This window comes from Oncorhynchus kisutch, linkage group LG14, assembly GCF_002021735.2.
Source record: "Oncorhynchus kisutch isolate 150728-3 linkage group LG14, Okis_V2, whole genome shotgun sequence".
Lineage (NCBI taxonomy): Eukaryota > Metazoa > Chordata > Actinopteri > Salmoniformes > Salmonidae > Oncorhynchus > Oncorhynchus kisutch.
Window position 1 is genome coordinate 26,747,827 of NC_034187.2, and position 288,358 is coordinate 27,036,184.

Sequence of the window (288,358 nt, forward strand, 5' to 3'; positions counted from 1 at the left end):
CTCTCTCTCTCTCTCTCTCTCTCTCTCTCTCTCTCTCTCTCTCTAGCTATCTTTTTCTTTCTTGTTGTCACGCCCTGACCATAGAGAGCTGTTTATTCTTTATGTTGGTTGGGTCGGGGTGTGATTTAGGGTGGGTTATCTAGGGGAATTGTATTTCTATGGTGGCCTGATTTGGTTCCCAATCAGAGGCAGCTGTTTATCGTTGTCTCTGATTGGGGATCATATTTAGGTAGCCATTTTCCCATTGTGATTTGTGGGATCTTGACTATGTTTGTGTGTAGTTGCTTTCTGCACTGCATGTAGCGGCACGGTTCATTTATACGCTTTATTGTTTTTGTGCTTTAAGTTTCTCTTCTAAATAAAAGGATGGAAACATCCCACGCTGCATCTTGGTCCACTCATTTCAATGAGCGTGACACTTGTACACACACATCCACACTCATCTCTGCTCAAAGAGCGGGATGCTCAACCATGAAATGAGCAGTAACATGAACTTTGACTGGCATTTTCACACAGAGTAGATATTTACGGAGCACCGTATATCCGGGTAAACTCCCAACAATACAGAATATGCCAGCGTATACCAAAGAAGCAGTTGGAGACAAACTAACACTGCTGCTCATCCCCCATCACACACACACACGCACACAGGCACTCACAATTGGTAAACACTGTCAAACAGGGCTGTCTTGTATTGGCAGGTGAGCCAGAGACAAAGCAGCTTTCCATAAACAGATGTCCAGTTGAGACTGAGGGGGGAAAGCAAACACGACAATGTCAAGTCTAGATTACCCACAATGCCCATAGTGATCCAATCTGTTTGTTCTGAAGAGGGGAGGCTCACCTGCCACACCCCGAGAGGCTGGACTTAGAGTTTGCCGAATGCAGATTCATCTTGGCAAGGATACACAGCGCTGGCGTTCTCTTTCTGCACATTGCTCTAAGGCTGGTGATTTGTCTTCTACCAATTTATTGCCAGGGGAAGAATACTTCAAACTCAGCCCACTTCTCTGATAATCACACTGGAAATTTATCTGAACAATTATGTTTTCTCCGATACTCTGAATCAATTCCAGAGATGTGCTCCTGACAGCCAGGCTATGGTACATCTCAGTTCATTATGATGCATCAGGGCAGCCTGACAGCACACGACAATCTATGTCCACACACAAACACAAACACACTGGCTGTCAGGAGCACACACACATACTTCTTCCTCGTGAGCTAGTCATGCTGATTTGTGACTCATTTCAGGAGACTAGGCATATGTCGAGCATCACTACTTCACAGAAGAGGCATTTCGTAACGTAAACAAAAAAAGAAATATCAAAAATATTCTGGAACATATTAACTTTTATGTGCCTCAATAACAAACTTGCATGCCATCTGTAATTATGAATAAAAATGTTAAATTACGAGCCACAGAAAAAGACAGGGACATTGGCTTAGCCACAGAAAAAGACAGGGACATTCCCGCTAGCCATGTTAGGCTGAGATAATGAATGGGCTGGATATGCCGAGAGATGAGTTCGGATTGATCTGCCATGTAGTATGCTTCTGTTTATAACATAAACTGCTCAGTATGTGTAGGTAATCCTTTCTAACGCAGCTTTTTATAAAGATATCAGGAAGAACTGTGATAATGTTGCTAATGCTCTCCACTCTCCACTTTCTGGAGGACCAAGTTTTGAAATCAGTGGAATTCCCGGTGGAAGCAAAGTATGATCGCTCAGGAGATGGAGGAAATGCAGGCGTTTGTTTATGCGGAGGGCGTGGAAAAGAGAATACACAAAGGCTGTTATATAGATCGCCTGTCTCTGATTTACATCTTCAAACTAAGGGCAACCATGGCATCTGTGAAAGAGAGGGAAAAGCATTCATTCATGTATATGGGTAAGAGTGTCTCATTAGCTACATTTTCAGATATGATATATTTCTAATTCTGTCAGAAAGTAATTTTCATTGTAAGTTAAGGCATACTATTGGCTAGTTAGCTAACTTTAGCTGGCTGACTAGCTCGCTGTATGATTTTTGTAGTAATATTATTCGTATCTCAGAGCCATTTGTATTGCTATTCATAGCCTAATGTTACTAGCTAGCTAATACTGAACCTAGTTGGTTAGCTTTAGCTGCCTGTAGATTCATGCAGGGTAGTAATGTTATGAGTTCATTGTTTAGCTAGCTACATGTCTAAACAAAAGACTCCACTTTGCAACTAACCAATTCACTGTACTGTTTACACATTCTGTATCCTGTGCATGTGACAAATAAACGTAGATTATATTTGATAGATTGTGTGTTTACCAAAGACAGTAATGTAAAGAACAGCATGACCTGAACCAAAGTAAAATCAGGATATAAAGTTAGGTCAACGAGACAGTGTCCAAGTTCTAAAATTCCCCTGTAGAATGCATTGCTGTCACACCCTGACCATAGTTTGCTTTGTATGTTTCTATGTTTTGTTTGGTCAGGGTGTGATCTGAGTGGGCATTCTATGTTGTGTGTCTAGTTTGTCTGTTTCTGTTTTTAGCCTGATATGGTTCTCAATCAGAGGCAGGTGTTAGTCATTGTCTCTGATTGGGAACCATATTTAGGTAGCCTATTTGATGTTGGGTTTTGTGGGTGATTGTTCCTTTCTCTGTGTTAGTTTGCACCAGAATAGGCTGTTTCGGTTTTCCACGTTTGTTGTTTTGTATTATGTTCATGTTTAGTTGCCTTATTAAAAAACATGAATAGTAGCCACGCTGCATTTTGGTCCTCCTCTCCTTCAACTCAAGAAAACCGTTACAGTTGCTTTTAATCCGTCACACTCACAACAGCAAGCCGTTTTCTGTAATTAGCTTGCCATTAACTTGTTAATAATGATCTTGTTGTGAGTTTATTTTCCTGTAATAATGAATACAAATTGCTTAAAGTTAAGACGTTGCCAGCTATATGATATGGTTATTATTTGAACTGGCTAGCCAGTTAACTAAACAAGCTAGGAACAAACCAATACATTGTTACGAAAGTTGCTTTAAGTTGCCTGGTTTGCTTGATTGCCGTATACTAAATTCATTTTTAAAGGGATGGGTTTATTGGTGTTAAAATACACCAGTTATGCTATTTTGGACCACCAGGCTGCTGATGTCATGCAGCCTGTCGTATTTGTGTCACTGGGGACATGTCCCCCCCCCACATTCCGAAATGCCCCCCCCCCTCAGTTTTATCATTGGAATGTGATACAAAATGAGGAAATTGTGTGCTTTAGGACCATGTGGACGCACGCCTCCGAGCAGTCGGGTAGGCTGTTTGGAGTGTTATCTGACTGTATTTTTTAAAATATAGAATTTACAAAAATATATGTCCCCCCAGTTGCGCCCCTGACTAAAACATTCAAGGGTCATTTTTTCAAATTTGGGGTTTCAAGCTTATCAACTTTCAAAGCAGAATTACTTTCCCATTGTTCCTCAACTGTAGTGAATGATATACCACTTTGTAGCTCTGAGTCGCTACTTTTATCCAATGTAAAAAACACCATTTCAAATTCTTCTACATAAGACCAAATAGAGGCTGTCGGTCATATTTATGCATCCCAGTCACACCTCTTTGTTCAGTCTGTTGTTGACTCATTGATATTTCTTCTCATGTCTCATGTCACATTGTTTTCATGCCACTGGACTGCCATCATATAACATATTGCCCAATAAAGCAGGAGTGCACATCAATTGTTTTACTTTGGTCTGGGGTATTTCCCCAAACAATCCTTAACCCAACAGGAGCCATCTCATTGAATTACATACAGAGTTGGGCATACTATTACGTTTGATGTTGACCATTCAATCAAACTGACCTTGAGCAACACAAAAGCGAGATGTTTCTTCCAATACTGATCCTTCCTTTTATTGGGGGATTCCTCACTTCAATGAATTCTGTAAAATCATCTCTCAACCCTCTAGATAATTATAGAGGAGTAATGGGACTACTTCATAAACTGAACATTCTCTCTTCTCAAAGAGACAACAACAGGGGGAATGTTTGTCATTGCTGGTCTCCTTCATGTTAAAAAAAAAATTCTGCTCTTAGTACAAAACTCCAAACCGGTCACACTTGTAACGCAGTCAGTTTTTCATTCAAAACCTGTCATTGTGCATTCATTTGGATTGTAAACATCTCTCACAACACAACTATTGATCAAAATACATGTTTATTGTTAAATGTAATGAGAACATTGGTTTAATCCCCAAAACACAACATAATGATCTCCTTTCAATTTAGTTGTTTTAACTACCAGTTAATCCAATAGCAAATAATGCAAGATACGGCCCTTTAGAAGTGATGAAAGTAACATGCTACAGTACTGTAAATTACAGTACATTACACGGTTTTCACATTAGGCAATACACTTACATTACTCATCAAAATTAAAGAAAAGCTATATGGTAACAAACCAATTTAAAATCTATAGGTTTACCAAACGTCAAGTAATTAATCATTAAGCGCACTTGGATAATGTGATGGCAAAATGTATTTAATTAAATTGAAAGAGAATCATGAAAAGTATTGTGAGTAATGTATTGTGAGTAATGTATTGTGAAAGGCAATTACCTTGTATGAAAAGTATTTCTAGATAAAACACTGGTGAAAAAGTTACTGTGTGATTTTGTGTGTTGTACTTAGTCTATTGAAAATGTGCCTAAAGTTTAGAAAAAACATCCTTTTTGATGATCTGCTTTCAGTTTTGTACTAAGAATTGTACAATTTTACCCTATACTTTCAAAGGCTTGAGCGCTCTGAATCGTTTGAAGGTCATCATGTTGAATGATTATGGGAAAGCACAGGTGGAGCTTGGTTGTTTCACGGTAGGTACGACAACAATTCAAAGCTTTCACTACCATTAAAGACTAGAATTATGAAGCTAAACCCCCAGCACTAAGCTGCTCTCCCCTTCACCAGGTAAATGGGAGAACATCTGGACTGCCCCTTTTGCATCCAGTGCCAGCCAGCAGCAGTAGAGCCAGATGGTCTGAGCGGAGCACGTCTGTGTTTGTGGCTTGTCTAATCTTGTCCAGAGTCCGTCTGCTGTAGACTATCTCAGCACAGTGAGGAGTGCTGCAGAGAGGGGAGGAATGGCAGCTATTCGAGTACCTAAACAGATTCCTCTACCCTGCCCTGATGACCAGTGATGAGCATCAGCCTCTGTGCTGTATGTATAAGCCTAGGTATGCCACACAGGCCAACCAACCAAAGTCCCCCTCGAAAGCTGTTTCCTGTGGCCCCGCCCTGAAGTGGACGGCCGTTTCCTCTTGTTGTTGCCAGACTGGAATAGAATCCGGAGGGGCACGGGGTGTAGGTGGGGGGGAGGGGAAGACCAACACATTATTGCTTTCTCTCAGCCACACGTTGTCCTGTTTACAGACACTTGTCTCTTAGACACCACAAATGTGGTCATATGTGCAGACAATCATCCAGCAGAAGAAACAATCAAATGGCACAGTCCGGGAATGATGTATTAATGAGGTGACCAGGTAATGAAAACAGCAAATCAAAAGGAGAACAAAAGAGTCACTGAGTGCAGAAGCAGAGTGTGATGAGATTGTCCTCTGCTCCAACTCTGTACTGTTGACTGAGCCACGCAGATACCGCAGGGCTTGGCTGTGATTGATGCCTGTGTTATCTCTGCTGGTTGACATCAGATTATTGCTCTGCAGTTTAATACTGCGCACATGCCATAAAGCACAGCAGCACAGCCTAGCTGGCCTCACCAGAAAGGACATGGAGAAGGAGGCAGCCCACCTCACAATGCACTCCTCTCCCCAGGCAAGGCTCTCTCTCAGCAGGTTCTGCAGGGTGGGACCTCACCCCTTCACCTCTACCCCCATCCCCGCCCAACCAATTACAACCAAACCATCCATAGCTCATATGATTACTAGTGAACAAAATAATGTATGATCCTACTTTTTTTCTTCAATGTGGTCATACTCTGTATCTACCTTAGGTTTAATGACTTGCCACAATCCTCCCACAACCCCTTCCTTCCCCTGTCCTCATCAGTCTTGTCCACAACCCCCCTGCGGTGGACCTGGCAGCGTACACCTGTTCCAGCCCAGCCCGGCTACCTGAAACCCTATCCCACCCTATCCCACAGCAGAGGCTGGGTGAGCTGACAGACGGGTCAGAGGTCAATCAACAAAGGTAGAGATAACCCCCCCAGGCAAGCCTGAGAAACAGCAGCTAGCCAGGTGGACAGGCTCACTCAGTCTGACCCCTCCATCTCTCTTTCACTCTCTCTCTCACTCTCTCTCTCCCTATCTCTCTCTCCCACACATACATAAACACATTAATTTATGCAAAGTTCAGTAGAAATGTGTTCCCTAAAGTTTGGACACTAATGATACCTCTTTAGAAACTTAAATCTCTTGATTTGGATGCCTGGTGATCCCTGGCACTTACCCTGTCAACTCAACTCTGAATAGGCAGATGAGAAATTAACACGGTGATTGTGTAAGCTCTGAAACGTCACCCAGGGCTACAAAGGTGGTGATGCATACATACTGAAATGGTCCAGATGGGTTGTTGTTCATGGCAACAAAAACGTTCTTGAAATATCCTCTACAAAACACTTACATAAGCCCATAGTGGGATTTAGGAAAGTGTACCTAGCCTGGACAGACAGGCGCACACACACACACACACACACATACACACACACACACACACACACACTCTAAATACATCGTCAACTAACTAGGAGTACCTGTTCATCGTCCACTCTAACACATCAATAGAATTATTCATTATCAGCTTGTGAGGAAATAGCAGGCCTGTTCAGTCAGACTGCAAACACCAATAAGGCCAGCTCTCCACTGACCTCTACCTCCAACTGCTCGGATTAATCCAAGTCTTCAAGCCCATAAACCCCTGCAAGGCTTTCTCTGTTAGTCATTCTGTGTATCATGAAGTCCACTTAATTGCAGTTGATGAAGTCCATACTGTATTCATATTCCTAGGTGTTAGTATATAAGTAGCTACGTGGGGGTGTTGGTTATGGTTATTGTTTCACTGACCTGTACCCCTTGGTTTAGTACTAACACAATATCTACTTATCTCTTCCAGCCATCACAACAACTCTGCATAATCTCACACTGGCCCTGGAACTGGCCCTGGAACTGGCTCTGACTGTACTATGAACAAAGACATACACACAAAGACTAATTCATAGACATACACAATGTAAGTGACAGGAATAAAAAAAAAACATTCCAACCTATGAATATATTGAATATATATATTATAACTTACAATGTTCATACATCAAATGCAATGAGAATACAAACTCACCTGAAGGAAAACACGAAAGAAAGTTTGTAAGGGAAATGTTTTCTTTGTACAGTGCATTTCATGAACTATAAACGTTGCTTCACAAGAAGCTTCAAGGATACAGTGACGTGACAATATATGACGATTGACAATGTACCAGCTTGTATACAGTACCTAACAAACAATAGCCTGGCTGCTTTTCTTTCACTGAGCCCTTTCTTTTATTTCAAGGTTTGGGTGATAGTCAGAGATAGGGAGGGAGGATACTTATTTCAACCACCATATCAAGTAACTGTCAGCCTGTCTAGAATAGGACCAGTGGCTTTAGAAGCTGCTGCCTGGCCATGGCTGAGGAATTAAAGCCCTTGTGGGTCACAATACCGCCAGGCTTTAGGGCCTGTAGAAACCCAACAGACCATTGTTGTCACTGACAGCCCCCTCACCTTTTCATGAGACAGCTGACAGTGCAGACGAAAAAAAACGTCCTCCTCCCAATTCATCAAACGGCATGGCCAAAATATTGACTAACCCTTTCAGGGCAGAAACCATCGGAAGGGGTGGATGAATGGGGTATCGTTCATTAAATGCAGGTGGATCTGAGCCAGGTGTACAGGTCTGGTCTTTCTATAGGCATGTTGAATGTTGACAGATCCTCTGATTACGGTTGAGGGGTAATTAGTGCTTTGAACTTGAGGTTAGCCTTCACGTGATCATCTTTCCCCCGATTATACCTCACCTTGCCTTCATGTCCAGCCACCTGAAATACAGTGTGTGATTTCTGCTGCAGCCATCCAGAATGTCTGATGTTTACTATTCAAATTGTTGGTTTTTAGTTATATTAATCAAATACTGTACATTAACCGGGTGAACGCCTTTGATTAAGGGAGAAAATCAAGTCTGCAGAACCTGTGTCTCCATTTAATCTGCCTCTTCGGTATCTGTCCTTTAAGCTAAACCCATTCTACCAGGGCTTCTTTCAATGCGCTGCTGTCTAACAATGTCTGGTTAATGTGTGTCCAAGTCACTGTATTTTACTGTAGAGCATTAAGTGAGGTGAAGTGGTATGGGTGATGTCAGACAAAGCACATGCCAGCTATAAATATGAAAACAAAAGATGTGGGGGACACAGGAACTGCTCCTCTGTGAACGAGACAGGCACTTAATGGCAGAGAGCGTGGAAAAAGACTAATTGCTGCCACTGGCTGTTCAGGCTGCAGCAGACCATAAAGAAAATCATGTGTCACATTCATTGTTCTAATGCTGACCCTGCGTTTCCCTCGACAACACCTCACAGCAATGCAGCAATCGTCTCCCTCCCAGCCCAGCTGTAGTGTATGCTGGCTGCTACTGCTCTGAGCTCCTTCAGGTTGACACTGAGCCAGTGGCCCAGAGCAGAGAGACACTAGGAAGAACAGGAGTTCTTCAAGTTCCTAACAACATTAGACTGATCTGAGAGGGTTCTTTGAAGGACAAACAGGATAACACGAAAGCCACCTCTGAGGCATTTCACTGTCTGTGCATTTCCCAGTAAACCCAGGCTTCAGCATAGTACACTCTTTCAACCCAAATTGTTTTCCTTGAATGTATCTGCTGGCTGCTACTGATACTGTACTCAAACAATAAGTATTCTGGAACTGGAGGAGGGGTTGTTTGGGGAGGCAGGCTGACTTCCTCATCACAAAAAAATGGGACGGCAGGAGGATAGAGGGAAACCCTCACATAAACAGCTCCCTCTCTCACTTTCCCAGGGTAAACTCAGATGGCCCCCATCCACTATGACAGGTACAGCAGAACTCTGTTGCTCTGGTGCCAGGAGCTCAAACATCCCACAACAGTCATCTTTCCACCACACATCACATGGCCCAATTCCACCAAAGAAAATCTGTGAAAGCCATCCATCTACGACCACATCCAGCTAGACCTTCCAGGTGGGCAGCACAGGCCCAATGGGACAATGGAGCCCTTTCTCCTGCAGATGGAGAAATCGATACTATGAGGGGAGCACTATAAGAGCACCCTGCCTTGGCTGTTTACCACCTTAGAATTAGGGCCCAATTTAGCCATCAACATGTGCATAATGGGAGAAGGAAGGGGCAGCCCCCATCCCACCCCTCAACCGCTCCACACCTGGAGAGGACCACACAGGTAACTGAGAGGGGAGGGTTCAGTTCTCATGGAGAAGGACTGGCAGGTGGGATAGTGTACATCTGTTGGGGGGGGGGGTTGCCCGGATCTGATATGATTTAGACCACCCCCACAGAGGAACTCGACCACATACAGATGAACACTTGAGTGATGAAGTTAAATTCCTCCCAAAAGTTTTCCCCAATCGCTTATCTCATCTCCCTTTTCCCATAAGAAACGAGGTGCTGAGGGGGTTCAGAGGAGGCTGGAGGGCTTGTAATCCCAGCTAAGCATGAGACAGTCCCTCCAACACGACAACAAAGGAGTACAAACCCTGGGGCAAACTCACGCAGCAGTGACATCAACAAAAAGGGCCTAAATTTAACAGCGGTGGGAATTGTGGGGCGAGCCATACAGGAACACTTTCAATGCATTGCGAAGGTCAACTGGGATTTGACTTCCTCCTCAGACTCCGCCACTAGCAGCTTGCTTATTCCCTCCTCCCCCCTTACTCTCCCCGACAGCAAAATAAAGACATAAGCATTGTTTAGCAAGACAATGGGCCACTTCCAGAGACCTTTCAGTCTCAGACGCTGAGTTGTCACGTCCATAAACAGCGTGTGGCTGTGAGCAGCGAAATAAAATAGTTCACAGGAAGACTGGGACATTATAATCAGTGTCATTACCCTACAGCTTCTCATGACTCCGGTATTCACAGAGGAGAAGGACTTGATATGTATTACCTCTGCACCCAGCCAGAGGACAACCGCAGCTCTATAATAAGGTGTGTTTGTATGGGGAGTTATAGCCACAGCTACTACATGCTGGGAATACAGAGCTCACAAGGAGTTTCACAGCCATGTCTCACCCTGCCTTTGTGTACCCATCATAATAGAGTCTAGACTATGGCAGAAGCACGTGGGCAGTGGGCTCAAACCTATTAGCAACTAGCCTGTACCCCTGCACACTGACTCGGTACCGGTGCCGCCTGTATATAACCTTGTTATTCTTATTGTGTTACTTTTTGTTATTACTTTTTATTTTAGTCTACTTGGTAAATATTTTCTTCTTGAACTGCACTGTTGGTTTAAGGGCTTGTAAGTAAGCATTTTACTGTAAAGTCTACCCTTGTTGTATTCGGCGCATGTGGCAAATAAAGTTTGATTTGATTTGAGGTGCCTGTCAGTGATGAGGGCCACAGAGCAAAGCTGGGGAACGGGTCATGACCCTGACTTAGTCAGAATCACACTGTATGCCTTCACTGCTAGCTACACTGGGAGGAGGATGGCAAAAATAATTATTCTTAGCATGCCATCTGTGTGCCCCTCTATGACCTGCTGTATGGAACCCAGGCAGCCTGTCCCTGTTACGCCAGCAGAGCATGAGGTTAACAAACACATCTCCCATTACTACCTGCCTCATAATGAAAGAGCCACCTCACTGGAATCCTTTCAAGTGAGTGGGGGAAGGAGGTCATTACCATGCCATTGCAATATTATCCAAAAATCAACCAACAACATTATCAACTATGTAACCTTGGTGTAACGTTTATGAAAATTATTATTTTGCATTATTGGTACTTAAAAGGCAATCAGCACTTGAGACTCATATTAAAGTAAAAAATTGCTTCACAAACCTTTAGTGAACTTGGGTCTGTCAAGGCCAGCGCTTGCCTCTTCAGCTCTGTCACATTCATTTGACATTGTTGGCAAAAGCTTCCTTTTCCATCCCTTCTCTCTGACTCCGAGACGGTCACGGACCCTGCGCCCTCCGGGGGTGGCCGGCTGCTGCACCGCGCGTCCTTTGCCAAGTGAAGTAGTTTCCTGGGACTCAGATCAACAGGGAACGGCGACTCTCCGCTAGGACAACCTTCCACCTTCGCCATTAGAGAAAAGCAACTCGGTTAAAATAAATTCACAGGTAGGACAATACGCTGGCGAGACGCACAAGCCCAGGTGTGGAAGTCTACTTGTCTGGATTTGTTGGTTGACTGACAACCTGCATGAATGTCATAGGTAGACATGAGCACTACCAATTTGAAGAGGCAGGCTAAATGGGTTCCAAGACAAAAGGGTTGCGCTGCTGCGACAGGTTCTATTGAAAATCGGAACTGGTCATTTTAACTTTATGCATATAACACTTACAGTAAACATGCGGTTGTCAGGGTCCAGTCCATGAGTTGCATTTCCCCAAAATGAGTTCATTCTCCCGGGTCTGGGTATCCCTAGTAGACGTGGTTCTCACATACACTCAATTATTAAGAATCATTTGTACAATGAAGAGTAGTCGTAGTTGTAAATTGAAGTGTCACTTCTAAATCTGCCAGCGAGTAAACATATTATAGGCTAACCATGGTTGTGTCCTGCACTTGATCCGTGCTATCACTTGACAATCCGAGAGAAGTTTTGACACACACTCTTTTAAATGGGTGGGGGAAACTTTTGAAAAACTTTTTGGCGCATGATTGGACACCGCAATAGTAAATCACTTAAAATCATAACCGTAGGTGCATGGATCAGACAGGGTAATTCAACGTGTGAGTTGTATTAGGTTTATAGGTTATTAGGCTAGCTATTTATAAATCTGAAATTGGCCATTGTATTGGCTTCTATTATCAATGCATTACACTAGTAAAATGACTAAGTTATTCATATAGCTTAATTTCGTAATATTATTTGAAATATAGTGATTTTTATTTTAGATTATTGTAATCAATGGTTTTATCCATTCTTGTTGTCAGTTACGCGAGCAGACACAGTTGCAGACATTGCTTCACTGACAAGATAATGGGTGCAGTACAGAGCCTACTTAGCTGTAAAGCCAATGCGTCCCGTTCTTGCTACTTTGGCGCCATCATCTGGTAAATAGAAAGATTGCAGGATGGTTTTCGCAAAATAAGGGCTACAAGTTAAATATTTAATTAACACACTTTAAATATTTGATGTTGATGATGTAAGCCTCGTACTTCGTTGTGAGAATCCTTTCTACCCTCACATGACCCAATTGCAGCCTTTTGTCTGTCTGTCTGTCTGTCTGTCTGTCTGTCTGTCTGTCTGTCTGTCTGTCTGGCTGGCTGGCTGTCTGGCTGGCTGGCTGGCTGGCTGGCTGTGTCGTCGACTGGGTTGAGTGGCTTTACGCTTGGCAGCGCAACTGGTTGCAAATTATAGGCGTCCTTATGGGGTTAACAGAATGAGGCCAATTTAATACTGCCAAACGTTTATTTTGTAATTACACATGCAGCATAACATAAGCTATTCACCACAAAAGGCAAATACAAAATTCTCTGAATAATTTATCATAGATAAGAAAAGTATGTTTTTCTCTGGTTATCATTCCACAGACACAATAGACAAATGAGCCGGAGTCACAATTCAAAAAATAGGTAGCCTAATATTATTGATAGTTACACAGTCTCAGGAATCAGGATAGGCTATTCCATTTCTTCCCCACTTCAGTTTTGTGTGACTCTCATTGCATTTAGAAATGAATCATTCTATCACATCATCAAATTAAATGTTGGACAGTGATAGGGAAATCAAGTCTGTCATTGTGGCCTTTACTGACCCTTGCGTGCGCTTGTACTGATTACGAGTGTTCATTTTTGGTTATAACTGCTCGGCGCCTTTAACAGCGAATGAGCGCAGAGATTACAGTAGCCTTATTGTCTATTAAATCATTGAATGTTCGGGACCACAAAGCCCCATCCACCCTGCTACTCTATACTTGGTTCAAACTTTTTAAAATTATTTTAAAGAAGAGAAATCCAAGTCAGTGATCACGCTACGAAGTTGGCAACGTAGATAAGGCGCAGCTGACACTCAAGGGAGCTGTTCACGGTCCTGAAATGTACTGGAAATCCAGGTCTGTGGCTTTACTGGTCACCTTGTGTATCAGCTTACTTACTTATTAACGTTCTATTTTTCAAGGTAGTTGGGCGAGTGGATTAGGCTACATTTGATGTTTGAGCAGCCTATGTTTCAGCTATTTAGTGTAGCGTGCACTCACTCACCTTTGCTTTTCTCCTTAGAAGATGACTGGTAAATCCAAATATGATATCGGAGTCCACGAAGAATGTACCCAGATCTATGAGACTGGGGTTGGGCTTGTCAGCTCCAGAGGAGCCCGAGGAGTTTGGTAAAGCCATGAGGGAAATGTGCGTAATATTCCACGCCGTGGGTTACCGAATTGACATCTATATTTGTATATTCGTTTCCATTTCAGGATATATTTTCATAGATCCCAAACAATTGCATGGTTTGAATCCAAAAGGTATTCCGGACATCCAACAATGACTCGGAGAGAGCTTACTGTCTCTCCATGACCGCTCCACTCAATGCCCAACAATTGCGGCGTGTGCGCAAAAATATATCTCCTGTGCATGGCCAGCAGTCCAGCAAGACAATAAACCGATACAATCCATCCGTAATCCAAACCTTTATATCCACAGGTAGAGTATTTGTTTTTTAACTCCTCACGCCTGGTCTTTCAGCTCGCAGGTCTCGGAACGCAATCACATGCGCCTAAGGAGGATCACCTTTTGCAGTCCCCCCCCCCCCCCCCCCCCCCGCCCCCTTCTCTCTCTCCTGCTCGCTCGCTCACTCACTCACCCAGTTGTGTAATTCATCCTTGCTGCGCTTCCTGCCGACTTGCTGGAGGCTCCAACATGTATTTATCAAAGCAAACACGCACTAGATAACAGCGGAATCCAACAGCTTCCCAATGACCCGGTTTGAGATCTTTGGTGGAACTTGTGCCATGACCCATTTAACTTAGTTGGATCGTCTTGTTTTTTACATTTTTATTAAACGATTTTGTAGAGAAAACCCTGTATTTGTTAGTGCACTGTACGTAGTCAGCTCTTGCGCTTACGTCTGTGTGTAGCTTAGTGGAGTTTGGGCTATTAATTACGAGGCTAATAGATGGCTTGGTGGAGTTTGGGCTATTAATTACGAGGCTAATAGATGGCTTAGCTGCCTTCCAGTTCCAGATACAATTGGGACTTTTAAAGACATATTAATGTCTTATTTTCAAAGCATTTTCAAATACAGAGCTGTTTGAGTTGCAATTTTAATAAAGTAGATAATATCTATTTTGTGTGCTTTGAAAGCTGAACAGGGATGTTCTTTTAATAAAAATATTATCTGCTGTACACAGACCGAGGACTTTGCCATAATGAACTCATTGGTACCTGGCACCCTTTGAAAATGTCATCTCTTTAAAGCACTTAGAAAGTTTGGTGGGTGTGAATGTTTTCAAGTCTGATTTTAAATTATATTTCATTTCATCATTATGCGAGAGCAGAATACAATTCGATACACAATGCTGTGTGCTCATGGGTTTAATCAAAATGTAGCTATATTATTCAACCTTTATTTATTTAGATTTGGGCTATTTAAATAAAAAACATCTTTAAAAGCAAGATTAACCTGAGGGATATCAAAGGTGGCTTAAATGATGGTTGGCTTATTAGTGTTGTGGGGATACCCATAATAACCTCTATATGTGACCCTTTCTAAGGCCCAGTTATGTCCCTTGCCTACCCACAACAAACAGACACTCACTCAAACACACACTATTACGCACGGACACAACCACAGCTCATTCTTTTTTGAACGGATTCACTGGATTTCCAGGAGACCAATAATTGGCCTATTCTCTGCAGTAAAGATGATTTACCATGTCTGACCGAAACTCAGTTCCCACCTGGAGGAGGTTCGGGTCACCCCGACCGCCGATGAACTTCCGGATCGCATCCCGTGGAACTACTACCCCTACATCTGCTGCCTTTGCGCATGTAAGAAAATCGCTATGGGCATCTCATTATACTGCTCAATATCTTACCCAACTTGCAAACCTTCGCAGTGCACGGGGCTTCATGAGAACCGTTTAGCAAATAACCGTAATGTTGTTGGCACACTGCTGAGATCAGAGGAAATAAAGCGGCGTCTGGGATGGAGACTGGAGAGAATAATCTGTGGATGGCTCTTTAATAAATTATTCATACGTCAATACAACAAAGCAAATGTTATTCCCTTAGAACTATCAAGATCATCATCATTATTCCTAGCGGTGTAAGATTTTATTCTCTTATATTTGTCCATCAATAAATGAAAAACAGTTATTGAAAACAAAACAACAACAAAAAATACATTTAGTTGTATTCATTGTACTATCCTTCTGAAACAAAAAAATATATTTATCCACCGGAAAAAAAAGTAAAACTGTCTGGAATCCAATTGGCCCTTTCCTTCAGCACCTCGGACAGCGACCATGCCCAATGCGCTGTTTGGACTTCAGGAACAGTCGGACACCACGAGGCTATATTGACATTATAACACAAGGTGGCACACGAGAGAGAGATAGAGAGAGAGAGGAGACGGAGAGAGAGCAGGGGTGGGGAAGAGAGATATAGAGAGCGAGAAATGCTTACAAATCAAACAAGGTTAGGCTGAACATTAGTGTAAACATGTAGGTCAATCTTGTAAAAAATAAAACAATGAATGTAACCAACTGCTTTCAGATTTTAAAAATTGTCTTGACATCTTATATTAGACTATGCTAAAGACATGACATCAAATGAGTCTAATCCACACAATTGAATTAAGAATCTCATCACTTTACTATAGCATATCAGCCTAAACTACTCAATGATTCAAGATCTTCAAAGCAGTGCAGGCTACTCCATGTATTGCCTTGGAAGTATTTGTCCGCCTGATCAAGTGGTCCTAAACATTTCACAATTTTGGCAAAGAACTGTTGAACTGTTAAGAACCACTCCACCAGAGAGACCAAACTACGAGTCATCACTTCTTCAGGTGACCACACACAGTCCAAAACTGGCATAAAGAGCAGTGTCTGCAACCATCGCTGTCTGCCCACATCACACCAGCAGAAACAGTAGCCTACTTCATATTTTACAGCAGTTTGAAATACTTTTCTTGTCGCCTGAACTGACAAAGTTCATTCATAGGCCTACTATAGTAAGCTAAATACTAGGCATACATTTTCAAAGGTTATCTCACCGTGAGTTGCGGTTTCATCTGAGCAGTCCATGCCTATGCTGTGTCTGTGTGGCTTTGGTGAGCCGCGGCTCTTTATATATAGTGTTTTGGGGTAGGTTCATACAAGCCTTTCATTCAGCGAGGAATGAAGGCCAGGCAGGTCTGACCGGCTGAGCTGGGTTCCACCAGCAACTTGTGTTGCCTGTCAGACAGCCGCCTTCATGACGAAGCCAAGCCAAGTGTAGTCACTAATACTCTCTGCACATTGCTTTAAGCTTTTTATCTAAAGTATCAAATCTGTACCAAACGATGAATAATAGTCCTTGCTAAATATTGATCAGATTTATACCACACAAGTGTAGCCTACATTAGGCTAATGACTTAAATATACAGTTCTAGAATGAGAAATACTGCACGGATTCCATTTAACATTGTTCTATAGCCAAACAATAGGCAGCATACTTTTGGGTGTCCTGGGTTGCTTAACTTTGAGGTACTATGGAACAGTGGGGTAGTCTTGAATTATGATTCTTTATCCATTCATAGAGTATATTATCGTCACCTGCACAGACACATACAGTATTCTCCCCCATGCTGTTCCACCAGGGGGAATGGTTTTATAATTAACGTGAGTACTGCGCAGCCCTAACCCCTTATTATATACGTTGATCTCCTTAGGAGAATGCAGGGAGGGATTTCAGGTAGCTAATGCAAATGATCCCCAACAACAGAATTCAAATACTTCAATATTTCATATGGAAAGCATTACCACAGGAAAATAAACTCGAGGAAGCAGGCAACCGGCCCTGAAAACTTGTCTTCTGGCATATTTCAGAAAGGCAGGTATTGAAAGATGTTTGTGTCAGGCTTGTGTATGAGACTTCCTCTGAGAATGCATTGTGTGAGAGCCTGACTTCCCCCATGATTCATTCACAATGACAATACAGATTCCAATGCTGGCTACAATAGTATTTAATTGAAGTGCATGTGCTGTAACGGAACTGCATTATATTCAACATCTCTCCTGGCAACTTCTCAACCTCTCCTCTCTTACAGCAGTAAACCACTGGTCACAGAAACTAGAAACCACTGGTGACTAAGACTAAGACTAAAATGGTCATTTATATCATAACACATTGAATATATATTTGAATATATATTGTAAATGGACCAATGCATTTAATTAAACTTAACAACAGCATGTGAGATTTCCAGTGATTCTCTCTGAATTAATGAAGGCAGCTGATGATCCTGAGCTGATTAACATGTAACAGTGGGGGAAAACAGAACATAGAAACGTCCTGTTGTCCAAAAACCTGCATGCTTCAGTTACATCATACATGCATTCCTTTTATCACAGAACAGTATAAAGTTAAATGATACCTCTTCTACTAGTTACACAATAGTACAGATATATGCATGACAACAACCATGGATGTGGACTGACACAGACACATTATAATGTTATTCACATTTAGTTAACCCTTGTTTGGTCTTCATGTTTTTGTTATTCACATTTAGTTAACCCTTGTTTGGTCTTCATGTTTTTGTTATTCACATTTAGTTAACCCTTGTTTGGTCTTCATGTTTTTGTTATTCACCAATGTTCGAGGGTCTGATGGGCCCACAACATTATTGGGTTTTTAAAACAATACAACCATCATTTATGTAAAAATACTTAATACTTAGATGTTGACTTATATCACTTTACAAGAAAAATAGACAGCATACATGGTTGATATTTGCCATTTAGCCCTGCTAGATCACATTGATCAATTAAAGCTCTATTCTTGTCAAATAAAATGTATTTAAAAAATCAATTATAATCAAGATATGGGTAGAATAAATCATGTTTATCTTGAACAAATATATATTAAACAAGGTTTTCATCACTATTGATGTTTATTGCTTTGAACTGAACAAATTGGAAGGACACATTTTACAAACAGTATTTTACACACCACATGGGGGACAGAGTTTTACTGCGAGTGTGTTGCAAATGTATTTCTTGCACTTGATGCATGTGTACTGTCTTCCTGTCCTTCTTGGGTCCACACACATCGCAGCGCTTCTTCTTGTTGTTACCGGCTGTAATCTAGAATGATGAAAACACTTAGTTCAGGAATTTTACTAACATCTCACTCACATATATAGTTACAGCAGGCCAAGGCAGGTGAGTCAGACACACACAAATGCAACATCACTCACACTTACTTCCAGTATTTGAGCACCAGCATCCTCCTCCTGAATCCTCCTCACGATGGCTGCAGAAGCTGGGGTCCTTGAGATATGTTGCCTCCTCTGGATTTGAGGTCTTACTAATGCTTTGACCAGCTCCTTGAGAAATAGCCATCTCCTCTGGAGCTGCCCTCTGTTCCAATCTGGGTTCAACACCATCCAGATAACAAACGCGTTGTACGAGACAAACGAGATGTCCAAGATGTTGAAGAATATCAGAAGTGGCCAGCATAGGGTTCTTCTTTTGCAGCTGTAGCCAGTCACCAGCGTGTCTAAATTGTCCACCCCTCATTTTGTGGCATTATAATCCATTATGATTTCTGGTTTTTGATGTTCCTGGCCACAGATTCTCCCTTCCCTATGCAGCGTACTCATGAGTACCACATTTTTGTCTTTCTTTGTTACGTAGGACACTAGGGACGTGTCGGCGGTGAACACAAACTTAGAGGAATTAATAGGCCTATTCCATGTATTCAACAGCTGAGGTGGGAGCTCTGGCTTGTTTTTTCGTACTGTTAATGCCATCATCAGCTTCCTCTTGAGGAGCTTCTGTCCCAGCTTGTGCGAAGTAAAAAAGTTATTGCATGTGATGTTGTGGCCACGGAGTCCCTGTCACGTCCAGGACAACCCGCATCCCTTGGTTCTTCTCAGGGGCTCCTCCATCTGGCTTCCCCATATACACTTGCAAGTTCCACGCATTTGATGAAGCAGCATCACAGGCAGCCCAGATCCTGATTCCATATTTTGCAAGTTTAGACGGTATGTACTGCCTGAAGGGGCAGCGGCCCCTAAATGGCATTAGCTGCTCATCAACAGTAACATTGGGCCCAGGGTTGTAAAACAGGGGAAGGCGGTCCGACCACTTGTCGCACACTGTTCTGATTGCAGCTAGCTTGTCTCTCTGCCACCGAGCTGGTTGCAGCTAGCTGGTCTCTCTGCCGCCGAGCTTGTCTCTCTGCCGCCGAGCTTGTCTCTCTGCCGCCGAGCTGGTCTGGTGTCTTTCTGCCGCCGAGCTGATCTGGTGTCTCTCTGCCACCGGGCTGGTCTGGTGTCTCTCTGCCACCGGGCTGGTCTGGTGTCTCTGCCACCGAGCTGGTCTGGTGTCTCTGCCGCTGAGCTGGTCTGGTGTCTCTGCCACCGGGCTGGTCTGGTGTCTCTGCCACCGAGCTGGTCTGGTGTCTCTGCCGCTGAGCTGGTCTGGTGTCTCTGCCGCCGAGCTGGTCTGGTGTCTCGGTTATCGAAGCAGATAATCCTGGAAATAATGTGGGAGTTTTCCAGAGACGTTGTTGCACAGAAAAGTTCTCTGCCAGTTTCTGCATCCCACATGGATTCTGTGGATTCCCCATTGAATCTGAAAACACCAGCAAGGATAAGAACCCCAAAGTATGCATGTAAATGAGTTTAGTCCATCTCCTTCCATCTCTCTCCAAAAACACACATTCCCTCCAAATGAGTGCAGTCCAGAATGATTTGATCTGGATGGTGTCTGGGATGAACAGTCCAAAAGAAGACTTTATGTTCTGCACATGAGGAACCGCCATCCTCGTTGACCCTGGTTGCATCCTTATCACATTGGCAGCCAGACGGGGAGGCCAATTCCTTGGGCAAGAAGACCATTCAATTTCACACATTTTTTACATCCCCATTTCTTCTCCTGCAGGTTGCTGATGAGCTGGTTGCTGACGGGTTGGTCCTGGGGCTGGCTGCTGATGTGCTGGTTGCTGACGGGCTGGTCCTGGGGCTGGCTGCTGATGTGCTGGTTGCTGGCGGGCTGGTCCTGGGGCTGGCTGCTGATGAGCTGGTTGCTGACGGGCTGGTCCTGGTGCTGGCTGCTGATGTGCTGGTTGCTGACGGGCTGGTCCTGGGGCTGGCTGCTGATGTGCTGGTTGCTGGCGGGCTGGTCCTGGGGCTGGCTGCTGATGAGCTGGTTGCTGACTGGCTGGTCCTGGGGCTGGCTGCTGATGTGCTGGTTGCTGACGGGCTGGTCCTGGGGCCGGCTGCTGATGAGCTGGTTGCTGACGGGCTGGTCCTGGGGCTGGCTGCTGATGAGCTGGTTGCTGACGGGCTGGTCCTGGGGCTTGCTGCTGATGTGCTGGTTGCTGACGGGCTGGTCCTGGGGCTGGCTGCTGATGAGCTGGTTGCTGACGGGCTGGTCCTGGGGCTGGCTGCTGATGTGCTGGTTGCTGACGGGCTGGTCCTGGGGCTGGCTGCTGATGTGCTGGTTGCTGACGGGCTGGTCCTGGGGCTGGCTGCTGATGAGCTGGTTGCTGACGGGCTGGTCCTGGGGCTGGCTGCTGATGAGCTGGTTGCTGACGGGCTGGTCCTGGGGCTTGCTGCTGATGTGCTGGTTGCTGACGGGCTGGTCCTGGGGCTGGCTGCTGATGAGCTGGTTGCTGACGGGCTGGTCCTGGGGCTGGCTGCTGATGTGCTGGTTGCTGACGGGCTGGTGTGGTGGTTCATTTATTTACTATCAAATGAGGAGAGACAAACGTATCACACAAGTCAGAGTTATACTTAAACTACATCTTTATTCACTTATTAAGAAGGGAGCAGGTCAACACAACACACACATAAAAAGTGAATCGATTGAGTGCTCTACGATAATGATGGCTGGTCGACAAATCACCCCCAGATGATTTGTTGAGAGCCCCGAGACAAAAGTACAAAGGTCTTTTATAGCCAAGATACACCCCCTTCGACCTACATGACGAACAACAGATGTATAGAATGGGTCACAAGGTTAAGATTTGTATGAAAGATACTTATAATTCACAGCAGAGAGTATCTCATTATGTAGAGACCAGGGTCTGGCTCTGGAGTCGTCTCTCCCTGGTACCTTATAAAACAGAAACATTCACTCATGTTCTGGAATGCGGTATCCCCAAAGACATCGTATATCGCCTGTCAGTGTTATCTCCCAGAGGCCCATCCTCAGTAGAACACACACAGATGAGCGTTCTGACAACCCCTTATTCTGTTGCAAAAAACAACCATTTGATGCAATAAAAGTATTATAACAATCTTGTAGTTTCCACCATACTGGTCTTGGGGCTGGCTGAGGGTCAATCTCATCCTCTTCTTCCAACTCACTGTCAGACTCCGAATTGACAGAGACACGATGCTCATATTTGGAAAATTCTTCATCTTCCAGAGTGGAAGACGCTCCTTCCACACTAGCTTCTCTCTCTGCAAAAATGATTTCCAAAGCCTTATGAGCAGAGATGATTTTTGCCATATTAATTGCAAAGCTATTTATTTGTTTGTGTCCCTCCCCCAATGTGCACCTGGCTGGGGTAGAGTTTGGGAAAATACAGACCTTTTTACAATGTATCGAAATAATGATTTGTAAAAACATTGTACAGGTTCCCGCAAGACATTGTGTAGTTTCACACACTACAAAGGGTAAAGAGTGTGAGAAAAGCGGGAGAGAGGCAGGCAGACAGACAGGTTCTTGGTGCTATGTTGAAATAACAGGCCCAAGGAGGACGACAGAGTGAATGCACACAGTAAATTTTTTTGTTACATTTTTACTTGTTTTCACCTACACACACACAATTTTCCACACTTTTATTGCGTTTTGGGGGTCAACAGCTTGTTTGATATCCAGCTATATCCTTCCTCTCAGCCTGGGCTGTCAGAGAGAAGAAACAAGTAAGCAGGAGGCAACAAAAACAGAAGAGGAAGTACAAAACTATGGAAGACGATGTGGGTTGGAATTTCACATTGATGGAATTTTGAGTAACTGTATGTCTCTGCAAGTTGCTTTAGATAAAAGCATCTGCTGAATGACATTTTTATCGACTACAGAGGGAGCTGGGTTTATATGCTAGGATAGCTGTGTGTTAGCAGGATAGAGGAACGAATTGCACTGTTTTACAAACAGGAAACCCCTCAGTTATCTGTACTTTCAGAAGGAGGTAGAGCTAAAATATGGACTGCATGAATGATACATCATTGGGAAAATAAACACCTAGGCAAATTTCACAATGATTTCAGCTTAGAATAAATGGCACTTTGGATGTGCTTTATGAAGTGCTTAGTATAAGGTACAGCATTGTACTCTGTGCTTCCAATGAACACTGATTATACTCTAATAATACAAACAGAGTGAATTGCTTCCACATACAACATAGTATACGGTGGTACATACAAAACATACATGTAGATATAGTGCTGCCCGTTCTAGACACAGTGTATCAATATTACTTGACATGTTGTTGTTCTACCAGTAGTTTTACAGCGTACAGTTCTCTAACTGTACTTGGGATGGACGCAAATATATAAACTATAAATGGCTTGAATGAATCTCTATATAAAATTGTCCATTGTAAGAGTGAAATGGAAAGTCAGAGAGAGAGTGATGGGCATGGACGGAGAGATAAAAGAGAAAGGCAAAAGTGTTGAGGATCCTTGTCTTCAGGGTCCTTTTGGACAGGCTGAGAACTCGATGTACTCTTCATTCTGAAACAGAAGGAGAAAGAGTTCAAAGTTGAATCTGGAGCAATGCTGTTCAATACAAAGACCAGCTGCGATAACGTCAAAGGAATGCTGGTTTTGCAATCTCTGCTACTAATCCACATACTGCATACAGGAAAGGTATGCAGGCACCAGGCTGTGATCACACCAGACATCACAGACATTTACAAAAGCCAGGCAGACTACCACACAGCAAGGTTTTGTGTCACAGTCTAATCGAACTCACCCAGGCAGCCATTTTGTAAAAACACCTGTTCAAGCCAGGCTACAATGAGTGATACTCATGTAGATCACACAGCGATGCAACACATCACCATACATTGAAATGACAGACACAGGTGAGTCACAGCACAGAGTGAGGCATGACCACCAAGCAGAGGAGAACCCAAAGCACTAGCTGTGGCTATTCCAGTGTTACCTCAGCATTAGCTCATAATCAACATGGGGAAAACACAAAATCACAACATTTACCTCATCATTTTCATCAAACAAAGGCTGTAGGTAAGCAAAAAAACACATCATTGGAACATATGGTGAAGTTTAATGAAACTACGTCCCTATTCTGTAGCCTACATGGTTTTACTTTAAATATAGCCCATATTGAATCTAATATGGAGCCATCGGAAAGTGCTCAGACCCCTTGACGTTTTCCACATTTTGTTAGGTTACAGCCTTACTGCTCATCAATCTATACACAATACCCCATAACAACAAAGCAAAAACCATTTGAAATGCTTGCTAATATATATTTAAAAAATGAAATATCACATTTACATAAGTATTCAGACCCTTTACTCAGTACTTTGTTGAAGTATCTTTGGCAGCAATTACAGCCTTGAGTCTTCTTGGGTATGACGCTACAAGCTTGGCACACCTGTATTTGGGGAGTTTCTCCTATTATTCTCTGCAGATCCTCTTAAGCTCTGTCAGGTTGGATGGGGAGCGTCACTGCACAGCTATTTTCAGGTCTCTCCAGAGATGTTTCATGGTGTTCAAATCTGGTCTTTGGCTGGGCCACTCAAGGACATTCAGAGACTTGTCCCGATGCCACTCCTGCGTTGTCTTGGCTGTGTGCTTAAGGTCGTTGTCCTGTTGGAAGGTGAACCTTCACCCCAGTCTGAGGTCCTGAGCGTTCTGGAGCAGGTTTTCATCAAGGATCTCTCTGTACTTTGCTCAGTTCAGCTTTGCCTTGTTCCTGAATAGTCTCCCAGTCCCTGAAAAACATGCTGCCACCACCATGCTTCACTGTAGGGATGGTGTCAGATTTCAACCTGACAGACCTGAGAGGATCTGCAGAGAATAATGGGAAACTCCCGAAATACAGGTGTGCCAAGCTTGAAGCTTCATACCCAAGAAGACTCGAGGCTGTAATCGCTGCCAAAGGTGCTTCAACAACGTACTTAGTAAAGGGTCTGAATACTTATGTAAATGTCATATTTCCATTTTTAAAAACTGTTTTTGCTTTGTCATGTTAGGGTCATGTCATTTTAAGGTATTGTGTGTAAAAAAATATGTATTTTTTATCCATTTTAGAATAAGGCTGTAACGTAACAAAATGTGGGAAACATCAAGAGGTCTGAATACTTTCTGAATGCACTATCCATGTTACATAACTAGTCTGGTTCACCTTTACCGTACACATCCTTTACTATCCATGTTACATAACTAGTCTGGTTTACCTTTACCATACACATCCTTTACTATCCATGTTACATAACTAGTCTGGTTCACCTTTACCGTACACATCCTTAACTATCCATGTTACATAACTAGTCTGGTTCACCTTTACAGTACACATCCTTTACTATCCATGTTACATAACTAGTCTGGTTCATCTTTACCATACACATCCTTTACTATCCATGTTACATAACTAGTCTGGTTCACCTTTACAGTACACATCCTTTACTATCCATGTTACATAACTAGTCTGGTTCACCTTTACCGTACACATCCTTTACTATCCATGTTACATAACTAGTCTGGTTCACCTTTACCATACACATCCTTAACTATCCATGTTACATAACTAGTCTGGTTCACCTTTACAGTACACATCCTTTACTATCCATGTTACATAACTAGTCTGGTTTACCTTTACCATACACATCCTTTACTATCCATGTTACATAACTAGTCTGGTTCACCTTTACAGTACACATCCTTTACTATCCATGTTACATAACTAGTCTGGTTTACCTTTACCGTCCACATCCTTAACTATCCATGTTACATAACTAGTCTGGTTCACCTTTACCATACACATCCTTTACTATCCATGTTACATAACTAGTCTGGTTCACCTTTACCGTACACATCCTTTACTATCCATGTTACATAACTAGTCTGGTTCACCTTTACCGTACACATCCTTTACTATCCATGTTACATAACTAGTCTGGTTCACCTTTACAGTACACATCTTTACTATCCATGTTACATAACTAGTCTGGTTCACCTTTACAGTACACATCCTTTACTATCCATGTTACATAACTAGCCTGGTTCACCTTTACCGTACACATCCTTTACTATCCATGTTACATAACTAGTCTGGTTTACCTTTACCATACACATCCTTTACTATCCATGTTACATAACTAGTCTGGTTCACCTTTACCGTACACATCCTTTACTATCCATGTTACATAACTAGTCTGGTTCACCTTTACCATACACATCCTTTACTATCCATGTTACATAACTAGTCTGGTTCACCATTACCATACACATCCTTTACTATCCATGTTACATAACTAGTCTGGTTCACCTTTACCATACACATCCTTTACTATCCATGTTACATAACTAGTCTGGTTCACCTTTACCATACACATCCTTTACTATCCATGTTACATAACTAGTCTCGTTCACCTTTACAGTACACATCCTTTACTATCCATGTTACATAACTAGTCTGGTTCACCTTTACTATACACATCCTTTACTATCCATGTTACATAACTAGTCTGGTTCACCTTTACCATACACATCCTTTACTATCCATGTTACATAACTAGTCTGGTTCACCTTTACCGTACACATCCTTTACTATCCATGTCACATAACTAGTCTGGTTCACCTTTACAGTACACATCCTTTACTATTCATGTTACATTACTAGTCTGGTTCACCTTTACCGTACACATCCTTTACTATCCATGTTACATAACTAGTCTGGTTCACCTTTACCGTACACATCCTTTACTATCCATGTTACATAACTAGTCTGGTTCACCTTTACCGTACACATCCTTTACTATCCATGTTACATAACTAGTCTGGTTTACCTTTACCGTACACATCCTTTACTATCCATGTTACATAACTAGTCTGGTTCACCTTTACCGTACACATCCTTTACTATCCATGTTACATAACTAGTCTGGTTCACCTTTACAGTACACATCCTTTACTATCCATGTTACATAACTAGTCTGGTTCACCATTACCATACACATCCTTTACTATCCATGTTACATAACTAGTCTGGTTCACCTTTACCATACACATCCTTTACTATCCATGTTACATAACTAGTCTGGTTCACCTTTACCATACACATCCTTTACTATCCATGTTACATAACTAGTCTGGTTCACCTTTACAGTACACATCCTTTACTATCCATGTTACATAACTAGTCTGGTTCACCTTTACTATACACATCCTTTACTATCCATGTTACATAACTAGTCTGGTTTACCTTTACCATACACATCCTTTACTATCCATGTTACATAACTAGTCTGGTTCACCTTTACCATACACATCCTTTACTATCCATGTTACATAACTAGTCTGGTTCACCTTTACAGTACACATCCTTTACTATCCATGTTACATAACTAGTCTGGTTCACCTTTACCGTACACATCCTTTACTATCCATGTTACATAACTAGTCTGGTTCACCTTTACCGTACACATCCTTTACTATCCATGTTACATAACTAGTCTGGTTCACCTTTACCATACACATCCTTTACTACCCATGTTACATAACTAGTCTGGTTCACCTTTACAGTACACATCTTTAACTATCCATGTTACATAACTAGTCTGGTTCACCTTTACAGTACACATCCTTTACTATCCATGTTACATAACTAGTCTGGTTCACCTTTACCGTACACATCCTTTACTATCCATGTCACATAACTAGTCTGGTTCACCTTTACAGTACACATCCTTTACTATTCATGTTACATAACTAGTCTGGTTCACCTTTACCGTACACATCCTTTACTATCCATGTTACATAACTAGTCTGGTTCACCTTTACCGTACACATCCTTTACTATCCATGTTACATAACTAGTCTGGTTCACCTTTACCGTACACATCCTTAACTATCCATGTTACATAACTAGTCTGGTTCACCTTTACCGTACACATCCTTAACTATCCATGTTACATAACTAGTCTGGTTTACCTTTACCATACACATCCTTTACTATCCATGTTACATAACTAGTCTGGTTCACCTTTACAGTACACATCCTTTACTATCCATGTTACATAACTAGTCTGGTTTACCTTTACCGTCCACATCCTTAACTATCCATGTTACATAACTAGTCTGGTTCACCTTTACCATACACATCCTTTACTATCCATGTTACATAACTAGTCTGGTTCACCTTTACCATACACATCCTTTACTATCCATGTTACATAACTAGTCTGGTTCACCTTTACCGTACACATCCTTTACTATCCATGTTACATAACTAGTCTGGTTCACCTTTACAGTACACATCCTTTACTATCCATGTTACATAACTAGTCTGGTTCACCTTTACAGTACACATCCTTTACTATCCATGTTACATAACTAGTCTGGTTCACCTTTACCGTACACATCCTTTACTATCCATGTTACATAACTAGTCTGGTTTACCTTTACCGTACACATCCTTTACTATCCATGTTACATAACTAGTCTGGTTCACCTTTACCGTACACATCCTTTACTATCCATGTTACATAACTAGTCTGGTTCACCTTTACCATACACATCCTTTACTATCCATGTTACATAACTAGTCTGGTTCACCTTTACTATACACATCCTTTACTATCCATGTTACATAACTAGTCTGGTTCACCTTTACCATACACATCCTTTACTATCCATGTTACATAACTAGTCTGGTTCACCTTTACCATACACATCCTTTACTATCCATGTTACATAACTAGTCTGGTTCACCTTTACAGTACACATCCTTTACTATCCATGTTACATAACTAGTCTGGTTCACCTTTACCGTACACATCCTTTACTATCCATGTTACATAACTAGTCTGGTTCACCTTTACCGTACACATCCTTTACTATCCATGTTACATAACTAGTCTGGTTCACCTTTACCATACACATCCTTTACTACCCATGTTACATAACTAGTCTGGTTCACCTTTACAGTACACATCTTTAACTATCCATGTTACATAACTAGTCTGGTTCACCTTTACAGTACACATCCTTTACTATCCATGTTACATAACTAGTCTGGTTCACCTTTACCGTACACATCCTTTAATATCCATGTTACATAACTAGTCTGGTTCACCTTTACAGTACACATCCTTTACTATCCATGTTACATAACTAGTCTGGTTCACCTTTACCGTACACATCCTTTACTATCCATGTTACATAACTAGTCTGGTTCACCTTTACCGTACACATCCTTTACTATCCATGTTACATAACTAGTCTGGTTCACCTTTACCGTACACATCCTTTACTATCCATGTTACATAACTAGTCTGGTTCACCTTTACCGTACACATCCTTTACTATCCATGTTACATAACTAGTCTGGTTCACCTTTACCATACACATCCTTTACTATCCATGTTACATAACTAGTCTGGTTCACCTTTACCGTACACATCTTTAACTATCCATGTTACATAACTAGTCTGGTTCACCTTTACCGTACACATCCTTTACTATCCATGTTACATAACTAGTCTGGTTCACCTTTACCGTACACATCCTTTACTATCCATGTTACATAACTAGTCTGGTTCACCTTTACCATACACATCCTTTACTATCCATGTTACATAACTAGTCTGGTTCACCTTTACCGTACACATCTTTAACTATCCATGTTACATAACTAGTCTGGTTCACCTTTACAGTACACATCCTTTACTATCCATGTTACATAACTAGTCTGGTTCACCTTTACCGTACACATCCTTTACTATCCATGTTACATAACTAGTCTGGTTCACCTTTACAGTACACATCCTTTACTATCCATGTTACATAACTAGTCTGGTTCACCTTTACCGTACACATCCTTTACTATCCATGTTACATAACTAGTCTGGTTCACCTTTACCGTACACATCCTTTACTATCCATGTTACATAACTAGTCTGGTTCACCTTTACCGTACACATCCTTTACTATCCATGTTACATAACTAGTCTGGTTCACCTTTACCATACACATCCTTAACTATCCATGTTACATAACTAGTCTGGTTCACCTTTACCGTACACATCCTTAACTATCCATGTTACATAACTAGTCTGGTTCACCTTTACCATACACATCCTTTACTATCCATGTTACATAACTAGTCTGGTTCACTTTTACCGTACACATCCTTTACTATCCATGTTACATAACTAGTCTGGTTCACCTTTACCATACACATCCTTAACTATCCATGTTACATAACTAGTCTGGTTCACCTTTACCGTACACATCCTTAACTATCCATGTTACATAACTAGTCTGGTTCACCTTTACCATACACATCCTTTACTATCCATGTTACATAACTAGTCTGGTTCACTTTTACCGTACACATCCTTAACTATCCATGTTACATAACTAGTCTGGTTCACCTTTACCGTACACATCCTTAACTATCCATGTTACATAACTAGTCTGGTTCACCTTTACCGTACACATCCTTAACTATCCATGTTACATAACTGTTCTGGCTTAACCTCCTGAAAAACTACTATAGTATAAACATTATAGTATTCACTGTAGTGTTTTTGCAGGCTAAAGTCAGCAAAAACACTAGTATTTACAGTTCAATATAGCATAAATACTGTAGTAAAAAACTGTAGTATATACTATAGTAATTACTGTAGTATTTTTGCGGACTGTAGTATACTGTCGTATTTACTGTAGTGTTCTGCAGACTTGCTGACATTACTATTATAGTGTTTTTATTTTATCATCTTAAACATTGAAGTGTGGGCTTTCTCCTTGAGAAAACCTACTAGAGAAATAATAAAAAATAACATTTTCATTAACCTGTAAGTAAGTAGGACTGGGATCTGAACAGATAGAAAGAGCAGAATTTCTGAACCTATAACCCTAAACCCACTCCAATTCACATACCGCCCTAACAGATGACACAATCTCAATTGCACTTCACACTGCCCTCTCCCACCTGGACAAGAGGGGATATAACTATGTGAGAATGCTATTCATAGACTACAGCTCAGCGTTCAACACCATAGTCCCCTTCAAGTTCATCACAAAGCTAGGGACCTTGCTGTCTCTGCCTGGCCGGTTCCCCTCTCTCCACTGGGATTCTCTGCCTCTGACCCTATTACAGGGGCTGAGTCACTGGCTTACTTGTGCTCTTTCATACCGTCCCTAGGAGGGGTGCGTCACTTGAGTGGGTTAAGTCACTGATGTGATCTTCCTGTCCGGGTTGGCGCCCCCTCTGGTTTGTGCCGTGGGGGAGATCTTCATGGGCTATACTCAGCCTTGTCTCAGGATAGTAAGTTGGTGGTTGGCTCCTGTCTAAGCCTCCAGTATCTATGCAGCAATAGTTTGTGTCGGGGGGGTAGTGTCAGTCTTTTATCTGGTGTAATTCTCCTGTCTTAGCCAGTGTCCTGTGTGAATTTAAGTATACTCCCTCTAATTCTCTCTCTCTCCCTCTCCCTCTCCCTCCTCTCCCAGAGTACCTGAGCCCTGGAACTTTGCCTCAGGACTACCTGGCCTGATGACTCCTTGCTGTCCCCAGTCCATCTGGTCGTACTGTTGCACCCGTTTCAACTGTTCTGCCTGCGGCTATGGAACCCTGACCTGTTCACCAGACATGCTACCTTGTCCCAGACCTGCTGTTTTCGACTCTCTCACTCTACCATACCTGCGTCTCGAACCCTGAATGCTCGGTTATGAAAGCCAAATGACATTTACTCCTGGGGTGCTGACCTGTTGCACCCTCTACAACCACTGTGATTATTATTATTTGACACTGCTGGTCATCTATGAATGTTTGAACATCTTGTCCATGTTCTGTTATAATCTCCACCCGGCACAGCCAGAAGAGGACTGGCCACCCCTAAGAGCCTGGTGCCTCTCTAGGTTTCTTCCTAGGTTCCTTCCTTTCTAGGGAGTTTTTCCCAGCCACAGTGCTTCTACACCTGCATTGCTTGCTGTTTGGGGTTTTAGGCTGTGTTTCTGTACAGCACTTTGTGACATCTGCTGATGTAAAAAGGGCTTTATAAATACATTTGATTGATTTGATTTACTGAACCCCTCCCTCTGTAACTGGATCCTGGACTTCCTGACTGGCCTGCCCCAGGTGGTGAGGGTAGGCAAATACACCTCTGCCACACTGACCCTCAACACGGGGGCCCCTCAGTGGTGTGTGATTAGTGCGTGGCTATGCATGACTCCAACATCATCATCAAGTTTGCTGACAACATGAGGGTGGTAGGCCTGATCACCGACGGCGATGAGACAGCCTACAGGGAGGAGGTCAGAGACTTGGTTGTGTGGTGCCAGGACAACAACCTTTCCTTCAACATCAGTAAGACCAAAGAGTTGGTCGTGGACTATAAGAGAATGAGGGGAGAGCACGTCACCATCCACATCGACTAGGCTGTTGTTGAGAGGGTTGAGAGCTTCAAGTTCCTTGGCTTCCACATCACTAAGGACTTAACATGGTCCACACACACCCGCATAGTCGTGAAGAGGGCACGGCAGTGACTCTTCTCCCTCGGGAGGCTGAAAAGATTTGGCATGGGTCCTTGGATCCTCAAAAAGTCATAAAGCTGCACCACCGAGAGCATCTTGACTGGCTGCATCACCGCTTGGATTGGCAAATGGAACACCCTTCACCGCAAAGCGCTACAGAGGGTGGTGCGGACAGCCCAGTACATCACTCAGGCCAAGCTCCCTGCCATCCAGGACCTCTATATCAGACAGTGTCAGAGAAAGGCCCGAAAAAATGCTGAAGCCATAGACTGTGACAAAAAATATTTGCAGGGAACACAATATATGGTCTAAACTTGGCATATAAGTTTCTCACTTTTTGGAATTTGGAGGGGGGGTGAGCAGGGTATATGCAAATGAAATACTGTAGTATTTTATGTGGGATCTTAACCGTACCCATCCTTTACAACCCATGTTTGTAAATGGAAGAGAGGCTCCCAGTCCCGAACACTCACCACATCCATGGGCATCTTCTCGTCGTAGCCTCGTATGTTCAGGTCTCCCCTGGCCAGGTGCCACATTTCCAGGCCCTCGATGTCAGCATTGGATGCCAGACTAACACCAGTGAATTCACTTGAAGGGTTCCTATTCAAGTGGTTTCACAATAAAGGGACTAAAACAACCAGATATCTACAGTAATAACATCAGGGAAGGTTGCAAGTTCAAATCCCCGAACTGACAAGGTACAAATCTGTCGTTCTGCCCCTGAACAGGCAGTTAACCCACTGTTCCTCGGCCGTCATTGAAAATAAGAATTTGTTCTTAACTGACATGCCTAGTTAAATAAAGGTAAAAAAAATAAAAAATGTGTGCGAAAGTGCTGTGTGTGTGTGTGTCTCACCTGCACAGCTCTGTGCCTGCATCCTTCAGCTCATCGCTGGAGAAACGGACTCCTGTCTCTCTCAGCAACTTCACCACCTCTTTGTGTCTGGATGGACAGAGAGACGGACAGACAGACATAGAGATATGAGAAACAGTTTTCAAGTACAGATGCTATATACAGTGTACTACAATCAAGGAAAAGATGACACGTGCAAAGCAGAATCAAGCTCACAGTGCGAGTCAGAGATCAGTTGAAACTGAAACGATTAGGTGGAACACTAGTGATCCATCATTGTTTGAGCTATGCTTTATTATGACTGCAATGTGCATTAGTCATTTTTCTGGCAAGTTCTCATAGTCTCTGTTGACAGTGACAAGTTGTGGCACTGTGACTGGGTGCTAAACGAGTAGGGACAAGTTCCGGATGCCCCCAGAGTTAACCACCCACACATGGAGCCTGAGCAGAATGTCTCAGCAGCTCCAAGGATGCACTACACAATGGTGGAGACAAAAGGCACAGCTCCATGGCCAGAACCAGGGACTTTCATAGAATTTAAACTTAGAACATCCATCAAATGTTTAAAAGGTTAAATGCACACACTACGGTATGTGTTGGTCATGCACGTTTAAATCTACTTTGAGATAGGTTTTGGCCTTAGAGACAGTGGCAAGCCAAGGCTAATGTATTTCAGTCCTTTTCCTAGAGACAAGGGACCGTTTCTGTCATCCATGAAGCTGTGGACAGGCAGGTAAGACTGGTTCAAGACACTACCCTTCGCTGTACTGTGTTTCAATCCTTATATGGTCATCGGGAAGGAACAATAGTTGGCTTTTGAAATGTGGTTTAAACTTAGGAGGAAATGGCACAAAGCCTAAAAACGGGAAAAAATATGTCTGAAATAAAATGGATATTTATTTCAAGTAACTCTTACAAAATGGAACATATTGCATTATCACAAAGAGCTGTAACAAAACAGAGATTTTGACAGTGTAAGAGAGACAGAATGGGATATGGCTATTTCCCCAACCAAGCGTCGGAGGTTAATTATGCTACCAGGTCCCACTCAGCAACCCTCAGCCCTTCAGTACCAAGACAACATGGGCTTGTCTGTGCCTGCCCTGCCAACGGTTTACAGCCACCTCTCTCAATGCTAGTTCACACACACACACACACACACACACACACACACACACACACACACACACACACACACACACACACACACACACACACACACACACACACACACACACACACACACACACACACACACACACACACACACACACACACACACACACACATTTCTCCTTGAGGCACCCACAGCGTGATACTAAACACTGCAGCCTTGAATGTCTTACATTCCCCAAATAAATGATATGAGCACACAGCAATGTCAATGAATGATTAAAAAAACATGAAAATAATAACAATTTGGGGTAAAAATGAATACTGGAGGTATTAGAAGATTACAATTAGCCCAATTGGCAGCTAATTATTGTGGTGGCCTTTAAACTCCATTAGGACTCTTCCTCTGGTTTCAACCCCCATCTGAGAGCCCCAGTAGCAGTCATTCCCTCCTGGACATGATAGTCATTTAGCAGGCCCAGACTCCCTGCCTCAGACACTGTAATGAGCTGCCGTGTAACTGCCTGCTGTTTGTACACCATTCGCTCTAAAGACTGCCATGGAAATATAAGGAGGTTGTTAATGGCCAACGGGGGATTTCAAATGTCCCACTTAATTCTGTGTGAATGATATCATTACTGTGTGATGCACACACCACTCCCTGGGCAGATAGAAGAAGTCAGTTAGAATTGGCTACTGGGGGCTTGAATCATAAGGGATGGGTGAACATCTATTGTAGAGGCAAAGCTGTTAAGGACGTATCATACTCCATTCACCCATCCTCCCAATCCCCCCCCTGCCCCCTCCCCCCACACACACACACACAAAGAAATGTAAAGCTATTGTCTTGGCCCACATGTTAGCTTATTCCTACCTGAAATGCATAGCATTGCGCAGGGGTGTGCGATCTTTGGCATGGACGGTGGCTCCCTGGTCCTGTAGATACTGCACCACTTTGAGGTGGCCCTCACTGGCAGCGATGTGCAGAGGGGTGCGTCCATCATAGTCCCCCAGACTCAGGTTACTGCCCCGATGACAAGAAACGCATCACATACTGTAGATTACGTTGTGATGGCACCACGGTGTATATAAAACAGTGTATTGAGGTATCCAACCCATGTAGTGTACGGTGTGCTACACATGTACCTGGAGCATACCTTGCTGAATGGTGACAGTGGCTGTGTCTGAATACCTGTGATTGTGTTCTAAATAGTAGGCCTTTTGGGTATGCAAATATAGAACGTTTGATAGTATGTCAAATTTCACATTTGAGAATGCTTAAATGCCAGGACATACTAATTTTGGCATTTCGTCTAGTAGAATTGAGGAAGATAATCGTCTTTCCAGACGCACGTGTGTTTGACAGCAAGCAGCTACTAATCATATAAGTGGGTTCGCTGTTCCAAAAGGAACGAATGGCGGAAATCAACGTAATTGCACATTAGATGACGCATTCTAAGTATGAATGAGCATAGTGTGTTGATATTTGTTGCTTACTGCATTCGTTTTCACTAAACAGTATTGCTAAATAGTATGCAGTACGATTAGTACACAGCATGGCGTTTTAGTAAGTAGTAGGGAAGACAGATTTCTGACACAGCCAAGTTTCATCTTGAATTGATAGACATTTTTAAAAGAGTAGCCAACCCATTCCTCTATTCATACTGAAATATAACCCCAATAAAACAAGCTCCAAAGACCAAAATAAGTGGGTTATTTCAAATGAAATTGACTGGAAACACTAGGCAATCATCCTCATGTCTAAAGTTAACTGCAAAGGAGACCGTATCAAAATCAATCTTTACATCTAACACATTATGACTACTGAGGTTCCAGTCGGCTATCTCATGAAACTCAGCAGGAATCTTTGGTACGCACTGCACTGACAGGTTCAACCAGATGTACCGTGGGACTAAGGGAGTAATAAAATCACACACATTTGACAGTGCATTGTCTGTGTTATCAGTCTGGAAACATGCGTGTCCAAGAACACTAACAACATATGGACTGAACTCTCCCCTCCTTATAAAATATGAGCTTGTTGCAGTGATTATTTTTACTAACAGACTTTGGGGTGGCAGGGTAGCCTAGTGGTTAGAGCGTTGGACTGGTAACTGAAAGGTTGCAAGTTTGAATCCCCGAGCTGACAAGGTACAAATCTGTTCTGCCACTGAACAGGCAGTTAACCCACTGTTCCTAGGCCGTCATTGAAAATAAGAAACTTGTTCTTAACTGACTTGCCTAGTAAAATAAAATTGTGATAGGTTGTATTTAAATAACTGTTCCTCATCATCTCCTTTAAGGCATCTAAGGCCCCCACGTCTCCAATCTTAGAAGCAGCACAAGCTACGGTGGGGGTCAGGGCATCTCTTATGGCTTCTATAGAGAAACAGTAGAGAAACATCATGCCAATACAAAGGCTGACAATCAGTAAATTAATGTGTTATGAGTGATGTAAAAAATACACTATAAAATTGGATTCAGCACATTTTTTTCAAATCTACTTTAGACTACTTGTGACATTGTTCCCCTAGCGCTAGGCAGTGCAACGACTGGAGAAGTTGTTTTTTGTACTACAATGGGAACTCTGTCCTCTCAGATAAGCCAGAGCCTCATAAAAACCTGTTAGGTGGAAGGTAACCCTGCAGTCTCAGTGGTGGTGACAGTGTGACGTGGCCTCACCTTCTTACTATTGATGCTCAGACACTGGGAGATGACCTGAATGAAGCGACTGTCGCTCAGAGTGAGCTTGGCCCCCTGCAGGTCACCGATCATCTCCCCCCGCAGGTTCTGACTCAGCACCTGGACACATAACACACAGACAGCACAACACAGACACAGTCAGGGCAACACAGACAGCACAACACACCGACACAGTCAGGGCAACACAGACAGCACAACACACAGACACAGTCAGGGCAACACAGACAGCACAACACACAGATACAGTCAAGCATGATCAAAGATGTCATCAGCTTGTCACTTCTATGATCCCTTTATCGCCATGTGAATCAACTCTGATATCTACTTCTCTTTACACTCTAATGTGATATTTGTTTCATACATAGGACTCAGACATGTCTGAGGGTTGGGCTTCAGAATTCTCTCTACAAAGGGCCAACATTGTGTAGGGATTGAAGGACTGTGCATTTAGACTATGAATCCTAATGTCCTCCTGGCCTCTATGTTTAGCTCCTTCCTGGCCAGCATGTAGGACAGCTTGCAGAGTGCAGCCTCAGAAGTCATGTCACTGCCTGCCACCAGCCCTGCATCACTCAGGACCTGAGGAGACCAGGAAGAAATGTTAAGGACACACATCCATCCACATCTTACTCTCCCATTAAACATACATGGTCTTCTGGTCTACCATTCCGGTGGCGTATGATGTGGTGACAGAACCCCTCAGACACTGGGTGCAGTTAACAATGATCACACCGCTCTCTGTGGTATTCCGGGACTCCTTCAGCAGGTCAGCTTGGTCTCCAGGACGACGCCCTCCATGGGTGACTGCAGGAAGGACTCTGGTAGGAAAAGAGGGAGAGAAGTGTACAGCGCAAGCTAGGATAGGGTTTAACAATAGGCCCAGACTTTACCAGCCCCACTGCCTCCCCCCAGTCCATCTGGTGCCCATGCCACCCAGGCTGTCTCTCAGTCTCAGGGTGATTCACTGGCTCTAGGAAAGCTCTTTACCACACCAGCCCTGGCATTTGGAGAGGAGACGGCTCAAATAGCCAGGCATGGGGAACCATTAACATTGAGGTGCTAAGAGACAGCGTCATTTCACCTGGCAACCCTTGGACCTTAGACCTAACTTGTGCAGGCAGGGAAATATAGCAAGAGCTGGGCATAGCCCCAAATCCTCCATTGGATTCGGATCAAGCCTCTAGCTAGCCAAAAATGTGTGCAACACAGATTCCTAAATAACCCCCATGATGGCAAAGACCGTGGAAGGCAGAGGAGAGCCTGATGCATAATCAAAAAAGAAGCAAGTGATTCAAATAGATAAAAAAGCAACATGGCAGAGGGACCAGATTGAGACAGTAAAGTCATCCACCCCTCAGTCTGTAGTTAGGGAGGTGTATCTAAGTGTTTAAATGTTGGTGCCAAGACCCTCGTCTTTAGTGGGTAATTGGATATGCCCCATAACCCTGTCTCATTTTGTCACTGGGCTTAGTGCTGCTGGCAACCCCAGAGCAGATCCTGGCTGTATGCAGACCACTTGGAACACCCATATGATGGTGGCTTGTCAGAAAACACAGTAGGGCCTTCATGAGAGGATTCACTACAACACAGCTGCAATGAAGACTTTTAGATGAAGGTGGCTCCAAATGGGGATATCTTGATTTAGTCTTTCTACAACAGGATATTACTATACTGAACAAGAATATAAACGCAACATGTAAAGTGTTGGTCCAAGTGTTGATAGGGGGCAGTATTTTCACTTTTGGATGAATAGCGTGCCCAGAGTGAACTGCCTCCTACTCTGTCCCAGATGCTAATATATGCATATTATTATTAGTATTGGATAGAAAACACTCTTAAGTTTCTAAAACTGTTTGAATGATGTCTGTGAGTATAACAGAACTCATATGGCAGGCGAAAACCTGAGAAAAATCCAACCAGGAAGTGGGACATCTGAGGTTTGTAGTTTTTCAAAGCTTAGCCTACCGAATACACATTGAGATATGGATAAAATTGCACTTCCTACGGCTTCCACTAGATGTCAACCATATTTAGAAACTTGAATGAGGATTCTACTATAAAGGAGGGGCTCATGAGACCTCTTTGCGTCAGTGGTCTGGCAGAGTGCCTCGGTCTCATGACGCGCGCTCCCGACAGAGTTACCTCTCGTTCCAGTGCAATTCTCCAGTTGGAACATTATTGATGTTTTATGTTAAAAATATCCTAACGATTGATTCCATACATCGTTTGACATGTTTCTAAAAGACTGTAAAGGAACTTTTTGAGTTTTTGTCTGGACGAAGTGCCTGTGCCTCATGAAGATGGATTACTGGACTGAACACGCTAACAACTATTTGGCTATTTGGACATAAATGATGGACTTTACAGAACGTTATGGAACAAATCAGTCATTTATTGTCGAACTGGGATTCCTGGGAGTGCCTTCTGATGAAGATCATCAAAGGTAAGTGAATATTTATGGTGTTATTTTTAACTTCTGTTGACTCCAAAATGGCGGATATTCCTATGGCTGTTTTGGGGTCTGAGCTCCATTCTCAGATGATGCTTTTTCCGTACAGTTTTTAAAAAATCTGACACAGCGGTTGCATTAAGGAGAAGACTATCTTTAATTCTGTGAAAAACACTTGTATCTTTTATCAATGTTTATTATGAGTATCTCTGCAAAATCACCGGATGTTTTGGAATCAAAACATTACTGCACGTAAGGCGCCAATGTAAACTCGAACAAAACATACATGTATTGTGTAACATGATGTCCTATGAGTGTCATCTGATGAAGATCAGATGGAAAAATGGCTGTGTTGTTTTGACTTGGCTATGACCTAACATAATCATATGTTGTGCTTTTGCTGTAAAGCATTTTTGAAATCGGACACGATGGGTAGATTAACAAGATGTTTATCTTTCATTTGCAGTATTGGACTTGTTCATGTGTGAAAGTTACATATTTCTAAAAATATTTTGGAATTTCGCGTGCTGCCTTTTCAGCAGAATGTTGTCAAGGGGTTCCGCTAGCGAAACGCCTGCCATAGAAAGGTTTTAACAGAGCATATGACAGAGCCATTGATAAAACACAATTACAACTACATTTTCCTCATATCTTCATTTAAAATGTATCAATCCGTCTTTATTGATAGCAGCACATTCTCTAGATACAGCATCCGTTAAAGGCCCCAGAGAGTGTGTACGTTTGTTATTCCGCGACTCTTAAAGACAAACACCCTTTGACACAACTCTGAAGTCTCGTCTGGCAGTTTCAGGTCAGGTCCTGTATTGCGACACTCGCACATTCTCATGCTTTACTGAACAGTCTTGTTAGACAAGAGGTTTAAGGCTTTTGTTGCCTATTGTCTGACAACATATCTCATCCTCTCACCTACAACATAGCCTCTACTATCTCAGTGGATTTGATTTATGTTGAAATTCGAAATAAGTTATATCACAAAAGCTCAAATCCACAGCAGCTTAAAAAGCTAGACAGACACACTTCAGCAAGATGAAAAATCATTTTAGTACAAAAGATATGCAATTAGTCTGATATAAATAATAGCAACTGGGAATTGAAGATTTCATTCATCAACACTTGATGATTGTGTGGCGCAGCGGTCTAAGGCACTTTGTTCTTATTTGACTTTCCTAGTTAAATAAAGGTTCAAATAAAATAAATTATTCAAGTTCACATTCAAAAACAGGTACCGGTGACTTGTAGGCAACTGAGCTGCCAAGAAGCCTCCCTCCACTTGTCACGACTTCCATCAAAGGTGGCTCCTCTCCCTATTCGGTGCTCGGCGGTCGTCGTCGCCGGCCTATTAGCTGCCACCGATCCATTTTTCCTTTTCGTTTGTGTCTGTCTGTATTGTTTACACCTGTGTCCTATTAGAGGATTTCGGGGGGTTTATTTACCTCCGCTGCCTGCTAGTCTTTGTGAGGAATTGTTTGCTGTGGTATCTTTGTTAGGGGTGTGTGTTTGCACCACAGGGTTTTCTTTCACACGGCAGTTTGTACCGTTTGGTGTTTATGAGTAGAGGTTTCTCCTCCATGTGTAACGTTTATATCCCTGTGGGTGGCGACCTCGTTTGGGCATATTCTCCCCCATGTTGTTGCAGAGTTGGGACGTCTTTAATAAACGATTGTGCCACTGGGGCTTCCTTGTTCTCCTGCTCCTGATTCCTGCACCTCCCTCCTTTAAGGAGGCCCCTAACACCACTCTTCACCTCAGGAATTGAAAACTGACCGGCGATCAGCAGTGTCTCCAAGAGATTGTTTCTTCCATCGTTCCTCGTCTCATAGATCGGCACCTGCAAGAGGTCATATAAACAACATATCACGCTTCTGTTATCTTATCTTCATCAGGCAGTTCAGCCATAAGGATGGCAGGTGTATCTGGGAGCCGGTGAGGATGGCAGGCTTCCCCAGGTGCTCACACATGAAGGACAGAGCAGATGCTGTGCCATGGAGGATGACAAAACCATCATATTTCTCGTAGTGTTTCTGGAAGCAAGAGACAATAAAGAGAACAGGATCAGACTTGAAGTTCCAAGGTCAAAATGTGTAGTCTACATCTTGCTACATGCTTTTTTAAATGACTACTGTATGTATTACAAAAGCAACAGTACAGTACCACAAACAGCATGGTTAAATAAAAAATTGTGATAACTGACTTTTACTTCAGGGAATGATTTGAGACTATTGTATTATTGTAATACATTATGTAATACATAATGCATCTGCTTATGCATATGGTTAAAGTCAAGGTTATGGTTAGTGTTAGAGTGAGAAATGACAACACCAAGTACCTCAATGTCCTTCCTAATTGTAGCCCAGTCATCTATGGTCATATTGCAAGAGTCCAGCAAAGGGCTGTACTCTAAAAAAGTGTACACTATCCTCTTATTCAGTTGACAGCCTGTGAAAAGACACACGTTTACTTTGAGTCACAATCATCCAATAATAAACAAATCACAGAAAACACCCTGAAAGAAACGCAGTGCATTTACAACCGAGCAGACTGTTTACACGGACACACATAAACAATCAAGGTTAAGCAAATGAGGCGATCATGTTTTTAAAAATGGAAATCACTTTAGGGGGTCTTTGTCTTGGATGTTTTGTTTACTTTACAAAGGCAGTGAGACTTGGTTCTGTTTACATTAGAGAGGAACAGGCCGAGGTTAAAGAAAGGAAAAGACTGAGACAAGCCTAGTCTACTTTATGAAGACAGTCTATTTGGCCTTCTGGTTCAGCAGCAGGGTGCCCAAACCAGTTCCAAAGCGTGAGGTGTGAATTATGGACGTGTGGTGGAGGGGGATGGATTAGCTCATTTTAGAGGGGAAGGGGGAGACGCCCTGGGAAGTTTTGTTGTTTCTTCTGCTCAGTGTGACACTGTATGGGGAGTTACTAATTTGAGGATGTTCTGAAGGGTGGTTGTTAGATGTGTGGAGGGGGGATGACTAGTTAGATCTCTGCGACGCTTTAAAAAAGGGATGGGTTCATGTCTTAGCGAGACCCCATGTTCTAATTATAGGGTCAGTTGCTCCTGGCCTCCCATGAATATTAATGACTCCTCTAACCATGTTGTCCTAGCACCCTAATAAGATAGTGTGCCTCTGCTAAGCAGCTGTGAAAAGATTTTCAATTTAATCTCCCTTTTTAAGACACGGGACGGGACACGGTCACCCCCCCCCCACATTACCATAAGACAGCTAGAAACACGGATGGGGGGTGCACATCATCCCCTAGTTGGGGGTTCAATAGAACAGCAGGGGAATAGCAAGTTCACCCCTCAGCACCTAACCAGGGGCCTAAAGACACCACCCTAATTAGCCCTGGCTCCACACACAATACTCAAACATATGTTGTTGATAATCTTAAAGCGATTGTGCCGCTGGAAACAATATTAAAATCACCAATTATTCATTTATCTCCTGGTGTAGCCAACAGTGTGGCAGGGAAACAGGTATTAGCATACCGAGGGTAGGTTGCTGCCCAGTGGCCTAACCTGCTGATGAGGAGCAGAGTATTGGGAAGGGAGAGGAGCAAACAGGAGTCTGAGGTAAAGGCTTCCCACAGAGAATTTCACTACCACTTTTCACTCGCAGCTTTTCAATAAATCAATAAACCAATTTCCTACTGCACACACTTCAAAATTCAAGTAATGTTAGGATATAATGATATCAGCTTCGCCAATTTTATTTCAAGTCCACTGCACATGCTCACTGCAAAGTGCAAACAAAGTATTTCAGGCATTAGGGACATTTATTAGCAATGTTTAGTGACAGCTAGTTTGTGTTAATCAAACTGTGCTGCCACACAAAGGAACATGATGATGGTAATAATGAAAAAGAACCTCACAGAAGCAAGGAGGAAAGAGGATGATTGAATCAACTACTGAACTTAATGAGACTGATTTTTAGGGACGGAAGGTGATGTCCTATGAATCCCCTGTGAGGCTGTTGAAGTGATCAGGGGGTGAGGAACAAAGGGCTAGGGAGGTGACACATGGCAGTTCTCCAAACAGACACTACCATGATCCAAGCAGGCACAGTGCCAGCAGCCCCTCCACACACATGCACATGCACATGCGCACACACAAACAGCCTCGCTCAGACTAGCTTGAAAAATACTGTGCTTGTGTAGTCCTCTTATCAGTCCCCTATAACCCAGCCCCATCCTGCCAGCCTTTATCTGTGGTCCAGAGCTGCTCTGAGTGGGTTTGAGGTTGAGGGGCTGAGCCCTGCATGTGTATCTGTATGGATTAGCGTGCAGGCAGACAGGGGCGCCCCCAATGGCCCCAACACTGCAGGCCAAGAGAGAAGAGGGGGCTGCTGGGAGGGATTTGACCCAAGGCTCCTTGGTCTGGACTCAGCCTCCATCTGGAGGGGCGATAGTGGGCACCCCTTGGACCCGACCTGCCAGGACCCCATTCAGCAGAGGGCCCTCTCGCTGCTCCTGAACACACAGACCCAGACTACAAGGATGAAACACACTTAACACAGATTAGTCTCACTCCCTGCAAGCGTGACACAAGCAACCCCTCGCAGGCCTATTCGCTCCCCGACAGCAGAAAGCTCCTGGGGTTGCTTGGGGTATTACAGAAACATTGTGATAACTCCACTGTGCTGCACTGTTTTTAGTTAGACATGAACCAATGAGATTACCTCTCTCTCTAGAGGGAGCGAAACAAATTATCTGAAGAGATGGAATAAGGGCATAAGGTCAGGCAGCCGTGAAAACCACTACAGACATGCTGCTTCACAATTCCCTGCAGGTGTGTGCTCGTAGGATCACTCCCTGATAGATTCAAACACAGACACGACTGAGCAGCAAACTGTTCCTGCCAGGCACGTTTTGACACCAGGTGGGACGAATACAGAGGAATCAAACCACTCTCAGACACACAGCATAGCGTAGCGCAGGCATACAGTATGCTACCAGTACTACAGGACCCTTTTGATAGTTCATCAGCGTGGTGTGTCAGCACCCTGTCAAAACAACACAGAGTTTTAGAGCGACATGTTCCCAGGCATGCAGGGAATAGAAACGTGTGATATTATAGCCTGTAGATCTACTGCTATGGAGGAGCCATACTGAACTGATTTTGGGGGAGGATCTCAACCTTTATCCTGACATGATATGCTGTACACGACAATGTGTTTTTTCAAGGAACCTTTTAGAAAGCCTTGTAGATTGAAAAAGCCTTGAAATCTGGCAATGTCTTATCTTTGAATTTGACTGTCAAAATAAGCAGCTCAAATTAAGCAACAGTTGACACCCTGTTGTAAATCAGGGGTAAGAACTTTCAGCTATCTCCCTCTCCAAATTCACACAGGAATGTGCCTTTGTTTCACAGCCATTTCCCACCGAAACTCTAACACATTCTAAAAGGTTATAAAGGAAATACTGTAACTAGAAAAGTATATACACTACATGTACAAAGTGTCAATCCTTGACGTTGTGTATGAAATATGAAAAAATATGAAAGCGTTTTTGTTAAGAGAGGGATGTGATCTTAGAAACTATAAGAGGAAATTGTTTCTATAACTTTGTACAACTGAGTAGTCACCGCACCTTGAGTGAAGTCAGAGAGCGTGTCAGCGTCACAAACTGACCCTTTTGAATGAACTGCATAAAATGGTGGGTTAAGAATTAACATATCAGACCAGAGAGGCGTGTAGCTGCAGCTCACGTCCAAAGTGGTTTGAACTCTGAAATCTCAACACGAGGTAGAGAATAACGTCACCTCCCGGAAAATCACTGGTACGGCTGATTAGCTGTCCTAAGTAGAATATCTAGAAAAGTGAATTTAAGTGGGATGTACAAAGTGTCAATCCTTGACGTTGTGTATGAAATATGAAAAAATATGAAAGCGTTTTTGTTAAGAGAGGGATGTGATCTTAGAAACTATAAGAGGAAATTGTTTCTATAACTTTGTACAACTGAGTAGTCACCGCACCTTGAGTGAAGTCAGAGAGCGTGTCAGCGTCACAAACTGACCCTTTTGAATGAACTGCATAAAATGGTGGGTTAAGAATTAACATATCAGACCAGAGAGGCGTGTAGCTGCAGCTCACGTCCAAAGTGGTTTGAACTCTGAAATCTCAACACGAGGTAGAGAATAACGTCACCTCCCGGAAAATCACTGGTACGGCTGATTAGCTGTCCTAAGTAGAATATCTAGAAAAGTGAATTTAAGTGGGACCATTCTACTACTCTTCTCAAAACATCGTATTACGGAACTCTCATCACCCAATGGGAACCATCGACACGGCTGGCTAGCCTATCTTCAAAGAGGCAGCTTCAGGAGTGAATGGAAAGTAGAATAAACTGTCGTTTTGTTCAGGACTACACGACAAATCACCGGATACCGGACGACGGAAGAGAACAACAGTAGAAGAGACGGGTGATGACCCCTTTTGGACAATCAGAGCCTTACAAGCGTGCCGCGGAAAGGCCTAACACCCTTTCTAAGAAGATCTAGTTCCGACAGCGATACACAGCAATTTCTTACTCCAAATGGGTGGCGGTTTGTGTGAAAAGTATATGATTACTGTGAGAGTAGTTTCTAAAAATGTACCAACGATAAGTGTCTCTTTCTTTCTCTTTCTCCCTCCCTCTCCATCTCTATTGTGTCAGTCCGCTAGGGACCTGTTTCTAATGTATTAAGTCTGTATGCTTATCCTGTGTTATCATTTAGTTAGCTAGTAAACCAATTTGTGTAGTACTGAATCATAAGTAAGGCTGGATTGTTTTGCAGATGCAGGAGGTTACAACTGTTCAGAATGATGATATGATACAAGGTTATGATTAATACGTTGACTGTTTTATGGATGTGATAGGCAAAGACCTTTAGAGTTTAATTCGGGAGATGGCAATTCTTTTAAACAACCGCTCTCATGGTGCCCCAAATCCTAATGAGTTAATTGTTACATGATTCATTTAATCAGGTAACAATTAAATATATTTAGTTGATTAGATAAATATCAGTCATCAGATGAATGAAAATAAAGTCACAACAATAAAAGAGACTCCTGTGTAAAGAAATGATAAGGGCGTAAACATTTATGTATCGGTAGTAGAGGTAGGTAGAGGTTCAGATATTTCTATAAGAGTAGATAGAACTACTATTAGCCTAGTCTGTTCCACTTTTATTATCTGTATCGAACTCAGTCAAATAGCACAAGGCTACATTAGTCTAAATCTACAATGATGAGCTGTTGCATGGAGGTCAAACATTTCTCTTTTCACAGTTTGAATGATTGTACACTGTACGAAGATTGTAAAATAAAGTAAAACATCTCGACATTTAACTAGCCAATATATTAATAACAGCAAAGGCAAAGTAAAAAGAATAAACAGAAATAGGGATAGAAGGCTGCGGAGGAGCCCTGGAGAGGAGTGAGGTGAAGGGAGAGGTGGAGCCAGGAGAGAGGTGGAGTGCATGGGTGACTTACGGCAGGACCAGGGTGTTCTCCTGTGGGCCACTCGTGCTGTAGTATTCGTACATATGGGACTGCAGAGCATACTCCTGATCATGGAGGATGGGAAGCTTTCGCAGGGCCTTCACAAGCGCATTAGGCTCTGGGGACAGCACTGTGTATGAGAGACAGAGAGAGACTTGAGTTGAGAAGGTGACGTTACCATTAGAGTATGGAGCAACAAATCAGTCAGTGTTCAGGAAGGGTGAGCTCAACAACAGCCTATATAGATCTGAGTCTGATGTTTATTTTGTAAAGAGGGGGCTCTGACATAGCCTAGGGACCTTGGGTTGGAGAGTGTAGCAATATGGTAGAGTCTATGGCCGGGAAGATACCAGTATCGCGATATTCGTTAGTATCGTGGCAAGGAAACAAAACACGAAGTAGATGTAACTTCTTTAGGAAAACAGCCCTAATGTTGGAAACAAACATCATGTCACCCAGTGTCACATTTATTTATCTTCCGAGCTATAGCACTAAATATTTTACATACAGCAGGTTTTTAAAAGGACCAAATCATGAAGACTACTTCGTGTTTGCATTTTTGCCATAGGAAGAAAATATGGCAATACTGGTATCGTCCCATTCTGTTATTGTCCAGGCCCTAGTAGAGTTTACTTTCTTGTTAATTAGGCAAGTCAAACAGAAAGACTACCTCAAGAGCATTTTTGCAATAACGCAAATAAAGAAATAAAATGTGTAAGTAATCAAGTCTTTTCAGGGGGCATTATCAGGTTTACCATTCTCAGTTTATCATGCCTTGTGTTATACTCAACCCTAGTGGCAAACCTGAGAATCATCTCGATATGAAAAGTAGGCTGTGTTAGAAAATGACTTTTTTTAAATACTTTTTTTATTTCACCTTTATTTAACCAGGTAGGCTAGTTGAGAACGAGTTCTCATTTGCAACTGCGACCTGGCCAAGATAAAGCATAGCAATTCGACACATACAACAACACAGAGTTACACATGGAATAAACAAAACATACAGTCAATAATACAGTAGAACAAAAGAAAACAAAAAGTCTATATACAGTGAGTGCAAATGAGGTAATATAAGGGAGTTAAGGCAATAAATAGGCCATGGTGGCGAAGTATATACAATATAGCAATTAAACACAGGAATGGTAGATGTGCAGAAGATGAATGTGCATGTAGAGATACTGGGGTGCAAAGGAGCAAGATAAATAAATAAATACAGTATGGGTATGAGGTAGGTAGATAGATGGGCTGTTTACAGGTGGGCTATGTACAGGTGCAGTGATCTGTGAGCTACATTAGTCTAATCATTCATGTATTGTGAAATAACTTATATAACTCATCATAGGACAACAGCCCACCAGAATATGCTAATGTAATAAACCAGGGACAGACCCCGGGTCTTCAATGGTAAATTAGTTAGTGCCTTTCCCAATAAATGTGGGAGAAGGATGCGTGCAGCGTGGTATGCTGGCACGTGACTGCTAATGCATTTCAATGGGAGAGGTGAGGCAGGGCAGCTGAGAGGCGTGAAACCTGAGTCAAGCCACTGGAATGAGACGGCTGACTAAAAGTGGACCGCCAGCCACTGTGGACCACTAGCCACTGGTTAGATGTAAAGATTGCATAAAGACAAAACCTTAGACTTCCAAACTGAGCCTTTGGAATAGTGTTTTTATACAGTAGGCCCTATACCTAGAAACTATGGTCACATGAATTATGGTGTAGTGTTTACTGTTTACTCCAAGTACCACCAACATCAGTGGATGCTGAATGAAATGAGAAGGGCTGGTCAGCCTAGAGCAGGGCTCCCCAACTGGTGGCCTGCAGGAGATTTATTTGGCCCCCCAAGTTTTCTTAGAAAATAGAGGGATATACAGTATGTGATCACATACAAATGTAAGGAGGGTTAGAAATGTTTTAGTCAAATATATCATTTTGGGCATCTTGCGGCCAATTTGCAGTCTTCAAATTCTTTGTAATTATGTTTCGGCCCCCTCACCATCCGCTCAAGAATAAAATCATCCTGAGGCTGAATCTAGTTGATGATCCCTGGCGTAGACATACCCTTCATCAGACATTTTATCCAAAGTGCTTAACAGTAAAATTGTGTACATGCCCCAAAAACAATGCTTAACAGGTGTGCCTTGTTAAAGAAAATTTGGGGAAATTATGTGGATAAATTGAAGCGACATTTCAAGACATCAGGAAGTTAAAGCTTGGTCACAAATGGGTCTTCCAAATGGACAATGACCCCAAGCATACTTCCAAAGTTGTGGCAAAATGACTTAAGGACAACAAAGTCAAGGTATTGGAGTGGCCATCACAAAGCCCTGACCTCAATCCCATTGATTTGTGGGCAGACCTGAAAAGGCGTGTGCGAGTAAGGAGGCCTACAAACCTGACTCAGTTACCCCAGCTCTGTCAGGAGAAATAGGCCAAAATTCACCCAACTTATTGTGGAAAGCTTGTGGAAGGCTACCCAAAACGTTTGACCTGAGTTAAACAATTTAAAGGCAATGCTACCAAATACTAATTGATTGTATGTAAACTTCTAACCCACTGGGAATGTGATGAAAGAAATAACAGCTGAAAGAAATAATTCTCTCTACTATTATTCTGACATTTCACATTCTTAAAATAAAGTGGTGATCCTAACTGACCTAATACAGGGAATTTTTATTAGGATTAAATGTCAGGAATTGTGAAAAACAAAGTTTAAATGTAATTGGTTAAAGTGTATGTAAACTTCTGACTATATATATATAGAGAGAGAGAGAGAGACTCCCTATAAAGAAGAGAAGACACAATTCAATTCAGAGGGCTTTATTGGCGTGGGAAACATGTTTACATTGCAAAAGCAAATTAAACAGATCATAAATAAAAGTGAAATAAGCTATATAAATGAACAGTAAACATTACACTCATATTTTGGCTATATAGTTTTGTAGTGATGTGCAAATAGTTAAAGTACAAAAGGGAAAATAAATAGACATAAATATGAGTTGCATTTACAATGGTGTTTGTTCATTACTGGTTTCCCTTTTCTTGAGGCAACAGGTCACAAATCTTGCTGCTGTGAGGCACTGTAACGCGGTGAGTGACTGGTTGCCGGGAAGTCAGGCAGAGGAGAGCAGAGATCGGTGATAACAGGAGAACTTTAATATACACCCTGACCCAAAGGCACAGGCGAGGCAGCACAAAGCACAACCACGGCAACATGAACCGGATTAAACAAAACAAACAAACCTAGGTTTGAAACAAACCTAGCGCAAGCCAGCCAGTAGCGTAACACCCTACACAAAGAACAATTCCACACACAGACATGGGGGAAACAGAGGGTAATATACATTTAGTCTGGTGAGGGAATGTGAACCAGGTGTGCGGGAAAACAAGACAAAACAAATGGAAAATGAAAGGTGGATCAGCGATGGCTAGAAGAACGGTGACGTCGACCGCCGAACGCCGCCCGAACAAGGAGAGGGACCGACTTCAGTGGAAGTCGTGACAGTACCCCCCTTGACGCACGGCTCCAGCAGTGCGCTGACACCGGCCTCGGGGACGACCCAGAGGGCGAGGTGCAGGGCGATCCGGATGAAGATGGTGGAACTCCCGCAGCATAGAAGGGTCCAAAACATCCTCCACTGGGACCCAGCATCTCTCCTCCGGACCGTACCCCTCCCAGGCCCTCGCCCGATGCCTCGATTCCAGTATGGAGTACGCCGGGGCCCCCTCGATGTCCAAAAGGACCGAACCGCACCTCAAACTCCTGGAGCGGGCAAGCCATCACTGGCCTGAGGAGAGACACATGGGAATGAGGGGTTAATACGGTAATCGGGAGGAAGCTGTAACCGGTAACTAACCTCGTTCAGTCTCCTCTGGACTTTAATTGGCCCCCGAAACCGTGGCCCCAGCTTCCGGTAGGGCAGGCGGAGGGACAGATTTCGAGAGCCAGAACACCGGGGCCTCACTGCGGTGATGGTCTGCGCTGGCCTTCTGGAGCAGCACGGCCCGCTGGAGATGAACATGGGTGGCGTCCCAGGTCTCCTCCACGCGCCTGAACCAATCGTCCACCGCAGGAGCCTCGGTCTGACTCTGATGCCAATACTGGTATCCCAGTATGCACTGGAAGGGCGAGAGGTTAGTGGAGGAGTGGCGGAGCGAGTTCTAAGCCATCTCGGCCCAGGGCACGAACGCCGCCCACTCCCCGGCCGGTCCTGGCAATAAGACCGCAGAAACCTACCCACATCCTGGTTCACTCTCTCCACCTGCCCATTACTCTCGGGGTGAAAATCCGAGGTAAGGCTGATCGAGACCCCCCAGACGTTCCATGAACGCCCTCCAGACCCTCGAAGTGAACTGGGGACCCCGATCAGACACTAGTGCCGGAAGACGTGTGTAAACAAGGCCTCCGCAGTCTGTAGGGCCGTAGGGACACCGGGCAGAGGGAGGAGACGGCAGGACTTGTAAAAACGGTCCACAACAACCAGGATTGTGGTGTTACCCTGTGAGGGAGGAAGATCGGTGAGGAAATCGACCGACAGATGCGACCAAGGCCGTTGTGGAACGAGTAAGGGGTGTAGCTTACCTCTGGGCAGGTGCCTAGGAGCTTTACACTGGGTGCACACCGAGCAGGAGGAAACATAAACCCTCACGTCCTTAGCCAAGGCGGACCACCAGTACTTCCCTCTCAGACAGCGTACTGCCCGATGCCTGGACGACCAGAGGAGGGTGATGTGTGGGCCCGATAGATCAACCGTTCACGGACAGCAGACGGAACGTACAGATGCCCAGCGGGACACTGGAGTGGAGAAGGCTCTGCACGTAACGCCCGCTCAATGTCCACGTCCAGCTCCCAAACTACCAGCGCCACCAGACAGGAGTCCGGGAGTGTGGGGGTAGGATCCATGGGCCGCTCCTCTGTGTCATACAGCCGGGACAATGAGTCTGCCTTAACATTCTGGGAACCTGGTCTGAAAGAAAAGGTGAAAACAAAACGGGAATAAAACATGGCCCACATTACCTGACGAGGATTCAGTCTCCTCGCTGCCTGAATGTACTCCAGGTTGAGGTAGTCAGTCCAAATGAGAAAAGGGTGTTGAGCCCACTCAAGCCAATGTCTCCAAGCCTTCAACACCTTCACCACAGCCGACAGCTCCCGGTCCCTCACATCATAGTTTCGCTCCCCCGGGCTGAGCTTCTTTGAAAAGAAGGCACAGGGGCGGAGCTTCGGTGGCATACCCGAGCGCTGAGAGAGCACGGCTCCTATCCCATCCTCAGACGCGTCCACCTCCACCGTGAACGCCAAAGGGGGATCCGGTTGCGCCAGCACGGGAGCCGAGGTAAACAGAGCCCTTAGGTGACCAAAAGCCTGTTCGCCTCAACCGACCACTGCAAACGCACCAGGCCCCCCTTCAGCAGTGAGGTAATGGGATAACCCCCGGATAAACCTCCGGTAGTAATTGGCAAACCCTAAAAAACACTGCACCTCCTTTACCGTGGTGGGAGTCGGCCAATTACGCATGGCTGAAATGCGGTCACTCTCTATCTCCACCCCTGAGGTGGAAATGTGGTATCCTAGGAAGGAGACGGACTGCTGGAAGAACAGGCATTTCTCAGCCTTGACATACAGGTCATGCTCCAACAGTCGACCAAGCACCCTGCACACCAAGGACACATGCTCGGCGCATGCAACGGAGCATATCAGCATGTCATCGATATACACCACTACATGCTGCCCGTGCAGGTCCCTGAAAATCTAGTCCACAAAGGCTTGGAAGACTGACGGAGCATTCATCAACCCGTACGGCATGACGAGGTACTCATAATGCCCTGAGGTGGTACTGAACACGGTCTTCCACTCGTCTCCCTCCCGGATACGCACCAGGTTGTAAGCGCTCCTGAGATCTAATTTAGTAAAGAAGCGCGCCCTGTGCATTGACTCAATCGCTGTGGCTATGAGCGGTAGCGGGTAACTATACCTCACAGTGATCTGGTTAAGGGCTCGATAGTCAATGCACGGGCGCAGACCTCCCTCCTTCTTCTTCACAAAAAATAAACTTGAAGAGGCGAAGTGGAGGACCGTATGTACCCCTGAAGCAGAGATTCAGAGACATATGTCTCCATAGCTGCCGTTTCCGCCTGTGCCATGGGATACACGTGACTCCTGGGAAGTGTGGCATCTACCTGAAGGTTTATCGCACAATCCCCCCGACGATTGTGCAAAAAAAAAATCTGAATATTCAGGGGAAATGCGCACGGTGGAGACCTGGTCTGGACTTTCCACCGTAGTAGCACCAATGGAAACCATCAAACACCTCCCCGTGCACTCTTGCGACCACCCCGTGAGAGCCCTCCGTTGCCATGAAACAGTGGGGTCATGACAGGCTAACCAGGGAAGGCCTAGCACCACGGGAAACGCAGGAGAGTCAGTGAGGAAGAGACTGATTCTCTCCCTGTTACCCCCCTGTTTCACCATGACCAAAGGAGTGGTGGCCTCCCTGATAAAGCCGGACCCTAATGGTCGACTGTCCAACACATGAACTGGAAAGGGCCTAACCACCGGAACAATGGGGATCCATAAACTATGGGCGAATGCTCTGTCGATAAAATTCCCTGCCGCGCCTGAATCGACGAGCGCCTTATGGGAATATGGGCAAAACTCAGGGAAGTTGGCTTGCAAAAACAGGTGGGCAACAGAGGGCTCTGGGTGAGAATGGTGCAAGCTCACCTGGGATGACGCCAGAACACTCTTCCTTCTGCCTCAACCCCCAGTGGACCAACCCGACACCAACCGGCAGTGTGCCCTCTGCGGCCACAGATGGTGCACGTGAAGGCCCCCCCTCCGGCCTCCCTGAGCGCAGCACCCCTCAGCTCCATAGGCACCGGAGCGGTGGTGCTGGGAGATGGAACCGACAGTGCCGAGTCTGAACGTCCGCAGGTGACCAGCAGGTTATCCAGCCGGATGGACAGGTCCACCAGCTGGTCAAAGGTGAGGGTGGTGTCCCTGCAGGCCAACTCCCGATGGACATCCTCGCGCAAGCTGCAGCGATAGTGGTTGATCAGGGCCCTGTCATTCCATCCCGCTCCGGTGGCCAGGTCCCGGAAGTCCAGGGTGAACTCCTGTGCGCTCCTCGTCCCCTGCCTCAAGACGTAGAATAGCCATTTAATTAATTTTGGGTCAGTCACAGTGGTCAGGTATTCTGCCACTGTGTACTCTGTTTAGAGCATTCTAGTTTGTTCTGTTTTTTTTTGTTAATTCTTTTCAATATTTTAAGTAATGATTTTTTTGTTTTCAAATGATTTGGGTCTAATTGTGTTGCTGTCTTGGGGCTCTATGTTTGTGTTTTTGAACAGAGCCCCAGGTCCACCATACTTAGAAGCCTCAACTCCAGGTTCATCTCTCTGTAGGTGATAGCATTGATTCCCAAAATGGATTCCCAAGGTTTGGGAATCACTTCCTTTTAGGTGGTTGTAGAATTTAACACAACCAACTTTCCACTCTGGAGAATCCCTGTGAGATTAGGGGACATGACACAGTATCAGAGATATGTGGCTCATTAAATGAATCAAATGGATGCTGATTTAATTCTCAAGCGAGTGCCATTTATTTGACTTACTGTGAAATAACCTTTGATGAATCAAAAGGATAATTTTATGAGGTCTATATATTGTATCTATTCATAGTATGATTTTACATTCCTTTAAATGAGAAAGATGTATTGATGAAGATCTTTGTTATTACACAACTGTCCTTTCTCAACTTATGTAATAATATAAAAAAGAAATGCTCAACTCCATTGCTATGCAAATACAATGCAATTGTCACATGTTAATACAATGGTTCTACCACAGGAAATACACAGTTACTATACTGGTATAGCTAATTATTGAACTTCCATTGTTGTGCTATTCCTTCCTCCATAAGGTGATACACAGAAGCCACCGACAACTAAATGCAGAAGCCACTGACTGCCACGAAGCATGGACTACACAGGTACCAAGTCCAGCAGCATAAGGGCCTGCTCCGTAGCCTGGAGTTGGCACATAGATACTGTATGAGGGGGATCGAGCAGCAGCAGAGACAGTACTAAAGGGCATTGGGGAAACAGAGGCCTGGCTGCTGTCCTTCGTCCCAGAGTTCCAGAGCAAAGACTCCCTGCAGCTCCATTCTTCCTGCCCTCAGGGAGCACCAGGGCCCAGATGACCACATCTGTGGATGGGAGGAGTAACACAAAGGAACCTCAACTCGGCATGAGATTGGCCTTGGACCACTGTGCCGGTACTGAGACTAACATGGTATGCTACTTGGGAAACCTTGAAGTTTGCAGATATAAGACACAGACACATGGCCATCATCCAGACGATGGAACCCTTCAGGAAATGGCAACACATGATCTTTGTCATCTACAAGTCATCCAGACACCAACGGCCTCAACCAACGGCCTTAACTGCACGGCAAGCGGGACAGAAGAGCCAAGTCTAGGACTAAAAGGCCCCTTAACAGTTTCCACCCCCAAGTAATAAGACTGCTGAAAAATTAAGCAAATGGCCACCTGGACTATTTTCATTACCTCGACTAACCTGTACCCCCGCACATTGACTTGGTACTGGTACCCCATGTATATAGCCTCGTTATTGTTATGATATTTTCTTGTGTTACTTTATAAAAAAATACAAATAAAATTAACTTTAGTTAATTTAGTAAATATTTTCTTAACTCTATTTCTTGAACTGCAATGTTGGTTAAGGGCTTAAGGGCTTGTAATTAAGCATTTCACCGTAAGGTATTAGGCGCATGTGACAAACACAATTTCATTTTAACCAGCCCACAGGTCATAACTCCAGCAAGCATCAGAACAGAGAGTATCCCTCTCACATGCGTCCACACAGAGGTTCAAATTAGCCGAACAAAACTGATAGATATTAGTCCACCTACCACCACTACGAACTTGAGTGGGGCATCTGGCTACCGATCTCCTGCATCGTTGGTAACTTATTTCAGTAAAATGAAAGACAACGCTGATGTATGCCACAAGGTGGTGATATTACACTTTGCATCGAGGACAGTATTCATACAGTAACCTAGTCTACATAAAAAAAATGTTAAGGAAAGACATAGGAAGCCTACATTTCAATATATATGTTTGTTAAGCATACCACGTGTAGTATTTTAATTTTCAAATACATATTGTTACTGATGCAATTTCGTTATTTAATTAATGGCCATGATTTTTAGTACATTCGCACCATGCCTTTACTTTTAATCAATGGACCGCATTTTTGACAATGCTTGTGATGTCAGAGTAATCCGGGGAGCAGAAATGGCTCCTCTGAACACAGCGTGCGCAAACCAACTGAATGAGCCAGAGGAAGTGGCGGGTGATGTAGTCCACACCTTTCCGGTAGATCAGAGTTGTAAAGCACAGACAGAACAATGAGACAGATATTTCACCAGACGTATAAATGTGAAGCCCGGTTCCACTTACTACCAAATATGGTGATGAACGGAAGTCCAGTAGCCCGAAAGTCGGAGAAGATGGAGCGAGAAAGATTTTGGCCGACAGAGGTCATTAAGGTAATTTTCTCATCAATGAAACATTTGATCTTGATACCGTTTCCCAAACTATAATCTGTAACAAACAGAGTGGACTGCGTTTTATAGACTTTACCCTTTGCCAAAGTTTTAAAAAATTGCGTTGTTTAGAAGGAGTGCAAGGGCGAATTGAGTTATTGCACAAGCGCACTTCAGAGTAGGCGTTCCTTAACTGAAATATGCAAATAAATGATAGAATGCACCAATAATATCTAACTAGCTTGTGCTTGGCTCTGCCCACCTCTTGCTTGTCCTGCCCACTATTAATTTGCTCCCATTGGAAACGACAGGCTCTGGTCTATCTTGGGTTTGCTATAATAATCTTTGGTAGTAGCACTTCAACTCGACTGAAAAGGAGAGAAACGAAAGCAGGTTGGAAATTACTGAGAGGAGGGGGGAAACAGAAGGTAATATATTTTTTCTTTATTTTGAGATTTGTGTAAAATATTATAAAGGGTACATACTAACGTCTGCATTTTCAATTTCGTTGACCTATCCACAATGCAGCGTGAAGTAGCTAGCAAGCTAGAAGTTAGCATTTAGCTGACGTTAGCTAGCAGCCGTCACCTTGCTAAATTGAGCTTTCTGACACTCATCCCAAACCTGTTCTGTTTCAGGGGGAGACGAGGGGGTATTTTTGGATTAAATCAATGACCGTAGTCACCGGGACTTTAGGATCACGGGCTCCTACGAACGAGTGGGTAGCCCAGTGCGACGTTTGATGGAATAGTTGCAGACAATTGCCTTTCTCCTCAGGTGGTGCTGATCGAAACAAGGGCGAGGAGGGGGACCTCGAAACACACTCACCAAGAGGAAGTCCAGAGTACCGCAGTGTTTTTGGAGGGCCTATTCGATTTCCTTGGTCTATCAACAGTCCCCGCCCCTCTGACCCGGAATTTAATAGAAATCGATAGGAATAAGAAATCGATCATATTAACATTTTGTGACAGCTACAATTAAGAAGTATACGGCTTGTCATACAATTTACTTTCCAAACCTTTGGGTACAAATTTGAACTTGGATGCCTCAAACTCTGAGCAGTAAGTTATTAGCAGCAATCCTCATAGTTACTGATTTGTCACCAGGAATAAGCTTATTTTTGCCAGTTTATTTGACAGACCGACACATTCGTTAAGCATTGATTTGATCCTGACTGCTCAGGGTGAGCTTCATATTTCACACCATGTCCATTGATAGTTAGTTGCAGGGTTACGCCTGATTAAGCAAATAAATCAAGTTGAAAGCTGCATGGTTTTGACATTAAGGAAGTAATACGGGACGTACTGAAGAACCCAACCAGTTTTTTTTAATTTGACAAGGAATATTTATGCACTGTTTTCATGATGGGGAAAATGCTTTCGAAAATCTTTGGCAACAAGGAGATGAGAATATTGATGCTTGGACTTGATGCTGCTGGAAAGACCACCATCCTTTACAAACTGAAACTTGGACAGTCAGTCACCACAATTCCCACTGTTGGTTTCAATGTCGAGACTGTCACCTACAAAAACGTAAAATTCAATGTATGGGATGTTGGAGGCCAAGATAAGATCCGTCCCCTGTGGCGACACTACTATACGGGCACTCAAGGGTTAATCTTTGTTGTGGATTGTGCAGACAGAGATCGCATCGATGAGGCGAGGCAGGAACTCCATCGCATCATTAATGACCGTGAAATGAGGGACGCCATCATCTTGATTTTTGCCAATAAGCAGGACCTGCCAGATGCCATGAAGCCGCATGAAATCCAAGAGAAACTAGGATTGACCCGCATCAGAGATAGGAATTGGTATGTTCAGCCCTCCTGTGCGACCACAGGAGACGGACTATATGAGGGGTTGACATGGCTAACATCAAATTACAAATCTTAATGATTGAGTGATGACTATTTTTAGAATACATTTTTTTTTACTTTGAAGTTAAATAACTTAACTTCTAAAATGAATACAATAAATAAGTTTTGATTCATCCATTTATTTGATTACTATGATCCTATAGCTAATTTATCTTTATAAACTGGGTTTGCTGGTTTATAGGTTGCCTCTACTCTGTAGCAAGCTTATGTCACATTATTTTTTGTGGCTTGATGAATACACAATTAAATGGGTTCACAATTCAAAACTAGAGTTTACTGCCTTTGCCTATTCTTTACCCCATTTTTAATAGATTTTCTAATGGAGCTGGATTTTAATATTTTCATTTGGGCTAAGGCTTGGTTATGCTTTTAAGACACACTTGGATTGATTGAGTAACAAGTGTCTGTTTCCTAGTTTTTCCTTTCAGAACTAAAGTCTGTTTAGTCAAGCTTGTTCTGGACAACTAGCTACAACACCTTTTTATATTAAACATGTTTTAATACAGAAACCCAGTAGCAAATTGAGGTATCCCATGTCTTACATTTCATTTTCAGTATTCTGGACATTGTGACAATTATGTCTGAAAACACATTGTGTAGTGCTTGGACTAACCATCTGGAACACATTTGCACAAGTGATTCCCTTCAGTGGGCTATATTGTGATTTATCCCAAATTGTGCTCAAGCATAAAACTGAAACAGGCTTCTGGTAACTCAAACATGCTTTTTAGAATGCAGGTTTTGTTAATGGGTAGCCTAACATTGATGGTTATGTAGCCAATTGACTCAATATTCCAAAGGAATATCATTCAGCTCTGAGATCTCAACCTACTACCATTAATATGTCTCAGGATACGAGACTTATCACTTGACTAAATCTGCAGCATGAGTACAGAAGTACAGTAACCCTGGAGCAACGTGGACCTTGTCATTCAATGGGAGAGAACAGCTCCCTGGTGAAATAAGTCATCTTTTGGTTAAGCTTTCTTAATCATGTTGACTTGGAGAACCATGTACAGAACAATGTCATTGTAATGTCTAATAAATAATAAAGTAATTTTAAATGCCTAATTTTCTTGTTTTGATCATAACCTGAACTTTCTCAAAAGTGGTTAAAGGATCACAGTTCTCATATTACACATCTTCCTTAGGACTCAAAATCCATCATAAAGAATGCTAGAGACAAGATTGTAATTGGTCTTTGCTAATAGTTGACCACCTTTGCACTGCGAAAATTATCTGCTTGATGTGAACACAACCCTCCCCCTTTGAGGAATGTTTTGCAGAGCTTGCACTTGATGTGCTGCAGAATGCAGATGTTCAATATCCAACACAAACTTTTACAGCATTTCATTCAAATAAGTAGGCCTAATGAGTCATTATTCTGTTATGTGAAGAACACAATGTCTTGGTGAAGTGTTGCATTGAAACTTTCCTGGGCAGTTTATATATCTGTCCACCAAAATAAAAAAGCCTGTATTGTCACTCTGTCACCATTGGGAAATATGTTTTTCCTTTTACCCCATGTAAAAAAACAAAAACAGGAAGTCCAACTGGTCTCAGCGGAATAACTACAGAGCCACATGACTAGCCTCCATTGAGGTTTGGGTGACTGGTTGCACAAATTGTTGGAGCAATACAGCTGTTTGTGAATTCTGTGCTCACTTGTTTGTGCTTGATATTGAGCCAATGCTGGGTTGTTAGCTGTTACTTCCTCTGCTTGTGGTTCAAAACAGGCTACAAATTCTGCCCTCCCCTCAATCTTTGTTTAGAAAGAACCTACATAATTCATGTATGCCCAGTACAAAAAAAGTGAAATGTTAAATCTAGTTTATTGGGGTACTTTACGGCATCATTCAGGGAAACAACATCCTGTTTTTTGTACAGTTTTGTCAAGGGTTTTGGGCTGAATCAGACTTACCGAAAGAGGTCAACATCTGTTACCAAGTTCTTGTGTCCTCAGCAGTTAGAATCAGTAAGCAATCCAGCTGCATGCTGGTTTGTATCTTGTCTGGGGTCCTGTGAATATTATAAAATGTCCACCAGATTGGTAAACTCTGAAAACTTGTTTTTGTTTGTAAAAATTGTCCTGCTAAATGTGCTTTTTTTATTGGGTGTTTTATCTTTGCCTCAAGGTAAAATATACGTTAAGGATTCAAATAAAAGGTCACAATGGGACAAGGTCTCTAGTTACTCATTCATCTGTGTACTATCTCACACCAGGCAGTAATGGTGCCTTGGCCTTGTAAGACCCAGAAATACATTTTCTGGTCATTTAATTACCCCTCAGTGTTTTTCAAGTCTTGACTTAATCAGTCTTATTGAGTAGTCATTAAAACAGTCGAAAGAATAGGACCAGAGACTCAGGCCTTTATAATCACAGACACACTGACTCGATCAGCCGAAGAACCAGCTGGAGCTTGTCTGGTTGTCACATACTGAACAGGGGTGCCAAGGCCATCATCTGTAGTCAGCCTACTGGTTTAGGAGGAGAGAAGTTCACTGAACCTGGGGTCAAAAGCCCAGAGAGAGACAGGCTTGACTTTTAAACCTGAGAAAGTCATAGAAGGACAGATGTAAAAAAGGAGGACCGAGCACGCCCCCATTCTCATCGACGGGGCTGTAGTGGAGCAGGTTGAGAGCTTCAAGTTCCTTGGTGTCCACATCAACAACAAACTAGAATGGTCCAAACACACCAAGACAGTCGTGAAGAGGGCACAACAAAGCCTATTCCCCCTCAGGAAACTAAAAAGATTTGGCATGGGTCCTCAGATCCTCAAAAGGTTCTACAGCTGCAACATCGAGAACACTGGTTGCATCACTGCCTGGTATGGCAATTGCTCGGCCTCTGACCGCAAGGCACTACAGAGGGTAGTGCATACGGCCCAGTACATCACTGGGGCTAAGCTGCCTGCCATCCAGGACCTCTACACCAGGCGGTGTCAGAGGAAGGCCCTAAAAATTGTCAAAGATCCCAGCCACCCAAGTCATAGACTGTTCTCTCTGCTACCACATGGCAAGCGGTACCGGAGTGCCAAGTCTAGGACAAAAAGGCTTCTCAACAGTTTTTACCCCCAAGCCATAAGGCTCCTGAACAGGTAATCAAATGGCTACCCAGACTATTTGCATTGTGTGCCCCCTCCCCAACCCCTCTTTTTACGCTGCTGCTGCTACTCTCTGTTTGTCTTCTACGCATAGTCACTTTAACTATACATTCATTTACATACTACCTCAATTCGGCCGACCAACCAGTGGCTAACCGGGCTATCTGCATTGTCCCACCACCTGCCAACCCCTCTTTTACGCTACTGCTACTCTCTGTTCATCATATATGCAGTCACTTTAACCATATCTACATGTACATACCACCTCATATCAGCCTGACTAACCGGTGTCTGTACGTAGCCTCGCTACTGTTTATAGCCTGTCTTTTTACTGTTGTTTTATTTCTTTACCTACCTATTGTTCACCGAATACCTTTTTTGCACTATTGGTTAGAGCCTGTAAGTAAGCATTTCATTTGATGTCTACACCTGTTGTATTCGGCGCACGTGACAAATAAAGGTATTAGGTATTATTTTATTTGATGTACAACCTGAATGACTCTCATAGCCCATGCAACGGGAGGTTGTATCAGTAAAATATGGCTTTTGTTTGACTGGTGTTCACAAGTAAAGATAGACCAAGACTAGTGGCTATGGGATGTGTCTCCTCTTCCGGGACAGAGGATGGATGGTATGGATAGAACCTCATCAGCCTGGGGTGTGTGACTGGCATCCCTCAACAGTAAGAGGGGAGTCTGATCCCCTCCAATCGATGTTGAAGGACGGAGGACACATCTTTCAGCGTCCCACAAAATCAATACCTGGCGGTGCCACAGAGAGAGATATTCAATAGGATATTTATTGATCTCCATTGAAAATTGCAGTGAAGAGGCAAGGTCTGATGAATAAATTCAATAGAATTGTCAGAATCACGCATTAATGCTTGTTATAGGAGAGGACAAGACCCAGACCAAGCCCCTCCAAGTCATACATTTCTGCGGCCAACTGTCATTTTTCAAACATTGTCAATCATTTTCATATTGTTTTTATGTTTTTAATAATCTGACTGATTGGATTGAATTTGTATTGTCATTTATGTTCTTTTTAAAATTTAACCTTCTTTTTTAAAACTATTAAACATACTGATTAAGTCTTTGTATATTAAATGGTTGCCTAAAATAGCATTGTGAATGTAAATACAAATGGTGCATGCACCATTATATATTGTACATATATTGCTATATTGTGTTGGTGTTACGGTTTTCTAGTGGTGATGAAGGAGAGTCGGACCAAACTGCAGCGTGTCGATTGCGATCCATATTTATTTAAACAAAAACACGACTAAACACTACAAAACAATAAACGTAATGAAAACCGAAAACAGCCTACCTAGTGCAAACTAACAGAGAGTACAAGTAAGACACTAAGGACAATCACCCACGACAAACTCAAAGAATATGGCTGCCTAAATATGGTTCCCAATCAGAGACAACGATAAGCACCTGCCTCTGATTGAGAACCACTCCAGACAGCCATAGACTTTGCTAGACAACCCACTAAGCTACAATCCCAATACCACCACCAAAACCCCAAGACAAACACACCACAATTACAAAAACCCCATGCCACACCCTGGCCTGACCAAATACATAAAGATAAACACAAAATACTTTGACCAGGGCGTGACAATTGGAGCCTTATTTCTTGAGGTCACAGGCTCTATGAATATGATTAACTGCTTGGTCTGTGTAGTCCTGTATGCCCCATGTATAAAGTCCAAGTGCAGTTAAAAACGTGATTTTCCTCCGTTTTATATATATTTCCACACTATGAGGTTGGAATAATACTGTGAAATTGTGAAAATGGTGATAATGTCCTTTTGGTATAAGAGCTGTTTGAAAAGACCGCCTGAAATTTCAGCCCATTTTGGTGAGATGGCGGTTTGTCCTGCCCGGTGACATCACCGGGTGTTAAGTTCCAAACCTCTCTAACAATAACAGCTAGTTTTCAGTTTTCCCCTCCCCACTCAGACCACTTCCAGTCTAGTAAAATTATTTATTGTAAAATTGCTCTTTAGCTATTTTCCTTTCTTTTTGAACATTTTAATTGAAAATCACAGTAAGGTACTTAATTGTTTCCCAGAAATGATTTGATATTGAGATAAAAATGGCTGCATTGTACCTTTAATTAACAAGATTAGCAATAGTACTCCATTAGAGACAGACAGAGAGACACCGAGGAGGCATGATAGAAGGAATACTTTAGTTCTCCCCTTAAAGCTGATTAACAACAATAAAGGGAGTGTTTACAATCATGACAAAGACGGGATTGATGGTGTTAGATGCGGGTAGGCCCTGGTGTTTTGGGCAACAGAATATTAGTTTGTTTTATTCAACAGATAGCAACGGGTATTTCCTTTCTCAGCAGCACAGAAGGGGACAGTGTCCTTTCTAGGTTTGATACAGTCATGAAGTGGTAAGAAATAGGTGGGTAAACTCTGATTGCCGGTCACATTGAATAAAATAAAGTTTCCCTATACTCTCAATGCATTTTCCCACAAAAGGTGGGTAAACTGCATTTACTTGCATTTACCCTCCACTACACCACTGGTTTGATATTAAGCAATAAGTGATACTCTAAGTCAAAGGGACAAGTGGAGGCATGCAGGAGGCGGAGCTAAGGACAAACAGAGGTAATTATCCGCATACAGTCAGTTGGCTATGGACTGATTCTGGCCTCATTCAGTGTGTGGAAAAGCTGCTGCAGAGCTAGCCTATTGCAGAGGCTAGGGTATTTGTTTTAGCACTGGTTTCCGTCAAACAGGTCAGGTGACGTCGACAAACCACATGCCACAAGCAAAAGTGATTTATAGCGCTGGTAAAACACACACATAAAAACATTGAAACATGCTTACTTGCATTTTCTCAGATCAAGGAGCTGGTGTGCTTGTGTGTTGGTGTCAACACATGCACTCTGTCGCCCTCCTCCCAGTAGGAGCTCGGTCAAGGGCCTTCATTAGGACACTAACTTCAGTTTAATTGGGCAGTAATGGCTACTGTGGTTCTCCATGCTTCATTACTACCACATGTTCTCCACAACCTTTGATAGCCACATGTCCCTGAGGGGGAGGACAGAGACAGTCAGACAGGTTTTATGACCATTCATCTCTTTATGACCATTCATCTCTGGGGTTGGCTGGAATCCCAGAGACTTTCTGAAAGGACAAGATGTCGAGGAATGGGTTTTCATGCCAATGTGATGCACTTGATAGATGCACCAATGTCTGACGGATGTGTCAACAGTTGGGATTGGTCTTAGATACGCTGCCAAGGTGGAATGATCATAGATGTGGTCATGGAGCATGTGCAGTGTCAGTGTTCCAGGACCCAAGTAAACCACAGCATATGACAGTGATATGGAAAAGGATCAGGAAGCATGTGTTCACTGAACTTCAGTGTTACCAGTGGTGTACGGCCACGTGTTCTTGGAACCCTACCAATGAAGCCTCAATCATAAGTATCTCCCCATTGAATCTGGCAAAGTGTTAAGCACTTGACTTCTGTATGGTAAACTGACATAGCAAGAGGGTGAGGGCGTAACTATATGCAAAGGGCACAGCTCGACGTGCACACCCTTTCACAGGTTTCTCCAAGAATGTGCAAGACAAATTCATCAGCAGGCCAGAATGCGCTGTTTGCTGGGCCGGTGACTATGGTTACTACATAATGTGGCCAGTGGAGTGGTTTTGGTATCACTGAGGTAAGACAGTTTCAACTGTTTCCCGTATTGGAGTTACTCTACGCTACATAGAAAGGGGAAGTAGGCAAAGAAAACAAAAGAGACAGTAAACGTGAACAATTTCACATTGCACTCTTGGCCAGATTGAAGTCTTTGCCCGGTCTAGGCGAATATTTAACATGACCTGTGATAAACCTGTTGAGTGGTACAGCATTGTAGAAATGATCTCCGCCTGATCCCTGTCTATGGTGTTTAGGCTTACTCAAGTATCAGGCCTTGTGAGTAACTCACCTCTGTCCCGCTCTCCTCTGCTCTTAGTTTGGGCTGTGAGTGTAGTCAACTGATGGTCCAATGCTGTAGCTTATGTTCAACCACCACACCCAGGGGGATAATCAGTTTGTGGTTCGTGAGTCATGCACACACACAGTGATTCAGGCAGATTATTTTACATCTGCCAAGGGAGCCCCACTCTAAACCACATTCCACAAAACTCTGTTGGGTAACTGCTTATCCTCAAGAACAGTAAAACATCCATTATTCAACCCAGTGAGGGAACCTCTCTCCTCTGGTAATCACATGTGCCGAATACAACAGGTGTAGACCTTGCCATGAAATGCTTACTGAAAAGCCCTTAACCAAAAATGCAGTTCAAGAAATAGAGTTAAGAAAATATTTACCAAATAAACTGAAGTAAAAAATGTTATCATAAAAGTAACACAAGAAAACGACATAACAATAACGAGGCTATATACAGGGGGGTACCGGTACCGAGTCAATGTGCGTTGGGTAATCCCAACCCACAGCGAGTTAGCTACCTCTAATGCTACGTTGTCAATAATCTACACACACACACAGAGAGGTGCTCAGTTTAAAGCTGGGACAGGAAGTGGTTTGAAGTTAGCTCTGGGTTTCCTGCTGGGACTCAGAGGCTTGAATGAAGTCATACGTGCAGACCAGGGTGAAAATACATACAGCTGCTGTCTGTGAGTAAAATAGAGACTTGAGGTTGAGGATTGGTTATCACTAATGAATGTATGTTGGTGTAAATACCAGTGCTGGAAAAAGTACCCTGTTGTCATACTTGAGTAAAAGTAAAGATACCTTAGTAGAAAACAACTAAAGTAATAGGGAAAACACTACTTTGGTAAAAGTCTAAAAGTATTTGGTTATAAATATACTTAAGTATCAAAAGTAAAAGAAAAAGTAAATCATAAAAATCAAAAATAGTAAATCATTTCAAATTGCTTATATCAAGCAAACCAGACAGCACAATTTATTATTTATTTACAGATAGCCAGGTACACACTCCAACACAAACAAAGCATTTGTGTTAAGTTGAGTCGGCCAGATCAAAGGCAGTAGGAAAGTGTTTAGTCCCAGGGTCCTTAGCTTAGTGATAAGCTTTGTGGGCACTATGGTGTTGAACGCTGAGCTATAGACAATGAACAGCATTCTCACGTAGGTGTTCCTTTTGTCCAGGTGGGAAATGGCAGGGTGGAGTGCGATTGAGATTGAGTTATCTGTGGATCTGTGGGGCAGTATGCGAATTGGAGTGGGTCTAGGGTTTCTGGCATGTTGGTGTTGATGTGAGCCATGACCAGCCTTTCAAAGCACCTCATGGCTACCGACGTGAGTGCTACAGGGCGGTAATCATTTAGGCACATTACCTTCGCTTTCTTGGGCACAGCGACAATGGTGGTCTGCTTGAAACGTGTAGGTATTACAGACTCGGTCAGGTGAATGTATGGAGTAAAAAGTACATTATTTTCTTTAGGAATGTAGTGAAGTAAAAGTAAAAGTTGTAAAAAATTGAAATGGTAAAGTAAAGTACAGATACCCCCAAAAAACTACTTAAGTAGAGACAGAGAGGGGGAGAGACAGTGACAGAGGGAGAGACAGAGAGGGGTAGAGACCGGGATAGAAATAGCAAACAGTAGGGAGGCAGGGGTTGAATGGAGTCCTCTTATAAATAAATAGCGACTGGTGGTCAGTGCTCTTTGGTGGACTGAGGCGGTGACATGAGCCTGTTAACCACCATAGCAATTTAATAAATTAAACTAAAAAAGAGCTCAGTCTAGTTGGCAGGTTGTGTATTGACCCATAATCATGATCGTTACTTTTAAACAGCAATGCATTATGACTCACATAACACTCTTTTGTGAGGAACTCAGTAGGGGGCTTCTATTTATATCATATTATATGAAAGCCTGAAGTTTGTCTGTATAGGCCACCTGGGGTATTGTAGCATGCCTATCACAGCTGTGTAAGGGTGTGAATACACAGAAAAGCTGATTTACAGTACTGTATATTTGTCCCAGAAAGCCTGGCCTCATATGGAGAGAGCACTGTGTTTGATCACCTGTACAGGATAAGGAGTAGAGAGAAGTGATGGATCCAATGCTGGTTTCACTCCTTGATGTGTGCTGTACAGTAGGAAGAACAGCACTTCAGACTACATCTGTTGTTGAGGGGAAAATAAGTCATTTCTAAATCTAGTTTATTACACATGTATAACTTCCTCATTGGATCTTTTACCCTCCACCTTCTGTGTGTGGGTATGTGTGCTTGTATGTGATTACAGTATGTGTGTGTTTTCTCTCTGTATCAGGTATTGTGAGTTAAAGGGACCATATTTGTTTCGCACCTTTGTTCAAGACTTAAGAGTAGAGGTGCAGCACTGACCTCTGTTATAATGGAATCAATTAGATTTACATATAGAACACAGACACTTCTCATACTCAGTTGAGGTTAACTTGACACTCGCAGGGGCTTTGAAGAGGGGGGAGGCGGGTGCTCAGGAGTATTTCTGTCTGTAATAAAGACCTTTTGTAGGGAAAAACTCATTCTGATTGGTTGGGCCAGACTATGCCCTCTCAGGCTCACCGATGGCTGTGCCCCTGCCCAGTCATGTGACATCCATAGATTATGGTCTAATGAGTTTATTTCTATGGACTGATTCCTTATATGAACTGTAACTCAGCAAAATCTTTGAAATTGTTGCATTTATATTTTTGTTCATTATATCTCTCATTATCTATGTCATATACATATCAGTGGTGTTTGCAGCGACTGGTGGTTGCTGGTGATATTCACTGAGTGGCACTTGTGGCAATGTTCAGGGACTAACCTACTCCACCAGTGACAGGGTGATGGAGATACAGCATTCACTGCTCAGAGACTTCTCATTACACTCCATCGACAGAGGAGCTCACCACCACAGTGTCACACTCAATGACTAACTACGTCTGTGTGACTGACAGGATCCCATCTAATTGCAGTAGTGTCAGGGTTCAGAGTGACAGCGTGGCCCGTTATACAGCAGCCTCTGACTGCCTGAAGGAACTCCAGAGAGCCACAGCCCCTACAACCAGCCCGGCACTGCTTTGCTCACAGCCTCACACTACAGAGACTCAGACTGGTGAGAGGTAATGACTCAGGGAAACACTGGGGCTGGCCCCCCTCCATCTTCCTGCCTGCAGGGAGGGGTGGAGTCAACACTGTGGCTGCATCAGCTAGTTTTAATGTTGTTGCTCCCTCCGTTTATTCTCTAGAAATGGGCTTTGCTCCATTGGCACTATACACTCATTTTTAAATCAAATCACATTTTATTCATCACATGTATCATAACATAAACAACAGGTGTAGACTAACAGTGAAATGCTTACTTACGGGCCCTTCCCAACAAAGCAGAGAGAAAAATAGAAAAACAATAGAAAGGATATAACACAAGGAATAAATCCACAATAAGGAACGATAACTAGGCTACATACACAGGGTATCAGTACTGAGTTGTTTTCTAGGGCTACGAGGTAATTGCGGTAGATACAGTGCCTTCACAAAGTATTCACAGAGTTTGAATTTTTCCACATTTTGTTGTTACAGCCTGAATTTAAAATGGATTACATTTAGATGTTGTGTCACTGGCCTACACACAATACCCCATCATGTCAAAGCAATCTTAGGGAGGAGGTCTTTGGGGAGGGATTTTGTCATATCAGAGGAGCCCCACCACAGTCTATTTTTAATCATCTCAATCTGATACCTATTCTTCAACTTCTATCTTAAGTAGAGCCCCACTTTAACCTTCCCGGTCTATTTTTAATCATCTCAATATGATTTCTATTCAGTTTCTTTCTTAAGTAGACAAGAAAATAAGTGTTCTTTTGTGACACAGAGACAGCATCTCCTGGCTGGGCTGAGCTGGAGGCAGCAGTGTGATGACGATGGCACAAAGGCTCCTCTGTGTCACTGGGCTGTGATGCAGCAGTCTCTCTCTCTCTCGCCTCGCTCGCCACTCTCTCTTTCTCGCCACTGTTGTAGTTAGGGTGAGGCTGCTTCCTCATGTTATTTTGAGTACCCTTCCATAGGGACCCAGAAGAGGTATGCATTTCGTGGAATTTATGCAAAGGTTTGGGAATGTGCTCCATAAGGGTGCAATACGTCTCGACACCGATAGTGTGTTACTAAGAAAATATGTTTTAGTCTAGCGAGAATGCTAAACACATTTCCAGAGCACTTCCTAACCTGCGGATTAGGATCTGCATGCAAGACTGACACACAAAGAGGGAAACAGTAGTCCCATCACATGGTCATCGTCATAATGACCTCATGTTTTCGCTTTTCACAGAATTGTGAACAAGGATGATGTGGTACTTGGAAATTACAATGTGTAGGCAGGCTTACAGAAGTATGCTCCACATGTTGAGGTTTTTGCAGTTATAGCGCCATCTGTTGGAAAAATTGCCTCTGAATACAGTATTTCCCAAACATTGGCCCCCAGCAGTCCTTCTTGTTTTGCTGATTAGTATCTTTCAAAAAGAGTTATACCATTCACACATACAGCATAACTATAAAACTACAGAATTACATTTCCTGAAGAAAATGTGTGTGCTTGCGAGTCTTGGAGTATTTATGGTTGTAAAATAAGTAGTGGTAGTGGTAGTGACTGCAGAGGTAATGGTAGTAGTACTAATGGTAGTAATATGGTTGTCATAGGCCTATCAAGGTACAAGGCGAGACCCAAATGCAGACACAGGAGGCAGATGGTTGGAGTCTTACAATGTTTAATGATCCAAAGGGGTAGGCAAGAGAATGGTCGTGGACAGGCAAAAAGGTCAAAACCAGATCAGAGTCCAGGAGGTACAGAGAGCAGACAGGCTCATGGTCAAGGCAGGCAGAAAGGTCAGGCAGGTGGGTACAAAGTCCAGAAACAGGCAAGGGTCAAAACCGGGAGGACTAGAAAAATGAGAATGCGAAAAGCAGGAGAACAGGAAAACGCTGGTTGACTTGGAAACATACAAGACGAACTGGCACAGAGAGACAGGAAACACAGGGATAAATACACTGGGGAAAATCAGCGACACCTGGAGGGGGTGGAGACAATCACCAGGACAGGTGAAACAGATCAGGGTGTGACAAAGCCATGGTTTAGTTAAAGTGAGACATTTTGGGGTGTTTTGTAGGTTATTATAGTGGGTTATAGCAGGATAGTATAGTAGGCTAGAGTGGTTACTATATTAACCTATGCCATACAATGTGTATTTAAACTCTGAAAATGTTTTAGTTTTAACATTCTGAAAGGTCTGTGGCAGTGATTTCAGTTTGGCGAAGCCTGCATTCCGCCATTGAAATGAATGGGGATACAACAAGCAGTATAGTTTATAAAGAATAAATGATAGAGAAAAGCTGTGTTGAAGCAATCTATGTTGAGTCAGTCTGCACGCGTCAGCGTTGGGTTGGTGTTTGTAGCTGAAGCGGATCAAGTGCAGTGGTGAATCCAAATATTTCCCACTCAAGCCTATGGAGCTTTTATGGAGATATAAAATGGTTCTAGTTCAAAAAGTATAAATGGTATCAAAAAGCTGTATACAAGCACACTGTTACAGACCAGTCTGCACGTTTAAAAGTTTGAATGGAGTTTCTTGTAAAAACAAATTGTAGACTAGTTATGACCCGAATTTATACCATTCAAGTCTAGGCCCATTGAAATGCCCAGTCTAGGCCCATTGAAATGCCCAGTCTAGGCCCATTGAAATGCCCAGTCTAGGCCCATTGAAATGCCCAGTCTAGGCCCATTGAAATGCCCAGTCTAGGCTCATTGATTTATGGAAATATGGTTGTAGTGTTAAAAGTATAATTAGGATCAAAACGTTTAGGTTTTTTCAAGCACACAGAGGACAGTCAGACTGCACGTTTTAAAGTTGTTATGGTGTTGGTAGCTTTAACCATTTTAGTGCTAATAATAAGAATGAACTATTTCTAAAGTTGTGCTTTGCTTTTTTAGAAAAGGACATTTCCTGAAGTAAATGTGTGTGCTTGCTAGTCTTGAAGTATTTATGGTTGTGGAATAGTAGTAGCAGTGGTAGTGATGGCAGTAGTGATGGTGTTAGTACTAATGGTAGTAATAGGGTTGTCATAGGCTATGGGTTAGTTATAGTGACCTATTTTGGGGTGCGTTGTAGGTGTGTAGTTATTATAGTGGGTTATAGTGGGCTATTATAGTAGGCTAGAGTGAGTACATGAAAGTTCTGTGGTAGTGATTTCAGTCTAGAATTTTGAAGCCGGCATTCCGCCATTGAAATGAATGGGGATACAACAACATTTATAGTTTATGAAGTATACTGTAGATGGTAGAGAAAAGCTGTGTTGAAGCAATCCAGTGATGACCCGTCATTCAGGGCAGAGATTATTTGCGCCCCCCCTGTTTAGTTTATTTAGCTTTGTGATGCAATTCCCTTCTTCATTATAAGGTTACTGATAAGAAATAGTACATTATTTTCTGCTATGAGTGTGCCCATATGTCACGACTTCTACCGAAGGTAGTTCATCTCTCTGTTCGGGCGGCGGCACTTGGCGTCGTCGGTCTACTAGCCATCACCGATCCCTTTTTCTTTTTCTGTTTGTTTTGTCTTTGGTTCTTTTTCACACCTGGTTTCATTTGCTTTCATTTCTGTGTGTATATATTTACCCTGTTGCCTGCCGAGGTTTGTGCGGGATTATTCTTTCATTGTGATGTGCTCGGTGAGGTTATGCCATTCTTTGTTTTCAATGTTTCATAAGAGTGTTATTGTCGGAACTTTGTTTGTTCCTCCGTGCGTTTGTACGGGTTCTCTGTTGTCGAGGGCATTGTACTTTTTGGATTGTGCTTGCCAATTAAAGTACGCTTTCCAGACATCTCTGCTCTCCTTCACCTACCTCCTAAATGCAACATTATCAAAGAATCCCGCACCCTGTCGATGGAGTCAGCAGGAGCGGACACCCTCACAATATCTATGGAGAAGCGTGTTCAACACCACACGGCAGTGCTACACCGGCTGGGGACCACGATGGATCAGGTCATGGCGACCATGGAAAGATGGGAGAGAGGTGGCCTTCCCACACCGCCATCTGCCACACCCCAACCAGTACTACAACCCTCTCCTTCATTGCCTGGGTCCAGTGGTATTCGACTAGCACTCCAGAGGGAGTACGATGGAACGGCGGCCGGGTGCCAGGGGTTCTTACTCCAGATGGAATTATACCTGGCAACCGTTCACCCGACTCCGTCGGGAGGTGAGAGCGTAAACGCCCTCGTCTCCTGCCTCTCAGGCAAAGCCCTGGAGTGGGCCAACGCGGTATGGAACGATCCTGACTCGGTGAGGGACCACTACCCAGAGTTCACCCGCCGCTTTCGGGCCGTGTTCGACCACCCACCTGAGGGCCAAGCGGTGGGTGAACGGCTGTTCCATCTAAGGCAGGAGAAGAGGAGTGCTCAGGACTTCACGCTAGAGATCCGGACCTTGGCCGCTGGCGCGGGATGGAATGACAGGGCCCTGATCGATCACTATAGGTGCAGTTTGCGCGAGGACTTCCGTAGGGAGCTAGCCTGTAGAGACACCACCCTCTCCTTGGACCAGCTGATAGACATGCATTCGGTTGAACAACTTCGGGTCCTGTCAGTTTCATCCCCCAGCCCCTCCACTCCAACGCCCATGGAGCTAGGAGGTGCTGCAGGGAGGGCGACCGGAGGAGGGGGCTTTTCCTGTACCAGCTGTGGTCATAGAGGGCACACTGCTGACCGGTGCTGGAGGTATCCTTCAGGGAGTCGAGACGCCAGGCCGAGCACCACTCGGACACCTCAGGTGAGTCGGCACCAGGCTCATCCAGAGCCCCCTGTTGGTCACATGTAAGTGTTGATTTTTTTCCTGAATTTTCCCCTCATAAGGCGCTAGTAGATTCAGGCGCAGCTTGGAATTTTATTGACCGCGGTTTAGCGCATAGGTTAGGGATCCCCCTTGTTCAGCTTGACAAACCCTTCCCAGTGCACGCCATAGATAGCCGACCATTAGGGTCTGGGTTAGTTAGGGAGGCCACGGCTCCACTGGGCATGGTTATGCAGGAGGGTCATGAGGAGAGAATTAGTCTCTTCCTCATTGATTCTCCTGCGTTTCCGGTGGGGATACCCTGGTTGGCCCGTCACAACCCCAGGATTTCGTGGCAACAGAGGGCTCTAATGGGGTGGTCGGCTGAGGCGGACAGGGCTTTTGGTCGCCTGAAGGCTCTTTTCGCCTCGGCTCCCGTGCTGGCGCATCCGAATCCCTCTTTGGCATTCATAGTGGAGGTGGACGCTTCCGAGGCTGGGATTGGAGCCGTGCTCTCACAGCGCTTGGGTACGAAGCGTCGCCCCTGTGCTTTCTTTTCGCGGAATCTCAGCCCGGCGGAGCGAAACTATGATGTGGGGGATCGGGAGTTGCTGGCTGTTGTCAGGGCCCTGAATGTGTGGCGATATTGGCTTGAGGGGGCTCAACACCTTTTCTCATCTGGACTGACCACCGTAATCTAGAGTACATTCGGGCAGCGAGGAGACTGAGCCTTCGTCAGGCAAGGTGGGCTATATTTTTCACACAATTTAGGTTCACCATCTCCTATAGACCAGGCTCCCAGAACACTAAGGCAGACGCCCTGTTCCGGCTGTATGATAAGGAGGAGCGGGCCATCGATCCTACTCCCATCCTCCCGGCCTTGTCTGGTGGCACCGGTGAGGTGGGAGGTGGACTTGCGTGTAGAGCCTACTCCACCACAGTGTCTGGACGGGTGTACGTTCCGCTGGTGGTTTGGGACAGGCTGATTTGGTGGGCTCACACGTCTCCCTGCTCTGGTCATCCGGGGATCGGTAGGACGGTGCAATGTCTTAGTGGGAAGTACTGGTGGTCCACTTTAGCCAAGGACGTGAGAGTTTATGTGTCCTCCTGCTCGGTGTGCGCTCAGGGTGTGGAAGGTGTTCATGGAACGTTTGGGGGTCTCGGTCAGCCTTACCTCGGGTTTTCACCCTGAGAGTAATGGGCTGGTGGAAAGACTGAACCAGGATGTGGGTACGTTTCTGCGGGACCGGCCAGGGGAGTGGGCGAAGTATATCCCATGGGCAGAGAGGGCCCAGAACTCACTCCGCCACTCCTCTACGAACCGATCGCCCTTCCAGTGCGTGTTGGGCTATCAGCCGGTTCTGGTACCATGGCATCAGAGCCAGTCTGAGGCTCCTGTGGTGGATGTTTGGGTGAGGCGCTCAAGGGAGACCTGGGAGGCCGCCCACGGGTACCTTAAACGGGCCGAAGGGCGGCAGAAGGCAAGTGCTGACCGCCACCGCAGCGAGGCCCCGGTGTTCGCAGTTTGTGGGGCCGTTTAAAGTCCTGAGGAGAATAAACGAGGTGTTATAGGTTATAGCTCCCCCTTATTACCGTATTAACCCCTTGTTTCATGTGTCTCTCCTCAGGCCGGTGATGAAGCTGAGGTGCTGGAGGTTCCTCCGCCCCCCATGGACATCGAGGGGGTGCCGGCGTATGCAGTTCGGTCCATACTGGACTCGAGGTGTCGGGTGAGGGGCCTTCAGTACCTCGTGGATTGGGAGGGGTACAGTCCGGAGGAAAGATGCTGGGTTCCGGTGGAGGACGTATTGGACCCATCTATGCTGAGAGAGTTTCACCGCCTCCATCCGGATTTTTATGCCATTCTTTGTTTTCGCGGTTTCATAAGAGTGTTATTGTCGGAACTTTGTTTGATCCTCCGTGTGTTTGTACGGGTTCTCTGTTGTCGAGGGTGTTGTACTTTTTTGATTGTGCCATACCTGTGTTGGTGGACTTGCCAATTAAAGTATGCTTCTCAGACATCTCTGCTCTCTCACAACATTATCACACCATAGGAGCAAAGCAGTAAGTAAAAGCATAAAATAAAAGCAGGAAGTCTGTGCTGTAATTTGGTGAATCAACTCAACTGACATCACAAAAAATACATTCCATTGCATGAGGTCCTGTGGCTTTCTCATCCAATGAGTTTTGAGAGAGGACGCAAGAGTATGCAATTGGGATCTTCCCTGTGTTTTGCACAACTCCACTGTTCTCAAACCTTGTACCCAGAGAGCTACCGTCCTATTGGTTTTCAATCCAACCCAACCCTAATCAAGCTCACCTGTTGGAGTAGAAACCTAAAAGACGGTTAATCTCCAAGAATATGTTTGTAAATCTCTGGTCTAACTAATGCTGAATGACAGTGTGAATGGCATAGTAACTGAGTAATTGTTGTTTTATGTTTTATAATAACATTACATTGGTTATTACATTTTTTTTTACTACAATTGTATTTCTGAAAATATTATTAGTATAAGAAGTAATGAGCCTCCAACTTCCTGGAATCCATTGTAGCTGCTGTTGGGGTCAGGGTAGTTAGATGGAATTGCTGCCACCACAGAGGCTGGGAGAACCCATTGTTGGCCTTGACCTAGATGTTCTCCCTTCAGCATCCACTCCAGGGTGATCTGATAAGAGACCAGTATATTGTCTGGAGAGACAATAGGCCTAGGCCTATACAACATAAAATATAACAGGCCCAGGGAAATTGCATATTCATTTATCAGCCATATTGATGATGGCACAACACATTTACATTTAGGTAATTTAGCAGATGAGCAACTAACAGGAGCAGTAAGGATTTATACTTCTTACACTGTTCGGTAATATACATTATTTTATGTAGACCCAGATTACGGAGTGTGCATCCCATACAGTCTATTTCTATGGCGCGCATCCACTCGTTCTATACACTGTTCACCTAGCCATCATTGTCAAACAAATTTGAAAGGGCCGACAGTAGCCAGTTACATTATGGGGTATAGGCAGGACACTCGAAAACACAGTTGGAAGGATGTCATTAGGTAGGCAATTTATTTTAATCTTGGAAAGTAATATAAATAACCTGTGAGTAATATTAGCCAAAACACTTACGCTTCAGAGAGCTTCCCATTGGCCCGTCGTGTGGCACTTCATTTCCAGTTGATCCTGGGCATTCTGAAGAAAGTCTCCAACACATATTACCTGGTCCCATTCTCGACAGCCGACCTCTGCCAATGTCTGTTGGTATAGGTAAGGCATCTCCCACAACTGCACCACCACCCAGATAGCACAAACATCTGGCTCATATCTTGCCTGGTTCCTGCATGCCAGATTTAAAACTGCTAGCCGGCAGCCGGGTTCCGGCCCGGTCGGCCCAGCAATGGCCCAAATCCACTCTATTCTACCCCCCCCCCCCCCCACCCCCCCCACTAAAACAATATTTATATAGGTAGTACTATTATATTAAAACAGGGATGCAACTGGTGAGGATCCAAAAAGGTGACAATATTTTCAGAGAATAACAAGTACAGTAGCAAGAAAAAGTATGTGAACTCTTTGGAATTACCTAGATTTCTGCATAAATTGGTCATACAATTTGATCTGATCTTCATCTAAGTCACAACAATAGACAAACACAGGGTGCTTAAACTAATTACACACATATTATTGTATTTTTCTTGTCTTTAATGAATACATCGTTTAAAAATGTACAGTGTAGGTCAGAAAAGTACGTGAACCCCTAGACTAATGACTTCTCCAAAAGCTAATTGGAGTCAGGAGTCAGCTAACCTGGAGTCTAATCAATGAGTTGATGTTCATCAGTCCATGGTAAGATAAATTGTCTATAAATGGAGAAGGTTCAGCACTGTTGCTACTCTCCCTAGGACTGGCCATCCTGCAAAAATAACTGCAAGAGCACAGCGCAGAATGCTCAATGAGGTTAAGAAGAATCCTAGTGTCAGTTAAAGACTTACAGAAATCTCTGGAACATGCTAACATCTCTGTTGACGAGTCTACGACACGTAAAATACTAAAGCGATGTTCCACAGCGCTACTGGCAAAATATTCTGTGGACAGATTAAACTAAAGTTGAGTTGTTTGGAAAGAACACACAACACTATGTGTGGAGAAAAAAATGGCACAGCACACTAACATCAAAACCTCATCCCAAATGTAAAGTATGGTGGAGGGAGCATCTTGGTTTGGGTCTGCTTTGCTGCCTCAGGGCCTGGACAGCTTGCTATTGTCTACAGAAAAATGAATTCCCAAGTTTATCAATACTTTTGCAGCGGAATATTAGGCTATCTGTCAACCAATTGAAGGTCAATAGAAGTTGGGTGATGCAACAGGACAGCGACCCAAAAGACAGAAGTAATTCAATAACAGAATGGCTTCAACAGAAGAAAATACGCTGACCTCAACCTGACCTCAACCCGATTGAGATGCAGTGGAAAGGTCTCAAGAGAGCGGTTCACACCAGACATCCCAAGAATATTGCTGAACTGAAACAGCTTTGTAAAAAGGAATGGTCCAAAATTCCTCCTGACCGTTGTGCAGGTCTGATCCGCAACTACAGAAAACGCTTGGTTGAGGTTATTGCTTCCAAAGGAGGGTCAACCAGTTATTAAATCCACGGGATCACATACTTTTTCCACCCTGTACTGTGAATATTTACACAGTGTGTTCAATAAAGACATGAAAACGTATAATTGTTTGTGTGTTATTAGTTTAAGCAGACTGCGTTTGTCTATTGTTGTGACTTAGATGAAGATCAGATCAAATTGTATGACCAATTTAAGCAGAAATCCAGGTAATTCCAGGGTTCACATAGTTTTTCTTGCCACTGTACATAATACATGTAATCTCAATACTCTGGAAACATGTTTGTGGTAGGCTGACATTGCTTAATTGATTACGTGGGTCAAGTTTTATCCGCAGGAGTGTAGTGTGCCATATCACAACGTGTTGCTGTTCTCATGAGCTGCATGATTTTCTGAAACCGGCCTATAGGCCTATTTGTTTGGCAAGAGAGCTGTGCATTCTGCATCTCACTGTAGTAGGCTATGTTTTGATTATTTGGATCTCCATTCACCTTTTGTTTAATGCGTTTGTTTACTGTTAATGTAACTAGCCTAAATATAGATTGTGTCATGCCTTTATCGATCTGATATTTTGTTTCCTAGGCCTACCACCTGGTATCGCTGTTTTGTTCTGTTTGCATTCACAGTTGTGTCGGAGCTGCAAAATCTGGACCCCTACAAATCAGCCGGGCTAGACAATCTGAACCCTTTCTTTCTAAAATTATCTGCCGAAATTGTTGCCACCCCTATTACTAGCCTGTTCAACCTCTCTTTCGTGTCGTCTGAGATTCCCAAAGATTGGAAAGCAGCTGCGGTCATCCCCCTCTTCAAAGGGGGGGACACTCTTGACCCAAACTGCTACAGACCTATATCTATCCTACCATGCCTTTCTAAGGTCTTCGAAAGCCAAGTCAACAAACAGATTACCGACCATTTCGAATCTCACCATACCTTCTCTGCTATGCAATCTGGTTTCAGAGCTGGTCATGGGTGCACCTCAGCCACGCTCAAGGTCCTAAACGATATCTTAACCGCCATCGATAAGAAACATTACTGTGCAGCCGTATTCATTGATCTGACCAAGGCTTTCGACTCTGTCAATCACCACATCCTCATCGGCAGACTCGACAGCCTTGGTTTCTCAAATGATTGCCTCGCCTGGTTCACCAACTACTTCTCTGATAGAGTTCAGTGTGTCAAATCGGAGGGTCTGCTGTCCGGACCTCTGGCAGTCTCTATGGGGGTGCCACAGGGTTCAATTCTTGGACCGACTCTCTTCTCTGTATACATCAATGAGGTCGCTCTTGCTGCTGGTGAGTCTCTGATCCACCTCTACGCAGACGACACCATTCTGTATACTTCCGGCCCTTCTTTGGACACCGTGTTAACAACCCTCCAGGCAAGCTTCAATGCCATACAACTCTCCTTCCGTGGCCTCTACACCTGCATTGCTTGCTGTTTGGGATTTTAGGCTGGGTTTCTGTACAGCACTTTGAGATATCAGCTGATGTACGAAGGGCTATATAAATAAATTTGATTTGATTCCAATTGCTCTTAAATACAAGTAAAACTAAATGCATGCTCTTCAACCGATCGCTACCTGCACCTACCCGCCTGTCCAACATCACTACTCTGGACGGCTCTGACTTAGAATACGTGGACAACTACAAATACTTAGGTGTCTGGTTAGACTGCAAACTCTCCTTCCAGACCCATATCAAACATCTCCAATCCAAAGTTAAATCTAGAATTGGCTTCCTATTTCACAACAAAGCATCCTTCACTCATGCTGCCAAACATACCCTTGTAAAACTGACCATCCTACCAATCCTCGACTTTGGCGATGTCATTTACAAAATAGCCTCCAATACCCTACTCAACAAACTGGATGCAGTCTATCACAGTGCAATCCGTTTTGTCACCAAAGCCCCATATACTACCCACCATTGCGACCTGTACGCTCTCGTTGGCTGGCCCTCGCTTCATACTCGTCGCCAAACCCACTGGCTCCATGTCATCTACAAGACCCTGCTAGGTAAAGTCCCCCCTTATCTCAGCTCGCTGGTCACCATAGCATCTCCCACCTGTAGCACACGCTCCAGCAGGTATATCTCTCTAGTCACCCCCAAAACCAATTCTTTCTTTGGCCGCCTCTCCTTCCAGTTCTCTGCTGCCAATGACTGGAACGAACTACAAAAATCTCTGAAACTGGAAACACTTATCTCCCTCACTAGCTTTAAGCACCAACTGTCAGAGCAGCTCACAGATTACTGCACCTGTACATAGCCCACCTATAATTTAGCCCAAACAACTACGTCTTTCCCAACTGTATTTCATTTATTTATTTATTTTGCTCCTTTGCACCCCATTATTTTTATTTCTACTTTGCACATTCTTCCATTGCAAAACTACCATTCCAGTGTTTTACTTGCTATATTGTATTTACTTTGCCACCATGGCCTTTTTTGCCTTTACCTCCCTTCTCACCTCCCTTCTCACCTCATTTGCTCACATTGTATATAGACTTGTTTATACTGTATTATTGACTGTATGTTTGTTTTACTCCATGTGTAACTCTGTGTCGTTGTATCTGTCGAACTGCTTTGCTTTATCTTGGCCATTGTAAATGAGAACTTGTTCTCAACTTGCCTACCTGGTTAAATAAAGGTGAAATAAATAAATAAAATAAAAATTCTAAGCCAAACTGCTATTCAGTATTATTGTTTGCATGCATGAATAACTAGACTACTACTTTCAGATTTAGTTTGCATTATTTTGTGAAGACAGCTGTGTGTACGGCTGCATTCACATAGGGTAATTCACCTATTACAAAGAGCCTATCTTGTAGCCTACTGTACATTCTTGACCAAAACGGCCTTGCTTTAGTGTTTAGGGCGCTGTCCATTCTGCTGATACAGCGCATAGGAGATAGGTTGACGTGAAATCTGTAGCCTGTCACTTCAAAAGCACTCAATCAATGGTCTCAAAGTCTCAGCATTTGAACTTTGTTCATTGTGGTATAGCGTGATATAAGAACCCACCCAAATGTTGCCCCATCACCGATTTCAACTGCCCCCTTAGTCACTTTATTTTGGCGCCGGGTCTGGAGAGCAGCTGAGTAGACTAATGGCTGGTTAGGCCGTTAGGGGATGTGGCTGGCTGCTCACAGCTGTCACACGTGATATTATTGGATGAATTACTCATTCTGATATGACATATTACGCTCTGAACTCTGATATTCTATTTGTAGGATACGTAGAGATGCATTCTATGTTCAGTCATTAATTTTGATATGAGAAACAAACACCATTATTCATTGGCGGGTGGTAATGTTAGCTAGCCAGTTTAGATGCTAGCTAGCTGACGTTAATAAGTCACTCTGCACTCCCATGCAAATCTATTTTACAGTAAAAAAAAATACTAAATAAATAAACATTTTAAGAGAGCTTAAGTTTTAACATTGTATAGCAGGAGGAACAGGCGGAAGAGTTGAGAGACCATCTGAAATGCTGCTCAATGATACCATGTACTGAACCTCTCCTCCATCCCTCTCATGTCGTGTCCTCACCACCCGGGGAAGCGGGAGACTCAATACCAGCTCTGTGTCAAAGTAATTAGGCTAAACATATGCTGGCCAAGGAGAAGAGGGGACGAATAAGAAGCCCTACAGTCCAGTGGCACTTGGAAAGCATACAGAGGGAGAAGACGGAGAAAAGAGAGCCACTGGGAGTAATTATCTCAAATGATCTGTTCTGGTTATTTATAGCACAAGCAACAAATGGCAATTAATCTCTCAGTGAAATTGCTACATCCCTCCTGCCTTTTCCTGTATTATCCACCAAGAAGGCCTTGAGGGATTTGAGGGTGGGGGTGGTGGTCTGTGATTCATTCAACTAACACGTACCCTTTCATCCCTGTACGTGTGTGTGTGTGTGTGTGTGTGTGTGTGTGGCTGGGGGGATGACAACAAAAGCTGTTTTTTTGCTGAGCGTGTGAGAGCCATTTAAGTGGTTAACCCAGTACAGCAATTAAAGAACACATAATAATCCATGCCAAAAGCCTTGATTATCTAACTAAGTCCACTGTTTAATCATCCAAAATTGGATTATGTGGAGCTAATTATTCTTGTCTGACCCTTTTGTCCGACTTCCTTTAGATTAAAACAAATCTGTTTGAATTCACATTCCAATGAATTTGAAATGAGAAGTTTTTGTAAATAAATACAAAGGTCAAACTTGAACAAACACTCAATGGAACACAATGTATACCTGTAGGAGTTTGGAGCGTGCTTCATGGTTTATGCTTGAAAAAGAGCTATAATCTTCCTACTAATCTGTGGCTTGGTGAGGAATTCCAAGCCACAGGAGGTCATTTAGGAAAGATGGCTATATGCTGGATGTACTTGGTGATGCATGATCACTGAAATATAGTATAGAATAACAAAGACATAGAACAGGCCACTTGTATAATTGCTCAAAAGCTAAATTAAATGGTAAATTATATGGTGGCTCATTTGTATTAATTGTGGTGAATGTCTACTTTAGCTTCTTATATGTAACCTCTGAACAAACATTAACACTAAATTTAGAATTAGGTAATGATACCATTGCATGTTCATATCTAGCAGCACCTCTTGTCACCCTTTTCCATTGTGAGCAACTATTGCCCCCTAGTGCTCAGGAATGGAGGTGGCTGTGGTCATTTCTATAAAAATCATCCCAGGTCTCATCATCAAATCATCAAATCAAATTTATTTATATAGCCCTTCGTACATCAGCTGATATCTCAAAGTGCTGTACAGAAACCCAGCCTAAAACCCCAAACAGCAAGCAATGCAGGTGTAGAAGCACGGTGGCTAGGAAAAACTCCCTAGAAAGGCCAATACCTAGGAAGAAACCTAGAGAGGAACCAGGCTATGTGGGGTGGCCAGTCCTCTTCTGGCTGTGCCGGGTGGAGATTATAACAGAACATGGCCAAGATGTTCAAATGTTCATAAATGACCAGCATGGTCGAATAATAATAAGGCAGAACAGTTGAAACTGGAGCAGCAGCACAGTCAGGTGGAAGTTGAAACTGGAGCAGCAGCATGGCCAGGTGGACTGGGGACAGCAAGGAGTCATCATGTCAGGTAGTCCTGGGGCATGGTCCTAGGGCTCAGGTCCTCCGAGAGAGAGAAAGAAAGAGAGAAGGAGAGAATTAGAGAACGCACACTTAGATTCACACAGGACACCGAATAGGACAGGAGAAGTACTCCAGATATAACAAACTGACCCCAGCCCCCCGACACAAACTACTGCAGCATAAATACTGGAGGCTGAGACAGGAGGGGTCAGGAGACACTGTGGCCCCATCCGAGGACACCCCCGGACAGGGCCAAACAGGAAGGATATAACCCCACCCACTTTGCCAAAGCACAGCCCCCACACCACTAGAGGGATATCTTCAACCACCAACTTACCATCCTGAGACAAGGCTGAGTATAGCCCACAAAGATCTCCGCCACGGCACAACCCAAGGGGGGGGGCGCCAACCCAGACAGGATGACCACAACAGTGAATCAACCCACTCAGGTGACGCACCCCCTCCAGGGACGGCATGAGAGAGCCCCAGCAAGCCAGTGACTCAGCCCCTGTAATAGGGTTAGAGGCAGAGAATCCCAGTGGAAAGAGGGGAACCGGCCAGGCAGAGACAGCAAGGGCGGTTCGTTGCTCCAGAGCCTTTCCGTTCACCTTCCCACTCCTGGGCCAGACTACACTCAATCATATGACCCACTGAAGAGATGAGTCTTCAGTAAAGACTTAAAGGTTGAGACCGAGTTTGCGTCTCTGACATGGGTAGGCAGACCGTTCCATAAAAATGGAGCTCTATAGGAGAAAGCCCTGCCTCCAGCTGTTTGCTTAGAAATTCTAGGGACAATTAGGAGGCCTGCGTCTTGTGACCATAGCGTACGTGTAGGTATGTACGGCAGGACCAAATCAGAGAGATAGGTAGGAGCAAGCCCATGTAATGCTTTGTAGGTTAGCAGTAAAACCTTGAAATCAGCCCTTGCTTTGACAGGAAGCCAGTGTAGAGAGGCTAGCACTGGAGTAATATGATAAAAAAATTTGGTTCTAGTCAGGATTCTAGCAGCCGTATTTAGCACTAACTGAAGTTTATTTAGTGCTTTATCCGGGTAGCCGGAAAATAGAGCATTGCAGTAGTCTAACCTAGAAGTGACAAAAGCATGGATTAATTTTTCTGCATCATTTTTGGACAGAAAGTTTCTGATTTTTGCAATGTTACGTAGATGGAAAAAAGCTGTCCTCGAAATGGTCTTGATATGTTCTTCAAAAGAGAGATCAGGGTCCAGAGTAACGCCGAGGTCCTTCACAGTTTTATTTGAGACGACTGTACAACCATTAAGATTAATTGTCAGATTCAACAGAAGATCTCTTTGTTTCTTGGGACCTAGAACAAGCATCTCTGTTTTGTCCGAGTTTAATAGTAGAAAGTTTGCAGCCATCCACTTCCTTATGTCTGAAACACATGCTTCTAGCGAGGGCAATTTTGGGGCTTCACCATGTTTCATTGAAATGTACAGCTGTGTGTCATCCGCATAGCAGTGAAAGTTTACATTATGTTTTCGAATAACATCCCCAAGAGGTAAAATATATAGTGAAAACAATAGTGGTCCTAAAACGGAACCTTGAGGAACACCGAAATTTACAGTTGATTTGTCAGAGGACAAACCATTCACAGAGACAAACTGATATCTTTCCGACAGATAAGATCTAAACCAGGCCAGAACATGTCCGTGTAGACCAATTTGGGTTTCCAATCTCTCCAAAAGAATGTGGTGATCGATGGTATCAAAAGCAGCACTAAGGTCTAGGAGCACGAGGACAGATGCAGAGCCTCGGTCCGATGCCATTAAAATGTCATTTACCACCTTCACAAGTGCCGTCTCAGTGCTATGATGGGGTCTAAAACCAGACTGAAGCATTTCGTATACATTGTTTGTCTTCAGGAAGGCAGTGAGTTGCTGAGTTGCTGCAACAGCCTTCTCAAAATTTTTTGAGAGGAATGGAAGATTCGATATAGGCCGATAGTTTTTTATATTTTCTGGGTCAAGGTTTGGCTTTTTCAAGAGAGGCTTTATTACTGCCACTTTTAGTGAGTTTGGTACACATCCAGTGGATAGAGAGCCGTTTATTATGTTCAACATAGGAGGGCCAAGCACAGGAAGCAGCTCTTTCAGTAGTTTAGTTGGAATAGGGTCCAGTATGCAGCTTGAAGGTTTAGAGGCCATGATTATTTTCATCATTGTGTCAAGAGATATAGTACTAAAACACTTGAGCGTCTCTCTTGATCCTAGGTCCTGGCAGAGTTGTGCAGACTCAGGACAACTGAGGTTTGGAGGAATACGCAGGTTTAAAGAGGAGTCCGTAATTAGTTTTCTAATAATCATAATCTTTTCCTCAAAGAAGTTCATGAATTTATCACTGCTAAAGTGAAAGTCATCCTCTCTTGGGGAATGCTGCTTTTTAGTTAGCTTTGCGACAGTATTAAAAAGGAATTTCGGATTGTTCTTATTTTCCTCAATTAAGTTAGAAAAATAGGATGATCGAGCAGCAGTAAGGGCTCTACGGTACTGCACGGTACCGTCCTTCCAAGCTAGTCGGAAGACTTCCAGTTTGGTGTGGCGCCATTTCCGTTCCAATTTTCTGGAAGCTTGCTTCAGAGCTCGGGTATTTTCTGTGTACCAGGGAGCTAGTTTCTTATGAGACATTTTTTTTGTTTTTAGGGGTGCAACTGCATCTAGGGTATTGCGCAAGGTTAGATTGAGATCCTCAGTTAGGTGGTTAACTGATTTTTGTCCTCTGGCGTCCTTGGGTAGGCAGAGGGAGTCTGGAAGGGCATCAAGGAATCTTTGTGTTGTCTGTGAATTTATAGCACGACTTTTGATGTTCCTTGGTTGGGGTCTAAGCAGATTATTTGTTGCAATTGCAAACGTAATAAAATGGTGGTCCGATAGTCCAGGATTATGAGGAAAAACATTAAGATCCACCACATTTATTCCATGGGACAAAACTAGGTCCAGCGTATGACTGTGACAGTGAGTGGGTCCAGAGACATGTTGGACAAAACCCACTGAGTCGATGATGGCTCCGAAAGCCTTTTGGAGTGGGTCTGTGGACTTTTCCATGTGAATATTAAAGTCACCAAAGATTAGAATATTATCTGCTATGACTACAAGGTCCGATAGGAATTCAGGGAACTCAGTGAGAAATGCTGTATATGGCCCAGGAGGCCTGTAAACAGTAGCTATAAAAAGTGATTGAGTAGGCTGCATAGATTACATGACTAGAAGCTCAAAAGACGAAAATGTCATTTAAAAAAAAAAAAATTTAAATTTAAATTTGCTATCGTAAATGTTAGCAACACCTCCGCCTTTGCGGGATGCACGGGGGATATGGTCACTAGTGTAGCCAGGAGGTGAGGCCTCATTTAAAACAGTAAATTCATCAGGCTTAAGCCATGTTTCAGTCAGGCCAATCACATCAAGATTATGATCAGTGATTAGTTCATTGACTAAAATTGCCATTGAATTAAGGGATCTAACATTAAGTAGCCCTATTTTGAGATGTGAGGTATCATGATCTCTTTCAGTAATGACAGGAATGGAGGTGGTCTTTATCCTAGTGAGATTGCTAAGGCGAACACCGCCATGTTTAGTTTTGCCCAACCTAGGTCGAGGCACAGACACGGTCTCAATGGTGATAGCTGAGCTGACTACACTGACTGTGCTAATGGCAGACTCCACTATGCTGGCAGGCTGGCTAACAGCCTGCTGCCTGGCCTGCACCCTATTTCATTGTGGAGCTAGAGGAGTTAGAGCCCTGTCTATGTTGGTAGATAAGATGAGAGCACCCCTCCAGCTAGGAGGGGTTATGTGTTAGTTTAGTGGACCCATCTGTTTGTGACATACGACAGGCAATGGGTGCTAATTATAGAAGAAGGTCACAGGAGAGGACATGGGTAGAACCATTCCCATCCACCGGGTCTGTTCCCCAGGTATCTGTTTGCATGGAATCTAGTAATCAGCAAATGTACATTATTTGTGAATTTATAGGGAAAATGCCAACTCCTATGGCTGGACGCCGTTTGGGCTTGATGGATGTATCTGTCATCTGTCACCTTGTCATCTGGCCTTATCCGAATGGCCTGTGTTCCCTGGAACCTGCCTGCCAAGGAAGTCATCTCAATCTGCTTCTCCTCCTCCATCTTGTAGTGGAGTAGACAAAGAACAGCAAGAGGATTCTTCCAATCAGTGCTGGTCACAAGTCGTGGAAACCGAAGGCAGTGGCATTCTGCTAAGCAGACTGGAGTGTCTGCGAGAGGTCCAGAGCAGACTGACATGAGGAACAGCTTTGCCGCCCTGGTGCCTGATCTACCTGTCCCTTCATCGCTGGTACTGCCTGTGTCTGTCATGACTCCAAATACGCTGACTCCTGCAGCGGCTTCATAGTCGAGTCGGACTCCTTTCCCTCTCTCTGGATCTGACGGGGCACTGCCTGCTGTGGGAGGTCTGGACCTCTCGCCGGGAGCTGCGGGCATACGCTATCCTGCTTCTTGTGGGCCCGAGAAAGCTTCCACAAATTGTGTGAAGTAGGAATGGGCGGATCTTTCCATCTCCTTTTCCAGCAAATGTATTGGGTAGTTTAATGGTGAGAAATGTCTCAGTCTCTAGAGCAAAAACTTACAGGACATCAATAAGCTGCTCCCAAACATTTTAAATCTGCATAATCTAATTGAGTCTATCATAGTTAATGTTGGATTCAATGACATTATGAAGGGTAGCTCAGAAAAGCTGAATATGGATTTTAAAGAACTGATTGGGTCTTTGCTTGACACCAACAAACGCCCCATAATTTCTGGCCCTGTACCCTCCCTAAATCATAGCACTGAACGTTTCAGCAGACTTTTAGACCTCCATAACTGGCTACGTGACTATTGCAGCTCTGTGGGTGTAACATCTATTGACAATTCTGATAGCTTTTGGAAACAAAAGTTTTGTTTTATAAGGAGAATGGGATCCACCCAAATCATTTGGGTTCCAGGATCCTTCCACAGCATTAATTGGCTGTGTTGAGACAATGACACAAGCCCAGCTCAGTTAATCCCTACCATAATGTTGCTGAGTTGTAATAATGCTTCAGCAAATGTACATTACTCCAGGTGTGTTGGAAGACACAACTTAAGTAACCGAATTTATGTCCCTCTAACTGTTCTAAATGCCTCTGCTAATCCTACAGCTATTGAACACAACAATCATGTGCCTATGAACCAGAGATACTGTTTGCACTGAGGCGGTGTGCCCTAGTAGGAAGTCCACTGTGTGCAGGTCACCATGCACTAACATAAATAAAATGAGCATGTCTACTGCTAAGCTTCCCAGTAAAGCAATGAAAACAATCAAGCATTGCAGAAAAGTGCTAAAAATAGCCCACATTAACATATGTAGCTTAAGAAACAAGGTCAATAAAATCAACAATTGCTAGTTAGACATGACATTCATATTCTGACCATCTCTGAAACTCACTGTAACGGCGTTCTTCGTTTGTTGAAAGAGAGTCGGACCGAAATGCAGCGTGGTGGTTACTCATGTTCTTGAATGAAGAAAAGTGACGATACATGAAATAACTTAATAAATACAAAACAACAAACGGAACGTGAAACCTAATACAGCCTATCTGGTGAAACTACACAGAGACAGGAACAATCACCCACGAAATACAAAGCGAACTCAGGCTACCTAAATACGGTTCCCAATCAGAGGCAACGAGAAGCACCTGACCCTGATCGAGAACCGCCTCAGGCAGCCAAGCCTACACTCGACACACCCCTAATCAACCACAATCCCAATGCCTACAAAAAAAACCAATACGACAACACAATAACCCATGTCACACCCTGGCCTGAACAAATAATTAAAGAAAACACAAAATACTAAGACCAAGGCGTGACAGAACCCCCCCCCCCCCCCAAGGTGCGGACTCCCGGACGCACCTCAAAACCATAGGGAGGGTCCGGGTGGGCGTCTGTCCATGGTGGCGGCTCCGGCTCGGGACGTGGACTCCACTCCATAAATGTCATAGTTCCTCCCCTTCGCGTCCTGGGATAATCCACCCTCGCCGCCGACCATAGCCTAATAGTCCTCACCCAGAACCCCACAGAACTGAGGAGCAGCTCGTGACTGAGGGGCATCTCGGGACTGAGGGACAGCTCGGGACTGAGGGGCAGCTCGGGACTGAGGGGCAGCTCGGGACTGAGGGGCAGCCCGGAACTGAGGGGCAGCCCGGAACTGAGGGGCAGCCCGGAACTGAGGGGAAGCCCAGTACTGAGAGGAAGCCCAGTACTGAGAGGAAGCCCAGTACTGAGATGAAGCTCAGGTAGGTAGTAGGCTCTGGTAGATCCTGGCTGGCTGGCGGATCTGGAAGATTCAGGTTGACTAGCAGATCTGGAAGATTCTGGTTGACTGGCGGATCTAGCTGCTCTATGCAGACTGACAGCTCTGACTGCTCCATGCAGGCTGACAGCTCCTTGCAGACTGGCAGCTCTTTGCAGACTGACAGCTCTGACTGCTCCATGCAGGCTGACAGCTCCTTGCAGACTGACAGCTCCTTGCAGACTGACAGCTCCCTGCAGACTGGCAGCTCCTTGCAGACTAACAGCTCTGACTGCTCCATGCAGGCTGACAGCTCCTTGCAGACTGACAGCTCCTTGCAGACTGGCAGCTCCTTGCAGACTAGCAGCTCCTTGCAGACTAGCAGCTCCTTGCAGACTGGCAGCTCCTTGCAGACTGGCAGCTCCTTGCAGACTGGCAGCTCCTTGCAGACTGGCATCTCTGGCAGCTCCTTGCAGACTGACAGCTCCCTGCAGACTGACAGCTCCTTGCAGACTGACAGCTCTGACTGCTCCATGCAGGCTGACAGCTCCTTGCAGACTGACAGCTCCTTGCAGACTGACAGCTCCTTGCAGACTGGCAGCTCCTTGCAGACTGACAGCTCTGGCTGCTTCAAACAGGCAGGAGGCTCCGGCAGCGCTGTAGAGAAGAAAGGCTCTGATAGCGCTGAACAGGCGGGAGACTCCGAAAGCGCAGGAGAGGAGCAAAACGCTGGCTGCGCTGAACAGACAGGAGACTCCGACAGCGCAGGAGAGGAGGAAAACGCTGGCTGCGCTGAACAGGCGGGAGACTCCGACAGCGCAGGAGGGAAGGAAGGCTCTGGCTGTGCTGAACAGGCGGGAGACTCCGACAGAGCAGGAGAGGCGAGGCGCACTGTAGGCCTGATGCGTGGTGCGGGCACTGGTGATACTGGAGCGAGGACACGCACAGGAAGCCTGGTGCGGGGAGCTGCTACCGGAGGACTGGTGTGTGGAGGTGGCACAGGATGTGCAAGGCTAGGGATGTGCACAGGAGGCCTGGTGCGTGAGGCTGGCACCAACTTCACCAGCCGACTAACACGCACCTCAGGACGAGTGTGGTGGGTGATTCTGTAACGGCGTTCTTCGTTTGTTGAGAGAGAGTCGGACCGAAATGCAGCGTGGTGGTTAATCATGATCTTTAATAAAGATAACGGCGATACATGAAATAACTAAATAAATACGAAAACAACAAACGGAACGTGAAACCTAATACAGCCTATCTGGTGAACACTACACAGAGACAGGAACAATCACCCACACCATACAAAGCGAACTCAGGCTACCTAAATACGGTTCCCAATCAGAGGCAACGAGAAGCACCTGACCCTGATCGAGAACCGCCTCAGGCAGCCAAGCCTACACTCGACACACCCCTAATCAACCACAATCCCAATGCCTACAAAAAAAAACAATACGACAACACAATAACCCATGTCACACCCTGGCCTGAACAAATAATTAAAGAAAACACAAAATACTAAGACCAAGGCGTGACACTCACTTAGATATTACCTTTGATGATATAGTGGTAGCAATACATGGTTAGAACATCAACAGAAAAGCCAATGGTGGAGGTGTTGCTGTTTGTATTTAGAACCACATTCCTGTAAAGCTTAGAGAGGATTGCATGTTAAACACTGTTGACGTAATATAGGTTCATCTGCCATACTTAAAGCCCATTATTGTGGAAAGCTGCTATAAACCATTGTGTTTGACCAGATACAATGCTATTTTACTGTAAACAAATTGACAACAGACTTTCAGCACACTTATACGTAAGGACATTCAACAAGCACAGCACTTACAGAAAAGACTGATGATTAAAAATATTGTGGGAGCTGTTTTGTTAGACTTCAGTGTGGCTTTTGACATTATCAATCATAGTCTGCTGATGGAAAACATATTTGTTATGGCTTTACACCCCCTGCTATGTTGTGGCTAAAGAGTATCCTGTCTAACAGAACACAGAGGGTGTTCTTTAATGGAAGCCTCTCCAACATAATCCAGGTATAATCAGGAATTCCCCAAGGCAGCTGTCTAGGCCACTTACTTTTTTCAATATTTTCTAATGACATGCCACTAGCTATGAGTAAAGCCAGTGTGTCTATGTATATGGATGACTCAACACCATACATTTCAGCAAGTGAAATCGCTGCAACACTTAAACAAAGAGCTGCAGTTAGTTTCAGAACGGGTGGCAAGGAATAAGTTAGTCCTAAATATTTCAAAAATGAAAAGCACTGTTTTTGTGATAAATCATTCACTAAACCCCTAAATCTTGAAATAAATAATGTGGAAATTGAGCAAGTTGAGGGAAGTAAACTGGTTGGAGTAACTCAGGATTGTAAACTGTCAATGTAAAAACACAGTAGCTAAGATGGAGACAAGACTGTCCATAAAAAAAGCACTTCTCTTTTAACAACACTATCAACAAGGCAGGTCCTGCAGGCCCTAGTTTTGTCACACCTGGACTATTGTTCAGTCTTGTGGTCAGGTGCCACAAAGAGGGCCCTCGGAAAATGACAAAAGGCTCAGAACAGGGCAGCACGGCTAGCCCTTAAGTGTACACAGAGCTAACATTATGTTTTATTATTTAGCTAGACAAGTCAGCTAAGAACAAATTCTTATTTTACAATGTTGGCCTACCCTGGGCCAAACCCTCCCCTAACCTGGACGACGCTGGGCCAATTGTGCACCGTCCTATGGGACTCCCGATCACAGCCGGTTGTGATACAGCCAGGGATCAAACCAGGGATTGTAGTGACACCTCTAGCACTGAGATGCAGTGCCTTAGACCACTGCACCACTCAGGAGCCCTTTAATAACATGAATAATATGCATGTACATCTCAAATGGTTCAAAGTGGAGGCAAGATTGACTTCATCACTACTTGTTTTTGTAAGAAGTGTTGACATGCTGAATGCACCGAGGTGTAGGTTTAAACTACTAACACGCATGCATACCCCACAAGATATGCCACCAAAGCTCTCTTCACAATCCCCAAGTCCAGAACAGACTATGGTAGGTGCCCAATACGACATAGAGCCATGGCTACATGGAACTCTATTCCACATCAGGTAATTGATGCAAGCAGTAGAATCAGATATAATAAAAATAAATACACCTTACGGAACAGTGGGGACTGTGAGGGAACTCACAGAAAGTGAAGAAACACTGTTTACTCAGTCCTTTGTTGAAGCACCTTTGGCAGCGATTACAGCCTTGAGTCTTCTAGGGTATGATGCTACAAGCTTGGCATTCTTCTCTGCAGATCCTCTTAAGCTCTGTCAGGTTGGATGGGGAGCGTTGCTGCACAGCTACGAGCACTCTGGACCTCAGTCTGGAGCAAAGGTTCACATTCCAACAGGACAACGACCCTAAGGATACAGCCAAGACAATGCAGGAGTGGCTTCAGGACAAGTCTTGAATATCCTTGAGTGGCCCAGCCAAAGCCTGGACTTTAACCTGATAAAACATCTCTGGAGAGACCTGAAAATACCTGTGCAGCAACGCTCCCCATCCAACCTGACAGAGCTTGAGGGGATCTGCAGAGAATAGTGGGAGAAACTCCCCAAATACAGGTGTGCCTAGCTTGTAGTGGTTAAAATGGTGCCAGAAGAAATGGCAGCAGTTTTACGGGTGCCCAACCAATTGTGCTATTATGTGGGGGTTTTTCATGTTATTTGTAACTTATTTTGTACATAATGTTTCTGCAACTGTATCTCACGGCAAAGAAGAGCTTCTGGACATCAGGACAGCAATCATTCACCTCGAATGAGACAAAGATTTTTTCTTCAACAAGCAGGACGCACAGGACATTCTCCGAACACCCGACAAGGCCAACATCCCAGTTATTGGCAAGAGGAAGAGATGCAGGTACAGAGGACACAGAGGGGGTGCCTCATAAGGATTCGCAGAAGGCGAGTGGAAAGCTGCCGTTAACGTCAATATTACTCACCAACATGCAATCATTGGACTATAAATTAGACAGGGTACAATCACGAATATCCTACCAACGGGACATCAAAAACTGTAATATCTTATGTTTCACAGAATCATGGCTGAATGATGACATGGATATTCAGCTAGCGGGATATACGCTGCATCGGCAAGATAGAACAGCACACTCCGGTAAGACAAGGTCTGTGCATATTTGTAAACAACAGCTGGTGCACGAAATCTAAGGTTTTGCTCGCCTGAAGTAGAGTATCTTGTGATAAAATTCAGACCACACTATTTGCCTAGAGAGTTTTCAGCTATACTTTTTGTGGCTGGTTATTTACCATCACAGATGGATGCTGGCACGCACTCAGTCAGCTGTACAAAGCTCTCCCTCGCCCTCCATTTGGTAAATCCGACCACAATTCTATCCTCCTGATTCCTGCATACAAGTAAAAATTAAAGCAGGATGCACCAGTGACTCGTTCTATAAAAAAAGAGGTCAGGTGAAGCAGATGCTAAACTACAGGACTGTTTTGCTATCACAGACTGAAACATGTTCCGGGATTCTTCCGATGGCATTTAGGAGTACAACACATCAGTCACTGGCTTTGTTTTCTGTTTAGTGTCTGCACCTGACAGGACTGTTTTGGTTATCCCTCTTTGTTATTTTGTTTGAGTGTTTTGAGTATTAAATTGATCATGAACACTTACCACGCTGCGTTTTGGTCCACTCCTTCATATGACGATCGTTACACATAATCTAATAATTAAGTTTCAGGGTGGAATTGTTTAGTCATTACCTTAAACATATAAATTCCCCTGACTGAGTCTGTAATACCAACATGTTTCAAGCAGACCACCATAGTCCTTGTGCCCAAGAACACGAAGGCAACCTGCCTAAATGACTACAGACCCGTAGCACTCACATCCATAGCCATGAAGTGCTTTGAAAGGCTGGTAATGGCTCACATCAACACCATTATCACAGAAACCCTAGACACACTCCAATTTGCATACTGCCCAAACAGATCCACAGTTGATGCAATCTCTATTGCTCTCAACACTGCCCTTTCCCACCTGGACAAAAGGAACACCTACGTGAGAATGCTATTCATTGACTACAGCTCAGCGTTCAACACCAGAGTATCCTCAAAGCTCATCACTAAGCTAAGGATCCTGGGACTAAACACCTCCCTCTGCAACTGGATCCTGGATTTCCTGACGTGCCGCCCCCAGATGGTGAGGGTAGGTAGCAACACATCTGCCATGCTGATCCTCAACATTGGAGCCCCTCGGGGGTGCGTGCTCAGTCCCCTCCTGTACTCCCTGTTCACCCACGACTGCATGGCCAGGCATGACCCCAACTAAGTTTGCATACAACACAACAGTGGCCTGATCACCGACAATGATGAGACAGCCTATAGGGAGGAGGTCAGAGACCTGACTGGGTGGTGCCAGAATAACAACCTATCCCTCAAAGTAACCAACACTAAGGAGATGATTGTGTAGTACAGGAAAAGGAGGACCGAGCACACCCCCATTCTCATCGACGGGGCTGTAGTGGAGCAGGTTGGGAGCTTCAAGTTCCTTGGTGTCCACATCACCAACAAACTAGAATGGTCCAAACACACCAAGACAGTCGTGTAGAGGGTACGACAAAGCCTATTCCCCCTCAGGAAACTAAAAGGATTTGGCATGTGTCCTCAGATCCTCAAAAGGTTCTACAGCTGCAACATCGAGAGCATGTTGCATCACTGCCTGGTATGGCAATTGCTCGGCCTCCAAAGACCCCAGCCACCGACTGTTCTCTCTACTATCGCATGGCAAGTGATACTGGAGTGTCAAGTCTAGGACTAAAAGGCTTCTCAACAGTTTTTACCCCCAAGCCATAAGACTCCTGAACAGGTAACCAAATGGCTACAACCCGTCTTTTACGCTGCTGCTACTCTCTGTTTATCATATATGCATGGTCACTTTAACTATACATTCATGTACATACTACCTCAATTGGCCTGACCAACCAGTGCCCCTGCACATTGGCTAACTGGGCTATCTGCACTGTGTCCCGCCACCCGCCACCCGCCAACCCCTCTTTTACGCTACTGCTACTCTCTGTTCATCATATATGCATAGTCACTTTAACCATATCTACATGTACATACTACCTCAATCAGCCCGACTAACCAGTGCCTGTATATAGCCTAGCTACTGTTATTTTCCACTGTCTTTTTTCCAATGTTGGTTAGAGCCCGTAAGTAAGCATTCGGCGCACGTGACAAATTAACTTTGATTTGATTTGTAGCATCATACCCTAGAAGACTCTAGGCTGTAATCGCCGCCAAAGGTGCTTCAACAAAGTACTGAGTAAGGGGTCTGAATACTTTTGTAAATATGTAATCCGTTTATATTTTATAAAACAAAATACAAAAAAATAGTTTTGCTTTTTCATTATGGATTATTTTGTGTAGATTATGAGAGGAGAAAAAATATTTTAGAATAAGGCTCTAACTGAACAATATGTGGAAAAAGACAAGGGATCTGAATACTTTCTGAATGTACTGTATATAATAGGAAGAAATTTTAGATGAGGTCTTCCAATATTAGTGCTCTACCCTCTAAACGCAATCACATAATGTTGGGGTCCATCCTTTAAAACACTGCTTTATATCCGTCGTTTTCTCAACATCTCTTACAAAATATGTATATTGTTCTGTTTGTTCCGATATCTTGTTCTCTGGTGTTGTGAACTCTTCGCCACTTAATCCACGCCCACCTAGACGTGTAGCACAACCCACCTGGCGAAATGCTACCAAAGATGGTGGATAAATGAAGATAGGTAACTCAGGCCGTTTACCATTAGGAAAAAATAGTCTGTTCCGGTCTATTTAAGGGGGTGGCTCTCCCATAAATACAAATGTGATATAGCAGCCGGGGCTGGTCTACTGCTGCGTTCATATCAACTGGGAACTCGGTCTTCTCCGACTTCAGTGCGTTCAATACAGCTGGAAACTCGGAAATAAACTAGTTCCGACTGGGGGAAATATTTTGAACAGGCATGAACGGGGAACTCCCGACTTTCCGACCTGAGTATCAATGGCAAGATGATTTGACCTAGGTTTTTTCCCCAAGATCCCAGTTGTTGTGGAAGCACCATTAATGTTTGCTTTACAATTACAAATGCAGCTTAGTGTGTGTGTGAACTGTGCCTGGTATTACGCTCGTGCGCTGAATAAGTTAGCTGACTCGTGCCCATTCACCTGACGTGGCGGGAAAGTTATACACGAGCGCTTCCTTGAGGTTAACAAACTGTGACGTGTCCTACATTTATTATAATTTCTCAAAATTTCTGTGCCGAATCACCATCAAAACTCTTTAAATGCTTCGAAGTAGCACAGAGGAGTTGACACCTGGCAACACCACGGACTCCGGAAGAAGCTCGGTGCTGTCACCTTTGGATCATCGAGGCGGACAAAGTGGGCCTGTGTCACTCGGTCGTGGATCAACATCTGCAGGGCTGCTCACAAGAGGTAGGTCTGCAGAAATTATTTAACGTTAGCTATGTAAACAAGCATGCTCGATAGCAAAGCTAACGATTCTGATGAAATGGAAATCATGTTGGCAAAGTTAAGGACTGCCAAATTCTCTAAATAAGGCTTATACACATGTTCATATGTTTTATTATCTAGGCTACAAAGCACTTAGCCAGGCAGGCTTATTTAGATTGAGTTGTAGTCTAAGATTTGATGGCCTCTTTCTTTGACTCTGGTCAAGTGATTCACAGCTTCAGAGGGGGACGGACAAGTTCATCTGTCCCACCATCCAGTGGCTCCTCATTCTGTGGGACCCCCAGACTCATGGGGGGGACCCCCAGACTTGGGAGGACCCCAGGCTTAGCTGGGGCTCTAGGCATACACCCTGCATGGACGCCACAGACTGAACCCTCTGGTAAAAGCCATAAAGACACACGCAACTGAGTTGTTTTTCACTGGGCTGTCTCAGTTTGAGAGTTGAATTATTCCGCTCTCTCCATCCCTGCAGTGACCACTAGCTGCTCCTCTGTGACATCGACCACTGCTGCCTCTGTGATTGTGGCGGTGGTAGAAGGGCGTGGGTTGGCCAGGGGGGAGATTGGCATGGCCAGTATCAACCTGAAATGCCCAGAGCTGGTCCTCTATCAGTTTGCAGACACTGGGACCTATGCCAAGGTAGACCATAATAAACAAACAGGCTGAATTGGTTTACTGTCTTCAGTATCTCAGAACAGGGAGAGACAGGCAAATCCATCTCCATGCAGCCTAGCTAAGTGCATGGTTATCTCAGTGTACTAAATGAGCGTTAAACTTGTCTCTGATCCACTACCAGGTTATCACCAAGCTTCACATCCTGGTGCCACTCGAGATACTGATGCCAGACACTGCCAGTGAGAAAGGCAAAGGGACCAAGCTATACTGCCTAATCACAGAAAACTTTCAGGTGCTGAGTCAAGGTGGTCTGTCTATACTGCTGAAGTGAGACTTTTGTCTTATGTGTTATTTGTTGCCTAACCTTCTTTATGTTTCAGTCAGTAGCTTTCACTGCAATCCAGAGAAAGTACTTCAATGAGAGAAAAGGGCTGGAATACATCCAGCAACTGTCTGCACCAGAGTACAGCACTGTTATTATGGAGGTGCAAGCTAAGTATGTCACTGGGCTCAGAGAGCACAACAATAATAGTCTGTCACTTCATAATAATCAATCAGGCAGAATAACCCGTCCAGTAAACTGCAGTGTTCATCCCCAGATACTATTGCCTGGCAGCTGCGGCTGCTTTACTGAAATACTTTGAGTTCATTCAGAACTCCATTTATGCACCAAAGTCACTGAAAGTAAGCTTCAAAGGGAGTGAGCATACTGCCATGATCGACTCAGCGTCTGCCACTAACCTGGAGCTGGTTGTCAACAACAGGGACCACAGGTATGGTGGCGTGGCAGAAGGATGTGAAACTGTCTCACTTATCAGTATTTCAAACATGGTCAATACATCAAGAGAGTATGTGACGTCTAGTGTGTGTGTGTGCAGGAGTGAACATACCCTGATAGGGGTTCTGAACTACACCAAAACCCCTGGTGGGGGAAGGAGGCTGCGCTCTAACATTCTAGAGCCCTTGCTGGATGTCGATACCATAAACATACGTCTAGACACCATTCAAGAGCTGTTACAGGATGAGGAGCTCTTCTTTGGCTTAAAGAATGGTTAGTAACAGCTACTAACTGCATTACCTTATATTACAGTGATAGGTTTTCAATATTGATTGACAGTTCTGTACAGATTAGTGTGAACTTGTGTATTTCCTTTGCTCATTTCTACTGTGACTGCAGCCATTGGACATTTTCTGGATATAGACCAACTGCTCTCTGTTCTTGTCCAGATCCCCAAGCAGGAAACGGTACATATAGATTTTAAAAAAATGGTTTCCTGAAGATAAGAGTTGTCAGAGCCATAATGATGGAACAGTGAGAGGAATGTTAGAATCTATCCATTTTCTTCTCAATGAAGGTTCAAGTTGCAGAGTCAAAGATTACACATGTGATTCAGCTGAAGCATACTCTGGAGTTGGTACCACCACTGAGGGTAAGTGCTCGGTGTCCTTATAATATATTCAAAATCATTACTGTTGTACCATGTGCCTTTTTATTACAAGTATTGTGTAAACAGATGGTGCTGAAGAACTGTAACACTGCTCTGCTGAAGGCTTACAGCAGCTCACTGGAGGACAACAGGTACATAATCACTAAAGGGATTGGGTTTTCCATTAACAAGCCTCTCGATAGAACACCTCTCAGGCACATTGCCTCCATTGATCCTGTTATGTTCTCAGGTTTGACATGATCCTGGAGCAGATCAAGTCAGTGATTAATGATGACACCAGCTACATGAAGGGGAGCCTGAACATGCGCACACAGAAGTGCTACGCTGTGCGCCCCAACATCAACGAGTTCCTGGACATTGCCCGGCGAGCCTACACTGAGATTGTGGATGACATTGCAGGTGTTCACTAGATGGTTATGATGTCTTAAAGGGATATGCAAATGTATAATCTCTTATCGGATTATGCCTAATTGATTTCAAACACTTTGATGTGTTATGTGTAGCCTACAGTCAATCTTTCCTGGTGGGAATTACATAATGACCCATGTTGATGCACAGGGCTGGTTGACCAGGTGGGGGAGAAGTATGGCTTGCCGATACGCACCAGCTTCAGCACAGCTCGAGGCTTCTTCATCCAGATGAAACTGGAGGGTGTAGCTTTACCTGATGGAGAACTCCCAGCTGACTTCATCAAGGTAATAACTTATTTGATGAACACCTCTGTACCTGACAATGCTGGACTGTGGCAATGGGGTATACAGAGCTTTAAGTGAGAACCCATTACAAAGTGTCATATAGCTTCATGTTCATGGTTTAAAATTGTTGTACCTGTCAATTGCTTTGGCTCTATATTTACACTAAAACTTGTTCAGGAATTCTCCATAGTAATATATTTTCATATTCTTGCTGTGTTTTTATTCACACTTTCCTCAGGTGACGAAGCACAAGAACAACTACAGCTTCACCACAGCAGACCTGATGAAGATGAATGATCGCTGTGATGAGGCCCTGAGGGAAATATTTCACATGTCCTATGTGTGAGTAAAGAGCAGCTTCAGTCTCACAATTATCAGGCTACATTTTCAGTGTATAATGTGTACAGAAAAATATGTATTCTTTGCTTTGATCTGTCTGTCAAACCTACCCTTTATTTCTGTTATGATCACGTGTCATAAAATGTATTTGAGGGAAGTTGGAGTGACTTAATATTGTTTACCCAGTAGATGGGGCTATTGCGTTTGGCATTGTAGATAATTTTGTCCTGTTTCCACCTATCTCTTTCCAGGGTGGTGTGTCAGCTGCTGAATACAGTTCATGAGCATATCCACTGTCTTTACAAACTGTCCGATGCTGTGTCCATGCTAGACATGCTGCTGTCACTAGCCAATGCATGCACCATCTCAGACTATGGTAAATCAAGTAGGAAAGTTAAATGTAATCAATTATTAATTTCCTGCCTACATATCTGCAAAAAGTATGTGTTGCTCAAATTCAGTCAGATTCAAGCCATCCCTGGAGTGGTTTGACCTCGCTCTGAGTCTAGACAGTATCTGAAGAAACCCACCCACTCATCCATCTCTCATGGCAGCATGAGTAAATAGTGTGTCAGCAGCAGCACCCTCTGTTCTCCTCTATAAGTGACGAAGAGGCTGCTGTGATCTGCTCTCTATTTAACATTGGTTGCCCTGCTAGCTTAAGTTGTCTGGGCAGCAGCTCCCATAACCATGTGGGTGGTGACCAATGGCCCACAGCTGTCTGAAACAGGATCTCTGGAGGGACACGTGCTGACTGTCGGCCTTCTCTGTCTGTCATCTCACTCTCAGATTACCCTGGTCAAGAAACCATTACTGTATTTGACCAGACCAATCTTTCTGCATGACACGACTACTGTAGATGTCTGTTTCGACTGCATGCTAGAAGTGTTTTGAATTTTCTCATAAAATGTGTGATAAAATAACAAACCCAACTGAATGTCATCTACAGCAATTCAACACTGAGTAAAACATTTATTTACTAACCATGTAATTATGAATTTGTATTGTGTTCTTCCTAAAGTTGTTTTCCTTCTCTGTGCCTGCAGTGCGTCCTGAGTTCACAGACACACTGGCCATCAAGCAGGGTCGTCACCCCATTCTGGAGCGCATCGTTGGCCAGCAGCCCGTGTCCAACAACAGCTACATCTCTGAGGGCAGCAACTTTGTCATCATCACTGGGCCCAACATGAGCGGCAAGTCCACCTACCTCAAACAGGTGGCGCTGTGCCAGATCATGGCTCAGATAGGTGGGAAACTACTAAATTAATTTAAAATGGAATGTAGTTATATAATTAACTTAATTTTCAGTGTTGTAACCATTCAACAGGCTTACTCACAGGCTACTTATATAATGAATCTGATCTAGGCTCCTTTGTCCCTGCTGAGTATGCCTCCTTCCGCATTGCTGACCAGATTTTCACCAGAATCGGGGTGGATGATGACTTTGAGACCAACTCCTCAACCTTTATGGTGGAAATGAAGGAGGTACATTTCCCATAGATATTTGCCACTCAGTGGTTTTGTATGTATTTTCGAAATACCGCAAAGTAATTCTGATTCCAATCTTTGTACTCCCAAGGTCTCATATTTAATCCATAATGTGAGTGATAGGTCTCTCATTATCATAGACGAGCTTGGGCGTGGTACTAGTGCTGAGGAGGGTGTCGGCATCTGTCACTCTGTCTGCGAATTCCTCCTTAGCCTCAGGGTAGGTACAGTGTGGCCAACCAGCACAGTGCCTCCTGTCTGAAACAATATGTGATTAATTGTATTTTTGTGTATGAATCATGGAGGCCTTTCTTTTCTTTGACTTCCTGCTCAGTTCACAATCTATCATAAGATAAATGTGTGCTCAGCTGTTTACCTGCTGGTCCCAGGCGTTCACGCTGTTCGCCACACACTTCCTGGAACTATGTGAGTTGGAGACATTGTACCCCAATGTGGAAAACCAGCACATGGAGGTTCAGCACACCCGCACTGGTGACACTGGTACAGAGCGTGTCATCTATACCTTCCTGCTGAGCCGTGGAAGCTCTGAGGAAAGAAACTACGGTAAGGAAATACAATCAGACACTTAACATTGTCCAATCTCAATCATTCACCTTAATTGTATAAGGTGTACTGTAATGTTCAGGTCTGAGGGCTGCGGAGATGACTGCACTGCCTTCAACCATAATCCAAGAAGCAAAGGCGATTAGCTCTAAAGTCAGCCAACAGCTCTTGGTATGCTTTTCCAGTAGGCCATGCTTTTGGTATGCTTTACAGTATCATTATTTAGATCTAACTTACTATCCATCATCTTATTCTCTGTAGTCCCTGATGGTCCGTCAACCTGTCGTCTTCCTCCAACCCTAACTCAGGCCAAGCACCACAGTGATCCGGAAACGCAACGGCAGAGAGCAGTGTACCACCTGGCCACTCGGCTCCTGCAGACAGCCAGGAACTCCAGGCTGGACCCTGACAGCCTACGCATCTATCTGAAGGGCCTGAAGAGACACTATGAAGCAGAGCTGCAGGTCATAGGAGAGCCTGTGTCCATGGAGACAGAGAAAGAATGAGTCGGATGGGGAAAGGGATGTCAATGGGTGGGGAGGTGAGGAGAGAGGAATTTTAAGGAAGCTTGTGGACTTATGAGTGATGCTGTTTGAATATATCTTCTATAATGATATTCAATGACGTTGTTAGATATGTAGTATTTGTTTTCTCAATGTTAATCTGTAATATTTAAATAAAACATTTCTATATTTTCCAAGTGTCTATTATTAACATCGAGCGGGGCAAGGGAGGGGCCCACATTTTAAACACCCACGTTGCTTCAAAACCCCTATCAGAGAAGAAGGCCCTGCCTTTCCTATATCCTCATCTCCAGTCCTCTCTTAGTTGAATTTTACGCTGTGTGCTGAGACATATCGACCCGCCCCCGCGAAACAAGATACACAGGCAGCGTTGAGTTGTGCTGCTCTGGGGAACTCTCCATTTAATTTCAACATTTAGGAAACTGCGGCACTAAAACACCTCAGGGTATGTACACTGCATTTTCTCATACATGATTATTATTATTTTAAAACGAGCTAGTCACGCAAGGCTGTGCTTAGATGAAACAGTAATCTGGGCCTGGCACTAGCCCCAACGCACTGCCGGAAAATCGGGACGCAAGAGCGGGTCAGATTTCAGGACAGGGCTGGGTGGCTAGGCGAGGCCTTTTTGTTGGGATTGGCTTCTCAGGTGCTGTACTCCTGGGTTAGTAGCAGTTTTGGGAACGTTATTTGTAAACTACAAATGATTTTGTTTCCAGCATTTCACCTGTTTTATTATATAAAAACTATGTCCGTGCGTATCGAGACGTCACTCACTGACCAGACAAGTTTTCCCGCAAGTGTCATGATTTGTAGCACGTTGACACAGATGGAACTGGCTAACTTAACGTTATTCACTTCATTTATTGCTGGCTGGTTGGCTAGCTTACCTTGGACAGCAAACTACCTAGCTAGCTGAACGCCCTGACCCAAAAAGATGGCGTACTTCGTTTGTGGCTAAAGTAAGGTAGGCTTCATTGGAAAAGCCGGAGTGGTTAACTATTCATTATTAACGTTACCCACAAACATGTGCGCCCCTAGTCAAATAATGACAGTACGGCTTTGTAACTAACCAGTTGGTATCCAAAGCAAGGCCTTACCAAAGCCCTCCCGTCAGTATCGTGTCCACCATTGATGTACGTTGCTAGCAAGTTACACTGAACAAATATCTAAACGCAACATGCAAAGTTTTGGTTCTTTGTTTCATGAGTTGAAACAAAAGAACCCAGAAATGTTCCAAACGCACAAAAAGCTTCTTTCTCTCAAATGTGCTAAAATTAATTTGCATTTATTCTTTGCCAAGATGTGATCCACCAGACAGGTGTGGCATATCAAGGTGATTAAATGGCATGCTCACTACAAATTAAGTTGTATTTGTCACACATAGTTAGCAGATGTCTGCGAGTGTAGCGAAATGCTTGTGCTTCTAGTTCCGACAATGCAGTAGTAACCAACGAGTAATCTAACAATTCCACAACTGCTACCTTATACACACAAGTGTAAAGGGATAAAGAATATGTACATAAAGATATGAATGAGTGATGGTACAGAACGGCATAGGCAAGATGCAGTAGATGGTATCGAGTACAGTATATACATATGAGATGAGTAATGTGTAGGGTATGTAAACATAAAAGTGGCATAGTTTAAAGTGGCTAGTGATACATGTATTACATAAAGATGCACCTTGTGTTGGGGACAAAAGGCCACTCTAAAATATGCAGTTTTTTTCACATGTTTTGAGGGCGTGGGCAACTGGCATTCTGACTGCAGGAATGTCCACCAGAGCTGTTGCCTGGGAACTTAATGTTAATTTTTCTACCATAAGCTCTCCAACCAGCCTCATAAACACAGACCACATGTATGGCATCGTGTGGGCGAGCGGTTTGCTAATGTCAATGCTGTGAACCGAGTGTCCCATGGTGGGGGTATGGGCAGACAAAAGCTACAGACAAACACAATTGCATTTTATCAATGGCAATTTGAATGCACAGCGATACCGTGAAGTGATCCTGAGGCCCATTCATGCCATTCATCGCTGCCACCACATGTTTCAGCATGATAATGCACGGCCCCACGTCACATGGAAGCTGAAAATGTCCCAGTTCTTCCATGACCTGCATATTCACCAGACATGTCACCCATTGAGCATGTTTGGGAGGCTCCGGATCAACGTGTGCGACAGCATGTTCCTGCCAATATCCAGCAACTTCGCACAGCTATTGAAGAGGAGTGGGACAACACTCCACAGGTCACAATCAACCGGCTGATCAACTCTATGCGAAGATGCCGCGCTGCATGAGGCAAATGGTGGTCACACCAGATACTAACTGGTTTAATCATCCATGCTCCTACCTTTTTTGCATGTCTGTATTCCCAGTCAAATGAAATCCATAGATTTAGGCCTAATTCATTTATTTAAGCTGACTTATTTCCTTATGAACTGTTTTTCAGTAAAATATTTAATTGTTGCATTTGTTTTTGTTCAGTATAGATAATACATTATGGTTAGTAAGATAATAGCAGAACAATATCTAACCACAAGTGCTGCTTGCAAACTTACGTGCAAGGACATGGAAGGCATGCTAGCAGAGACTGAACATTTCATCACCTTGAAACAGAACTGATTAACCTAGGGGCTAGGCCTTATGCAATACCAGCTAGGGGAGTTTTGCTTAGAACAGAGCCTGTTCTCATATTAAGCATGGCCCAAAACACCCATTGTAGGCAGTTTTGTGGGTAAAGGAAATTACTACTATACCTGTAGAATAGTTTTATTAGCTGGCTGGTTACATTCACATCATTACACTGTTTTAATGGGTGGAGGGGTGACTGTTTTGAATTGTCCCAGTCATCTGCACCTAAATGTTTAGTAGGCTTATCATGTGATCTCTAATTGTCTAATACAATGATTGTTGTGAGCCTCACATCAGTGTGCATTTCTCTCCCACCATCTGTAGCTGTTGTGAAGAATGAGTGATCCTTGAGGTTTGTGTTTAACTAGCTAGGCTACTCCAGTATTTTGAAGATGATCTCTGCTTGTCATGTCTAACATTTTAACTGGATAAAATCCCACAAGTGAATCTTATTCATTACCCAGCGACTTGTGTTGACAGGGGCCATCTACAAAATCTGTATTGCATGACATTTGGTAAATGCTGTCCTTATGTTGCAGCCATATGAGGTATTTTTGCAGTAGGCGATATACGTCCAGACCCCTGGTCCTTTTCCTTACTTTAGGGCTGTAATTATTAGTCCAAAGAAGTTTTGCAACTAAAACAAGCGTTTCTATTGGACAAATTTAGTTAGGTTCTTCCCTGTTTGCCACCATTTAAGAAACAGATTCGGCGTAATTAATACACCCCAGTAGTGACTGGTCAGTTAAGACTGTGTGTGTGAATGGCAGCCTTCTCTTGTGAATCTTATTCCAGATATGGCTTGAAGGGGTGGTGGTTCTATTTGTTGGCACCCACAGGGCTGACTGCTGAGATACCTTATCAGCCTCTGGCTTCAGAGAGGCGCTGCAGTAAGCCTCATGGCGTAACCTGGATACTGAGGGATGTAATGGCTGGTTCTTATCAATGTCTTCCTCTCAGTATCTCTGTTGGGTTTATTTGCAAGATTTAAATTGTGCATGTTTTGGCCTGTTCAAGAATATATCCTACTGAAACATTAGCAGACTAAAAACAAGTTTACTGCTGTTATTTCTGAACACGTATTACTGACACATATTACAGATACAGGTCAGGTGTAGTGTGCCCTTAAAGGCTGGTTTGTCATGTTCTGTTTTCTCTCCTTGAGGACTGATAGTTTATAAAGGGTTCCTGACACAGAGGCTGCCATGTCTGCCCATGCTAAAACAGGAGCTCCAGCTAGCCAGTGGCTGGATTCCGGAGAGCCAATGGCCCGAGAGGGCTTTGTCTTCCGGGCTCATTTCCATGCTGGGACATGGCTCCTGTTGTAATGGGAAACTTTTTCACCCTCCAGTCTAAAGCATAGCTAGGGCTGAAAGCAAGCAGGCAAGCATGATGCGATTTACCCCACCCATCCTGTCCACACTGCCTTAGTGTTCTTTTCTGCTTAAGAGGTGTTTACTTTCACAGCTCCAGTTGTCCCGCCTAGGGTGTTTCCTGGTGAAATAAATGTTACGTTGGCTGCTCCGGTTTGGCCCTGAAAGGGTTTGTGGCCCAGCCCATTGCTAATCAGTGTTGGCTTTTGCACCTATATATATTATGGTTTCTTTGTGTGTCTGTGACCTTGTTCTCAATGGAAGAATTCACATTTTGAATACATTGGGCATAGGACAATCATGCCCTTTTACTCCCATCTCTTGTTATTGAGCAACTTTGGTTCATATTGTTAGCCTTGAAAGCCTCTAGTTGCTTTTACTGCTGGTATCATGTCCAATATGGATTAAGTACTTTCAAATGAGGTATCCAATAAGCTCATTTTACTCAACAGATAAGCAAATCTTATTCAACAAAGAGATGTGGCAAAAAACCTTGGGCCAATATTTGCTCTTCTGATCAACTAGAAACTGGTACATTAACCATTATGGGGTTTGAATATGGGCAAATTCATGGAATTTAGACTGAACATTTTCCAAAAACACATTTACTTGGAACAATGCTGATGTGGAGTTTGGTAACAGAATGATACAATCTGACTGTTTGTGACCAAGTTTTCCAAAAGCTCTGTTAAATATCTACTCCAAATGTGACTTTGGGGTAGAAAATAAATCTATTTTGGTTATTCAACTACAGTAAGTTGAGTGGATCAACACCCTGTAACAATGACAATGGGTCCCTTATCTGTACTACACAGAAATGCGTAATTATGGATATGAATGTCGTTCTCTTTATGATGATGTGTCCTGAATAGGTACAATATGCAATATCCTCCTTTGCATATTTGGGTATTATTTGACACCCAGGCTATTTTAACAAAAACACAATTTATTCAATCATATATGCCTGTTTGGACAGCTCAATAGAGTACAGTGCAGTAGAGTATAGTCAAGACAGTATATTACACTGTACATTACTTTAGTGTGCTCTACTGCAATGGTTCTCAACCTTTTTCAGTTACTGTTACCACCAACTGAATTGTTCTCTGCCCAGAAAGCCCACTCGTGTGCATTTTACCAGTAAGCTTATGGTCTCTCAAGTCTTCTCAAGTACCCCTTGTGGATAGGCCAAGTACCCCCAGATGTCCTAGAACCACTGCTCTTCTGGACACAGTACTATGCTGTCCGAACTTGTGAAACATGAACTATTATTGGTTCAGACCAAAAATCTACATCTGTGGACATTGAAATAAAGGCCAGGGCGTACTTAACAAATTTCAACTACTTTTCAACATCCATGAATGTCCGGTGTTCAGTGGGTGAGGATGCTGGTTGAAAGAAAGAGAATTTCAGGGCCTCCCGGGTGGCGCAGTGGTTAAGGGTGCTGTACTGCAGCCTCAGCTGTGCCACCAGAGACCCTTTGTTCGCGCCCAGGCTCTGCCGCGACCGGGAGGTCTGTGGGTTGACGCACAATTGGCCTATCGTCGTCTGGTTTAGGGAGGGCTTGGCCGGCAGGGATATCCTTGTCTCATCGCGTACCAGCGACTCCTGTGGCGGGCCGGGCGCAGTGCACGCTAACCAAGGTTGCCAGGTGCACAGTGTTTCCTTCGACACATTGGTGCGGCTGGCTTCCGGATTGGATGCGCGCTGTGTTAAGAAGTAGTGGGCTTGGTTGGGTTGTGTATCGGAGGACGCATGACTTTCAACCTTCGTCTCTCCCGAGCCCGTACGGGAGTTGTAGCGATGAGACAAGATGGTAGCTACTAAAAAACTATTGGATACCATGAAATTGGGGAGAAAAAGGGGTAAAATAAAATTAAAATAAATAGAAAGAGAATTTTCACACTCTTGCGTTGACCACCAGACAGAAAAAAAAGGAGTTTAGCTAAACATGCCAGTGGAAGGGAGGACAGTAGCAGGGGACCCAACTGTGGCTTGTGACTACTATGATTTCTTCAATTGCAGTCATTCTGTTACAGATTTTTCGGATTGAGACTGGCAGAAAAAATGCATTTAAATGTAAATGGCATGGTATAGAAGGGTCCGGACACCTTTTTTTCTTTTTTTGTGGTTTCACTTGTTTTGGAGAAACTTGCCCCAAACAGCAAATCACTTCCTCATTCTTGTTGTGTAGTATTAAGGCTGGGCTACATGGCCTAAAAAGCTGATTTTTAATTATTATTCTTTTTAAATCCTATGGGCGATTCATGATAGTTCTCTCTCGCTCAACGTCTTTTCTGTAAATCTGCATTATTGCACAATTTAAAGGTCAAGACACTGCATTTCAAACAGTCGTGAATGATCTAATGAATTCGGAGCTTGCTAAATTTATACCTAAGCTGAATATAAGCCTTCAACCCACATTTATTTGATAAACCATTTTTTTTGTGTGCAAATTGCTGATCTGGCTTCCAAGTCCGTCTATGAAAATTCCCTTTTTTTCTTACAAATTCAACCAGAACCATGCGTAATGCACATTCACGAATAATGACTAAATTTATTATAGCAGGCGTTAAAGAAAATAATATAAACAGGTCTCATAAACCATCTCAAGCACACCTGCTAGTGAGTAGCCAGCTAATCTTTTTTATATTTCAAGTCTAGCCAACTTGGATCTATACGCTTGCTAACAAGGTAGAACTATGAATTATTATGAATACACCCTCCTGTCCATCTCCAACTGTTTGAGCACCATAACTTGTTTAGATGTTAAAATCAACTGGCCTTATTTCTCAGAATGAAAACGAGATGCCAATTCCTTATATAAATGTATTTTTATGCTCAATGTTGCACATTTATAAAACAGACTAGACAGCTAGCACAAAAGTATATGGCTAAAATGCTGCCCGCACTATGTGGTACCTCAATGCCGTGCACGACAAACAGGGTTGGATTTTGTCACTGGGAAGCATCTGCATGTTTGGAAGAGTTTGTGCATATATTATGTAGTTTTGGACTTCCGTAATTTTTATTTTATTTTTTATTATTATTATTATTTTTTTTGACTGTTCGGGCAACACATTTTTTTTTCTAGAAGCAAGCTGAAGTCTGTAGCCAGAGTATACTTGTCGGTGATTGGTCAACAGTAGGGATTCTTCAATAAAGTGTTTGTCATTCAATGAGACTACTCATTTTCATGCACATTTTGAGAAACAAAGTACCAAACATCTGAGTTGGATGTAAAATTATATGACGTTTTTTTTTTTTTTTTTTGTTCTCCGATTAATTCGGACTGGCTACGGCGTCTCTAAATGGACAAACGGCTGTTCTCATTTTCCAAGCTACAGTCTTTTTTTAAGGGAGTGTGCAAGCACACTCTTTCGGTTCTCGGCTAGGCGCCAGCTGAATAGAGACATTCTTCACTTCTTCGGGCTAGGGAGCAGTATTCAGAAATTTGGATGAATGAGGTGCCCAAAGTAAATTGCCTGTTACTTAGGCCCAGAAGCTAGGATATGCATGTAATTGGTAGTATTGGATAGAAAACACTCTAAAGTTTTCGAAAACTGTTAAAATAATGTTTGAGTATAATAGAACTAAAACCAGAGGACAATCCATCCAGATTTAGTTTTTATTTCAGCTCACCCTTGATTACTATGGCTGTCAATGGGAGCATAAAAGGAAGACTTCCCAGATTGCAGTTCCTAGGGCTTCCACTAGATGTCAACAGTTTTTAGAAAGAGTTTCAGGCTCGTTTTTTGAAGAATGAGCTAGAATTTGTAGTTTTAGTAAGTGGCTCCCATTTTTTTCTGTAGTGTTTGTTGCGTGTTCCGGTGAGTGCGCGTACTTCGGTTATTTATCTCCGGTAATGGTCTCCGGTATTCTCCGTCTTAAATTTGATCGTTTATTTACATATTAGGTTACCTGAGGATTGATTAGGAACGTTGTTTGATATGTTTGGAAGAAGTTTATTGGTAACTTAGGTATTCATTTTTATGCATTTTGAACGAGGGAAACCGGTGGATTACAAAGTCTAGCGCGCCAATGAAACTGATTTCTTGGGGATATAAAGAAGGACTTTATCGAACAAAAGGACCATTTGTTATGTAGCTGGGACCCTTGTGATTGCAACCAGATGACTTTCAAAGGTAAGTGATTTATTTTTTCGCTATTTCTGTCTTTCGCGACGCCTCTGCTTGGTTGGAAAACTTGTAATGCTTTTGTGTGCGGGCGCTGTCCTCGGATAATCGCATGGTGTGCTTTCGCCATAAAACCTTTTTGAAATCTGACACCGCGGCTGGATTAACAAGAAGTTAAGCTTTTAAATGATGTATGACAATTGTATTTTCATGAATGTTTAATATTACGATTTCTGTCATTTGAATTTCGTGCTCTGCAATTTCACCGGATGTTGTCGAGGTGAGACACTAGCGTTCCAATGATCTGTAAGAAGTTAAGGCATCATCATGCTTAATTCACTTGCCACATTTGGGAACTGTTATTTAAAATATATCTTATATATATATATATATATACACACACACACACTACTGTTCAAAGTTTGGGGTCACATAGAAATGACCTTGTTTTTGAAAGAAATGTGATTTTAAAATAAATAAAAAATGCATCAAATTGATCAGAAATGCAGTGCAGACATTGTTAATGTTGTAAAGGACTATTGTAGTTGGAAACAGCAGTTTTTTTATTGAATATCTACATAGGTGTACAGAGGCCAATTATCAGCAACCATCACTGCTATGTTCCAATGGAATGTTGTTAGCTAATCCAAGTTTATCATCTTAAAAGGCTAACTGATCATTAGAAAACCCTTTTGAAATTTATGTAAGCACAGCTGAAAACTGTTCTGATTAAAGAAGCAATAAAACTGGCCTTCTTTAGACTAGTTGAGTATTTGGAGCGTCAGCATTTGTGGGTTCGATTACAGGCTCAAAATGGCCTGAAACAAAACTTACTTTTGAAACTCATCAGTCTATTCTTGTTCTGAGAAATGAGAAAGTCTAGTTTGAGAAACCGATGCCTCACAAGTCCTCAAATTGCCGTCTTCATTTAAATAGTAACCGCAAAACACCAGTCTCAACTAGAGGGTCGGCCGATTATGATTTTTCAACTCCGATACCAATTATTGGAGGACAAAAAAAGCAGATACCGATTTAATCTGACTTTTAATTTTTTTAAATTTGTAATAATGACAATTACAACAATACTGAATGAACACTTATTTAAACTTAATATAATGCATCAATAAAATCTATTTAGCCTCAAATAAATAATGAAACATGTTCAATTTGGTTTAAATAATGTAAAAACAAAGTGGTGGAGAAGAAAGTAAAAGTTCAATATGTGCCATGTAATAAAGCTTAAGTCAGAACATATGAAAGCTGGTGGTTCCATTTAACATGAGTCTTCAATATACCCAGGTAAGAAGTTTTAGGTTGTAGTTATTATAGGACTATTTCTCTCTACCATTTGTATTTCATATACCTTTTGACTATTGGATGTTCTTATAGGCACTTTAGTATTGCCAGTGTAATAGTATAGTTTCAGTACCTCTGCTCGCTCAAACCAGGAACACAACGACAACAGCCACCCTCGAAGCAGCGTTACCCATGCAGAGCAAGGGGAACAACTACTCCAAGTCTCAGAGCGAGTGACGTTTGAAACGCAATTAGCGCGCACCCCGCTAACTAGCTAACCATTTCACATCACATCGTTACACCAGCCTAATCTCGGGAGTTGTTGCATTACAACCTGTAATTGTAATAGATTTTTATTTGGATTTCATGTAATGAACATGCACAAAATATTCCAAATTGGTGAAGTGAAGTGAAATGAAAAAAACGGATAAGTGGCATATGTATTCACCCCCGTTGCGATGAAGCCCCTAAATAAGATCTGATGCAACCAATTACCTTCAGAAGTCATATAATTAGTTAAATTCCACCGGTGTGCAATCTAACTTCTTGACACACCCATCCCGTTAGCGGGATCATTTTCATCAACACCCGCTGATTTGCAGCGCGCCAAATTCAAATTAAATTACTAAACATATTTCATTTTCATGAAATCACAAGTGCGATATAGCAAAACACAGTTTAGCTTGTTGTTAATCCAACTGCATTGTCAGATTTCAATACAGCTTTTCGGCGAAAGCATAACAAGCGTTTATGTAAGAACATCTCTCTCAGTAGACAAAATATTACAAACACCTAGCAGCCAAGTAGATTGGTCACGAAAGTCAGAAAAGCAATAGATTAAATCGCTTACCTTTGCTCTTCGGATGTTTGCACTCACGAGACTCCCAGTTACACAAATGTTCCATAAAGATAATTTTTCTATCCAAAATACCTCCATTTGTTTGGCGCGTTATGTTCAGAAATCCACAGGCTCGAGCGGTCACAACATCGCAAACGGAAATTCCAAATAGTATCCGTAATGTCCACAAAAACATGTCAAACGTTTTTTATAATCAATCCTCAGGTTGTTTTTAAAATATATAATTGATAATATATCAACCGGGACTGTCGCTTTCTCAATAGGAGGGGGAGAGACAATGGCTGCCCCGCTCTGTTGCGGAAGCAAAACTGCGAACACCCAGCTATCCACTGACACAATGTTATCTTTCTCGCTCATCTCCTCTTCACGGACTGCACCAGATTTGCCAGTTCTTGCTGTGAGATGTTACCCAACTCTTCCAACAAGGCACCTGCAAGTTCCCAGACATTTCTGGGGGGGAATGGCCCTAGCCCTCACCCTCCGATCCAACAAGTCCCAGACATGCTCAATGGGATTGAGATCCGGGCTCTTCACTGGCCATGGCAGAACACTGACATTCCTGTCTTGCAGGAAATCACCCACAGAACGAGCAGTATGGCTGGTGGCATTGTCATGCTGGAGGGTCCTGTCAGGATGAGCCTGCAGGAAGGGTACCACATGAGGGAGGAGGATGTCTTCCCTGTAACACACAGCGTTGAGATTGCCTGCAATGACAACAAGCTCAGTCCGAGGATGCAGTGACACACCGCCCCAGACCATGACGGACCCTCCACCTCCAAATCGATCCTGCTCCAGAGTATAGGCCTCGGTATGACGCTCATTCCTTCAACGATAAACGTGAATCCGACCATCACCCCTGGTGAGACAAACCGGCAACTCGTCAGTGAAGAGCACTTTTTACCAGACCTGTCTGGTCCAGCAACGGTGGGTTTGGGCCCATAGGCGACATTAATGCCGGTGATGTCTGGTGAGGACCTGCCTTACAACAGGCCTACAAGCCCTCAGTCCAGCCTCTCTCAGCCTATTACGGACAGTCTGAGCACTGATGGAGGGATTGTGCGTTCCTGGTGTAACTCGGGCAGTTGTTGCCATCCTGTACCTGTCCTGCAGGTGTGATGTTCGGCTGTACCGATCCTGTGCAGGTGTTGTTACATGTGGTCTGCCACTGCGAGGACGATCAGCTGTCCGTCCTGTCTCCCTGTAGCGTCGTCTTAGGCGCCTCGCTGTACGGACATTGCAATTTATTGCCCTGGGCACATCTGCAGTCCTCATGCCTCCTTGCAGTATGCCTAAGGCATGTTCACGCAAATGAGCAGGGACCCTGGGCATCTTTCTTTTGGTGTTTTTCAGTCAGTAGAAAGACTTCTTTAGTGTCTTAAGTTTTCATAACTGTGACCTTAATTGCCTACCGTCTGTAAGCTGTTAGTTTCTTAATGACCATTCCACAGGTGCATTTTCATTAATTGTTTATGGTTCATTGAACAAGCATGGGAAACCGTGTTTAAACCCTTTACAATGAAGATCTGTGAAGTTATTTAGATTTTTACGAATAATCTTTGAAAGACAGGGTCCTGAAAAAGGGACTTCTTTTTTTGCCGAGTTGTCATTTAAAAGTGATTTTCCATTTATACTGTTCAATCCAACTCCAAGCAATTGTTTTCTGCATTTCCTGCACTTTTAATATAATTTCCACACTGTGCCACATCGAATGCTTAAAGGGATACTATGGGATTTTGTCAATGAGGCCCTTTATCTACTTCCCTAGAGTACGATGAACTTGTGGATACCATTTTTATGGCTCTGTGTCAAGCAGGAAGGAAGTTGGAGGTAGTTTTGTGAGCCAATGTTAACTAGCGTTAGTGCAACGACTGCTAGCAGATACCCATAGACTTCCAGACATTGCGCTAACACTAGTTAGCATTTTCCTTCAAACTGCATGCAGAGACATAAAAATGGTATCCACAAGTTCATCTGAGTCTGGGGAAGTAGATCAAGGGCCTCATTCCGTCCCTTTAAGACTAGGGATGGGCATCAGTAATCGAGTACTTGAACAGACGTTTATGCGCTATCTTTAACCAGCGATTTTATTTGTTCAAATACTGTAAAAACTGTGCTTCGTGGCTGCCCAAATGGTCAAGTGAAATTTTGTCTTACAGCTTGCTTGGACTCTAGTGTTCCATTTGTACATGTGGGGCAAAACAAACAAGAAGCCAAGCATTTTATTGATTTTTTTTTTACCTCAATTCCCTTCCTCCTCCGTGTCTCATTCACGTTCCGACTGCTCCCTACACGTGCTGAGTGCACACACACGCTCCCGTTAGGCCTACATAAATAAATCTAACTTTTTTTTTATCCCTTTTATTTTTACCAGGTAAGTTGACTGAGAACATATTCTCATTTACAGCAACGACCTGGGGAATAGTTACAGAAGGGATGAATGAGCCAATTGTAAGCTGGGGATGATTAGGTGACTGTGATGGTATGAGTGCCAGATTGGGAATTTAACCCCGGTGTCCTGGCTAACATCCCTACTCTTACGATAAGTGCCATGGGCTCTTTAGTGACCACAGAGAGTCAGGACACCCATTTAACGTCTCGCCTGAAAGACGACACCCTACACAAGGCAATGTCCTGGGGCATTGGGATATATATTTTTAGACCAGAGGAAAGAGTGCCTCCTACTGGCCCTCCGTCACCACTTCCAGCAGCATCTTGTCTGTCATCCAGGGACTGACCAAGACCAACCCTGCTTAGCTTCAGATGCAAGCCAGCGATGGGATGCAGGGTGGTTTGGTGCTGGCATAACTGATGGGATACACAAGCTACATTCCTTGCAAAATGATAAGTTTTATCACAAATTGGTTGATTTTGAAGTAGGAACGTGTTCCAACAACGAGCTGCAGTTTTGGAATAAGTGTGTCCTGTCTATTTTCCTCTTGGGCTACTTTGCAAACTACTTGTATTTAAAAAAAAAAAAAAAAAAATTGGTTAGCCTATGCTATAACCCCCCCCTAAACATATAGGTTCCACACTGAAAATAGGTGAAAACATTAGTTTGATAAAGACTGAGCATATTTAAGTGTAGGCCTACTTACCAAACGGATGTCGTGGCCGTAATTCATCCCCATGCAGTGTTCAATGTGGAATTGTTAGAAACCTCTAAAAACAAGGTTGAATAAACTAAATCTAAAGCCTGTATATCAAAAAGAGAGCTTTTGGTTGGTAACCCTGGAAAAAATGATTTCAACTTGCCAAATTGAGCCCGGTTTGAATGATCACTTTTTAAGAACTGTTCCAGACAACTTTCTTTCGAAAAATATTCAGTTCTATTTTATTCTCTTTTTATATTACATGTTTTTTTAAACTATGAAATAGATGTCTTGACTGTGATAAGGGCTCTGGAAATAACAGCAGCTTTTCTTCTAAATTAACAAAGCAACGCTATGCCATTGAGGGTACTGCATTTTTGAAAATTGTATTCCGTAATATAATCATTTGACATTAGGTTTCAATAAATTCATCTTAAATGCCACTTGCCTTCTTTTTTTACTGAGAGTGTGATATATAATCTCACATTTTGTTACGTTACAGCCTTAATCTAAAATGGATTAAATAAAAATACTCACAATACCCCATAATGACAAAGCAAAAACAGGTTTTTAGAAGTTAGCAAATGTATTAAAAATATAAAACGGATACCTTATTTGCATAAGTATTCAGACCCTTTGCTATGAGACTCGAAATTGAGCTCCGGTGCATCCCGTTTCCATTGAGCATCCTTGATGTTTCTGCAACTTGACACCTGTGGTAAATTCAATTGATTAGACATGCTTTGGAAATGCACACACCTGTCTATATAATGTCCCACAGTTGACAATGCATGTCAGAGCAAAAATTAAGCCGTGAGGTCGAAGGAATTGTCCATAGAGCTCCGAGACAGGATTGTGTCGAGGCACATATCTGGGGAAGCGTACCAAAACATTTCTGCAGTATTGATGGTCCCCAAGATCATAGTGTCTTGGAACCACCAAGACACTTCCTAGAGCTGGTTGCCTGGCCAAACTGAGCAATCGGGGGAGAAGGGCCTTGATGGAAGCCAGATGGAAGCCACTACTCAGTAAAGGGCACATGGCAACCCGCTTGGAGTTTGCCAAAAGACTCGGACCACAGCACCATACTGTGGGGATGTTTTTCAATGGCAGGGACTTGGAGACTAGTCAGGATCAAGGCAAAGATGAAAGGAGCAAAGTACAGAGATCCTTGATGAAATGCCTGGAGCACTCAGGACCTCAGACTGGGGTGGAGGTTCACCTTCCAACAGGACAACGACCCTAAGCACACAGCAAAGACAACGCAGGAGTGCCTATCGAGACAAGTCTCTGAATGTCCTTGAGTGGCCCAGCCAGAGCGCGGACTTGAACCCGATCAAACATCTCTGGAGAGACCTGAAAATAGCTGTGCAGGGAGGTGTCATTCAACCTGACCGAGCTTTAGCGGATCTGCAGGGAAGAATGGGAGAAACTCCCCAAATACAGGTGTGCCAAGCTTGTAGCATCATACCCAAGAAGACTCAAGGCTGTAATCGCTGCCAGAGGTGCTTCAACAAAGTACTGGGTAAAGGGTCTGAATACATCTAAATGTAATATTTAAGTTTTTAAATAACCCTGGCAGAACCCCCAGGGCACTTGGCTGGCTACTTTTTCTATTTGGCTGGCTTGTGTGTGTGTGTGTGTGTGTGTGTGTGTGTGTGTGTGTGTGTGTGTGTGTGTAAAGAAGGTAGGCTGTGGGCCGGGACAGTGTAGTCTAATGGGATCATATCACAGAGACGAGTGAGGGAGGACGCACACTATCACCCCCTCGTACACTCACACACATACATTCTCACTGCACAGGGCTGGTTCTCTCATTCAGCAGACAACCTCTAGAAAAAGTAATTGAGTTATATTTATTACAAATCAATTCATGCGGTGTGGGAAAAGGCATTAGGTTTTCTGCTGTAGTACATCAAACCCATAAAGTATTGAGGACGTGTCACCATCAGGGAGGCACTGGGAGCGAGGTGGAATGCCTCCTGGCATTCATATCAGGCTGTCTGGAAGTATCCAAAGCGGTTTAAATAATAATTTTGGGGCGTGATTATATATGTCCTGTTATACACGTGTGTGTGTGTGCGCAAATGTGTGTTTTTGCCTATCCCAACCCTCATTGAGACACCCGCAGGGAGTGGGGTCACCATTGTACAGTGCCCCCGGAACTAGGTTAAGTGCCTTGCTCAAGGGCAGGGTAACAGATTTTTCACCTCGTCGGGTCCAGTATTCAAACCAGCGACCTTTCGGTTACTGGCCCCAGTGCTCTAACCTAGAGACTACCATCCGCCCCATTTCACGTTTGCCCATTTCCCTTTCACTGGGCTGCTCTGGCATGGGATGGGGCTGTGCCAGTGTCTGGCTGGGCTTGAGGTTTGGAATTAAACCAACTTTTTAAAATCTAAAATATGTGTCAACAAAGCGATATAGGACATTTGGGCATGAACTGATCAGCTGTTCAATATTTGCAGCTATGCACCATTTGTATTTATTTGATTTCTTGGCTATGTTGAAAGTTGGTTATGTGCATATGACGTGCATGATACCAAAGACTTATTCTTGCTCTCTCTTCAGAATGGCGCTGGACATCTATGACTCTCAGTACCTGGTGATCCTGGCCCCCTCCCTGGTCATCGCCCTCATCTTCCTCTTCTTCTGGCTCTTCATGAAGGAGACCTCCTATGACGAGGTGCTGGCCAGGCAGAAACGAGACCTCAAGCTGCCACCCTCCAAACCAGAAACCCGCAAGAAGAACGATAAGAAAAAGAGCAAGAAGAAAGAGAGCAGTAGTAGAGGGGAAGGAGGAGAGTCTGAGGAAGACCTGCGGGACTTTGACGTGGCTGACGCTGTGAGCAGCTCCACTGCGGAGGAGGAGGAGGAGGAGCCTGTCCCTGTGGCTCCACCCACCCCTGTTTCTGCCCCCGTGGCAGCGCCAGCCGAGGCCCCTGCAGGGGTGAGGGAGAGGAAGAAGGAGAAGAAAGCCGCAAAGGCAGCTGCCGCTGCAGCTGCTCCTCCTGCTGAGATGCCTTCGGTGAATGGCTCCAAGCAAGCTGGCCACAAAGCAGAGCCCCCTGCCCCAGTGGCTAAACCCAGTCCCCCCATACCCCAGCCTGACCCTCAGCCCCCAGCCCAGGCTCAGACCCCCCTCCAGTCCTCTGGCAAGAAGAAGAAGAAGCAGAAGACAGAGGCTGGTGAGTAGAAGGCCAGGGTGACTTTCATAGGATAAGAGGATGTGGTTCACTATGCGCTTGCCTGTGTCTGCAGACGGGGCTAGCGCCTTCCCCGAGGCCACTTGTTAGTGTCCTCCCCGAATCAAATCAGATTATTTAAAGCCCAGTATGAGTAGTGAGCAGGACCTTATACACAAATGGATCACAAGGCCATCATAATGGCATCCTTTTTTCCTCCATCTCTAAAGCCTAATTGTCCTCGTGTTGGTTCCTGTCTAGTGGAAGAAGAGATTAAGGTGGATAAAGCTCCAGCTCCAGTCAAAAAGGAGGTTCCTGTGCCGGTGGAAACCAAAGCCCAGGATGGAGCGGCCCCCACAGCCACCTCAACCAGTAGCAAGAAGAAGAACTCTGCCAAGAAGCAGAAGACTGAGCATGGTAAGGAGGATGTAGATCTACTGATACTGCAGGTTAATCAAAGTCAGAGCAGGTTCAGACATTGTTCGAAGCTACTAGCAGAAAGCAAAAAAATCGTACTCTGCCTTTTTAAAAATATTTATATTTATGAAATCCTTGGGCCCACTCTCAATTTGTGTGTCTCGTCTGGCCCAAAAATGACAATGTGTTTCGGTATCCCTCAGCCCAAGTGGATGATATCCAGCCTGACTCTGCAGGTCCTGCTAACCACCATGGTGATGCGCCCTCCAAGGGAAGTGTCAAGAAACAGAAGAATGAGATGGATAAAGGTGAGAAACCTACACTCCAATATATAGCTACTATATCATGTTTAAACCTGACATATGAACAATTACATTTGATAAATCTATTTAAACTGCATCATTCTATTCCACTCCGCTGCCATGCAACACTTGTATAACACATCATAGTTCATCCTATGCCTTTATGTGTGTGTATTTGTAGAGAACTCTGAGGTGAAGCTGAAGGAGCTGCTTTTGGGCCTGGGAAGTCTGGCCCTGTCACAGGCAGAGGCTGTCAGTGTGGTCACTGTGCTTAAAGAGAAGAACCCGTCTGCCCTGGACGCTTGGCAGAAGTCTGCAGCTAAGGCTGACCCCTCATCCCTGGAGAGAGAGAGGCTCCTCACCATTCTGCAGGAGGAGGCCTCCATCGCCAAGGACAAGGTCCAGCAGCTCAGCAAGGTGCACCTATACATATTCATAAGATGACCTTAACCCGACCATACCGGTACCAAAATATATATCCATTGACTACATCACTGGTTTATTACCTGTATTACCTCATTCCAGTACTGATCCGCTGCCATTTCTGCCCTGTCCGCTGTTAGGAGCTGCAGCAGGAGAAGCAGAAGACTGTGAGGGCGGAGGCTGTTCTGAGGGACCAGCGTGGGGCGCTGGAGAAGGAGCTGAATGTCATGCAGGCTAAATCCCAGGGAGAGCTCCAGGGCATACAGATGAAGGTGACCACCATCCACCACACTGATACCTTTACTTAAACAGGCCAAACCTCAACTACCGTCACTTTTTACTGTCATGCTTTATACTCCAACATCAGTCCTGAGGCAGTATAGACGAGTGTTTCTGTATGATACTGTATGTTTGGTCGTACTGACTACCAATGTTGTGTAGTTCCAGAAGCTGAGGGAGCAGCTGGAGGGTCAGATCGCCAGGCTGCAGCAGGAGAACGGCATCCTGAGAGATGCAGTCAGCTCTGCCACCAACCAGATGGAGAGCAAGTGAGTGCCACCTCCCAGCTATCTTTTTCTAGATTATAAAGATGTTAAGTTCTTTGATAGGTATTGTATTGCACTGTAAGAATACTAGTTGCCTTTGAGGCACGGCATGGATGAGTGTGTGGGTTATAATAGTGGTTGTGGTGTGCATGGCAGGCAGTCGTCGGAGCTGAACCAGCTGCGCTCTGAGTACTCTGGTCTGATGAAAGAGCTGACGGAGAACAACAACAAGCTGCAGCAGGAGGAGCACCAGAGGAAGTCGCTGGAGGTCAACTACAAGCAGAATGTGTCTCAGCTGGAGGTATGTGGTTTGTCAGGGGAGGGGCAAATGACTCACACGGTCATCTAATTTAGTTATTTATTCAGCCCATAGTTCACTCGGCTGCCTCAGAGATTAAACACAAAGGAATCTCTCCTTCGTGGTCAGACCTGGACTGGACTGTTTTGGGTTTCTCACTGTAACCATGGGAGGGCCTGTGTCCGCCCTTCCTAAGGGGGGGGGGGGGCGTGTGATGTGTAATAGAACAGGGAAGTGGAGGATTGTGTTAGCTCAGGAAGTGGGTCTGTTTGAGGCTTTGTGCTCAGTATGAACACTGCTTCCCTGCAACAGACACCCAGGTCGGCCTTTCCTGTGTTCATAACCACAGTACAGTGAGATGGATTCTGAGAGGTTGTCAGTGTATGTTCACTGTTAAAGTGCCAAGTGTTGTCCTGTGATCACCAGGCTCAACTGCAGGAAGCTAAGCGCCGCTGGGACGAGCTCCAGAACTACCTCCACAATGTCAACGCAGAGAGGGAGAAACTTCATGCTGCTAAAGAAGGTGCTCAGAGATTCTATAAACAGACCTCTGAAACGCAAACTAATGCACGACTCATTGCCAATATGTAACAAATGTTACATGTGACGAAGGTGATATGACTGGGTCTGGTGTCTCCTCTCTCAGAGCTGCAGAGCCAGCTGCTGGCGGTGGAGACCGAAATGAGCAACAAGAACAAGGAGATCCAGACGCTGCACAGCAGCCTGACCGACACCATAGTGTCCAAGGACCAGGTGGAGCAGAAGGTGATGCAGCTGCTGGAGGTGTCCCAGCACAGCCTGGCTGACAACTCAGCGCAGGTCCAGGTAGGGGAACACAGCCCTAATTGTTGTAATGACAGATGTGATGTGTATAACAATAACACATTCCCTAGTGTTTACATTCACCAGTGGTTGACAGTTAAACTTGGAAGTTATAGTTATTGTGCCAGGTATAAACAGGACTTCACATTCAGACCATTTGGGAAATGAGGGAGAGAAGTAGTTAAAGGGGAACAGTTTTAGTTGAGAGACTGAGATGGGCCAAATATTTGAAGTATTTTTGTATTGATATTTTTCATATTCTGGTATGCACTCAACATAACATCCTTTTAATCCTGACAGGATCTCCTGAGGGAAAACAGTGGCCTTCAGACCAAGATTGAGACTCTGCAGAACCAGTTGAGCTCACAGGTATGTTTCACCCTTTAGTTCATCAACAAGAGTTCATATGTTTATATGTACAGTACCAGTCAAAGTTTGGGGACACCTACTCATTCAAGGGTTTTTCTTTATTTTTACCATTTTCTACATTGTAGAATAATGGTGACGACGTCAGAACTATGAAATAACACAAATGGAATCATGTAGTAACTAAAAAAGTGCTAAACAAATCAAAATATATTTGAGATTCTTCAAAGTAGCCACCCTTTGCCTTGATGACAGCTTTGCACACTCTTGGCATTCTCTCAACCAGCTTCATGAGGAATGCATTTCCAACCGTCTTGAAGTAGTTCCCACATATGCTGAGCACTTGTTGGCTGCTTTTCCTTCACTCTGCAGTCCAACTCATCCCAAACTATCTCATTTGGGTTGAGGTCAGGTGATTGTGGAGGCCAGGTCATCTGATGCAGAACTCCATCACTCTCCTTCTTGGTCAAATAGCCCTTACACAGCCTGGAGGTGTGTTTTGGGTAATTGTCCTGTTGAAAAACAAATTATAGTCCCACTAAACTATAATGGCATATCACTGCAGAATACTGTGGTAGCCATGCTGGGTAAGTGTGCCTTGAATTCTAAATAAATCCCCAACAGGGTCACCAGCAAAGCACCCTACATCACACCTCCTCCATACTTCTCGGTGGGAACCACACATGCGGAGATCACCCGTTCACCTACTCTGCGTCTCACGAAGACACGGCAGTTGTAACCAAAAATCTCACATTTGGACATTGATTGTGTTTCGTGGCCCAAGCCAGTCTCTTTTTCTTATTGGTGTCCTTTTTAGTAGTGGTTTCTTTGCAGCAATTTGACCATGGAAGCCTGATTCACTCAACATCAACTATTCAGAGGAGACTGTCTGTTACTTAAATTCTCTCTGAAGCATTTGTTTGGGCTGCAATCTGAGGTGCAGTTAACTCTGATTAACTTATCCTCTGCAGCAGAGGTAACTGGGTCTTCCTTTCCTGTGGCGGTCCTCATGAGAGCCAGTTTCATCATAGCGCTTGATGGTTTTTGCGACTGCACTTGAAGAAATGTTCAAAGTTCTTGAAATTTTCCAGATTGACTGAACTTCATCTCTTAAAGTAATGATGGACTGTCGTTTCTCTTTGCTTATTTGAGCTGTTCTTGCCATAATATGGACTTGGTCTTTTACCAAATAGGGCTATCTTCTGTATACCACCCCTACCTTGTCACAACACATTTGATTGGCTCAAACGCATTAAGAAGGAAAGTAATTCCACTATTTAAGGCACACCTGTTAATTGAAATACATTCCAGGTGACTACCTCATGTAGCTGGTTGAGAGAATGCCAAGAGTGTGCAAGGCTGTCATCAAGGCAAAGGGTGGCTACTTTGAAGAATCCCAAATATAAAATATATTTGGATTTATTTCACTTTTTTGGTTACTACATGATTCCATATGTGTTATTTCATAATTTGATGTCTTTACTATTATTCTACAATGTAGAAAATAGTAAAAGATCAAGAAAAACCCTTGAATGAGTAGGTGTGTCTAACCCTTTTTGACTGGTACTGTATATGTGAGTGTGTTGTGACCACTGTCTTCTCTCCTCTTTCAGGCCACTACTGTATCCCACTTTGAGGAGCTACAGAAGCTGTAAGTGTTTCCCCAGCCCACTTGCACATCTGTGTAGCCTGATCCTTGAATGTCCGTCTGTTCCTTATAATGTCCTCTCTGACTCTTGTCCCTGTCATATGGGTTGTGTTGCTGACTCTTGCCCTGTGTGGTTGTGTCCAGGCTGGCTGAGAAGGAGCTGCAGAGGAAGAGTCTGGAGGACTCCCTGAATGGTGAGAGGAGCAGTGGTGCCAGCAGGGAAACTAACATGCAGGTACCTACAGTAATACTGTCTAAACCCCCATTATTACACCTACTCTGTTAAATACGGTCTGTTAACCGGATGGAATGTGTTGAGCTGTAGGAATGCTGCTCACAGTACATTGGATTGATTTGTGGGCTTACTATACATGGAAGTTATTTCTTTGTGAAGCATAGTAGCTAGTACAGTTATAAAACAGAACTATGATAAGCCCTCTGGGCTGCCTTTGTTCATTAAAACAAAGTAAATTAGCTGAAAATGGTCATTAGGATAAAGATATTATCAAACTACTGTAGACCTACATGCACACTGTCAAATGAATAGTGATATCTCCTTTGTGTGAGATGAATGTTGTTGAATCTGGGCTTCCTGCCCTCACCCTCCTCTCTCCTCCACAGGCCATGCACAATGAGAACATGTCACTGAAGGTAGAGCTCCAGAATCTGCAGGCTCAGATTTCTGAACAGGTCAGAAGTGAAACATGACTGTTTTCTTAGATGGAACTCCTGCTGTGATCTCCCAGTTCCTCAGTATGCATAACTCTGACACACCCTCTCTCCCCATCTAGACTGCTTCTCAGCTGACCTTGGATCAGTTCCAGAGGAGGTATGTGAGAACGGAGAGCATTAAGACCACACCAGAAAACAATGCTCTACTTCACATTGACCGTGTCTCACTATGTCTTTGTGTTGTCTTTGTGTTGTTGACCCCCCCCCCCCCCCGCACGCACGCACACACACACACACACACAGTTTCCAAGAGCGGGAGGAGAACATCAAGACTGTGGAGGACCTGCTGAAGATGGGGCTGATTGAGGTGGCCAATAAGGAGGAGGAATTGAAGGTGAGCAGGGTTCAGGAATGAGCTTGATCATTCCCACCAGATAAACACCGTTTTGATCGTGCATTTTGTAAACAAAAATGATGATGAAGTGTTTGAAATCAAATTGCTTTCTCTGTCAGACTGTAAGAGAAGAGAAGGAGGTTCTGAAACAAGAGATAGAGGTTTTAAAGCTTCAGACTACTGAACAGGTATGTTATGCACACTTTTTCCCCCCACACGGATCTACTGTCTCTTTTTATTTTGATAGTCTCAACTCCGTTCCCTCATGGATTCTCCCTCTTGTCTTTTCCTACTCTCAGACATTGTCCGATTCGATAGTGGATGCACTACAGAGCAAGTAAGTCAATGAAAATACCACTTTTTCCTTAGCAACTGCTATGAAACAGCTTGCCATATTCATGGTCAATTTGTTCTGTGTTCGCTAAGTTTTGTTGTTCTGTGTTTCAAGGATCCAAGAGAAAGATGAGCAGATTAAGTCAATGGAGGAGAGCCTACAGGCAGCACAGGAGAGTGACTCCAGCAATGGGATGACCATTGAGGTGTGTTCATAGTCTCTCTCTCTCAACATTCAAGTTAAGTGCTTTATTGGCATGTGTTTAGACTTTTCCCAATGTTACTGTTTTGGTTATAGACTGTGTCTCCCTGCTGGGTGTTTTGTGTGACCATGTGTTTGTTGTCCCTGCAGTCTCTGGAGCAGCAGGTGGTGGGGCTGGAGCAGCTGAGACAGAAGGAGACGGAGGACACCACCAGTGCCAGAAACCAGCTCCTAGAACTACAGACACAGTAAGCCTACTGTACTATCCTTAAGCCTACTGTTCTACTCTTTCCTACTCGATTACTGCATTATACCCTGAGAAATTAGACTGACACACACTCTGTTGCAGGCTTGCTGCTAAGGACCAGGAGATCCAGACCCTACAGAGTGAGTTGGAGGCGAGGGCCAAGGAGGTGAGCGACAAGGTGCAGGAGTTACAGCAGCAACAGGTGAGGGAAGAGGTGGAAACAGTTCATTGGTCATCTGTATTGGCTGAATAGGAGAGGGTGAAAAATAATAAGATAAGTAATTAACTTTTTTTCTTGTTCTAGCTGACCCACACAGAAGCCCCAAGCCCGGAACTGCTGACAGTGTGAGTAACAGCAATACTTCACAGAATTCCCTTCAGTATACAGTAGGTGTCCCTTGGCATGGGGCTATCCAGCAGCGTTATGCTTGGTAATGTATGTGTGGTTGTGTTCTGTCCTCCAGGTTGGCAGAGAAGGAGAAGCAGGTGTCTGATCTCCAGGGAGAGCTGGCAAAGCTGAGGGAGTCCCTGGAACTGCACAGGAGCAAGAACAACGTAGGTGTCCTGTCCTGCTGCTTCCCCAGCCCACACCCACACTACCTACCTCTCCAGTCTAGCCCTGACATACATCTGCAGACCTCATCCTGTATATACTCTGCTAAACCAGGGGTTCTCAAACCCTTCCTCGGGGACCCCCCAGCCGTTCTATTTATTTAAACTATTCTGGAGCTAACACACCTGATTCAACTTGTCATCTAATTATTAAGACCGTGACTAGGTGAATCGATGAGTTAGAAAAGGGCTACAACAAAATTGTGACATGTCTGGGGGGTCCCTGAGAGGTTTGAGAACTGCTGCCCTAAACCACACCCCTCAGTGATGTCACTCTACCCATTCATCTGCAGTCCTGTGCACCTCTGCTTCAAATGAATAATCTCACTCTACTCATTTTCCCAAGTGGATAAATTGCATTTTGTCGCAGACTATGAATGAAATTAATTAAGCTACTTGAAATGATTCAAGTCAGTAATTTCTCTACCATTTACATTTTAGTCCTGTTAATTTGAAATTCCATGCACAATCAAACAGCATAGTTAAGGGCTGTCAGTCTACTCGGCTCTGTTCATGGCCATGTTTACAAGGAGTCCCTATTTCTGTGTCCACAGTATAACAACAGCCTTGTTTTACAGAGACTTGAGAGCTACCTTGTTGACTAGCTCTGTATAACGTGATTTGGCTTTTTCTATCTAGGTACATTTGACTTTTTTGGCAGTGAGCTGCAGCTCTCCTTCAGATTCTTTCAGTGTCTATCCCAAAGACCTCTACTAAGTGACTAACTGTTTGTTTTTGCCGATAAAATTTAGTGGCCGATCCTTTCAAAGACTCAATCGTTAGATGGGCAGCACATGTTAAGCTGCGCTTGACCCTTAGACTGGTTTACAGGTAAAGTGCAGTGAGGATTTTCTTTTAAACCTACACTCAGAAACAGGATAGGACAGCTGTACAGAAAAGGAGAGTAGAAAATAGTATTAGCTAATGGTTCTCTGTTCGTCCCTATATGAATTGTTTGTGTTGGTCACTGCATACTTTTCCCTGAGGCTGAACTGAAAGTCGTATTTCTTTTGAAACTGACCAGGAGCTTCGGGTGAAAAACAGGTGTGCTCTGGCGGCCACCGAGTCCATGCTTCAGGGGAAACTTGGCAAAGCCCTCAAGGTTCGGACGCTGCTTCCAGTCTGCTTCACTCTAGATTGAAAACTTGATTAATCCCCAAACAGCTATTGCCATACTCGACCAGTGAGATTACTCCATGATTCATACATATGCTGCTGCATACTGATTTCTCCCCTCTTTCTGCACTCTGGCCCTGAATAATTGTCTCCATTAGCTATTCCTCTCTCAGGAATATCAGGAAGACTAATGAACTTTATGCACTTTACCACGGCTGTTCTTGAGTTCTGCTTGCTATTCTGCGCTAAAATCTGCTTTACTTATACAGTTACACAGTATAACTACATAAATTCCAGTGCAAAGTAAAACTGTGAATTGAAAGTGAGTGTGCAGTGACTGACTCCAGATTTCATGTAGCGGGATGGTCATAATGAGTTTGTGATCCATGATCTTTGTGATGCTCCTCTCACTTCCTGCCATGTGCTTCTCTCATTTCCTTTCCCCAATTCTGCATGTTTTCCATTATGCTTTGTGATGTGTATACACTGACATCAATACAGCCATCAGCCGCTAGTGAAATTCTATTCCAAGAAATTTGATCCTGCAGAATTGCCGTACGTAACTCATACTTGAGTTAAAGTAAAGATACCTTCATAGAAAATGGCTCAAGTAAAAGTGAAAGTCACCCAGTAAATACTACTTGTGTAAAATATACTTAAGTATGAATCATTTCAAGTTCCTTAAATTAAGCAAACCAGTAAGCACAATTTTATTTTTGTATTTTATTTACGGATAGCCACGGGTACACTCCAACACATTTACGAACAAAGCATGTGTGTTTAGTGACTCCGCCAGATCAGAGACAGTGGGGATGACCAGGGACGTTCTCTTGATAAGTGTGTGAATTGGACCAGTGAAAATGTATGGTGTAAAAATTGCATCCTTTTATTTAGGAATGTAGTAAAGTAAAAGATGTCAAATATGAAGTACAGATCCACAAAAAAATGACTTTAAAGTATTTTTACTTAAGTACTTTACACCAATTGAAATAAATAAATGAGGCTCTAATCTATGGATTTCATATGAGAATGGGAATACAGATTGGTCACATGCTGTATCTTAAAAAAAAAAAACATGTTTTAAGTAGGGGTGTGGATCAGAACCAGTCAGTATCTGGTGTGACCACCATTTGCCTCATGCAGTGCGACACATCTCCTTTGCATAGAGTTGATCAGGCTGTTGATTGTGGCCTGTGGAATGTTGTCCTACTGGGTCGAAGTTGCTGGATATTGGCGGGAACTGGAACACACTGTCTTACAGGTCAATCCAGAGCATCCCAAACCTGCTCAATGGGTGACATGTCTGGTGAGTTATGCAGGCCATGGAAAAAGTGGGACATTTTCAGATTCCAGGAATTGTGTACAGACCCTTGCGATATGTGGCCGTGCGTTGTCATGCTGAAGAAACATGAGGTGATGGCGGCGGATGAGTGGCACGACAATGGACCTCAGGAACTCGTCACGGCATCTCTGCATTCAAATTCCCATTGATACAATGCAATTCTGTTCGTTGTCTGACGCTTATGCCTGCCCATAACCCCACCGCCACCATGGGGCACTCTGTTTCTAACACTGACATCTGCAAACTGCTCACCCACACAATGCCATACACGTGCTCTGCGGTTGTGAAGCCGGTTGGACATTCTCTCCAATGACATTGGAGGTGGCCTACAGTAGAGAAATTAACATTAAATTCTCTGGCAACAGCTCTGGTGGACTTTCTTGCAGTCAGCATGCCAATTGCACGCTCCCTCAACTTTTGGCATCTGTAACGTTGCATTGTGTGACAACTGCAGCAATTTTTCAGATTTGCTAGAAATATTCTATTCTGCATTTTTTATTTTAGTTTAGTGTAGAAACCAGACTGTAATATTGACACAAGTTCCTCTGCTGTAGCTGCTGTTAATATCCACCCAGCTGTTTCCTAGGTTTTTTTTCTAGTCCTCTTCATCAGTGAGAATATGATCTGCCATTACCCTTTGCTTAGCCGTATGTATTTAGGGACCCACTAATAAACCATAGACTAACAGATTGCTCTCCTACTATAAACAGTTGTGGGGGTTCGGTATATTTTAGCCACAGTTCTAACCCCTAATGACTTGCTCCTCATGTCCATAAAGCAGACCGGGTACATGGTGAACTGATTTTCCCAGCAGCTGCTCTCGGCCATCTTGGTACAGTAAAAATGGCCTTCATTTAAGCTGAGTGTAGGAGTTCCTGGACACCTGTTGTGTGCTCTCAGGAAAATGCATGCTCATACACAATCCAAAGCATATGTCACAGCGTAGATCCCTTTCCCCTTACAACACAAGGTGTTAATGAGAGTAGAGGTGGATGTGCCAGGACATCTCTCTCCTGAGAGTTTCAAGCCCTGTGCAGCTAGTGTGATTAATGGTACCAACGTAGTGGGTTTTGTTTGGTGGTTCTTCATCACGGAAGCATGTGTGGTGCTCTATGGGAAGAATGTTAGCTCCTCCGGGGCATTACTGCAACTGAATGAACAAGAGTGAGTAACATGTTCCTCCTTGAAAGGACACCAATGTGAACCTGTGGAGAGCAGAGCTGGGTCTAAACTTAATGAACTCGTCTCGTGGTGGTGCGTGGCTGCTGAACGCTGGGGTGGATGAATACTTGCTTGAAGCACACTCAATAAATGAGCCGTTGAAGCTGTTTGTTACACTGGAGTGTCGTGGAGAGGGAGTTGTTTGTCACAGGCCATGCTCCTGTATGCACTCTGAGATGGGAGAGGTGAAACCAGGCGAGCAGAGAGGTAGCGATTTGAGGTGTTGATGTTTTCCTGCACAGCTGTGTGTGTGTGTGTGTGTGTGTGTGTGTGAGCCCTGAGTGTAGTCCATGTTGAACGTCCCCTTTTCTCTTCCTTCTCGCTCTCCTCTACCTCTTCAGGAGCACCAGACAGCCCTGGAGACAGCTCAGGTAGAGTGTCGAGATGTTTTGCACAGACTGCTACCCAACGTGCCTCTGCCTGCTGAACATGTAAGGTCTCACAATACAGTATATAATATGCCATTTAGCAAACACTTTTACCCAAAGCGACTCAGTCATGCATGCATACGTTTTACAAATGGGTGTCCCGGGAATTGAACCCACTATACCATGCTCTACCAACTGCCATACAGAGAACCACATGATGTGATATTAAATTCTAAGTTAATCTGTTCCACATGGTCTATTGTTGTGTATCTCTCAGAACCACCAGGAGTGGCTGCAGAGGTTTGAGACTGCAGTGAAAGAGGCCCCAGCAGCAGAGGTGAACCTAGCAGCAGAGCCCAGACCTTCAGCTCCAGGGGGCTCAGAGGACACCAAGGTTTCCTTTTACAAAGATGTGTATGTTTTAAAATGTCTGAGAACTGGGGTGGAAAGAAGTGAAACCAGGGCTGTTCCTTTCACCAGATATTGGCTGATAAGCTGAAGGAATCAGAAGAGGCCCAGAAGGTTCTACAGAAAGATTGTGAGACATACAAGAAAGTGTTGGCTGAGACGGTGAGGCGACGCTCTCTATCAGTGTCCTGTAGATGACGTTAGAAAGGTGTCGAGAGGAGGCTGTGAAACTAACCTGTAATAACCTCTACTGTCCACAGGAGGGCATCCTGCAGCGCCTCCAGAGCAGTGTAGAGCAGGAGGAGTCTCGCTGGAAGGTGAAGCTGAATCTGTCACAGACAGAGCTGAAAGAGGTGAACACGGAAGAACATTAAATTAACCTCATTGTTTATATTGCACTTTTAATAATATCATTGGTATGTGTGGTGCAGTGGAGACTGGTGGGAGGAGCTATAGGAGGATGGGCTCATTGTAAGGCTGGAATGGAATAAATGGGACAGCATCAAACACATGGAAACCACGTTTGACTCCGTTCCTTCATTTCCGCCATTACAATCACCTCCTATAGGTCCTTCCACCAGCATCCACTGGTGTGGTGCCTATAGTCACTCTCCTGCCCTTTCTTTCCTAGATGAGTGTGAAAGTGGCAGCACTGGAGCAGGAGGTGGACAGGATGAGTGACCTCGGGGAGCTGGACAACGTCAGTCCTTCAGTTTAATACTTTACATACCGCTCAGCAATTGTATTATTTAGTCACTTTACATCAGTTGACACATTCAATTTAATAGATTTTCATACATAGCTAAAAATTCAATATTTTGTTTGTCCATAGTTGAGAAGGGACAAGCAGTACCTTGAGTCTGAGCTGGAGAGAGCAGAGCACGAGAGCGCCACCTATGTGACGGAGGTCAGCGAGGTGAGCTGACTCAACTTCCTGTCATCTACCTGTCATACTCGGTCATTTCATAGTGGTTATCCATCTATGTAGTCATAGGGACGGCAGGTAGCCTAGCGGTTAAGAGCCTTGGACCAGTAACCAAAAGGTTGTTGGTTCAAATCCCTGAGATGACTAGGTGAAAAGTCCGTCTGTGCCCTTAAGCAAGGCACTAAACCGTAATGACTCTGGATAAGAGGGTTTGATAAAATGCAAATGTAGTCATTCCCCTCTGCATTGTTTCTGCATGTTACTGTACTTGCTATATGTTTATGGAGCTTGTCTCTTTGTTTACTGTTTGTGGTATCCACCATTGTGTTTGTACATGTAACAGTTGGACATTAAATTCATACACACACAACACATTTTTCATTGTAGAATGCTCTGTTTTTATAGGGTTTACGAACTTCATACAGTAAAAAATAAAAGTTTGTCAGTGTCTAGCTAATTATTATTAGTTTAGTAGATATAGCTACATGACTACCTCAACTGCTCTAAAAGCCAAGTGAAAACAGTTTTGGTGTATGCAAAACAGATGTTTGCATTTTATTGGTCGAAATGTACAAATATATCACCTCATGTATATGCAAATTCCCCCCTCCAAACAGTTTGAGATCAGATTTTACCAGGAGTGGAACGGTCATTGTCATGTTAAGTGTCTCATCTCTCTGTTGGTGTTTGGTTGCAGCTGAAGACCCAGCTGACTGAGACTCTGTCTAAACTGGAGACTGAGGAGCATGAGAGGCAGAAGGTGGCTGGGGATCTCTATAAGGTATGACAACCCCTCAGGATTGGACTACCATAAGTTTGTTTGGATGTACATTGTTGTTAGAGAAATAGTTTGTTACCAGTCCCAAGTCTAGAATGAAACACTCTAGGAGCTAAATCCACTCTGAACATTTGAATATGTGGATGTGTTGAACACGCTTATATTACCTGAAATGTAAGCTTAAATGTTTCTTGTAATTTCCCCCATCCTGCTCCACCTCAGGCCCAACAGTCTCTGGATCTGATCCAGGAGGAGTTCTGCAAAGAGACCGGCCAGGGTGACCTGATAGAGAACAGCAACCTCTCATCACACGTAAGACTTACTGGAGGGGAAGGGGAACTTTGTCTGTGGCAAAGTTTTTATTTTAAATATTTGTTTTGAAGTCAGTCACGCATATGATCTAGGTAGTGTACATTCATGGTAAAAACACAGGTAGCTATGAGTATTTGTAATATTGTATGTTAAATGTAACCAGTCTTTACCTAGGGGTAGTTTTATTGACCAGTAGGTGTAGTTATATTGAAAGTGACCAGAGGGGAGTAACTAAACCGTCCCTCAGGAGGATATTGACAGGAAGGAGAAGAAGACTGCAGGCCTAAACAAAACTGTGAGGGAACTGCAGCAGCTGCTACTGGCTGTCAACCGGCAACTCACCAAGGGACAAGAGGCGGTAGGACATTGGATAACTCAGCAATCAAAAGAAGTGTTTGAAATATAGGAGTCAATTAACAATAAATGGAGGGTATAACTGGCATGTAAGTCTTCGTTGTAACTCTAAAGAGATATTGAACTGTGCTTTCTTGCAGGAATCAGACTCGCCTGAAGTATAGGGAGGGGAGGATGGACCCTCTCTAGAGACAACCTCTCCACCTCTACCTCTCCTATCATGCCCTCATCCTCTCCTGCTATACTCCTCGCTTTCCCTTTCACCTGTACTGTAGGCAGCCTCTTGCTGACCCCATGCCCAGTGCTGACCTATAACCTCTGACCCCCACCTGCTCCTCCTCAGCAAGGTCAGGGAGAGACCTGGCTGGGCCCCAGAGCAGAGGGGCTCCCTTAAACTACAAACACGCCGAACACCAAACCAGACCTTACTACTGCAAAGTCCCACCACATTCCTCATGATCCCAACAGCACAGCCAGAACTAAAGGCATCCTACACATTCAGACTGTGTGGCATCCCCCCCCCCCCCCCCCCTCTGTTTAGTACCCCCTTTTTTTCAATGGAACGCTTTGAATACATCGTATTTCTCTGTTAGTTTTCTTTGTCAAGAAGGCGATGAAGTGGATTCCTAAATTAACTTTGGGTTCTTTGTCCTTTTAAGTTAAAAAAGGAAAAATGTATTGTTTAAAAAAGTAACTGTTAGGACCTGCTGACTATACACTAAAATTGTTGTTCTCTTTAACTCCTGTCCTGACAACTCAAACATGTACTGTACATGTGCTGATTCATGAATACATAACTACTGTACATGCATACTTTGGCTGAGTATTGGGAGGGGAAGGGGAGGGTCCCAGCATGTCAGATGGGACACTAAGTAACTGTAACCATGGAGATCTGTAGAGGAAGTCTAAGTGCAGAGCCAGTAGGAGGGAGGCTGTGGCTTTGCCTCGCTGTGGGAGCAGAACGACAGGTCTACCGAGTTGAGGTTTTTAATCCTTCTGTAACTATTAGAGGAATCCCATATTATCTGTAATCAACGCTCGCTATATTGTTGGTCATTTCATTAACACTGAATATTTCGGGGGGGGGTTTTGTAACAGGTGATCGTTAGTAAAAGGGATGCTTGAAAAATCTGCTTAGTGTCCTGTCTTCAGTTCCGCTCATCTTGACTGCACTTTCTTTGCCATACCACTGAGGGGCACCAATCTTCCAGACCTTACCTCTGCTTTTATGAGCAAAGATGGGGCCTAGTTCATTGCAATTTTCTCCATTCTACACTTACAAAATCAACCCCTCAACACATCTAGAAACCACCTTGAAATGTTGTGCCTACTTGGGGGTTAAGGGAAGCTTTTTTCGTTGCTTTCATCTATCGGATACTTTCAGACCTATGAAATTTAATTTAGACCTGAAATAAACAAAGGGAAGGTCATTAACTCTGCTCATTTTTTACGCTGATGACCAACGTTCTAAGTGCATGACTAATCAATAGAATAATGTAAGGCTGTCCTCCCCTTTCAAGACAATCATGTTGCTGTCATGTGGTGGGTGTAATTTTAGGACACAGGAGGGCATTTGTGTGATTATGGTGTGTTAGCATGACACTTCAATTATGAAACTTTGTGTGACTCAGGTTGCCATCAGGATGTCAACGAAACGTTACTCAACAGGTTAATTCCGCATTCTTGCAAAACATTGTGCAACACGTTGATTCATCATGCTATAGTTTAGTGGAAGTATGGCTGTGGGCTGAAATGGTATAAATAGCTGGGGTTTAGCTAGAATAATGACTGGCTGTGGTAACTAGTGACGAAATAATAGATCGCCAAGAAGGACAAGGAAATATTATCAGGTTTGTCACTGACAGCTGTACAAGCAGTGGATCAGTGAATTACATATCCTGCTTTTACCTTCCATTCCCGGTGGAGTTCAACATGTTAGGGAGGACATCGCATCTCTGGCGTATACTTCTGACCACATTCAGATGATTCAGAGGGGTTGAGTTAAATACCGAAGACACATCTCGGTTGAATGACTAGGTATCCCTTTCCAATATACTGTAGTTCATTTAAGAATTAGCCTTGATTGTTTGTTTCCGACTTTACCTTAGCTAAGACAGAGAGGAAACACCCGTTCTAAAATGGCATGATCATAGAATTGACTGTGTGTGTGTGTGTGTGTGAGTCAATGTAGTACACTCATTGCTCTGCGCTTGTCACCTGTAAACCTGTATGTGGTCCTTCAGGACTGAAGAATAACAACAGGACTTTTGTTCAGCACAGGGGTCAGGGGAGAAAGTAGCACAGGATCAGCACATTCCAAAAATTCTCCCACTGTCATGCTGCAGTCAGCTGATTATGGGCCTTAGCCATCATGGAGACCTAGCTATCGACAAAACAGGCGCCACACCATAACCTCAGCATAACCCTCTCTACCCTGATATGATACAGGACCGTACATCAGTGCCTCTGTTAAACACCTTAATAAACAGTTGTTTCACTTTCCTATGATGCAGATCTCCAGTCTCTAGATTTCTCACACACATGCATTGTCCTGTGAAGTATATCTCACTCTGTTTAAATAATGACTAGTCTGTTCTTGGAAGTCTTATGCCCACTGTGCAGCCGTATTCATCGACCTGGCCAAGGCTTTTGACTCTGTCAATCACCACATTCTTATCGGCAGACTCAACAGCCTTGGTTTCTCAAATGATTGCCTCGCCTGGTTCACCAACTGCTTCTCTGATAGAGTTCAGTGTATCAAATCGGAGGGCCTGTTGTCCGGACCTCTGGCAGTCTCTGGGGGTACCACAGGGTTCAATTCTCAGGCTGACTCTTTTCTCTGTATATATCAATGATGTCGCTCTTGCTGCAGGTGATTCCCTGATCCACCTCTACGCAGACACCATTCTGTATACATCTGGCCCTTCTTCGGGCACTGTGTTAACAACCTCCAGATGGGCTTCAATGCCATACAACTCTCCTTCCATGGCCTCCAACTGCTCTTAAATGCAAGTAAAACTAAATGCATGCTCTTCAACCGATCGCTGCCTGCACCTGCCCGCCCCTCCCGCATCACTACTCTGGACGGTTCTGACTTAGAATATGTGGACAACTACAAATACCTAGGTGTCTGGTTAGACTGTAAACTCTCCTTCCAGACTCACATTAAGTATCTCCAATCCAAAATTAAATCTAGAATCGGCTTCCTATTTCGCAACAAAGCATCCTTCACTCATGCTGCCAAACATACCCTCGTAAAACTGACCATCCTACCGATCCTCGACTTCGGCGATGTCATTTACAAAAATAGCCTCCAACACTCTACTCAACCAATTGGAGGCAGTCTATCACAGTGCCATCCGTTTTGTCACCTGACGCTCTCGTTGGCTGGCCCTCGCTTCATACTCGTCGCCAAACCCACTGGCTCCAGGTCATCTACAAATCTCTGCTAGGTAAATCCCCGCCTTATCTCAGCTCACTGGTCACCATAGCAGCACCCACCCATGGCACGCGCTCCAGCAGGTATATTTCACTGGTCACCCCCAAAGCCAATTATTACTTTGGCTGCCTTTCCTTCCAGTTCTCTGCTGCTAATGACTGGAACGAGCTGCAAAAATCACTGAAGCTGGAGACACATCTCTCCCCCTAGCTTTATGCACCAGCTGTCAGAGCAGCTCACAGATCACTGCACCTGTACATAACCCATCTGTAAATAGCCCATCCAACTACCTCATCCCCATACCTTATTTATTTATCTTGCTCCTTTGCACCCCAGTATCTCTAATTGCACATTTATTTATATATAATATATATATTCTGCACATCTACCATTCCAGTGTTTAATTGCTATATTGTAATTACTTTGCACATACTGTATATAGACTTTTTCTACTGTATTATTGACTGTATGTTTGTTTATTCCATGTGTCACTCTGTGTTGTTGTATGTGTCGAACTGCTTTGCTTTATCTTGGCCAGGTTGCAGTTGCAAATGAGAACTTGTTCTCAACTAGACTACCTGGTGAAATAAAAAATAAAATAAAAATGTATAAGAGGAGAAGTAGTTTAAATGAGTTCCATGTGAAGTTTAAGGAACTGTCACTGAAATAGTACTCTACAATCACATCCCATTCCCACAAGCTCTTAACACACGTACACACACTCTCACAGTCTAAGACGTCCAGGGAACTTGACCACTCCTGATGTAGAGGAGGCTGCCGGGGGAGGGCATGGAGGAACTAGGAAGGAAAATAGGAGCTTTGTCTTCAATACGTCATCATGGCTCATACAGTTAGTCACTATTGTGCAATTTGTTGCATTGAGTCTCTGTTCCATGCCTATTACCAAGAAACATCTGACTTTGTACTCACGCACGCACACACACTCAAGCCAGACCCACCTCCACAGAGCAGCTCTTTCTGCATCTGCTCCCCATCAGTGTGGTATGTGCTAGAGAGCTTTTGATCTCCCTGCTTTGTGTGTGTGTGTGTATGTTTGGTGGTGTGTGTGTGTGTGGGGGGGGGGGTGTATTGAAAGAGTCTCATGGTGCTCTTTTAAACAGACAATACCCTCTCTATGAAATGGGGGGACAAAGACTGTCTCACACAAAAGGGCTGTAAATAGTTATTATACCCCAGGCTGTTAAGATTAGCCTGACAGGAAGAACGTTGGGGTATATAGCACAAGCAGCTAGACAGACAGTTTTAGCCGTAGTAACAGTAGTATTAATGGAATGATATGGAGAACCATGAACATAACCAACAAATGCCATGGTTTAAAGTGGGTTGCTGTATTACTTACAGATGGATAGACAGGATTAGTACATCAAAAATAACATCAAGTTGTCAGAAGTCTTTTTGGTGATGCATTACACCGCCGTGGTTTCCCCTCACTACCTTTTTGTTTTTGTGTTAACTGTTATTGCACTTTTAAACTGAACACCACCTCAAACAGGTTGTAATAGCAGAGTGGAGCACCTCACTGAAGGGGGGCTCAATGTGCTATTTACAATGGAGAGTTAGGAGGAATGGGGCACTTAGCCAAGCAGAGCCTTGTGAAAACAACTGAGACAGCCATGTATTGATGAGGGTGGTAGACACAAGTGTAGAAGTGGCACATTCATCAGAAAGGTGTGACAACGACTGGACATATAGGATAGGGGAACCGGAGGGACTTCCTAGTTGGAAATGTGAGATTAATTTAACATTGGTTTGGCTGCTGCCACTTTTAGCTCAGTAAGACTGACAGTGAATGGCATTTCACCATTGAGTAACAGCGAATCACATTGAAGTGAGTCTAGATGCTTGCTGGAAGGTGTAAGTCAGAGATATTCACTCCTGGAGGTAACAGGGTACTTTGCCCCAGCTCCCCCCATTATAAATAGCCAACTAATTGCAGCCTTGGACTGGGTGTCTAATGTATATTTTAGTGAGCATGCAGTTTCTGTGTTATTCACTTGAGGCAGAACTGCTGACTTTGTCTTTGACCAGAGAGAGAATGGTCTGATTTGGCCCGTCAGCACTGTGGCCCCCCATAGTTTGTCACAGGAGACAACATTATTTACATTTTCATCACTCACTCGCAACACAAAACTGAGAGGATATAATTTGGGTCTGCTCAGTTTCACACTGCATTAAAAATAAGTTGTCATAATATGTTTAGAAAGCCAGTCAGAGGGTTTGCGCTCAGGCTAGAATGAAAAGCGGATGGTGCGTGAGCGAGTGAGAAAAGTACTAGCACTCAAAACCATGAAAAGGAATAACCTAAGGAGGCTTAATTTAATCCATGCTCAAAATAATACAAAAAGTGAAAGCGCAAGGTGCTAAAAAAAAAAAAAAAGGAACAGAGCATTTTGTTTCGGCCTTACACGCATGTTGATTTTGTTTCGGCCTTACACGCATGTTGATTTTGTTTCGGCCTTACACGCATGTTGATTTTGTTTCGGCCTTACACGCATGTTGATTTTGTTTCGGCCTTACACGCATGTTGATTTTGTTTTGGCCTTACGCATGTTAATTTTGTTTCGGCCTTACACGCATGTTGATTTTGTTTCGGCCTTACACGCATGTTGATTTTGTTTCGGCCTTACACGCATGTTGATTTTGTTTCGGCCTTACATGCATGTTGATTTTGTTTTGGCCTTACACGCATGTTGATTTTGTTTTGGCCTTACGCATGTTAATTTTGTTTCGGCCTTACACGCATGTTGATTTTGTTTCGGCCTTACACGCATGTTGATTTTGTTTCGGCCTTACACGCATGTTGATTTTGTTTCGGCCTTACACGCATGTTGATTTTGTCCAACCACACCAGACGCGATCAGGACACGCGTGTTGAAATATCAAAATGAACTCTGAACCAACTATATTAATTTGGGGACAGGTCGAAAAGCATGAAACATTTATGGCAATTTAGCAAGCTAGCTTGCTGTTGCTAGCTCATTTGTCCTGGGATATAAACATTGAGTTGTTACTTTACCTATTCTGACAATTAATCCACAGATAAAATGGTAAACTGAGTTAGTTTCTAGTGATCTCTCCTCCTTCAGGCTTCTTCTTCTTTGGACTTTATATGGTGGTTGGCAACCAACTTTAAGGTGCATTACCACCACCAACTGGACTGGAGTGTGGACCTCAGTTCATCTTTCAATCACCCACGTGGGTATATGTTCAAAAAAAACAATGAGGAGATGGCACGTGGGTATATGCTCCAAAAAAACAATGAGGAGATGGGAGAGGCGGGACTTGCAGTTCTTCAAGCATCACAAATAGAACTAAGTTCTATTTTAGCGGCTGGCTACGCAGACATTCGTTGACGCGAGCGAGCAGTGTGCGTGCAATGATTGACATGTATGCGTACATTTATTTTGCAACACCCAAGTGCGCCACGCGAACGGTGTGGTCAGCATGTTACATCTCTTTCCAATGATATGTGTTCAGAATGTTATGCCTTCATCAGTGCTGTACAAACAACAAACAAATTAAGAAGACTGCGTGCGTAACAGGCCCAACAGGTGCAAGCAGATAGTGGATTACAGTCTGGCGAATAGGGAATCAATTAACAAGGAACATGTAGAAGAGCATAACAAATAGACAATTCATATGTCACATATAATTGGGGAGACACCATATAAGGGGACACTGCTGCTGGGGATGTTTGGCTCAGGGCTCTGCTCCCTACTACCTACATTGTACTGTTGTATGAAATGTAATATCTTTCCAGTTTTGTATAGTTAAAAAATAATAATAATGAGTACTTGTCTACTTGTTCATTGTGTAAGGTTGTTAGTTTACAGCTGTTTTGTATTTTTTTTTATAGTGTAATGCAACTGAATTGAGAACTATCAGTGGGGTGGATGGGTAATAGTAATATGAATTTCCACCAGGACACTTCTGGAGGGATTCTGGCAAAACACCGGCAGTGTCGGCTTAGTTCTGGCTTACTCTGAGCAGTCATTCAATATGATGTCAGTCCGAGCCCGGCACCCGGATTCGGGCCGATTAAATCAGTCCCGGCGCGCCGGAATAGGGTCGCGTCCTCATTGCTAGCTGGGTCCCCTTACAGACACATCCAGGCACGCCTGCCAGCCTAAAAGAATCATACTGCACCCCGAAAGCTATTTTAACATAGGAATCTGGACCCCCTGCCCAGAATTGGACAGGTTTCATCTGTCGGTGAGTTTCGAACCTTCTGTTCTTTCAAAATGATGTGGAAAGTGGAAGCTATGAATTATGAATTTCCAGATTGTACTCTTTGTTTACATAATAGAAGGTGCCGCCTCATATCTAGCCATGCCCATCGTGCGATGTAGACAAACAAGGGAAGTCTGTTGTCATTTGTAGAATTTCGTTGACAAAAAAAATATTATAGAACTCAAATGATTAACAAAACAATATCAAATCAAGATATCAGTATACATCGATAAAGTGTTTGATCAATAAATGGGTTTAAAAAAAAGTGTGGATTGTGTCTAAAGTCCCCCACCCCTATATAAAGTAAAGGACAACTGAATGGTATGGTCCACCCTCTGCTCCTGGCTGTTTTTGGATCTGCTTTTAAAGCGGCTTGAACCACCGAGTTGCGTTAGCTACGACTCCCTTACAAAACAACGTTTTTATTCCATTAATTTCAAAGGGAAGACTGCTCTATATAGTCGTAAATACGTATGCAACGAGATATACAGTGAAATGGCAGTTGCGTACACTCTTTGTAGGGAATCCCGTGTGTTCTTTTCCCTCTGAATTTGAGAGAGTGCATTGAGACCGAGAGGTGCCTGCTGTCCATTGAAGCAAGAAGCCTCATGTTTTCACCAAGCCAGGAGGAGCAGTGCGCCCCTACAAAAGACCCCATAAAATACGGGGAGTTGGTAGTATTAGGGTAAGTTGAAGAAAAGCGTACGTTTAGTGAGTTACAAAAGTGTTGGTATTTTAGAAAGTCAACAAGTTAGCTAGCTAACAATTTGTAGGCTAGTTGGAGAAGTCGAGGCTATGTTTGACTGATTTAACTTTTTTTTCCAGCACTGAAAATACAGACTGGAGTTAGCTATCTTCGCCGTTAATAAAATTAACGCTTTAGTTACTTCGATTAAGATGGTATAGGAGACGTTTGTTTACATAGGTACACTGCTATCGTTAGAGGCCACAGAGAACTTGACTCGCCCACGTTATTAGAAATGTGTAACGGTATAGTAGCAATCTGTTTTCATTTACTTTTTTCGGAAACGGTATAAACGTTCTATTTATTTACAACGTAACCCACAATGCATTTGTAGATTGTGGTGGAAGGATTTGAGATAATAGTACATATGAGTAAATCACAGAATTCCAAACCTTGCAACAGTGTTCTTTTAGCGCCTGTGTTGTATATTTTTGTTCCAATAAAAGTTGCTCACAAGTAATGACTGGATTCAGGGCGGATGAGGAATTCGGAAGTGGCGATTTCCCCCATCCCCCAATCCTAACTTTTTTCCTAACATGTTGCTTTGCTTACGTGATAAAGTCATCTCTCATAGCATCAGAATATGCTAGTGTTTTTACGCGACTTTAATGAAGGCTCAGGCTTAGGCTAATGTAGGCCTGCTTCTACGTCCCCAATTTTAACCCTCATTTTATTTTTTATTATTGGTAACATTTTTCATGTAAACTGATGAAGCGACAATATAGTCTTTGCAATGTTTTAGTGCTCACAACTTTTTTTTTGAACTGACAGGAGCACTACCCACAGAAAAAAAGTAATCAACTATGTTCTCAATCGATACAAATGCCATTTAGGGAATTTAAGGCTCCTTGATTAATCTCTTACTGAAATGTTTTCGGAACATCCAAAACACAAGTGGACATGTTTGTTCTGTTTATACATTAAATGCTATACAGTAAGTCGTTTTACCATTCATAGATGCTAAAACTACCTTTAGCACCTATTGATGATAGCAGGGATGCCACTTTGGGTGTAGAAGTGGGTGGGGGGCATAAAGTGGCGTGGGTCTGGGGGTCCTCCCCCAGAATGGTTTGGTGCATCCAAAGTTGGTTTCCTGCATTTTACACAATCCAATATATCGTCTCTATTTAGAACAAAAAGTCAGCGAAAATGCCCACAGTCATTAAGCTAGGTAAGATATAATTATTACATATGTTTGTGATTAACAAGACTGAGCTAAATCAAAGGTAATTCAATAATAAATACCTTTAACCAATTGCCTAACAAATTAACCTTATATTTTTGTTTGACATGTTTTGTGTCATTGGGAAAAGCGTCTATCAACCCTTGACACAGTTTGGAAATCTACTTTGGAGGTTTGTTGTTTTAAAATAGAATCTGGCTTGTCCAGTGTCTGCTGCACAGAGAGAACAAAGTGTTGTATCTGAATAAAATACCTCACCTCAATCAGACTGGTGTTCCCTGGCTGTCTGACCCTGCTGAGATCCCTGTCACCATCTGATCCTCTTAAAATGAGGCATGACAAATAATTCCCTTGGTGTACATTTATACATTGATTCTATTATTGGACAATATAATGGTTCCATAATTGAAATGACCATTATTCCCAGATCCCAGACTGTAGATTTAAGCTACTGTCCTGTTGCTACTATAGGTCTACCCATCACTTCAAAATAGAACTTGTTAATATACAATGCATTCAGAAAGTATTTAGACCCCTTGATCTTTTCCACATTTTATTATGTTACAGCCTTATTCTAAAATTGATTAAATACATGTTTTCACTCAATCTACAAACAATAGCCCATAATGACAAAGCAAAAAAAACGTAATGTAATAAAAATAACAAATGGCTTTATATAAGTATTCAGACCCTTTGCTATGAGACTCGAAATTGAGCTACGCACACTATCCCATAATGACAACGCAAAAACTGGTTTTAATTTTTTTTTTTTTTTTTTACATTTATTACAAATAAAAAACAGATAACTTATGTAAATAAGGTTTCAGACCCTTGCTATGACACACGAAACTGAGCGCAGGTGCATCCTGTTTCCATTGATCATCCTGGAGATATTTCTGCAACTTGATTGGAGTCTACCTGTGGTAAATTAAATTGATTGGACATTATTTGGAAATGCACACACTTGTCTATATAAGGTTCCACAGTTGACAGTGCATGACAGAGCAAAAACCAAGCCGTGAGGTCGAAGGAATTGTCCGTAGAGCTCCAAGACAGGATTGTGTCAAAGCACAGATCTTGGGAAAGGTACCAAAACATTTCTGCAGTGTTGAAAGTCCCCAAGAACACCGTGGCCTTCATTCTAAAATGGAAGAAGTTTGGAACCACCAAGACTCTTCCTAGAGCTGGCTGCCTGGCCAAACTGAGCAATTGGGGGAGAAGGGCCTTGGTCAGAGAGGTCACCAAGAACCCGATTGTTTCTCTGTGGAGATGTCCTTCTGGAAGGTTCCAATCTCTGCAGCACTCCTCCAATCAGGCCTTTATGGTACAGTGACCAGACGGAAGGCTCTCCTCAGTAAAAGGCACATGACAGCCTGCTTGGAGTTTGCCAAAAGGCACCTAAAAAAACTCTTAGACCATGAAATATAAGATTCTTTGGACTGATAAAACCAGTGGTGGAAAAAGTACTCAATTGTCATACTTGGGTAAAAGTAAAGATACCTTTTTAATAGAAAACTACTCAAAAGTCACCCAGTAAAATTCTACTTGAGTAAAAGTATTTGGTTTAAAATATATTTACAGTGAGGGAAAAAAGTATTTGATCCCCTGCTGATTTTGTATGTTTGCCCACTGACAAAGAAATTATCAGTTTATAATTTGAATGGTTTATTTGAACAGGGAGAGTGAGAGAATAACAACAAAAATCCAGAAAAATGCATGTCAAAAATGTTATATATTGATTTGCATTTTAATGAGGGAAATAAGAATTTGACCCCTCAATCAGAAAGATTCCTGGCTCCCAGGTATCTTTTATACAGGTAACGAGCTGAGATTAGGAGCACACTCTTAAAGGGAGTGCTCCTAATCTCAGTTTGTTACCTGTATAAAAGACACATGTCCACAGAATCAATCAATCAGATTCCAAACTCTCCACCATGGCCAAGACCAAAGAGCTCTCCAAGGATGTCAGGGACAAGATTGTAGACCTACACAAGGCTGGAATGGGCTACAAAACCATCGCCAAGCAGCTTGGTGAGAAGGTGATAACAGTTGGTGCAAATGGAAGAAACACAAAAGAACTGTCAATCTCCCTCGGCCTGGGGCTCCATGCAAGATCTCACCTCGTGGAGTTGCAATGATCATGAGAACGGTGAGGAATCAGCCCAGAACTACACGGGAGGATCTTGTCAATGATCTCAAGGCAGCTGGGACCATAGTCACCAAGTAAACAATTAGAAACATACTACGCCATGAAGGACTGAAATCCTGCAGCGCCCACAAGGTCCCCCTGCTCAAGAAAGCACATATACATGCCCGTCTGAAGTTTGCCAATGAACATCTGAATGATTCAGAGGACAACTGGTGAAAGTGTTGTGGTTAGATGAGAGACAAATAGAGCTCTTTGGCATCAACTCAACTCGCCGTGTTTGGGGGAGGAGGAATGGTGCCTATGACTCCAAGAACACCATCCCCACTGTCAAACATGGAGGTGGAAACAGTATGCTTTGGGTGTTTTTCTGCTAAGGGGACAGGACAACTTCACCGCATCAAAGGGACGATGGACGGGGCCATGTACCGTCAAATATTGGGTGTGAACCTCCTTCCCTCAGCCAGGGCATTGAAAATGGGTCGTGGATGGGTATTCCAGCATGACAATGACCCAGCAACAAAGGAGTGGCTCAAGAAGAAGCACATTAAGGTCCTGGAGTGGCCTAGCCAGTCTCCAGACCTTAATCCCATAGAAAATCTGTGGATTGAGCTGAAGGTTCGAGTTGCCAAACGTCTGCCTTGAAACCTTAATGACTTGGAGAAGATCTGCAAAGAGGAGTGGGACAAAATCCCTCCTGAGATGTGTGCAAACCTGGTGGCCAACTAAAAGAAACGTCTGACCCCTGATTGCCAACAAGGGTTTTGCCACCAAGTACTAAGTCATGTTTTGCAGAGGGGTCAAATACTTATTTCCCTCATTAAAATGCAAATCAATTTATAAAATGTTTGACATGCGCTTTTCTGGATTTTTGTTGTTCTCTCACTCTCACTGTTCAAATAATCATACCATTAAAATTATAGACTGATCATTTCTTTGTCAGTGGGCAAATGTACAAAATCAGCAGGGGATCAAATACTTTTTTCCCTCACTGTAAGTATGAAAAGTAAATGTAATGACCAAAATTCCTTAAATGAAGCTAACCAGACGGCACCATTTAAAAAATATTTTTATTTATTTTCAGGTAACAAGAGGCACATTAAAACATTCCAACATAATTTACGAAGGAAGCATGTGCGTTTTGTGAGTCTGCCAGATCTGAGGCAGTAGGGGTGACCAGGGATGTTCTGTTTTATAAGTGCATGAATTGGACCACTTTCCTGTCCTACTTAGCCTTCAAAATATAACAAGTACTTTTGGGTGTCAAGGAAAATGTATGGAGTAAAAAGTACATTCTTTTCTTTAGGAATGTAGGAAAGTAAAAGTAGGAAAAAATATAAATGGCGAAGTACAGATACCCCCAAAAACTACTTAAGTAGTACTTTAAAGTATTTTTACTTAAATACTTTACACCACTGGATAAAACCAATATTAAACTATTTGACCTGAATCCCTACGGTGAAGCATGGTGGTGGCAGCATCATGTTGTGGGAATGTTTTTCAGTGGCAGGGACTGGGAGACTAGTTAGGATTTGAGGGAAAGATGAACGGTGCAAAGTAGAGCATACAAGACCTGTTTTTTTAATAGCCATTCTCACACGGGTTTGTCTTAAACTGGTGGTGGCATAGATGCTTTGCCTGGCAGCGGCCCGGCTGGGTGAGTGGGTCTTAGGGAATGAAAATAGGGATTGATCAGGATACAGCCTCTGCCTCTCCTCAGTCCCCTCTCTGTCTATTCATTGTGCCTGTGGGACTGAAGCTATTGACTGCATTGTGTGAGTCTCCTAGGAACGGCTCTGTGAGGGAAGCTTGTATTCGACTGGGACTTCTCCGGGTAGGTGGAGCACAGACCTCCAAACCACCAATACGGGAGGGTGGTGACTAACTGTAGATGATGTCTGCTGTTGAGGATAAACCAGAAATGTTGTTGTACATTGTAACAGTTTGGACTGGTTGTGACCTAAAGCCCCCTCAACTCTGTCACAGTGACTAGGGGAGTGCGGATGACTCTTTCCTGTGAATGTCAAGGCTAGTGGACTGGGATGCTCAGTCTCTAGTCTAATCCCTGCTATTATCCAAAGGCAAAATCCACTATCTGTCTGGCCCAGGTCAAAAGGGAAAAGGATTACAATAGCTACAGCACAGATGCTGTCCCAGCTAATGCAACAATGAAGATGGCGCCAGGTGACATTACACTTCACTTCCTGTCCTTAATGATTGATAATGGGCTTGTATTTATGTACAGTCTTCCCATCTGACCCCAAACGGCTTAACTGGAGTGGGGGAGAGTTGTTATGGCCCAGTAGCATCAAGCTAGCGAGAGATCAACTTTTATGTCACATGCTTAGTCTACACCTGTTTACGCACAGTGAAATGCCCATCCCAACAATGTTGAGAAATGGAAGACAACCCAAGGAATACATACACAATGGGTAACGATAACTTGGCTGTATTCACAGGGTACCGAGTCGATGTGCGGGGGTATGAAGTAATTGAGATAGATGTGTACATATGGGTAAAGTGACTGGGCAACAGTAGCAGCAGCGTATGTGATGAGTCAGTAATTCATGCAAAGGCTGGTCAATGCACATACAGTGAACTCCAAAATGATTGGGACAGTGACAATTTTTTTTTGTTTCGGTTCTGTACTCCTCCTGCACTTTGGATTTGAAATTCAGCTTTCATTTGAGTGTTTATTTTTTTATCCAGATCAGGTGAACCAAATTATAGCACTTGTTGTACATAGTCCCCCCCGTTTTAGGCGACCAAAAGTAAGACATGCTAACCTCTCACCAATACAATAACAGGGGAGGTTAGCATTTTGGGGGTATGATATTTGTGCGTCTAACTTTCTGACTCATCATTATTCACTATTCATTCATGATTATCCCTAATCATGGTAGCACCTAGGCTTTGGCGGTATACTGTATACCAGGGTATTTGAAAATAGCGTCAATACATTTAGAAACTATACATTTTTATATTATCTACTTTTTAAGTAAATACCTGCAGTCAATTTGTATAATATGTTAGGAGTTGAAGATTTCGTTCTTCATTTCACCTGTCATATTATGAAGCTTACTCTAGTTCCCCAGAATAGTTGAGCCAGTCATTTGTTTGTTTGTAGATCGTACAACTGGAGAAAGTGGGAGCAGGTGAGTCCAGTTGTATATTGACATGGGTCGCATTTTGTATCGATAGTCAAGTGTTTGTTTTTGTTTTTGCTTCGATAGAGTGATCAGGGACCTGCAACTATAGTTTTCTTTCACATATGTGCAACGCTATTTGGCTGGCAGCCACACATGTAGGCTAAGTGATGGTGATGGTAGGCTTTGTTACTTTGGTCCCAGCTCTCTGCAGGTCATTCACTAGGTCCCCCCCCCGTGTGGTTCTGGGATTTTTGCTCACCGTTCTTGTGATCATTTTGACCCCACTGGGTGAGATCTTGTGTGGAGCCCCAGATTGAGGGAGATTATCAGTGGTCCTGTATGTCTTCCATTTCCTAATAATTGCTCCCACAGTTGATTTCTTCAAACCAAGCTGCTTACCTATTGCTTACCTATTGCAGGTCTTCCCAACCTGGTGCAGGTCTACAATTTTGTTTCTGGTGTCCTTTGACAGCTCTTTGGTCTTGGCCATAGTGGAGTTTGGAGTGTGACTGCTTGCTGCATCAGTGTTGTATTAAGGGGGCTTTGGGGATTACAGTGTAGTGGTTTGTTTAGCCCATTCACTAATTAAAATAAAGGTGGTTGAGTTATTTACTTTGAACATAATTCATTCTGAAATACTGTGATCTCAGTCTACGTGTCAGTCTGAACTCTCTTATTTGCAAGATCATTGTGGGTGGGTGATAGGCCTGTGTTGGATGGGAGGAGAGCATGGGGTTTCCCAGCTGTAGGGGCCAGCTGGTGGAAGTAATTGTTTTGGAAGGGGCGTCTCCATTCACCAGGCAGACCAGGCTTGTAGTAACAGCAGACTGAGAGAGACTGGGCATCACAAGGGTGCACCAAGATGGAATTGTGAACCACACAATTGTTATGATGAGACCATTTTGTCCTGTGTTTTTAAGAGTCAGCCATTTCAGGTTCCAAGTTATTGTGACTAATACGCTGTTGAACCTTCATGTGAGTCAGAGAGCCTCACCAGTCTGGACAGTCCTGTAAAGGGCAGCAGGAGACCTGACTACAGGCTAGTGTAAATCAACAGCTCGAGCTACATCGTGGCTAGCTTAGACAGTGAAAGCATTTAAAGTGCGTTATGTAATAACTCAAGGTAATCCAAGGTGATGCTTATATCACAAATAAAATGAATGTGATTTCTGGTGGTGGATTAATGAAAGTGGATACAAATGGCCCTTCTCCCCCAAGAACACATTTTATTATTCATTGCACATTCTACATTTCCAGACATGCGTGTTCTGTAACATGTTCTCTAAGACCTTTTCTCTCCTGGAAGCAAATGTTTACCCACCCTTTGTGGACAATTAATTCCCCTTGTGAGTTTTCAACATTTGAGACATCTTTCTCCTCTTCTTTCTGACAGGTACAATGGCTCCCTCCCGAACGGAGACCGGGGCCGAAGGAAAAGCCGCTTTGCCCTGTATAAGAGAAGCAAAGCCAACGGTGTTAAACCCAGCACCGTCCATATCCTCAACACACCACAGGCCAGCAAGGTAAACCAGGAACCTAGCCTACTCATGTAGGCAGTTCATGAATGAACTAAGTAATTGGTTGGATTAATACTTGATGAGTTCTCATGAATATGTTATGATCCCACTTATCAAGTTGATAGTCTTTTTAAAAAAGTGTTTTTATTTTTACACACAAATAAGATTTTTCATGTGTCTACGTTGGAATCCCAGTCAAGAAAATATTGCTGCTCTATTGATAGATCTGTAACATTTACTACACAGAAGCTGCAGACTGCAGCCAGTAAACTGCCCAATTCTGTATATGTCTGCCCTCTTGCAATTGGTCTCCTAGATAAATCAAGCACACATTTTGGAGCACTTCTCCTTTTTGAAGTTTGCGTCTTCTGGCTTCAGGCCCGAGTCTGGGTTGGTCTCCCACCCTGTAGCCTGACTGTGAAGTCTGCTGGCTGGTTGCTCTTACTGGGAGAAGGTGAGGCGTTAGCTGATAAAGGCTGTGTAATTACTGACGGCCTGTTTACTTTACTGTACTGTGCTCTTGTCTGTGTTGTTTCATGAGGGCTGACCCCATTTAGTCGATTGTTTGGTCGATAGGCTGTTGGTCGACCAAGATTTCTTTAGTCGAGCATTTGCAAAAAAAGAACGGTGTACCAGACACCTGTCTGAGTGGACTAATCCATTGTGGAGGGCACAGTCCATCACTCTTAAGACATGTCCTACTGTATTTGTATATGGTTAAGGACAATGGTGCAACACTAAAAATAATATTATTTTATAACAATGTGCATAATAGCAAAGTTAACCGGCATATTGATGTTGAGAACAATGCGGCAGAGGCAGCAGTGGAGTAAGAAGACGAGAAAACAGCCCTTGCCTTAATTGTCTAGGAAAATTGAGGGGGTTTCCTCTCAACTTAATTTGGTCTATAATAAATAGTCTTAACTGTTAAATGTGCCTGGCTTTTTACATTATATATATATATAGCAACTCTACTATATATATATATATATACAAACTCTACTAATTTGAAGGTGTGTGCACATACTCATATATATATATATATATATATATATATATATATATGAGTATGTGCACACACCTTCAAATTAGTAGAGTTGCTATTTCAGCAACACTTGTTGCTGACAGTTGTATTAAATGGAGCACACAGCCATGCAATCTCATAGACAAACATTGGCAGTAAAAGGACCTTGCAGAAGAGCTCAGTGACTTTCAATGTGGCACCGTCATAGCATGTCACCTTTCCAACAAGTCAGTTTGTCAAATTTCTGCCCCGCTAGAGATGCCCTTGTCAACTGTAAACGTCTAGGGGCAACAACGGCTCAACCGCGAAGTGGTAGGCCTCACAAACTCACAGAACGGGACCGCTGAAGCAAATTGTCTGTCCTCGGTGTTGAGATCGGTGTGGAAGAACTTGACTGCCCTGCACAGAGCCCTGACCTCAACCCCATCGAACACCTTTGGGATGAATTGGAACGCCGACTGCGAGCCAGGCCTAATCGCCCAACATCTGTGCCCAACCTCACTAATGCTCTTGTGGCTGAGTGGAAGCAAGTCCCCACAACAATGTTTCAACATCTAGTGGAAACCCTTCCCAGAAGAGTGGAGGCTGTTATAGCAGTAAAGGGGAGGATCAACTCCATATTCATTCCCATGATTTTGGAATGAGATGTTTGATGAGCAAGTGTCCACATACTTTTGATCATGTAGTGTATCTACAGAAATAAGACAGATCTTGCTAGTATTGGCAGTTTGAGTGTTTGTTTAATAGTCTACTGATTCAGTGAGCATCAAGCCTCACAAAATCGATAAAATAAAATAAATTTAAACCAGGCTCTCTGGTGTTATTTATTTGGTGTTTACACTTTCAAATTGTCAAATTCTATTAACAATAATAACCCTCCTTGTTGTTATCATTACTATTATGATCATTATAAGAAGAAATATCATTAGTAGGCTTAATATAGCAGCCTAGTATAACCACCGCAGGCCTTCGAGCACGTGCTGTTTATTCTTAGTCCCGTAATTTACGTAGGCCTATATTTCAATACTTATTTTTAAATAAAATAACAAAGTGACCCTTGAGTAATTAGCGTAAACAATAAATAAACTGTTCCGTTTTGACAATTTGCATTCGAATCGTCCCTGCAATATGCAACTGTTCAGGGAAGTCAGGAACCAATACATGCAGTCAGTCAGGAGAGCAAAGGCTAGCTTTTTCTTTCTTTTTGAATTTGACCCCTTTTTCTCCCCAATTTCGTGGTATCCAATTGTTGTAGTAGCTACTATCTTGTCTCATCGCTACAACTCCCGTACGGGCTCGGGAGAGACGAAGGTTGAAAGTCATGCGTCCTCCGATACATGGGTGTCCTGACTCTCTGAGGTCATTAAAGATCCCATGGCACTTATCGTAAGAGTAGGGGTGTTAACCCTGGTGTCCTGGCTAAATTCCCAATCTGGCCATCAAACCATCACGGTCACCTAATAATCCCCAGTTAACAATTGGCTCATTCATCCCCCTCCTCTCCCCTGTAGCTATTCCCCAGGTCGTTGCTGCAAATGAAAACGTGTTCTCAGTCTACTTACCTGGTAAAACAATGGATAAATAAAATAAAAAACACAACCCAACCAGCCGTACTGCTTCTTAACACCGCGCGCATCCAACCCGGAAGCCAGCCGCACCAATGTGTCGGAGGGTACACCGTGCACCTAGCAACCTTGGTTAGCACGCACTGCGCCCGGCCCGCCACAGGAGTCGCTGGTGCGCGATGAGACAAGGACATCCCTACCGACCAAGCCCTCCCTAACCCGGACGATGCTAGGCCAATTGTGCGTCGCCCCACGGACCTCCCGGTTGCGACAGCCTGGGCGCGAACCCAGGGACTCTGATGGCACAGCTGGCGCTGCAGTACAGCGCCCTTAACCACTGCGCCACCCGGGAGGCCAAGGCTAGCTTTTTCAAACAGAAATTTGCATCCTGTAGCTCTAACTCCAAAACGTTTTGGGACACTAAAGTCCATGGAGAACAATAGCACCTCCTCCCAGCTACCCACTGCACTGAAGCTAGGTAACACGGTCACCACCGATAAATCCATGATTATCGAAATTTCAATAAGCATTTCTCTATGACTGGCCATGCTTTCCTCCTGGCTACCACAACCCCGGCCAATAGCTCCGCCCCCCGCAGCTACTTCCCCGAGCCTCCCCTGCTTCTCCTTCACCCAAATCCAGATAGCAGATATTCTGAAAGAGCTGCAAAACCTGGGCCCGTATAAATCAGCTGGGCTAGACAACCTGGACCCTTTCTAAAATTATCCGCCACCGTTGTTGCAACCCCTATTACCAGTCTGTTCAACCTCTCTTTTGTATTGTCCGAGATCTCTAAAGATTGGAAAGCTGCCACGGTCATCCCCCTCTTCAAAGGGGGTGACGCTCTAGACCAAACTGTTAGACCTATATCCATCCTGCCCTGCCTTTTCTGAAGTCTTTGAAAGCCAAGTTAATAAACAGATCACTGACCATTTTGAATCCCACCGTACCTTGTCCGCTGTGCAATCCAGTTTCCAAGCTGGTCACGGTTGCACCTCAGCCACGCTCAAGGTACTAAACGATATCATAACAGCCATCGATAAAAGACAGTACTGTGCAGCCGTCTTCATCAACCTGGCCAAGGCTTTCGACTCTGTCAATCACCGTATTCTTATCGGCAGAGGGCACAGTCCATCACTCTTTTCTGAAACGACTGCCTCGCCTGGTTCACCAACTACTTCGCAGATACTTTGCAGAGTTCAGTGTGTCAAGTCGGAGGGCCTGTTGTCCACACCTCTGGCAGTCTCTATGGGGGTACCACAGGGTTCAATTCTCAGGCTGACTCTTTTCTCTTTACATATCAATGATGTCGCTCTTGCTGTGGGTGATTCCCTGATCCACCTCTATGCAGACACCATTCTGTATACATCTGGCCCTTCTTTGGACACTGTGTTAACTAACCTCCAAACGAGCTTCAATGACATAACACTCCTTCCGTGGCCTCCAACTGCTCTTAAACGCTAGTAAAACCAAATGCTTGCTTTTCAAAGGTTCGCTGCCCGCACCCGCCCGCCCGACTAGCATCACTACTCTGGACGGTTCTGGAATATGTGGACAACTACAAATACCTAGGTGTCTGGCTAGACTAAACTCTCCTTCCAGACTCATATTAAACATCTCCAATCCAAAATCAAATCTAGAATTGACTTTCTGTTTCGCAACAAAGCCTCCTTCACTCATCTACACAATTGCTTCCAATACTCTTCTCAGCAAATCTTTCAGTGCCATCTGCTTTTTTACCAAAGCCCCTTATACCACCCACCACTGCGACCTGTATGCTCTAGTCGGCTGGCCCTCGCTACATATTTGTCGCCAGACCCACTGGCTCCAGGTCATCTATAAGTCTATGCTAGGTAAAGCTCTGCCTTATCTCACTGGTCACGATAACAACACCCACTCGTAGCAATCGCTCCAGCAGGTATATCACACTGGTCATCCCCAAAGCTAACACCTCCTTTGGCCGCCTTTCCTTCCAGTTCTCTGCTGCCAGTGACTGGAATGAATTGCAAAAATTGCTGAAGCTGGAGACTTACATTTCCCTCACTAACTATAAACATCAGCTATCTGAGCAGCTAACCGATCGCTGCAGCTGTACATAGTCCATCTGTAAATAGCCCACCCAATCTACCTACCTCGTCCCCATATTGTTTTTATTTACTTTTCTGCTCTTTTGCACACCAGTATCTCTACTTGCACATCATCATCTGCTCATGTATCACTCCAGTGTTAATCTGTTAAATTGTAATTACTTCGCTACAATGGCCTATTTATTGCCTTACCTCCTCACGCCATTTGCACACACTGTATATAGACTTTCTTTTTTTCTATTGTGTTATTGACTGTGCACTTGTTTATTCCATGTGTAACTCTGTTTGTGTCGCACTGCTTTGCTTTATCTTGGCCAGGTCGCAGTTGTGAATGAGAACTTGTTCTCAACTTAAATTTAAAAAATGCATGAGGCTGTTTTTAGTCTTTGCTGTAATAAAGTCTTAAACAACAGACTTTCTGGTACGCTTTTAATTTATTTAGTGTTTACATTGTTCCAAGTGGTCAGAAAAAATGATATTGTAATCTATAATATGCATGCAGTGCTTGTTTCTTGCCTTCTTGCCTTCTCCAGTATTTTCCACAACTAGTCAAATTTATTCCACAGAGCAACCAGTGAACATTCTCCCATTTCGAGTTTATTTGTAACGTCCTCTTCATGTGTTCGGAGTTTGTTATAACCTATTTATTGATATGCTATAAGTCAGACCTTATTGGTCATGTGCATGTGATCCATACTTGAGAGAGAGCAAGGGTTGAGGGAATATGTTTTTCCTAAGCAAATGAGGGATTTCAGTAACAAAACTTCTCAGTCAAATGGCTGTAATTATGTTGCAGCTTCAGCAACAGCGTGACAAACAGTTGATGTTCTGTGGTGGTCGCTGCAGCAGGGAGGAGAGACCGACAACGGGTGCTAGTCACAGTCATTTTCTTTTTTACACAGCGCAGCAAGTCTGGGCCTGGCATAATCAAATTAATTGCGGTCGGGCTCCCTCTAGTCATTTGTGTGTCATTATTTCATCAAGCATAGCACTTAAAGCATCAGACGAGCTCAGTGCATATAGTTCATTTGATTAAAACACACAGGATGTGTCTCTGGAAAAAGGCATGTTTTAAAATTTCGACCAGATTCTCATTCGACAAAGTTCCAAGTCGGAGACAGCCTTACATGACACACCACATTAGAACAAGTTAGGTTTATGTAGGAGGTCATGTACTGTCTGTTTTAAATTGATGGGGCTTTATTACCCCCCCCCCCCCCCTTCCCTCTGCTATCACCCTGGTATCAGGGCCTGTATTAAGCTTGGTTTAGCGGGTGAAGTGAGGAGGAAGTTGTTGCAGTTGGCTGACCTTCCGCTCACAGCTGTAAACAGAGATGAAATGGCTGGCAGGCCAGAAAGGGAACCTTGTTTTGAAATTCTCCTTTTTGTGGCCCTCCGTAGCCTACCACTGGTGTCAGTGAATGAGTTCAACATACCTATCGTCCTTGAGCCAGCACAGAGTTCTATTTGAGAGGGCAACTATTATGGATATCCGTGTGTGTCCCCCGATGCCTCCTCTCACTCAGCAGGAATGTGTTTTTCACTCAAGACACACGCCATGTGAACATAATGAGAAAGCTGACTGACTGAGTGAGTGGGGCTATGCACACTCTAGTAGATAATGAGGATCTCTGCCATTGCCAGACTCCTATTCAAATCCTGCCCTGCTCTCTAATCTGCCCACTTGATCTCAATTAGAGGGGTCTGTCCGTGTGTGTGTTCCTTTGGGTGTTCCCTAACATACGGTTTAGGCTACTTCGTTCTCCAGATCTCATTTGGTTGCGTGGGACTTTAGCACTGGATATGCGGAAATCCAAAAGGAGAACCAAATGTTCTGTTGAAAATGTTAACTCTATCATGGCTTCTTACTCCTGCAGACCCCCGTAGTGTGGCTCGTATGTAGACCGTGCCTAGCGTAGTGGGAGGGCTGTGACTGAGAGTATAAACTGTATCTGAGCCCAGACAGACACCGGTGGATGGATGTTAGCAGTGTGCTTTGTGTTAAGACAAGCCCCTGTATGTCTCGCTACAGGATCTCTTTTTTCATTTTTTTTTACTTTTTTAAAAAACTTTTTTTTTTCTGCAGCTGCACAATACAGCAATCGTGAGTGACCCACTTTTACCTCTCCCTTGCTCACGTGATGGAGCTGTTAGGGGAAATGGAATTTAGATTCCAATTTAGAGTGGATGGGCTGGGTGGAGGCAGGGCTGGGTTGCTTGAAATGAATCCCCCTTCATGAAGCTCAGCTGATAGCCTGGCCTTTGTTGACTGAGCCTAGAGGCCTGTTCATGGTCACTGTAATGGAAGTGTTAAATCACAGGAACACTGATCCCTACTGTTCCGTTCTGAGTATTACTGTCCCGACTCCTATTTGTTTTTGTCTTCTACCCCCTGTTAAGACTAATCAAATGGTTACCTAACCAAACGGCTAATCAAATGGCTACCTAACCAAACGGCTAATCAAATGGCTACCTAACCAAACGGCTAATCAAATGGCTACCTAACCAAACGGCTAATCAAATGGCTACCTAACCAAACGGCTAATCAAATGGTTACCTAACCAAACGGCTAATCAAATGGCTACCTAACCAAACGGCTAATCAAATGGCTACCCGGACTATTTGCATTGACCCCCCCCCCCCTTTTTGTTTTTTGACGCTGCTGCTACTCGCTGTTTATTATCTATGCATAGTCACTTTACCCCTACCTACATGTACATATTACTTCGACTAACCTGTACCCCCGCACATTGACTTGCTGCTGTTACCCCCTGTATATAGCCTTGTTATTTTGTTGCTCTTTTATTTTTTTACTTTAGTTAATTTCGTAAATATCTTTCTTAACTGCATTGTTGGTTAAGGGCTTGTAAGTAAGCATTTCATGATAAGGTTTACACCTTGTATTTGGCGCATGTGACAAAACATTTGATTTGATCACCTTTTTATAGCACTGAAGAAGCCCTTTGTTTCAATAGGTTGTATGATTTCATTAGTAAGGAGCTCATACATTATTGTAATTTGCAAATGACTTAATATCCTATTAAGAGTTTCAATGTAAGAACTGTCACCATCAGTCCATTATATGCATGTGTAGAATGCATCTTTTGATCTTCTGCTGTTGTTTCAGGCAGTGAACTGCAAAGGGCAGCACAGTATTTCCTACACTCTGTCCAGGAACCAGACAGTAGTGGTGGAATACTGCCATGACAAAGACACAGACATGTTTCAGGTAAGTCCGTCCATTTCAGTATTCCAGATCCATTGGTCTAAATTTATCAGATGTACATTTCATTGTCCATTTTACTGAAAACCCTCAAACCACAAGTTTATAAGGCAATCTGCTTAGTAATATACATTTCATGTTAATGCATTTTTAACCAAACTCTGGTCTGTTTTATTTAAATCTTTAATGAAGTCTCTGTCTTCCTCATGGAATTGTTTGCTACAAAGCTGGGCAGTGTTTCTATAGCACTGTGGTCTCTCTGTGACCGTCTGTCCCACTTTCTCTTCTCCCCACTCTCCTTCCCTCAAGTGAACACATGTTCTGTTCTGCACGCTGTTCTCCCCCTAGCGTTAATCTACAGCACAGAGACCGCTCCACTCCCACTAGGGAGACGTTCTACTGCTGCAGACGCGCTTTACATTCTAACCTTTATTGTGTCTATGTGTCTGCAAATGGCAGTAAGTAAAAATAAAATAAAAAGCCATACCCAGCAGAGGGCTGTTTAAAATCCACTCGGGGACAAACGTTGGCCTACTAAAACAACGTTTGACACTTCAGACAGTTTGATCTTCAACTCTACAAACTGAAAATCGTATTAGTAAATCGCGATACCAAAATGATGAACATGGAAAGAAATGAGGGATAATGTTAGCACACCAGCTGTGTCAGAGAACCGCGAATCAAACCATACCGGAGATAAACGACGAGCTGGGTAAGAGATGTATTGAATATTTAGAGATTAGTTCATGCTTTCTTAACTTTTACTCACAATTCTACATTTTGCAATTCGCTGGTAACGCTACCTTATTCAAGACATTCTTTCAGAACTTAGATATTCCCACAGTTGAACCTGAGATACTGTAGCTGCTGAATTGGAAGAACATTTCTCTGTAGAAGAGATTATGTTGGCAATTAAATCTATGCAGTGTGATAAATCCTCTGGGCCCGGTGGATTTCTTAACAAATTTTCTCAGGTCAACTTTTTCCTCTCTTGCATTCCATATTTGAGGATTCATTCTCCTCATATTTTTTACCCGGCAGGTAGCCTAGTGGTTAGAGAGTTGGGCCAGTAGCTGAAAGGTTGCCAGGTTGAATCCCCGAGCTGACAAGGCAAATAAAAATCTGTTGATCTGCTCCTGAACAAGGCAGTTCCTAGGCACACTGTTCCTAGGCAATCATTGCAAATAAGAATTTGTTGGGGATGCTGCGAATTTTCGCAGCTTTTTGTTAAAAATCGCGCAACATTTCAACGTCCTGCTACTCATGACAGGAATATAGTATATGCATATGATTAGTATGTGTGGATAGAAAACACTCTGAAGTCTCTAAAACTGGTTAAATCATGTCTGTGGCTATAACAGAACGTGTTTAGGAGTAAAAATCCCAAGGAAAACTGTTCACAAAAAACAAACAAAAAATATCCATCCGCCAGTCAATGTATTGTCTACAGCAAGGCAAAATAGATAGTCCCGTTTACAATGCCTACAGCTTCCACACGATGTCGACAGTACTGGCATTTCATTGGTAGTTTATCCTTGGTGTGATGACGAATAGGCACTTCCTGTCTTGGGGTACACCAAAGGAAGTTATGAAAGGGAAAATATGGACGATGATTTCAAGACTTGCTGCTATCGAATACAGATCGCCCCGTGATCAATTCTATCGATTATTAACGTTTATTAATACCTAAAGTTGGTTTACAAAAGTAGTTTGAAGTGTTTTGTAAAAGTTTATAGAGGCAACTTTTTTAATTTAAAAAAATGACGTTGCGTTTTGGAAAGGCACTTTTTCCTGGATCAGACGGGCTTCATAAAATGGACATTTTGGGTATACAATGACTGATTTAATCGGGAAAAAGACCCAATTGTGATGTTTATGGGACATATAGGAGTGCCAACAAAGAAGCTCGTTAAAGGTAATGAATGTTTTATATTTTATTTCTGCGTTTTGTGTAGCGCCGGCTACGCTAATTCTTTTGTTTATGTCTCGTTCAGGTATTTCGGGGGTTCATGCTATCAGATAATAACTTCTCATGCTTTCGCCGAAAAGCATTTTACAAATCTGACATGTTGGCTAGATTCACAACGAGTGTAGCTTTAATTGAGTCCCTTGCATGTGTGTTTTTAATGAAAGTTTGAGTTTTATCGAGTACTACAGTTGGCGCTCTGAAAGTTCCGCAGATTTTGGTCCCTGTACAGGGACCGCAGCCGTGACTTGCCTAGTTAAATAATAATTAAAAAACGAGACAGGCATGTATTTCAATTTTCTATTATAAAAAATGTATATTGTATGTTTCATATAGGCCAATTTCTTTATTAAAATGCGACGTTATAGATGCTTGCCCACCGTTTTGAATCAGTCCCTTCCCTCCATTATCTCTACAGATCAAACTCTGGGTGGCAGGTAGCCTAGTGGTTAGAGCGTTGGACTAGTAACCAAAAGGTTGCAAGATCGAATCCCTGAGCTGACAAGGTAAAAATCTATCGTTTTGCACCTGAACGAGGCAGTTAACTCACTTTTTTCCTTGGCAGTCATTGAAAATAAGAATTTGTTCCTAACTGACTTAAACTGGCTTCATTTTAAAATCCTCATTTTTTTTTTTTTCAACATCTTTATAATATACTTTATAATCCCGATTCATCTGACGCTCCAGAGATATTTGATTAGGTGGAATGGGTTTATCTTTTTTATACTCTCAAACAATTTGGATTTGATCCAAATGTTTTATCCTGGATCAAAGTCCTTTACTCCTATGGCTGCAGTACGCACAAATAATAGGATGAAAGGTTATCTTTAACGTGGGACAAGACCGGGTTCGTCAGCTGTTTGCCATCGCAATACGTTATAATGCCACTATCAAAAGTTTTCCAATAGGGGGCTTAGAGAATAAACTCTCACTCTGTGTGGATGACATGCTATTTTAGATATAATAGCATGTCATCCACATAGAGTGAGACTTTATTCTCTAAGCCCTCTCTTCGAAAACCTTTGATAAATAAGATAAGTTATAACGCCACTATCTGATAATTTTGCAGGTCTCTTAATCTTTTCCAGCTAAATTATCAGTTTCTCTGGTTTTACTATTTAATAGGTACGTGTTTATTCTATAAACTACTGACATTTCTCCCAAATTCCAAATATAAATATAGTCATTTAGAGCATTTATTTGCAGAAAATGACAACTGGTCAAAATAACAAAAAAGATGCAGTGCTGTCAGACCTCGAATAATGCGAAGAAAATAAGTTCATATTCATTTTTAAACAACACAATACTAATGTTTTAACTGAGGAAGAGTTCAGAAATCAATATTTTCTGGAATAACCCTGATTTTCCATCACAGCTTTCATGCGACTTGGCATGCTCTCCACCAGTCTTTCACATTGATGTTGGGTGACTTTATGCCACTCCTGGCGTAAACATTCAAGCAGTTCGGCTTTGTTTGACGGCTTGTGACCATCCATCTTCCTCTTGATCACATTCCATAGGTTTTCAATGGGGTTCAGGTCTGGAGATTGGGCTGGCCATGACACGGTCTTGATCTGGTGGTCCTCCATCCACACCTTGATTGACCTAGCTGTGTGGTATGGAGCATTTTCCTGCTGGAAAAAAACAATCCTCAGAGTTGGGGAACATTGTCAGAGCAGAAGGAAGCAAGTTTTCTTCCAGGACAACCTTGTATTTGGCTTGATTAATGTGTCCTTCACAAAGACAAAAGTGCCCGATTCCAGCCTTGCTGAAGGACCCCCAGATCATCGGCGATCCTCCACGAAATGTCACAGTGGGTGTGAGACACTGGCTTGTAGGCCTCACCAGGTCTCGCACCCACTGTGAAATTTGGTGGAGGATTTTTCTGAGCAAAATGTTTTATTAATATATATTTTTTTAACCAGGTAAGTTGATTGAGAACACATTCTCATTTACAGCAACGACCTGGGGAATAGTTATGGGATGAATGAGCCATTTGTAAACTAGGGATGATTAGGTGACCGTGATGGTATGAGGGCCAGATTGGGAATTTAGTCAGGACACCAGGGTTAACACCCCTACTCTTACAATAAGTGCCATGGGCTCTTTAGTGAATAAGTGCCATGGGCTCTCTTCACAGAGAGTCAGGACACCCATTTAACATCCCATCTGAAAGATTGCACCCTACACAGGGCAATGTCCCCAATCACTGCCCTGGGGCAATGGGATATTTTTTTAGACCAGAGGAAAGAGTGCCTCCTACTGGCCCTCTAACACCACTTCCAGCAGCGTCTGGTCTCCCATCGAGGGACCGACCAGGACCAACCCTGCTTAGCTTCAGAAGCAAGCCAGCAGTGGGATGCAGGGTGGTATGCTGCTGGCATGGTAATGTTTTGTGTGGAATTTTTATTGTTGGACATAATTTACTTTAAGAAATCTGTTGCCAAGTTATTCCGCAGAAATGTAAGAAAATATTATGTTTTAGTTAAACAGTGGTTGAGAACAAGTATTTGATACACTGCCGATTTTGCAGGTTTTCCTATTTACAAAGCGTGCAGAGGTCTGTAATTTTTTATCATAGTTACACTTCAACTGTGAGAGACGGAATCTGAAACAAAAATCCAGAGAATCACATACGATTTTAAGTAATTAATTTGCATTTTATTGCATGACATAAGTATTTGATACATCAGAAAAGCAGAACTTAATATTTGGTACATAAACCTTTGTTTGCAATTACAGAGATCATATGTTTCCTGTAGTTCTTAACCAGGTTTGCACACACTGCAGCAGGGATTTTGGCCCACTCCTCCATACAGACCTTCTCCAAATCCTTCAGGTTTCGAGGCTGTCGCTGGGCAATACGGACTTTCAGCTCCCTCCAAAGATTTTCTATTGGGTTCAGGTCTGGAGACTGGCTAGGCCACTCCAGGACCTTTAGATGCTTCTTACGGAGCCCGTCCTTAGCTGCCCTGGCTGTGTGTTTCGGGTCGTTGTCATGCTGGAAGACCCAGCCACGACCCATCTTCAATGCTCTTACTGAGGGAAGGAGGTTGTTGGCCAAGATCTCGCGATACATGGCCCCATCCATCCTCCCCTCAATACGGTGCAGTCGTCCTGTCCCCTTTGCAGAAAAGCATCCCCAAAGAATGATGTTTCCACCTCCATGCTCCACGGTTGGGATGGTGTTCTTGGGGTTGTACTCATCCTTCTTCTTCCTCCAAACATGGCGAGTGGAGTTTAGACCAAAAAACTATATTTTTGTCTCATCAGACCACATGATCTTCTCCCATTCCTCCTCTGGATCATCCAGATGGTCATTGGCAAACTTCAGACGGGCCTGGACATGCGCTGGCTTGAGCAGGGGGACCTTGCGTGCGCTGCAGTATTTTAATCCATGACGGCGTAGTGTGTTACTAATGGTTTTCTTTGAGACTGTGGTCCCAGCTCTCTTCAGGTCGTTGACCAGGTCCTGCCGTGTAGTTCTGGGCTGATCCCTCACCTTCCTCATGATCATTGATGCCCCACGAAGTGAGATCCTGCATGGAGCCCCAGACCGAGGGTGATTGACCGTCATCTTGAACTTCTTCCATTTTCTAATAATTGCGCCAATAGTTGTTGCCTTCTCACCAAGCTGCTTGCCTATTGTCCTGTAGCCCATTCCAGCCTTGTGCAGGTCTACAATTGACCCCTGATGTCCTTACACAGCTCTCTGGTCTTGGCCATTGTGGAGAGGTTGGAGTCTGTTTGATTGAGTGTGTGGACAGTTGTCTTTTATACAGGTAATGAGTTCAAACAGGTGCAGTTAATACAGGTAATGAGTGGAGAACAGGAGGGCTTCTTAAAGAAAAACTAACAGGTCTGTGAGAGCTGGAATTCTTACTGGTTGGTAGGTGATTAAATACTTTTATGTCATGCAATAAAATGCAAATTAATTACTTAAAAATCATATAATGTGATTTTCTGGATTTTTGTTTTAGATTCCGTCTCTCACAGTTGAAGTGTTCCTATGATAAAAATTACAGACCTCCACATGCTTTGTAAGTAGGAAAACCTGCAAAATTGGCAGTGAATCAAATACCTGTTCTCCCCACTGTATCTGTTTGGGCTTCTTGCAGTCAATTTGCAGTTATGCTCCCCCCCCCGACCATCCGCTCCAGAAAAAATTGGCCCGTGGCTGAATCTAGTTGATGATCTATACGTTATTAAACTTGTACACTCTGGAATCGCTGGACTCTTTTAATAGACAATGGGGAGAGGATTTACGTGAACAACTCTCATATGAGTGTGCTTCAAAGAATCCATTCTTCACCTATATGTCTAAGACATGCTGTAATTCAATTTAAAATAGTTCATCGTCTGCATTGGTCAAAGGATATCCTAGATTAGACCAGATACATCCCACTTGTGACCGACGTAAGCAGGCTTCTGCTACTTTATTGCCGTGTTTTGGAAGTGCCCAAAATCGACAGATTTCTGGATAACAATGAGACATTTTCTAAGATACTGGAGAGACCTATAGTGCCTTCAGAAAGTATCCAGACCCCTTTTTCCACATTTTGTTACAGCAATATTCAATTAATACTCATTAATTTACACACAAAACCCATAATAACAAAGGGAAAACAAAAGTATTAAAAAACCAAGCTTTGAGGTCGAAGGAAATGTCCGTAGAGCTCAGAGACAGGATTGTGTCGAGGCACAGATCTGGGGAAGGGTACCAAAACAATTCTGCAGCATTGATGGTCCCGAATAACACAGTGGCCTCCATCATTCTTAAATGTAAGAAGTTTAGAACCACCAATACTCTTCCTAGAGCTGGCGGCTCAGCCCAACAAGACTCGAGGCTGTAATCGCTGCCAAAGGTGCGTCAACAAAGTGCTGAGTAAAGGGTCTGAATACTTATGTAAATGTGATATTTCAATGAGCAAAATGTTCTCAAAGTTGTTTTGCTTCATCATTATGTGGTATTGTGTGTAGATTGATGAAAAGGTCATTATTCGGAGTGGCACCATAGGAGGCCCTCTGAACAGTTCTATGGGCAACATGCTGGTAATTTACTACTCTTCTAGGTAGACGTCTTAGGCTATTTAAGTGGAAGGCTCGGTTTCCTCGTACTTTTAACGATTGGATAAAGGAAGGCATGCAACATCTCAAGCTATAGAAAATGCGCTGCTCCGTTAGGGGATCTGCAATTACATTTTATAATATCTGGCTACCTTTCATATCCTTTGAAGAAGACATGGACCAGCTAATTTCACAACTCCATAAACCAACCCTAATTTAAAATTTGTATCACTATTTTTACTCTACTTACTCACTCTAAAAAATTATATTACTGAAGTTCTAGATCATGCCTGCTTTAAGTCTGGTTTTAGGGTGGGGTTTTGTTGGAGCATGTGGGGGGATGGTTTGGGTTCGATCTGGGAGGAGATCCGTGTATGTTTTTTCCCTCTACTTGTTCTGTCTGTATAATCATAATAAAAAATGCCACCAAAAAAAAGAGAAATTTTAAACGAGGACAAACGTTGAAACAAAATGAAAGACTGAAAAGCATTTCCTTTTCTGTGTGAAGCTCAAATTGATCTATCATTATTAATCCGTATCTTATTGTATTACAATGCATACTAATTCTATTGGTTTGTGACCTTGTTTGATTAAACATAGCATCCTTAGCTAGCTGATGGAGGACTATATGTTGAGACATTCACTGTTCATCCTCTCTATGGAGCATTCATTGACATCCTCTCATTCATTATTAATTAATTAATTTTATTGTGCGATCTCTGGTGCTGGCAGCATCTGAGCCTACTGTTTTTACTATTTATTAAGGAAATAGCCCATGAACGCAGGCACTGCCCTAAAAACAAACACTTTCTAAACCCTAATGGTGCAGGTGTCTGTTGTAACATGGGCTGACTATATTGTCCTGCAGATTGGCCGCTCCACAGAGAGTCCCATAGACTTTGTGGTGACGGACACTGTGTCTGGGGGTCAGGAGGGAGAGGAGACGCCCATCACCCAGAGCACCATCTCGCGCTTCGCCTGTCGTGTCGTCTGTGAGAGGGTCCTGCCCTACACCGCTCGCATCTATGCTGCTGGCTTTGACTCCTCCAAGAACATCTTCCTGGGGGTAAGACTCGGGTTGATTGGTATTCAGATTTTCTTTATTAGCATTTTATGACAATGATGCACAATGGAACACTTCTAGCATGTTTTTACTTTCTCTTGTTTTCCTCCTAAGAATCTAAGCCTGGTTCGCAAGTGCTTGTCTAGCGTTCCAGACAGAATAAACTAGATTAGCACACAATTTATACTAGCATCAGTGTTATGTAAGCCCACTACTGTTTGACTTTTCCCTTATCTTATCCTCAGGAAAAAGCCGCAAAGTGGAAGAACCCGGATGGTCACATGGACGGGCTGACAACCAATGGGGTGCTGGTGATGCACCCCAGGGGTGGGTTCACAGAGGAGTCCAAGCCGGGTGTATGGAGGGAGATCTCTGTGTGTGGAGATGTTTACACCCTGAGAGAGACCCGTTCTGCTCAGACCCGCGGCAAACTGGTCAGTAACACGGATGATGCTCCACCATTACCCTAATTGAAATCTGTTATCAGTCATTTAGGTAAAATAAAGAACCATTAAAAAATAGAGCATTCAACATCATACCGTATACTCTTAAAAATGTAGTTTCCATAGACTTAGTGCTCTAACCCAGCTGTCAGTGTTGAGCCCAGTGTAACCTAATGGAGCTGTGTGTGTGCTGCGTTGCCCCCTGCAGGTGGAGTGTGAGAGCAACGTGCTGCAGGACGGTTCCCTGGTAGACCTATGTGGCGCCACCCTGCTGTGGCGCACAGCTGATGGCCTCTTTCACACACCCACCCAGAAGCACCTAGAGGCCCTGCGGCAGGAGATCAACGCAGCGCGCCCCCAGTGCCCTGTGGGCCTCAACACCCTGGCTTTCCCCAGCATGCAGCGCAGCCGCGCCCTCTCCTCCCTGGAGGACAAGCAGCCCTGGGTCTACCTGGCCTGTGGCCACGTGCACGGCTACCACAACTGGGGCCACCGCTCGGAACAGGAGCCCAGCGCCCAGCGGGAGTGCCCCATGTGCCGGACCGTGGGCCCCTACGTGCCGCTGTGGCTGGGCTGTGAGCCCGCCTTCTACGTGGATGTGGGCGCCCCCACACACGCCTTTGTGCCGTGCGGACACGTGTGCTCAGAGAAGTCGGCAAAGTACTGGGCGGAGATCCCTCTGCCCCATGGCACCCACGCCTTCCACGCCGCCTGCCCATTCTGTGCCACCCAGCTCTGCCTCACCCAGGGCTGTGCCAAGCTCATCTTCCAGGGCCCCATTGACTGAGCTGCAGGGCCCTGGGGTGGGGGAAAGAACGAGGCAGGAGGGCCAACATGCCGTGAAACTGTTCAGACTATTTAGTGCTTTGTTTTTTATCACCGACTGTAAAGGGGAGGAACGCTTCACAAGGTTGATGGTGTACTACAACAGTGTGTTCCACGTTTCCGTGGAGATGGGCCTGAAGGCAGTGGTCCATTACACAGTGTTTGGTTTGGGCTTCTGGTCCTTTCGATGGCCGCTGGCGTAGTGTACACACAGCGATGTGGACCTAAGGCACAACCACAGAAACCATCATACTCTTTAGCTGCCAGCCATCAGCTTTCAACTCAACTGAGCTAACTCTCTGGACTGTGCAAGTTAAAATGGCTGCTCATTTCAAGTAGAAGGGCTACAAAATGTGTTTATCGATCATAAACTCCAAACGGATTACAGAGAGTAGGTTTAGTTAAGGGTATGTGGGAGTTGGGTGGGGTGGGTTCATGGTGGGCCTGAGGTGCATGATTTTCACAGAGCCAGACAGCTGGACTGTTGGCTGGGAGGAGGACCGAGCGAGCCAGCAAGGTTCATGGGTAACTAGTTAAGTGCTCCCCATTGGCTCCTCAGCTCTTATCTGGTTTTTAATGGTATCCAGAACATTTAGCCTTTCCAGAGGTGAGCTGAACTCTGTTCTGTTCAGAGAACAGGTCCTTAAAAGAAAACAAGTGTTTTTCTATCCTCTTGTACAGAGATATATTCCAGTGCCTGGGGCTCCCAGTAAAACCCTGGGAATATTTTTACTAAATGAAAAAAGCTATTTTGTTGAGGGTTATTAAGGGAGGGGAGAGTTTTACATAAAGTATAAAGAAATTTAACCCACAGAATATTTTCCATCTTTTTTTATTCTTTGTTAAGAAGTATTTTACTACACTGAGGTGTACAGTTTTTTTTGTAAATGAAAATGTTAATATATTTTTATCTTGTGTAACTATTATGTGCATGTAGGTTGGATCACATGGGTGTGCTTGAATGTGTCAACACCGGCTCATACGGAGACATTAGTCCCTTGACGTAACCACCAAAAGGCAACAACAGGCCACTGGCATCAACCTTGTGGGTCATGACAATGAATCTATTAAAATACCTATTTTCCTCACCATTGGCACGTTAGCCTAAATTATGCAATTGCTTCGCTGAATGGCTAGGTCTGTTCCTTCTTAATATACTGTAAAACTCGGGTGTCTCGTGATATCAGTAAGGCCTTTGTCAACTCTTGTGAAATAGTTTAACTTTTGGAAGTGTAACTCACACATCAACACACACCTGTGAGCTTTCTTTGGTCTTGTCCCATACTCAGTGTGCACTGTTGAATGTGTAGCTTTATCTCACGCTGGGTTTTATCCAATGATTTGTATGCTCCTAAACCTGGACGCAGTCACTGCAGCATTGATGGATTATACCAAATATAAAATAAGTGTTTTCTCTCTGATGCAACAACTGCTTCCTGCAACGCAAAGTGTTACTGTACGTAAATTAAAAACCTAACTGCTTTTGTAGAATACAAATCTAGTTCAGGATTACAGTCAAAGCTATTTGTTTGTACTCATTATCACAAGGATAATAAGGATATTATCATGTGCCAACGCCAAATTTATCAAATCCAATTGTGGAGATGGATCAAGTGGGCCAAATGGATAAGAAATTATGTTGTAGTTGGGCTGTGCGGTGGAAATTAGTTGAAACTAAAGAATTTGAATCACATCAAATGCACCCTTTGTTGATGCGGGCTAGTTTGACTACCCATATATGTAGAGTGTAGCTCACCGTTCAAAAGTTTGGACACCTACTCATTCAAAGACATCAAAAAATATTTAAATAACACTTGGAATCCTGTAGAAACCAAAAAAGTATTAAAGAAATCTAAATATATTTTAGATTCTTCAAAGTAGCCACACTTTGCCTTGACAGCTTTGCACACTTTTGGCATTCTTTCAACCAGCTTAACCTGGAATGCTTTTCCAACAGTCTTGAAGGAGTTCCCACATATTCTGAGCACTTGTTGGCTGCTTTTCCTTCACTCTGAGGTCCAACTCATCCCAAACCATCTCAATTGGGTTGCGGTCGGGGAATTGTGTAGGTCATCTGATGCAGCACTCCATCACTCTCCTTCTTGATCAAATAATAGACCCACTAAGCGCAAACCAGATGGGATGGCGTATCGCTGCAGAATGCTGTGGTCGCCATGCTGGTTAAGTGTGCCTTGAATTCTAAATAAGTCAGACAGTGTCACCAGCTAAGCACCATCACACCTCCTCCATGCTTCATGGTGGGAACCACACATGCGGAGATCATCTGTTCACCTACTCTGCGTCTCACTAGGACACGGAGGTTAGAGCCAAAGGACAGATTTCCACTGGTCTAATGTCCATTGCTCGTGTTTCTTGGCCCAAGCAAGTCTCTTCTTATTGGTGTCCTTTAGTAGTGGTTTCTTTGCAGCAATTTGACCATGAATGTCTGATTCACGCAGTCTCCTCAACAGTTGATATTGAGATGTGTCTGTTACTTGAACTCTGTAGCATTTATTTGGGCTGCAATCTGAGGCTGGTAACTCTAATGAAATTATCCTCTGCAGCAGAGGTAACTCTGGATCTTTCTTTCCTGTGGCGGTCCTCATGAGAGCCAGTTTCATCATGGCGCTTGATGGTTTTTGCGACTGTCCTTGAAGAAATGTTCAAGGCTCTTCATTTTCTGCATTGACTTACCTTCATGTCTTAAAGTAATGATGGACTGTTGTTACTCTTTTGCTTATTTGAGCTGTTCTCGCCATAATATGGGGCGGCAGGGTAGCCTTGTGGTTAGAGCGTTGGACTAGTAACCGGAAGGTTGCAAGTTCAAATCCCCGAGCTGACAAGGTCGTTCTGCCCCTGAACAGGCAGTTAACCCACTGTTTCTAGGCCGTCATTGAAAATAAGAATTTGTTCTTAACTGACTTGCCTAGTTAAATAAAGGTTACAAAATATATACAAAAATATGGACTTGGTCAACTGATTGGCTCAAACTCATTAAGAAGTTAAAAGTTAAATAGTGGAATTACTTTCCAAGGCACACATGTTAATTGAAATGCATTTCAGGTAACTACCTCATGAAGCTGGTTGAGAGAATGCCAAGAGTTTGCAAAGCTGTCAAAGACAAAGGGTGGCTGCTTTGAAGAATCTCAAATAAAAAATACATCAAAATATAACACTTTTGGTTACATGATTCCATGTGTTCTTTCATAGTTTTGATTTCTTCACTATTCTACCATATAGAAAATAGTTCAAATAAAGAAACCCTGGCATGAGTAGGTGTTTCTAACCTTTTGACTGGTACTGTATACAAACCACCACTGTATTAATGGGTAAGAATAGTGAGTATCATGATCCTGAGATGGTAAGTGTTCTTACTGTAGCTATGTACAAGTTGCATAATTAATGAATATGTTGTAAGAGAGCTATTCTTTTCAGCTACACTGAGAAGACAAATAATATAGTGACATGTCACGTGTGTCTACAATGCACATGGGCTCAGATACAGAAGTGGTGTGTCCTCTCCTTTGTTGGTGGACTGCAGCGGTTCCCCCTCCACTCTGGAGGGTAAAGACATGACCTTGGTAGTATGAAGCTAACAGTAGGACAGATGTGGTGACATAACAGGTGCTGAGTAGCAGTGTAAAGGAAGGGTATCTTACACTAGTATTCCCCCCACTGCCCAGTCAGTGCTGACAGTACGCAGATAAAGACCCTGCTCTGGAACAGCTGTAATGTAGCACAAACATTCCTCCCTGAATACTTGGGAGGCATAGCTGTGGGAAGTAAGGGTGCTGTAGCACCCCCTGAAAATTCAGAAAGCAACAGAAAACTAACAAAATGTCTCACTAAAGTACTGCACTGGGCCTTTACCAGTCCTGTGATAGTGGACCGATGTAGCACGCCCCCCGAAAGAAATGCAGCACCCCATCCCCATACATCTTCCTGCTGCAATGGTGGAGGGGTCCTGTTGTTCACTCTACGACCTGTTCGGTGCATTTTGCCTCTGAACTCTGTAACCAGGTCATAGCCTACACTGATGCTCCCAAAGCCTACTTGCAAAAATAAAACATTTGTTTAAAACAGTGTTGCTTGTCTTTGTTTGGTTTCAGTTCTGTGTAGGATCTCACTACACTACATATTCTCCAGGGGAGAGCTCAGACACAGTCTAGTCTGGCTGACACCAAACTCCAAAACTTCCTTTGCTGTGTACCACGTGAGTTGCATCAGCCAAACTAGACGCAAGCAGTCCCCAACTACCACAAATTATGTAGTCGCGATTCCCACATTTGGGAAATTCGCAGGGGGGCCTGCATTGTAGGAAGGCAATGGCTGAGCCTCATTGGATCTCCCCTGCCAGGTAAGTATACATTAGTATTCCTACAACAGTATGAGCCAACTGATAATCATGTGTAAAGGTTATTAGATGCCCATTGTCTATATCTATGATCAAAATCACTTCAATTGTAAAAGGTAAGGCTCACATTTAGGCTACTAAAGCCTTTTTGAAAGATAATACTCAGGAACACATGTAAGTTAAGACAGGCTTTGCAGAATGGTGACCATGTTAAAACACTGGGAAGAAGATTCCAGTCCTGGTTGACAGCAGTCCCAAGCAGGCTGGGATTCTCTGGCTCCCCCACAGGATAACAGGCATTACTGCATCTCACAGAGGCTTTCTTCATAGTTGCTGACATGTTGCATCATTCCCAATCTTCATACAAGCATATGTAAATAAAGTTGGCTCTATAAAAGTTACAATTTTAGATAAGATGGAGAAAAGATTGCAGCTTTCTTTGTACATGTCATATCAGCAACAGCCCACTCTTTATTTTACCATACAGAACACATCAGCAACATTTCCTGATACTATCGTTGTTTCAAAATGGTCATAGCAAGTTAGTGTAGGCCTGAATAATATGAACATTTCCTGACCCTTTGTTTCCTCTGTTTGTGCAGGTCACCTTACCAACCACTAGAGGACACTGTTCCCTCAACTATGGACATGGCGCTACCCAGTGTCATGTAAGGAGCGAATGATGTCCAAGGGAACTATTGGACCCACAACTCATTGCAGCAGTGGATGACACAGATAAAAGAGAAGAAATACATTACAACAAATGATGAATAATATTTATAACAGACGGCACATCAAGATTGTATATAGATGTCATGCTTTTTCCCAAATTGACAATATTAATATGTGAAAAGTACAAAGTCACATGGGCGGGGAAGGTAATGGATAATTCCTTGGCATTCCTCATGTTGCAATTTATAGAAGCTAGCTATACCAGTGCAAATCATGGATCCAAGTCATGTCATTGAGTTTTCTTGACATTGTAGAATAATTGTATTCATGTAGAAACATTGTACAATGACGGTGACATTTTCCCTCAAACACATTTAACTTGCTCCCCTCTAAACTAAGGGCGCATGAAAGGATTTAAATACATAACATGTCATTTAGTCAGTTTGAGGAGGAGGATAGAGCAGTGGGATGCCATGCCTCCTAATTAACATTACTCCTGTGGATGTGAGGGGGTTCATGTGTTTGCACCCTCGCCTGTTTTTCTGAATGACAGAGGAGACACTGAAGGTGACAGAATGCTAATTTGGGAGATCACTGGTTGGCTTTCCTGCTTTAAGCGGGGCAGGGTTATGCAAATGAATGAGACTTAAACAGTGACAGTTTCTAAATGTGAATGAGCTGTTTTATATAGACTTTAGTACACATTTGCTATTGGTAAAATTTTATCAGCCCTTGACATAGGAAAGAAAATCTGTCGAAATCGAGCAGTGAATTAGAACTGCCCTTAATTCATATAGTCCATTTTAACAATAACTTCATGAATTCAAGTGCATATTAACATTATAGATTAAAGCAGCACATTGAAGGGATCAGGCATGACTAAAGCATGAAATTAGCTTCCAGTTTTTTTGCCATTTGCCAAGGAAGTATTCCTTTTTCGTGTACACTAAATGTCTCTACCATGTATCCACCTAAACAGTATTGCTTTAGTCTTAAGCTAGTAACACAGCAGAAGTTTGGGTGGGAGTGATGATACAATGTTGAAGCATTAACTATCAAGATGGACATAACCCATTAGTAGACTGACAGCCGCTTTGGTCTCTGGAAGTGTGGAGCTTAGTGCCTCTGTGCTGTAGAGGCTTCACAGTTTGTGTGGTGTTGCTGAGCAGTACGCCAAGAGTACACCACAAACAGAAAGGTAGACCGATACAATGTGTGTGATTATTTCAGCCCACTGACAGTATGCCTGTCTTCACAAGAGGCCCGTACCTGCAGGATCAAAGACGGAGGCAGGATATGTCACATCCTATCAGCCAGAGATTCAGGCGCCCACAAAAGGAGAGATGCAGGCACCCAAGGAAGCAGATTGAAACCAGAACAGACAACCGAGTCTGTGTCCTCTCCCTTCTGATAACCTTGACTACATCACTCCTCCCTTTCATGTTGTACTAAACCATCTTTTGAAGTGATCAGGTGAACAGTGTTTGATGAGTAGGGATACATGTGTGTTTTAACAGCTGTTAGACAGGTGCTTAGATGGGAAGCTGGCAGTGGGTGAGGATGGTGGGGCAGTTTTAAGAGGAGATCAGAAGATGTCAACCTCTGAATGGTGGATAAATTATATTGGGAAGACAGCCTGGTCTTATGGACTAAACGTAACATTAGTAAATGTAAATCCGAGACGCTCAAATTTGCAGGATAAATTACGTTTGGTATGGTTACATTAGACAGAAGGTTACTAAAGGCAAAAATGAAAGTGGGGTGGGTGGTCGGGGTGGAAGTGTTGGTGTATAACGTGAACGTGGAATGTCTAGCATAACCAAAGGTTGCTGGTTCAAATCCCATCACGAACAACTTTGCAACTACTTACTACTACTTAGCATGTTAGCTAAACTTATGCCTAAACTTAACCTCTAGCCTAGCTAATGTTAGCCGCTTAGCTAACGTTGGTGTTAGCTACCTAGCAACCTAGCTAACGTTAGACACAACAAATTGGAATCCATAACAGACGGTACAATTCAAAGGTTTGGACACATACATTGTAGAATAATAGTGAAGACATCAAAACTATGAAATTACCCATATGGATTCATGTAGTAACCAAAAAAAGTGTTAAACAAATCCAAATATATTTTATATTTGAGATTCTTCAAAGTAGCCACCCTTTGCCTTGATGACAGCTTGTACACTCTTGGCATTATGTCAACCAGCTTCATGAGGTAGTCACCTGGAATGCATTTCAATTAACAGGTGTGCCTTGTTAAAAGTTCATTTGTGGAATTACTTTCCTTCTTAATGTGTTTGACTCAATCAGTTGTTGTGACAAGTTAGGGGTGTTATACAGAAGATAGCCCTATTTGGTAAATACCCTTGTCTATATTACGGCAAGAACAGCTCAAATAAGCAAAGAGAAACAACAGTCCAACAACTTAAGACATGAAGGTCAGTCAATCCGGAAAATGTCAAGAACTCGCAAAAATAGTCGCAAAAACTATCAAGCACTATGATGAAACTGTCTCTCATGAGGACCGCCACAGGAAAGGAAGACCCAGAGTTACCTCTGCTGCAGAGGATAAGTTCATTAGAGTGAACTGTACCTCAGATTGCAGCCCACATAAATGCTTCACATAGTTCAAGTAACAGACGGATCTCAACATCAACTGTTCAGAGGAGACTGCGTGAATCAGGCCTTCATGGTCGAATTGCTGCAAAGAAACCACTACTAAAGGACATCAATAATAAGAAGAGACTTGCTTGGGCCAAGAAACATGAGCAATGGACATTAGACCGGTGGAAATCTGTCCTTTGGTCTGATGAGTCCAAATTGAATGAGTAGGTTTGTCCAAACTTTTGACTGGTACTGTATATGTTTTGCAAATTCGTAACATGTTGTACAAATTGCAAGTCGTAACATACTATTCAAACTGTAATTGGTAACGTATAATAAATGGATGATGGACAGTCACAAATTAATACACACCACATCAAACTTAAATTATCACACTAATTGGGAGGTCCTGGATGTACATTTACTATGTTACATCTACCCCTGAGTCCAGGTTGGAGAAGAGAGTGGGGATATCATGAATTATCATTTGCAGTCCATTACAAAACCACAAAAAGTCAATCATTATACATCTTACAGAAAGTGTGAGTCTAAATAAAATGTCTGTTGATGCCACATAGGCCTACATATTTAGATAAGTAAAAAATAAAAGAATAAGATGATAATGGTGGATAATAATCCAATAGTAGGGGAGAGTGTTATAAATGCTAGGCCTTAGTCTACTTGAAAACGGTTTAGATTAGATGGCCATGGGGTATGTATGGTGAGCAGCAGAGTATAATGCAATGTCGCCATGCAGCCATGTTGTCTTGTAAACCTTATTATCCTTGCTGGAGACGCCATCTCACTTGCTGTGTCTGAATGGTGTAACCACCCTCATGTCTCTTTGTCTCCTGATCTATTTTCTGTCCAAGACCCGGTGAACTGGCATGCGAAATGCCACAGGTGGCTAGAGGCTGCACGCCAAGCTATCAATAGGACACCTTAGCCAGCGAGTTGGAGGCTGTGATATTTACCTCTCCCAGCATGCTGCCGAGGCAAATGATATGCAGATCATCGTCTGTAAATAAGAGATAGGGTTCTCCCCCCTCGCTTAAAAAAAATGAAGTAACAACTCACGCACAAACACAACAAGACGAACGTTTGTTTCCCTGCTTTTTAATTGAGTAAATTTGGCAGTCGTTTTAATCTCCTGGCAAATTTAACCGGTAGGGGATCGTGGCAAGCGTTGGATGAATGCTATTAATTCTTCGCTATATCCGTGTTGCGCAATTAGTCACTGTTTGCTGCGGAAAACGTCTCATTAATTATCAACACCCGGTATTCAACCAGAGTTATATTTACCTCGAAATACGCACCAGTCAGCCCAGCAGCCATCCACGCTTCCCGGGGCCCCTTGGTTCAGCACCTCTGCAAATAAGAGAGGGGTAGAAAAGGTATTTGAATGTTTTTTTTTTTTCATTCCTGAACTCCCAACCTCTATTTTCCTTGATATATGTAACAGTAGGATCCCAGCGTCTCAAAAAAACATGCATAGCCTACTCTAGGTCTAGTTTGAAAATTACATATGACATTATTGCTCTAGGATTGTAGTGGTTTTTAATAAACTATATGTTTTTAATACACTATATGTGACCCGTTTCAGGAAACTAGGCATACGTCGCAAGTCATGACTTCACAGGAGAGCCGTTTTAACTTACAACAATAAATTATATATATTACTGGGTGACTTTTACTTCAGTCATTTTGTATTAAGGTATCTTTACTCAAGTATGAGAATTTAGTACTTTTTCCAACACTGGATGTGGATGGGGGTTACAGCATTTCTTTCACATAGCGGTCATCAATTTAGACAAGTGTGTCTGGGTAAGAGTAAGTTTTCCTTATTGTACTCTACTACCACTTTTAGTCTTAATCGATACTACATTACTCACTGTTTAGCACATGACCTCACATGTGAGCTCTCCAGTGGCTACCAAAACATTCAAAGGCCCTTTTCTCAAAATTAAGTTTACAAGTTGATCAACTTTCAAAGCAGAATTACTTTCCCATTTGTCCTCAAATGCAGTGTATGATATACCATTTTGTAGCTCTGAGTCTCAACCTTCTACCAATAAAAATAAAAAAACATTTCAAATTGTCCTACATAAGACCGAATCCAGGTGGGGAGTCACATATATAAAAAAAAAAAAGTGTGGACCCCCCTTGATATTAGTGGATTTGTCTATTTCAGCCACACCCATGCTGACAGGCATATAAATCGAGCACACAGCCATGCAATCTCCATAGACACACATTGGCAGTAGAATGGCCCGTACTGAAGAGTTCAGTGACTTTCAACGTGGCACTGTCAATAGGATGCCACCTTTCCAACAACTCCATTCATCAAATGTCTGCCCTGCTAGAGCTGCGCTGGTCAACTGTAAGTGCTGGAAACGTCTAAGAGCAACAACGGTTCAGCCACTAAGTGGTAGGCCGCACAAGCACAAAGAACGAGACTGCTGAGTGCTGAAGCGTGTTACGCGTAAAAATCATCTGTCCTCTGTTGCAACACACAGTCTGGGGCTGTTTTTCATGGTTCGGGCCAGGCCCCTTAGTTCCAGTGAAGAGACATCTTAACACTAGAGCATACAATGTTGGAAGCACAGAATCATATAGACATTCTGTGCTTCCAACTTTGTGGCAATAGTTTGGGCAAGGCCCTTTCCTGTTTCAGCATGACAATACCCCTGTGCACAAAGCAAGGTCCATACAGAAATGGTTTGTTGAGATCAATGTGTAAGAACTTTACTGTCCTGCGCAGAGCCCTGACCTCAACCCCATCGAAGACATTTGGGATGAATTGGAACACCGACTGCGAGCCAGGTCTAATCGGCCAACATCAGTGCCCAACCTCACTAATGCTCTTGTGGCTGAATGGAAGCAAGTCCCCACAGCAATGCTCCAACATCTAGTGGAAAGCCTTCCCAGAAGAGTGGAGGCTATTATAGCAAAGGGTGGTCCAATTCTGTATTAATTCCCATGATTTTGGAATGAGATGTTTTGGTCATGTAGTGTAGGGCTCCCGAGTGGCGCAGCTGTCTAAGGCACTGCATCTCAGTGCTAGAGGTGTCACTACAGACACCCTGGTTTGATTCCAAGCTGTATCACAACCGGCCGTGATTGGGAGTCCCATAGATAGGGCGGCGCACAATTGGCCCAGTGTCGTCCGGTGTTGTAAATAAGTGTTGTAAATAATAATTTGCTCTCAACTGACTTGCCTCGTTAAATAAATAACATTTGTCATTAAAATTGTCCCCACTCTCCCCTATACAGCATATGCCTATTGGAAGGCAAAACAGACCCAACCTCATTAAGAAGACCTTGACTATGACTAACGGCGGTTTGAAGAAGTTGACCAAAGTCAAATCAAATGTATTTGTCACATACACATGGTTAGCAGATGTTAATGCGAGTGTTGCGAAATGCTTGTGCTTCTAGTTCCGACAATGCAGTAATAACCAATGAGTAATCTAACCTAACAATTCCAAAACTACTACCTTATACACACAAGTGTAAAGGGATACAGAATATGTACATAAAGATATGAATGAGTGATGGTACAGAACGGCATAGGCAAGATGCAGAAGATGGTATCGAGTGCAGTATATACATATGAGATGAGTAATGTAGGGTATGTAAACAAAGTGGCATAGTTTAAAGTGGCTAGTGATACATGTATTACATAAAGATGCAGTAGATGATATAGAGTACAGTATATACACACATATATATATATATATATATATATATATATATATATATGAGATGAATAATGTAGGGTATGTAAACATTATATTAAGTAGTATTGTATAAAGTGACTAGTGATATATTTTACATCAATTCCCATTATTAAAGTGGCTGGAGTTGAGTCAGTGTGTTGGCAGCAGCCACTCAATGTTAGTGGTGGCTGTTTAACAGTCTGATGGCCTTGAGTTATAAGCTGTTTTTCCAGTCTCTCGGTCCCTGCTTTGATGCACCTGTACTGACCTCGTCTTCTGGATGATAGCGGGGTAAACAGGCAGTGGCTCGGGTGGTTGTTGTCCTTGATGATCTTTATGGCCTTCCTATGACATCGGGTGGTGTAGGTGTCCTGGAGGGCAGGTAGTTTGCCCCCGGTGATGCGTTGTGCAGACCTCACTACCCTCTGGAGAGCCTTACGGTTGTGGGCGGAGCAATTGCCGTACCAGGCGGTGATACAGCCCGACAGGATGCTCTCGATTGTGCATCTGTAGAAGTTTGTGTGCTTTTGGTGACAAGCCGAATTTCTTCAGCCTCCTGAGGTTGAAGAGGCCCTGCTGCGCCTTCTTCACGATGCTGTCTGTGTGGGTGGACCAATTCAGTTTGTCTGTGATGTGTACGCCGAGGAACTTAACTTACTACCCTCTCCACTACTGTCCCATCGATGTGGATAGGGGGGTGCTCCCTCTGCTGTTTCCTGAAGTCCACAATCATCTCCTTAGTTTTGTTGACGTTGAGTGTGAGGTTATTTTCCTGACACCACACTCCGAGGGCCCTCACCTCCTCCCTGTAGGCCGTCTCGTCGTTGTTGGTAATCAAGCCTACCACTGTAGTGTCGTCCGCAAACTTGATGATTGAGTTGGAGGCGTGCGTGGCCACACAGTCGTGGGTGAACAGGGAGTACAGAAGAGGGCTCAGAACGCACCCTTGTGGGGCCCCAGTGTTGAGGATCAGCGGGGTGGAGATGTTGTTACCTACCCTCACCACCTGGGGGCGGCCCGTCAGGAAGTCCAGTACCCAGTTGCACAGGGCGGGGTTGAGACCCAGGGTCTCGAGCTTGATGACAAGTTTGGAGGGTACTATGGTGTTAAATGCTGAGCTGTAGTCGATGAACAGCATTCTCACATAGGTATTCCTCTTGTCCAGATGGGTTAGGGCAGTGTGCAGCGTGGTAAGTGTTCATGATTTATTAATAGAACACTGAATAACAAACAACAAAGAGAACGAACAAAACTGAAAAAGTTCTGTCTGGTGCAGACACAAAAACAGAAAACTACCCACAAAACACAGGTGGGAAAAGGCTACCTAAGTCTGGTTCTCAATCAGAGACAACGATAGACAGCTGCCTCAGATTGAGAACCACACCCGGCAAAACACACAGAAATAGAAAACACAAAACATAGAATGCCCATCCCAACTCACGCCCTGACCAAACCAAAATAGACATAAAAAAGATCTAAGGTCAGGGCATGACAGTACACCCCCCCCCCTCCCCCCCAAAGGTGCGGACTCCGGCCGCAAAACCTAAACCTATAGGGAAGGGTCTGGGTGTGCATCTATCCGCAGTGTCTGCTCTGGTGCGGTGCGTGGACCCCGCTCCACCTTAGGCTTGGCCCACTTAGGTGGCGCCTCTTTAGCGGGGACCCTCGCCGCCGACCCCGGACTGGGGACCCTCGCAGCGGGCCCCGGACAGGAGGGAGACTCTGGCAGCTCCGGACAGGAGGGAGACTCTGGCAGCTCCGGACAGGAGGGAGACTCTGGCAGCTCCGGACAGGAGGGAGACTCTGGCAGCTCCGGACAGGAGGGAGACTCTGGCAGCTCCGGACAGGAGGGAGACTCTGGCAGCTCCGGACAGGAGGGAGACTCTGGCAGCTCCGGACAGGAGGGAGACTCTGGCAGCTCCGGACAGGAGGGAGACTCTGGCAGCTCCGGACAGGAGGGAGACTCTGGCAGCTCCGGACAGGAGGGAGACTCTGGCAGCTCCGGACAGGAGGGAGACTCTGGCAGCTCCGGACAGGAGGGAGACTCTGGCAGCTCCGGACAGGAGGGAGACTCTGGCAGCTCCGGACAGGAGGGAGACTCTGGCAGCTCCGGACAGGAGGGAGACTCTGGCAGCTCCGGACAGGAGGGAGACTCTGGCAGCTCCGGACAGGAGGGAGACTCTGGCAGCTCCGGACAGGCACAGGACTCACCAGGCTGGGGAGACATACAGGCGGCCTCCTCCTTGGCCGAGGCACCGGACACACTGGGCCGTGGAGGCGCACTGGCGGTCTCAAGCGCAGAGCCGGCCCCACCCGTTCTGGCTGGATGCCAGCTTCCACCCGGCAAATGCGGGACGCTGGCACCGAGCACACCGGCCTGTGAATGCTCGGCCGAGACAGTGCGCATCATCCCATAGCACGGGGTCTGACCAGTCACATGGTCGCCCCGGTAAGCACAGGGAGTGGGCTCAGGTCTCCAACCTGACTCCACCACACTCCCCGTGTGCCTCCCCCCCAAAAAAAAACATTTTTGGGGCTGCCTCTCAGGCTTTCTTGTCAGCCGTGTTCCCTCATACCGCTGGTTCCTTTCTCCTGGCTGCCTCCACCTGTTCCCATGGGAGGCGATCCCTTCCAGCCAGAATCTCCTCCCATGTGTAGGATCTCTTGTCGTCCAGAATGTCCTCCCATGTCCAGTCCTCTCTTCCACGCTGCTTGGTCCTTTGGTGGTGGGTAGTTCTGTAATGGCTGTTTGAAGAAGTGGACCAAAGCGCAGCGTGGTAAGTGTTCATGATTTATTCATAGAACTGAACACTGAATAACAAAGAGAACGAACAAAACCGAAACAGTTCTGTCTGGTGCAGACACAAAAACAGAAAACAACTACCCACAAAACACAGGTGGGAAAAGGCTACCTAAGTATGGTTCTCAATCAGAGACAACGATAGACAGTTGCCACTGATTGAGAACCACACCTGGCCAAACACACAGAAATAGAAAACATAGAACACAAAACATAGAATGCCCACCCCAACTCACGCCCTGACCAAACCAAAATAGACATAAACATAAAAAGGATCTCTAAGGTCAGGGCGTGACAATGACCTTTTCGCTGTTATTTTGCATAGGCCTACTCTGAATGTGCATTTTTGCCATCAACTCAATTTGTTTGGGGGCAGATGGCCTTTAGTCTTCTGATTTTACCCCCCCCCCCCCACCCTTCTTTCTTTTCTCTGTCACTCCCACCTTCTTCAATTTCCTATTTTGTGGCAGCTGTGGCATATAGTCTACTCATCCCAACAAGGAGACAAATTACTTTAATTACATAGCAATTGCAGAGTTGTGTGTTAATTAAATCTTTATCAGTTTAAGTAAGTGGATTGCTCCCACATGGAAGTCATGCTGTGACATTCAGTCTCTCTCTCCCTCCTGTTATTTCTAAATTCTCCACACCACAGTCCTAGACTATCTTATTTCCTTTATTCTCATACTCTCAGCCCTGTTCTCTCTCTCTCTCTCTCCTCACCCTTCTCTCCCTCTCCCTGTCTAAATGCATTGTGTAGTAGGATTAGTGCCATTTTGGAGGGGTAGTTTGGACCAACTCTGTCAGTAGCCAGCTGCTTTTCTGAAATGCCACAACAAACATGATAGAAACCAGAGTAAGGGAGTGGCCTTCACTGCAAACTGAGATACAAGATTTATCTTCAGGTTCCTGTTGTTTTGCAAAATTGAATCCTCACATTTTAATTGGTCTCCATTAAGTGTACTGCTCTGGGCGATTGGAACAAGGGCTCACTTTGTTGTCCTCTGTTCTCCCAACCCCATTGTGTTCCATTGTGCAAAATGTTGATTATCATTTGTCTTATCCTTTCCATCTTGCGGTCTAGTTTAGAAACATTTTGTAAACCACATGGTGCAAAGGTAAAACAGCTAGCTTTAGTTTACAACATCCTTGTCATTCAGTTGATACACAAGTATGTTGGGATCCGTGTGTATTTGTGACCCCTGTCAACAGACTTAGATTGAGAGTGGTACCTAATTTGCTTTTTGGAATCACAACAGGATCTGTGAGAATACTTACACCTGAAATGGCTTTGCCACCTGCAGTGTTTAGACCACCTATCAGAACGCACAAAGAAAGAGTCAGTATACAGTAGTCCTGGGCCTAACTATCACCTCTGGACATAGAAGATTAGTTTCTCTGGTGTAGCGATACATCCCTGTGCAGCTTTTGTATGAGGCCGACTTTCTGCTTGTTTGCATTTGATCTCCATGGATAAACACCTTGTCTGAATCCTGGCAGTATATGAATATCTGGATCTATATGGATATACACCGTGTCTGAATCCTGGCAGTATATGAATCTCTGGATCTATATGGATATACACCGTGTCTGAATCCTGGCAGTATATGAATCTCTGGATCTATATGGATATACACCGTGTCTGAATCCTGGCAGTATATGAATCTCTGGATCTCTATGGATATGCAGCATATGAATCTCTGGATCTATATGGATATACACTGTGTCTGAATCCTGGTAGTATATGAATCTCTGGATCTCTATGGATATGCAGCATATGAATCTCTGGATCTATATGGATATACACCGTGTCTGAATCCTGGTAGTATATGAATCTCTGGATCTCTATGGATATGCAGCATATGAATCTCTGGATCTATATGGATATACACTGTGTCTGAATCCTGGTAGTATATGAATCTCTGGATCTCTATGGATATGCAGCATATGAATCTCTGGATCTATATGGATATACACCGTGTCTGAATCCTGGTAGTATATGAATCTCTGGATCTCTATGGATATGCAGCATATGAATCTCTGGATCTCTATGGATATGCAGCATATGAATCTCTGGATCTATATGGATATACACTGTGTCTGAATCCTGGTAGTATATGAATCTCTGGATCTCTATGGATATGCAGCATATGAATCTCTGGATCTCTATGGATATACACCGTGTCTGAATCCTGCTAGTATATGAATCTCCAGATCTCTATGGATATACACCGTGTCTGAATCCTGGCAGTATATGAATCTCCAGATCTCTATGGATATACACCGTGTCTGAATCCTGGCAGTAGGCCTGAACTTGTAGACAGTATCACTTAGTCTGTGTGTGCAACTGTTTGGTGGGAGGATGAACAATTCTATTAGGACTGTGAAGCATATTTCACAGAGGCTTTAGTGGATTACACAGGGTTTGCAGGATGCTTAAGGTAAGATTAAAACAGATGTATAGTAAATCACAGTAAGAGGAGGGAAGTCTGATCAAATAGATCTCTTTGAGTAGCCATTTGTCTGTATTGGTGTGTAGTATATAAGCTCTGTATGGGTATTTGACAATGTAAGACATATACACTACCGTTCAAAGGTTTGGGGTCACTTAGAAATGTCCTTGTTTTTAAAAGAAAAGCTTTTTTTGTCCATTAAAATAACATAACATTGATCAGAAATACAGTGTAGTGTCACGATCATCTGAATAAATGGACCAAGGCGCAGCGAGTTCCACATGTTTAATAAATATGAAACTCACCAAAAACGAAACGAAACATTCTGGGCTGCTCACAGGCACCTACACAAAAACAAGATCCCACAAAAAAACAGTGGGAAAAGGCTACCTAAATATGATCCCCAATCAGAGACAACGATACACAGCTGCCTCTGATTGGGAACCGTACCAGGCCAACATATAAATTGAAAAAACTAGACTACCCACCCTAGTCACACCCTGACCTATCCAAAATAGAGAATAAAAAGGATCTCTAAGGTCAGGGCGTGACATGTAGATGTTGTAAATGACTATTGTAGCTGGAAACGGCAGATATTTTATGGAATATCTACATAGGCATACAGAGGCCCATTATCAGCAACCATCACTCCTGTGTTCCAATGGCACGTTGTGTTTAGCTAATCCAAGTTTATAATTTTAAAGGCTAATTTTATCATTAGAAAACCCTTTGCAATTATGTTAGCCTTCTTTAGACTAGTTTAGTATCTGGAGCATCAGCATTGGTGGGTTTCGATTATAGGCTCAAAATGGCCGGAAACAAAGAACTCTCTTTTGAAACTTGTCAGTCTATTCTTGTTCTGAGAAATTAAGGCTATTCCATGCGAGAAATTTCCAAGAAACTGAAGATCTCGTACAATGCTGTGTACTACTCCCTTCACAGAACAGCAGAAACGGTCTCTAACCAGAATAGAAAGAGTGGGAGGCCCCGGTGCAAAACTGAGCAAGAGGACAAGTACATTAGAGTGTCTAGCTTGAGAAACAGACTCCTCACAAGTCCTCAACTGGCAGCTTCATTAAATAGTACCTGCAAAACACCAGTCTCAATGTCAACAGTGAAGAGGCGACTCCGGGATGCTGGCTTTATAGGAAGAGTTGCAAAGAAAAAGCCATATCTCAGACTGGCCAATAAAAAGAAAAGACTAAGATGGGCAAAAGAACACAGACACTGGACAGAGGAACTCTGCCTAGAAGGCCAGCATCCCGGAGTCGCCTCTACACTGTTGACGTTGAGACTGATGTTTTGCGGGTACTATTTAATGAAGCTGCCTTTTGAGGACTTGTGAGGCGTCTGTTTCTCAAACAAGACACTCTAATGTACTTTTCTTTCAAAAACACAGACATTTCTAAGTGACCCCAAACTTTTGAACAGTCGTGTACATTGTGGATATTAATGATGGGCTGCATTCCGACAAGGTCGAGGAGAGCACCAGTGTCATCAGATTGTCCTGAATGCTTACCTTTGCATAGAAAATATTCCTCCAAGAATTGGAAAAACATGACCAAGTACTCATGCAATACTATCAAGAGTGCTCTTCGACATTTTCAACATATGGGTCTTTGTCACATAGAGGTCATTGATTATTCCTTCCTAGTGAGACTTTAGCGCAGCTTACAATGTGCCCAATGAACATACTGTACAGGAGAATAGTGCTATAACAAGTTAGACAAAAAAACAACAGAATTATAGTTCAGATGCCAGGCACTAACCCACAAGCTCTAACCTACTTTATCTAGGACCCGTAACCACCACTACCATTTAAAGTGGATGCCCTTACCCTATCACTGCACTTGACAAATTCCCCTTGCTAACACATGAACTCTCTCTACACCCACATACAACGATAATGAATGTAATACCACAGCCATTACAGAGTAGCAATATTTTGCTAAAATGGAACCAGGGCATCTTTGGACAAGCTGTCAATAAAAATGCATTGCATTTTCAGCAAGTGTTGGATGCTGGGGATGAGTTCTCTATGTCACTAATGTGGCCTGCCAGCCTGCCACATACTGTACAGACATGCCTCTGTACTTTGTACACGCAGTCGAATTTGTAGCTACACTAACAGCCTAGCATGGTCTGTATACAAAATATCATAAATGCAACATGAGACAAATAGAGGTGAATAGTTGTGGTGGGCAAATTTGGATTTCCTAGCCAAGAGAGACGTTTCAAATAACGAATTAAACATGTTTCAAGCTAGAAAATGGGAAAATACAGAGTAGCAGCAGTTCTGTATTGTCCAACGATCCCCTTGGAGAATTCCTCTGTTGACAACCCTGTTGTTTGGAAGATCACTGGAATCTGTGTGTATTTTAATTACACCACCATTCATCGGTGCATCTATACAGTCTGCCGTAAATCCCCCTTTTCTATGTGCTGGGATTTGTGAGGGTAATGGAACAGGGAGTTTAGAAGGAATGCTTCCTGGTGTGCCTGAACGAAGTCCCCCCCCCCCCCCCCCCCCCCCCTCTCTCATATCCCTCTGCCAGCGCTGCAGCCCAGCGGATAACCAAGCGTGGATTAAGAGTGACATCACATTGAAGAGATAGCTGAGCTGAGAGTGAAGAAGTGTGTGTGTGTGTGTGTGTGTGTGTTTAAGACTGATTAGACAGAACCATCTCTGAGTTCTTTTAGGTGCTGACACCACTCCACCTCGCCAAGGGCTCAATTTACTGAGGGATCAGACTCATTTATGATAGTCGTGGGATTATTAGCAGTTCAATAGGGCAATTTATTTATTAGGGTAACCCTTCAGCTTTGGAAGGTGGACACTTGTGAGACATTTTAAGGATGCATGGACACCTAATTTCAGAATCATTGAAAGGTACAGTATATTATTGCGCAATAGCCCACATTTGAACCTATACATAGATGTAGCTGGACATATAGAACAAGGGATCTAGCTATAAAATATTGGGAAAGTACAGTATGTAATATACTCCCTAGAATTATGTGGCTACACTTTCCTCACAACCATGCTTTAATGACATTAAATACTTGACTATGTTAGGCAATTTTATGAACAGATTTGTAGAACTGTTCAAATGAATCTGCACCATCTACATTCTACACAAGTGAACATATGATTTGATCTGAGAAGATGCTGACCAATTACCATCGGCTGTATGTTACACTGTGCATATATTAGTGGAGATGCTAATCTCTTCTCTCTCTGCCTTTTTCAGCTTGGTTGACTGTATCAACAACCCCGTTAGGGAAACCAAGACAAATGAAGCTTAGTTCAGTCATTCTTTAAACACCTCACCAGGTTTAAAGGGGGCTCGGATGACCGTGGCGTATAGCTTCTTTCAAAAGGCTCTAAATCCGATAAGGCGGTCGGCTATGTTTGACTTTAGGTTTACCTGGTTTGTCAACATTCTTAAGCTGGCCCGGTGTATGGGCTCCCTTGTAATGCATTGTGCTTCCTCCTCTGACTTGCACAGAGTAGTCCATAATTGATGACAAGCTCAAAACCAGGTTAGTTGAGCAAACTACAGGACAACCTCGTCCTGCTCTACCCTTTCTAACTCAATTTCCCTAAACACCTCTGTTATAAACGTCTTCCATCTTCACATTGTATGGATCCTTATGATTATCACAAGGAAAATGACTTTGACCACACAGAAAGAACATACCTAAATGTAGGTTGAAATAACTTTTTACCTTCAGTCATACATGGCAACCAAAGTGGCTGTATCCAAATATGATAGCCACTAATCACTCTGCAGGGACTGATAAGGGAGGTGGTGGGTGATTGGTGTCTGTATTTTAGTAAAGAGTATCTATGCTATAAATGGATGTGGTGTGATGGATATGGTTGGTTTGTTTCACATAAAGACAAGAAATACATGTTTTGCTCTAGGCTACTTTTGGTTTGTTTCCTATGATCAATAAAATGTTGATTCCACATGAGGCTTGCCTGGACTCGATCATCAACAGGTGACAACGAACAACTGACTGACTATATGTGGTTTCCTTAACGGTGGCAAATTACGATCATCAACAGCTGATTGTGCGTAACGACAGAGACAAAGACGCGATAGAAATCTGCTTTGACGTTTGATGAAGCGCTAACAGACTGACATGCCTGTCTAATTAGCCAGTTTATCCTATTGATGCTTTTAAAGGTTGGGCCTTTACACATGTAGATCAGCAACGGCAACAGCCAAAAACAACACACCTGCACTCGAGGCTAATGGTCAGTCAATGAAACTTCTCTTTTGCCCAAATATACGGTTGAATTCGGATGTTTACATACACCTTAGCCAAATACATTTAAACTCAGTTTCTCACAATTTCTAACATTTAATCCTCGTAAAAATTCCCTGTCTTAGGTCAGTTAGGATCACCACTTTATTTTAAGAATGTGAAATGTCAGAATAATAGTAGAGAGAATGTTTGCTTTATTTCAGCTTTTATTTCTTTCATCACATTCCCAGTGGGTCAGAAGTTTACATATACACTCAATTAGTACATACTTTTCCTCCCTCATGATGCCATCTATTTTATGAAGTCCCTCCTGCAGCAAAGCACCCCCACAACATGATGCTGCCACCCCATGCTTCACGGTTGGGATGGTGTTCTTCAGCTTGCAAGCATCCCCTTTCCCTCCAAACATAACAATGGTCATTATGGCCAAACAGTTTAATTTTTGTTTCATCAGACCAGAGGACATTTCTCCAAAAAGTACAATCTTTGTCCCCATGTGCAGCTGCAAACCGCAGTCTGGCTTTTTTTATGGCGGTTTTGGAGCAGTGGCTTCTTCCTTGCTGAGCAGCCTTTAAGGTTATGTTGGTACAGGACTCATTTTTACTGTGGATATAGATACTTTTGTACCTGTTTCCTCCAGCATCTTCATGAGGTACATTGCTGTTGTTCTGGGATTGATTTTCACTTTTCGCACCAAAGTACGTTCATCTCTAGGAGACAGAACACGTCTCCTCCCTGAGCGGTATGACGGCTGCATGGTTCCATGGTGTTTATACTTGCATACTATTGTTTGTACAGATGAACGTGGTACCTTCAGGCATTTCGAAATTGCTCACAGGGATGAACCAGACTTGAGGTCTACAATTTTTCTTCTGAGGTCTTGGCTGATTTCTTTTGATTTCCCATGATGTCAAGCAAAGAGGCACCGAGTTTGAAGGTAGGCCTTGAAATACATCCACTCGTACACCTCCAATTGACTCAAATGATGTCAAATAGCCTATCAGAAGCTTCTAAAGCCATGACATCATTTTCTGGAATTTTTCAAGCTGTTTACAGGCACAGTCAACTTAGTGTATGTAAACTTCTGACCCACTGGAATTGGGATACAGTGAAATAATCTGTTTGGAAACCATTGTTGGAAAAATTACTTGCGTCATGCACAAAGTAGATGTCCTAACCGACTTGCCAAAACTATAGATTGTTAAGAAGAAATGTGTGGAGTGGTTGTAAAACTAGTTTTATTGACTCCAGCCTAAGTGGATGTAAACTTCCGACTTCCAACTGTAAATATAATTTGTTACCTCAGGTAAATGGGGCAATGGGCTCCCATCTGTGTGACTCAGTTCGGTGATTCAATAGGCGATAGGCCTCATTGATGTATCAGGTAGGCCTATCCCAGAGATGGGAAACTTTGATGGTGTTGGGGGTCACAAACAATCTGAACTCCTCATGAGGGGCAGCAGTTATGAGCAGATATGCACACACAAATCCATACCCACACCTAGCCTTTTGGGGGCCCTAACTGAAATTGTTGCTTACCTTGTGAGCAAAACATTCTAACGGCCACCCTATTGACAGCAGAGATTTTTTGTTGTTTTAAGGTTAATTTCCTGCAATTTTGCCATGGGGCGTAGAGGAAATTTAGCAGTTTTAAAGCAGGTTTGATGCAATTCTACTCATTTAGCCATAGTGTGGGGAGAAATGTTTGACGTTTTGAATATAATATCTGAGTGAGAGTGACTAACGAAATCAGTGTTGGCCACCCGGCAATGATGTAAAGTACTTAAGTAGTTAAGTACGTTTTACTTACAGTGCATTCGGAAAGATTTCAGACCCCTTTTTCCACATTTTGTTACCTTACAGCCTTATTTTAAAATGGATGAAATCGTTTTTTCCCCCCTCATCAATCTACACACTGTACTCCATAATGACAAAGAAAAAACCGTTTTTTAGACATTTTTGCAAATGTATTAAAAATGTATCAGGTATTTCAGTTTTATTTTTAATACATTTGCAAAACCCTGGTTTTGCTTTGTCATTAGTTTAAAAAATATAGATAAGCATTTTAGAATAAGGCTGTAACGTAACAAAATTTTGAAAAAGTCAAGGGGTCTGAATTCTTTCCGAATACACTGTAAATAATGTTTTGGAGGTATCTGTACGTTACTTTATTATTTTTGACAACTTTTACTTAACTATATAACTGATGAAAATAATATAGTTTTTACTCCATCCATTTTCCCTGACACCCAAAAGTACTCATTACATTTTGAATGCTATTAAGGAAAGAAAATGGTCCAATTCACGTACGCACTTATCAAGAGAACATCCCTGGGCCTCTATGTCACATCCAAGAGGAAATAGAGTGCTTGTGTTAGCAGAGACTGCTACAACTCAGCAATGTTTGTGTGTACTCGCCAAATGTTTACATTTTAGCCGGATTGCCGAGTTGCAGCAGTCTCTGGAAACACGTTAGTGATCACGCAAGCACTCTTATCTCCTCTTGGCTGTGACATAGGCTAACCCTGACCCACTTTTTCTCCCAAAATCTCTATCCGTCAAACTGCAGTGCTACTCCAATTTCCTCTGGTTGTCCCAATGTCCATTGGAGAATGCTGCTGATAGGCCAGACCAGGAAGGGAAATCAGCAGTGACTATTCGGAGGAATAACCTGTTGTGGACCATGCAAGTACTTTTTGGAAGCTAGCTGTTTATGTTTTTCTTACAGTAAGACATTTGATCAAAAATACTTAATAAGCACGCGTAGGTCTGGGGTACAGATATGTCAATGAATAGGCTAGCTAGCTCACATAGTTGGCTGGGCAACGTTAGCTAGGCTGTGTTGTAAAGATTAAATAACTAACAAAAAATATATATTTGTAAATAGAGTTCTGGGTGTTAGCATTGACACCTAAAGCTAGCTAGCGATCTACTAATTGTTTCAGTGATAGCCAGCTAGCTTAGCTTTCCGGTTAATTGTGTCAGCTAGTTAACAATTCGTGTTTGTTTTCGCTATCTGACTAGCCATGGTGGTGGAGCGGAGAACCTGGCGCCTGTGTCGCGGCTCTTTACTTTACCTGCCCTGCACGCAAAAGACTGTCCCCGGAGGAGACACAGGTTAAGCTTATGCAGCCATGGTTTATCAAATCAAATTGTATTGGTCACATACACATGGTTAGCAGATGTTATTACGAGTGTAGCGAAATGCTTATGCTTCTATATCTGACAGTGCAGCAGTATCTAACAATTCCACAACAAACCTAATATCTTAACAAATTCCCCAACAAAACTTAATACACACAATCTAGTAAAGGAATGAGATGAGAATATATAAGTATAAAATATATGGATGAGCAGTGACAGATAGCAATAGATGGTGATGGATACAGGAAATACATATGAGATGAGTAATTCGAGATATGTAAACGTTCTTAAAGTGGCATTAGTAAAGTGACTAGTGTTCCATTTATTAAAGTGGCCAATGATATCAAGTCTGTAGGTAGGCAGCTGCCTCTCTGTGCTAGTGGTGGCTGTTTAACAATCTGATGGCCTTGAGATAGAAGCTGCTTTTTAAATCTCTCTGTCCCAGCGCCGATGCACATGCACTGACCTCGCCCTCTGGATGGAAGTGGGGTGAATAGGTAGTGGCTCGGGTGGTTATTGTCCTTCTTGATGATCCGTTTTGCCTTCCTTATCAGTGACTGGTGGTGACCTATCATCTACTCGTGATCTGACAAATTCTACAGGTACATTAGTACTGCCATGGTTAAGGATAACGCCATGGACATCAAAGGGATAATAAGTATTCATGGTGTGTGAGCGAATAACTTTTGCATCAACGTTTTCAGTGTGCCTGCAGAAGTATTGTACAGTAGCTAATGTGAGTTGAGTTCCCTACTCTTTGCATTCAAATGTTCTCCACATATCTATATAGGCTACTCTGATACATCCAGAAAGTTTTCTATTATATTAAGTGTACACCTTTTTGGTGGTGACATCCCAGTGCGTTGAATCTTCTCTTGATATGAGCTGCCTGCGTGCAGCGCTGTTCAGTGGTCGTGGTGCTGAATTGGCGATCAAGTCCTTTGGTGCTATACTGTCCATGGTGCTGAATGTTTTTCATGCGTCCATGCAAACATACTGTAAACATCTATGCCGTTTTATAGGCCTACTTGATCAAATGTGCAAGTGAAATTCAATGCAATTTACTACTTTTACCAAATCTGCTATTTATGGTCTCTTGGGCTCCCTCTGTCTCTTTAGGTGCTTACTTTAAAAACGTTCCTATCAGAGGGGATTATTTTAGCATAAAGTGAAGGTTGGCAGTGCATATTAATTTGGTGATAAAGTATATTTTTCATTCTGATTATGACAATGAAGCGACAAGGAGCTGTGTCTAAAGTTGTTCAGTAATGTATTCCGCAAGCAGAGGTGTCTCTCTGCTTGCCTGCTGGCTGAGACAGGGAATTACTTCAGTGTCAGGATTACTGACGCATAGATGATCATGGATGGGGGACTGTGACATCTATTATTCTACCACAGTATTTTTGTCAGGCTTTAGTGTCAAAAGCCTCCTGTCTTCCACCATTTGCATTGTTAATAACATTAATAACAGTTTCCTTAGAGAAACTGCAAGATCCAAACATTTCTCTCTGTAAGAAAAATGGTTTTGTGTTGTCTTATGTTCAGAAGTTTAACATTTAAACTCGATGTACAGTAGCTACTAAAATGCCTAATTATATGCACTGTTACAGAGAGAAATCAATGGTTATTTAGTGTAGGTAGACTGTATATATATGTATATGTTGTTGCAGGGATAATTGCAGGTACTCTTGATGCATGGTAACAAATGTCAATACTAAATCCTCTTTTGATTATGATTTCATGCTCAGTGTAAGTAGGCTCCAGACTGTACAAGTAGGTTCCAGACTGTACAAGTAGGCTACAGACTGTGCTCAGAAAGAACATACCTGTAGGTTCAGAGACAGTGAAAGTGGACGTGGGGACATGAATGCTTTGCTCAGTAGGTTTGTGTAGTCCTGGAATACATTTTGCAAAGGGGAAGTACATTGAAACTGCATTTTGCAAGATGGAACCATTTTGAAAAGCCTGGGCCAGATATGGGGGGCAGGGGTGAGCGCATGAGAAAAACCCTGATTAGCCCTGCTGGTCGTGCTGCTGCTGCCGAGCGGCCCGGGCCTTAGAAAAAATGTCCAGCCCCTTCTCCACAGCATTTAGGGATGGTGCAGGATGCCCGCTCTGATAGTGCCAGCTGGACACCCTTCCCAATTCTCCAGGTCTCCGTGTCCTAATCTCTTTAGGTGTGATGCGCCCCAGAGAGGCTTGAGCGTAGCCCCGCAGGAATGCTGTTGTCTAGGAATGTGGAGTGTGGAAATGACTGGGATTATGGGAAGACTGGTGTGGGTGCCCATGCTCTGCTATCACAAAGACTCTTGGCGTCCATGCTGCTACCCTGTCGACTGATATATTTTCCCATTTTAGTAATGGGGCCGTAGCAGTGACTCTCTGTGCATCTGCCACTCTGATGTTCTGCCCTTATATTTGTTAGAATTTGATGTTGGTGTGTAAAAGTGTATAATATGGAATATGTCGTTTTGTGTGAAATTGATGGAGGATGAGAGAGTGATGAAAAATTTGGGCCGGAAGTTCTCATGCCAGGTGAAATGGACCAATGGAAATATTTGAGCTGTGCAATTGAATAGGGTTGTGGTTTCATGGCCTATTAAACTGATAAGACTTCATGCTCCAGAAACTCAAATGTGATGATGCAGTGTATCACAGAGGTTAAATGCAAATGAAATTATACTGCAATGTTCTGTAATTTTGGTATTGCATCAAAACCCCAGTTCTTGCAATTCAATCATTTCTGATAAATATAGCATAGAACTGGAATAACTGACTATTTACAACTATATAGTCTACCGGTTTTTATTGCAAATTGAAATGACAATTCTCATTTTTAAATATAGGAAAATTTGACTTTAGCCCAGCCCAGACTTTAGCCCAGCCCCCCAGTGCATTCGGAAAGTATTCAGACCCCTTGACTTTTTTTACATTTTGTTGCGTTACAGTCTTGTTCTAAAATGGATTAAATAGTTATTGCCCCCTCATCAATCTAAGCACAATACCCCATAATGACAAGGAAAAAACAGGTTTAAATGTATAAAAAATAAAACCCGGAAATATCACATTTACATAAGTATTCAGACCCTTTACTCAGTACTTTGGCAGTGATTGCAGCCTAGAGTCTTCTTGGGTATGACACTACAAGCTTGGCACACCTGTTGTGCTATTTCTCCCATTCTTCTCTGCAGATCTTTTCAAGCTCTGTCAGGTTGGATGGGGAGCATCGCTGCACAGCTATTTTCAGGTCTCTCCAGAGATTCTTGATCGGGTTCAAGTCCAGCCTCTGGCTGGGCTCTCAAGAACATTCAGAGAAGCCACTCCTGCATTGTCTTGTCTTTGTGCTTAGGGTCATTGTCCTGTTGGAAGGTGAACCTTCTCCCCAGTCTGAGGTCCTGAGTTCTCTGGAGCAGGTTTTCATCAAGGATCTCTCTGTACTTTGCTCCTTTCATCTTTCCCTCGATCCTGACTAGTCTCCCAGTCATTGCCGCTGAAAAACATTTACACAGCATGATGCTGCCACCACCATGCTTCACCGTTGGGATGGTGCCAGGTTTCCTCCAGACGTGGCACTTGGCATTCAGGCCAAAGAGTTCAATCTTGGTTTCGTCAGAGAGTCTTGTTTCTCATGATCTGAGAGTCCTTTAGGTGCCTTATGGCGAACTCCAAGTGGGCTGTCGTGCCTTTTACCAATGAGTGGCTTCTGTCTGGTCACTCTACCATAAAGGCCTGATCGGTGGAGTGCTGCAGAGATGGTTGTCCTTCTGGAAGGTTTTCCCAGCTCCACAGAGGAACTCTGGAGCTCCGCCCGAATGATCATCGGGTTGGTCACCTCCCTGACCAAGGCCTTTCTCCCTCGATTTCTCAGTTTGGCCGGGCGGCCAGCTCTAGGAAGAGTCTTGGTAGTTCCAAACTTCTTCCATTTAAGAATGATCGAGGCCACTGTGTTCTTGGACCTTCAATGCTGCAGAAATGTTTTTGTACCCTTCCCCAGATCTGTGCCTTCGACATAATCCTGTCTCAGAGCTCTACGGACAATTCCTTTGATCTCATGGCTTGGTTTTTTCTCTGACATGCACTGTCAGCTGTGGGACCTTATATAGACAGGTATGTGCCTTTCCAAATCATGTCCAATCAATTGCATTTACCACAGATCGACTCAATCAAGTTATAGAAACATCTCAAATATGATCAATGGGGCGGCAGGTTAGCCTAGTGGTTAGAGCATTGGACTAGTAACCGAAAGGTTGCAAGTTCAAACCCCCGAGCTGACAAGGTACAAATCTGTCGTTCTGCCCCTGAACAGGCAGTTAACCCACTGTTCCTAGGCTGTCATTTAAATAAAGGTAATAAAAAAAACAGGACGCACCTGGTCATAAGCAAAGGGTCTGAATACTTATGTAAATAAAGTATGTTTTTTATTTGCAATAAAAGTTTTTTTTAAAAATATAAAACCTGTTTTTGCATTGTCATTATGGGATATTGTGTGTAGATTGATCATATTATAATATTTATTTATATATATATATAGCACCAGCAGAGGGTGCTATGTAAGACTCACACATTTATCAATTTAATCTGAATAGAATTTCAATTTTCATGAGTGGGAGATGCAAACATTGGGTGAAAAATCTGTTTAATTGAATGCGCTTTGGGTGTATTCTGGCACGTGGGTTTGTGCCCCAAATGATCTGAGGCATCCTTAAATAGCGTTGTGTTGTATGCAGTTTCCACTGCACCCCACACAGAGGTAGAGACAGTTAGAAACTTTGCAACCAGCTCTTGTGTCCTTAAGCTTACCTCATCATGCTTTCATTGTCACCAATATTGTCTCTGTTTCTGTGTCCTCTCTGGACCAAAGGAGAGGCTGGGAGTGTTGGAACAGAGAAAAAGGAATAGAAAAAGAGGAAGAGAAGGGACCTGGTGCATGAGGAGGACTGGGAGCAATACTCTCAGATCAGCCTACTTGTATGCCTGTGTGGCACAGCATTGGGGAGGGAGTGTTATGGTGCGTGTAAGTGTGTGTGTGTGGCGGAGAAGGGAGTAGTGTGTGTGTGTGTGTGTGGCGGAGAAGGGAGTAGTGTGTGTGTGTGTGTGTGTGTGTGTGGGGGGGGGAGTCAGGGGAGAAGCAAGAGATGAAGAGAATGAGCATGCCGCTTAGGAAATGTCACACTGGGAAGATTTGCAGGTTTTGATCCAGGCAAATTAATGCAAAACCCCAGTGCAAGTATTTGATTTGGGGAAAACTTTGGAGCAGACTCGTCTCTTAATAATAATGATTGGGTTTACATTCATTTCCTCCCCTATTCACTTCCACAGGAGAGCTGATCACCGCTGCTTGTGAGCTGGGGGTAAGAATTAGCCTTATTGTTTAATCAATTCACTCATTAACTCTTATAAGCATTAAGGGAGTTTAATTAAGCATGGGCAGAAAGCAGATTAATTTACTTTAAGTCCACATTTTGTCCCATTCTTTTCAATACACTTATTTTACCAAGTTAGAAGTGGAGAATGCTATAATTTGCATCCCGTTTTTTAAATCCAATTAAAGTCAATGGTAAGGCGATGGCTTTTGTAGGCTTTGCCTTATGTAGGGTATAAGGCTTATTATATCCACCCCTCTTTTTGTGTGTGTATGTGTGTGTAAGCCGCAAAGAATGAACTAAATCGGGTTAACAGTTATAATAAGTTGTATTATTTAATAAAGTTTATTACGCCGCTGTGATCCTTTTAGGGAGGCTGTGTCAGTGTCACTATGCCAGTAATCCTGTCGTTAGTGCCGCAGTCCGTGTGGCCTTCCCGTCTGTCTCAGGTCTCCCCAGGGTTCGGAGGGCCGCCGGCCCTTCCCTCCAATCCCCAGAGCGCTGGAGCTCTCTCTGCCCACAGCTTCCCGTGGCCTTGGTGCCCCTCCGCTCTCCTTTCATTCTTTAACTATGAGCCTGTCCGTCTAAATCTGCTCCAACATCCCCTCTTTCCTACCTTCACCTCATGTTCACCTGCCTGCCTGTCTGATACAACCATCTGTTTACCAAACTGGGATTTTTTAATGTCTTCCCTTATTTTCCTTCTTTCTTTGCTGTCTGTCCACTTTCCTCTCTCTCGCTCTCTCGTTGCTCGCTCTCGGGCTCCTCCCCTTTCACTCTTCCTTTTTGCCACCCACTCATCCTCTCCTTGTCTCTTTCCCTTTGACCATTCATTTACCTCCCTAGCTTTAAAAGCTCCTCCAGTCTCTCCTCAGACCTGCCTGGTTGATGTGGACCCGGCCAGGGGTCATTGAGCCTCGGCAGTGTCTGTGATGATTGGTGGGGTAATCACACTCTCACCTCTCAGTGGCGGCTCCATTTTGAAGGGCTGCCCCTGCTCTCCGGCTGGCTCAGCCTTATCAGTGCCAGGGAATGAGTCTGTGTTTAATGACTGAGCCCTTATCGGCCTGGAGGAGACTTAGCGGCTAATTGCAGTGATTTCTGGGATCCCCAGGGCGGGAGTGGCTGCGGCACCGAGGTAGTTTGGGTCCAGGGCTGGCGAGCACTACGTGCTGCAGCACGGACTCCAGAGAGGTGCCTTATCCTTGGGAAGTGAGGAGGGGAGGAAGAGGAGGAGGAATGGGTTTTGTAGAGAAAGAAGAAAGAGGGTTGGGAGGCCCTCTCATTGCGGAGTCAGTCAGCGGTCAGGTCACACAGTAACACTATGGCTCTCTAGGCCAGGCCTGCCACTCCATCCATCCCTTCACCTCTACCACCGCTCCCCCAGGGTCACACACTCACTGCAGACAAAGATGCAGCTCACGTACAGCGCTGGTGGCAGTGGGGCTCATTAAAATGACAGGCTTTCATTACCCTTCTACCCTCTCTCCCTTTCATCCTGCCTCAGCCCCATGCCCCCTCTCCTTCCCTCACTGTAATTCTTCCACCACACTTCATTTTGCACTCCTCAAACTCTTTAGCCATATATCCAGGGCCAAGAGTATTTCCTCCATTGACCAGGAAAAACATTTACCTATACCCCGATGTTCTCAGTCTGGGACGGATAGCTGGCTTTCTCCGGTCTCTCTCTTCATAATCCCTCCCCTGTTTACTGACGTGTCCTCTCTCTGTGTTGGTCGGGGCAGGTGGCTCACCCCCCGGGCTACCCACTACCCAGTCTTCACCCTGCTGGCCCACCTGGCTCTGTCCCTGCTGCCCTGCCTCTCCATGTCTCTGGCCCACAGTGTCAACCTACTGAGCAGCCTGCCGGGGCCAGCCGGGCCCTCTGCTTCACTGTCTGCAGGTAGGACTACAACTTAACGCCAAGGTCAGGAGTTCTTCTGATCAGGCCACCTAGTCAGTGAAAACTCCTGGTCCTTCTCATCTACTCATTATAGTCAACATGATTAGTCTGCTGCATCCAATAGTGCTGAAACTCTGCAGTTACACGTCTGTTAATGGACCGCCGCGACAACAGTAGGCTTGAATGTTACATTCAAATCTCCTATCATCATATCTAAGCCATTATGATGCCAATGTCGATGAAAATTCGCAAATCACCTTGTTTGGAGGTACACAATAAACTCCCTCCTCTCGTCATGAGTTGTCAGGCCGTTAACGAGAACCACATACCGTATTTTTAACAGGGTCGTTAGCATTAGGAGTAAGGCAATTCTTTGCCCCATCTTAGCGCAATATCTAGGCCTCGGATAAGAAGGAGACTACAGCATCCACAAAGTGACCATTAGACATACCACCTTTCAGACTGAATATGTTTGTAGGGGCAACAGTTTTGATTTAAATTAATCAGTTATCGCTCTCACCTGACAATATAAAACCAGCTATGTGCTACCTTTTTTGTAGCATTTCTGACAAAGCTCATATCTTTTTCAGCCAAAGCTCAAGAGTTCTAATACCAGGTCAAGCAACTCGGTTGCTCGGAAACTCAGAGGTGCTGCTTCACCAGGCTGCCAATCATAAGAAGTGTATGATAACAAACCTGGGCTACTGTAGATAGCTAGCAATATGGTGGTTTTTATTTTAAGCTGAGGTTTATCAATAAATGCAAACAGATCATTTGATTAGCTAGGTAGCTATCTAGCTAATGTTAGTGAGTGCAGCAGCTAGGCTCTGTAGCTAGCTAACACCAGTCAACTGAAAGCTAATTAGCTAGAAAGGCAAAGAAAGGTAGCTAGCTATATTTGGTTATTTAAGGTTTTTACACAAATTCCTTCAGCCACTAGCTAGCTAGCTAGCTAGCTAGAGCCAGACAACAACAGCTGACCTCAACACAGAGGTTAGCTCACGTCCAAATTCCAGTGCTACATTTTTCCACAAAACATAGCTAGCTAGTCTGCCTGACACATTTCATTGTCAGAAAGGACACAACTCAAACTGAGAATTGCTAGCTAACTCCACATGTAAACAGTGCCTTAGCTGTACACCACTGCAGTGTGCAAATGCATGCTTTTTAGCATTTAAAAAAATCACCAGTTTCTAGCATCCATAATAAATTCCAGTACGCTCCTTCACTTGTCGTCTTGAAATTTTTATTCAAATGTGTGCCAAACTAGCAACTCTGCCATGTGTTGGATCTTTGTCAACAACTCTGCCATGCACAGCTCTAGGGGAGGGGGCTTTGATTTATATAAATGTATAGGATGCATAACTGCAAAGCTGTAGGCTAGAAACAAGCTGTAAAAGGCACAAGAAAGACACGCCTCTAGTGTAAATGGAGGTATTTTTGTTTAGTCTCTATGGCTGAGTTATATGACTTTCAAAAGTGAATGACTTAAAACAGTTTTCTTTCTTTTTACTTGAGCGATCACCTTCTGAAAACTGCATACAATTTACTTTTGACTATCAATGGTAAATTCTACACATACTTTAATAGTTAGTTCAACTTTTATTTTAGATATTAGAGGGCAACAGCCAGCAGACCAGGGTTTAAACCAGCAACCCTTGCAGTTATGCAAGTACACAACCTGTGTGTGGCATTAAGGTCCAGACCTTTTGTCAGATGCCGTATTACAGGTTACAATAGCACTGCCAATGACAGCCTTTTGGTTGCTTAAAAAAATCAGGCTTTGCATTTGGAAATGTTTTATAATGCTCCTTTAAAAGAAAATCACCCTCTGGTGTAAAAAACATGGACATAAAAAACAAACCTTGTTTTTAATAGATAATGTACGTTTAGGTTGGCCTAGTAACTAACCTGGACAATTACTAAATGAGCCAACAAATGGGATTTTATCACAACATTTCAACTCCCAAAGAGCAGTTCTTCATAGCATAATTCTGTAATCCCTGAACATTTTCCAACTGACGTTTGCATCTTGCTGCTTAGAGAAGGGGTTGGTGATATTTGTGGGTTGTCTCTTTCAGCTAGTAGTGTTTCTGATCCCCTGTTCTGTATTCAGAACAGAGTCCCACCACACTCCTCACCCACAAACACACCCAGCCTGTTTACCCATTGCCCTCCCATTGTCACTGTGTGTGTGTGTGTTTGTGTGTGACACAGTCACGCCCCCTCCAAGTCCCTGACCCCCCTCTCATCGCCCAGCATGCTCCCAATCCTGACATGGCATGATTTCTAATCTCTCCCCTTCTGCCCTCCTGGGTCTAAGACGGACAGGATCACCACTCCTCCCTCGCTATCACCACTCCTCCCTCGCTGTCCCTCCCTCCCTCAATCATGAGCTCAGAATGTGTTATGTTACTGTGTCTCTGCACATTCCCATGCCAACCCGCCTGTGGTGGTCCTCCTACAGCTCAGCCTGCCTGCTGACCCCATCATGAAAGGAATCTTTTCCACTCTCTCTCTTTGTGTGCGTTTATCTCACACTGTCGGCTGGCATACCTTGCATAACCGTTTTCTGATTGAGGTAGTTTCCTACTTGTGTGCGCTGTGCACCATTGGTGGCAGTTTACTGTTAGAATGTTTTCCCTTTGACATAGTTTTACATTTTACAAGGCCCATTTATGCATGCAGTGCTATATTAAATATATATCATACGCTGTGTTTGATTTACCATTCCCACAAATTAGTTATGGCATATGTTAAAAACTGTTTTAGCACAGATACAGTACCTATCAGCAAGCTGTTTTGGGCCAGAGAAAGCAGGTGATACAGCTGTGAGTGTCACTGCTCCCATGTGCGCTGCAGTGGGCTGGGTCCATTTCCTGTGTGCTTGGCCGGTGGTGGCAGTTGTGCTGGAGGGGTCAGGGTATAGGGTTAGCCCTGCTGGAGGCTGGAGCAGGACAGGGGCTGAGGAGGAAGTGCTCTCCCCATGTGGACTTTCCCTCAGCCCGGACTGACTGAATGCAGCCTTAGCCCCTGCCCTGCCTCTCCCTTTCCTTTCCACTCTTACTCACTGCTCTGGAGCTGTTCTGTTGTGGTTTGGGCTCTGTGGATCTCTGAGTCTCTGTCTCTCTGATATGGACTCAACTCCATTTTGGAATTGGTTTCATAAATGATCAATAGCACCATTTCACTAAGCTCTGGCTAGCCACTTCCATACTGTGATTTCTGGAGCCAGCAGCTATGCATGCTGTCTGAAGATATTTGGACCACAGCACATGCAAAGTGCAGCCCTGTTTGTAATCTCTAAGGATTTAGATCCAATTTTGGATTATAGTTAGACTAAGTGAAAAGTCATTATGTAGACCCCCCCACCCCCCCACTGGGCTGATGGGCACTGAGGACTTCAGCCAGAGCACCAACCCACACTCTGTAAGCTCTTAAGTATGTATAATCTAGCTTTTCAATTTGAAAAATAGGCATAAAAGGTTTTAGTCATTATCTGTTTGGGGCTTGGTTTGGGTTTAGCCCGTGGCTGGAGTTCAGCTGGCAGACTTGGTGTGGTACTGGTAGGGTTTGAGGGGGCAAGGGGGTAGATGGTTTCCGGAATGGTTGTTTGGGGCCTTGGGTGCTTTGCCTGTGCCCGGTAGGGTGGCAGAGATGGCATGCTACGCCCCTGTGGGGGTCCCTCCGGCCAGACCGGTCCTTCAGACTATATGCCAAACCTGACCAGTCTGCACTTCCTACCTGCCTAGCCCTCTCAGGGACATTTAGGTTAAGCTCTATAAGTGGAATTCTAGTAATACCTATAATATGGCTGTGATTGGCATTTCCCCTGATTTGTATCCAATTTGCGCAAGTTTTGTTTGTACCCCAGCAGAATTTTGAGAGTGGTTATGGAAGTGGGTGCACCAGAGGAATAGTCCCAGTTTTAAATGCATAGGGACTTAGTATCAATTGTCTGCAGACCTATTGCATTGAAGTTATTACATGTTATGCACTTTTATTTTTTTAGACTTGAAATGTTAGTTTCTCACGAACAGTAAATTGCAAGACCTTGAAATTTGTCTGGAATATTGCCAACATAGCAAGCCTTTGATGTATCAATTCAAATTAGTTGGACAGATTGCCGTGTTTAATGTGGTGGAATGTAAGTTGATAGGCTTGGAAGCCATTTCTCCCTAAACTGCCAGTTGCGTAAGTTTAAAATGTAGCACTTAGCTTCCCTTTGATTTGTCAATTACAGCACACTTGGCTTGATCACATGGTTTGATGGCCAAATTGCACATCTCGTTATGTTTTCACACCAGGACTTGATAGGCCTTTGAAGATGGTGGCCATAATGATAATAATTAGTATCGATTGCACTTGAAACTTCATAGGAATAATATGTGGCCCTATCAGTCTTGGATGACAATCCAGAGAGCTCAGTATTTGGTGCTCCCTCATTTCACAGTTTATCTGCTAAAGCTCCTCTGAAACTGTGCTACCTGAGAGGAATCTCTCTCACTTCAGAGAGAGACAGAGCACACAGACACAACCAGAGGAGCGCTAAAACAACAACAACATTGTCTGTTACAACCACTAACATCCAACAATCAGCACTTTTGACACGTTGTGTAATAGTAAGATTGCAAAACAACAGGATTCGTGAGGCTCCCCAAATGGGCCCCATACCCCTCCCTTGTCCCAAAGGTACACCTGCGAGACACTCAACTGCCAAGAGCAGGCCTCTGTGGACCAGCTGATAACTCAGTGGACTGGCAGGGGCAGGCGGTGTGCCAGACCCCTTAAACGGGCCTCCACCACATGGTCCTGAAGGTGCACCCCCTTCCTCGTTGCTGCTCCCTCAGATGGATTGTTTTTCCACAGGCTGGGGCTGCTGGAGGGACGTGTGTGGCGGGGTCATCACTGAATCAGTCTGTGTCTTTTTGGGTGCTTATGTGTGTTTTTGTCCAGAGTTTTATAGGGGTTAACAGCTGAACATCCCCCTCTATCCCCATCCGCTACCCCCCCTTTCACATCAGACCCTCCCTTTCACATCTGTTGTGGTCAGGCGCTCAGTGTTCAGAGCCATAGCTTCTCTCAACCATAATTGAAGAGGGTAGTTGTATTGTTTGATAACCTATTTAAAAGCTATGTTTGGACCTTTGCCCTGTCTGTATGATATCCTACTGTCTCCGAAGACATGAGGCCTCCTGCTCCTCTCACCCCCATCCTCAGCATGACCAATGGTTCCCCCCAGGACTCATTCTGTAATGCAGTTAAACAGATGTTTAATGAAGATGTTATTTCCTCATTACAGGCAGTGGGATGGGGTAGGAGGGGGGTAGTGTGGGGTAGATAGACAGCATAACAAAGTACCAGTTTTAATATTCCTCTCGCCCGTGGGCCTGAGATTGTGTCGTCCTCGGACGTCAATATTACATCCCTCAGCCACCACAGGCAGTCTTAATAAGGCACCAGGCTAGGAGATGGATCAGACTCGGCAATTACAATTCTTCCAGAATTAGTTAATGGAATCTGTAGAGCAACATTTATATATCAGTGGTGGCTGCCTAATGACTTTGTTAAAATAGCAGCAGCAGCTGTATAAAAATGGCTTTCTATGAATTGCATAAACAGGATTTCTGTCATTTGTTTTTCTGTTTTATGTCATTTTTGTGTGTTGGTCTGGAGATTAAGATGGCATTCTGGGACAAATTGTCATATCATAGGCTGCATTGTTTGAGCAGGATTGTGGTGATTAATTTTGCACGCGCGTTCGGGCGGGCACTCTCCTGGAGGAGGGGTGTCTGAGCCTCATTCCGCTCTCCTCTCAGGTCCTTTTTTACCTCTCTCCTCTTCTCCTCTCGTTGCTGCTGTTGCTGCCTCTGCCTGATTGGAGAGTTTAAACAGAAATGGGTGCACATTGAGGAAGGTTAGTTTACTAGCTGTTGGAAGGCACATACTAGGCATTATGAATACATTTATTATATTTTAATAATTATATACAGTACCAGTCAAAAATTTGGACACCTACTCATTCTAGGGTATTTCTTTATTTTTACTTTTTTCTACATTGTAGAAAAGCAGTGAAGACATCAACACTATGAAATTACACCAATGTAATCATGTAGTAACCAAACAAATGAAAATATATTTTATATTTCAGATTCTTCAAAGTAGCCACCCTTTGCTTTGATAACAGCTTTGCACACTCTTGGCATTCTCTCAACCAGCTTCATGAGGTAGTCACCTGGAATGGTTTTCAATTAACAGGTGTGCCTTGTTAAAAGTTAATTTGTGGAATTTCTTTCCTCAGTGCGTTTGATCCAATCAGTTGTGTTGTGACAAAGTAGTGGTGGTATATAGAAGATAGCCCTATTATGGCAATAACAGCTCAAATAAACAAAGAGAAACAACAGTCCGTCATTACTTTAAATCCGGTCAATACGGATATTGTCAAGAACTTTGAACGTTTCTTCAAGTGCAGTCGCAAAAACCATCAAATACTTTGATGAAAGGGAAAGGGGTTGAGACCTCGTCAGTTGTACAACTGAAGGCCTTCAACTGAAATGTGTCTTCCGCATTTAACCCAACGCAACCCTCTGAATCAGAAAGGTGTGGGGGGCTGCCTTAATCGACATCCGTGTCTTCAACCAAACTGGCTCTCATGAGGACTGCCACAGGAAATAAAGATCCAGAGTTACCTCTGCTGCAGAGGATAAGTTCATTAGAGTTGCCAGCCTTAGATTGCAGCCCAAATAAATACTACAGAGTTCAAGGAACACACATCTCAACAGCAACTGTTCAGATGAGACTGTGTGAATCAGGCCTTCACGGTCAAATTGCTGCAAAGAAACCACCACTAAAGGACACCAATAAGAAGAAGAGACTTGCTTGGGCCAAGAAAATTTGATTAGTGGAAATCTGTCCTTTGGTCTGATGAGTCCAAATGTGAGATTTTTGCTTCCAACCATTGTGTCTTTGTGAGACGCAGAGTAGGTGAACGGATGAGCTTCGCATGTGTCGTTCCCATCGTGAAGCATGGAGGCAGTTTGGGGGTGCTTTGCTGGTGACACTGTCAGTGATTTATTTAGAATTCAAGGCACACTTAACCAGCATGGCTACCACAGCATTCTGCAGCAATACACCATCCCATCTGGTTTGCGCTTAGTGGGACTATTATTTGTTTTTCAACAGGACAATGGCCCAACACACCTTCAGCGTGTGTAAGGACTATTTGACCAAGAAAGAGAGTGATGGTGCTGCATCAGATGACCTGGCCTCCACAATCACCCGACCTCAACCCAATTGAGATGGTTTGGGATGAGTTGGACCGCAGAGTCAAGGAAAGTCAGCCAACAAGTGCTCAGCATATGTGGGAACTCCTTCAAGACCGTTGGGAAAGCATTCCTCATGAAGCTGGATGAGAGAATGCTAAGAAGGCCAAGGCAGAGGGTGAATACTTTGAAGGATCTAAAATATATTTGATTTGTTTTTAACACTTTTTTTGGTTACTACAAGATTCCATATGTGTTATTTCATAGTTTTAATGTCTTCACTATTATTCTACAATGTAGAAAATAATAAAAATAAAGAAAAACCCTGGAATGAGTAGGTGTTTCCAAAAATTTGACTGGTCCTGTATGTAGCAGCCATACAATCATGTTCATGAGCCACTATACATGTGTAATGTACTTTATCCCTTTCCACTTGTGTGTGTATAAGGTAGTAGTTGTGGAATTGTTAGGTTAGATTACTCGTTGGTTATTACTGCATTGTCGGAACTAGAAGCACAAGCATTTCGCTACACTCGCATTAACATCTGCTAACCATGTGTATGTGACAAATAAAATTGATTTGATTTGGTATGCTTTATATGACATAGTTTTGTTACCCCTATTTTTCCTAGCTTGGCCCAAAAACAGGGTTGCGTGTCTGTTTTCCAAATGTGATACAACAGAGCACTAAGCCACAAACACTGTCATATTATCTAAAGATCCTCAGTGTTCAGCCCACTGTCCTGTCCTGGCCACAGCTAAGCCCTGGGGTGTCAGTGTTACTGAGCCAAGGCCAGCTGGAACCCTCTGTCACACCAGACCAGGCCGGGACACCACTTCATGGGCTTCATCCTAGCCTCTTCAGGAATGTGTGATTCTTTTCCAGCCATGTCTCTCTCAAAGCGCCACTCTCTGGGTGAGGGAACAGTGGTGGGCCGATCTGCGCTGGCACAGCTGTGGCATTGTGTGGTCCCTGGGGTGTTGTGTGACAGTCCATCCCCTGGTCTGGCCCTTTGTGTTGCCTCATTCACTACACATTCACTACAGACGGCTGCTTCCGCTGGTGGTGGCGCTTTGTGTGGTATTATTGTGGCCAGCCCAGGCAGGCATTTGGTGCTGGGCTGCAGTGTAGTGCTGGCAAGCCTCTGGCCCATGTTTAGGAACTGAAGGGGTAAATGAGGCATTTTCTGCTTTGACTCTTCAACGTGACAGTGGCAAGATATTAGTGTCCTACTGTCTGTCCTTGTGGAAGACACTGGTAACACCTCATTTGGCCGCCTTTCGTTCCAGTTCTCTGCTGCCTGTGACTGGAACGAATTGCAAAAATCGCTTATCTCCCTCACCAACTTCAAACATCTGCTGTCTGAGCAGTTAACCGATCGCTGCAGCTGTACATAGTCTATCGGTAAATAGCCCACCCATTTTTACCTACCTCATCCCCATACTGTTTTTATTTATTTACTTTTCTGCTCTTTTGCACACCAATATCTCTACCTGTACATGACCATCTGATCATTTATCACTCCAGTGTTATTAATCTGCAAAATTGTAATTATTCGCCTACCTCATCATGCCTTTTGCACACAATGTATATAGACTCCCCTTTTTTTCTCTACTGTGTTATTGACTTGTTAATTGTTTACTCCATGTGTAACTCTGTGTTGTCTGTTCACACTGCTATGCTTTATCTTGGCCAGGTCGCAGTTGCAAATGAGAACTTGTTCTCAACTAGCCTACCTGGTTAAATAAAGGTGAAATAAAGAAATATAAAAAAAACTACAGTGCATTCAGAAAGTATTCAGACCCATTTACTTTTTCCACATTTTGTTACCTTACAGCCTTCTAAAATTGATAAAATTATTATAGTTTCATTTTTTTTCTCATCAATCTACACACAATACCCCATAACGACGAAGTGAACATTTTTGCAATTGTATTAAACATAAACAGATACCTTATTTACATAAGTATTCAGATTTTTTGCTATGAGATTCAAAAATTGGGCTCAGGTGCATCCTGTTTCCATTGATCATCCTTGAGATGTTTCTACAACTTGATTGGGGTCCACCTGTGGTAAATTCAATTGATTGGACATGATTTGGAAAGGCACACACCTGTCTATATAAGGTCCCACAGTTGACAGTGCATGACAGAGCAAAAACCAAGCCATGAGGTCGAAGGAATTGTCCTTAGAGCTCCGAGACAGGATTGTGTTGAGGCATAAATCTGGGGAAGGGTACCAAAATATTTCTGCAGCATTGAAGGTCCAAGAACACAGTGGCCTCCATCATTCTTAAATGGAAGAAGTTTGGAACCACCAAGACTCTTCCTAGAGCTGGCCGCCCGGCCAAACTGAGCAAATGGAGAAGGGCCTTGATAAGGAAGGTGACCAAGAACCTGATGGTCACTCTGACAGAGCTCCAGAGTTCCTCTGTGGATATGAGAGAACCTTCCAGAAGGACAACCATCTCTGCAGCACTCTACCAATCAGGCCTACATTGTAGAATAATAGTGAAGACATCAAAACTATGAAATAACGCATGCAATCATGTAGTAACCAAAAAAGTGTTAATCAAATATATGATATATTTGAGAATCTTCAAAGTAGCCACCCTTTGCCTTGATGACAGCTTTGCCCACTCTTTGCATTGTCTCAACCAGTTCATGATGTAGTCACCTGGAATGCATTTCAATTATCAGGTGTATCAGGCCTTGCTAAAAGCCTTGTTAAATAAAGGTTACATTAAAATCAAATGTTTATTTGGGGATTTTCTTTCCTTCTTAATGTGTTTTGAGACAATCTGTTGTATTGTGAAATGATAGGGGTGGTATACAGCCCTATTTGGTAAAAGACCATGTCCATATTATTGCAATAACAGCTCAAATAAGCAAAGAGAAATGACAGTCCATCATTACTTTAAGACATGACGGTCAGTCAATAAGTACAATTTCAAGAACTTTGAACGTTTCTTCAAGTGCATTCGCAAAATCCATCAAGCGCTATGATGCAACTGGCTCTCTCGAGCACTGCCACAGGAAAGGAAAACCTAGAGTTACCTCTGCTGCAGAGGATAAGTTCATCAGAGTTAACTGCACTTCAGATTGCAGCCCAAATAAATGCTTCACAGAGTTCAAGTAAACAACACTCAGTAAACGATCTCAACATCAACTGTTCAGAGGAGACTGCATCATGAATCAGGCCTTCATGGTCGAATTGCTATAAGGGAACCACTACTAAAGTACACCAATAAGAAGAGACTTGCTTGGGCCAAGAAACATGAGAAATGGACATTAGACCGGTGGAAATCTGTCCTTTGGTCTGATGAGTCCAAATTTGCTTTGTGAGATGCAGAGTAAGTGAACGGATGATGTGGTTCCCAACTTGAAGCATGGAGGAGGAGGTGTGATGGTGTGTGGGCTTGCTTTGCTGGTGACACTGTCGATGATTGATTGATTGATTGATTGATTTAGAATTCAAGGCACACAACCAGCAGGGCTACCACAGCATTCTGCAGCGATACGCCATCCCATCTAAGTTGAGGTTAGTGAGACTATTTGTTTTTCAACAGACAATGACCCAACACACCTCCAGCGTGTGTAAGCGATATTTGACCAAGAAGGAGAGTGATAGAGTGCTGCATCAGATGACCTGGCCTCCACAATCACCCTACCTCAACCCAAGTGAGATGGTTTGAGATGAGTTGGACCGCAGAGTGAAGGAAAAGCATCCAACAAGTGCTCAGCATATGTGAGAACTCCTTTAAGACTGTTGGAAAAACATTCCTTAAGAAGCTGGTTGAAAGAATTCCAAGAGTGGGCAAAGCTGTCATCAATGCAAAGGGTGGCTACTTTGAAGAATCTCAAATATGAAATATATTTGATTTGTTTTAACTTTTTTTGGTTACTACATTATTCCATATGTGTTATTTCATAGTTTTGATGTCTTCACTATTATTCTACCATGTAGAAAATAGTAACAAATAAAGAGAACCCCTAGAATGAGTAGGTGTCCAAACTTTTGACTGGTCCTGTATGTAAATGTGATATTTAGCTTCTTTTTTTATTTTTCATTTGCAAAAAAATCTAAAGACCTGTTTTTGCTTTGTCATTTTGGGAATTTGTGTGTAGATTGAGGGGGAAAATATTTTAGATTAAGGCTGTAACGTAACAAAATGTGAATGGGTCTGAATACTTTCCGAATGCACTGAATGTCTGTTGGTTTGAGGACAATGTCTACAGGGTTTGTGGTTAGGAGTGTTTATGGGTATTTGTGTTTCCTTGAAGGTATTTGTTCTTGTTCTGGTTACTGACTTATATACTTTCTTTTAGGATATTTTATTTTACAAAGTGAATTATTATATGATTTCGGTAGATTTATTTTTACTTCAATAAGAGCTTGATGATTATGGTTCAAATTCCCAGGATTTAAAAAAACATTTGAATGAAATTAAAGCTAAGCTAAGATCTCCCAATTCATGAAATACAATTTATTTACAGAATTTCTGTATAGAATTCCTTTGTCATCCAGTTAGTTACCCCAGTGATGAGACTGAGACATTCTGGCAAGCTGGATCAGTTCAGGGTAAAATACCCACATATTATTCTCCTGCCATGTCTCAACATTACAGCTATTGTCACTGAGCCACAACATTACAGAACAGCAGCACCCTGCACCACATTGAGCTTTGATAACAGGAAACATGGCCGCAATGGTGTCATATTCTCTCCCTCTTCATCTCCCTACCATGGGAGTAGCTAGCCCCATCCCCAGCCCAGAGAATGAGCCATGGAGACGCTGACTGGGACCCAGGTGGTCCTCTGCAGACAGACAGGTAATTTAAACCTAAGTGTACACACATCACTGGGTTTTGACACACTGACAGGCCCTGAGAGAGAGAGATGTCAGCCTCTCAGAAAGAGAGGACAGGAGTGTGTGTGTGTCTGTCTCGACAGGCATGTCCGTAGAAGCCATAGCGAGCCTGGTGTAATAGCCACATTACTTCCAAGGACCCCCACTACTGCTCAGCACCCTGCTTTACCCCAAAGCCAGCACCCCTGCTAAGTGTGTGGGCGGGGTGTTAATTGCCACACAGGGGGGGTAGAATTGAGGGCGAGGGGCGTCCCTGCACCTCAAGAAAAGTCCCCATCCGCCACCCACCCCCTTCTCCTACCGTTCAAGTTGCAGCTAATTCCTGGAGCGATGCAGTGAGAAAGACGCTGCTATCTCTTACTAAGACTGACCCCCCCCCCCCCCCCCCCCCACTCCCACCACTACACACCCCCTCCCCACCCCAGTCCTGCATCACATAGAACACAGAGCAAAAAGACTGGCAGAAAGGAGAGGGAAAAATGAAGGAAAAAAGTCATCAGCAAGCAATACTTTTTTTACTCTCCTCCCTCTCCTTTTTTTCTGATTTACGGCGCTTTCCTCAGAAAGCTCCATTGTTCCCCTAGCCTAAGTCTCATCAGGCCTTTTGTGGCTGACTATCACAGCGGCAGGCAGAGAGCTGGAAATGTATAAATGGTATCATGCCTTGTGATTAATGGCGGTACTTATGAGTCAGGTCTGATAACGGGCCTGCTCTCTACTCAATTTCAGATACCGTTAATGGAATCTGTCTTCTGCGATTGTAATGTGAGAGCGCCTAATTTGCTATGGAGCTTGAAGCTGTCACCGGCAAGGGATTGTGGGGTCATAAGGGACCTGGCAGCCGTTTGGCCTGCAGCTTGTATCTGCCGTGCTGAATAGAGCAGCTCTCTGCCTGTCAGTTAGCTGATAGGCTGATGAGGACTCTAAGCCACTCTACACAATGGCGGAAACGGCCATACTGCCTGACTTCCTTAATTGTGGAGCCCGCTCATATTTCAGAGCCAGCGTGCCAGGGACTGGGCGGATTTTTTTCTTCCTCTTTTCCCCCCCCTCTCTCCTCCAACTTTTTTTCTGTTTTCTTCATTTCATCCTCACGTACTCTGACCCCCCCCCCCCCCCCACACACACACATCTCTGTACTATTTGAGTCGTCTTCCCCTTCTCCTCCTCATCATTTGTCGTCCCTCTTCCTCTGTGTCTCTTCTTAGTAAGTGGTGGGTCTTGAATATGACAATTTATCCCAAGTTTGCTTCAGTTACCACTAAAGAGATGGAAGAGAGGAAGAAGGGGGGGGGGGGACTTTTGAAGTAAAGGAGTACATTTCCCATAGTGGTTATCTATGTCAGGCTGGCGGATGAATTTGCTTCTGGAGAGAGAGGCCTGAAGGATGTGGTATGGGAGTGGTCAGAGCTTTAGATAGAATTGTTTCAATGACCGGTACTTGGACATTTTCAAAAATATGTCAATGATTTTGTTTTGCAGTCGTGGTCAACCATATCCGTCTATCATCATTATGAGTTTTCTAACTTTGGATAGCCACGAACCATACGCATACCCATACCTGGGGTTGGACATGTGGTCACCCCTGTACCTGACCCCTCTGCCACTCCTCCAGACTGGCAGACCCGGGGCCAGGTGCGGTGCTGGCTGGGGGGTGTTTGCTGTGTCCAGGCCCAGCTGGCAGTGGTCGGTGGTGGCCGAAGTCTTCTCCCTCAACCTCTTCGTTGGGCTCTTCTCCCTGACTGCCAGCTTCCACTGTGCAAATAGTGCCCCCCAGAGGAGTCGGGTAACTACACCATCCTTCTATACCATCCACCCTCACACAGGACAAGACATGCATATCAGCCACCTGAAACCAGATCGACCGTTCCATTGTGATATCACAACTATGTGCCCGAGGAAACTATATGGTACAATTTATAGAAATATGCTATGTTAATATACAGACTGTTTATTTTTTCAATGACAAATGTCATATTTTGATACATTTTAAGGAGTTGTTCACGATTTTACAACTTGATGTTAGATGGTTACCCTGAAAGTAGTCTATCGGCCAAGATAAACTAATCCAGGTTTCACTTTTCTTTAAACAGCCACTACAAACGTCTGCTAACCTTAGCCACCATAAGCTAACAATCAATGGATGTGATGGGGGCATGTGAGCATGTTTTTACAAAAATTATGTCCAAATCACCTGAAATCAAATCAACTCCATATTTGGTTTGCTGTTACTTAAAGGTGAATTGGCCATAAACATTTTTTTAACATGCTCACATCACTTCCATTAATTGTTAGCTTGTGGTGGCCAAAGTTAACTGACGTTTGTATACTGGCTGTTTAACGAGAACTGAACCATGGGTTACAGTTAATACTGTCCCATGGACTACTTTCAGGGTGAGGAACCATCTAACTACTCCTTTAAGTCTTGTCTTGTTGTCGTCAGGTTGCCCATTGGGGGGCGCTGTGCTGTGGCCTGGGCCCGTGTAACCAGCACACTCTGGTGTTGTACGTGGTGGTCATCATTCCCAGGGTCCTGCTCCACCTCTGCTCTCACAAAGTAAGTTTAACGACACACCGCTCTTTTCCATCTGAGTGGCCATAGAGACGTAGGCAGAAAAACTGGCCTATCTGTTGCTGGGGAGACCAGACTTCCCTCTCAGGCCTCCTCACTCACCTACAGAGGACTGAGTACGGCACCTTTAGCCTGGTACACACTTATATACATTTACATATACTGTACCAACATACATTACAGTATATTGGAGCTGTGGGAGGTATGGTAGTGAGTCTTGATGTGTTTCTTTCTTTAATAATTGACCCTAGGCCAAGACAGAGGGAACCTCACCATGATGCTAAAGTGAGTATTAGTCACTTTATTTTACAGATGAAGTCATTGCTATAGCATGAATCTTAATTCAACAGTTTGTTTACACATTGTTTCCATTTATTTGAGCTTTTAGGGTATTTTATTTAGAAATAGTTTTCTGTAATATTACATTAAATGTTGAATATTGAAGGTTATTTATTGGATAATGTGATCTGTAGAAGTGAAAGAGTTGTTTTCTAATGCTTTTGACTCTAGACAGACAGGTTTAAACATCAGACAAAAACCCATCAGTTCTGTTCTGAAGGAGGGAAACCATCCATCGCCAGTACTGGAGGCCGTCTCTCCCTCTCTTTCTCCTCTCTCCCCAGCTTTTGTTCTTCCCGCTCCCCTCTCTACCATCAAAGCAGAACTGAACCTGCTTAGAGGACCACATCTCTGTGTTCTGTTTCTCCAGCAGTTTGAAATGATCACTCAGCTCTGGTGTTTAAGCATGACAAGCTGTGATGACAGACACTGCAATATAGCTGGAGAGATTGTGTCCAACAACCCCCTCTATCCCCCCCTGTCATCCAACTTCTGGTATTTTTCTACGGCTGACGCTTCTTAAGACCCCCCACCACCAACCCCCTCAGCCCGGCCCCACCCACTTCCATCACCCCCGCTGGTTGATGGACAAACATACCTTCAAGATGAGGGAGAGAGGCAAACATGACAAGCATGTCACATTGGGGACGTAAACCTCCCTAGAGAAGCTGACACAGTCTTACACACATATGCACATAACACACACACACACACATCGGCCTACACTCAATGATATGGAGACTCAATACGCTGTCAAAAAGAGATGGGTATTAAAGAAGAGGCAGGGAGCTATCTCTGCTCCGGGGAAGTGTCTGTGACTGACAGGCTCTCTGACAGGGGTTGGGTGGAGGCCACATTCATTGGTGTCTGTCAATCGGATGGAAGGGTGCATACAGTCATTAAAGTTAGTCTGTTTGATTGGGGAGGGGTCAGTTATTTGTGTCTTCCAGTCACAAGAAAGGGAAGTGGGAGGTTATTCAATAATTGCTGTTCTTCAGTTTGATGAAGGTTAGAGGGATGCAGGTCATGGAGACATTGGTGTCTGCTAATCAGAGGTTTTTGGTGTGTGTGTGTGTGTGTGTGTGTCAGGGCTCAGCTGACCCACGTTATGGCTGACCTGTCCCTCTCTGTGCTGGTCCTGGCTGGACTGGGCTTGTTCCTCTCCTCCTGGGACAGGTAAGGAAACACGCCAGACAGACAGAAATCACTCTCTCAGACAGGCACAATCCAAGTCCATATACACTCACTTCATTCCTTAATGAGAAATTAAACCATTGCCAAGTGCTTTTAACATGAAAATAAACTATTCGACCTGTCGTGCTGCCATGGCACTGTACAATTAAAAGAAGAAAGGGAGATTTTGATGTGTGTTTGTCTACTAGTTATAATGATGTGAATGCATGTATCTGTATGTAGCAGTGCTCTCTGATGCAGTAATTCATTACAGTAGTGCCTATGCTGGGGTCGGTTGGGTGCCACTGATAAGGCAGAGCAGAGCCAGGCAGTCCCCAGGGCACAGCCAACCCCCTGCCTCCCCCTGCCTTCCCTGGGGGGCACCCAGACACACTTGGCTTTACAGACACACAAGCATGAACGTGCGCAAACATATGTGGGTCATTCCATTGAAATTCCATGAAAATGTCAGCAACGTTTTCTGAAATACAGCACAAATAAAGATGTACTTTTATTTCCACTTTTTGTTTTCAATTTCCATATGTGTTTAGATTACCACTAGGGGATAGTGTTTTGTCGTTCTTTTATATAACCATTTACAACTGTCCTCTGCGTTGTAATGGTGATGTGAGGCAGAGTGGTAGGCCCCGTCACACAGTGACTCACACTCTGTCATCCAGACCCAGCATTAGGAAAGCAATCATGCTGTGGGCTACAGAACATGTTAGCTGTGATAGTGTGTCTGTCTACGGGTGGAGTGACGTTATCTCTCCTGTACCTCGATACATTTGGGAGGGAATTGCACTGCAAGTACTGTATTTTCATGTACTTATTAGGAGATTGAAAAGAAATGTGATTTGTAAAATGAACAGTTACCCTGCACATGTATTGTTGTTTTGGTTCTGTACTCCAGCACTTCAGATTTTAAATGAGACAATGACTGAGATTGAAGTGCAGACCCTCAGCTTTCATTTCAAGGTATTTTTGATCCAAATCGTGTGAACCGTTTAGAAATTACAGCACTTTTTAAACATAGTCCCTTCATTTTATGGGACCAAAAGTAATGGTACAAATTCACTTATTTGATTACATGAAGCTTGTGACTCTGCAAGCTTTTTGGATGCATTTCCTGTTTGTTTTGGTTGTGTTTCAGGAATGAATAGTAAATAATGTATTTTATCAAAACAAACAGCAAATGCATCCAACAAGTTTGTAGAGTCACAAGCTTGATGTAATCATTGTGTGCTAAGAATATGGGACAAAATACTATACTTTTGACTACTTTAATACACATATAAGTGAATTAGTCCATATACTTTGGTCACCTAAAATGAGGGGACTATGTACAAAATTGCTGTAATTTCTATACGTTTCACCCGATATGGATGAAATTACCCTAAAATTAAAGCTGACAGTCTGAACTTTAATCTCAATCATTGTATCATTTCAAATCCTAAGTTCTGGCGGTAAAATAGGTAAAACAGAGGTAAAACAAAACAAAAATGTGTTACTGTCCCAATAATTACGCAAAGAACTGTATATGGTATTCCTGTCTATATACAGTAACTATGTGTAAGGTCAGTGGTCTTATGGTGATGAATGCCTGTCTTTTCCCTTCAGGACGCAGGGTGTTGTTCCCTGGCTTCTGACGGCCATGCTGCTACTCTACTCCCTGTTATTCACCTGGAGATTCAACCTGGACACCAGCAGACAGCGAACCCCTACCCCTGGGAGTGGTGAGCGATGGGGCTTAGTTAGGGCAGGGAGATGACTGGATGGGCCTGAGTTGGGCTGCCACAGTCTCCTCGGCCCCAGGTAAAGGCTGTGTTGTGTGTTTAGTCTCTCTGGTGGAGCAGTTCTGGCTTCAGAGTGATGCTGTGGTGTGTGTGCTGGCTGGGCTGGGCCTGAGTTGGACACACACAGGCCTGGGGAGGAGGCTAGGCCATGGGGGTCTGTGGAGGGCCGGAGGCTCTTCACTATAGGTCTCCTGGTACACATGGTGCACTCCAACCATCGGTAAACATCATATCCAGTAAAATCAACTGACTTTGGCTTGATGGCACCATCCTGTGTGTGGTGTTATAACACTGTAGAATCTTTACCTGCACCAACTGATTTCAGGATGACCGACAAACTGGAAAATAAATGTTGTCTTGTAGCTAAAGCTCGTGTCAAACTCAAGAATATTTATTTTTGCGGGAAATAACGATCTCGGGGGACATTGAAATGACTTAAACTAAATCAAAACTGTGTAGAAATGATAATGACTTACATTTATAGTCTCCTCACTCTGTCCAGCTCACTAACAGTCATCAAACGGAGGCTTGGCCGTCGGGGAGCATCGAACCATTTTAAAGCGATGGATAGAGGACAATTCTTTTGCAGATTTAGACGGCAAGGAAATATAATTCATTTTAAGTGCGGTCCTCTGGACCTCGATGGAATCAGTTTGCCCCTCGGGCTGCATTCTGAGTTTGATACCCCTGGGCTAGAGGGTCACACACAAAACATCTTGAGAATTTTACTGACAAAAATCTCTGCACTTGTTTCATCTGAGCTAACCCAATCATTTTCTCTGTAGCTCAAACTGGGGCCCTGCACTCCACATGCCAGGTATTTTATTCTCCCGTCTCTCCTCATCCCATGGTGGGGGCTAAAGAGAGGCACGGTTAGCACATAGATTCCACTGTGAATGCTGAGTGTGAGATGTTAGCCGTGAGAGGTAGCAGATTACACCAGTGTGGTGCTGCGCTCTGCCAGGCAGACTGAGGGAGCATCACACAGCTGCTTTGATCAGGGGGAGGGCATACGCTGTCAGACCCATCACACCTGTCTACCCGCGATTAGATCGACAGAGCTGGGGTGGGGGCACTGACAACTTACCACAGAGGCACTTGAAAGCATACATAGAGTACAAACACACACACACACACACAGAGACCATCCTCAGTAGTGGAGATGGACAAACATAACTCCACTCAACAACAAAAAAGTACACAGACACACAGTTGTAAGAGAGTATATAACTCCTGTTGACTTGTAGAGGTTTGTGTTGCGTCCCTCCCAGGGAGTGTGATCAGAGCAGTAACAGTGTGGTGGAGCAGTTTGGGCGGGAGCTTCTGGTCTCTGTCCCTCCAGACTCTATCATCCTGACCCGGGGAGACCTCCCAGGGAACTCCCTGCGCTACTGCCAGAGACGTACGCCTCGTTGACCAGGAGGTTACTACTTTGTCACTTAATGTAATTTGCATTGGTTTTAAGTCCAGGTCAGGACTTCCATTCATTCAGCGTCATGATAACAGCATTGTTAGAAGCATTTTGGTAGAAGATCCTAGTAAGACTCTTGTCTGTTGACCTCTTTGCTCCTCCAGATGATGATGTACAGCTGGTATGTGGCCAAGCTGGGTGAGCATCACCCTGGGGTTCACTTCCCAGGGTGCTGGTGGGACCCGGTCCACACGGAGGAGAAAGACACCTTCAGTCTGGAGAAGTTCCTCTCTCACAACACACAGTGAGTCACTGGGAGAGAGGGGAGGGAGAGAATACCATAGAGATACATACAGTGTCTTTCTTTATTGAGAATGTATGGACTGACTGAATGGACTAGTGAGAAATAGAGCGAGTGAATGAAGAGGACAATAATGGACTGAGTAGAAAGTGAGTGTAACCGATGTGAAATGGCTAGCTAGTTAGCGGGGTGCGCGCTAATAGCGATTCAATCTGTGACGTCACTCGCTCTGAGACCTTGAAGTAGTTGTTCACCTTGCTCTGCAAGGGCCGCGGTTTATGTGGATCGATGTGTAGCAATGCTTCAAGGGTGACTGTTGTCTATGTGTGCAGAGGGTCCCTGGTTCGAGTCCAGGTAGGGATGAGGAGAGGGACGGAAGCTATACTGTTACATGAGGAATGGTGAGATTGTTGGAGAGCACTGAGTGGTTGAAACAATAAGGAGGAGATGAAACATAAAACCTACAGCATTAAGGACTATAACACCAGGCTACTGCCCCGTGAGGAGTCACAATACTTCATCCATGTCTGAAAGACTGCAGAGAACGACTGAACAGATATATTCAGTGTATTTATGTTTTATCCATCTGACTATAGTACTCGAAGGATACAGAGAACAAATGGGTTGGACAGGACTCCTGTAAGTCCCCAGCCCACCAGGGGGCAGTGTTTGCTTGGCCAACAGGGGGGCAACACTGACCAGTGGGATCAACCCTCTGGTTACAGCACTGGAGAGGAGAGTGGATCAGTAGGAATGGGAGAGAGCTGAATGGTGGGTGTGTGTGCATGCTTGTGCTTGTTGGGAATGAGGTGGATGCACATGTGCTTCCCATGTATGCCTATTCAGTTCTATCAGAAGTCACCTGGGGTGAGAGTGAGTAGTGTTTGAGGGGAGATAGATAGCTGAGGGTAGTTCCCTTTAGGGACTCCAACACTGTGGTTCTGCTCTGTCCACCTCAGCAGCATGGTCACGGTGCCTGCCTGGTTGTGTGTGTGTGTGTCTGCAGGGGGGCTGTGCTGGCCTGCATCGGGCTGCCTGACCGGGACCCCAGCTGGGAGAGGAGCTTTTCTCACTGGCTCCTGGATGTGTGTGACCACCTGGTGCCTGCCCAGGAGCCCTTCCACCTGGAGGAGTGGACCCGCCACACCCTCTACATCTGGACCGAGCCACACAACAGGTACACAGTATACATACTGCCCAGAGGGCCCTCTGGAGAGGTGGGGGGCCTGCTCAGCAGGAGAGGCCTACAGTTCATGGGGAGTCTATGGTGTTCTGCTAGCTGCCATGGAAATGGTCGTACTGTATGCCATAGCACGACGAACATGCTAGGCCTGTTAGTTAGGAATCCTGTGATCATACATTTCTATAGCAGAGTAAGAATCTTCTGTTCAGTGATACTCTTTGGTGTTGACTTTCTTCTCTGTGGTCTTTCACAATACAGGCAGAGACTTAACGGATGTTCCTACAGCAAGGTTTCCTCTGTTCTCCGTGCTCTGATCCAGCAGCTCTTTTTGCGTTATACCAAAGCAAGACATTAGGCCTCCAGCTATTTGAAATGAGGCTAAAGATGAAACATAATTAGTTTCTTATTGCGTTTTGTCAATAAGTGTGTCAAAAGTGGAATTAGTCAAAGCTCCATTTTTCTGTTGCCGTTGCTAGCCGTCCCTCATTCACTGAGATAATCATGGCTGAATACTGTGACATTATTTCCTTTGCCCTCACTACAAGCGTGTCCGTCGATGCCCACAAGCCAAATATTAGCTCGGAACCCTGCTAAAATATTATTTTGAAGAAGAGGTCAAGTGTTTATACGCAACAACATGAAAAAGGATATGTGGTTCCTTCCATGTCTAATGTGCTGGTACTGTTGCTCTACAGTACTGTACTGTATATTCACATTGGGTTTGTGAAAACCTAAACCAGCACACTTTGAACAATGTGTATTAACATCCCATAGTGATACATGAATGAATATGATTGTGTGGAAGGAATGATGCATGGGAAAAGCCCCGGAGGTGTTGAGATATAGAGCTGTGTCTTGTTCCATTTACCACCCAGGGTCCTGGGTAAGGGGGTCTAGGAGATGTGGCAGGCCAGGTAAAGTAAAGAGTAAACGCTGAAGACACTGACTCTCTTTTCTCTTGCAGTCACTGTATATATGTATAGTTTACAGATAGAGCCTCTCTGACAGATCAGCCTAGTCTGCCAGCTAAAACATCAACGTAACCCACTCTGGTGTGGTAGAGCACCAGCTATTCTACATGAAGTGCTGTTGTGTAGCTAGCATCTACATAAATCACTATATTCTCCTAGTGCATCTCTGCGGATAAATCTCCACGGTTCATCCATCCAGAACTTAGCTCTGAGCCTGTGATATGTTCTCTTTGTTTCAGGATGAAGACGGCTTTCTTTCTGTTTGACCTGGCTGAGAGGATCCAGGGAGAGGAGAAAGCTGGCCTGTTTGACCTGGCTGAGAGGATCCAGGGAGAGGAGAAAGCTGGCCTGTTTGACCTGGCTGAGAGGATCCAGGGAGAGGAGAAAGCTCGCCTGTTTGAGCTATCCTACACAGAGAGTACACAGAGAGCCTCTCGCTGTCCCTGGCCAGCGAGAGGCTCCTGCAGCATCCAGCACTTCAGCCTGTACCTGGACAGCCTGTGCCCACGGACTCCCAGGCCCCCGGGGTGGTATTGTCCAGACAAACAGGACCCTGACTGCACCTCACACTGCGGGAATGTTTTCCACTGGGGACGTTTCATGACTTTTGCAACCTGGACTGAACCCAATCAAGCTGTTCATCTCTCACACACACTCTTTTATTTACTATTTCCCTGTCTCTCTCTGTATCTCTTTCTCTGCCTCTCTCGCGGCTTTTAACGTTGTGATTATGTGGCCTCCAGCTTTAGTTCTCCCATTAGGACGGTCAGGCTGAGATTGAGGGAAACCCAATGTGTGCGCAGAAATGGAGGATTAGAGCAGGCTCTTAATCTAGGACAGACTTGTGCCGTGCCACGCTTTCCTCTGGACTCTTAGCATGACCCAGGCTCCAAATCACCACCGCTGCCCACCGACTATCCATCCGGCTGAGATGGTCCTTTAAAAAACAAATGGATTCAAGGAGCTTTTTTGCTCCTTTTGACAGCAGAGCTATAATCCCTCACGGATTTAAATGACACATTAAATGTTACAATGCCAGGGACGCATTTAGAGGTGTGTGCTCCTCCTGTGATACACAGACACGAGGACAGAAACACACACCACACACACACTGAACAGTGGAGCACTTTCAACTCCACAGAGACATTTTGTTGCGCAGACATTGAGAGTCACAACTACGCTAACACAGACAGAGACATTGCACACAGACATGCAAGGGTCCTCAGCAGGGACTCATTCCTCTGTTCTAGGAGAGACCTACCTCGCTCACCTTCCATTCCCTCGTTCCTCTGTTCTCAGAGAGACATTCTACCTCGCTCACCTTCCATTCCCTTGTTCCTCTGTTCTCGGAGAGACCTTCTACCTCGCTCACCTTCCATTCCCTCGTTCCTCTGTTCTCGGAGAGACCTTCTACCTCGCTCACCTTCCATTCCCTCTTTCCTCTGTTCTCGGAGAGACCTTCTACCTCACTCACCTTCCATTCCCTCGTTCCTCTGTTCTCGGAGAGACCTTCTACCTCGCTCACCTTCCATTCCCTCGTTCCTCTGTCCTCGGAGAGACCTTCTACCTCGCTCACATTCCATTCCCTCGTTCCTCTGTCCTCGGTGAGACCTTCTACCTCGCTCACCTTCCATTCCCTCGTTCCTCTGTCCTCGGAGAGACCTTCTACCTCGCTCACCTTCCATTCCCTCGTTCCTCTGTTCTCGGAGAGCCCTTCTACCTCGCTCACCTTCCATTCCCTCTTCCTCTGTCCTCGGAGAGACCTTCTACCTCGCTCACCTTCCATTCCCTCGTTCCTCTGTTCTCGGAGAGACCTTCTACCTCGCTCACCTTCCATTCCCTCGTTTCTCTGTCCTCGGAGAGACCTTCTACCTCGCTCACCTTCCATTCCCTCGTTCCTCTGTCCTCGGAGAGACCTTCTACCTCGCTCACCTTCCATTCCCTCGTTCCTCTGTCCTCGGAGAGACCTTCTACCTCGCTCACCTTCCACATTCTGACTGTGAACATGCTAATTTTTCCTGCTCTCCACAGATTAAAATACTCTAACAAAGATTCATTTTTCCACTTAAAATGTTCTCAGAGCTTTACTTTTTTTCTACTGTGTTTATTTTTTCTATGAGACATTTTTATTTCTGGTGTAAATATTTATTGATGTATACAAATATGACAAATTAGTATTAGAAGGAGATGCAAAAAAATCTATGAATCTATAGTACAATGTGCAGCTGTTGAATATATTTTGTGTTTTTTGCTCCGTCACCTTTATCATTTACCTTTTCTTCTGTCCTCTCTTCTGCTTGAATCTGTCTCCCTCTCCTGTATCCCTCGCTCTCTCTCATCCCTCTCTTATGTCCCTCTCTTCCACTGTCTCCCCCCCGCCCCCTGTCTCTGAGAGTCGGTTGCCCACCCCAAATCAGCAAGCTGCTGAAGGATTGTAGGAACCCATGGAATCGCCGTGACCACGGATGCAGGCAGGCAGCCACGGCAACGCTGGAATGTGGGGCGTCTGAGGAGATAAGAGCTGTGAGCCCAGCCAGGGAGAGAGGGAGAGGGAAGGGATGGAGGGAGAGGGAGAAAGAGACAGAGAGAGGGTGAGAGAGAGGCAAGCCTGTGAATGGGAGACAGAGAGACAACACTATAAACAGCCGGAAGAAGAGAATAGCGACAGAGCAGAAAAGAGAGGGGGGGGGGACATGGAGGCACACACTGGAGATGGGAAGCCAGTCTTATTCCTCTTTGCATTTCATTTACATCCCTGGCCGTATCGACCATCCGGATTGGGAGCAAAGCCCAGGGCTTAGGAGCGGAATAAAAAGACAAAATGCCTTTGCTGCTCTCATCCCTGCCTGATAATACCCCTTCTGTTTTTCTTTTCTCTTTTTCTCCATCTATAAGTAGATACTGTCCGAAATGCCAGCGGAAAAGCGACACCTCCGCTTGCTGTGCATCTCAGATAGACCGAACTGGAGTAGGGGCTGAAAAGACGGCTTTAGAGGCTGGGCCTATCTCCTCTCTGGCTGGATGGAGAAGGTTGGGTTGTGGTAGGGGGTGGAATAGGCATAATGTACTGAGCTGGCCACAGATTTTGCATCATCTTACACTCTGGAAAAACTTCCCTGCAGATCAGTTTCCTAAGCAGGGAAACCTGTTTCAAGGGTGTTTAATCTATGCCACCCATTTCTGTGATCATGGCCAATGGCCGTGACTGAACTTGACATATTTTTAGCACAGGATTGTTCTTGTTATTCATCCATACTTGTAGGTTTGTCTAATGCAGCGGCTGTTGATGGTTGGTTTTGCACCGTAGGTCTTATAGATGGGCTCCTGAGTGGCACAGCGGTCTAAGGCACTGCATGTCAGTGCAAGAGGCGTTCCTACAGTCCATGGTTCAAATCCAGGCTGTATCACATCAGGCCGTGATTGGGAGTTCAGGTTTGGCCGGGGTAGGCCATCATTGTAAATAAGAATTTCTTCTTAACTGACTTGCCGAGTTAAAGTTTTTTTTTTAAATGACAAAATATAGATGACAGTGTGGAGTGTCCCCATTGTAGTGCTGGGGCTCCAGAGTGCCTCAGCACCAGCAGACTAGCTGGGACATCCCAGGTGTTTTTCTAGTGTATGCTCAACAAGCCAAAAGTCTATGTATGGGAACATGTATGGGACCAAAGCGTTCCTTTGTGTTATGCGCTGTAGGTTATTTTCCTCTTGGAGAATGACTTTGTTGACATGTTGTAATGTGTGAATTGGCATGCTTGCAGGTTGAGTTGGTTATTGCCTTAATGAGTGTGTGTCTCGGTGTGTGACAGCCATTGTGTAAGACCCTGCAGGTACCGTGTGTTTGTGGCTTTACAGAGAGTCTGTTTGTACAGGTGCTAGCAGCTCTCTCCATTGTCTTTACTGTATATGTCTTTATGTTGGTTTGTTTGTCTCCTGTTGTGCAGAAAGTCTAAATGTGTATTCTCTGCCTGGAAGTGTCCCTGCCTGTTTTTAAATGGACTAAGTCATTGTGTTGATGAGAACATTGTCCAGGTCTTTGTGTAGGAATACTAGGTATATAGTGCTGTCATAGGACCTTGTGTTGCTGCTGCTGAGCTTATGAAAGTGCTTGTTGTTGAACAGATGAGTATCCACAACAGGGACCTAAAACAAAGCCTGTAGACAGTGTGAGGAAGAGCGTGTTACCTGCCTCCACCAGACGCCTGGGGGTGATGGTCACCTCACAACCCCCTACCACACATCCACAGCATCCTCCTCATCGTCTCTTTTAATAAAGCCCTCAACAATAGGGACAGATATAGGAGGGGTTGGGGGATTTGGCCATCTACATTTTCAGTATCAATCTTGAACCCTTGCTAATATCTGTCCCCAGCCCCCACATACCTCCAATGGGTTGCCTGGCCCTAGCCTGGGAGATGCCTGGCCCTAGCCTGGGAGATGCCTGGCCCTAGCCTGGGAGATGCCTGGCCCTAGCCTGGGAGATGCCTGGCCCTAGCCTGGGAGATGCCTGGCCCTAGCCTGGGAGATGCCTGGCCCTAGCCTGGGAGATGCCTGGCCCTAGCTTGGGAGATGCCTGGCCCTAGCCTGGGAGATGCCTGGCCTTAGCCTGGCTGTGTTTCTCCTTTAGCAGGACATGGAGGGCTGGTGGTGCCTGGCTGATAGGAAAGGAGCCATGTTCCTCTGTCCAGGTTGGAGAGGTAGTTGAGGGATAAGGGCTTTACCCAGGCAGACAGGTGCATGGAGGACCACAGGGGATGTCTGGACAAAGGGTTTTTAACGCTGTCTCCATAGTACACCGCCGCCCTACATCTCGACTGACAGCTTTGTGTCTGGTTTTTTTTCAATATGTATTTTAGTATTACGGTATAGTAAATGTGAAATAACCTCTTGGAGTTATACTTGGCTAACTGAATTCCCATTGTTATTTCCCTAAATTCCCATTGTTATCTTGTGTACATACATTTGTTTATTTTATATAGCACCACTGCACTTTCGTATATCAAAGACAGCAGTGCAGAGCATAATTGAAGATAGCTACTGTGGAGAAAGGTCTCTCTCCGCATTACTACGGAAAGGCTGAAAAAGCCCCTTTCTCCGTTCCCTTCTTAGACCTATTTAAATAATTGAGGAGTAAACTGACAAATTAGGCACCTTTATGGACGCCCCTGGACTCTCTCAGGGGTCTCTCCGTTTCCCCTATACAACAGAGCGCCACTGGCCATGAGATAATATCTCTGTTTGAACGAGAAGCAGGCCACACTTCCTCCCCCAGGTTCTAATTTTGTGCGACATTAAAGAGCTTGGCCTCCATTTAGGACACAGAGGCTTTTTCATAATTTGCAGCGTCTCAGCTCGCTTGGGGTGTCTCTCTCTCTCTCACTCACTCACTCACTCACTCACTCCAGTCTCACTCCGTATCTGAATGAGAGGCCTGGGGATGAAGAGTGATTCACACCCTTGGTTTCTGTCTGCTGACTATGTTCCTGCGTAAGGCAGTTGGTAGTAGGTGAGGATACAGTAAAAGTATAAAACAATCTCTGTTTAGACCTGAATTACCTGTTAAAACATGTTTCATGTCAGGAGTACATCACTACAGGTGTGTATCATTTACAACTCATAGTAATTAAATATGCAAAGAGATAAACAATGTGACCCTATTAGAAATCCGCTCACATTGTTCCTAAACACGTCTTTTGCCTGGTAAAGTTTATTTTGTATATATTTTTTGCCCGCCACCACCACTCATTCATGTACAACACCAGCATGCGTAAGCATTTATTCACGGGATTGGTCACCTCATTCACTGTCTCATTGGGGCATTTCACAGCTGACATACAGACAAGCTAATCTAAAATCACCCAATTTACAAATGGAAATCCCATCATCCAGTTGAGCTAATAGAGGGACTTGAATGGGGTAATAAGATGTGGCGTAATACTGTGTAAAAAGCCTGTAATGTTGTGTTGGTGTTTGAGACTGCGTGACTGGGTGTTTGACTGTGCAGTGATTAACGAGGCCTGCGGGGCTGACGGCAGCTCCGTGGCTGGGAAAGGGTGCCCCTCTCTGGGCTAGCAGACATGCCTGTTTACCCCTAGTGGTGGAGCCCTCGGTACCGGGACCAGAGGTGCAGGATTGAAAGTACTCCCTGTGCGCTCAGTTCTTCTCTCTCACTCACTCACTCACTCTGTTTCTCTCTCTCTTCCTCTCTCAATGCTGCTGCAGCATTGCAGATGTGCACAAACAAGGGAGGATTAAAGCAAAACGAATCTAAACAGACAAATGGAATTAGAGTGATGGGTGTCGGTGGGCTGGTTTTGGAGTGATAAACATAATGATGGTGTGTGTGTGTGTGTGTGTGTGTGTGTGTTCCAGTGTCAAGGGGATTATCTGTGGTTAGGTGTGTTTGGCTTTGTGACTGCTTCTGGGTGTCTTTGTGTATTTGCCTCTCCGTCTGTTTTTGTAATTATGTGTGTATATATTTACTCAGTCTTTACTTGTGTATGTGACAAATGTGTTACTACAACTTGCCTCTCAAATATCAGTCTGTGTCCTCTGCTTGTGACGATGTGTATGTCTCTCCTCTTCCTGTCGGCGTTTGTTGCGATCATATTTTATTTTTGTTTATCACATTACGTCTGTGTACAGCTGTTAATCCCAGACAGACAGGACTGGTTTAGTCTACTGGATATACCCTGTGTGTTCAAATCTTTATGAACACCTGCTCTTTCCGTGACATAGACCGACCAGGTGAATCCAGGTGAAAGCTATGATCCCTTATTGATGTCACTTGTTAAATCCACTTCAATCCGTGTAGATGAAGGGGAAGAGACAGGTTAAAGAAGGATTTTTAAGCCTTGAGACATGTATTCTGTGTGTGTGTGTGTGTGTGTGTGTGTGTGTGTGCCATTCAGAGGGTAAAGACAAAAAGATTTAAGTGCCTTTGAACGAGGTATGGTAGTAGGTGCCAAGCGCAGCGGTTTGTGTGTGTCAAGAACTGCAATGCTACTGGGCTTTTCACACTCAACAGTTTCCCGTGTGTATCAAGAATAGTCCAACGCCAAAAGGACATGCAGCAAACCTGACACAACTGTGGGAAGCATTGGAGTGAACATGGGCCAGCATCCCTGTGGAACGCTTTTGACACCTTGTAGAATCCAAGCCCCGACGAATTGAGGCTGTTCTGAGGGCAAAAGGCGGTGCAACTCAATATTAGGAAGGTGTTCCTAATGTTTTGTACACGAAGTGTATGATGTGTGTCGGCTAAGATGAAGTTTCCTGTGCCAATTCAAATATTAACATTTCCCACGGTGTACAATATCAATTGTAATGGCTCTGATGTGTTCTTGTCAATGTCCAGCAGTTGAAGACTTCTTGTTTTTCTCTGGTTTCTACAGCAGGCTATGTGTCTGCTGAGGAATGAATAGGGACCAATGGGAGGTTCTGATCAGCAGCCTGGGGCTCCCCTGCCTAGGATCTCTGGGATTAGGGCTAAATCCTGCCCTGCCAGATGGGCACCAGCACCACATCAATCCCACCCACCACCACCTTAGACCTCAGGGCCAGGCCTTGCTCCCGCTGGCCTGCACTGGTCTCTGTGGACCGGACAATAGGGAGATGGAACCCCTTCGGGAGCTCAGAAGGTATGGTTCTCCTCAACACATGGAGGTAATGTTGATAATAAATTATTATGTTCATTGTGATTAAATAACATTTCAAATATGTATAACTGTTTCCTTAAGCCCTGGAACTGTCCTACACTGCTAGCTTACAATACTCCTACTGTACTTGCAAATAACTCTGGATGGAAATCTGTTAAGTTTGTGTGTGTTGTTTGAACAGTCTGGCTGAGGTGTGTATGTCGAGTGCCCTCTGCACCTGCTTGGAAGTAGCAAAATAAATCCTGTATTATTAAACTGGTGTTAAATCAGACTAATTGGAAGTATTATTAAGGTACAATAGGAAACATTAAGACTTCAAAGTCATCCCTGACAAGCAGACAGCTTTAAAATATCTACACTGTAGTATTTCCCTACCTGGATCAGTTATCCACAGCCTCTCCAGCAGCATCACTTACAAAATATTCTCTGAATTACTAGAAAGCAAATTGCATCAAAGAAGTGTACAAACAAATAAAAGATTACAGGCTGTGAACATGTTCAGTCTAATGCCCTTTCAACAAGTAATGCACCACACAATGCCTTTCTCTCCCCAAGCTAAATGTGGATTTCTCCCTAAATACTATCCCCTGCTGGTCAGCCATGTTCTCCTCCAGGAGCTGTGAACAGTGAATCAGCGGCACCCAGGTAATGACAGTGTTCCATGCCACTGCCCTGTCTCCTTAACTGGTATTAGTTAGGCTTTGGAGTTCAAGTGGCTACAGGGTTTAGATGCAGATTTTCAAAAAGGGAAGAGAGTCTGGCTGTTGTTCTTGAAAAGCTGTGTTTATCCAGGATTAGAGACAGCAACATGTTAATAATTGTTTCTCACAGAACTGCAAAGAAGTACTTTCCTGTAATCCCCTAATCAGGCATTACACCTCTGAGCAAAGCCACAACGCAGGCGCATGCTGGCTGTGACGCAGCACACCCGCACTGTATTTAACACCACATCACACCCACACTGTGTAAAACACCACATCACACCCGCACTGTGTAAAACACCACAACACACCCACACTGTATAAAACACCATCACACCCGCACTGTATTAAACACCACATCACACCCACACTGTGTAAAACACCACATCACACCCGCACTGTGTAAAACACCACATCACACCCACACTGTGTAAAACACCACAACACACCCGCACTGTATAAAACACCACAACACAACCGCACTGTATAAAACACCATCACACCCGCACTGTATTAAACACCACATCACACCCACACTGTGTAAAACACCACATCACACCCGCACTGTGTAAAACACCACATCACACCCGCACTGTGTAAAACACCACAACACACCCACACTGTGTAAAACACCACAACACACCCACACTGTGTAAAACACCACAACACACCCGCACTGTATAAAACACCACAACACAACCGCACTGTATAAAACACCACAACACACCCACACTGTGTAAAACACCACATCATACCCGCACTGTGTAAAACACCACAACACACCCGCACTGTATAAAACACCACAACACACCCGCACTGTATAAAACACCACAACACACCCGCACTGTATAAAACACCACATCACACCGGGCACTGTATAAAACACCACATCACACCGGCACTGTATAAAACACCACATCACACCGGGCACTGTATAAAACACCACATCACACCGGGCACTGTATAAAACACCACATCACACCCGCACTGTATAAAACACCACATCACACCCGCACTGTATAAAACACCAAATTTTCTCTAACTCATCACATCCACAGAAAACAGGAAGTCCCCAGTGCAGAGCTTCCGGTGACGGTCCCCAGTGCAGAGCTTCCGGCGAAGGTCCCCAGTGCAGAGCTTCCGGCGACGGTCCCCAGTGCAGAGCTTCCGGCGACGGTCCCCAGTGCAGAGCTTCCGGCGAAGGTCCCCAGTGCAGAGCTTCCGGCGACGGTCCCCAGTGCAGAGCTTCCGGCGACGGTCCCCAGTGCAGAGCTTCCGGCGACGGTCCCCAGTCCAGAGCTTCCGGCGACGGTCCCCAGTCCAGAGCTTCCGGCGACGGTCCCCAGTCCAGAGCTTCCGGCGACGGTCCCCAGTCCAGAGCTTCCGGCGACGGTCCCCAGTCCAGAGCTTCCGGCGACGGTCCCCAGTCCAGAGCTTCCGGCGACGGTCCCCAGTCCAGAGATTCCGGCGACGGTCCCAAGTCCCGGAACCTCCGGCGACGGTCCCCAGTCCCGGAACCTCCGGCGACGGTCCCCAGTCCCGGAACCTCCGGCGACGGTCCCCAGTCCAGAGCTTCCGGCGACGGTCCCCAGTCCCGGAACCTCCGGCGACGGTCCCCAGTCCCGGAACCTCCAGCTCCATGGCCGGAGCCTTCCCCTGCGCCAATGCCCAGTCTGAGCACGGCGTCCAGTCCCGCTCATTGGCAGGAGCCTTCCTCTGCGCCGATGTCCAGTCCAGGCACGGCGTCCAGTCCTGCTCCAAGGCCGGAGTCTTCCTCTGCGCCGATGCCCAGTCCGAGCACAGCGTCCAGTCCAACTCCATGGCAGGAGCCCTTCTCTGCCCCGATGCCCAGTCAAGACACGGTGTCTAGTCCCGTTCCATGGCAGGAGTCTTCTTCTGCACCTAGGTCCAGTCCAGGCACAGTGTTCAGCCTGGGTCCATGGCTGGATCTGCGGGATGAGTGGGTTCTTCGTCCCGCACCAGAGCCGCCCCCGATGCTGGCGGAACCGCGGGATGAGCGGGTACTTCGCCCCGCACCAGAGCCGGCACTAGACACCCTCCCTTTTGGTTTCAGGTTTTGTGGCCGGAGTCCGCACCTTTGGGGGGGGGGGGGGGGGGGGAATACTGTCAGGTCCTCACCATAGAGAGCCTTTATTTTCTATGGTAGAGTAGGTCAGGGCGTGACTGGGTGATTAGTCTAGTTTATATTCTCTATGTGGGGTTCTAGGTTGTTTTTTCTATGTTGGGGTTTTGGTATGATTCCCAATTAGAGGCAGCTGGCTATAATTGGGGATCATACTTAAGTAGCATTTTTTCCATCTGTGGGTTATGGGATATTGTTTTTGTTTGGACTTAGTGCACATAGCACCTCAGTAGTCACGGTTTGTTCATTTATTGTTTTGTTAAGTTTCACTAATAATAAAGTATGTGGAACTCAAATCGCGCTGCGTCTTGGTCCGACCATTATTACAAAAATCGTGACCGTGTGTGTGTCACCCATTCATTTATGGGTTATTTTCAGAGAGAAAACTTGTAAATTGGTCCAATTCGACTGGAACACAGCAGGAGGGTAAAACAGTACAACATGTGAATTTCAATATACTGAAAATAGGATTTTGTGCATTTTGATGGGTGTGGTGAAGGTGATAGACTCACTGAGTACTCATTCCACTGCCCTGCTGCCCCACTATTGGTCACAGGAGTAAGACATGAGTGTTAGATAAGTGTTATTGCCTCATAATACAGGACGTCCCGTAGACATGCTGACATGAAGAGGCCAGAGCGGGGTGGTCTGCCTGTAGACTGGCTGTTCTGACAGCCCAGCTCCTGGTCGTCAGAGGGTGGTCTACAGTAAGTAACCACAGAGGTCAGGCCCTCTGCTCTGGGACTGGAGATTATTGCTCTGATTGACTGACACTTGATAGTTTGGTCTTTAACAAATCAAATCAAATGTTATTTGTCACATGCGCCGAATACAACAGGTGTAGACCTTACAGTGAAATGCTTACTTACAAGCGATTAACCAACAATGCTTTAAGAAGTTAAGAAAAAAATAGAAATAAGTGTTAAGTAAAAAAATTAAAGTAGAAAACAGAAAATTACCATAACCATTAATTAAACAGCAGCAGTAAAATAACAAGCGAGGCTATATTCAGGAGGTACCAATACAGAGTCAATGTGCAGGGACACCTTTTAGTCGAGGTAATTGAGGTAATATGTACATGTAGGTAGAGTTTGAGTGACTATGCATAGATTATAAACAGAGTAGCAGCAGCGTAAAAGAGGGGTCTGGGTAGCCCTTTGATTAGCTGTTCAGGAGTCTTATGACTTGGGGGTAGAAGCTGTTAAGAAGCCATTTGGACCTCGACTTGGAGCTCCGGTACTGCTTACCTTGCAGTAGCAGAGAGAACAGTCTATGACTTGGGTGGCTGGAGTCTTTGGCAAATTTTAGGGCCTTCCTCTGACACCGCTTGGTAAAGAGGTCCTGGATGGCAGGAAGCTTGGACCCAGTGATGTACTGGGCCATACGTACTACCCTCTGTAGTACCTTGCGGTCAGAGGCCGAGCAGTTGCAACCAGTCGATGGTGCAGCTGTAGAACCTTTTGAGGATCTGAGGACCCATGCCAAATCTTTTCAGTCTCCTGAGGGGGAATAAGCTTTGTCATGCCCACTTCACAACTGTCTTAGTGTGTTTGGACCATGATAGTTTTTTGGTGATGTGGACACCAAGGAACTTGAAGCTCTCAACCTGTTCCACTACAGCCCCGTCGATGAGAATGGGGGCGTGCTCGGTCCTCCTTTTCCTGTAGTCCACAATCATCTCCTTTGTCTTGATCACGTTGAGGGAGAGGTTGTTGTCCTGGCACCACACAGCCAGGTCTCTAACGACCTCCCTATAGGCTGTCTCGTTGTTGGTGATCAATGTTGTGCCATCTGCAAACTTGATGATGCTGTTGGAGTCGTGCCTGGCCATGCAGTCATGAGTAAACAGGGAGTACGGGAGGGGACTGAGCACGCACCCCTGAGGGGCCCCTGTTTTGAGGATCAGCGTGGCAGATGTGTTGTTACCTACTCTTACCACCTGGGGCTGGTCCAGGATCCAGTTGCAGAGGGAGGTGTTTAGTTCCAGGGTCCTTAGCTTATTGATGAGCTTTGAGGGCACTGTGGTGTTGAACGATGAGCTGTAGTCAATGAATAGCATTCTCACGTAGGTGTTCCTTATGTCCAGGTGTGAAAGGGCAGTGTTGAGTACAAAAGAGATAGCATCATCTGTGAATCTGTTGGGGCGGTATTAAAAATGGAGTGGGTCTAGGGTTTCTGGGATAATAGTGTTGATGTGCCCTCAGACTCTGGTTAATAAAACACAATTGTGTCCGTTGTTAATTGTGCTATGATCTTATATGATAGCCACCATATTCAGCGTCCGTGGAAGAGATGTCACCACCCAGCCCAAATCTACCCCCCATCCCCTCAATAGTTTGGTTGGCCTCCACCCAGTACCCTGCCCTGAACTTAATCACGGTCACTAGCCGGCTACCACCCAGTTACTCAACACTGCACCTTACAGGCTGCTACCCTATGTACACTACTGTTCAAATGTTTGGGGTCACTTAGAAATGTCCTTGTTTTTCAAAGAAAAGCAAAAAATGTTGTCCATTAAAATAATGTCAAATTGATCAGAAATACAGTGGACATTGTTAATGTTGTAAATTACTATTGTAGCTGGAAACGGCTGAAAAAAAAAAGAAGGAATATCTACGTAGGTGTACAGAGGCCCATTATCAGCAACCATCACTCCTGTGTTCCAATAGCACATTGTGTTAGCTAATCCAAGTTTATAATTTTAAAAGGTTTAATTGATCATTAGAAAATGCTTTTGCAATTATGTTAGCACAGCTGAAAACTGTTGTTCTGTTTTAAAGAAGCAATAAAACTAGTTGAGTATCTGGAGCATCAGCATTTGTGGGTTCGATTACAGGCTCAAAATGGCTAGAAACAAATAACTTTCTTCTGAAACTCGTCAGTCTATTCTTGTTCTGAGAAATGAAGGCTATTCCATGCGAGAAATTGCCAAGAAACTGCAGATCTCATACAACGCTGTGTACTACTCCCTTCACAGAACAGTGCAGAATGGCTCTAACCAGAATAGAAAGAGGAATGGGAGGCCCCGGGCAATAACCGAGCAAGAGGACTAGTACATTAGAGTGTCTAATGATCAATTAGCCTAAAATGATAAACTTGGATTAGCTAACACAACGTGCTATTGGACCACAGGAGTGATGGCTGCTGATAATGGGCCTCTGTACGCCTATGTAGATATTCCATTAAAATGTTGTTTCCAGCTACAATAGTAATTTACAACATTAACAATGTCTACACTATATTTCTGGTAAATTTGATGTTATTTTAATGGAAAGAAAATGTGCTTTTCTTTCAAAAACAAGGACATTTCTAAGTGACCTCAAACTTTTGAACGGTAGTGTACATGGAACACTGGTCACTTCTAATAATGGAACACTGGTCACTTCTTAATAATGTTTACATATTGTTTTACCCATTTCATATGTGTATATACTGTATTCTAGTGAAGGCCATCCTATTCAACTATTGCTGTACATGTACTGTTCTATCCTACGTATACTTCAGATATACTAATCTCAGCAAAAAAAGAAACGTCTTCTCACTGTCAACTGACTTTATTTTCAGCAAACTTAACATGTAAATATTTGTATGAACATAACAAGATTCAATAACTGCGACAAACTAAACTAGTTCCACAGACATGTGACTAACAGAAATGGAATAATGTGTCCCTGAACAAAGGGGGGGTCAAAAGTAACAGTTAGTATCTGGTGTGGCCACCAGCTGCATTAAATACTGCAGTGCATCTCCTCCTCATGGACTGCACCAGATTTGTCTGTTCTTGCTGTGAGATATTACCACACTCTTCGACCAAGGCACCTGCAAGTTCCCGGACATTTCTGGGGGGGAATGGCCCTAGCACTCACCCTCCGATCCAACAGGTCCCAGATGTGCTCAATGGGATTGAGATCTGGGCTCTTCGCTGGCCATGTCAGAACACTGACATTCCTGTCTTGCAGGAAATCACGCACAGAACGAGCAGTATGGCTGGTGGCATTGTCATGCTGAAGGGTCATGTCAGGATGAGCCTGCAGGAAGGGTACCACATGAGGGAGGAGGATGTCTTCCCTGTAACGCACAGCGTTGAGATTGCCTGCAATGACAACAAGCTCAGTCCAATGATGCTGCGACACACCGCCCCAGACCATGACGGACCCTCCACCTCCAAATCGATCCTGCTCCAGAGCACAGGCCTCGGTGTAACGCTCATTCCTTCTACGATAAACGCAAATCTGACCATCACCCCTGGTGAGAAAAAAACGCTACTCGTCAGTGAAGAGCACTTTTTGCCAGTCAGGTCCAATGGTGGGTTTGGGCCCATAGGTGACGTTGTTGCCGGTGTTGTCTGGTGAGGACCTGCCTTACAACAGGCCTACAAGCCCTCAGTCCAGCCTCTCTCAGCCTATTGCGGACAGTCTGAGACCTGATGGAGGGACTGTGTGTTCCTGGTGTAACTCGGGCAGTTGTTGCCATCCTGTACCTGTCCCGCAGGTGTGATGTTCGGATGTACCGATCCTGTGCAGGTGTTGTTACACATGGTTTGCCACTGCGAGGACGATCAGCTGTCCGTCCTGTCTCCCTGTAGCACAGTACGGATATTGCAATTTAATGCCATGGCCACATCTGCAGTCCTCATGCTTCCTTGCAGCATGCCTAAGGCACGTTCATGCAGATGAGCAGGGATCCTGGGCATCTTACTTTTGGTGTTTTTCAGAGTCAGTAGAAAGGCCTCTTTAGTGTCCTAAGTTTTCATAACTGTGACCTTAATTGCCTACCGTCTGTAACTGTTAGTGTCTTAACGACAGTTCCACAGGTGCGTGTTCATTAATTGTTTATGGTTCATTGAACAAGCATGGGAAACAGTCATTTAAACCCTTTACAATGAAGATCTATGAAGTTTATTTGGATTTTTACGAGTAATCTTTGAAAGACAGGGATCTGAAAAAGGTACGTTTCTTTTTTTGCTGAGTTTACTTATTCTATACACATACTGTCCATAATGTCTATACATCCCATCCCATCATATATGTATTCAATTTGGGCTGCGACATTGCTCGTCCTAATATTTAAATATTTCTTAATTCCATTAGTTTACTTTTTGGCTTGTGTGTATTGTTTGAATTGTCAGATATTACTGCACTGTTGGAGCTAGGAACACAAGCATTTTGTTACACCCGCAATAACATCTGCTAAATATGTGTATGCGACAGAAGCATTTTATTTTATCATATTTGAAACAAAGATGCTCATTTTACACCTCTTATGAGAGGTGATGGGGTTACCGAAAACACCTTCCTCAGTATGTCTATTGGATGTCAACAGTGTTGGTAGGCATAGGGTCAGCCCCGAAGCTAGTCCTGAGCCAGGCGCATCTCCCGGCGAACAAACAAAATTACCACAACTACAATACTTATTTCGCCATCTGACTCGGTCCCTTCGTCGACACGGCGCCCCACCGTACCACCACGACTGGTCCGCAGACGTAATTCCATCAGCTGTGCCTTCAACCAGCCTTTGCCGGACGACGGAGCAGACGCTTCTACTTACCCCGGACTGCTAACTTTAAATGCCGTGTCTCCTGCGTGCTAGCGTAGTAACGACTACCTACCGGCTTCCCTGTTTCATCTATTGCTGTACACTGGACCCTATGAACACTTGGCTACATAGCTGATGCGGCGCTTTGTTTACCTTTGTTTATCTGTTGGCCCTAGCCCCGAACTCAGGCCCTGTGTGTAGTTAACCAACCCTCTCTGCCCATTCATCGCCATTTTATCTGTTGTTGATGACGTAGCTGATTAGCAGGTGTTGTCTTCCCTGTTGTTGACTTAGCTAGCTCTCCCAATCTACACCTGTGATTGCTTTATGCCTCGCTTTATATGTCTCTCAAATGTCAATATGCCTTGTATACTGTTGTTTAGGATAATTATCATTGTTTTAGTTTACTGCGGAGCCCCTAGTCCCACTGTACATGCCTTAGATACCTCCTTTGTCCCACCTCCCACACATGCGGTGACCTCATCCAGTATAACCAGCATGTCCAGAGATGCAACCTCTCTTGTCATCACTCAGTGCCTGGGCTCACCTCCACTGTACCCGCACCCCACCATACCCCTGTCTACACATTATGCCCTAAATCTATTCTACCACGCCCAGAAATCTGCTCCTTTTATTCTCTGTCCCCAACGCACTAGACGACCAGTTTTGCTAGCCTTTAGCCATACCCTCATCCTACTCCTCCTCTGTTCCTCGGGTGATGTGGAGGCTAACCCAGGCCCTGCGTGTCCCCAGGCACTCTTATTTGTTGACTTCTGTAATCGAAAAAGCCTTGGTTTCATGCATGTTAACATCAGAAGCCTCCTCCCTAAGTTTGTTTTACTCACTGCTTTAACACACTCCGCCAACCCTGATGTCCTTGCCATGCCTGAATCCTGGCTTAGGAAGGTCACCAAAATTTGGGAGATTTCCATACCCAACTACAACATTTTCCGTCAAGATAGAACTGCCAAAGGGGGAGGAGTTGAAATCTACTGCAGAGATAGCTTGCAAAGTTCTGTTATACTTTCCAGGTCTATGCCCAAATAGTTCGAGCTTCTAATTTAAAAAATTAATTTCTCCAGGAATAAGTCTCTCACTGTTGCCGCCTGTTATAGACCTCCCTCAGCTCCCAGCTGTGCCCTGGACACCATATGTGAATTGATTGCCCCCCATCTACCTTCAGAGTTCGTTCTGTTAGGTGACCTAAACTGGGATATGCTTAACACCCCAGCAGTCCTACAATCTAAGCTAGATGCCCTCAATCTCACTCAAATTATCAAGGAAACCACCAGGTACAACCCTAAATCCGTAAACATGGGCACCCTCATAGATATTATCCTGACCAACTTGCCCTCCAAATACACCTCTGCTGTTTTCAATCAGGAGCTCAGCGATCACTGCCTCATTGCCGCGGTCAAACGACCACCACTCATCACTGTCAAAAGCTCCCTAAAACACTTCTGCAAGCAGGCCTTTCTAATCGACCTGGCCCAGGTATCCTGGAAGGATATTGACCTCATCCCGTCAGTCAAGGATGCCTGGTCGTTCTTTAACCTCTCTGGGATATTCCCTGGCCAAAAGCCAGTGAGAATGCAGAGCGCCAAATTCAAATAAATTACTATAAAAATCAAACTTTCATTAAATCACACATGCAAATTAAAGCTACACTTGTTGTGAATCCAGCCAACATGTCAGATTTCAAAAAGGCTTTTCAGCGAAAGCAAACAATGCTATTATCTGAGGATAGCACCTCCGTAAAACAAAGAGAGAAAAGCATATTTCAACCCTGCAGGCGCGACACAAAACGCAGAAATTGAAATATAATTCATGCCTTACCTTTGACAAGCTTCTTTTGTTGGCACTCCAATATGTCCCATAAACATCACAAAAGGTCCTTTTGTTCGATTAATTTCGGCGATATATATCCAAAATGTCCATTTATTTGGCGCGTTTGATCCAGAAAAATACCGGTCCAACTTGCGCAACGTGACTACAAAATATCTCAAAAGTTACCTGTAAACTTTGCCAAAACATTTCAAACTACTTTTGTAATACAACTTTAGGTAATTTTTTTGGTAAATAGTCGATCAAATTGAAGACTGGATGATCTGTGTTCAATACAGGAGGAAAACAAACTGTAGCTAGCTTTCTTGTCACGAGCCTCTATCTAACAGTGCACTTCGTGACCCTCGTTCAAGATGGCCGTACTTCTTCATTACACAAAGGAAAAACCTCAACCAATTTCTAAAGACTGTTGACATCCAGTGGAGTCGATAGGAACTGCAAGAAGGTCCCTTAGACATCTGGGTTCCAAATGAAAGCCCATTGAAATGAGAGTGACCTCAAAAAACAAATCGGAATGGTTTGTCCTCTGGGTTTCGCCTGCTAAATAAGTTATGTTATACTCAGACATGATTCAAACAGTTTTAGAAACTTCAGAGTCCAAATCTACTAATAGTATGCATATCTTATCTTCTGGGGATGAGTAGCAGGCAGTTGAATTTGGGCATGCATTTCATCCGGACGTGAAAATACTGCCCCCTGTCACCAAGAAGTTAAAAGTAATTTCCTTACCGTTTTAAATAAGCATGCCCCTTAAAAAAAATGTAGAACTAAGAACAGATATAGCCCTTGGTTCACTCCAGGCCTGACTGCCCTTGACCAGCACAAAAACATCCTGTGGCGGACTGCAATAGCATTGAATAGTCCCCGTGATAAGCAACTGTTCAGAGAAGTCAGGAACCAATACACACAGTCAGTCAGGAAAGCATAGGCTAGCTTTTTCAAACATAAATTTTCATCCAGTAGCTCTAACTCCAAAATGTTTTGGGACACTGTAAATTCCATGGAGAACAAGAGCACCTCCTCCCAGCTGCCCAGTGCACTGAGGCTAGGTGACACGGTCACCACCGATAAATCCATGCTAATTGAACATGTCAATAAGCATTTCTCTATGGCTGGCCATGCTTTCCTCCTGGCTACCCCAACCCCGGCCAAAAGCTCTGCACCCCTCGCAGCTACTTGCCCGAGCCTCCCCAGCTTCTCCTTCACCCAAATCCAGATCGCAGATGTTATGAAAGAACTGCAAAACCTGGACCTGTACAAATCAACTGGGCTAGACAATCTGGACCCTCTCTTTCTAAAATGATCCGCCGCCATTGTTGTAACTCCTATTACCAGTCTGTTCTCTCTTTCGTCCAAGATCCCTAAAGATTGGAAAGCTGCCACGGTCGTCCCCCTCTTCAAAGGGGGTGACACTCTAGACCCAAACGGTTACAGACCGATATCCATCCTGCCCTGCCTTTCAAAAGTCTTTGAAAGTCAAGTTAATAAACAGATCACGGACCATTTCGAATCCCACCGTACCTTCTCCGCTGTGCAATCCGGTTTCCGAGCTGGTCACGGGTGCCTCCAAACAAGCTGCAATGCCATACAACACTCCTTCTGTGGCCTCCAGCTGCTCTTAAACGCTAGTAAAACCAAATGCATGCTTTTCAACCGTTCGCTGCCCGCACCCACCCGTCCGACTAGCATCACTACTCTGGACGGTTCTGACCTAGAATACGCCGCCATTGTTGCAACCCCTATTACCAGTCTGTTCAATCTCTCTTTCGTCCAAGATCCCTAAAGATTGGAAAGCTGCCACAGTCGTCCCCCTCTTCAAATACCTAGGTGTCTGACTAGACTGTAAACTCTCCTTCCAGACTCATATTAAACATCTCCAATCCAAAATCAAATCTAGAATCGGCTTTCTATTTCGCAATATAGCCTCCTTCACTCACGCCACCAAACTTACCCTAGTAATACTGACTATCCTACCGATCCTCGACTTCGGCGATGTCATCTACACAATAGCTTCCAATACTCTACTCAGCAAATTGAATGCAGTCTATCAAGCGCCTTATGAGCGCCTTATACGACCCACCACTGCGACCTGTATGCTCTAGTCGGCTGGCCCTCGCTACATATTCGTCGGAGACCCACTGGCTCCAGGTCATCTATAAGTCTATGCTAGGTAAAGCTCCGCCTTATCTCAGCTCACTGGTCACGTTAACAACACCCACCCGTAGCACGCACTCCAGCAGGTATATCTCACTGGTCATCCCCAAAGCCAACACCTCCTTTGGCCACCTTTCCTTACAGTTCTCTGCTGCCAGTGACTGGAACGAATTGCAAAAATCGCTGGAGACTTACATTTCCCTCATTAACTTTAAACATCAGCTATCTGAGCAGCTAACCGATCGCTGCAGCTGTACATAGTCCATCTGTAAATAGCCCACCCAATCTACCTACCTCATCCTCATATTGTTTTTATTTTTTGTTTGCTGCTCTTTTGCACACCTGTATCACTACTTACACACCATCATCTGCTGATCATCATCTGCTCATTTATCACTCCAGTGTTAACCTGCTAAATTGTAAGTTCTTCTGCTACTATGGCCTATTTATTTCCTTACCTCCTCATGCCATTTGCACACACTGTTTATAGACTTTAGTTTTTTTCTATTGTGTTATTGACTTACGCTTGTTTATTCCATGTGTAACTCTGTGTTGTTTGTGTTGCACTACTTTGCTTTATCTTGGCCAGGTCGCAGTTGTAAATGAGAACTTGTTCTCAACTAGCCTACCTGGTTAAATAAAGGTGAAATAAAAAATAAACACTTATGAGTAATGAATGCTGGGAGAATGAGGGGGCCAAGGCCCATCTCAGTGGGCAGTGTGCAGGGCCACACACTCCTGGCTGGGACCAGGTCAGACAGAGATGGCAGGTTAGGAATAGCAATTATAACAATTATTCCACATAGCTATAATATACAGTAAAATGTGTTGGACCAAAGGCAGTGGTTGGTAAAATGAACTATTTACTTCGCTGGGAGAGTATCTTTTTTGGGATGTATAAAGGACGTCCTTTAGATTATGTCTGTATTGAATGTATAGCTCTGTGCATTTTATTACATAGGATGCAATGATTGGTGATGGCTATTGTTCAGGATATTTAGCATGCACAGGTTAACAGTTTGGTCATATTAACATTTCTGTCAATAGTGGCAAATGTTTGTTTCTGTTTTACGTGTTTTGTTTAAGTGCTTGTTTATAAAAAGGCTTTTCATGAAACATGCGTGCAATACAATAGGCCTGCGCTGTTCCAATTGTTACAACCACACTCATCCTCCCATCTATTGTTTCCTTATTTCACTCTGCTTTTCCCACTCCTTTTGGTTTTCATTTTGTTTGTGTTCCCCTGGCTTCCCTCTCTCCCTCTCTCCCTCTCTCCCTCTCTCCTTGCAGGGACTGGCCAGAAAGTGTGATGAAGGGATTGGCAGGGATTAACCTGGGAAATGTAATTAGTGGAGCTGTCGTCCCTGCCCTTAACATTTCAATCTCCCTCTCTCTCCCTGCCTGCCTGGCTGGCTGGAGCTGGGGCTTGGCCTTATTGCGGCCAGGCGCCGTTGGATGGGGCTCGAGGGGCAGGCGTGCAGAGGCAGAACACACGTTTCACAAACAGATTAGTCCCCTAGCCCTGAGTGTCTCTGATGAAGGAACGTGATGGAGAAGGGGGATGGAGTGATGATGGATAGATACAAGTGTTGTTTTTCCTGTTGTAGAGGATGGGTGGTTGACTGACTGTGTGCCTGGACTCTCAGTGACCAGTGGCCTGGCCACACCCATCCCCAGGGAGGGGGGGTGTTGTTGAACTTGGAGAGGAGGGGCAGTGGGTGTAGACAGTGTGAGCTTGGGCTAATCGCCACTCAATCCAAAGCCGGCACTGTTGCATTGTAATCCTGATGCTAAACTCCTCATTAACCCATCTGGGACCCCCATCCCAGTCCCACCCCCTACAACACAAACACACACTCACCAGGGCTGTGGTGGTTGTGTGCTAGAAGTGTGCCTGGCTATCCACAGATCACCTGTTGGGAGCCTGTCCAGACAGATCATATTAAGGACCTGCTGGAGGAATGTTTCCAACTCCTCCAGCCCCTCAGGAACTACCTTCCCACCCCTCTACCAGCCCTGCCCCCTGACCCACTGGTCACTGATGATGCCCTGTTAATATTCCACACACGTCTGACTCTGGGGACGGGTCCATCTGAACCCCTGTGGGACCCCTGATAATTCAAGTCAAATATGATGCCTCTGCTTGTTTAAGTGTGCCAAAGTGTTTCATTCAGTCAGGGTGGGCAGAGGCAATGTCCTAACCTTGACACAATATCAATATCACACCATGTTTATAGGAAAATCAATTTAGTTTGAAGGAGTTCCCCCTGTCATTTTACCAAGGGAATGAATTTAGTGTATCCAAGTAAGTATGATGGACTCCTATTTGGTTGAGTATTGGGGGTGTACTAGATCGATTTGATGGAGTGTTAGGAGGTAAGGTCTGCACTGTATCTTTGTGCCCCCTCCCCCTTAGCTGGCCTGCACTGTGTCAGTGTGTCCCACCCCCCCTTGCTGGCCTGTGCTGTGTCAGTGTGCCCCTCCTTGCTGGTCTGCTCTGTGTCAGTGTGCCACTAATTAAGGACTATATGGCCTGCTCTCATTAGTAAACTGTAGCATCCTTACTGTCCAGGGAGAGAAGTGGGGGGGGAGGGCCCAAGCTTTACATCTTATTCAGTTTGAGGACCTGCTGTCTCTTGTGGAAAACACTTCTGTTGGTGTCCATAAGGTCACGAAGAACAACTATTGGGTTAAATATACAATGTGTATATATAGATTTTTGTCATTCAGTTTTTCACTGTAATTGTCATGGTCTTCTTCCATCAATTTTAGTAGCATGCACTATCATTGATGTTGCTGATATGAACTGTTCTCTTCAAAGGAAATACTGTACCAATACTGGAGCAATTTGTTGAGCTCTGTTTGTTTTATTTCATTGTCCTGTTATCTTTTGTTCAGTATTGAATGGCTATTAGTATACTTTACAATTGACTAAGTCGGCGTTAGAATAGCATTTTGTTGTTTGATTCATGTGAGTACTATTTGTCTGCTCTTTTAGGTGTGGCCATTGTTCTCGTTTTTGTTGTTAAACTCCATCACGACTTCCCCCTCCCCCCCAACGATTCAGCTGCCACTCCACTTTTTTCTTCCTTTTTCATGGAAATGAAAAACAAAAAGGTTGTGTTGTTGTTTATGAGAGTAGGCCAAACAACTGCTGACAAACAAGAGGGTTAGTTGTAGGTCAGGGGGTCAGAGAGGACAGGCTGTCGTCGGTCGTCCACAATCGCACGAGAACAACATACACGCACCCCCTCTGAGATGATGTATCACAATCTAGACTGGGTGCTACAGCACACACACACCACGTTATCAACATAATTATTATCACAAAGTCCAAACATAACTCAGAATACGAGAGATTGCAACCACTCCGAATCCACAAATATACCTTGTAAAAAAACACCCATACTGTCTACTTTAGATTATATTATGGCAGATTGAATGGAACAATAAAGAACCAAGAACATGGAACGACACAACGTAGGAGTAGCGTCTTGACATGACACACAGAAACAATACTGCCTGGGGAATGAACCTAAGGGAGTGCCAGATAAAGGGGAGGTAATGAGTGAGGTAATGGTTAACTTGCCTGTTCAGGGGCAGAACGACAGATTTGTACCTTGTCAGCTCGGGGATTCGAACTTGCAACCTTTCGGTTACTAGTCCAACGCTCTAACCACTAGGCTACCCTGCCGCCGACTGGTGGTTAGTAAACCGGCGACGTCGAACGCCAGAGGGGAGGAGTGGAAGTAGACGTGACATCGTCTCTGACCGTGGTCCCCAATTCACATCATGGGTATGGAGAGCCTTTATGAACGCGGCTTCAGCCGCAGGACGACGCCGGCCCCGAGGATGAGGTGCGGGCCAGTCTGGGCAACGAAGATGGAATTCACGGATGATGTTGGGATCCAGAATGTCCTCCAGTGGAACCCAACACTGCTCCCTGAGCCGTACCCCTCCCAGTCCACCAGGTACTGGAGCCGACCCCCACGACGTCGGGAGTCCAGTAGGGATCTGACAGCATAGGCGGGACCTCCCTCGACATCCTTGGGGGACGCCGGGGTGTCTTGGGGGACAGCATCAGCCAGGGGACCAGGAACCACCGGCCTGAGATGGGAGACATGAAAAGAAGGTGAGATACAGTAGTCACTGGGAAGCTGTAACCTATACGTCATCTCGTTGACCCTCTGGAAAACCTTGAACGGCCTCACAACCCAGGGGCTCAGGTTCTTGCAGGGCAGGCAGAGTGGGAGGTTCCTGGTAGAGAGCCAGACACGATACCCAGGATGGAACACAGGAGTCTCTCTGCGGTGGCGGTCTGCCTGCTCATTCTGGCGTTGGACGGCGTGCTGGAGTCTCACGTGAGCATCGCGCCACACCTCTTCTGCACGCCTGTACCACTCATCCACCGCATGAGCTTCGGTCTGGCCCGGGGTCCATGGAGCCAGTGCCGGCTGAAAACCCAGAACACACTGGAAGGGAGTCCATCCACAACCACCAAAATGGTGGTGTAACCGTCAGAGGAGGGGAGATCAGTGACAAAGTCAATGGACAGATGAGACCACGGACGCTGAGGCACGGGAAGGGGAAGGAGTTTCCCTGCTGGAGCATGCCGAGGGGATTTGGTTTGAGCACATACGGAACAGGAGTTGACGTAGTCCTTGGCACCCTCCAGCCAGTGAATCCACTCCTCTAATGCCAACTTCACCGCCAGGAGCTCTCGATCACCGATGTCGTAATTCCTCTCTGCAGGGGACAGTTTCTTAGAGTAATACACACACGGATACAATTTGTGGATTACCCTGTCGTTGAGACAGAACTGCCCCCACACCCACCGCTGAAGCGTCCACCTTCACTACCGAGGGTGTCGTGGGATCTGGGTGTTTGAGCAATGGGGCGAAGGTGAAACGTCCCTTCAGTAGGCGGAAGGCCTCGACTCCACACCAACCTTGAGGAGAGAGGAATGGTGATGGAGCTAAAGTTCCAAACCCCAAAAAACATTGTAACCCCTTTATGGTGGTTGGGACTGGCCATGACAAGAAACACCATGTTAAGCTCACAGCTATACTAACGGTTTCTACTTAACCAAGTTACAATTGATTTTTAAAGGTTGTGTTGATAATTGGCATGTTCCATGGCTCAGTATCTGACATGTTGTCTGTTTAATGTTTCAGTTGACCTGTAGGTTAGGATCCTCATCATCACAACCAAGAGGGACTTGACCTCAGTGACCCCTAGATGCTTCTGGCACGACCCCAATAACCTGTCAAAGCTAGTTTGCTCCACTCACCAAGGAGTTATTAAATCAAAGACCAACACAGCCTCTGGTGGATCTGCCCAATCTGAAGTGAGTAGCTAATAAATTTTCCATTTCAATTAGTTTTATTCTTCTATGAAACAAGTATTTCCTATGAGTGATTAAAGCATTATCCCTACTGCCCTGCAGCAGCAGCCAATGGCTGAAGTACACAGAGACTCCATGGTTTGGTTAAAATATATGGGAGATCAGCCATCAGTAGGCTATAGAGGCCCAGTTCCAACAGATCTGAATACCCCAGGCAATTGACTGAGGGGAACAGACTGTAAACAGGTTCAACTAGGTGGTGCTGGAGGACTGTGTGAGGGCTCCCAAATGCCTATTTATTGAACTTCATTGATTGGTTGTCTTTCAGCATAGATGGCACCTCACACTGATGCTGTATCAGGAAATGGATTACCATAGTTGTCTACTACTCTATACTTTAATGAATAAATAACAATCAGTAAAGAAAATACAAGGAAAAATTGATATATTGTGACTGCACTAGTAAACAGCAGTAATTGACAGCGGTGTGTATGTCAACAGCAATGGATACTGACCGGTTATGAGTGGGTAACGCTAGAGCCCACAATGCATTTCTGTCTAGATCTCATTTAATCATAATGAATACAATTGTTTAAAAAAATAACAAATAAAAAACAACCCCATCCATTTCCTCTGTGCCCCTCCTCCTTGGCATAATAACTTGGGTGACACACACATAACAGATGCCCCCTGACACTCACACACACAAGCGGGCACGTGATTCAGGAGCCTGTGGCCACAGGCCTGCCAGCCTCATGGCATTGTGTTCCCCTGGGCAGGCAGGCTGCCCCCGGCCACCCTAAATACCCCTTTGTCTGGGGTGTGATAATAATCAGTTTCCAAGCCGCTGATATGGCACGCGTGTGGCTGCTCAGCTCTCGTCTGTGGCCCAAACAGGTGGGTAGGAGAGTAGGGGAGGGGAAAGGGAGAGAGGGGAAATAATGAGAGGGAAGGGCTGCATCTGTCCCTATACCCAACAACTCCCTTACGTTTTTCAGCCTAGACCCTGACCAGCCCCAGCTACCACCCCATATGGTCTCAGGAGAGAGGGAGGCAAACCAGGGACAAAAAGGTGGAGGGGGTTAGGGGGATTAGAAGAGGTAGACATCAGAGGGATAGAAGACATTGGAAAAAAATCTAATAAGCTTTATAAGTAAGATTTCACTTGGATCAGACCCCTACCCCTAAGCCATATTAAATGCTTGGCCTTCAGTAAGAGATGCCCTGTTGTCTGGGCTCAGTGGCCTGCCATACTAGACCCAGAGAACATGAGACAGATACTATGCACGACATGTCAATGTGTTTGTTGGCTACACTTCCAAGCCAAAACACTGGCATATTTATATCATGGGAATAGGGTCCACTGGAATGGAGAACTAATTGAGAAAACAAAAGCCAAATATGGCAGGAGCTTGATGAGCTGATGAGTACATATTCATTTATGAAGTGAAGTGGAATGGGACTCAGCTTTTTGGGATGATTATTACATTTTTATTTCACCTATTACTTATTGATTGTGTCCTTTCTGTGTAATAAAATCCATATATATAGTCATATTTTTGTAGGTGCCTTTATCAACAATATGTCCATCAGTTAGTTATATGAATATCTAGGCCTGGTTTAGTCAAACATAACTAGGCCTGGTTTAGTCAAACATAACTAGACCTGGTTTAGTCAAACATAACTAGGCCTGGTTGTTTAGTCAAACATAACTAGGCCTGGTTGTTTAGTCAAACATAACTAGACCTGGTTCAGACTACCATAACTAGGCCTGGTTTAGCCTACCATAACTAGACCTGGCTGAGCCTCTGCAAGCATTATGCCAGTGGCTGGTTATGGTCTGCTGTGGTGTGGGCAGTGCAGTAGGCACTGCACTGCCCACAGTGCAGTAGGCACCAGATGGGGTCTGGTTCCAGTAGTAGTGTTGGATGGGTCAAGGAGGGTAAGAGGAGAGGAGGGCAGAGCAGTAAGATGATTGGGAGCAGAGCAGAGTGGAGCAGGGCATGCAGACTGGGCTCTCCTCATTCTGTCTAATCCTCTTTTAGCTCAGCAGCACTGGGCCTGCCTGGGTGACAGCTGACAGTATTATGACAGCTGTAGCATCTTCCCTTGACCCTGCATAGTAAAATAATAATATAAAAATGTAATTAAATTAGTCAAGGTCCCTCGGAGGTGGCGACAGGGTCTGAAGGGAGGGATGTGAGGGACAACCTTGACAACCTTGACAACCTTGATCTTCTACATGTGACTAATATGCTTTACGTAGCCTAAATGACATGTAGCACTATGTACATTTCTTCTTTTTTTTTATTCCAAAAAACATGTTTTGTGCAGCGATGTCCCCCTATATCCCACAGGGACATGAAGGTCAAATGTCAGATTACCCCAGTCACTGTGGTAGAGGGGGATCAAGGCACTGGTTACAAAAACGCACTGTTCGAGATTCAGCCTCCTTAATCCTACCCTATTCTCAACAATTGAGAAGTAAACAGTGAAACTGGCCTTGGAACAGTGGTTCGGGTAATTTACCCCCTACACCGCGAGGAACACAATGCAATCTTGAATGAGGGATTAGATATCTCCTGCCTTTATATCAAGATAATGAGGTGGTCCTGTGAGGGCTCAGTCACCTTTTCTCCTAACAATTAGATGCCGTCTGAACCTTTTTGAGGAGGTGTTATCGCTCAGATGCGGGCAATATAGGAGTATCATGGCTAAAACTGTCAGACTGGCCAACAGCCAACATTTACTCTGCCCCCACACCCCAATGGACATTTATCATTTCTACAATTGTAAATGTGTATATATTTTTGTTTTGTTTTATTATAGTCTCATTCATTTCTCTTTTTTTAGCTGCACTGTTGGAGCTCGGAGCATAATAATTTCACTGCACCCTCTGTGCATGTCTAATCCAATCTAATCTTTCAAGTACAGAACTAGAGAGTTGAATAAAAGACAGAGGGGCTTGGAGGACAGCAATTCCTTTCCTTTCCCTTATCATGTGCCCAAATTGATAACATAACCTCTCAGGAGTGTTTCAGATTTTCATCTTGAGGCAAAGAATATGTGAAAAAGCTTTGGTTTGAGTGGAAAAGTGGATGTATTGAGGCCCAGAAATGCAGTGTCTCTAAACCCGGAAGTCATTCTAGAACTTCAGTGAAGAAAGTTCTGCATTTGCTTCCCATGACAGATATTCAAAGCATGTTGGTTGTAGGCCTATAGATGAGTGCCATGACTTCAAAAGGCTTATATTCTGTCTGGATGACAACTCCCAACAGTTAATTGATATGTATATATCACTTAATGAAATAAGAAGGAGCAATAGTTCTGTGTGTCGGGGGGTTTTACAACCTCCCAACATGTAGCAGCTGTCCGTCTAGGGGAGTCTCTAAACTCTAATCTGTTGGTTTCAACTTATACATTTTTGTTTCCTAGTACACTTTCACACAATAGTATCTTGTTCGTGGGAGATTAAGAGCTTTTTATTTATTTTATTTGACCTTTATTTAAATAGGCAAGTCCGTTAAGAACAAAGTATTATTACAATGACGACCTACCCCGACCAAACCCTCCCCTAACCCGAACGACGCAGGACCAATTGTGCGCCGCCCTATGGGTCTCCCGATCACAGTTGATTGTGATACAGTCTGGGTTCGAACAGTGCCTTAAACCGCTGTGACACTCAGGATCCCAGAAAGAGTTGGCGAGAGTTCTTTCAAAAGTTGTAAATGATCAGAGGCCTCATCACGTGCACCTGCCTAATTGACATAATGAGGTGTCTCAGTGGGATAGTGTGGGAGAGAGAAGTAGCTATAGCTCACTGCAACTTGCTTTGGGTGAGAGTGTTTTGGAGAGTCCTTCTGATAGACTTTGGTTTTTAATGTAAATATATAATTTAATCGTATTATTATATGTAGTAGAAAGCGATGGGTTAGAAGAAGCCTACATAACCAACCCATATAACCATTGAATGGTGTGTCCAAACTTACAGTACCAGTCCTAAGTATGGACGCAACTACTCATTCAAGAGTTTTTCTTTATTTTTATGATTTTCTACATTGTAGAATAAGAGTGAAGGCATCAAAACTATGAAATAACACATGGAATCATGTAGTAACTCAAAGTGTTAAACAAAATCAAAATATATTTTATATTTGAGATTCTTCAAAGTAGACACCCTTTGCCTTTGCACACTCTTGGCATTCTCTCAAACAGCATCATGAGGTAGTCACCTGGAATGCATTTCAATTAACAGGTGTGCCTTGTTAAAAGTTCAGTTGTGGAAGTTCTTTCCTTCTTCATGCGTTTGAGCCAATCAGTTGTGTTGTGACAAGGTAGGGGTGGTATACAGAACATAGCCCTATTTGATAAAAGACTAGGTCCATATTATGGCAAGAACAGCTCAAATAAGCAAAGAGAAACGACAGTCCATCATTACTTTAAGACATGAAGGTCAGTCAATGCGGAAAATTTCAAGAACTTTAAACTTTTCTTCAAGTGCATTCGCAAAAACCATCAAGCGCGCTCATGAGGTCCGCCACAGGAAAGGAAGACCCAGAGTTACCTCTGCTGCAGAGGACAAGTTCCTTAGAGTTACCATCCTCACACATTGCAGTCCACATAAATGCTTCACAGAGTTCAAGTAACAGACACATCTCAACATCAACTGTTCAGAGGAGACTGTGTGAATCAGGCCTTCATGGTCGAATTGCTGCAAAGAAACCACTACTAAAAGACACCAATAATAAGAAGAGACTTGCTTGTGCAAAAAACAGGAGCAATGGACATTAGACTGGTGGAAATCTGTCCTTTGCTCTGATGAGTCCAAATTTGAGATTTTTGGTTCCAACCACCGTGTCTTTGTGAGATGCGGAGTAGGTGAACAGATGATCTCCACATGTGTGGTTCCCACCGTGAAGCACGGAGGAGGAGATGTGATGGTGTGGGGGTGCTTTTCTAGTGACACTGTCTGTGATCTATTTAGAATTCAAGGCACAATTAACCAGCATGGCTACCACAGTATTCTGCAGCGATACAACATCCCATCTGCTTTGCGCTTAGTCCCACTATCATTTGTTTTTCAACAGGACAATGACCCAACACACCTCCAGGCTGTGTAAGGGCTATTTGACCAAGAAGGAGAGTGATGGAGTGCTGCATCAGATGACCTGGCCTCCACAATCCCCCGACCTCAACCCAATTGAGATGGTTTGGGATGAGTTGGACCGCAGATTGAATGAAAAGCAGCCAACAAGTGCTCAGCACGTGCTCACAGGGTTCAATTCTTGGACCGACTCTCTTCTCTGTATACATCAATGAGGTCGCTCTTGCTGCTGGTGAGTCCCTGATCCACCTCTACGCAGACGACACCATTCTGTATACTTCCGGCCCTTCTCTGGACACTGTGTTAACAACCCTCCAGGCAAGCTTCAATGCCATACAACTCTCCTTCCGTGGCCTCCAATTGCTCTTGAATGCAAGTAAAACTAAATGCATGCTCTTCAACCGATCGCTGCCTGCACCTACCCGCCTGTCCAACATCACTACTCTGGACGGCTCTGACTTAGAATACGTGGACAACTACAAATACTTAGGTGTCTGGTTAGATTGTAAACTCTCCTTCCAGACCCATATCAAACATCTCCAATCCAAAGTTAAATCTAGAATTGGCTTCCTATTTCGCAACAAAGCATCCTTCACTCATGCTGCCAAACATACCCTTGTAAAACTGACCATCCTACCAATCCTCGACTTTGGCGATGTCATTTACAAAATAGCCTCCAATACCCTACTCAACAAATTGGATGCAGTCTATCACAGTGCAATCCGTTTTATCACCAAAGCCCCATATACTACCCACCATTGCGACCTGTACGCTCTCGTTGGCTGGCCCTCGCTTCATACTCGTCGCCAAACCCACTGGCTCCATGTCATCTACAAGACCCTGCTAGGTAAAGTCCCCCCTTATCTCAGCTCGCTGGTCACCATAGCATCTCCCACCTGTAGCACACGCTCCAGCAGGTATATCTCTCTAGTCACCCCCAAAACCAATTCTTTCTTTGGCCGCCTCTCCTTCCAGTTCTCTGCTGCCAATGACTGGAACGAACTACAAAAATCTCTGAAACTGGAAACACTTATCTCCCTCACTAGCTTTAAGCACCAACTGTCAGAGCAGCTCACAGATTACTGCACCTGTACATAGCCCACCTATAATTTAGCCCAAACAACTACCTCTTTCCCAACTGTATTTAATTTTTATTTATTTATTTATTTTGCTCCTTTGCACCCCATTATTTTTTTATTTCTACTTTGCACATTCTTCCATTGCAAAACTACCATTCCAGTATTTTACTTGCTATATTGTATTTACTTTGCCATCTTGGCCTTTTTTGCCTTTACCTCCCTTCTCACCTCATTTGCTCACATTGTATATAGACTTGTTTATACTGCATTATTGACTGTATGTTTGTTTTTACTCCATGTGTAACTCTGTGTCGTTTTATCTGTCGAACTGCTTTGCTTTATCTTGGCCAGGTCGCAATTGTAAATGAGAACTTGTTCTCAACTTGCCTACCTGGTTAAATAAAGGTAAAATAAAAATAAATAAAAATAAATATGTGGGAACTCCTTCAAGACTGTTGGAAAGGCATTCCAGGTGAAGCTGGTTGAGAGAATGCCAAGAGTATGCAAAGCTGTTATCAAGGCAGGGGTGGCTACTTTGAAGAATCTCAAATATAAATATATTTTGATTTGTTTTAACACTTTTTTGGTTACTACATGATTCCATATGTGTTATTTCATAGTTTCGATGTCTTCACTATTATTCTACAATGTAGTAAATAGTTTAAAAAATAGTTTAAAAACTTTGAATGAGTAGGTGTATCCAAACTTTTGACTGGTACTGTTGGGCTCCCGAGTGGCACAGCGGTCGTAATTGGGAGTCTTATAGTGCGGTGCACAATTGGCCCAGCATCGTTCGGGTTTGGCCGGGGTAGGCCGTCATTGTAAATAAGAATTTTTTATTTTTATTTTTTTTATTTAACCTTTATTTAACCAGGTAGGCAAGTTGAGAACAAGTTCTCATTTACAATTGCAACCTGGCCAAGATAAAGCAAAGCAGTTCGACACATACAACGACACAGAGTTACACATGGAGTAAAACAAACATACAGTCAATAATCAAATCAAATCAAATCAAATTTATTTATATAGCCCTTCGTACATCAGCTGATATCTCAAAGTGCTGTACAGAAACCCAGCCTAAAACCCCAAACAGCAAGCAATGCAGGTGTAGAAGCACGGTGGCTAGGAAAAACTCCCTAGAAAGGCCAATACCTAGGAAGAAACCTAGAGAGGAACCAGGCTATGTGGGGTGGCCAGTCCTCTTCTGGCTGTGCCGGGTGGAGATTATAACAGAACATGGTCAAGATGTTCAATGTTCATAAATGACCAGCATGGTCGAATAATAATAAGGCAGAACAGTTGAAACTAGAGCAGCAGCACAGTCAGGTGGAAGTTGAAACTGGAGCAGCAGCATGGCCAGGTAGACTGGGGACAGCAAGGAGTCATCATGTCAGGTAGTCCTGGGGCATGGTCCTAGGGCTCAGGTCAGTTGAAACTGGAACAGCAGCATGGCCAGGTGGACTGGGGACAGCAAGGAGTCATCATGTCAGGTAGTCCTGGGGCATGGTCCTAGGGCTCAGGTCCTCCGAGAGAGAGAAAGAAAGAGAGAAGGAGAGAATTAGAGAACGCACACTTAGATTCACACAGGACACCGAATAGGACAGGAGAAGTACTCCAGATATAACAAACTGACCCCAGCCCCCCGACACATAAACTACTGCAGCATAAATACTGGAGGCTGAGACAGTATAAACAAGTCTATATACGATGTGAGCAAATGAGGAGACTTAAAGGCAGAGGAAAAGGCAAATGAGGAGAGTTAAAGGCAAAAAAAGGCCATGGTGGCAAAGTAAATACAATATAGCAAGTAAAACGCTGGAATGGTAGATTTGCAGTGGAAGAATGTGCAAAGTAGAAATAAAAATAATGGGGTGCAAAGGAGCAAAATAAATAAAATAAATACAGTAGGGAAAGAGGTAGTTGTTTGGGCTAAATTATAGGTGGGCTATGTACAGGTGCAGTAATCTGTGAGCTGCTCTGACAGTTGGTGCTTAAAGCTAGTGAGGGAGATAAGTGTTTCCAGTGTCAGAGATTTTTGTAGTTTGTTCCAGTCATTGGGAGCAGAGAACTGGAAGGAGAGGCGGCCAAAGAAAGAATTGGTTTTGGGGGTGACCAGAGAGATACAGTGCCTTGCGAAAGTATTCGGCCCCCTTGAACTTTGCGACCTTTTGCCACATTTCAGGCATCAAACATAAAGATATAAAACTGTATTTTTTTGTGAAGAATCAACAACAAGTGGGACACAATCATGAAGTGGAACGACATTTATTGGATATTTCAAACTTTTTTAACAAATCAAAAACTGAAACATTTGGCGTGCAAAATTATTCAGCCCCCTTAAGTTAATACTTTGTAGCGCCACCTTTTGCTGCGATTACAGCTGTAAGTCGCTTGGGGTATGTCTCTATCAGTTTTGCACATCGAGAGACTGACATTTTTTCCCATTCCTCCTTGCAAAACAGCTCGAGCTCAGTGAGGTTGGATGGAGAGCATTTGTGAACAGCAGTTTTCAGTTCTTTCCACAGATTCTCGATTGGATTCAGGTCTGGACTTTGACTTGGCCATTCTAACACCTGGATATGTTTATTTTTGAACCATTCCATTGTAGATTTTGCTTTATGTTTTGGATCATTGTCTTGTTGGAAGACAAATCTCCGTCCCAGTCTCAGGTCTTTTGCAGACTCCATCAGGTTTTCTTCCAGAATGGTCCTGTATTTGGCTCCATCCATCTTCCCATCAATTTTAACCATCTTCCCTGTCCCTGCTGAAGAAAAGCAGGCCCAAACCATGATGCTGCCACCACCATGTTTGACAGTGGGGATGGTGTGTTCAGGGTGATGAGCTGTGTTGCTTTTACGCCAAACATAACGTTTTGCATTGTTGCCAAAAAGTTCAATTTTGGTTTCATCTGACCAGAGCACCTTCTTCCACATGTTTGGTGTGTCTCCCAGGTGGCTTGTGGCAAACTTTAAACGACACTTTTTATGGATATCTTTAAGAAATGGCTTTCTTCTTGCCACTCTTCCATAAAGGCCAGATTTGTGCAATATACGACTGATTGTTGTCCTATGGACAGAGTCTCCCACCTCAGCTGTAGATCTCTGCAGTTCATCCAGAGTGATCATGGGCCTCTTGGCTGCATCTCTGATCAGTCTTCTCCTTGTATGAGCTGAAAGTTTAGAGGGACGGCCAGGTCTTGGTAGATTTGCAGTGATCTGATACTCCTTCCATTTCAATATTATCGCTTGCACAGTGCTCCTTGGGATGTTTAAAGCTTGGGAAATCTTTTTGTATCCAAATCCGGCTTTAAACTTCTTCACAACAGTATCTCGGACCTGCCTGGTGTGTTCCTTGTTCTTCATGATGCTCTCTGCCCTTTTAACAGACCTCTGAGACTATCACAGTGCAGGTGCATTTATACGGAGACTTGATTACACACAGGTGGATTGTATTTATCATCATTAGTCATTTAGGTCAACATTGGATCATTCAGAGATCCTCACTGAACTTCTGGAGAGAGTTTGCTGCACTGAAAGTAAAGGGGCTGAATAATTTTGCACGCCCAATTTTTCAGTTTTTGATTTGTTAAAAAGTTTGAAATATCCAATAAATGTCGTTCCACTTCATGATTGTGTCCCACTTGTTGTTGATTCTTCACAAAAAAATACAGTTTTATATCTTTATGTTTGAAGCCTGAAATGTGGCAAAAGGTCGCAAAGTTCAAGGGGGCCGAATACTTTCGCAAGGCACTGTATACCTCCTGGAGCGCGTGCTACAGGTGGATGATGCTATGGTGACCAGCGAGCTGCAATAAGGGGGGACTTTACCTAGCAGGGTCTTGTAGATGACATGGAGCCAGTGGGTTTGGCGACGAGTATGAAGCGAGGGCCAGCCAACGAGAGTGTACAGGTCGCAATGGTGGGTAGTATATGGGGCTTTGGTGACAAAACGGATTGCACTGTGATAGACTGCATCCAATTTGTTGAGTAGTGTATTGGAGGCTATTTTGTAAATGACATCGCCGAAGTCGAGGATTGGTAGGATGGTCAGTTTTACAAGGGTATGTTTGCCAGCATGAGTGAAGGATGCTTTGTTGCGAAATAGGAAGCCAATTCTAGATTTAACTTTGGATTGGAGATGTTTGATGTGGGTCTGGAAGGAGAGTTTACAGTCTAACCAGACACCTAGGTATTTGTAGTTGTCCACGTATTCTAAGTCAAAGCCGTCCAGAGTAGTGTTGTTGGACAGGCGGGCAGGTGCAGGCAGCGATCGGTTGAAGAGCATGCATTTAGTTTTACTTGTATTTAAGAGCAATTGGAGGCCACGGAAGGAGAGTTGTATGCCATTGAAGCTTGCCTGGAGGGTTGTTAACACAGTGTCCAAAGAAGGGCCAGAAGTATACAGAATGGTGTCGTCTGCGTAGAGGTGGATCAGAGACCTACCAGCAGCAAGAGCGACATCATTGACGTATACAGAGAAGAGAGTCGATCCAAGAATAGAGACTGCCAGAGGTCCGGACAGCAGACCCTCCGATTTGACACACTGAACTCTATCAGAGAAGTAGTTGGTGAACTAGGCGTGGCAAGTATTTGAGAAACCAAGGCTGTCGAGTCTGCCGATGAGGATGTGGTGATTGACAGAGTCGAAAGCCTTGGCCAGATCAATGAATACGGCTGCACAGTAATGTTTCTTATCGATGGCGGTTAAGATATCGTTTAGGACCTTTCTGAACGGACTTGCCTAATTAAAGGAAGGTTAATTCAATATTTATAAGTCCAAAAATGGATGTACAGTTGAAGTCGGAAGTTTACATACACTTAGATTGGAGTCAATAAAATTAATTTTTCAACTTCTCCACAAATTTCTTGTTAGCAAACTATAGTTTTGGCAAGTCGGTTAGGACATCTACTTTGTGCATGAACACAAGTACTTTTTCCAACAATGGTTTACAGACAGATTATTTCACTTAGAATTCACTGTATCACAATTCCAGTGGGTCAGACGTTTACATACACTAAGTTGACTTTGCCTGTAAACAGCTTGTAAAATTCCAGGAAATTATATCATGGCTTTAGAAGCTTCTGATAGGCTAATTGACATCATTTGAGTCAATTGGGGGTGTACCTGTGGATGTATTTCAAGGCCTACCTTCAAACTCAGTGCCTCTTTGCTTGACATCATGGGAAAATCAAAATAAATCAGCCAAGAAAAAAAAGTGTAAACCTCCACAAGTCTGATTCATCCTTGGAAGCAATTTCCAAACGCCTGAAGGTACCATGTGCATCTGTACAAACAATAGCACGCAAGTATAAACACCATGGGACCACGCAGCCGTCATACCGCTCAGGGAGGAGACGTGTTCTGTCTCCTAGAGATGAACATACTTTGGTGCGAAAAGTGCAAATCAATCGCCGAACAACAGCAAAGGACCTTGTGAAGATGCTGGAGGAAACAGGTACAAAAGTATCTATATCTACAGTAAAACGAGTCCGATATCGACATAACCTGAAAGGCCGCTCAGCAAGGAAGAAGCCACTGCTCCAAAACCGCCATAAAAAAAACAGACTACGGTTTGCAACTGCACATGGGGACAAAGATCGTACTATTTGAAGAAATGTCCTCTGGTCTGATGAAACAAAAATAGAACTGTTTGGCCATAATGACCATTGTTATGTTTGGAGGGAAAGGGGGAGGATTGCAAGCTGAAAAACACCATCCCAACCGTGAAGCACGGGGGTGGCTGCATCATGTTGTGGGGGTGCTTTGTTGCAGGAGGGACTGATGCACTTCACAAAATAGATGGCATCATGAGGCAGAAAAATTATGTGGATACTGAAGCAACATCTCAAGACATCAAGTCAGGAAGTTAAAGCTTGGTCGCAAATGGGTCTTCCAAATGGACAATGACCCCAAGCATACTTCCAAAGTTGTGGCAAAGGGCTTAAGGACAACAAAGTCAATGTATTGGAGTGGCCATCACAAAGCCCTGACCTCAATCCTATAGAAAATTTGTGGGCAGAACTGAAAAAGCGTGTTCGAGCAAGGAGGCCTACAAACCTGACTCAGTTACAACCAGCGCTGTCAGGAGGAATGGGCCAAAATTCACCCAACTTATTGTGGGAAGCTTGTGGAAGGGCTACTCGAGACCCAAGTTAAACCATTTTTTAAGGCAATGGTAACAAATACTAATTGAGTGTATGTAAACTTCTGACCCACTGGGAATGTGATGAAAAAAATAAAAGTTGATATTATGTATGTATGTAAACTTCAGATTTCAACTGTAGCAACTACAGATTGACTTAAGTCTATCAAAGTTTGAGCACGTGTCCATTAGGCCTATGGATTCATATTTTTTATCAGCCTGAATTAGATTGAGCAGTAAAAGCCCCACTTTTATTCCATGGGCTTTGATCCGCACTATGCAGCTGTTGGAAGCCTGCATTTTTCCACTGGCTGTCCACTGATTTAAAAAAACAGTCAGTTTAAACTTCTTGGATTCCACCATTATTGGGATCAAATGCACATTTAGATTTGTGAACAGCCATCCACAACTACCACAATCCGTAAGGGGCAAATAGCTAAATGAGAGAGCAGCAGTATGATTCACATCAATGCGCTATGTACAGTAGATATCAATAATACGTGATATCCGTGTCGCCGTAGACTACACCACTGCTGTCATCCACCTCCAAGCGTTTATTCAAATGGGATAATGTTTGGATGCCGACAGCAGTCGCACCATTGGAAGACATAGCTTGGACTGTATTTTACAAAAGCCTTTCCTGCTCTTTTCCCTCAATCCATCAAACACATTTGGTGTGCCATCATAGTGGGCTCTAATTTGTGGTCAGACTCGCTCAGGTGGAACAAACTTAAACTTCCACCTTTTTTCAATGCTGATTTGAATGTCATTGACATAACAGAGAAGTGTCAACGATTTTTTGTCGCAAACATATTTTCTGAATTTAAAATGAATCCTCGAAGTAATCATCTAGTTTTTCAAAAGTATCTGTAATCTGATTACAAAAACAACAAAAATCTGGTAAAGTGATGTTTACAGTTACCGTTTTTTTTGTAATCCCGTACATGTAACCGAGGCTGTAGAAATATTATCCGTTTTGAGGTTTAGTAGATAGCAATTATTATTTTGCACTTTTTGACCTGGATCGAATAGGCTATGAGTTATTTAGAAGGCCTATGCACTTTTCAGAACTGAAACTATTTCGATAATTCAAAGAATATCGGATTGTTGATGCATGTTACATGTTGGGATAATCAAGCAAATAAGCAAGTCAAAAACATGTTTTGCTTAGTCAAACATTTTGATTGTAGCTTTTAACCGAGCTTGAGCAATATGCTACAGTATGTGGAAAGAGTGTGTGGTCTTCTTGTTTATCAGACCTCCAACTAGTCACTGTTGGTACTGTTATTAGTTTCAGATCTCTGTCAATCCAAGGATTTGTGTGAGCAGTTAGAAGAAATTAAAATCACATGCTTTTTAGTGCGCTTACTCCAATCCCTTTACACTTCATTTTGAAAATATATGAATCTGTTATTATGGGTACAAAACGATTTTAATTGAATATTTGACAAGATTAAACTTAAATAAGTACTGCAGAAAATATAGGCCTATATGTGTGCCGAGCCTGAATATGCAGAAGCAAAGGGATAGTGCTGGATTGATGTTTGATATAATAATAATTATTATTATTATAATTGTTATTTATTATTGTACTGTAGTAGTTGTTGTATTATAGCTCAATGTTATTCATTGTGCACAAGCAAACCAGTCGGTCGCAACTGCATTTTGTGATGGAAAAAAACTGTAACAGTAATCAATGACTCTCCCTAACACCATTTATCATTTTCCACGTTTACCCGGAGTCATTAAACATTTGCCAAAAGGTAGATCTCTAAATGATGGCTTAAGTCGAAATCTGCACAAATCTTTTCTAAATCAGTCATTTGAGAGAGCAGCATGTGTAGCCTACGGATAGTTTGCCAGTTTTTCATTGTTCAAAGTCAATAATGAGTTTGTTTTGTTTACATGTAGACTACAGTATTTCACAACAATATATTTCCAGAGCCATAGAGGATTTGTATCGTCACCCGAGACTGCAGGAAAGGACAAAGGAAATGGGGTAACAAATTCAGCTTTTGGGACTGATAACGATAGAGGCTTTTGGGACTGATAACGATAGAGGCTTTTGCAAACTATTTTTGCAGGATGGTTTTAAACTGATGGTCGCCAACCTTTTGGAATTAGTGAAAGGGTATGAATTCTCATGATGCACACATTACCCTATACACCCACTTTCCAGACCATAGACCTATTATTGCCTAAATCAGTGAAATATGCCGTTTAGGAAGGAAATTATAACGTCTGATATGTGAAAATAATTTACCAAAAGAATATAAGACTAGGATTATCAGTCATCAACAGCAAAATAGAGGACGTGGTTGGCATAGGCCTACATGTAAAGTCATTCCTAAATCGTTATTAATTAATAACAGTTGACTTGACTTCGCACAAACTATCAACTACCTAAAGGCTATAGGCTAATCTGTAGCCCGGTGTATAGTCCTACCATACACTGACATGCGTCCTTCATCCTGATCTTACCCATTTACACTTATAAAATCTGATCAAAATATCTTGGAATCGTCTACACCTGACTAGAAATGTGGGCACAATCAGAATGTGGACACTAATATGATAGTTCATCCTGTCTAGTGCGCATCACCTGTTTCTCTGTTGAAGCGTCTGTCGATGATGACCTCGTAGGCCTATGTAGCCTATAATCACAGATCATGATCCGTTACTCTGGGCTATTAATCTGAGTATGCGTTGCATCGTGGCGTCTCCAGTGAGGGCTTGGAGTGGGTCGTCACGACCGTGGTGTTGCGGTGCATCGCTGGGCAGGACAAGGAGTGCTTTAAGTGTAGCCTATTGTTTTAACACTGACAAAAGCTAGGAGGGATAAATGCAGCGTCCCACATGCTCTTCAGCGACGTTTGCGCTTGATTAAAACTCGGAGACTGACTGCAGGAATGGGGTCTTCAAGACGGATATGCGTGCCTGATGTCTAATCTCACAGCGATTTGTGCACTCTTAAAACAACATCACATTCAAAAGGTATAACCCTCAGTGAGCCTATTGTGTCCCTCAGAATGTCACTGTACTTATCAATCAGGCATGCTTATTAGTAGGCCGTGATTGTAAATAAGAATGTGTTCTTAACTGACTTGCTTAGTCAAATAAAGGGTACATGTAAAACGTAAAAATGAGTGCATTGTTTAGTCCGGCTCGAGGAAGCTGCAAAAGAGATCATGACACGATGAATGATTTCTCCTGCTTCTTCGTTTGATCTCGATGATTAAACACATCAGGAAGGCAAATAAGTAACATCCTTCATATGGAGGAACGCATATGGATAGCTAGTTACCAATGTATTTTAATAATACAAAAGCAATGGGGGTTTTGCACAATCGTGACATAGCAAGATTTTATCCTTAATTTTAAGCCTCATCCAGAAATGAGAATTACACCAAAATTGAAAGCAAATTGTCTAAGGATGATGCTGGACCATCTGACATAAATGAAAAGTGGACAGTTTGAATAAAAATCTTTAAATAAAGGTTAAAATCCAGGCATGTTACATGATTGCGCTAAACACAGGGCCCTTATAGGCGACAGTTTGGTGACTATTGTGATGGTTATGATGACTCGACTTCTTGGTATTATTATTGGTATTATTTGTAGCGTTACTATTATTATTCTGGTTAGGTCTATTGTTGTTATTGTTATAAATAGTGGTTGCCATTTTGTGCGTGTGTGAAGTTGTAGGCCTACGTCAAGTTGCCCGCGTAGACTTGCTCCTCAGATGAATGTGCCAACCCCACTGTGCTACACTGTCTGACAGTTATTTAGCAGGCCATTTGACTTCTAAAAATGTTTGTTGAATATAAGCATTGATAGAAGATATTTAGCTATTTACCTGATGTTAACTAACGCTCTCATCATTATCAGTTTGGTCTAATTGCAAAGGGATTTTATTGTTAGTTAGTTTATTTAAAAAAATATATATTACCATTAGAATCGCTCATGAATGTGGTGTGAATGGCTCTGTGCGCTAGGGTCCAATCAGAATGCTTAATTCCCGCAAGTAAATCGAATTTATGAGCTAATCTCTTTATGCACAAATGCATATTAATATTAACTAACGCGTTTATCGTTAGGATTTCCCATTAAGAACACTGATCATTTATGTCAAACGCTCAAATCAAATACTTATAGCATACCAAAAGTTGTCAGTTGATATCTAAATTTGTTCTTCCTGCAAGTGACCTTCAATTCCAAACACTATGGAAACACATTGTACAGTCTGCAGGGCAGAGGCCAGTTGTTGTTGACACAGCACGAGGAGACGCCAGCTCATGAATAAGCATGCAACAGATAATTGAAGCTATTGTTTAAATGTTAATTATTATTATTGTTTCATTGTTAATTGTTGCATACAGTATGTATGTAATTTTTGTTGTACAGTTTTGTACTTGCACTCAAGTAGGCCTTTAGTATGTTAATACAACTGAACTTTTTACCTACATCTAAACTGTCTATCTATTTTAGCTGATCATTATTATAATTCATATTACACACACGCAGTGTTCATTTGCCTACCCTTTTCTGCAAAGGAATAACATCTAAATCTTTATTCTTTTTAATGGTTCGATTATTTCAAGCCCGGGTTTTAATTAGCGTGTGAGGACTCGAAAGAAAGAAGGATTGTTTGCAATGTCAAGGATACTAATTGAATGTTCGACTTCTAACAATTACCGCAGAGGCATTAAAGATTCGATTGCTTTTCTGACTTTGCCTCTCAGTTAACTCACAATAACGTTGCATGCCTAGAGTCAGACTTTCCGAAAGAACCCAGAGCCGACGTTAAAACCCCTTTCCCTCCGCCTTTCTTTGCCTTCTCCAGATTTAGCTTTGTAGAAGTTCTCCATTGGCTTCAGATGACTCCGGGGTGCCAATTGTTCTTATAAACATTGCACCCCCTAACAAAATCGGATTTGGTCCAAAAACAACTATGAATGCAAGCTTGAAACTTTGTGCAATTACACGTCATAGTGGAACTTTTGCAGAGAGCTGTGCTTCAATATCTTTGATTAACTTAACTAATTAGACGTCTTTTGTTCCCTTTTAATTGATTTTAACAATTCCAGTTTGCTGAATATGGGCAGCTTCAGTTTAGCAATATGCAATTAGAGTTTCTTAAAAATATGTCCATAGTATTACCAAGTTGCATGAATTTGAATAGCTATAACCTCATTATTTTTTGGGAGATCGAGTCAATCCATGTGTTGAACAAAAAACTCAATCAAAGTTTGTTTGTAGAGAGGCTGCTTAAAACGAACTGGTGCAGTAGGCCAGCCTATGGAATGCAGAGTTGGGTAGAAGCATGCAGTGGTGCTTGAATTAAACCGCGGTTGCCCTGTGCCTAAAGAAACCCGCTAGTAAAATATTGGGATTAGTTTCTCTTTGAGGCCAGGATTAACACAATTTTCCCAAGAAGCACATTCCTGTCGCTGAGACTATCTAAAACGAGGGACCGGAAACGAACAAAGAAACATAGGCTAATTAAAATGTGCTATAGCCTACCCTGGCTGATTCTGAAATTATAAACTCTTATTTTGTAATAGCGCAATTACACGACGCAGAGCTGTTCACTGTCATCGTATCATATTTATTTTGGATTCAACGTGAATAAGTCAAATACAAAACGTTTTGTATCACTGGGCTTGACAATGAAAAAAAGCAACAACCATTTTATGGCTTGAAATAGGCCAACTCTGGTATTATTTATCCATTATCTATTATGATTGAAACACAGCTAGGTTTACACAGTATGTTTTCTTTATTATAGCAATGGTCATTGTAGACAGCAGGCTGCCTGTTTACCGTTTGAGGCGGATTGGAGGATATTGAACGGCCAAGTGTGGCTAATGATTGCTTACTAAGATGGTAATTACAGACCTAATTAACACACCTCCTAAAACCTGAAGTAGCGGAAAAATCTCTCTGGAAATGATAAAACAGCCCTCCCTCTTGCTGTCAAAAGGTAATCACAACTAGTCAACAGGGTTTTTTTCTATGTCGTTTGAATATTAATATGATCGAGGTTGTTATTGCTGTTCTTAAGTGAGCCTTTTATATGAATTTATTTGGGAAAGATCTTATTCTGAGGAGATAACATTGCATAGGCCTAGACTACTGGCATTTATCTTGCCTACCAAGATTTTGTTAGACTTTTTTCTTGAATGGCTGAAGTCCTGTTAGTTTTGCAATAAACATATCCTTAAAACACACGAGACAGGTGTTCTTTCTCTATTATTCCAATAAATTGAATTATGACTCCTATGAGGATCATTATCAGCAAAATGATCATTATCAGGCTAATAATGGGGGCAAAGAAAATGGGAGTGTCCTCCTGTTAGAAATGTCAGGGCAGATGTTTGGTCCCATTCCGCCCCTGATTCAAGGTGAGGGGACATACAGTACATATAAGACCTACTTACACAACGTTTAATCCATATTGGTCCAAGGATGACCTTGTAAAATACATAAATATGATAATCAACACACACACACACACACACACTCACACACAGTCAATAGTGAATCCATATTAAGTTAATTGATAAATGGGGGGAGGGGGGGTCAGATCACAGGACCTTTATTCATGTCTGTTCAGCGGTGGGGTCACACCATCTTTGGAGCCATGTTAGGTATCCACAATCAGCGTGTGATCAACGGAGAACAACGCGCAAATCTAGAGAGCTCTCAGCAATCAAGTTTCTTTTCCAGTATCACCTCAGATGTTTTACCATAGGTTTGGACAGTCCGGTTGTCTCTTGCAATAATAATAATTTTCTCATTATCCATTATTTTTTTGTTGATCAAAAAGTTACAAATCTATTAAAATCACAGCAGAGAGTCATCGCTGATGCGAGGGAGCTCATAAATTGCATACAATACAACAGATCACAGTTTCGAAGGCTAGCACAGATTTTTAAAAAACACATATGTACCATTTATATAAGACACACACTGATTGTCTCTTAGAAACTACATATTGATTCCTTATAAACACTTTTTCTTAAATAAAGTAGTGCATCCATGTCGCCTCGGGTGCGCGCAGTCCACACACCATCCTGATCAGTCTCTCTACCAATAGGTCGGCAAGTTATAAGGCTTAAACGAAGCCTGTCCATCCAAAGCTCTTAACCAAAAGATCCGCTCCTCTAGCAATGTTGTTCTGGGATAAGGATTTGTTCCCTGGCTGTGATGTACCATAAATTACTACGGGTCACCTCCGAGTTTTCCTTAAGTTAACCAACAGGTGTTGTAAGCATAGAGGCACACACTGACAGACATACATGTGAGAGGGCTACAACCTGTGAGGTTAATGAAAATAAAGTCTCTTAGCCAACGCTAAAATAAATTCTAAATTCTCCTCTACAGGCTGGGGCCGAACATCATGCCAACAACGCGAGGCGCCACCGATAGCCCCCTCTCTCTCGCAGTTCCTTACCGACGACACGAATATTCAGTATTTTAAGCATATATCTTATTGAAGGATGTCAGAGCTATATGTTTGATTTATCATTGTCTTTGTTTGAATAGTTTACACATTGTTTTTTTCACAGGACTTGGAATTTCCAAGATGAAGTCTGATCTTTATAATCCAAGCAATCTGCATTGAAGTTCAGTTTCCAGGATGCCGCTTGGTCCTTATAATCCAAGCAGTCCGCCGTGGAGTTGAAGCCTAGCCCCGAGGCTCCGTAGCTCTGAGTGGAGAGGGACGCAGGGGACTGGCTCAGATGGCTTGTGACAGCGTTGGTGCTCATAGGACTGAGTGTTGTCCCGGGGCCAGACAGCTGGTGATGCATGGGAGTAAGGTAAGAACCACAGTCCATTCCGCCGAAGTATGACGTTGATCCGCCATAGCCTTGGCTGTATCCCGAGGCCTGTGTGTAGGTCATTGGGTATGATCTTTGCATGCAGGAAGAGGAGGTAGAGAGAGGGTCAGCCATCGGAGAGATAGAGGCTGGACTCCAGATAGATACCGGTGCGGTGCTGGTTGAGATGGTCGGGACTGAAGTACTTGAGGGCGGTGTGAACTGGCCACTCGCCCCGCTTTCAGAGCTCGCTTCCCTGGCTGGAGAACTCTTCTTTTTGGCTGGTCGCACCTTGTTCTGGCCCCCGTTCTGCTGCTGCTGTTGCTGCTGGCGACACTTTGCCCTTCGGTTCTTAAACCAAACCTAAAAAAAGACAAAATAGCAAACACAGTTAACCACCCAAAACGTTTAAGGCAGGCCATCTATTATATACAGTTTCCAAAATGTGACGAAAATAGGCATTTGACGCATAAACCAAACAGTTCTTTATGCACGTGTGGACCAAATTATGCTGAAAATATGTGTTGTGTTGATCATAGACTTTGGATATGCATTATTATACTGAAGTTGAAAAGCACTGGTCAACACTTAACTTTTAAAAAAGTAGACTGATTAATCCATTAACTTTTTCAAAGGTTCTCTTTATGAATGCTATGCCAATATTTGTTATGACTATCTGTCTCCTCGTTTGAGTTGCCACAAACAGAGGATATTCATTATTATTATTTTTAACCTTTATTTAAGTAGGCAAGTCAGTTAAGAACACATTATTATTTTCAATGACGGTCACAGGGTTGTATAGATAGAGAATGTTTAGCGTTGGTCAACATTCACCTGTACACGAGACTCTGGTAGGTTGATTTTTAGTGCTACTTCCTCGCGCATGAATATATCAGGATAGCGAGTTTTGCCGAACAGTGCCTCCAAAATGTCAAGTTGGGCGCGTGTGAAAGTCGTCCTTTCTCGTCTCTGCTTGCGGGGTGTCGCTGTTGAAAATAAACAGATGCATAACTTAATTTCATGTGGGTAGAATTAACATTTTAACAGAATATAAAGCAGGGTTATTGAGACAACTGGGAATGAATTGTATTCCATTTTAAGTGTAACTTATAAAAACGTTATTTCACATGTATTTGCTATCCAGAGCTAAGACGAATTCAGGACCAATGACACGTTACAAACATTTAATGAAAGAATATTTTTAAAGTCAGTACTACAGAATGCAACAGTTAGTTGACGTCTTCCCTCATTGCAGCAATATAATTACGCATTATTAGCAAGAATCCATTGGCATGTTTTTGTAATTAGATGCATTAATGCTTTAGCAGGCTATAGGCCTACGTGATTTGATCCTAATTGGAATATTTAATCAAATGAAGAGTTGACATAAATTATTAAAGCATCCATGCGCACGCGTAAAAAGTTCTGAAACCCACCTGGATAGCCTACGGATGGATGCAGAAGGTCCATTCCGGAGGTCGTTAAGCTCAGTCCGTTGACTGTGTAAGGTGGTTGCTTCAGATACGACATCATGCTAATGTTGGACTGGGGGGTAAAGTTGGAGAAAATGTTGAAAATTGGGTAAGGCCCGTAGATGTCCTTGGTTGTTTATCTGTTCTTTTTCTCACTGTCTCGATTTTGCCGCTGGATGCCTGTTCCAGAAATCACAATAAAAGATGAGACATTTAGTAAAGCAAGTTGCATTCGGTTTAAATAGCATTTGATGGACTCAGCGCTGTGATTACTTGGGAAACAATATTATCCAGCCGCAGTGTGTTCTTAAAACAGTCCCAGACCCCCAGCTGTCCCCTTGAGCTTGGCTCATCTTGACAAACGTTGCCCCCCCCCCACCCCCAACCCCCCCGGCCGAAAAAGCAACATCCTATAATTGCAACAAGTTCTCTCAAAGAACAAAACACAGTCGCTCAAATGCACACACACTGGGAATCAGCTAGGACCACAATTTACATAGAACCCAACTAATTGTGTCAAATATAAGGGAATTGATGGGGGCCGAGACAAAGACACCGTAGACCCGACAAATAACAAAAAAACTTGGCGAAAAGTAGCTAACAATGCAGTGAATTTATCGGGACCATTTTGTACATTTAGGTATTTCACTAACCTAAGCTTTTCACTCTGCCTCTTGGTTTTGTCCGCACCAGTAATCACTGTAAATGTGAATAGGGTGTCATTAAAGTGTGAAAACAGAAGTCTACTTCAGCTAACAACTTAAAACTTGAAGGGAACTCGACTGTGCCCAATAGGTTCTTCACCATTTCCATCCTAATTAATTGCTCTCTGCAATTAGATTTCCAAGGTTGAATAACGTTCAGAAGGCAATCGAAATGTTTTGATAACGAGGCCATATGCTTAGGGGACTTGAGTTAACCAAACAGACAACCCTATTCCAAGTTATAGGCTAACTCCCCCTTATCTCCCACTGTCAAAACGCCTCTTGACTCATCTAAAGGTACTAAAACCCATTAAAAAAAAACCTTAGTACTGGGCTGGAGGACACATCAGCCCTGCCAGTCAAACTGTTATGAAGTAAACTATTTAGACAAAGATGATTCATGCAGGGCCTGGATTATAGGCATAGGTCCTATTAATAGGCATAAATAATGTAATTTATTGCTAAATGCATGCTTTATTCATGCTATGACATTGGTGACGAATCAATGAAATCTCAAAATAATATTACACAGGAAAAAAAATCAGTTTTTGAGTTTACAAATGAGAGCATAATTCGACTAACTTTAATGTATTCGATAGTATGCCACTTTTTTTCAGATTTTAAATTAGGTTAATATATTTCCAGGAGTATTTTTATTTATTTTATTTTACCTTTATTTGACTAGGCAAGTCAGGCAAGTCAGGCAAGTCAGGCAAGTCAGGCAAGTCAGGTAAGTCAGGCAAGTCAGGTAAGTCAGGCAAGTCAGGTAAGTCAGGTAAGTCAGGCAAGTCAGGTAAGTCAGGCAAGTCAGGCAAGTCAGGCAAGTCAGGCAAGTCAGAGTGTCTTCATAAAGATTGAACAATTCGATGATATTGGAATATTTCTACCTGGAAAACTGGCTTAAATTCAATGTGTGGTGACCCACACCCTTATCCCCTCTGTGTCTCTTGATTATTCCATCTGAGTTGCATTTTTGAATATCCATCCAACGTTGTTTTTTTATTTTTTACCTCCACTCAATCTGTCACTCTTAAAACAGACATCGTATAGCAGTTGCACACCCGTTCAATAATAATGACCCTGCCCAATAATTAATTCTGATACATTTTTTTGGTGATTAATTAATTAGATAATCCGGGTTGCACGCGCACCCTAATTACAGGACGCTATCCTCAACTCTGCACAGCATTCGGTCATAATAATTCTGCAAACTGACGAAAATAAGTGTTAACAAAAATACATAGGTTCCTCTATTTTATGTAATATCCATATGGCATGCAGAATCATGATAGAACAATTCATAACACGTTTTTCGTTGTAGTTAGCCATATGGATAATGGAAACAAATCCATTTACAGGCGTATATATGCTACATTTTAGCCTAGCCTCTAGGCTATATTTTTAAAGAATATATTGACAATTAAATTAGCAGATAGTGTTGTTTTTAGTCTACTCAATTGATATGAAAGTGTTAGAAAAATATTCACTTTTAGAATGGGAATTTGACTTTTTGATTTCTGACTTTTTTAATGGATAAACACACATGCCTGCATCAAACAAAACATTTTTTTAAAGCAAATGTGTGCAATTTGTTTTGAAGCTGTTTGCCACGACAAATATAGCATAAACCAACGAAAACAGCTCTGTATAAAAAAAGTGCAACATTTCTGCAATGCAGGCTATATTTGAGAGAATTGCCACGATCCTCCCGCGTGCCCTGTCCCGCCTGGTTGTTCCATGGAGGACTGAGCGGGGAGGGAGTTGTTGTACCTACAGGCAGAGAGAGGCTTCACTACACGCCTCATCAATTATCGCCCTTTGTCTCCATGCATTTTCACACAAACTGAGAGAATTAACTGGAATGCAGATTGAACAAAGTCATCTGAAGTGTCGAATAAACATTAGCTATTCCATTTTCTATGAGATAATATTCATTTTGAAGAACATTACGGCTCAAATTATTGGCCTAACTTGGATTTAAATGTATCTACAAACTAGCACTGAGTTTAAAAACTATCAAATTCATTGGCACGTAGAACAGAAACTGCGTCTTAAAACTGTTTTCCAGTGTCCTACAGTAGGCTTCACATTGAAGATCCATCCATACACAATAGTCACCGGAGTGTTCAGTGGGCTAATGAGTTTAGTTAGTCGATTACCATGTGTCAGTACGTTTCTCTCTTTCTCCTGGATAAATATGACCGTAAATATGCTATACAAACACAGTAACCTAATACGTCCTAATACACACTTTTATTTATTTTATTGTTATAGGCAATTTTTTTCTGCGGGATGTTTCCTGTGGGATGTCGCCTGTATAGCATATAGGCTAATAGGTAGCCTATTCATCATTTTGTCCTATATTTACGACTCTATACCTATAATAATGATAACCTCTACTACTAATCATCATCATCATCATCATAATAATACATAGCAACTTACTCAGGATTGTGGCCGGAGAAGATAGTTCTTTGTCCAATCCTTTCCTTGATTCAAATAGCTCTCTCTATAATTTCGAAATCCTATAAGATAACCAATCAAAAGTAACTGTCGCTTTGGATATATTAGAATAAAAAGACCGACAAAACTTTCATCTTTAACACTTGCACCAATGTATGGTAGAGTGCAAACGCGTTTATGTTGGTAAAATACATACGGTTATAATTTGTTAGTCTGTTCTGAGTGAAGTTGCTGAGTTGGATTTGTAGAAAGGTCTGGCCAATGAGAACGTCTGGAGCACTCGGAGATGGGGGTCTGCCTCTCTCGCGGGGAAATTTGCTGAGAAGCAAATGTCGCCAGCTACTTTTTGACGCAAACTCCTCAGCCAATGGCAGCGAGGGGGCGACTGACAACATTCTCATCCTGGAGCTGACAGTAAATTAGTAATACAACCTCAAACTCACAGGGCTGGGAATCTTAGCAAAGGAATAGGAACAGTTGTTTACCTGCATCACGAATCATTTGAGTGGTTAGTGGACAGAAGACATTTAACCATTTCGTGAATATACATTATTGACGTCTGTTTAGCACATATAACAATTTTGATGTAAAATGTTCCCAATCATGGTAAAAAGGAAACTACTCTCACGATTCATAAATGGTTCCAGATCAGTGGGCAAGGTAAAAGCAAAATCCACAGCCTGTTCATCTCCCGAATAATGACTAATAACAAGAACTAATAACAACATGGAGCGCTCCCCACGAATCCATGACAATTCTGGGGCCATGACAAAAACCGTCCTAGCGAAAAGCAAGCGCTCCAAGTGGAGGCTAAAACACGGTTCTCTCACATTCCATTGCGTAGCAAGGGGGATTTGGGGAGTCTTATTTCCTTATAACTATGCTCCCATCTACAGAGCGCCCGCTTCGATCAAGTTGATATACCAAAATTCAGCCAGGATAGGGAAGACGAGGCAGACTAACCAAACATTTGGGCCTCATATATTATTGCCAGATGTAATACTAGTTCCTGGTGGCTTATTTAAAAAAATAAAAAAATAATAGATTTAAATATCCAGCCATGTTAACACATGATGTCGTGGTTGGAACACATCAGAGAGAAGACCATCCCTGCAGGAGTTGGGTGATATCCGACTTAAATTAGTGGATGCATTTTTACAGCAACCTTGACATGACTGGAGAACTCAGTGGACCACATGCACTTCAGGAGAAAATCAAGGCAGACTGTTTTTCTCTCTCAAAGGTATAGTTCTTTTAAATTAATGTGAATAATGAAAACGTCATTTTTTTCCACAAAATGTATTTCCTATGGCTTACATTTTGAATGATCGGTTCACAACAATTTGTGATATGTGTAAATAATAATAGGTTGAATTGCGTTATGGAATCCCTCTACAAAAAAACACATGTATTTTATCCATAGCTCACATAAGTTATCTTCATGTTTATTATTATTATTATAGTTGAATAGGGGCTTTAGTTGAATAGTTAATAGCACAGAAATTGTAACTCATTTCCGCCATTGATATTGACTCAAGCCACAACTAATAGCCTACGTCACCTGAATGTTAAACCTGTATACACACAAAAACAATATGCCGAGGGTTTTGTCACGGCTTGGTAAATGTATCATCTTAAAAGCTTTGAGGAACACACACACAGAAACACATAGACAACACACACACACACCACAGACAACAAACACACACTCACACTGGCATACCCGCTCACTTCAAACAGATTTGAATATTGATTTAGATTTATCAACAGAGACAGACCCGTGAGTTTTATGAATCGTCAGTTGCCTCTCTGGCAGTCTTTTTACATAGCCTAGGCTATGTCAAAAGTGCAGTATTTCATCGTTAGACCGATGTTTACGCTTTGAAAAGCTAAAACATATTGACTAATGCAAAAATCAATGTAATTTCTTTTGACAGACTTTGATGAACGGAAATCGTAGTGGATCACGCCCTCTAGATTTGTTTTCTACCCAACTTCAGTTCCGGACTCATCATATCTGCATCTCAACTGCATCTCAACTGGAGCAAAGTTTTCAACGTGTGATCTAATTTCTGACCGGGATTTCTTCAGTCTACAGCCGCTCTCTGTCCATGAGGGATGGCGCATGACAAGGTGTGAGGTTTACTACTGTTTATAGGCGTACTGTATCTGTATGTTTTTTTTTTTCAGTATGTTTTTGAAGCCAATTAGAACTTTTCATGTGTTAACATTACTGATATGTGACTGGCCCGGGGTGCTTTTGGGTATGGTAACTTAAAACAAAACAATATAGGCTATTTGTTTATCCGTCTACCCATTTATGAAAGTATGCTTTCAAAGTGGTCCGTCTCTCTTTTGTACCTGTCTCTCCTTAAATTCAAAGGTTCTTTCTGAAGCAAGTTGCATTAAGCCATATCACGCAGAGATCATGACTAAATGTATTGCTAAAACAAACTACATTTACGAGCTTTAAAAAAAAAAAAAAGTCTATATTGAAATCTATACAGATTTTGAGGCCTAATTTACTGTATGCCATTTCATTTATTAAGCTACATAGAGAATTATTAGCTCACATATACTAAAATAATAGCCTGGTCGTATAGGTAGCACGAGCTATCTCTAGCCATAGCTATCAAATAACGCACAGATTGTTTACCTGCGTGTGTTTAATAGCCTAATACTTTACAGTGCTGTGTGGGAAATAATTGTGCGTAATATCGTTATCTGTTGGATCTCGCTTGCCCCTCGCCGTTTAAATTGTTACATTATTTATAAAATTCTAAACACCAGCCCTCCTAAGGGACTTTATATCTTAAAAGGAGGACGACGTTAAAGCGAAAACGAGTTAACGCCTCTGGCAATCAGCGCTCCCACTGACTCACGGCTAATTGGCGACGACGATGTCTTTTATCTGTGCCTCTGGTAAGTGAACCCTCTGGGTTAAGAGTTGCGGGATTCAAATCCCACATTTAACACAATTTGGATGTATGAATCAAACTCTACCTATACCAATTCTTCTTCCTCGTTTCATCTTTTCGCGCTATGATTTAGGCCTACCACTTAACATTGTAACCTCAATCTTGTTTAACCAATTATTGAAACCCCTTAGCCTTCTCACATGCATGTGCATCTATGCCATCTATGCCAATCATTACCATCATCAACTTTAAAATATATACATTTACACCGTGTTAAATTTACACACATGCAACTTCCTTTTCATGAAAAACTATTATACATTTTCAGATGTGCATGCACTCTCTCGCTCCATCTCTCTCTCTCTCTCTCTCTCTCTCTCTCTCTCCCTCTCTCAGATGCACACTCCTACACATTTTTTTTAGACAAGAATAGAACAAACAGACAAACAAATACATACATAGGCTACACACACAAGTAGCCTACATTCAGCTATCTGCACTTCACTGTTTTGCCATGTCGAGCATCACTTTGGTCCTCGTTTGAAAATCCCGCATGACTGATTCAGTGGAATGTACGGGGAATTTATTCTGCGCCAAAACAATACGATCTGGTTCATATAAAAAAGGACAATCTCAGGATCAAGAGAAGACGTCGATAGTCTATTATGTTGAAGGATTTATATATGTGAATTAACTGCATACAATACCTTTTCTATATAACAAATTACATAGCATAATATAAGCTTTCTACTTCTATGAAATACATTTAATAAACATATAATGAAACAGAAGGAATACAATACCTTTTCTTCATCAATCTCCTTCATTCATCCAACATGGAAATGTACTTGTAAATATCATTCATTCAGAATGTTGGTAGACCCAGAAACATGTTACTGTACATGGAACAACTTTTTCTGGTAGTTTGTGCAGTGCACTTTATATAAATATGAATGGGAGATTCTGAGTTTTTTAAGCAAGAATCATTTGTTTGAATTATGGTTATGTTATTGAGCAGTAGTTGGTGTAAAAAATGCCAGATGATTGATATTATTAGGCCTACTACAATTTATGTTGAGTAAAAGTAAAACAAACAAAAATCTAGAACACAAAGTTAAAGAAAATGTGGAGAGCACATTTAATGTAGCTGTAGATGGAGCTAGCCCTCCCTCTGTGACTTTGTGAGGAATGAGAGGGGGGGAGAGAGAGAGAGATGAGCAGAAGAACAGGGATCATCACAAGCTGTATTGTAATGAGCTCAGCAGGTTTGATGGTTGTACAGATGTAGGATCTTAATTTGATCACCCTGTTGCAAAAGAGCGTTCGTGCAATGCAGGAAATGGAAAACTTGTAGTGTATTTGACATTTAAAAAGTCTTCTGAAGTTTGTAATTTCAACATTGAAATTTCAGACTTGATTTTCCCTTTCGAAAAATGAATTAAATCTATTATAATCCACATAATAATTCACATTTCCTGTTGCTGCAGAATTATGTTCCTGTGGTAACAAACTGGCTCAAATTAAGATCCTACATCTGTACACGTGTCCTGGTCAAGGTGTGTTACATCAGGGCTTCAATAGAATCCTTGTTTTATCTGCTATTCCCTTAAGGCAAAGTGGCTAACCCTTTGTGTAATGTAACATGTAACACTGACCTATGAGATCATCAAAACACATTCAAAGTGCTCCCCTGGGATTAGTGCGGGCAGGCCTTTTCACTGTCATTTCTCAGTCTAATGGGATAAATGCTGAGATGTACACTCTCCTTCCTGTGTGATATAGTGTGCTTGTTTTAAAATAATTCATATTGTAAATGAAATCCATGGGTCTGTGTATCACTGGTATGATAATCATACTCTATACTAGACCTCTAGAATAACACAGTGTTGTTGAAGCTAAATGTAAGCTACCACATTTAGTCAGGATCTGCTGTGTGAGCTTTAGATGTCTTTGCTACAGAGAGATTGTCTTGCCTCTTGAATGAGTGTGAACAGATGGGTAGTGATATGGTGATAACATGGCTGATTCAGACGGGTTGGGTTAAACGCGGAAGACACATTTCAGTTGAAGGCATTCAGTTGTACAACTGACCTTTCCTTTCCTTTTAGTCAAACTCACTTTGCAGAAAACCGGAAGAGATGCTCTTGAAAAATTGCATCTGTTGTTTGTAGATGTTTATTTTCTGCTCAGTGTTAACTACACCTATTTTATTTCTAGGGCTGAATATCAAATTGAAAACACCAAGTGTATCAGCATTGGTGTTCTCAGTCACTCGCTGTATTTACTTATCTTGGCAATCTGTTATCATGTGATAAAAGTATCATACAATGGTAGCACTATAATAGTAATGACTGTATGGGCATTAGTCCTATAGAATATTATTTTCCTCCGTAAAACTGGATAGAGTGTCGGCTCAGCGTGTGTTTGCTGCTGCCGTTAGTATGGCATGCCTATTAATCAGTACTGTAATTGTTTGTCTTGTGTTTGCACAGGGCTTCTGCAACAAACACATGGATTACATTTACTACACTCTCCTCCAGACCATCAATAACTCAAGACCCGTTGGAAATCCAACAAGGACAAATAATACAAAGATAAAAATACCTCTCTACCACCCCCAAGATGAAGCCAGACTGATACTGTGCTTATGTTCATTAGCTCACTGTAAAATAAGCTGTGGCATGCCACAGGCAAGTGTGCTTGGGCTTCTGTTATTCCTGCTGTACATTAAAGATATCAAGGATGCTTGCTCAATGTCACCCGTGTCTTTATGCAGATGACTCTGCAGAGCTCACTAACATCAACAAGCTGTCTCCGCACCTCGGCAAAACAGAAGGAATTCTGTTTGGGTCCAAAATGAAACTAAGCGAGTCCTCAGACATCAGGGTACAGCTAGCAGAACAGGTACTCACAGCCAGAACAGCAGTTCATTACTTAGGATGTACACTAGATGGCAACCTGGCAGGGGAGGAGTATGGCTACTAAGGTACTAGGTAAAGTGCTAGTGTAAAGGACATCACGCTGCTTTACACTGCTAGAGTAAGGGACATCACGCTGCTTGCTTAGTGTCGCGAGTGCCACTTCCTCCTGATTCGGCTCACACCGAGGCTTGAACCCAGGACCTGAAGCGTCTTACCAGTCGGTGACACGGAAAAGCTAGCTATTCGTTGGTGCAAGTGGGGAATCTTCAGGCTGAGGAGTATGTGCTACACCAGGACCAAATTCTTGGCTATGTAGTCTAAGCTGTTGGAAAAAGATTCAAAGAAAGTGCTAGTGTGCTCATCCAATGTCCTTTTTGATGCTAGCACCTCCTGGTTTGAAGGCTTAATAATCTACTAAAAAGCAAGCTCAGGATAGCCCAGAACAAGTTAAATCTGAGTCCACCTACAGTACTCATATTGGTACCAGACAGTTTCAGGAGCTCAACTGGCTGCCCTCTAAGTAAAGGGTCACACAGACCAGACTTAGTCAGGTTCATAGGATCATTCATGAAGCAGCTCCTAGGCATTTTGTCTCACTTCCTTCCCCATTTTAGAGACTCATACAAACCCAACAATAGAGCTGGCTAACGTGTTGTGTGTAGAAGCCTGGCAGGGAAAGGTACTTTTTTATATTCAGTAGCCTCTGAGTGGAATAGTCTGTTAAAACTATTCCTACTCTGAGTAGCTTAAAAAGGAAGGTGAAATGCTGGTTAATGGATAGGGTGCCTCTGTGAGCAATCCATCCTAGCCCAATGATGATGTCCAAGTAGCCTTCTTTTGTCTATAGTGTGTGTATGTTGTTGTGCTCTCATATGACTAAGTAACCATATTGACCTGCCATTTTAGTTTCAGATTTTTTATTTTGCCACATGTGCCATATTTGACAAATGCTATCTTGAAAGAGGACCACAATTGAAATAGGTTGTAGACTTTTTTGTGTTTTATCTTCAACAATTCTTAATCATGTGCATCAATTTGAACATGTACTTTGTTTTTTAAATATCCAATAAAAATACTAATAAAAAAGAACAGCAATGCCTCAAGATTAGCATTGAATGTAACTTATGAATATTATGATTTTTAAAATGAATGTATGTAATATCAAGCTGTATCGTTGATATTACATATATTTGATTTAAATCATGTCCCTTGCATTTAAAGTCAGTGTTTGTGTTTTTCACCAAGCGATGAGCCAGCCCCAGCAGTGTGGAAATAAAGATATCTATGTTGATGTAACTGTCAAGCAGCCTCTTTCTCTGCTCCCAGACATCCTGTGGACCTGGGTATACATACATTCTCATTCTCTCTCTCTCTCTCTCTCTCTCTCTCTCTCTCTCTCTCTCTCTCTCTCTCTCGCTCGCCCAGTGCTAGGCTAGCCCATTCTCTCTGCTGAGGTGTCTCTGTCTGTGCCTGGAGTGGTAAAACCTGCCCTGCAGACCGGACCTCTCCCAGTTACAGAGTTCAAAGGAGTAAGAACTCAATGTGAAGGATTTGTTCAGGCTTATTTGGTAACCCAGGATTTGAATTGGATTCTGGGAAGCATTCTTAACACATTTGAAAATGTAACATTGTGTGATTTTGTGTGTAATCCCCATAATGCATTTAGAAATGGGCCCAGCGCACTCGTACAACTGTGACTATTTATGATTTCTATCAAATGGTTTCTTGTCTTGCCTCTTGGGGGCTAGGTAAGTGTTGGAGGGATTGGTGAGATCTCAGGCGTTGGGAGGGAGAGCCAGTTAAGTATTGATTCTTCCATGTTAACAGTCTCTCAGCGCTGTCTTGTTTCTCTGACCTGAATATGAAATGGGGGTCAGCCACCATGCTCCCTGAGGTATTCGCTCAGGTCTCCCAACAGCAGCGGAGGATTTAAACCCCAAGTGAATCATTCCTCCCTGGAAAGGAAGGTGAGATATATGCGCATGCACGCACGCACGCACACACACACTACACTTTGTGTCCCAAATATAATAATTGTTTTAAGATAGTGAAATATTTAATGTCATGGTTTCTACCCTGTATGAATACATTGTATGGCACTACTGTTAGGGGAGAATGAGAGAGCGAAGTGCTCTTATGTCAGTCAGTCAGTCAGTGTTTGTACCTTGTCCAAACCCCACTTTGCTTTGACTGACACTTTGGCGAGGACCCCAGCTCCCTGCTTCGACTTCTCAAGTGTACCCCCGTTAGCCCTGACACTGCCAATTCCTCTCATGTCTTTAATATCTCTCTTTCTGCCCTCAGGTTTTGCCAGTCAAGGCTCCCCCATGATAGTTGGATGTTGTTGCCGTCACATTTTAGAGACAGTGCTGGTTGGGTGTTTGGGGTGTTCCAAGCCCCTGGCTTGTCTGAGATGGGATGGCTGGCCCGTCAATCATCCCCTCCCCTATAATTAGGAGTGTAAACACAGAAGTGGCCCAGCCTGGGAGGGAGGGTAGGGGGGAACAACCGGCTCCTGTCCTGATGCTACTTGAGCTGTTAGGCTCATCTCCCTCTCTCAATTTACCAAGTCCAAATAAAGTAGTACTGTTGCTCACATTTTGTAAGATCTAGAAGAGACTGCCATCAGTTCAGTTGTTGTATCATCTTTTGACATCTGATGCCATAAATCTTTGTTCTTTTGAAATTAAATGGATAGACCATGAAGGTGCTTTGTGTTTTATTGAACATGCTACAGATAATTTTATACAGACTTGCTGTAGCAGACCACATGTTTTCTGAACAGTGCTATTTTTTTATTTTACCTTTATTTTATTAAGAACAAATTCTTATTTTCAATGACAGCCTAGGAACAGTGGGTTAACTGCCTGTTCAGGGGCAGAACGACAGATTTGTACCTTGTCAGCTCGGGGGTTTGAACTTTCAACCTTCTGGTTACTAGTCCAACGCTCTAACCACTAGGCTACCCTGCCGCCCCTGCCGCTATCTCTGAAGGTGATGCTGGGCTGGGACACACCTTTGAGTAGTTAGTATAATTCTCTTCTTCCATTTGAATTTGCTCTGGAACACAACTGTTAAGGATATGTACAGTACATATTTAGGTGAGTGTTAAGAAATAATCAAAGAAACAGTTATCCTGTCCTATATTCCTGCATTCCTAGACAGGACCTCTTCAATGCCTGACCGGAATCAATGAAACTATTCCACAGTTATATATCCTGCTCTCCTTCCCTCCTGGCTCACCTCTCCTCTCCTCTCCTCACCTCTCCTCACCTCTCCTTCCCTCCTGGCTCACCTCTCCTCACCTCACCTCTCCTCTCCTCACCTCTCCTCACCTCTCCTTCCCTCCTGGCTCACCTCTCCTCACCTCTCCTTCCCTCCTGGCTCACCTCTCCTCACCTCTCCTCACCTCTCCTTCCCTCCTGGCTCACCTCTCCTCACCTCTCCTCTCCTCACCTCTCCTCACCTCTCCTTCCCTCCTGGCTCACCTCTCCTCACCTCTCCTCTCCTCTCCATCTCCTGGTTGCTGAGGGGACTGTATAGTGGCTAGTGGAATGCAGTGTGGGCTGGAGCTGCAGACTGGGACAGGCCCAGGGGGAGCGGAGCACCATAGCAGCCACCGCCACTGCTCCGGTCAGGCAGGGAAGCTGGCTGTGGGAATGCCGAGAAAAGGAGACAAGGAATTTCACAGGAGAGACTGCCAGAGAAATGCCATTCGGGTAGTGATGAGAGAAACCGAGAGAGCGAGGGAAAGAGGAGAGGGAGAGGAGCAGGGCCAATTGAAATGCACTTGGGTTCTACACTTGTAAGATACCTAGTGATGGGCCAGTAGCCTGATGAGGTGGTGCAATCCCCCAAACGGAGAACAGTAGATTAGTCTTTATTCATCTCAGGTCTGGAATCAAAACTAAATATGGTCTGTTTTAAACAAACACACTAAATGCCGGGGATTTGAGACTAACCTTCTGTCACATGTGACTCCATTATAAGCCATTCATAATAATATATGCCACCTAGCAGACATTTTTATCCAAAGCAACTTACAGTCATGTGTGTACACATTTTACTTATGGATGGCCCCGGGAATCGAACCCACAATCCTGGCATTACAAGCACCATGCTCTACCAACTGAGTCATATAGGACCACGCTTTATCTGCATTGTATTGATCACCATCCCTCACAACTGACCACACTTTTTTTCTGGCGGTGCCCATTTGTATGTACAATTTAGTTTTCGGTGTGTTCATTTGGTATTAATAGTGTCAATGTGTAGGCCAACATGCGGCAGAGGGAGGGGGCACGAGAAGGCCCAGTGTAGCCTAGCTAGCCTACTGGCCAAAGCCATGGAGGTGCCCAGAGAGACATGCTGCAGCATCATGGTCCACAGCATGGTAAGACATGGGGCAGATGGGTTCAGTGTAGCAGCACAACCTCCCTCTTATCCTCCCAAATGTGAGGCAGCAGTGGTGGGAAAGGCACAGTGTGAGAGGGAGCCTGGGATCAGAAAGGCTGTTGGGGAGGGAGCGGGGGCTGAAAGTAGTTGGAGGGGGGTATGGGGGTCATAGGTTTTGGGGTGGAGCGGGAAAGCCAGTCTCCCCTGTCACATCCCTTTGAAATCCCAGTGCAGGGGCACGAGCCCAGGGAGGAGTGGCGGTGTGGCCCAGCGCTAGGCAGACAGGCAGTCACCGCTCTGGGCCATGGTCCAGCTCGCCTTGCCTCTCCCAACCCCATTCACCCGATCCCAGCCCACCCTGTCTGGCCCAGGCCTCAGGCAGCCAGGCAGCCAGCCCCCAGTGGACAGGCTGGAGCCCTGCACGGTGGAGTCCCAGCCTCAGTGAGGCTCTCCGAGCTCTTCCAGTGATGGGGATGCCGCAGAAGACATGAATCCACTTTTCCTTTTTCCCTTTCCTGTTCCTCCTGTCGTCCTGTTGTCCTACTGGGCCCAGGCCCTTGGATGGGGCCCAGTAGAGTCTGCTGGTGATGATAACCCCCACCTCTCCACCAGGCCACTCTGCCTCCAGGGCCTGCCCAGCGCAGGACCACACATCCCCATGGCAACAGTGGCAGGCCCTTGTGAGTCCACACAATGTGAGTGGGCATTGCGCCAAGGGCGGCCAAATTGGAATGAAGGAGAGTTTTTTTGGGGAAAACAACTCCCAGGAATACAGAATCTTTTTTATTCCTTCACTATGTCCCAGTATTATTTTTTGGGCCCTCTTGACAGAAAGTCACAGACTCTACTATAAGTGTCCATTTGTTCAAAATCAGTGTGTGAAATCCTCCTGGTCTTTGTTTGAAATCGGCTTTGACCATGAGACCTATGCAATGTCATTGTGAGGCGCTCTCTATCTGTTCCATGCCGCTCACTCTCCTCTGTCATCTCTCTTGAGGCTGGGATATTTGATTTGCTTTAGGTTTTTTTCAATTTCATAACTGTTGTGCAGAGAGGAGATTTTCTCAAAAGCAGCCCCTTGGGTAGAGTTGACCTGATGCATTCCGGAGCATTCACTGTATATTTAAAGAGAGCTTGTCATAGCAATACTAAGCCTGCGCAAACACAAGTAGTTCAATGACATTCACAGCTACCACCTAAAGTTGATCCCCGCCCCTCTAAGCCATTGGGAAGACAGAAGTGTTTGGTTGGTGTTTACTGAAAGTGGATCTCTGCTGTTTGCCTTGTTGTTCTCTCCTCCCGACTGTCAACACTGCCTAGCTTCCCTTGACTAGTGTTAGGAGCCGGTGAGTATGTGGACCATGTGGTATATTTGCTGATAACAGGATTTACTCAAATTGTGACTCGCCAGTTGAGAAAGGTTAATTGGGAGTGCAGCTGGTAGAATGGCTACATGCAATAATTATTAGTGTAAGTTGCTTTATTGTTTAGTCGTGCTAATTAGGCATTAACTGTGTCTGTTGCCTTTGGATCACCACTTCAATCGCATGTCAAATTGCATTAAGTTCTCTTTGACAGCCATTTATCACTATAGTAAACTAAAGCTGTTTTGTAGATGTCCTTAGCCTATTTATTACTAGGAAATGTATATTTTTTTAAAATATTGATACAGAAAATTAGAAAAGAGGATTTGAGTGAAATGGAATGTCTCTCCTCTCGTTTTGTTCTTCTGTGAATAGTACTTCACATTTCAGTTTTTAGTGTTCAGGTGCTTTATGTGAAAAAATGACATGTTTAGCAGCATTACCTAATATTTCTCACAGCTGATATTGTTTGTGTATTTTTTTCTGCAAAGGCTGTAGGCCAATCTCACACAGTATTCCACTCTGTCACAGCAATTAATCCACAGATACCTAGTCAGACATGTGTAGTGGTTTGTTTTTGTCCTGAGTGTTTCGATGTGCCCACAGATGAAGATGAAGCTGGCATGGGCCTCGCATATACTATAGGTGAGACAGAGAGGGAGCGACAGAGAGAAAGCAATAGATCAAGGCATGTCATTGACCTACACTCTCATCAAATAGCCCTGTGCTGCTTATCTAGCTGCCATAGCCTCTGCAGAATCCCCAACAACCGGATGCTCCTGTTTTCTGGGGAAACAGAAAGAGAGTCTTTGACACGACTTACGTTAAGATGACACTCTTCTCCTCCACGTTTACTGGATTGGTTGAACAGTGCAGAAGAGAACCTCCCCCAACAGTTTTTCTTCGTCAAGACCATTATGTAGGGGATCTAGTTTCAGGCGTTTATTTTTATTTTATGCCATGGTTAAGTTAGGTTAAGCTTCCAGACACAAATTAATTTAGATGCCTGGAAAGGCTGCGATGCCCTGGACCCATCCCTGCTCCTTAGAGAAGAAAAGACACCAGCGGAGAGACTCTTCCAGGGAAGGGGGCAGGGGGCAAGAGAGGCCTTTTGATGGGTTTCAGTGGAGGGCAATAGAGGAGTCTGGAATAAGATGGGAGGGTGGAAAGGACACGGTTGAATGTGCTTGTCCGGCTATGATGACTAGATGGCTCAGCCACCACTGTGCCTCCGGCCTCCCCATCCCCTCCTTCTATACTCCCCCTCAGGACACTAGTGGATAGGGAGTGGGGGGAGGCTTGGCTGACGTTTTATCTTCTCCCTGGCTCACCATAGATTCTTTCACCACATGCCCCCTCCCTAAATCTGTACCTGCTCATCCCTGGGTCTAGGCCTGCTTTACCGGGGGGCTCTTGATCAGTGAGCTGATGGAGAATCGAGCTCGTCACACACTCCAAATGGGATGGGATTGCCCAGGAGTTAAAAGGTGAGTGAGTAGGGATGGGGGTTAGCTACCAAACACCACCTCCATAATGAGACCCAGCAGCACTGTTTGGGATGGAGTATACAGGGTGGAGGAATAGGGGTTTAGGGGGTTGTGGTGGCTAAGACTACACCTCAATATACTAGTTGGTCAATAAGGTTTTAGGCAGGAAGAGGGATGGAGAGGAAGGGAGGTGGTCTTGTTTTCGGCTGGCACGTCGTTAGCCTCCCAGGGCTCAGGGGGAAAATAGTCAGGCCGCTGTGCGTGCTTAAACCTCAGTCCTTGTTTGTGGGGTTCCAGGGGAGTGCTGGACCCCTTCAGGAGGACAGGGTAACAAAACAGCAGCTTGCTGACAGGAGGGGTGAAAAGAGGGAGGGCGAGACACGAGTTGAGGGGTTAAATAAAAACATACAGAGTCCCCCATCAGAGAGAGAGAGAGGCATTGTTTTGAAACTTCTGTATGTGTAATGTTAACTGTTCATTTTTATTGTTTATTTCACTTTTGTATATTATCTACCTCACTTGCTTTGGCAATGTTAACACATGTTTCCCATGCCAATAAAGCCCCTTGAATTGAATTGAATTGAGAGGCAGGCGCTTGAAACAAAAACTTGGTAAGTGTTGGTTGGTATTGTGATCAAGTATCAGTGGTGACAATACAAACTTCTATCCCTCTGTTCTATCCCTCTCCTCCCCCACTCTCTCTCTCTACAGTAGAAGCCCTTTTCTACTTCTTTATCCCTTTTAATTAGAAGGCAAATTCTGCAGCCTGGAGAGACCTAATCCCCTACTGCACAACAATGCACGGAGTGGCTTTGAACCGCTGACCTGCAACCCTCATCCCCGCAAAATCACCACTACCCCCCCAGAGGACGAGTACCGGGGGGGGGGGCATTGGACCCCCCATTGGACCTGCTTGGGGGAAGGGTCCAACTCCTGGTAAGCAAGCACACATTGTAACAAGCTCACATTGTAACAAGCACACATTGTAACAAGCTCACATTGTAACAAGCACACACATTGTAACAAGCTCACATTGTAACAAGCACACATTGTAACAACCACACATTGTAACAAGCTCACATTGTAACAAGCACACATTGTAACAAGCTCACATTGTAACAAGCTCACATTGTAACAAGCACACATTGTAACAAGCTCACATTGTAACAAGCACACATTGTAACAAGCTCACATTGTAACAAGCACACATTGTAACAAGCTCACATTGTAACAAGCACACATTGTAACAAGCTCACATTGTAACAAGCACACACTGTAACAAGCTCACATTGTAACAAGCTCTCACATTGTAACAAGCGCTCACATTGTAACAAGCTCACATTGTAACAAGCGCACACATTGTAACAAGCTCACATTGTAACAAGCGCACACATTGTAACAAGCTCACATTGTAACAAGCGCTCACATTGTAACAAGCGCGCACACATTGTAACAAGCTCACATTGTAACAAGCACACATTGTAACAAGCACACATTGTACCCCAAATACACACACAGAGGAAATACATGTCTATTTTGCTTCCTTATGATCATTATAGGAACAAGGTTACATAGGTGACACAAATGCCTCAAACTGAAAAGGCATTGGGTCAGTCTACCCTGTAGAGAGAGTCTACTAGTCTGTTTCCTCTATTGATTTACATATATTCATGTCTCTCAATGTATGCAATGGATCCCATTGTGGTGATTCTTGTATAAGGAGCAGACAGTGTGTTTTTAAAAGACAAATAATTGCCTATCTTTTCGGAAATTTAACAAGAAATAAACACTTTCCAAACATGAATTTAATGCTAAGTCCTCTTACATACATCTTGAGTTTCAGTGTGTTCCTCTATTTCCATGCCATTAAATAAATTGGCCCACCCTTGCTCTTCCACACCCACTCTGACAATTAACATTGTACTAAGTGATCATTAACTGAGCAGAAAGTGTAATGAGAGTGATAAAGCTGTCAGCGTCTGTATCGCTTTACCCCTCCTGTGTCATCCGGGGGAGAGAGGTCATCAGATAACCACCGAGAGAGAGTGTGAAAATAAAGAAAGAGAGATAGCGTGAAAGAAAGAAAGAGAGTGAGGTACAGAGACATGGAGGATAAAAAAGGTTAAATGGACTGATTGGTGCTCTTGATTTATAGAGACCTAAAACACTGTTACATTTCGTGGGCTATTATCTAGACCAAGCATGGCAGCAAACCATACTGGGAGTGTCTGTGTCACTGTGTGTGTACTACATTGCCTCCAGTGGCCATAACACAGGAGAGTCAGTTCCTGAACCTGACACAAATCAATTCTATCCCTGCGACGGTGGCAGTTGTTTATGTGCGACTGCCTGCCTGCCCTATATTTCCAGTCAAGAAGGTATGTGTATTTGAGAAGCAGAGGCCAGACAGTAAGGGTCTGTCAGCGGGAGATAGGTCATTGTTGCATGTATGCTGTTGCTGCTGCTGTGGATGAAATTAATTGCCATACTCATCTTTTGTTAGCGTGAGATCAAACCATGAAGGAGAGAGAGGCATTGTGGGAGAAAAACAAAGCTGGCCAAAGACCGACTGGGCTGAATAGATTGATATGCACAGTGTACTGTAGGCCAATGAATGAAGACTGAAGTGGGTTTTAGTAGTGTTTTTCTAGTTAACCCTTGCCATAAGCTAGGGTCAATGGGCTGTTTAACGCCCAATTCCTATTATAGTGGTAACAGCCTTATAGGAGAGCAGGTCTCCTTGCTCCTCTGTCTGGAATAGTCAACTGGAGACATTCTACCTGTGTCCACCTGTCATATTTCATTATTTACTGTCCATGATGTTGTGGTGATGATGTTGTCCAGCCTGGTCTAATAGACTAGATGCAACCTAGTAAACGTAAATGAGGGACACTTAAATTGGTATGTTATGTTTTGTATGGTTACATAAGACAGAAGTTGACTTAAAATGTCAGTAGGGTGGTTGGTTGGGGTGGATGGGTAGGTGTATAAAGTGAATGTTTAGCAACCCAAAGGTTGCATGTTCAAATCTCATCACAGACAACTTTTGCATTTGATCAGCTTTGCAAACTTTTTTTAGCTACTTTGCAACTAGTTAGCATGTTAGCTAACCTTTCCCCTAACCCTTTAACATTACTCCTAACCTTCACCCTAACCTTACCCCTAACCCATCACCTAGCTAACGTTAGCCACAACAAATTGGAATTCATAACATATCATACGTTTTGCAAATTCTGAACACATTGTACGAATTGCAATTTGTAACATATCATACAAATTGTAATTAGTAACATACCAAACAAAACAAAAAGGATATCCACAAATGAATACATATCATTCAAAACGTAACATACTAATTGTCCCGGATTTACATGTACTATGTTATGTCTTCCTTTCTCTCTCTCTCTCTGCACCCTCTCTGTCATTCCTCCATCATCTCCTTCCTCTCTCTGGGAGGCAATGTTGTCCTATAGGAATTTAAACAGAGTGCTACTGACATAATGAAAGATCTTTCAAAGGAAACAGATTACATGAAATAACTTTGTTTAACTCTCAAAATAATCATTGCCTAGCTAATTAACATTAATAGAGATGCCCTGAGCAGGGATAGGGGAGCGTGGGGGGGATTGGATATGGGGAGGGGGCATCCATTTCCCTTCTAATTTACCCAGAGAGCTGAGCGGATCTTTTCTCGCCTTCTGTCTCAATTAGTTACTCACGCTGTCAGTCTGTCTGTCACTTCATGGTGCGTCTCAACATGGAGTGGGCTGTCAGGATGAGCATTCAACATCTCAGAGCGTTGTGTTTCAGGGCGATAGCGTGGGTCACATTCTTGCTGAAGGCCACCATATTCTCTTCCTACCCAAGGGCAACATTTTCAGAAAGCTACTTACGTATTATTCTAATCCCTACTCTGCTTCTTTTCCAATGCCAAAAAATCTAGTTACCGTTTGGACAAGCATGATAGAGCAACTTGATCAGGCATGAGTGTAAAATAGTTGAAAGGAGTTTTCATGGTTCAGTGTGACTGTGGCATAAGATGACAACAATGGTGTGCTTGTCATAGATGCAGTAAAGAGATCAATGGAATTCGACCAATGCAATGGCAACGCCCCATACGTCTCCCCCTGTGGGGGAAAGATTCAGAATCTCCTCATTGCCGCTCATCAAAATCAGTGTACATTTAGGCTATTGTTTATATGTATATTTCACACAATGTTGGGGTAAACATTTGAGGATAATGTTTGTTTGGATGTCAACCCCAATACACATTCATGTCACCACCACAAATCAACTGCATTACATTTAAAAAATGTCTTCAACTACCACCAACAATTTCTTTATGGCTAGCTATGCTACCAGCTTATACAAACGGGAGTTAACCCGATAAGGGACGGATTGAAATTGATGTGCACTACACAAGTATGTGGACACCCCTTCAATTTAGTGAAATTGGCTATTTCAGCCACACCCGTTGCTGACGGGTGTATAAAATCAAGTACACATCCATGCACTCTCCATAGACAAACTTTGACAGTCGAATGGCCTTACTGATGAGCTCAGTGACTTTCAACGTGGCACCGTCATAGGAAGCCACCTTTCCTACAAGTCAGTTCTTACAATTTCTGCCCTGCTAAAGCTGCCCCGGTGAAATGTAAGTGCTGTTATTGTGTATTGGAAACAACGGCTCAGCCATGAAGTCGAAGGCCACACAAGCTCACAGAACGGGACCGCCAAGGTCTGAGGCGTGTAGCACATAAACATGGTTTGTCCTCGGTTGCAACACTCAGTTCCAAACTGCCTCTGGAAGCAACGTCAGCAGAAGAACTGTTCGTCGGGAGCTTTATGAAATGGGTTTCCATGAGTGAACAGCTGCACACAAGTCTAAGATCACCATGCGCAATGCCAAGCGTCGTCTGGGGTGGTGTATAGCTTGCTGCCATGGACTCTGGAGCATTGGAAACATGTTCTCTGGCGTGATGAATTATGTTTCACCATCTGGCAGTCCGACAGATAAATCTGGGTTTGGTGGATGCTAGGAGAACGCTACCTGCCCGAATGCATAGTGCCAACTGTAAAGTTTGGTGGAGGAGGAATAATGGTCTGGGGCTGTTTTTCATGGTTTAGGCTAGGCCCCTGAGTTCCAGTGAATGGAAATCTTAACGATACAGCATACGATTACATTCTAGACGATTCTGTGCTTCCAACTTTGTTGCAACAGTTTGGGTA

General features: G+C 43.7%; 7 protein-coding genes, 3 long non-coding RNA genes, 1 other non-coding gene and 2 pseudogenes across 18 annotated transcripts in view; 7 read left to right on the plus strand and 6 right to left on the minus strand.

Moving 5' to 3' along the window:
• LOC109904544 (kinesin-like protein KIF26A) overlaps positions 1-12,097 on the minus strand; it is a 100,945-nt gene extending 88,848 nt beyond the window's left edge. Inside the window, exon 1 of the mRNA XM_031788148.1 lies at positions 11,060-12,097. Within this exon, the coding sequence (XP_031644008.1) occupies positions 11,060-11,308 (249 nt within the window). The 5' untranslated portion in view covers positions 11,309-12,097. The remainder of the gene's footprint in view (positions 1-11,059) is intronic.
• Positions 12,098-15,386: 3,289 nt separating this feature from the next.
• On the minus strand, positions 15,387-16,569 carry LOC116353280 (uncharacterized). Its single transcript, XR_004202617.1, has 2 exons — positions 16,446-16,569; positions 15,387-15,741 (listed from the first exon to the last, which is right to left on the minus strand). It is a non-coding gene; the product is annotated as an uncharacterized LOC116353280 (long non-coding RNA).
• Positions 16,570-23,078: 6,509 nt separating this feature from the next.
• Positions 23,079-53,621, minus strand: LOC109904543 (60 kDa lysophospholipase-like; annotated as a pseudogene).
• LOC116353503 (U7 small nuclear RNA) lies at positions 30,377-30,429 on the minus strand. The gene has a single exon (XR_004202936.1). It is a non-coding gene; the product is annotated as a U7 small nuclear RNA (small nuclear RNA).
• Positions 53,622-56,621: 3,000 nt separating the features above from the next.
• Positions 56,622-59,263, plus strand: LOC109904080 (ADP-ribosylation factor 6-like). 2 transcript variants are annotated; one of them, XM_020501196.2, is made up of 2 exons: positions 56,622-56,744; positions 57,094-59,263. In XM_020501196.2, the coding sequence occupies exon 2, from the start codon at positions 57,678-57,680 to the stop codon at positions 58,206-58,208; it is 531 nt and encodes a 176-aa protein (XP_020356785.1). In that variant the 5' UTR covers positions 56,622-56,744; positions 57,094-57,677; the 3' UTR covers positions 58,209-59,263. The 2 variants fall into 2 exon arrangements, with proteins under 2 accessions (XP_020356785.1, XP_020356784.1); XM_020501195.2 differs by having other exon boundaries at positions 56,657-56,744; positions 56,955-59,263.
• A 5,596-nt stretch (positions 59,264-64,859) lies between these two features.
• LOC116353281 (uncharacterized) lies at positions 64,860-75,113 on the plus strand. 2 transcript variants are annotated; one of them, XR_004202618.1, is made up of 2 exons: positions 64,860-64,995; positions 74,723-75,113. It is a non-coding gene; the product is annotated as an uncharacterized LOC116353281 (long non-coding RNA). The 2 variants fall into 2 exon arrangements; XR_004202619.1 differs by lacking the exon at positions 64,860-64,995 and adding an exon at positions 65,855-65,957.
• Positions 75,114-96,135: 21,022 nt separating this feature from the next.
• On the plus strand, positions 96,136-102,515 carry msh4 (mutS homolog 4). 5 transcript variants are annotated; one of them, XM_020501192.2, is made up of 20 exons: positions 96,137-96,630; positions 96,875-97,048; positions 97,142-97,308; positions 97,466-97,576; positions 97,665-97,780; positions 97,884-98,057; positions 98,163-98,335; positions 98,462-98,529; positions 98,640-98,714; positions 98,799-98,863; positions 98,962-99,131; positions 99,291-99,427; positions 99,666-99,769; positions 100,018-100,142; positions 100,813-101,013; positions 101,133-101,251; positions 101,346-101,474; positions 101,644-101,818; positions 101,901-102,018; positions 102,127-102,515. In XM_020501192.2, exons 1-20 carry the CDS (start codon positions 96,480-96,482, stop codon positions 102,245-102,247), a joined length of 2,673 nt encoding a protein of 890 aa, XP_020356781.1. In that variant the 5' UTR covers positions 96,137-96,479; the 3' UTR covers positions 102,248-102,515. The 5 variants fall into 5 exon arrangements, with proteins under 5 accessions (XP_020356783.1, XP_020356781.1, XP_020356780.1 ...); XM_020501193.2 differs by having other exon boundaries at positions 96,359-96,630; positions 101,901-101,989; positions 102,080-102,513; XM_020501190.2 differs by having other exon boundaries at positions 96,363-96,630; positions 101,901-101,989.
• An 85-nt stretch (positions 102,516-102,600) lies between these two features.
• On the plus strand, positions 102,601-135,521 carry LOC109904078 (kinectin). The gene is made up of 33 exons (XM_020501189.2): positions 102,601-102,787; positions 118,300-118,916; positions 119,175-119,330; positions 119,534-119,638; positions 119,814-120,049; positions 120,196-120,327; positions 120,497-120,603; positions 120,757-120,901; positions 121,325-121,421; positions 121,545-121,723; positions 122,021-122,089; positions 123,700-123,737; positions 123,879-123,969; positions 124,356-124,424; positions 124,526-124,563; positions 124,710-124,800; positions 124,920-124,988; positions 125,100-125,137; positions 125,249-125,339; positions 125,486-125,583; positions 125,685-125,784; positions 125,887-125,927; positions 126,047-126,137; positions 130,215-130,304; positions 130,519-130,635; positions 130,722-130,811; positions 130,910-131,002; positions 131,281-131,349; positions 131,482-131,565; positions 132,272-132,355; positions 132,575-132,664; positions 132,912-133,022; positions 133,159-135,521. The coding sequence occupies exons 2-33, from the start codon at positions 118,301-118,303 to the stop codon at positions 133,180-133,182; spliced, it is 3,549 nt and encodes a 1,182-aa protein (XP_020356778.1). The 5' UTR covers positions 102,601-102,787; position 118,300; the 3' UTR covers positions 133,183-135,521.
• Positions 135,522-141,031: 5,510 nt separating this feature from the next.
• peli2 (pellino E3 ubiquitin protein ligase family member 2) lies at positions 141,032-170,794 on the plus strand. The gene is made up of 6 exons (XM_020501188.2): positions 141,032-141,393; positions 149,325-149,454; positions 157,252-157,353; positions 165,249-165,446; positions 165,689-165,877; positions 166,095-170,794. The coding sequence occupies exons 1-6, from the start codon at positions 141,317-141,319 to the stop codon at positions 166,671-166,673; spliced, it is 1,275 nt and encodes a 424-aa protein (XP_020356777.1). The 5' UTR covers positions 141,032-141,316; the 3' UTR covers positions 166,674-170,794.
• A 148-nt stretch (positions 170,795-170,942) lies between these two features.
• On the minus strand, positions 170,943-171,076 carry LOC116353500 (uncharacterized; annotated as a pseudogene).
• Positions 171,077-175,580: 4,504 nt separating this feature from the next.
• On the plus strand, positions 175,581-223,237 carry LOC116353354 (uncharacterized). Of its 2 annotated transcripts, none has more exons than XM_031788153.1 (10): positions 175,581-175,739; positions 211,750-211,920; positions 212,578-212,691; positions 212,958-212,991; positions 214,135-214,221; positions 215,839-215,954; positions 217,286-217,458; positions 217,590-217,729; positions 218,733-218,903; positions 220,120-223,237. In XM_031788153.1, the coding sequence occupies exon 10, from the start codon at positions 221,091-221,093 to the stop codon at positions 221,997-221,999; it is 909 nt and encodes a 302-aa protein (XP_031644013.1). In that variant the 5' UTR covers positions 175,581-175,739; positions 211,750-211,920; positions 212,578-212,691; positions 212,958-212,991; positions 214,135-214,221; positions 215,839-215,954; positions 217,286-217,458; positions 217,590-217,729; positions 218,733-218,903; positions 220,120-221,090; the 3' UTR covers positions 222,000-223,237. The 2 variants fall into 2 exon arrangements, with proteins under 2 accessions (XP_031644013.1, XP_031644014.1); XM_031788154.1 differs by having other exon boundaries at positions 217,286-217,437.
• Positions 223,238-264,015: 40,778 nt separating this feature from the next.
• otx2b (orthodenticle homeobox 2b) lies at positions 264,016-270,359 on the minus strand. Its single transcript, XM_020499840.2, has 4 exons — positions 270,027-270,359; positions 266,842-267,057; positions 266,240-266,391; positions 264,016-265,768 (listed from the first exon to the last, which is right to left on the minus strand). Exons 2-4 carry the CDS (start codon positions 266,936-266,938, stop codon positions 265,148-265,150), a joined length of 870 nt encoding a protein of 289 aa, XP_020355429.1. The 5' UTR covers positions 266,939-267,057; positions 270,027-270,359; the 3' UTR covers positions 264,016-265,147.
• A 44-nt stretch (positions 270,360-270,403) lies between these two features.
• Positions 270,404-275,707, plus strand: LOC109903193 (uncharacterized). Its single transcript, XR_002256978.2, has 3 exons — positions 270,404-271,287; positions 271,982-272,177; positions 275,455-275,707. It is a non-coding gene; the product is annotated as an uncharacterized LOC109903193 (long non-coding RNA).
• The last annotated feature ends 12,651 nt before the right edge of the window (positions 275,708-288,358 follow it).

Coding starts and splice junctions, on each gene's coding strand:
- LOC109904078 (XM_020501189.2), top strand. CDS start 118,301: ATGGCGCTGGACATCTATGACTCTCAGTACCTGGTGATCCTGGCCCCC. Junction 120,604..120,756: donor ACCAACCAGATGGAGAGCAA/GTGAGTGCCACC, acceptor TGTGCATGGCAG/GCAGTCGTCGGAGCTGAACC. Junction 123,970..124,355: donor GCAGGGAAACTAACATGCAG/GTACCTACAGTA, acceptor TCTCCTCCACAG/GCCATGCACAATGAGAACAT.
- LOC109904080 (XM_020501196.2), top strand. CDS start 57,678: ATGATGGGGAAAATGCTTTCGAAAATCTTTGGCAACAAGGAGATGAGA.
- LOC116353354 (XM_031788153.1), top strand. CDS start 221,091: ATGCAAGGGTCCTCAGCAGGGACTCATTCCTCTGTTCTAGGAGAGACC.
- peli2 (XM_020501188.2), top strand. CDS start 141,317: ATGTTTTCACCAAGCCAGGAGGAGCAGTGCGCCCCTACAAAAGACCCC. Junction 141,394..149,324: donor GGGGAGTTGGTAGTATTAGG/GTAAGTTGAAGA, acceptor TCTTTCTGACAG/GTACAATGGCTCCCTCCCGA. Junction 149,455..157,251: donor ACACACCACAGGCCAGCAAG/GTAAACCAGGAA, acceptor CTGTTGTTTCAG/GCAGTGAACTGCAAAGGGCA.
- msh4 (XM_020501190.2), top strand. CDS start 96,480: ATGCTTCGAAGTAGCACAGAGGAGTTGACACCTGGCAACACCACGGAC. Junction 98,530..98,639: donor AGATCCCCAAGCAGGAAACG/GTACATATAGAT, acceptor TTCTCAATGAAG/GTTCAAGTTGCAGAGTCAAA. Junction 101,475..101,643: donor AATTCCTCCTTAGCCTCAGG/GTAGGTACAGTG, acceptor TGCTGGTCCCAG/GCGTTCACGCTGTTCGCCAC.
- otx2b (XM_020499840.2), bottom strand. CDS start 266,938: ATGATGTCGTATCTGAAGCAACCACCTTACACAGTCAACGGACTGAGC. Junction 266,392..266,841: donor TCCATCCGTAGGCTATCCAG/GTGGGTTTCAGA, acceptor TATTTTCAACAG/CGACACCCCGCAAGCAGAGA. Junction 265,769..266,239: donor TACCAGAGTCTCGTGTACAG/GTGAATGTTGAC, acceptor GTCTTTTTTTAG/GTTTGGTTTAAGAACCGAAG.